The 288358-nt window shown below is 41.6% G+C and overlaps 1 protein-coding gene across 2 annotated transcripts; it reads right to left on the reverse strand.

The window, feature by feature from the left end:
- Nucleotides 1-64159: 64159 nt before the first annotated feature.
- On the reverse strand, nt 64160-220096 carry LOC135876406 (collagen alpha-1(XXI) chain-like). 2 transcript variants are annotated; one of them, XM_065401601.1, is made up of 29 exons: nt 220009-220096; nt 213468-214019; nt 210478-210646; nt 210152-210368; nt 206843-207016; nt 192405-192482; nt 190668-190676; nt 187822-187905; nt 184259-184321; nt 167107-167160; nt 166876-166929; nt 154619-154672; nt 152450-152503; nt 151487-151540; nt 151353-151406; nt 146577-146630; nt 113780-113824; nt 112888-112941; nt 101882-101935; nt 100369-100422; nt 97893-97964; nt 80150-80185; nt 79447-79491; nt 77729-77761; nt 73255-73401; nt 73112-73166; nt 72526-72726; nt 65510-65587; nt 64160-64347 (listed from the first exon to the last, which is right to left on the reverse strand). In XM_065401601.1, the coding sequence occupies exons 1-29, from the start codon at nt 220094-220096 to the stop codon at nt 64160-64162; spliced, it is 2874 nt and encodes a 957-aa protein (XP_065257673.1). The 2 variants fall into 2 exon arrangements, with proteins under 2 accessions (XP_065257673.1, XP_065257674.1); XM_065401602.1 differs by lacking the exon at nt 190668-190676.
- Between the last annotated feature and the right edge of the window lie 68262 nt (nt 220097-288358).

Consider the following 288358-nt stretch of genomic DNA (forward strand, 5'->3'; position numbering starts at 1 on the left):
CATTAACAGCATGATCTCCAAAGCACCGGGTCCCGCGGTTCGATAGAGTTCCATGTCCATATCCTCATCACTCTCGCCGCCGCGCTGCCGTAGCCTGCTCCTCGACGCCTGGTTTTGCAGGTTCTTGTTCAGCATAAACTGCACGATAAGGCGCGAGGTATTTACAATGTTCATGACTGCTGTCTTGAGCTGAGCGGGCTCCATGCTTGCCATGGTATGGCGTCTGCACTGTTCACCCAGGAAAAAGGCGCGAAACAGTTGTCTGCCGTTGCTTCCTGGAGAGGGGGGAGGATATACCCAGAACCACCCGCGACAATGTTTTTGGCCCCATCAGGCATTGGGATCTCAACCCAGAATTCCAATGGGCGGAGGAGACTGCGGGAACTATGGGATAGCTATGGGATAGCTACCCACAGTGCAACGCTCCAGAAATCGACGCTAGCCCCGGTACATGGACGCACACCGCCGAATTAATGTGCTTAGTGTGGTTGCATACATTCGACTTTATACAATCTGTTTTCCAAATTCGAATTATATAAATTCGGATTAATCCCGTAGTGTAGACATACCCTGACTTTCAAATACTCAGTTCAATTTTGATTACGTTATAATTTTCTCCAAGACATGCCAAGTCATTTCTCTTTATTGAAGACTATTTTGCTTCTCAATTTCAACTTTCTACCAGTCATTTCATGACTAGAGCTGTTCAAAACATGTTACAAGTTGCACCAATGGTGGCAGTGACAAGAAACAGACATATTCCCCAAGCATTGTAGATACGTAAACTGATGGTGACCACTGCTTTAACTCTAGACTGTAAACTCTTTGAGAAATCGACTGTTTGTACAGCACCTAGCACACAGGGGTCCTGGTCCATGACTAGGGGCCCTGGGTACCAAAGCAATGCATATAATTAATAGTAATATAGATGGAGTCTTAAGGCTCCAAGAGAGTCATACTGATCTATGGGAAGGTAAAGAATTGGGGTTTAAGGATGTGATTTTTTAAGTTGTTTTCAATACTTTTGATTAGTATTTAATCACACAAATTTTATTTGTATTTTATAATACAGCCCACACCAGAATAAAGCATACATCCATCATGAATGAGAATTGTTCTTATAAACTTACTTCTTGTGACCGTTTTTGTAACCCATTAAGTCACCACAGATAAACATGGAAGTAAGTTTGTAAAGCCAAACAGATTTTGATGGATAAATGAAACAAACCCATGTTTATTGTTAGAAGGACCAGAGCCTAACTCAGTAACCCTATGTGTTTGTTCAGACTCCCAAAGAAGAAAAAAAAAAGGTATTCAAGATCACAAAATCAGAGATTATTATTAATCATGTTTATTATTACGCAAGTGCCTATGGATCAAGGAAGCTTGGGACCCAATTGTGCTAGGCACTGTACAAACACAAAGTAGTAGCCAGTCCCTGACAAATCAGCATTGGCTGGAGGCCATTATAACAGCTTTGTGACGGGGCAGCCCCGCCTCGCACTAGCCCCAGCGGCGTCAGACCAGTAGCTCTGACAGAGGAAGTCCCGCCCCGTTCGTACTGGGCATGCTCCAAGTGCTCTGTGAGTATAAAAGGAGGGAACTCAGCTCAGTCTGGGCTGGCGGCCGCAGGGGAAGGACCTAACCGGGAAGCTCCTGCAGAGAACCAGCCAACACTCTTGAAGCTGCTGGGAACGGAGGCTTCTACAGACCGGCACGAACCCCTACTGCGGGAGGAACCAGGGGAGGCGACGGACCCGGAGACCCTCAGAGAACCTTTGGGATTCGTGGGAGACCCCAACTCCCAAGCCGGTAGGAAGCGACCCGGGGGGGGTGACGTACTGGTACCTTGCCCCCGGTGAGCCTCAGCGTGTTTTGGTAGGTGTGACGTTGTGCAGTCTATATGGTTTTATAAAAACTTGATAATAAGTCAATATAATGTAACTGGGATAGTTTTAGAGAAAATATGGTAATAAGTGTATATAACGTAACTGGGATATGCTTCATGCAAAAGGTCTCTTGTAAGGTATCATTACAAAGCTTATAATCTACTGAGTATGATCATCCAATTTGTATAAATGTACCACTCTTGTATCTAAAACTAGAAATATAAAATGTAACTCTGAGGGCCTATTGTAATTATGTAAAGTGTGGGCCATTAATGATGGTTTGGAATCTTGATGACTCCCATTAACCAGGACCATTGTCTGCAGATGGTTGTGTTTACCTGTTAGTCTTCCTGTATATGTGTGTGCTGGCAAGTGGGCAATGAAGTCTTGCAGTGACATGTGATCATGTCACCTGAACTGGAATCCATCTTTAACCTGGTGCTTTTCCAGTGGGGGGGGGGTGGAAACCCAGAGGGACAAAGGGTTCACGCATTATGCAAAAGATACATAAAGGGGTGGAAGGGAACAAAGGTGGGAGAGAAGCCATCATGAAGAATCCCCTAGCTACCACCTGAGCTGGAACAAGAGCTGTACCAGGGGCAAGAATTGTGCCCAGGCCTGGAAGGTGTCCAGTCTGAGAAAAACTTACTGAAGCATCTCTGAGGGTGAGATTATCTGTATTTAGCTTGATTAGACATAGATTTGCGCATTTTATTTTATTTTGCTTGGTGACTTACTTTGTTCTGTCTGTTACTACTTGGAACCACTTAAATCCTACTGTCTGTATTTAATAAAATCACTTTTTATTTAATAATTTACTCAGAGTATGTATTGATACCTGGGGGAGCAAACAACTGTGCATATCTCTCTATCAGTGTTATAGAGGGCGAACAATTTGAGTTTGCTCTGCATAAGCTTTATGCAGGGTAAAACGGATTTATCTGGGTTTAGACCCCATTGGGAGTTGGGCATCTGAGTGCTAGAGACAAGCACACTCCTGTGAGCTGTTTTCAGGTAAACTTGCAGCTTTGGGACAAGTGATTCAGACCCTGGGTCGGTGTTGCAGCAGACTGGAGTGTCTGGCTCAGCAAGACAGGGTGCTGGAGTCCTGAGCTGGCAGGGAAAACAGAAGCAGGGGTAGTCTTTGCACATCGGGTGGCAGCTCCCAAGGGGGTTTCTGTGATCCAACCCGTCACAGTAGGACCCCCCCGCTGAGCCAGTAGTAAGGTCCTACTGCCCTGTAAGGAGGGCTTATTCTATGGACTCAGGCCACTAGGCCATGCTGCCCTGTAACCAGGGGCAATTCTATGGACTCTGGCCACTAGGCCGTGCTGCCCTGCAATGAGGGCTTATTCTATAGACTCTGGCCACTAGGCCGTGCTGCCCTGCAACCAGGGGCAATTCTATGGACTCTGGCCACTAGGCCGTGCTGCCCTGCAACCAGGGCTTATTCTGTGGACTCTGGCCACTAGGCCGTGCTGCCCTGTAACGAGAGGTGTAAACCCTCACATGTGGTGGAGAATGCAGGCAGCAATCCGGGCCTGCTGAAGGGTCCGTGAGAACAGGGTTGAACCATGGGAACCCCATTAAACCACAAGATGTAGACGGAGAAGCTCCTAAAGTGGATGCTGGAACAGCAGCAAGAGCAGGTGGCCCAACAGCAGCAGCAACAGGTGCAGATGATGCAGCAGATGGCCAATGGCCAACCAGCAGCAGCTGCTGATAACCCAGCATCAAGAGCACCAGCAGCAGCTCCTCCAGGAATTGGCGGTCCAACAGCAGGCACAACAAGAATGCCTGGTTCAGCAGATGGCCACACTATTACACCCGGCGGGAGCCGCCGCCATCGTATCTGCTGGGGCCCGACCCAGGGAGAATGTAGGGGAGTTGCCGGTATGCCTCATTAAGATGGGGCCAGAGGACGACCCGGAGGCGTTCCTGGTGACCTTCGAACGGGTGGCGACTGCCGCCAGGTGGCCCCCCGAGCACTGGGCCACCTTACTAGCCCCCGATCTGATAGGACAGGCCCAGGCCGCCTACCGTAGCCTCGATCCCCGGGAGGCCCTGGAATACCCCCAGGTGAAGGCGGCCATACTGGACCACACCAGCATTAGCCCGGAGACCTATCGCCAACGCCTCTGCAAAGAACAGTACCCTCCTGGGGCCCGGCCCCGGGCTGTGACCCAACGGATACGGGACCATTGTTGGAAGTGGTTGAACCCGGAAGGCTTAACCGGACCCCAGGTAGCAGAGATGGTGGCACTGGAGCAGTTCACCCAGATTCTGCCCCCAGGAGGAAGGGCCTGGGTATGCCGACATCGACCAGCAACCCTCTCAGCAGCAGTGACCTTGATGGAGGTCTACTTGTCCGCCGATGGGGCTGAGGCGCCACCCTGGGCAACAGGAAGTTCTGGACAAAGGGGCGGGCCGGGCAAAGGAAATCCCCAGAGAACAGGTGCCCTCCCTGTGACCCCAGAGCCCAGACACACACAGCTGCACAGCTGCCCAGGTACCAACCCACAGGGACCCGCTCCCACAAGAGAGAGGGAGCCCACCGGGTGGAGGCCCAGGACCCGCGAGATATACCTATATCTATCTCATAGAACTGGAAGAGACCCCGAAGGGTCATCGAGTCCAGCCCCCTTCCTTCACTAGCAGGACCAATTTTGCCCCAGATCCCTAAGTGGCCCCCTCAAGGATTGAACTCACAACCCTGGGTTTAGCAGGCCAATGCTCAAACCACTGAGCTATCCCTCAGGGGTGCTGGGAGTGTGGACAAGAGGGGCATTTTCGGCGAGACTGCCCATTTATGGACTGCAATTATGGACAAGCCTGGGTTGCCGGAAGAAGGGCCTGGAAGAGAGGACTGGGAAAGCTTGTGGTCCCCGTCCGGGTCAAGGGGATCCTCACAAATGCCCTCGTGGACTCGGGGTGCAGCCAGACCCTCATACGGGAGGGGCTGGTCCCCAACCTCAAACTCTCTGACACCCAGATCCACCTACAATGCGTACATGGGGACATCCGCCCTTACCCCTTGGCCTGGGCGAAGATAGAAGTCTGCCGCCGGGAGTGGGGCCTTCACATGGGCGTAGCCCCCAGATTAGCCTATCTGGTAGTATTGGGATGAGACTGGCCGGGCTTCGGGGAAATTCTCCGGAGGTACCAACTGCCCGACCCACGAACGGATGGGTTTAGGCCCCCACGAGTGGGGCTGCTCAGATGCACGTCAAGGGACGACCCCGGAGAAGGGACATTGGCGCTGGGAGAGATCTCTGTGAACAGCCCCCCTGAAAGGCCCCTGTCAGTTGAGGAGGCTCAAATGGAACTGGAACGGGATGTGGACTTTGTGCAAGAACAGAGAGAGGACCCGACCCTAAGTAGAGCCTGGGAACAGGCCACCAGCCCGGTCCTGACGCAGGCTCAACCCCTGGGCCCCCATAGGATCCACGCTTTGAGATATGGCACGATCGCCTGTATCGGGTAGTGCAGGAACCGCAGACCCAGGAGACATTCCGTCAGCTATTGGTCCCTCGGAGGTTGCGACAAAGCCTCCTCCGACTAGCCCACACTAACCCCTGGGCTGGGCACCTGGGGCGGGAGAAGACCCTCCAGAGGATAGCTCGCCAGTTCTTCTGGCCTGGCATACACCGGGAGGGGCGGGACTACTGTGCATCTTGCCCGGAATGCCAACTGGTGGGACCAAAGGGTGTGTCCCGGGCACCCCGATCCCTATGCCCATCGTCGGCATACCCTTTGAACGGATCGAGATGGACCTGGTCGGCCCCCTTGAAAGAAGTAAGACAGGAAACCGCTTCATCCTAGTGGCAGTGGTCTATGCGACGTGTTACCCTGAAGTGGTGCCCCTGCGGATGGCCACAGCGCCAGCGATCGCTACCGAACTAGTGAAGATTTTTGCTAGAGTCGGGATACCGGCGGAAATCCTGACAGATCAGGGTACGAACGTGTCTTCTAAGCTGATAGCTGAATTGTGCCGCCTCCTCCATATACGAACACTCCAGATGTCAGTCTATCATCCCCAGACAGACGGCCTGGTGGAACATTTCAATGGTACACTAAAATCCATGTTAAGGAAGTTCGTGGAGGAGGACCCTACGCATTGGGACACCCTGTTGCCAGCCCTGCTGTTCGCCATCAGGGAGGTACCCCAGGCATCGACGGGGTTCTCACCCTTTGAACTCTTGTACGGCAGGCAGCCCCGGGGGATCCTGGACGTCCTGAAGGAGGAGTAGGAAGCCCAGGAGACCCGAGTCCTCGGGACCACCCAATACGTGTTGCAACTCCGAGAACTGCTACGAAAGCTAGGTGCGTTCACCCGGGAGAACCTGATACAGGCCCAAGCGAACCAAGAACGCCTCTATAACTGAGGAACTAGGGGATGGAGTTTCAGCCCCGGGGATCGGGTGTTGCTTTTGTTGCCATTGGCCGAATCAAAACTGCTAGCCAAATGGCAGGGACCCTATGAGGTAATCCAGAGGATTGGACCAGTAGACTACAAGGTCCGGCTACCAGGGCGACTGAGGGAGACGCGCATCTACCAAGTGAATCTTCTGAAGGCCTGGAAGACCAGGGAAGCCCTGCTCATCGGCCCGTCCACCCCGGAATCAGAACTCGGACCCCTAGTAGGGGACCCCCCTGGACCCAAGGCTGGTGACGTTAGGGGCGGGCCTCGCCCCCGTACAGCAAGAGCAAATACAGCAATTGATAGGGGAGTTTCCCAACGTCTTATCGGCCCACCTAGGACAAACTGCCCTGATGAGTCATCATATTGCAACCACTCCCGGTCAGAAGATAAGAGACCACCACCGGCCGTTACCCCGGAAAATGTGGGACACAGTCCGAAAGGAGCTGGAGACAATGCTGGAGATGGGGGTCGTGGAGGAATCAAAGAGCGAGTGGCTCAGCCCCATCGTCTTAGTCCCAAAACCCGACGGGACCACCCATTTTTGTATCGACTTCTGAAAGGTCAATGCCATCTCCCGCTTCGACGCATATCCGATGCCGCAGGTGGAACCTGTTGGAACGGCTCGGGGGAGCGAGGTACTTGTCAACCTTAGACCTAACCAAGGGATACTGGCAGATTCCCCCCCCCTCACACCAAACTCCCGGGAGAAGACTGCCTTCTCAACGCCGTTCGGCCTCTTCCAATTTATAACTGCCGTTCGGGCTACACGGAGCTGCGGCTATGTTCCAGCGGTTGATTAATAAGGTCTGACAACCCCACGACCAGTATGCAGCGGCGTATATAGATGACATCGTAGTCTATAGCAACAACTGGGAGGACCACCTACGCCATCTGGCTGGGGTGTTGCAGGCCCTTAGAGCAGCCGGCCTTACAGCCAACCCGGCGAAGTGCCACCTCGGACAAGAGGAGGTAACCTACCTTAGATATACGGGGGGGGGAGGGGAGGGAACTGACGCCCCTAATCAGCAAAGTGCAAGCCCTCAGAGACGTACCCGTCCCCAAGACGAAGAAGCAAGTGAGCCAGTTTTTGGGCCTAGGCGGATATTACCACCACTTCATGCCAGACTTTGCATCCATAGCCGCCCCCTGTCGGACCTGACAAAGAACTCGCAGCCTCGACAAGTGCAGTGGTCGGAAAAGTGCAACGAAGCCTTCGAAGCTCTGAAAGAACGATTTACGCATGAACCAGTCCTGCGACACCCAGACTTTTCAAAAGAATTTATACTTCAGACAGCTGCCTTGGAAGTTGGCCTGAGGGCCGTACTCTCCCAGGAATTGGACGGGGAAGAACACCCGATACTGTATTTAAGCCGCAAACTGTTCCCCCGGGAACAACGTTACTCCACAATAGAGAAAGAGGCCCTGGTGGTGAGATGGGCCATCGACGCCCTACGTTATTATCTGTTGGGGAATAATTTCAGGCTAATCACAGACCATGCCCCCCTATGGTGGATACATAGTATGAAGGACACGAACCCCTGGATGCTACGGTGGTACCTCTCCCTCCAACCCTACGACTTCCGCGCATTTCATCGCCCGGGTAAAGTCCACACTAACGCAGATTTCTTTTCCAGACAGGGGGAGGAGGAGGCAGCCCAACCTGGGGGATCCCTATTGAGGGGGAGGGTGTGTGATGAGGCAGCCCCACCCCGCACTAGCCCCAGCGGCATCAGACCAGTAGCTCTGACGGAGGAAGTCCCGCCCCGTGCATACTGGGCATGCTCCAAGTGCTCTGGGAGTATAAAAGGAGGGAACTCAGCTCAGTCTGGGCTGGCGGCTGCAGGGGAAGGACCTGACCGGGAAGCTCCTGCAGAGAACCAGCCAACACTCTTGAAGCTGCTGGGAACGGAGGCTTCTACAGCCGGCACGAACCCCTACTGCGGGAGGAACCAGGGGAGGCAACGGACACAGAGACCCGCAGAGAACCTTGGGATTCGTGGGAGACCAACTCCCAAGCCAGTAGGAAGCGACCCGGGGGGGGGGGGGGGACGTGTGACTGACTGGTACCTTGCCCCCAGTGAGCCTCAGCGTGTTTCGGTAGGACCCCCCCTGCTGAGCCAGTAGTAAGGTCCTACTGCCCTGCAACGAGGGCTTATTCTATGAACTCTGGCCACTAGGCTGTGCTGTCCTGCAACGAGGGCTACTTCTATGGACTCTGGCCACTGGGCCGTGCTGCCCTGTAACGAGGGGCATAAACCCTCACAAGCTTCTAGAGCAGGGGTTCTCACAACAAATTTTTTGGTGGCCTCAGAGTGCAGCCACCAACTCTTGCTGGTGACCCTGGTTACAATTTTAACTAAAATTCCTAATTAAGTTTAGGAAAGAGAAATAAATATGCACATATACATGTCCAAATCATTGCAATTTATTTATGTTGGGATTTTTTGCAGACTCCGTAATAAAAATAATGTACACTTGTCTCTATTCTTCACTGGACCTAAACAGAATAGAAACACAAATCAGGTGCTTTGAATGTTCTTGTCTTTTTTGTTGTTGTTTATTTTGCTTTTTTGGTTGTTTTTTTCAAGACTTGCTAGCTACTAAGTCTGCTGCTGTGCAAAGTGATGTTCCCAAACATACAAATATCACTTTTCACAGTAGACGACTTACTCAGCCCTGGCAAACCCAGAGACAAATTAAGCCCTGGATGGGGAGGTGAGTAGGGAGGTAGTGAGGGCCGGGGGGAACAGATGGGGGTGAACCCAGGGCCGGAGCCTGCTGTCCACCACCCGTGGGAAAGTGGGGAACTCACTAGCAGCCTGCTCCTCCAGCATTTGTCTCTCCAGAAGGGGGCAGGACCCAACCCCTGCTGGCGGCCTTGGAGGAGGGGCCACTGTACTCCCCCTCCCCCCATCACTGCCCAGGAGGCTCTGGCTGCAAGAAAAGCCCCTAGCGGCCACAGTGGTCCTATTTGAGAAACACTGTTCGAGATACACGGCATTCAGCAATAAGAAAGAAAAAAAACACACACACACTGGAATCGTTGTTTAAAACACAATATAGTTAAATTATTTTCACCTTAGGAGGACAGTTAAATAGGATTCTACATCCTAGAAGTTAGAGATGGTCCAGTTCTGGACCCTGGAACTGGTATTCTGGGTTGGGCCTCTCTGCTGAAAGCAGATCCAATCTGGGCTTTTCAGACAGTTCACATTTTCATTTCAAAACCACTTTATAACAGGTATTATGCAGCTCTTCCATTGTATCTAATTAGTACATATTCTTAGCAGGATAAGCTCTAGATGGCCATCAATAAAACATTCCAACAACTGCGTTTCATTTACCCAACTCTCTTTTTACTGCAATCATTTATTACTGATACAGCATAATTTATGACTGATATCTTACACTGGACAGTCATTTTAATTCAACATCTTGTAACTTCACAATTGCTGACATTCACAAGGGTTCCCTACACCATATCTGACTTGATGGGCTTAAGACAGTTTACTCAGAGGATCTGTCCCCATATTTTTAAGTGTCACTGTCCAGGATGTGGAGGGACTTGATTATACTGAACTCCAATTCAATTCCAACCATATCATGCTCTGGCCAATCTATAGTCTTCCTAGAAGCATGGATCAGGGCATTTACACCAGGCAGGGTTCCTTACGCTTTCCTCTCAATCATAGATAACCAAGAGATAGCTACAAAAGTTACTTTTTAGCCAAGTAGTTCAGTCACACCGGGATGCTGTTTAGTTTATTATTTAGACTCAAGTCTTTAGGGGACCCTGATGACAGGACAAACACTGCGAGCTACAGAGGTACTCCTCAGAGACAGTACCCTTCGAATAGTAAAAGCAAGAAAAGTTCAGCATTTTGTACACCAGGGGGCAATGTATTCTTTAAAATGGCCAACCGAGTTGCATTTTATATGAAAATCTTGTGTTTTGTCTGGAAAAGCTGGCTAACTTTTCAGAGAACAGTATGTGCTAAGGTAACTTTGGAAACATTGCTGCTTGTTCTTAAATCCAGATCAACCCCCTGATATACTGTAATAGTTACTTAAAGAAGTCAAAGCATTTACTAGAACAGTGCAAGTAACAGCTTGAACACACACAGGCAGGATTGCACTTTCTCCAAACCCCTCCTCTATCCCCCCCCTGCTGAACCAAGACAAACATCATAATATCAATAGAAGACAACAACTTAACAATAAGTTCCACCTCCTGGTGGAAATGCTGCCTGCACTGATCATTACTATATGATGGGAAATGAGGCCAAACCAGAACACCTGATCCATACAGCCTCTACCTTTGGGAAGACCTAGTTTTAGATCTGAACTTCTCAGCACAAGTCCATTTCAGTAGGAGGGATCCTAATATCCCATCAAGCTCTGGAGATCCCGCTCTTAATCTGGATCCATCTCTAGATAGAATATAAAATTCTAGTTGGTTAACTTGCGAACTCTGACTTGTATGGTCACTTGTATTGTAGGTTTTTTTCAAATGACAATCACAGTCTGGCTAAAACGAATCTCCAGACATAGGAATGGACTAAAACAGAAGCATGTGGAAGTCTCCAGGCCTCCAGCCACACATGTGGAACTTATATCTCTATAAGCATTTCTTAGCCCTTCCTCCACCAGTGGCAGTACAGCTGAACCATACTGACATTGACAATACAGAACCAGTTACTTGTCTGTCATCCCTTCACTTACTAGAAAGCTACAGATGGAAGCCTAGTGCTGAAAGCCAATGTAGTAATGTATGTAGGGTGACCAAGTGTGAAAAATTGGGACAGAGAGTGGGAGGTAATAGGAGCCTATATAAGAAAAAGCCCCAAATATCGGGACTGTCCCTATAAAATTGGGACATCTTGACACCCTAAATGTATGTAGTACACTGCCACATTAGTTAGGCCTATTTCTCACAGAACTCTTACTTTATCCCCAAGTAATGCCTCAGTTTCTCTTACCAAGCTAAAGATGATCGAGGCTAAGCGTGACCACAAGAACCACTTCAATGCCAATTGGCAGAGGTTTCACTCTTCTAGAACACCAACTCTTATCAGGCTTGCCAAACTCATTACATGTAGCAGGCAGCTTTCACAATCTTTATCTATAAAGAATGTCATGTAAGTTCTTAAATGAAAGCCAGGATCTCACAGATCATTAATATCATTGTGAAATATACATATTGACATTATTTAAGGAGTTAAATGTATATATACACTGGAATATATGTTTTAAAGTCAGAATCAAAGCACTATTGACAAACAGATTTTTGCCAGACAAAGGATGTATATTCACCTGTCTGCCTCAGTTGAAATGTAAATTAAGCATTGCAAGCCAACACAATGGAAGCCGTGTTTGTATACAAAGTCAACACGAGTACATGAAGGCTTCATGGAGTCAGCACACCAGGAAATAAACAACAGGGTCATCCTGACTCTGGAGACAAAACAATGAATTTGGGGGGGATATAAGGAAAAGGCAAAAGGACACCTCTTGATCCTTCACTGAGGAAGCAAAAAGGATAGCACTTTCTGCACTCATGAAAGAGGGTTGTTGGCTGGAGATGTTGGAAGATTGCATTAGGTGAGATTAACAGGCTAAAATCCTTGTATAAAATAGGTTTCAGAGTAGCAGCCGTGTTAGTCTGTATCCGCAAAAAGAACAGGAGTACTTGTGGCACCTTAGAGACTAATAAATTTGTTAGTCTCTAAGGTGCCACAAGTACTCCTGTTCTTTTTGTATAAAATAGTTTAAGTTTATACTCTAGGAAGCATCTTGTACTTTGTTCCCATTGTTATCCTTCTTACTCTCTCTTAAATCTCAGCCTTTGATAACAAACTTATGATTGTTTTCACTATAAATATATCTCAGTGCTGTGCTGTTATATAGGAGCTGATCCTCAGCTGAATCAAACAAGCAAGTGTGTACACTATCCCTTTTGTGATAGCACACCTAGTAATTTCTGCACTCATCCAGTGGTTAAGGGCTGGACACTTCCAGGAGAGCTCCAAGGACTTGGGGGTTGGTGTGTGCCCATTGCTAATGTGCATAGAGAAAATGAGGTCTGCAGAGGACTGGAAGGCAATGCTTGTGTTGCCACAGGCTGTTGGTTTCAGGGAGCTGAGCCACAGCAGGCACAAACAAGACTACTTCATGCTAAGGGCAGGTAGTGGTGAGATTGGAAGGCATCAATGAGTTCATTCCAGATCCCAATGCACATCTGTCCGTATCACATGACATCTGTATGACAGCTGAAGACTAGAATAATAGGGTTGCTGCAGGTCAGAAATTAGGTATAAACTGATAATTATATTTATTTTTAATGGGGAAAGCTTACAGAGTGCCTTTATGCTGGCAGCTTAAATAAGGATACTTTCCACTAGTTAAAAATTCCTCCAACTTCAAGATACTTCCTTTGTTTTTGTTTTTTCTGCCACTTTTCCACATATCAGCAAACAGATCTTCTGCTTCCAGTTCTTTTGCCCCAATAACTTAATATTAAATCTTGAAAATAAAATTGCGCTTATGAACCCAGCTCCAGTGAATACTGTTCTCCTATTTTACTACTATGGTAGCTAATGCTAATCATTTAGTTGAGCCAATAAACTAAGAGCTTTGGACTTCTTTGTAAAAAATAAATGCACTAAACATCAGAAAAATGCATTTTAATACAACACCCTTATATGTCAGGACAGTGGAAACACCATCTCTAAGCCAGTGTACACATATATTCACCATATGGATGGGAGGTTAGGATTGCCCTGAACACTTAGAAATATTTTCCAATAAATTCCCTGTTGTACCATAGTTCATTTTATTTTAAAACTAAATATAAATTTTTATTGTGCCTTTCCCTCTGTGCAGCAATTAATTAAAATATTTGACCCAATTTTGCCTTCAGTTATGCAATCAAGAACTCCCACTGAAATCAGTTGGAGTTAGCTCTTTTGATGGCAGAGCTAGCCCTATGTTCATAGATTTTATTATAAATGTGCTATATATGCATTGTAATGTTTGCATATTTTGCTTTGTGTTGTTTCCCATAGAGGGAAAATAACCCCTCATTTTCAGGTTTCAAAATAGTTATTAAAATATGCATTGCGTGTCCTCTAGCGACACCATCAGAGGACCCAACCACATCAGCCACACCATCAAGGGCTCATTCACCTGCACGTCTACTAATGTTATATATGCCATCATGTGTCAGCAATGCCCCTCTGCCATGTACATTGGCCAAACCAGACAGTCCCTACGTAAAAGAATAAATGGACACAAATCGGACATCAGGAATCATAACATTCAAAAACCAGTAGGTGAACACTTCAACCTCCCTGGACATTCTATAACAGATTTAAAAGTAACTATTCTTGAACAAAAAAACTTCAGAAACAGACTTCAAAGAGAAACAGCAGAACTAAAATTCATTTGCAAATTTAACACAGTTAATTTGGGCTTGAATAGCGACCGGGAGTGGCTGGCTCATTGCAAAAGCAGCTTTGCCTCTCCTGGAATTGACACCTCCCCTTCTATTATTGGGTGTGGACTACATCCACTCTGATCGAATTGGCCCGGTCAACACTGGTTCTCCACTTGTGAGGTAACTCCCTTCTCTTCATGTGTCATTATATAATGCCTGCATCTGTAACATTCACTCCATGCATCTGAAGAAGTGAGGTATTTTACCCACAAAAGCTTATGCCCAAATAAATCTGTTAGTCTTTAAGGTGCCACTGGACTCCTCGTTGTTTTTGTGGATACCGACTAACACAGCTATTGTCTCTAAAGATTCTATTGTCCTTAAAAAAAATTTCTGGCTCCTATCTCTATACTTTAGTGCAATAGTACCTCTTGAGAAGAAAACATGCAGAGTTTAAGTGAAGGATGTTAAGGAGTTAATAATGAATCCAATATAACACTGCCTTGCCTGTGGTTATTTATGTTTGTGCAAAGAAGATGTAAAATGCAGTGGTGTGGTGGAGTGGAAAATTCTGATTTGGTAGTATTTGACACTAACTTTGCAGAGGTGTGAGAGACTGCTCGGGGTGAAAGGCAGTGTAGAAGTATACCCCACATTGTGTCAGCTGTGCCTTCGAGACAAGGAATTGGTGCTGCCATGTCTTTTATACTATATTATCCAAAAAAGGGCTGCTGTCTGTAGCTACCTGAATTCAGCTGCACCATAAAAATCATGGTTAGATGCTACTATGTTTGGGGACACAACATTGTCAATCTTCTCTCAGCCTGGATATTCAGTATATTTTTAAAATAATCACTTATCATGAGGATAATAGTAGGTATTTGGTATTGCAACTCTAACCAATTTCTAGTATTAAAAAAGCAGGTCACAACTATTTCAGTTGTAACAGAGTAATGAAAGGTATATTATTTAAGGCATAACATACAAAATATTAATCTCAAGGAAACACCCTGCACTTCCAGTGATGCTATAAATTGAGATACAAATTGAAGAAATTGATAGTTTTGTAAAGTCTATGGATTTTTCTATGATGTGCAGAATACTTACTTACAGAGATACATTTTCCTCACCTAACTCACTCATTACCATAGTCAAACATATTAGCAAATGAGCCCATAAACAGAAAAAAGTAACTGAACAACAACAAAAAGACAATATATGTTTGCAAATTGTAGAAGTTTTCACCCACATCCAGATCAGATCAGTCATCAAATAACCACAAAAGAAAAATGTCTCAGCATAAAGTTAAGTGAAGAAGTGTACTAAATTTACTTGTATGGATGATGTAATAGCAATTGACTGCATGTCTATCACTTGAATTCAGTCATCTCTCACCATTCTGTTCAGTCCATAATGTAACATTACCTTACTTTTGATCTAACTCAATAAAATTCCATCTTCTACTTCACTACAACTTACAATAAAACAATCATATGTAATGCACTTTTCTTTAACATATAATATCTAACTCTTATATAGCAATGTCAGTATCTCAGTAGATCTATTCCACCTTCCAAAAGGGTCAGCCTCTGCTATAACTAGATAATACAGTTCAGCTTGTTGTCAGAAATATCCCTGTCACTAGTTAAGATCAGAAGTGGAGGATGTCTGACTAGTTTATTCATTAAACACATTGGCAGATGGTGTTCACAACATGGCATTTACCTAGAATAGCTCAACATTCACATCACTGTTATTTACCAAAGCTTATTAGGATCAGATTCATTTTGTACAAAATGAGAATCTAAAGAGAGAGTGTTTTTTTTTCATTTTAAATCATAGAATTACGTTGTTTACCACTCTGCATCATGGCAAAATGATGTAACCAGTGCTAATATTGGCACATGAAACCTGATGATTTGCTGTACAAAAAAAAAAAAAAAATTCCTAAATCAAAAAAATACCACAGTGTGATATAGTATTTATTTCAGAAATCACATGTTCAGCCATGATGAAGTCAAATATGTAACATTGGGGGGGGGGGGGAATTCAAATGTGCATTTTTAGAAAAGGATTTGTGGCCTATAACGTTCCAAATAATGATTTCTTGTTTATAGATTATGACTATTCTGACTGCTCTTATACTAGGAGCATTGAAGGTAAACTCCAGATCCTTCCCTACAAAGTTATCTGTAAACAATGGCTTTCCTTTCAGCTATCATATGGTAAGACCAACAGAATGATTACTACTCTTCTATAAAGGGAATAAGGAAAGCTGACCCTTGTGAATGGCTGTGTGAGACATTAAAGTTAAATAGCATTGACTGCAGTTTGTTGCACTCTGACCTTCTAGGTTGGTATCAATCATGGCAGTAGACAAAGTCTAAAACACATCTAAAATGCAGTAAGATTTCTAGTTAATTAAATCCAGTACAGTCCACAGGAATGCTACATCTTTCCTCCCTGTCGCCCCCACTCTACTTACAACATTCTAAATTCCCCATCACCTGCAGAAGAGTTCACAGTGGTTCCCTTAAATATGGTACATTATGTGAGTGCACAAAAGAAGTCATTCATGAAGTGAGACTTTGGCCCAAAGGTATCAATGGGAGTTAGGCACCTAAATATCTTTTAAGATCTGAGCCTCAATCTTCCCTTCAATTTCCTGGCTGCAGCCCAATGCAAACTATAGTCCACTCCCCTCTAAATTCAGTGGTTGCCATTAATACATCAGCATTGGCAAACACAATTGTAGCTAAAATAAAACATTTTTCCTCTATACGTAAAAAATGACATATGTATAACTGTGGTAATTGGGTGGTATCTTTTCAGCAAAGGTTGACTTTTTAACTAGTCAACAACCTAAAGGGAAGTAGCAAAAGGAGCTGATATGGTGGAGACAAACACTTGTCCACATAAATATTTCATTTAGTCTTCACATCCAGGTGAAAAGAAATGTCCTGATTTTTTGGCACAATAGAAATGATTATTGCTTCTTAAAAGCTGCCTTTGACAGAAAAATATATGACAAGTTTGGAAAATGTCAGTTTCATGTACAGATGCCTTGAGAAAGTCTTAAACTGACTTAATTTGATTGGAGAGATTACATATGAGCCTATATGTACCCTAAACCTCCTTTGGGACCATGCTTATGGGAACATGGTCTTGTGTTTGGTCAAATAGCTTTGCTATCTGCTGGACACAAATTTCTTTTCCAAAATTTTGGGCCAAGATTTTCAAAAATTGGAATCTAAGGCTAGGTTCCTATATCCATATTTTCGCATCAAAATAAGGGCCTGGTTTTTAGAAGTGCTGAGCAGCAGTCAGCAGATCCCATTAAAAAAAAAAATTGGTACTGCCTAGTGCCAAAATATGATTCTCGGAGCCCAGCTTGAGATTCCAATTTTTCAAAATCTGAGCTCTGATTACTTCAGACAAAACAATTGCAGGTTGGACTCCAGCTTACAAACAAAATGAAATAATGAACCCAAAGTCTATATATTAAAGATAAAATATCATATTACAACTTAATTTGCATTATTTGGGTCAGAGAGCAACATCACATGTAGTTTTGTTTTGTGTGTGGAAAGTGTGCATTTGTTTAGGCCCCTCTAAACGTGTGATATATTTCAGTTTGTTTTCAAATAAAAAGAGGAAGAGCCTGCAAAAGCCTAGTTCATTTTGTTAAACACTACCAATAAAATGATAAAACAATGAAAATCTACAGTTATTATTTTGAGTATATACGACGTGCCTGATCCTGAGAACACTCTCCCACGAGGCAGTAGTGCAGAGGTGGGCAAACTATGGTCCACGGGCCACATCTGGCCTGCGAGACTGTCCTGCCCGGCCCCCAAGCTCCTGGCCAGGGAGGCTAGCCCCCGGCCACTCCCCTGCTGTCCCCCCTCCCCTGCCGTCCCCCCTCCCCTGCTGTCCCCACTCCCCCGCAGCTTCAGCTTGGTCGCTCCGCCGCCGGCGCAATGCTCTGGGCGGCGGGGCTGTGAGATCCTGGGGCAGCACAGCTGCAGAGCCGGGGCCTGCCCCAGTGCTCTGTGCTACGTGGTGGCGGCGGCGTGGCCCGGCTCCAGCCGGGCGGTGTGGCTGTAGCACTGCCAGACACCGGTGCTCTAGGCAGCGCGGTAAGGGGGCAGGGAGAAGGGGGGGGTTGGAGAGAGGGCAGCGGAGTTCGGGGTGGTGGTCGGGGGCAGAGGTGTGAATAGGGGTCAGGGTGGTCGAGGGTAAAATAGGGGTTGAATGAGGGCACTGGTCCGGGGGGGCAGTCTGGGGCAGGGGTTCCAGGGGCAGTCAGGGGACAGGGAGAAGGGGTGGTTGGATGGGGCAGGGAACCCGGGGGAGCCATCCGGAAAGGAGGGGTTGGATGGGGTGGCGGGAGTCCAGGGGCAGTCAGGGGACGGGGAGCAGGGGTGTGTGGATGGGGCAGGGGACCCAGAGTGGCTGTCAGGGAACGGGTGGGTTGGATGGGGCAGGAGTCCGGGGGGGGGGCAGATAGGAGGTGGGGGCCGGGCTATGATCCCCTCCCCTAACTGGCCCTCCATACAATTTATGAAACCCGATGCGGCCCTCAGGCCAAAAAGTTTGCCCGCCCCTGCAGTAGCATTTATCTCCTGGAGTAGTTGCAAAAAAGTCAATAGGACCACGCAAAGCAGAAAGCACTTTGCCCATAACAAGTGTCTGCACAATTATAACCATCTGTCTCTCATTTTGATGGCTGATTCCTATACTCCTGTCTTTTCTCTCTCTTTCTCAAACTGTGTTAAGTTTATTTTAAAATAGGCCATCTGGGCTTGTTTGGATTTTTCCCCCCGTACCAAATCTTCAGAAAGTGACTTGGGCCCAGATCCTCGGAGCTATTTCAGCACCTAAGGCTCTAGGCTACCTCTGAAGTCTTCATGGGGCCCACCAAGGTAAGTGCAATGTAAGTCAATCAGACACACGTACATACTCTTCAAATATCATCTAAGGTCTGGCTATCTGCCCATTTCTTTTTTTCTGTGGTAGAGAGAGGCTCAGAAAGCTTCATTAGAAGGCAAAAAGAGGAACAAAGCAAATTTACCATATGGCTCTTCATTGTATAACATTTGTGATCTATCATAGCAAGTGATACATATCAGTACTACTACTTCATTGGGTAAAAAATAAGTGGCAAAGCCTTCAGTTTCTCCTCTTTTCACACCTTCCCAAGAATCACAGTTACAACAGTGTTAAGTTTCCATTCTGTGAGCAGCCACCTAGTTTCAAGTTTCATTTTGAATGAAAAATCTCACCCAGGTTAATGGAAAGGCTTGGATGATCTTTGCTAAAGTTCTCAGAAAATTAGCCCTAGTTTTGAACAGACCAAGGTTGAGTTATGGATTCAAACTGAAGCCAGGTGAATCTCTGCAGTTTCCACTACGTTTCACTTTCTGAAATTTAAAGCAGATGGATTGTTGTGAAATCACCTGCATTAGAACAAAAGAAAACATTCACACAAATTCCCATGAACGGAAACTATCCAGTTTCAAAGAGATCTAGTCATAAACCCTACTACTTTATTAACACTAACCTTGGCTCATTGGGAGTTAAGTATACTTAACATGTCAGAGGATAAGGCACAGTATTGATGTGCTATTTTGGTTGTAATTACCAAATATTACACCAACCATGAAACATTGCCCATGATCCATTTTAAAATAATTTGAGCTAAACAAACTAACTAAACATCTGAATAATATTTTACATCCACTTTGGACTTAGAACCACATAACAAAATAAACAAACCAAAGCCAGAGTCAACTGAGATGCGTAAGTGCAGACAAGTCACACTCCATCATAAGGGAAAGAGAGAAAATACCACTAAGAATAATAAAAACAAAGCTACTTATACTTGATAGTAAGACATTTATGTTGCATTTTACTTTCTATTCCCAATCACAGCATAACATTATATTTGTATCAAAAGTCCTAATCTCTCTGTAAACTTGTTTGAAATATTTCTTTAGTCTTTTAAAAGGAGTGTAAAAATGGATCCATTCAAGTAATTCAAGATCTGCCTTGTTTACTGCCAAGATTTCTTTCCATTTTATTAAGAGGGTCCAAAAATTTAGCTAGGCAAAATAATTGTGTTAGGCAGGAATTAGTGGTCCACTTGAATAAAATACGTTTCTTGGCAATGAGAAAGGAAACCAATGGAAGATGAGAGAAACAGGTGAAGTACCTCCTTATAGAAATAGGAATGCATGAAAGTTGACATCAGAATCTTTATATCCAGAACACATAACATAAAACCGGATTAACTCCTTGTGTGTTGCCCAATGTATCTGATAGTTGGAACTCCACCATGAACAAGAAAGTCTCAGATAAGGAATCTCAAAGAGCAAGTTAAATAATTAACCTAAAGCATTTAGTCCACCTTTCCACAAATAACTTATAAAAACTTTTCCATGAATCAGAGTTCATTAAAAGTTTACTAAAATTGGAACAAAATCTGTCAGTTTTATTACTTTAATCATTTCCCTTTTATCCTGAAAAACATCTTGACAAGAATGCTGAGAAAGCTGGAGCATCTACAAAAGTTGGAAACAGAAATCTGAACAATGTCAGACTTGTTAAAAGTTATTGTCCATTGGGGAAAATCCCAAGTTGAACTCAAAGCTCGAGTACAACAAGGATACAATGTCTGTACTGAAAATCAGCACATAGATGGGACAACATCAGAGGTTGAGAACTTCTAGAAACAGTGGCCAAAAAAAAAAAAAAAAAAAAAAAAATCCCTACGCCCCACATAGTTTCATCTTCCACTCAGATGTATACTACAATCCTTCAACCATTTGTATTGTTTTGTGAACAAATCAGCAAGACCAGAAGGCAAGAGTTGCTATGAAGGGCTCACACAGTCCTCACTTGTAGTGCCATTGAGTTTAATGGGCCAGTTTGTGTGTGTAAGAGCAAAGGCTCAGGACAGCCAAAGAAGACTAAGAGGAGATAATTAGTTCTTCCATAACATTTATGTTATGAGCTTTTCTCCCATGGCCATAGTGAAGGCAATACCAATTCACTCCTTCAGACAGCGACAGGTGGAAACTCTGGATACAAGTAAAAAGCAACAGAGGGTCCTGTGGCACCTTTAAGACTAACAGAAGTATTGGGAGCATAAGCTTTCGTGGGTAAGAACCTCACTTCTTCAGATGCAAGTCTTGCATCTGAAGAAGTGAGGTTCTTACCCACGAAAGCTTATGCTCCCAATACTTCTGTTAGTCTTAAAGGTGCCACAGGACCCTCTGTTGCTTTTTACAGATTCAGACTAACACGGCTACCCCTCTGATTCTGGATACAAGTGTAACCCATGTGCCTAATAGGGAGATATCTCTTTAAGAGGCCCATGGATGAGGGTCAGGGAGGTAGGAGTCAGCTGTATCTGGGTCATTGTTGCTAGGCAGATTTAGCACGCCACATCCAGAAGCTTCTGGAATTGGGTGTGGTAGTTTTGAGTATACTCCAATAGGTTTCCTGTTGCTGGGGTCAGACTCCATGAGGGCAAGCGGTCAGGGCAGCTGCTTTACAAAGGGCCATGTGTCCTGTGTGAGCTGGGAGAAAGCAGGCTGTTGTCCCTAACTCTGAAGCATTTTGCAGCAGGTCAGTGATATTGTTAACCCTCTACCAGGGAAGCAAGGGGAAATTGGGAAGGAAAATAACTTCTATTTTAATTGTATGCTTTGAATGTTGTTTTGATTTTAGCCAAACTGTTCTAGTTAAACGGTCTCAACTAGTTTGATTTGCCATGTTTTATTTAAATGTAGTATGGGGAAAGTCATTTATATTTTGCTATTCTCAGTTTTGTATTTTCTTGTAATAGGGTTTTCTTTAAATCTATACACTAAACTGAGTGGTTGGTTCATCAGTTAGCTGACTGGCTAGCAGTGATTTCAGCAGAGGAAGAGTCTGCATGTAGTCCAACAAGCAAGTGGAGGGAAGATGTTGTTTTAGACTCAGCAGACTGTATAGGTTTGGTGATCAAAGACTGAGACTGAACTAAACCTAAGCTTTTGGGAACTCTCAGTTTCTTCTCACTGTGTTTTCTGTGGGGACTGAACTGTTCAGATTTTAATTAGTTTTCTATATTTATGTATAACTGAAGATGTCTGGATTATAAAATAGCCATGTTATGCTGTAAAAATTAATTATTTGTTTCTTTATCATAAGATTTTATAAAGTTATTTAATTAAATTCATTTCTTTAGTTCCTTCTGGGACTTGAATGTGGGGAGGTTGACCCTGTGCAATCCTTGCTGAAAATCCTTAGAGACTGAACTCTGGGTCTCCAGCTCCTTTCTATGGGAGCTGGGCTTTTTTAGGCACTGAAGAAGGGCAATGAAGTGAACTCTAGTCCCCCAAAAGGTTACACAAGCATAGATCCCCACCCCACACTGAATTTTGTGCTATCACAAATCTGACTCTGCTATTAAATTGCTCTATAACAAAATTAGGATAGTTTGCAATTGCCCACAATATTTTTAGTTAATAGAGTGCTCTGGAAGGGTCATCCTTAGAGATTTTTTTTTTTTTTTTAATTTTTCACCAAACAGATGGTACAATACAGCCAGTGGCTTCCTCGCACTGCCATAGCAGTATGCCTCATCTCTGCCTGGAAGGGCTACCAGTAAAGATGAGGGAGTAGCTAAGGCCTTGTCTACACTACAGGTGAAATTTGAGCTAAGCTACAGAAATTGAGTCATGTGAATAGTGTAATTCCATTTGACGTAGCTTAGATCTACTTACCGCGGGGTCCACACTACACGATGTCGACAAGAGACACTCTCCCGTCAACTCCCACTACTCTTCTCAATCTGGTGGAATACCGGAGTCAATGGGAGAGCAATCTGCGGTCAATTTAGCGGGTCTAGTGAAGACCCGCTAAATCGACCGCAGATGTGTCGATCGCCACTCATCGATCCCCCGGTAAGCATAGACAAGCCCTAAGTCATCTTGTCTCTTCACTGCTTGGGCACCAAGAAGAGACTTAGACTGTAGAAGTGGTGGCTTTCAAAGTGGAAGTCTATTAGGAAGCAGGACAGACACTACCATGTCATTTTATTTATGCTTCTAAAGCAGGGGTCGGCAACGTTCAGCACGCGGCTCACCAGGGTAAGCACCCTGGCGGGCCGGGCCAGTTTTATTTACCTGCTGACGCGGCAGGTTCGGCCGATCGCAGCCCCCACTGGCCGCGGTTCGCCGTCCCGGGCCAATGGGGGCGGCGAGAAGCCGCGGCCAGCACATCGCTCGCCCGCGCTGCTTCTCGCCGCCCCCATTGCCTCAGGACGGCGAACCGCAGCCAGTGGGGGCCGCGATCGGCCGAACCTGCCACATCAGCAGGTAAATAAAACTGGCCCGGCCCGCCAGGGTGCTTACCCTGGCGAGCCGCGTGCCGAACGTTGCCGACCCCTGTTCTAAAGAATCATGTGAGGATGTAGGTAGTCGCCAAACAGAGGCCCAACTTAAATGTAGTTGTGTTAAATGTACTGTGTTAAAAAACACAGTAAAAGAACTAAAGAAGAGCCACCATGGCTTAACAACCGTGTAAAAGAAGCAGTGAGAGATAAAAAGGTATCTTTTAAAAAATGGAAGTCAAATCCTAGTGAGGTAAATAGAAAAGAGCATAAACATTGCCAAATTAAGTGTAAAAATGTAATAAGAAAAGCCAAAAAGGAGTTTGAAGAACAGCTAGCCCAAAATTCAAAAGGTAATAAAATGTTTTTTAAGTACATCAGAAGCAGGAAGCCTGCTAAACAACCAGTGGGGCCCCTGGACGATCGAAATATAAAAGGAGCACTTAAAGACGATAAAGTCATTGTGGACAAACTAAATGAATTCTTTGCTTCAGTCTTCACGACTGGGATGTTAGGGAGATTCCTAAACCTGAGTCATCCTTTGTAGGTGACAAATCTGAGGTATTGTCACAGATTGAAGTGTCATTAGAGGAGGTTTTGGAATTAATTGATAAACTTAACAGTAACAAGTCACCAGGACCAGATGGCATTCACCCAAGAGTTCTGAAAGAACTCAAATGTGAAATTGCGGAACTATTAACTATGGTTTGCAATCTGTCCTTTAAATCAGCTTCTGTCCCCAGTAACTGGAAGATAGCTAATGTAACGCCAATATTTTAAAAGGGCTCTATAGAGGTGATCCCAGCAATTACAGACCGGTAAGTCTAACGTCAGTACTGGGCAAATTAGTTGAAACAATAGTAAAGAATAAAATTGTCAGACACCTAGAACAACATAACTTGTTGGGCAAAAGTCAACATGGTTTCTGTAAAGGGAAATCATGTCTTGATAATCTATTAGAGTTCTTTGAAGGGGTCAACAAACATGTGGACAAGAGGGATCCAGTGGACATAGTGTACTTAGATTTCCAGAAAGCCTTTGACAAGGACCCTCACCAAAGGCTCTTACGTAAATTAAGTTGTCATGGGATAAGTGGATCCTTTCATGGATTGAGAACTGGTTAAAAGACAGGGAACAAAGGGTAGGAATAAATGGTAAATTTTCAGAATGGAGAAGGGTAACTAGTGGTGTTCCCCAAGGGTCAGTCCTAGAACCAATCCTATTCTACTTATTCATAAATGATCTGGAGAAAGGAGTAAACAGTGAGGTGGCAAAGTTTGCAGATGATACTAAACTGCTCAAGATAGTTAAGACCAAAGCAGACTATGAAGAACTTGAAAAAGATCTCACAAAACCAAGTGATTGGGCAAGAAAATGGCAAATGAAATTTAATATGGATAAATGTAACGTAATGCACATTGGAAAAAATAACCCCAACTATACATACGATATGATGGAGGCTAATTTAGCTACAACTAATCAGGAAAGAGATCTTGGAATCATTGTGGATAGTTCTCTGAAGACGTCTATGCAGTGTGCAGCAGCAGTCAAAAAAGCAAACAGGATGTTAGGAATCATTATAAAAGGGATAGAGAATAAGATGGAGAATATCTTATTGCCCTTATATAAATCCATGGTACGCCCACATCCTGAATACTGCATACAGATGTGGTCTCCTCATCTCAAAAAAGATATACTGGCATTAGAAAAGGTTCAGAGAAGGGCAACTAAAATGATTAGGGATTTGGAACGGTCCCATATGTGGAGACATTAAAGAGGCTAGGACTTTTCAGCTTGGAAAAGAGGAGACTAAGGGGGGATATGATAGAGGTATATAAAATCATGGAGTGGTGTGGAGAAAGTGAATAAGGAAAAGTTATTTACCTGTTCCCATAATATAAGAACTAGGGGCCACCAAATGAAATTAATGGGCAGCAGGTTTAAAACAAATAAAAGGAAGTTCTTCACACAGTGCACAGTCAACCTGTGAAACTCCTTGCCTGAGGAGGTTGTGAAGGCTAGGACTATAACAGGGTTTAAAAGAGAACTAGTTAAATTCATGGAGGTTAAGTCCATTCATGGCTATTAGCCAGGATGGGTACGGAAAGGTGTCCCTAGCCTCCGTTTGTCAGGGGGTGGAGATGGATGGCAGGAAAGATCACTTGATAATTTCCTGTTAGGTTGACTCCCTCTGGGGCACCTGGCATTGGCCACTGTCGGTAGACAGGATACTGGGCTGGAGGGACCTTTGGTCTGACCCAGTATGCCCATTCTTATGTTCTTATGAAAAGTGCCACATTCCACACCAAATCCCCTCTGTTATGCAATCCTTCAGCCATTGTATTAGGCCCTGATCAAAGCCCATGGAGTTTTTCCTATGCCTTCAGTATGCTCTGGGGACTGATCCAATTATGTCAACAGACTTGACAAGGAGATAACACTAGAGCAGATTGCCTAACAATCCAGATGAGCTGCTCTTTAATTCCCCATGTTTTTTTCTCTCTGTTTTCCCCAGAGAGGACACCTCTCGAAATCAGAAAGAATCATAGGACTGGAAGGGACCTTGAGAGTACATCTATTGCAGTCCTCTGCACTCATGGCAGGACTAAGTATTATCTAGACCATCCCTGACAGGGGTTTGTCTAACCTGCTCTTAAAAATCTCCAATGATGGAGATTCCACAACCTCCCTAGGCAATTTATTCCAGCGCTTAACCACCCTGACAGTTAGGAAGTTTTTCCTAATGTCCAACCTAAACTGTCCTTGCTGCAATTTAAGCCCATTTTTTCCCCTCCTCCTTGTAACAACCTTTTACATACTTGAAAACGGTTAGCATGTGCCCCTCAGTCTTCTTTTCCAGACCCAATTTTTTCAATCTTCCCTCACCGGTCATGTTTTCTAGACCTTTAATCATTTTTGTCACTCTTCTCTTGATTTTATTCCAGTTTGTCCACATCCTTCCTGAAATGTGGTACCCAGAACTGGACACAATACTCAAGTTGAGGCCTAATCAGTGCAGAGTAGTGCGGAAGAATTACTTCTCGTGTCTTGCTTACAACATTCCTGCTAATACATCCCAGAATGATGTTCATTTTTTTGCAACAGCATTACACTGTTGACTCATATTTAGCTTGTGGTCCATGACCCCCAGATCCCTTTCTGCAGTACTCCTTCCTAGACAGTCATTTCCCATTTTGTATGTGTGCAACTGATTGTTCCTTCCTAAGTGGAGTACTTTGCATTTGTTCTTATTGAATTTCATCCTATTTACTTCAGACCATTTCTCCAGTTTGTCCAGATCATTTGGAATTTTAATTCTATCCTCCAAAGCACCTGCAACCCCTCCCAGCTTGGTTTCCATCTGCAAACTTTATAAGTGTACTCTCTATACCATTATATCATTGATGCAGTTAATTACTCTCTGAGAACGGTTTTCTAACCAGTTTTGCACCCACCTTATAGTAGCTCCATCTAGGTTGCATTTTCCTAGTTTGTTTATGAGAATGTCTTGCAAGACAGTATCAAAAGCTTTACTAAAGTCAAGATATACCATGTCTACCACTTCCCCCCTATCCACAAGGCTTGTTATCCTGTCAAAGAAAGTTATCAGGTTGGTTTGACACGATTTGTTCTTGACGAATCCATGCTGACTGTCACTTATCACCTTATTATCTTCTAGATGTTTGCAAATTGATTGATTAATTATTTGCTCCATTATCTTTCCAGGTACAGAAATTAATCTGACTGGTCTGTAATTCCCCAGATTGTCTATATTTCCCTTTTTATAGAAATAGGCCTTCTCCTTTTTTATAACTTTGTATTGATTTGATGATTTGTTTAGAGGCTACTTCAAAAGATCCAACATGCCCTCAGCTTCTACTACAAGAATAGGCACCATTATTACCTCCACAGAATAACTTTTAAAAATTGCATACTGAAGAAAAGTACTGAAGACACAGTAAGCTGCTGAAAGCCTGACTTCCAATGTTGAGTGCCAAAAACGTAGGCAACTGATGCTTAGTGAGGCAAATCTCACCACAAAGTTATAATAATTTAATAAGGATGTTCCCAGGAAATCCCCCTCGAGACCCAGCACACACTGAAGCATAAACCTCCTACACTTTCCAGCAGCTCACACTGTACATGAAACAAAACTTCTGCTTTCCACAGTGGAAATGATTTTGCAAGGCATGATCTGGAAGTTGGAAACTCAATCTCACTGCTAGGCTTAATTGACCATGTCTCAGATTAGGTTTTACATCAAAAGCATCTGTGTCTGTATAAAGACAGTGGGTGTGGGTGTATGAAACCAAGCAGCGTCCCTAACCAATGCAAGAGATTTCAATTCTGTCTCAGTGAAATGTTTGCAACCTTGGTTAAAGCATAATTAAGGGCAGAAGTGAAGCCAAAAATTGTAAGAAGGGGGGGGGGAAAATAGTTGGGTATAAGTGTCAGAAACGAGCCAAATTAATCTCCACTAATGCAGGGATTTGTAAATTACAGCATGGCGCCTTCTGAAGGAAATCACCATCTGAATATTCATGTCTATCAGTAGTCTTAGGAGCCTAAATATTTTATAAATTTGACCCTAGAAGCCTAAGTTTTATTGAAACTCGGCCTTCTAAGTGCTTAAGTCACTTTTGAAAATGGGTGTAGCAAAACTGCTGCACCAACATGGCCTCTGGCTGCATCAACTTTGCTTCAGTTTCCCCTGTGTTTGGCCTACCCTGCCATAGGAGTGACCAGGCCCTTCTTCTAAACCACTTTACAGTGGCCACCCCCTTCTGGGGCCTCAGTCTTTTGCCAAAATCCAACAAAGATAGGAAGGCAACCAAAGCAGGAATATTTTCCCCATACAGCAAATTTGAAGTATGTTACAGAGAATATTAATAGAGAGTAAACTAAGAATTTGTAATCACATGCATCTGAAACCCTAACTGATTTTAAGAGTTACTCTCATCCAGTAAGGAAATGGAAACAGGCTATGTTCATCTGTATCTAATTTAAACTTCTCAAACTTTTGATTATCAGACACTCACAACAGACTATCGAGTACAAGCTACAGACCAAATATTATTTGCAGAAGTTACTTAGTACATAGTTCTGAATAATGAATCCATTTGAGAAAATGACAGCTTGTTTGTAGCGACAAGGTGGGTGAGGTAATATATTTAATTGGACCAACTTCTGTTGGTGAAAGACAAGCTTTCAAGCTTAGCCACAGCTTATTCTTTCACCCCCTTTGTCTCTCTAATATCCTGGGTCCAACACAGCAAACAACTTATTCACAGACAATTCGTGAAATAAAGCAGGAGACAAAAGTTTATTTAATAAAATATTTGTTCCAAATCATTGTCCTTTCCCTTGTTTTACCTCTGTTTCTGAACCAGGCTACAACACTGCAGAGTCTAACGCCTGATACTACAAATTGCTCTACACGTACTGAGGATTATTTAAACATCAGTGAAGTTACCCATGGGTGCAGGGGTTTAGACTCAGGCAATAGCACAATTCTAGAACACAGTTGGGTCTTATCTACTCTGCAACACTAGACCATATTATAACCTTGTCATGAGACAAGTGTGGTGTTATCAGTCCCTGGACATGGTGATTTTTATAGTGTAGGATGGAACAAAATTACTTGGCTCATTCTATCCTTAGCGGAAATAGGAAAAGTCAGCTGGCAGTTTTGGTTCATATGCACTCCCCCCTCCATTTTTCTCCACTTGGGTTTATGCCCCTGAGTTTCAGAATCAAGTTAGTACATTCAAATGAACATAAAATTGCAAATGAAACTCAGCCAAAAACCACTAATTTTGCCTGGTTTCAGATCAAAACCAAGTTTTGAATAAGTCCTGCCTAAAACCGTAAGTTGCCCAAAGGTTTGATCAAAATCCAGCTCAGGCTTGTGTAATTTGGCCCCAAAAGACACCAAAAGACTGGCAATCCTCAGGAACCTGGCTACAGTCCATAACAAAAGCCAAAACCAAGGGTTTTACCTAGCTGTAAGTCTTTAGTTTCCTGAGGTGCCCTCATTGTTGTATATATTAAATGTCACGGTCATCTCCTCCACATATATACTCCCATTTAATTTATACCAACTTCCCAGTTATAAGAGCAGTGGGCAAAGACAGACAACAATTAAACAATACTACTTAGCTCTTATGTAGCACTTTTTATCTACAGGGCAAAAAGTGTTACATAAAAGAGGACAAGTATCACAACTATCCCAAGTGTTACAAACAGGGGGACTGAAGCAAAGAGAAATTACATGGCTTGCTCAAAGTCAAATCCACAGGGGGAGTAGAGCCAAGGTCTTCTGAGGAAGAATCTGTGCTGTAGCCACCAGACCACATTACTTGCCCCCTCTGGAAATCGTGGAGAAAACACACAGGTGCACCAATATCTAGAACCTTTTAGAGTGGTCAGTACATGCTCCTCATGCCCAGGACAGCCAACTAGTACAGAAGGGGGGCTGATGCCATGGATACACTTACCTGGCCTTACAGGGGTTATCTAGCGCCATTATGGGCTCTGTGGCCCCAACTACTGTAAACTTGCACCTTTTATACATCATACTGTTGGGGTTATTAGGCCTATATATATGAACCAAAGTTCTTCCATGTTTAAACTCTGTCCTTCCATGTTTAACTCTAATCGGCCTCAAAAGCCAAGGACAGGAATTGGAATGTGTAAATAGCCAGTTACCTATTACGACCTTGCTCATAACCAGGTCCTAAGCAATAATGATGAGGTTTGCATGTTTCTAGCTGGTGGAGGGGTAGTAAACTAAGGGTAAACAGAACCAAATGACTGTTTAGAGGAATGTTACTAACAAGCTAGATTTATAGCCCTAGAATGATTTAACGGCTTAAATGTATAAACATGCCTTCGGTAGAGAGGGGAGGGGGAGTAGAGGTGGGGGTGGTACAGGGGGAGAGAGGTGGGGGCTTAGTTGTAAGGTATAAGAAGAGAGAAGCTGCTTTTTACTGATGTGCTCGATTTGAGACTTGCCTGTCTCCTTGCACCACTTTGAGATCTCAAATAAACTTTGATTGTTTCTCCACCCCGGTATGTTTATTGGCGCGAAGCACGCCGGGCAACGAACCAGAGCTGTTGCTGTCCTCAGGCCTCTGTGCCTGCAACAATACTGTACATCATTTACATCAGTGCAAAGTGAATGCAAAGAGGGTGGAAAATACTGCCATTTTGATTTGGTAGTACACCATACAGCTATTTTGCACTGCAGTAAATAACTCCCACTGGTGAAAGATAATGATAAAATGGTCTAACTGAGCATTAACAATGGAGGAGTCAAAGATTCTGGCTGCCCCGCTTACTCATAATTGCAAAAGGTATAGTTCTTTTGCACTCCCTCAAAAGCAGCCAGAATAAGGCCGTGTCCTCAAATAGCCTGTTAAAATCTTACTACTAGTCTAGGAAGAAAAAAAATAATACTGCCAGAGGTTATCCAAATCGCTATGGATTGCATTATTCAAAGAATTTAGTTTAAAATCTTGATTTCTCTAAAAGGTCATAATGGTATTTATAAAATCTAGTGTAATGGAGAAAGACAAAGAAGTAAAAAGCAAACTTTGCTGCTTGTTAGCCCTGTTACAAAGGTAGTTTCTAATTATAAACACATCAGTGCTAGAAAACTTAAAGCACATTTTGCTAATGTAGGCCCCACGGCTATATCATCTCTCAGCAAGGGAGTTTCCAGTTCTTCTTACCATGTTTACAGCATAAATTGTCATGCTTTAACATTAGGCAGAAGAGTAAATTTCCAAAAGCAATGACCATAGCAACAAGATGCATTTTACTAGCCAACACATGTGGTAGTTCTATTAGCTCACAGGTTTCAAATGAGAATCTCCCAAGATCAGCTGCACACCGAAGCTCCTTAATTGTGTGTCAGCTGCATGTATTTTTTCCAATTCAACAAACTGTGCAAATAATTTGGCTAGATATTAGATGATTCCTGGCAATTTCAAGTGTTTGAAACAACATATGTTAAGTAACTTTCTAGCTTTTTGTCACTGTGTTTGAGCAGTTAAAAAACAAGGGGGGGGGAGGGAAAAAGTACCAAAAATATATTAAGAACAAATAATCCAGAAGGTGAAAGTTAAGAAGAATCAAAAGTTTCTGATTATTTCTAAACCACTTGGAGAATTACATCAGGTGTTTAGAGATCAATTTTTAATTTTCAGTCACCTTATAACATTTAATCATAAATTGGTGTTTAAATATTAACCTACCTTCCTCTGCTTCACTTCACATAAATTCTCTACAATTAAGCTGGATTAGTTTGTCAATACTTAAGTGGGAAACCTCTAAAGGAAACCATACTGCTATGAATCCCTGTACCTAGTACATTCCTCTCTGTGCCAGTAGTGAATCAATGCCCCAGCATGATGCTAGAGCAGGGGTTCCCAAACTTGGTTCGTGGCTTGTTCAGGTAGGGTTACCATATTTTAAGTGTCCAAAAAGAGGACACTCCACGGGGCCCCTTCCCCGCCCCCTGCCCCAGCCCCGCCCCTTCCCCGCCCCCTACCCCAGCCCTGCCCCTTCCCGGTCCCGCCCCAACTCCGCCCCCTCCCCTGAACGCTTTGCCCCCCCCCCTGCCCCTCCCCCTCCCCTGCTTCCCGCGAACATTTGATTCGCGGGAAGCCTGAATCAGGCAGGCATCAGGTAAGCTGAAGCTGGGGCTGGGGCTGGGGGGGCACGGCCCAGTCCGGCCCCCCCAGCCGAGCGGCTCCCTCCGGCGGCCGGCCGGCCCAGGCCAAGAGACTCTGGCCCCGGCGTCTCCCGCCCGGCCGGCCCCTGGCCCCCGCACCGCCGGCCCCAGCGGCTCCGGCCCCCGGCCCCGCACCGCCGGCCCCTCCCTCCCTATTTTCCTAGACATGTCCGGCTTTTTGGGATTTCCTCCCGGACGGGGATTTGAGGCCCAAAAAGCCGGACATGTTCGGGAAAATCCGGACGTATGGTAACCCTAGTTCAGGGTAAGCCCCTGGCAGGCCGCAGGACGCTTTGTTTACCTGAGCGTCCACAGGTACGGCTGCTTGCAGCTCCCAGTGGCTGCAGTTCGCCATTCCCGGCCAATGGGATCTGCGGGAAGCGGGTAATAGGAGCCTATATAAGAAAGACCCAAAAATCGGGATTGTCCCTATAAAATCGGGACATCTGGTCACCCTAACTCAGGTAAACAAAGCATCTTGCGGCCTGCCAGGGGCTTACCCTGAACAAGCCGTGAACCAAGTTTGGGAATCCCTGGGATAGAGGCACTGTGTCTTTGGCTGCTCTCATTTTTACCTTCAGACTCCTACTCGATATTTTTATTTGGGGCCAGATTCTGATTTTAGGTAAAATTGGAAATAACTGAGTAATTGGAAGTAACTGAGTGCAGAATTGGGTTAGCTAACATCAGAATCAACACATGCTCCCAAGAAGTTTGTACAATCTCATGAAATACTGGTCACCTGCTGACTAACCATTTACTTACTTCTCCTCCCCCCCACCTTGAATGTGGTACTCTGATTTATTATGCATGTGCTGAGTACATAAAAAGAATCATAAATTTGAAGTCTGACAATTTTTCCATCAGAGATCATTACATAAAAATTTATTTTACTTTTCAGATGCCCTTACATGTGAAGTTAGAGGCAACAATTCACAAAACTAATATTAATTCCTTCTGTGAGGCAGGCATATTAGCTATAAGGCTACCAGTTTGGAGAAATGAAGGTCATCTTCAGGTTACCAGTTGTATTTGTCAAATGTAAGTTATGTCCCAAGCAGACTGCAAAGAGCTACAAAAGAATCTCACAAAACTGGGTGACTGGGCAACAAAATGGCAGATGAAATTCAATGTTGATAAATGCAAAGTAATGCACATTGGAAAAGATAATCCCAACTATACATATAAAATGATGGGGTCTAAATTAGCTGTTACCACTCAAGAAAGATCTTGGAATCATTGTGGATAGTTCTCTAAAAACATCCACTCATCGTGCAGCAGCATTCAAAAAAGCAAACGGAAAGTTGGGAATCATTAAGAAAGGGATAGATCATATTTCCTCTATATAAATCCAAGGTACCCCCACATCTTGAGTACTGTGCAGATCTGGTCACCGCTTCTCAAAAAAGATATATTGGAATTGGAAAAGGTTCAGAAAAGGGCAACAAAAATTATTAGGACTGTGGAACGGCTGCCATATGAGAAGACTGGGACATTTCAGCTTGGTAAGGAGACGACTAAGGGGGGATATGATAGAGGTCTATAAAATCATGACCGATATGGAGGAGTAAATAACACTTCCTTATTTACTCTCTCTCTCTCATAACACAAGAACTAGGGGTCACCAAATGAAATTAATAGCCAGCAAGATTAAAACAAACAAAAGGAAGTATTTCTTCACACAATGCACAGTCAACCTGTGGAACTCCTTGCCAGAGGATGTTGTGAAGGCCAAGAGTATAACCAGGTTCAAAAAAGAACTAGATAAGTTCATGGAGGATAGACCCATTAATGGCTATTAGGAAGGATGGGCAGGGATGGTGTCCCTAGCCTCTGTTTGACAGACGCTGGGAATGGGCGACCGGGATGGATCACTTGATTACTTGTTCTGTTCATTCCCTCTGGGGCACCTGGCACTGGCCACTGTTGGAAGACAGGATACTGGGCTAGATGGACCTTTGGTCTGACCCAGTATGGCCATTCTTATGTAACTTTAGTCAAGAACTTTAGTTCTCCATAAGTATTTTGGGTAACTGATTACACATTTACATTAGAATTAAAATCCATGCTGACTGTTCCTGATCACTTTCTTCTCCTCTAAGTGCTTCAGAATTAATTCCTTGAGGACCTGCTCCATGATTTTTCCAGGGACCGAGGTGAGGCTGATTGGCCTGTAGTTCTCCGGATCCTCCTCCTTCCCTTTTTTAAAGATGGGCACTGCATTAGCCTTTTTCCAGTCATCCGGGACCTCCCCCGATCGCCATGAGTTTTCAAAGATAATGACCAATGGCTCTGCAATCACATCCACCAACTCCTTTAGTACCCTCGGATGCAGCGCATCCAGCCCCGTGGACTTGTGCTCGTCCAGCTTTTCTAAATAATCCTGAACCACTTCTTCCTCCACAGAGGGCTGGTCACCTCCTCCCCATGGGATAAAAGGGAAGGTCCTTTCATGGATTGAGAACTGGTTAAAGGACAGGGAACAAAGGGTAGGAATTAATGGTAAATTCTCAGAATGGAGAGGGGTAACTAGTGGTGTTCCCCAAGGGTCAGTCCTAGGACCAATCCTATTCAATTTATTCATAAATGATCTGGAGAAAGGGGTAAACAGTGAGGTGGCAAAGTTTGCAGATGATACTAAACTACTCAAGATAGTTAAGACCAAAGCAGATTGTGAAGAACTTCAAAAAGATCTCACAAAACTAAGTGATTGGGCAGCAAAATGGCAAATGAAATTTAATGTGGATAAATGTAAAGTAATGCACATTGGAAAAAATAACCCCAACTATACATACAACATGATGGGGGCTAATTTAGCTACAACGAGTCAGGAAAAAGATCTTGGCGTCATCGTGGATAGTTCTCTAAAGATGTCCACGCAGTGTGCAGAGGCGGTCAAAAAAGCAAACAGGATGTTAGGAATCATTAAAAAGGGGATAGAGAATAAGACTGAGAATATATTATTGCCCTTATATAAATCCATGGTACGCCCACATCTCGAATACTGTGTACAGATGTGGTCTCCTCACCTCAAAAAAGATATTCTAGCACTAGAAAAGGTTCAGAAAAGAGCAACTAAAATGATTAAGGGTTTAGAGAGGGTCCCATATGAGGAAAGATTAAAGAGGCTAGGACTCTTCAGTTTGGAAAAGAGAAGTCTAAGGGGGGACATGATAGAGGTATATAAAATCATGAGTGATGTTGAGAAAGCGGATAAGGAAAAGTTATTTACTTATTCCCATAATACAAGAACTAGAGGTCACCAAATGAAATTAATAGGCAGCAGGTTTAAAACAAATAAAAGGAAGTTCTTCTTCACGCAGCGCACAGTCAACTTGTGGAACTCCTTACCTGAGGAGGTTGTGAAGGCTAGGACTATAACAATGTTTAAAAGGGGACTGGATAAATTCATGGTGGCTAAGTCCATAAATGGCTATTAGCCAGGATGGGTAAGAATGGTGTCCCTAGCCTCTGTTCGTCAGAGGATGGAGATGGATGGCAGGAGAGAGATCACTTGATCATTGCCTGTTAGGTTCACTCCCTCTGGGGCACCTGGCATTGGCCACTGTCGGTAGACAGATACTGGGCTAGATGGACCTTTGGTCTGACCCAGTACGGCCTTTCTTATGTTCTTATGTTCTTATGCTGTGCTTCCTAGTGCAGTAGTCTGGGAGCTGACCTTGTTCGTGAAGACAAAGGCAAAAAAAGCATATTCAAATCAGCCCCTTTACCACAATTAAATCTGCATCTAATACACCACAGATTCCTGGATCCAGTCTCATTATTCAAGCGTTTTAATTTTAGAGAGACTTCTATTGGAAGATGAGCAATTCTGATTTTATTATATTCTTAGGGCTAGATCCAAACTGCCACTTTAGGTATCAAAATTTAGATCCTCAAAACCCCCACTCGGCTGCTGCCTGAAGTTCCTTGGAGCCTTCAAGTCAGCCAGTGGGCATGTGCAGAGCTGCCTAAGGCCTGACACCCAGCACCTAGCTCACTCCTATGCCCCAATGGGATCCTCAAAGTGGGCTTTACCTTTTCTGTCTCGCCCAAACCAGTAGCTGTGCTCACAGCTACTTATAAACATGCCTACTGGAGTAGGCCCCACACAAAAATGGTGGAGGAGGAGCTATCACCTCCTTTTTTACCCAATAGTCCAGAGGTCTCACCCCCGAGGTGGGAGACCCAGGTTCAAATCCTCACTGTACCTGAAAGGAATAGGGATTTGAAAATAGGTCTCCCACCTCCCAAATGAATCCCCTACCTATTTTTTTTTTAATAAATTATCAGAAAATTCATTCTATACTCATTAACTGCTTTAATTTGGGAGAAGAAATTATGTGTTTTCCCATATGTAACAAAGGTAGAATGCCTGCTTTAAGTCAAAATTCAATCCAACCTTAACTATGGAGCTTCAATTGGTGTCTCCATAGTATGTGAAATTGCAGGGTTAAATTTTCAGAGCTCAAGTAGGAGGAACTATTTTGACTTTTCCCTGAGAGAGAGGTTGATCGTTGAAATGAGAGTTGGATTGGCAGTTGTGTGAGTAGTGGGAGAGTGTAAAAGATAATGATGACAATGTAGCCTGTTTCTAGTGACTTCAGAAGAAGGGATCAGCATTTATAAACTCGTTTAAAAAGAGTCTTTGCTTTCAAAGTAGCAAAGGGCTCACTTAAAGAAAACAAAAAGTTCAGCAGAGAATACTTTCAACTCCATACATTGGTTCAGCGGCTGTGGTGTTTGCTATAACCAGCATTTCAGCTGCTCTAAACCAAGAACCTCCAATTCTCATTTAAAGCTACATTACTATCTGTGTAGCTGCATTTGTGCAGAGGAACTGGAGCCTATACTAGCCTGTTAGGATAATATAAAGAGCAAGTTCCCAAAAGCTGCTGTTTCCACTACTCATGTCTCATTTACTATACAGGACAGTGTAGTTATCAGCAGTGCTCTGCACCGAAGGTATTACTAGAGAAAGTTGTCCAGTCTCTACTTCGTGTTTCTGATCTTTATTCTGAATAAGCAAAAATCACTCCACCCTGAGATGGATGCTATGGGGACTCTGAGCATACTCAGTAAGAATTTAGGATTTGGGGTTGGAGGGGTGGGGGAAGAGCCCCAGCAGAGAGCCAAGTGGATGTGGCTCAGCAGAATGACAGCTCTGAGGTAAAGGACCACAGTAAGCATGTGCAAGATTGGCAACTATAGAGCATGTGCAGTAAGAGGTGACAGAGAGGTCAGACAGGTAAGCAGCTAGCTGGTCAGAATCCATTCATACTGGACATAACTTGTTTTAAAGGTCAGAGCTCTCAGTCAAAATTCTGAGGTAATGGTCAAGATTGAGCATGCACAAGTGAGGTAACTGTGGCTAAGAATATGAAGGTATATAAAGAAAGAGCTAAATGTAGCATAAAAGGCCAGCTGCGAGCAACATTTGAGTCTGGAGGCTGCATCTGAGAAAGAGAAGCGTGCAGGAAGAGCCAGAAAGTCAGCAAGAGAAGCCAAAGACAAACCACTGCAAAGGGAGAAAAGAAAGCTGGAATGGAGCAGAGCTGACTGACCAGGAGCTGAACAGCAACAGCAGTGATTTGATTTTTAAAAGAAAGGAGCAACAGATTTATAGAGTAAACTTAATATTCTTTTAATTATAGTTTTAGTATAAGTATAGTTTAGGATAGTACAGTGAAACCCCGCTATAACACGATGTTTGAGGTCCAAAAAATTCCTTCGCGATAAATGCGGGGTCGCGGTATAGCGGGGTTTCAAGCTGGTCAGTTTAAGTCAATGGTCCCCAACGTGGTGCATTGATGTGCGCCGCCTAGTGCCCCTAGTGCCTCGTGCCCAGCAGGGGAGAGAAGCTGCGGCCCCACGCCTGCCAGGGACAGAGAACTCCGAGGCTGCAGGCACCGGTGCTCACTGTCCCAGGCAGGCGCGGGGCCGCGGTTTCTCTCTGGCTTCTCCGGGGCTGCAGGCACCGGTGCTCTCTGTCCCTGGCAGGCCAGAGAGAAGCCGCGGTCCTGCACCTGCCAGTGACAGAGAACTCCAAAATAAGTCTTGAAAAATTGTTGGTGCCCGCCACACTCTTCTTAAAACATGAATGTGCTACTGCCCACAAAAAGATTGGGGACCACTGTCGTAATACTGTTCGCGTTTTGCCGGAATACTGTACTTTTTTACTACATTTATAAATAAACCGCGTTTTTCCAGTCTTATGGGATAAAGTGACTTGTGGCCATTGCAGATCCATTGCACTTACTGTAGTTCTCAGGTTGTACAGTACATGTGTATGGTGTTTGTCTATGAAGTTGTTATTAATTTCCTATATTTTAAAAAATATTTTACCGTTATGGATACGCCAGTTTGCAAACGCAAGTCATTTTCTGCCTGAGAGAAATTGTATGCCCTGGATCAACTAAAGCAGGGCAAACAACAAACTCAGCTTGCTAGATATCTAGGTATTAGCGAGTCCACTCTGCGAGGGTGGAAAAAAGAAGAAGAAAAGCTCCGTAGCCTACCCTGCATTCTTGAAGAGGAAACTGGTTTACAGCGCAAAAAGGTAAGGGATAGCTCAGTGGTTTAAGCATTGGCCTGCTAAACCCAGGGTTGTGAGTTCAATCCTTGAGGGGGCCACTTAGGGATCTGGGGCAAAATCAGTACTTGGTCCTGCTAGTGAAAGCAGGGGGCTGGACTCGATGACCTTCAAGGTCCCTTCCAGTTCTAGGAGATAGGATATCTCCATTAATTTATTTTTTTATTTTTTTTATTTAGGTCAAGTTTGCTAATGACGAAAGCCTAGATTCAGCCTTGTATCAATGGTTTGTCCAGGCTCACTCAGAAGGAGTTCCTATTTCTGGCCCTATTCTGAAAGCTCAAGCAGAGAAATTTGATCGCCTTATCAATGAAAATGAATCCAAATTTAAGGCGAGTAACAGCTGGCTGGACAGATTCAAGCAAAGGCACACTATAAGCCAAGTTCTTGTGTCTGGGGAAATCCGCTCAGCTGATAGAGGCTGATGATTCCTACCCAATTGAGCTTAAAAAGTTGCTGGAGGAAGGTTGCTACACAGCCAATCAAGTTTACAACTGCGACAAGACTGGTTTATGCTTTAAAATGTTACCCGATCGCACACTCGCAACCAAGACTGACAGTCACAAACGAGAAGGCTTTAAGCAGAGAAAGGACCGAGTCACTCTTGTTTTGCATCAACAAGTCTGGCAGCCACAAACTCAGACCTCTGATGATCGGAAAAGCGAGGTCTCCCAGATGTTTTCATCAGGTTAATATGAAAGTCCTTCCCTTTGAATACACCAACAGCAAGCATGCATGGATGAATAGCTCCATATTTAAAGACTGGTTCCATAAAACTTTCATGCCAGCCGTTCGGGCTCATTTGCGAAAACTGAAGCAGGAGGAAAAAGCTCTCCTCCTGCTGGATAATTGCCCTGCCCACCCCCCAGCGGAAAATCTTGTCAGTCGTGACGGCAAGATTAAAGTCTCTTATCTCCCAAAGAACACTACATCAGAAATCCAGCCACTGGACCAAGGCATCATATCGGTATTTAAACAAAACCATCGTCAGGAAATGATCAAGAGGATGGTAGTGGGTAACAACTCCTCTGTCCACACATCACTGGCATCACTCAACTTGAAAGAAGTCTGTCACCTCGGCGGGAAAGCCTGGGATGCTATCTCTGCACGTTGCATTGAACGGTGCTGGATAAAGGGTCTTGGTCCAGCTTTTCCATCATCTACATACGATGATGGCAATGACGACAAGCCTGAATTTACAAGATTCATTGAAGATGACGTATGTTTAGCCAAAGAAGCACTCCAAGAATATGAGCACAGTCATCATGATATCCTCAACTGGTTTTCAGCAGAGGACATCTGCCCCATATATGAACACATCTCAGATGAGGAAATTGTTGCAAATGTCAGCGGGAAGAACAAAGCTGCACCACCAGAGCCCGAAACCAGTGGCGATAATGATGATGATGACGATGATGGCACCTCAACTCCCCCACCAAAAGCGACTGAGGCAGTAAAGCACCTAGAAGCCAGTTTGAGAGGCTGGAAACTCAAGACATGGAGAGCATCAAAATCCTCCAACTCAGAAGCATACTTGACTTTGCTAGAAGCCAACAGTCCACGGCAAATAAGCAGACCACACTAGATAGCTTTTTTAAGAAGCGATGACATTTAAAATTACAGTACTGTATGAAGTCATGCAACCAGATTGACTCTGCATTCTGCGTAATGATTAGTATACAGTTCTGTACTGTAGTTGATTTAACGTTTCTTTCATGTACATTTAATTAAATTACTACTGTACTTTTGTGTTTAAAACAGGCTGGGATAACCGTTGTTTTTTTTACAAGACTTAAACCAGTGGTCCCCAACCTTTTTGTGGGCAGTAGCACATTCATGTTTTGAGAAGTGTGGCGGGCGCCAACAATTTTTCAAGACTTATTTTGGAGTTCTCTGTCATTGGCAGGCACGGGGCCGTGGCTTCTCTCCGGCCTGCCAGGGACAGAGAGCACCGGCGCCTGCAGCCCCGGAGAAGCCAGAGAGGAGCCGTGGCCCCGTGCCTGCCGGGGACAGTGAGCACCGGCGCCTGCAGCCCTGGACTTCTCTGTCCCCAGCAGGCGCGGGGCCACGGCTTCTCTCCAAGCTGGAGAGGAGCTGCGGCCCCGCGCCTGCCGGGGACAGAGAGCACTGGCGCCCACAGCCCCGGAGAAGCCAGAGAGGAGCCGCGGCCCCGCGCCTGCCGGGGACAGTGAGCACCGGCGCCTGCAGCCCTGAAGGTCTCTGTCCCCGGCAGGCGCGGGGCCGCGGCTTTTCTCCCCTGCTGGGCACTAGGCGGGGGCACATCAATGTCCCGCTGGGCGCCATGGCATTGGGGACCACTGGTACAGTACAGTATTAGGCCTTAAAGGAGAGCCAACTTATGATCGCGTTATATGCGATTTCGCGTTATGGGGGGGTGCGTTATTGCGAGGTTGTACTGTATATATTATTTAATGTTTGTGTGCTTTAATTACATTTTACTTATGTAAACTTTAAAGCAATTTAAGATCTGCTCCAACAAATAGCTTCGCCTAAATCATTTGAACTATATGCTATTGTAGTTTAAGTGCTCTTTAATTTGCAATAAGGGATTTGTGTCTGAGGGATTTTGTGCCTTATTTAGCATTTTTAGGATACTGTGTATTAGAGACTATTAGATAAATCAATAAAAGATTTTGTTTTGGAAAGAATACTGCTTGTATCAATTATTTCATCAAAAGGTTCTGTGTCCTTCCATGTTTTCCTTAGCAACCCTGAGAACTTTTACCTCGAAAAAAACAGACTAAGGGGTCAATATGCAGGTTATTGTAGCAATGCCCAAAACCCATTTTTCAGGGTAACAAAGAGGGGTATTCTTCTTTTTGATAACTCAGCCTCTTTGTTCCTACCCATTAGGATTCTACCCTACCCATACATTCTAGCTTCCTCTTTCATCATGTCATGAACTCTTTTTCAGTGCCTCAGCCTTCTCCTCCCTCTCCCCAGTTGAATCTGACACAAAGCCCTGCATCATCCATTACCAAGTGCTCTTCCATATAGAAGAGTTGTCTGTATATACATAGATAACTAATAGAAAAAGCATAATCTACTGGCACATAGGAATAGGAAGTAAGTTAGTATATTCAGTAAAATGTTTTTGTTATGTATTGCAAATAACTTCTGGTGTGCAGTTAGCAACATGCCATGACTAACCCCAGAAGATAGATAGTAAATTAGTATAATGAAGCAAACAGCATTTCCAGTTTCACCACCTTGCACGGAAACACTATATCTGCAGCTTCTTTGTGATGTAAAGAAAGGAAGCCAGCAGTAGGAAGTGTATCACACAGGAAGCGAAGGGAATAAGTGGGGTCAAGTCAGGACTCATTTCAGAAGAAGCTAGAAACACTCCCTGGGACAGTCTCCCCACTGCTCCCCCAAATATAAGGCAATGCAAGTCCCAGGATATCCAATTTCCTAAAGATCAGAGGTAGGTAGAAGTATCTGAAGTATCACCTACAATATCCAGTATGCATTTTGTGTCATAACTTTAAATACAGTGTTGAGTTGGAGATCTAAATTAATCTTTGTTCTCATCGTAGGGGTTTTTTTTAAGTCACTGAACTCTATGGAGACAGACAAGAATTCTCCCTAAATGAAAGTTTAAAGAGTGGTACTGCCACTATAGCCACTGGGATGGCTTCCCCACCCACTCAAGTAATCAGAACTAAGAAGCAATTGGAAGAGAATTCAACATCATTCCATATTTAATATTAAATTTACAATGTGTTACTGGGGCACAGAATATCCTTATGAACTGTGTTTGGAGCTTAGAGATGTTCAGAGACATTGACAATATGTCTATTGCAGTTAGACAAAACTATCACATTTACAGTGTGTGAATATATTCGATACATCTTCAAATCACAGAGTAAACTAGCTGCAGTTAGAGATAAAACTGAATTATCTTAATACAAGATGCCACTTGAGGTTTTCTATGGAAAAAAAATTGATGCTCCCCACTGAAATGAAGGGAAAATATTAAAGATTTATGGGTTTAAGTGTTCTGAGTCTCTTAATTGCCTTAAGTTGGATGATTAGTATTTTATACTTGAGGCAGTTTTGTGGGAACACTGGGAAACTTCTGTGTTCATGGAACAAATATTGTTTAATATTTTCACACTAGGAGTTACAACAATTCCAGCAGGGATAAGTAACATGAAACATCTTTACAGAGAAAAATAAAAATAAATTGAATTACAAGCACAAGAAACTTCACAACTTCACCACCGATAGCCATTATTGTTCGTATTGCAGTAGCGCCAGCCTAGACTAGGACTAGAGCTGTGCAGAGAAAGAGAACTCCATTTCATGGAGAACTTCACTTCCACATTTGGTTTCTTTCCAATTAAAAAAAAAACCAAAACTTTTGAAATTCTTTGTGGAAGGGAAAGTCCCAAGGTCCCCAGCTCAGAGACAGTTTGCCAGCTGGGCTGCTCCCCGAGCCACAAACTCTGGAAGCCAGGAGTTCCCAGCTCTGTTCCTGGAAGTTTGAGCCCTCCAACAGCCTGCCAGTGGGATGCTGAGTAGGCAGATTGGCAGGAAATCAGACAGGTTTCAAAAAGCTGTCTGGTTTCCAAGGAACTTCATCAAAATCAAACCAACTCCCCAAAGTGTTTTGATTTCAACAAATTAGCAAATTCCAACAAAAAATGTTCACTGGAACTTTTCCAACCAGATCTAACCAAGACCCCATTGCGATGGGCTGTACAAACACGTATCAAACCGCAAACATTTTACAATCTAAGTCATCCAAACTCCATCTCCACACCTCCTTAGACATAATTTTTAATTGCTTACTTTTTTAGCCATCAAAACTGTATTCTTCAGTCAACTGAAAGCCTGGATTTGCTTCATGTTTCTTAGACTTTTGTTCAAGTGTTGTTTTTTTTAAGTCTAGTGCTGAGATGCAAATACTGGGGAGTAAAGTGCTAAAGAATAATGAGACTTATCACTTTTGAATTTTTTATCCAGAGCTTTGTCTGATTTGTCAGGTGGATTAAACTAATATTTTTGCACTCAAATGTAAATTTGTAGAATGCCTTTTAAATAGGCCTTAATTCCTCTCCTCAGTGATTTTCCTTCATCTCTTGTCTGCTAGATTGCCACATGGAGGAGTCCTTCTACCCTATGCCACCATATTTCTAGCACTATTCATCAGAACGTACAGATTCCTTTGTGATGAAAGAGGAGCCTTGTAGCATATGGAGACCCGGAAACAGATTAGAACTGAAAAGGGAGATCTTTTTTCCAGTACTGGCTCACATAGACCAGTGTTTCTCAATGACCCATCCATGGATTGGCACCGGTCCCTGAGATCTCCCTGACAGTTTAGGAAGGCAGCAAGCCAGTCCCTGGTATCAAAAAGGTTGAGAAACACGCTGTCTGGAGCAAGCTCATACCGCCTAGGGCTTCTAATGGTAAATAGCTATTCTCACATTGGCCACCAAAGCATAACAAAAATACCTACAACATTAGAAGTCTCCTACCACAGACTACTTCATGTTTGAGCCAGGGTCTGTGTCTGGTTGTTTCTCTGACAATGGATCTGTGAGGGAGGGCTTCACCGGGGCTGTAGAATTAGAGACAGGCTTGTATTGTTAGACATCTGCCTTTGGGAGCTCCAACTCTAAAACAGCAATAAGAGACACTTATTGCCATAGGTACACAAGATATCCCACTACCTTCCAGAGGGGATTTCCTCCTTATTCCTCTTCCTACACAATGTAAACTTGCCATGGTCTCCCCTTTGACAAGAGGATTGTAGAAATCTCCCATGCACTAAAGTTAGCTCTCAAGTTACTGCTGAATGTCGGATTATTCTTTTGAGATGCTTGCTAGAGGCATGGAAAAGAGATCAACTGGAAGGCAAGACTGAGCCTGTCTCAGGCCTAATGTAATGAAGAGGAAACCTTCTCTTAGAACTTCACTCTTCACTAGATCTACCTATTCCATGAGTTCTCCAGCAAATGCAACTCTCAAGCTTATACTGCAGCATTTGCTTTAAAAAAAAAAATTAAGCCCAAATGGAGGGAGAGAAACAGTGGGAAGCAGACATGGGAGTTGTCTGTCTGGAGACATGTAGAGAATGAGCAGGACAGTTTAGTAGCAACAAGGGCCCACAGACATCTAGAGAAGGGGAATAGTAGTTACTAGCCATGCTCAATAGTAAAGAAAGTTTTCATTACAGGCAAGCACTTTTACAAGTTTCATATATTCACCATCTGACAGCTGAGCCAATCAGCAGAAGGGATTTATAAATATGGAGACAGCCCTGTGGACTCAACTGCTGAGCAATGCAGAACCAAGAAATGTGTGTACCTTGAAGGCTACACCCCAGTACCCTTATTTTGAATACAGGCTACAGATTTCCTATCTTGCTGAAAACCAGGGAGACAGTCACCTATTAGCTGAGGGACTGGCGTATGCTGCTGTCTGCAAGATTCTTTGGACTTGTTTTGCTGAAGATTGTGAAGTTCTTGGAGTGGGAACTAAAAACGTGGTCATTCCCCTCCAGCTCTGGATAACCTAAGTGACACCCACAAACACTGTACCACCCTATAGAGACCGAGAAATCATTTCTTCAAGTGAACTAAAGTGTATATGCTCTGTTGAAACCTTGCATTGCTCATGTACACTATTTCACAAATGTCTGGTGAGTTTTGATATAGCTTTCAGGGACATTTTACTTGCTTGCTCTGCTGTTTTCTTGACTATTTCATCCTCTACACTTGGGGAAGTTTCATCTCTTGTCTCCGGTTTGTCTGGCTTGTATTTCTTTCTTAAAATATTTACCCTTAATTGTGTTTTAAGGTGGAAGGGGCGTGTAACCTAACTCGTAGCATTGTTAACAGACTCACTCACTCTGAACCTGTGTTATACCCTATTTTCAAGGGAGACCAACTTAATAGCTTAATCTGGAAAGGCTAGACACAGAATTCTACAAATAGCAAGTTCCATCACCAAGTGCCCACTGCTAAATCCTGGGAACAATCCTTCCAGTATTCATTCAGTCCCAATTTTAAGGGGCATGTTAAGCTCTGATGTTTAAGAGTAGGTTTTAGAGTAGGTTTTGCATTTCCATCTCCTGGGTTTGTTTTTTACATGAAAGGGCACATACAACTATAAACGTTGTATCCCAGCAGGATTTTACTTAGTGGGAGTGAGTCAAAGATCAAGAACCATTGAGTGGGAGGATGTCACATTTCATCCAGTTAACTTTTCAGGCAGATATCTGCAAGCAATCTTGTGTAAGATCAAATTTCATTTCAAATGAGAATTCAGGCTCTGTTATAAAGGGAAATAGAGCATCAGCATTGACAACTGCTTTACATACACGGAATATAATGTTATTGGAGCGGAGTGAATACTGCGAAATAAATTCTGAGAATGTTTGTTTTAAATGCATGTGCTGTAACTGTGCTCATTGCCCCGTGTGTTCATTTCTTGGTGAAATTCACAATTGTGTGAAAGGCCCATATACCTCGTAAGTCCCAGTCCAGTTCTCAGAAGAAATTCATCTCTCTGTTAAGCCCGTGCTTAGGGATGAATTTCACACTCCTTGAATATTAGGACAAGTGAATTTACTAACAAGGATTTTTGCTAAAATATCACAACATAAATATTAAGACACAGAAAGTGAATTTCCAGTTCATGATGTTGATTCTAGGACTCTCACCTTATCCAATCACAGAGCATACAATATGACCTGACTCAAACCTAAACAGCTCATATTTTGAATATTAAGTACTTGCAGATCATGAACAATCTTTAATAAGCACATTCAAGAAAATTCACACGTTTGTGAACACTTCATTAGGAGAAAGAGGCGACAGTCCAGTCTTTTTGACTAGTTGTCTCAAATCTAGCTGCCATTTACTCAACAGGCTATTCCAGGCGTTGCCAACACAGCTGGAAGGGGGTCGAGACATTTGAGTAGACATCAAGGAGCAGTAGCTACTTTGCCCTTTTTGGATTACTGGTTCGAGGTGTGCATGGGGTGGGGCGACAAGGATCCCAGCATACGAAATGTTGAGAATCTCTCTACTATTCAGACAAAATGATATAGTAGCCATCTCAGTGCATGAACTCTGCCACAGTTGTGAATGAGCAATGAGTCTGTTGACCCTACAGAGTGTTCCCAGAGTCTGCAATGCCAGGGACTCCTATGAGCCATCAGATTGGTATCTCCATGAAGATTTGAGCACAAGGAGAACTGTTACTGTACCCTTGCCACTGTCTGCCCTGCTTGAGGGAGAAGGCAGTCTATATACTGCCCTCCTCCAGAGAGCTCTTCCCAATTGGCTAGAAGAAAGGGGAGTCTCCTCCACCCCACACTACAGGATTCCAGATCCTGGGCCCTTAAAGGGTGTTCGCCTCCACCCCACATCCAACTCCTAATTCCCTGGGACTGCTTTCTCTCTTTCGCTACCAGGCCATTCCCTGGTCCTTTGTTCATTCCAACTCCCTGGAATGGGGTCTTCCATCCCCCTCTACTCTTAAAGGGCCAGTATGCCCCATTACACAATCTAAATCAGGGATGGGCAAACTACGGCCCACAGGCCAGATCCGGCCTGCCAGTCATTTTAAGCCAGCCCTTGAGCTCCCACTGAGGAGCGGGGTCTGGAGCTTGCCCTGCTCCGACGCTCCAGCTGGGGGCCGCTCCACACGGCTCCCGGAAGCAGCCGCATGGCCCCCCTCCGGTGCTCCAATGCAAGCTGCAGGGGTGGTGCCTGTGGACGGGGCAGTGTGCAGAGCCACCTGGCCTTGCCACCACATAGGAGCTGGAGAAGGGACATGCCGCAACTTCCGGGAGCCACTTGAGGTAAGTGCCACTTGGAGCCTGCAGCCCTGAGCCTCTCCCCACGCCCCAACCTCCTGCCCCAGCCCTGATCCCCCTCCCGCCCTCCAAACCCCTCGGTCCCAGCCCAGAGCATCCTCCTATACCCCAAACTCCTCATCTCCAGCCCCATCCCAGAGCCCACAGCCCCAGCCAGAGCCCTCACCCCCTCCCACATCCCAACCCCAATTTTGTGAGCATTCGTGGCCCACCATACAATTTCTATTCCCAAATATGGCCCTCAGGCCAAAAAGTTTGCCCACCCCTGATCTAAATACTTGCATTGACCAATCTCACTGACTTCCCCTGGAGTTGTATATGTTCATAACTATGTTTCTAGACTTGGATTCCCAAAAGTAAAGGCCCCTGTGACCATCTGGTAACAAACCACAGAGGCAGATTAACCCTTTCTTGGCAAGATCTGACATTAAAATATGGACCACTCCAACTGAGGGGAGGAAGTATACTCATTGCCCCTTGTAACTTGGTGCAGACAATCAGGAAACCATCCATAAGCTCTAACAAAACACACAGCCTAGACAAATAAAGAGGAGAACACAATTATTTGTGAAAGTAATATGTCTTTTCTGTATGTTAGTCTAAATTCAGCCACCACAAAATTAACCAGGGCACAGAAGAAGCCAGTGTCAGAAATACATTGCATAATCCATAGCCTATGTCCTCACATTCCAATCATCTGCTCAAACACAATACAGCTCATTTTCCCTAATAGGAATCTATTGCCTTGAGTTAAACTAGCCATAAATATGCTCACCTAGTGGTTTCATTTTTTGGTACTGTGCGCACGGTTACATAAAAATCTCATCCAAACTCCTCTCAGAAAGTGATCAGAGAGGCTTAAAATTGTCTTAATTTCTATTTTCTTCCCCTATCCTCTAATCTTTAACTGTAGATTCCCTCTAGACTTCCACCCACTTATCGCCGTTTAATTTACACTTGCACATCAAATCTGAATTTCCACCACTGAAGTGTAGGAGAGCTTAATGGAGTCCAAGCTGATGTATGTAGAGGAGCTACAAAAAGGAGCAAACAAAGGAAAATCAAGTAAGAGGAAGTTTAGTAATGCAGACGTGAAAATAGGCAACCCCTTATTTCAACTTGGAACTTCAATAAGTTCCAAGTTAGGGGCTCAAGACTGAGTCCTAAGAGCCATTGAATTAAAAACCAGTATAGGAAAATATGGACTTGTTATTTTCTCTTTTGATAAGTGTTTGATGAGAAACAGGTCCTGTACAAGGGAAAAGCAGATGAGTTTATTATTTGAATCTGGGGTGCAGAAGCAGGTAGCTTTTCTTTGATAATACAGCACTACAAAGCAGGTCACTGATCATCACTGGCATGCTGGAACATCAGCCATGGCCATAAGATAATTCCCATGATCAAATTTTTATGCAAAATACATTTTAATTTGTGAACACTTTAAATCTGGGCATTTTATCTGTTAAAGTGTTTAAACATTTGTTTTAAACATTTATATGCAGGAACATTTTGTTATGTGTATATATGAAGTTGTACAGAATCCAAATATTTTTTCTGGAAATTGAAATTTAACTTCTTCCAAGCTCTGTTTCTTTACTTGACATACTGGCACAACAGCTGGAGTAAAACTGAGACATGTTGATAAAAAACCTTTTTATAGCATTCTGGGAATAATTAAAACAAGATTTATACTTATTTTGCCAGTGAGAGGTTGGTGGCACTTGAAGTAACAGCATACATTATATGATATACTGCATAAACTACATGGGACAAATACACCATCCTAAACCATATATAGGGTATATGAGATATCACTTGGTTCATTGTTTTAGGATGATCATAAAACTTCTCTCCTACAGGCATTTTAGTATTTGATTTAACTAACTGTCCTGTGTTGTTTTACTCATGGTAGTCTACCAATTTCAAAGCCAGGACTTCCACACTTTGTGCAACTTTATAAATTAATCTTTTAATGTTGAGAATAAGGATGAGGCACCAGCGATAAAGTTAATCAATACAATATTAGAGAGTGTATTATCCAGAGATCAATGCTTCTTAGGACTAGATTCCCAAAGACACAAAACAAAGTTCAGTCTGGAAGTGGATTTCACCCTAGTCCAGATTGCACCCCCAAAATATTAGAAGTTCTACACTTAACATTTTTTTAAAAGTTAAGAGGTCCAAAGAGAATTAGTTAAGGGATCCAGATGTCTCCTTCCCCCATACCCTAAACCCCTCATTTCTTGCCCCACCCCAGAGCCTGCACCCCCAGCCGGAGCCCTCACCGCCCCCACATCCCAACCTCCTGCCCCAGACTCGAGCCGCCTCCTGCAACCCAAACCCCTCAACCCCAGGCTTGCCTAGAGACTGTATCCCCAGCCAGAGCCCTCACCCCAACCCCCTGTCCCAGGGCAAGGATGTTCGGTTTGCTGCAATCAGAAAGTTGGCAACCCTATCCTCTAGCAAATGTTATCAGGAGATGCTTTCATCCACAGTAACACCTTTAAGGGCTAAAAGTGTTGTGGGTGATATTTTGGTCCCTTTGAAGTCTATGGCAAAACTCTTATTGATTTCAATGGAGCCAGACTTTACATTTTCTAAATACAAGTTGAAAGTTTTAAAGATTTTGATGTTAATAAAAGGTATCTCCATTCTGTGTTCTTTTCTGTGGTTTCTTTAATCTGCTGTGCCCCCTCTTGTAGGAGCTGGATTTTATAATGTACTATGAGAATTAATGTATGATTTGATTTCATCCTGTCAGCCACCCTTTTTGAATAGCAGAAAGGAATGACAGACAAGAACAATCCTTATGAGTGATTATGGTCACCCTTTTGTTTTAGGATAAGTTATAATGTCTACTATGGTTTCCTATCCTATATTTCCTATATATGGTTTCCTGTATTACAAAGTAGGCACTCTAGTTAAATATACATTTCTTTGTTTTAAGGTTTAGTAAGTAAGAGACAGGATTCTCTATTGTGTCTGTGTTAAGTAAATTAGAGGAACATTAAAGACCTGGGTCTCAATGTAAATTGTCTTGGAGACAGGAAGTGAAGAAGAGAGAGCACGTGATGTTGAGAGCAAGGATGGTCCAGTCGTTATAATACTAGCCTGGGACTCAGAAAATCCAGGTTGAACTTCCTGTGTGATTTAGGATTAGTCACTCTGTACTTCCATTCCCCCTCTGTAATATGGGGACAGTGGTAATAATGCTTCTCTTCCTGCCAGCTCTGAGGAGAGGTTCTCAGATACTATGCTAATGGGCATTACATAAATACATCAAATATTGAATTGGAAGGAGGAATATAGAAAGGAAAAGAGTGAGGGAGAAATGCAGCACACAGAATGCAGAAGCTTAAAAAAAAGGAAGAGAAGAAAATTAGGATGTAAAAAATAAGTAATGGGGAAAGATCTCAAAGAGGCAGAATTAAAACAAAAAGTAGTATCTTTGTGATATGAAGAGAGAAAAATAAAAGTAGTGTTTATTTTAGTAAAAAACAAAACAAAAAATGGACAGTTTCTGACAAGATGCAAACAAGCCTTGAGGGAAAAAGATGTTCACTGAATAAACTTCTATGGCCTGTTTTATACAAAAGACTAGATGTTACATCAGGCCTTGAAGTCTATTGCAAAAAACCAAGATGTAAGCTTTGTTTACATTTGCTTGAAAGATGGTTTTTAAACCTTTATCATGTCATACTAACATCCCCAATGCTGCCTGGAAACTGAAAGAAACAGACAGTCCACCCAGCAGAGATATGGAAAACACCCCCGCCACACAGAAATACCACCACTACTTCCCTCCCAAGCAAGAAGAACTTTCCTTCACTCTTCTATGTTACATACCCAAATCCATCTCATGCTGCTACAGGAGGGTTAGTGGTAACATAACAATGCCAGAGAATGAAGGTCATTTACCTTATTGATAACAGCCCAAAGCTGGATTTGGATGGAAGAGAAATACAATTGTGTTTTATGTCTATGGGTGAAGAATTTATTTTACTTTGGGAGGGAAGGCAGAAGACAGAATTGAAGGACAGAGCAGGAAAGACAAAAAAAATGTCGGCATACATTAGCCCCTGAGATAGAGCACACAGTTTCCCTACCAGGATTGCTGCTGGCAACACTGGGTTGAGAATAGAGATGGTTAGGAATTTTTTTGATGACTCTTTTTAATTGAAAAATGCCATTTTGTTGAAACTGATGTTTGTTTGAGGAAAGGGTCAGTTTTGACTAAACTTCTATTGGGAAATGTTCAGGTCCAGAATGGAATTTTTGGTCAAAGGAGGGACCAGGGATTTGAATCTAAGTTGCTCATGTCCTGGGTGAGTGCCTTAACCTTATGGCTATTGGCTATTCTGGCAGGCTCTTTCTCTCAAGATCTTTGAAAGGATAGCTTTTTTAAATCACTATTAATTTTGCGGGACAGGAAAACCATTTCCGGCCCAGCCCTAGTTGAGAATGGGGTGGAATCCTTTTTGGTATTTAATGCATTGATTGGGGCTAGCTTATTGTCATCAACCAAACATTTAATACTGAGCCAGCAGAGATAGGTGAGAACAGACAAAGTAACAGGATACAATGCAAGTCGAAAGAATTTATGCATCTATTCATTTTCAAAGAGTTGAAGCCAAGTGAAGGAGAGGATTGGTGCACTGTTACAAAGCAAACGGCAACCTAAGCCTTGTAGCATGTCTAAAATAAAATAAATTTCACAATTAGTCCCCCAGTGAAACAATCAGACTGAAGTCAAGTCTAAGCCCTGGGTTGTTCTTGGCTAAGTTTTAGACAAATTTCTATTTAAACTAAAATGGCTATAATGTCAACTTGAGTCCATCTGTTTGGACTATCTTGATTTATCTTTGAGAGACAAGGTGCGTGAGGTAATATGTTTTACTGGACCAACTTCTGCTGGTGAGAGAGACAAGCTTTCGAGTTAGGCTAAGCCCTTCAAGGCTGGGTTGATTTATCTTTGGCAGATTAGTTTGTTCTTGAAACAGTAGTCTACCTAGTTCCAGTTTTAAATATTGATATGGCAAAGTTGTTGCTGTATCGGAACTGCTAACGTAAAAATGGAAAGTTCATGGATACAAAGCTGGTACGAAAATTATAAGCTTATGAGCGGTCTAATAGAAAATACTGAATTACTTTAAATAGTGAATAATGTGGGTCTTACTTCTTAATTTTTCTCATTATTTCCTGGTCCCATAAGAGCTCAGATACCTCTGTAGGATAACTGTCGGCAATGCTGCTTGTTTAATAGCAACCACTCTTCTAGTAAAGGATCTGCATGAATTACCTGAAGGCTGAACATAAATACCCCTTGTAACATTGAGTATTCTAGATACCAAAATATTCTGCTTCTTTCAATTACATTAATAAACACTTTTGTTGAAGTCTCTTTACTGACCAGCATCAAGATATATATGACTGCTCCCAGGAACACTTGTCTATAAAGGGACATACCTATGTTACAGTTTAACTCTGAAAGTGTCATACCTGCTTAGCTTTCTCATCTAAAAACTGAGCTGGCCAAAGAATTCATAACAAAAATAAATTGTTCTATGAACCTAGATTCTTTCTATTCATGAATTCCACTTAAGGAGCTTACTTTATTTTTTGACTAACAAATGATTTCTTACAGTATATCATGTAATATACCACATGGAAGAGCCCATAGAGCTATGACTTTTGGCTAATGTCATATTACAAGGGGCTATAGTTACCTGGCAGTTTCAACACTTACTTGACTCTTCCATGGGAAGTTTTAATAGTATTTTAGGAGTCTTTTTAAGTCCTTTGCAGAAGCCTTAAATTTATAATTATAAAAACATTTCATGCATGTTTCCCCCTAATGCATTCCAAGTACTACAGAGTCAAAGCAAGGGGCAGATCTTAATGGTAATGATTTGAAATATGCTTAATAAAGGCCCTAAATAACAAAATCAAACATTTTTTATATATGGTAACTAAAGGTTTCTTTTATATACTCGCATCAACTCCACTGACATTATTATAACCCACTGTAGTCTCATATGCTGGTATGTTTGCTCCTGATAGCATATAGAAAAAACACTACAACCAGATATTCATTTTTCCACATGTTGAGATGATATAAGGGTCTGCCAAGAGGCTTGGGGTAGAACAACAAAGAGGAAAGTTCACCACAGGCTCATGATTGAACATAAAACTACTGTCTCCACATTCTGTAGTGTTTTATTGGAGAGGTTCTGCTACTAAATCAGAATACTAAATACAAATTTGGCAAAAGTCTGCAGGTTTATTCTTCCCATGTAGTTGCCTTAATGGGAAAAAAACCCAAACTCACCTGTTACTACAGAGGTCCTTACTCTAGTATCTAGTCAGCACAAGCACTAGCCTCCACCTCTCTTCTCTGACTGCAGAATACCCTTCTAAATTGGCTCAAGTGTGCTAAAATAGCTCCCAGCTGGCAGTGCATTCTTGATCTGCCACAGAACCCTGGCTGGAAATTAACCCCTCAGGCTTCATGGCATTTGCAGGGTTGGCAGGAGCTCCTCTTAGGGACCAGGAGCCACCAAAAGCCCCTATCATCATTATCAAATTTGTCTCCAAACGTGCTGCCTGATCATCAAATGTCTGTTTAGCATTTGTCCACCCACCCTAAAATCAGGCCATTATAAAAGTGAGTTGTGATTCGACATGGGATAATGTAGTTCTATCAATGTCCTAACCAGTCCTATGTTAAAGTCACCCAGTGTGTCATTAGCGAGTTATTCTGAGGATTTTTTTTTAAGGCTTAGTGTTTTGTCAGGGTATGTAAAATCCCCAAAAATCCTTAAAGGCAAATTGATAATAGAGTTTGTAACTGGGTTTTGACTTTATAACTCAGTACTTTGAGCAACCACCAATAGGGTCTAATACATAGTAGTTTGTGCACTGGGATTTTATTAGTTGAAGTATTGTGTTTTGGTGATGATCTGGAGTATAAATGCAATATCCAATGTTGTGGACCTATGTGTTTGGGGAAGGAATTCCCAGCTGCCATTGGATAAACTGCTATCTACTGGATTCCTTAAGCACAATTTCAGTTTTGCCCAGAGAGGGTAAAGGAAAGTTTCTTGTAAATGTCAGTTCAGCCCCTTCCTCTTAAAATACTGAAAAGCAAATTAAAAGAGTTCTCCAGTTCAGTAGATTTTATATGTATTTAAAGCAAGTTTAGGGGATCATAATCACAGAACCAGGACTATTTTTTTGGTCTTAGGTTTTTGTTGTTTTTTTCTGAGAAATATTATGAAAGGACTTACTGAATATATAAAATTTCATTTTCAACTTGTATAAAACAAACCCCATTTGGGAGCTAGAGTTTTCTTGCCAGTTTCCAATGTAGAAATTAGATAATACTAGGCTGGGACAGTTGTTATGATTTCTTGCACTGTAGTCCAGACCTTACTCCTAGATGCCAGGATTTCCCAACACTCAGCTCTGAGACAGTTTTCATTTGCAGTTGCCATTTGGGAGGCCCAACTCCTGGTGCCAAGGGGTTAATTATTCCCTTCACAAATGTATGGCTCTGCATTTATGGACAAAAATAAAAAGATACAAAATATGTTCCACATTAGAGTTGATATACAAAGTGAAGAGCTATGACCATCTTTTCTTCCTTTGCAATATATACAGGTCACCTTATATCTTATTATATTTTTTTCTTCAGTATCTTTCTCTTTCATCTTTGAAGCTTCATGAAGAATTCCCATGGAGGTCAATTCCACCACTTGTGGTGGTTTGAGGAATCAAGCCCCTAACTGTATCAGGGCCTTCTAGTTGCTTAATCTCCTCAGCTAGCATTGTATTTTTCCCCAACACTTAAGAAAAAAGTCTTTTGGCCAAAACATGATTTCTAATCATTTTCCATTTTTGTATGATATACAATATGCAATTTTGACGTGTCACTGAGATGCCACAGATTCTCTTCATGCTTCACAAAGGGCAAACTAAAAAAAAAACCAAATGGAACACAGAATGGAATTTATGAGGTTCTAAAATTAAAGCAAATATTTTTGACAAACAATATGAATAGATTATGCCATGAACGTCTCAAGGTTAAATCTTACGAAAGAGTCTCAACTATCATTCTTCAGCTGGAAGCATAGTATGTACGTTCATTGGTTGCAAAAGGAGATGATGTCAAAAACTGTGAGACAACCAACTCTGAGTACACAGAGAGTACGATAATCACATGGCACACAACAAAGCTGCCCACATAACTGTCTGAGAGTTTGCCAAGCAACCAATTTCTGTGAAAATATCTTCTGGCATTTGGCATTTTTTGCCATCCAAAAAGAAAGAAAGGAAGAAAGTAAAAGAAAAAAAAGTTGGAGTGATACAATATACTGGCACATCACCAAAAATGTGTTGGTTTTTTTGTGGTTTTGTTTTTAATAAAAAGCACTAAATACAAATACAGTAAATATCCGGGAAAAAAAAAACTTGAAAGAAAAGAGAAGATGAAGAATTGCATAACAGCAGTTCAGCAACTGGTAAATGGGTTTAAGTCCTCCAATTTGCAGGGAACAACTCGTTAACTTTTATCCTGTGTCTGTTGACAGAGGAAAATCCCATTTCTAATGGGTTTTTCCTGTTAATTCATGTTGTTATTAATTTATCAACACACCCTTATGTATTGTAATAGTATTTGTGAAACTATTTTGGTTACATCTTATAACATGTCAAATGATTGAAAGAATGCCATAGAAGCAGGATTCCAGTACATGGTAAAATGGGCAGTAAATATTTTTTAAAGTGAATCTTTTCTAGAGTATATTTCACTTTTTCTATCCGGGGAACATCTAGATAGATTGAAAATGTAGTACAAGGTGTTACTGAAAGAGTATTATGAAATTAAAGAAGTCCTTTTCGTGTCTGATGCTAGGTTCTGATCCAGCAAAGCACTGAAGCTCATGTTTAACTTTAAGCACAAGCAGTCCATTTGAAGTCATCATGTGCGTAAGTGTTTTGCTGGATCAGGGCCCTCATGTGGACTTTGTTAAATAAAGGCCTGATGATTCAAAAGCCCATTTAAGTCAATGGGAGTCTTTCCACTGATTTCAGTGGATTTTGATCAGGCCCTAACTCTCCTCCCCAGCAACAGCTTCTTATCTGGATTATTGTGCTCACCTAATATATATTCTTGACATGCCTTCAGGTTCATCCTTCATGTTTTCTAAACTGGATATAAAGTTCCCCTCTGTTTCTTGGGCTTTACTTAAAAGTTGTGTCTGAGTACATGGTATAAAAATGAAACTAGCAAAGGATACAGCCAAACCTCTGTCAGACAGGTGGTCACACTGGTTGAAAGTTTTATCCTATTGCATCCGGGAGGTAGGTAGTGAAATCTCTCATCATATGCCACTCACTAGGAGTCCAATCAGTGCTGAGCTGAGGGAGTTCAGTCCCTTCTGTGAGTGACTGCTCACTCTCCGCTCATTTTCTGGAGCGGAGAATGATAATCAACCTCTCACAAGATGAAGTCCAATGGTAGCAGGGCTATGCTATCTTGACAGTTAGTGCAAGATCCATACTCTGACTTTTTTTTTTTTACTGGGAGACTGGTGTCTGCCAGTTAAGCAATTTGAGAGTTGTGAACTACATATATGCCAAGTAAATACTTCACATGTGGAAGCCAACTGTGACATCTGGCCTTTAACTTATGACACCAGCCCATACGTATCTACTCCAAACTTTCCTAGAATGACTTCTCAGAGGCACAGAGGAAATAGAGAGGGCTAAGCTCAGCACAGCATTATGCTTTCAATAATAAATAACATAGCTATAATACTTTGCACTTCTCCATCCTTATATTTGAATAGTTCAAACTATTAATGAATTAATCCTCCCAACACCCTAGTCAGGTGAGTATGTTTTATCATCCCCATTTTACAGGCAGAGAAACTGAGTCAGAAAGAGTTGAAAGGCCTGATCCAAAATCTATTGAAATCAACTGTAGTCTTTCTACTCACCTCAATGGACACTGGATCAAACCCTAAATTTTTGGCCATAATCACACAGCCAGTTAGTGGCAGGGCTAAGAATAGAAGTGAGATGTTCTTAACTTCCAGTCCTGTGCTTAAATACTAGCTCATGCTCCATGTTTAAAGATGATCAGGATAAGAAGGAAATGCCAGTTACACTGGGAAAATCAAAATGTTATATTTTGTTTCAGATCTGGTCGAACTAAATTGAAAAATTTTGTTTTAGGTCAGTTCAACATTAATCTATGTTCACTTGAGCTACCATGGTGCCTCATTTTCCTGTATGGACTGGACTTCTTGGCTAGACTACAGCTTCTATGATGCACTATAATCTCCTCTCTGATATTATTTGGCTAGGGAGCCCGGTCCTTAGAGGGGAATGGGGTCATGAGGCACCTGAACTATAAGTCCCATGAAGTATCATAGCGGCTCCGGGAGATACAGATTAATACTTAATCAAATTGAAATGAAGCATATTGATTGACAAAACAAAATGAAACAATATGATTTAGAAATTGTCATTTCATTTAGATAAAAAATGAAACATTTCAGTATTTCAGCATTTAACTTCCTTGAGCTTTCCAGTGTGCCAAAAATTTTAATATTTTGATTTTTGGTCAAGAGAAAATTTCAAAAGATCAGAATTTTCTGATAGAGGGATAAAGACTGTGACTTTTGACCAGCTCTAGTCATAACTACTGGACTCGGATAGAATTCTACCTAACATCCTTTTGTTTCCTCTTAGTGTCTTCTGGCCCTTTCAGGCCCCACCCTACAGGTGTGGATCACCAGGTGCAGTATCATATGAGACAGGTGACATCCAAGAGGTCAGATTAGTTTTGGACACAATGTAGATGACTTGGGAAGGTTCTAAGCATGCAATGGAATTTTGATTCTTGATAGATCTGAGAAATAATGATTTAATTGTGCCAGGTGAATAATGGATTTTCCAGTTTACTGGCAATTCCCTTCTGAAAAAAATCACTTTGGGTCAAACAAAACATTTAGTTTAGCCATTTGGAAAAATCAAAACAAATTCAGGAAATGGTTCAGAGTTGCCAAATCTGGCTCTTATTATTATTATTATTTGCCAAAAAAAGTTTTGTTTGAAAAATTTCACCCATCTCTATTATTTAGCAATGAGGATCATCTTCCCACTCTGTTAAAATCAATGGGATTGGATAGACCTGTGAGATGTGCATGTACCCTCTCCTTCAACTGATCTGACCAGGTCTTGTGCCTACAATCGGGTGCCAAAAATACAGTGGTTGGCTGCTGAGTGTTGGGGTGTGTGCACAATAAATTAAGTCATTAATGTAGCTCTTCTGGGAAGAGATGCTCATACATGAAGGACGGCCCAGGTCTATTTCAGACAGTATATGTGCATCTTTCTGGGATCAGTTTGGAGATTTTCCTATTGCTCTTAAATTCATATCTGCAATCCAGCTTACTTCCCATTACAAAGGGGGATGTCATTTAAGCAAGTTATTAACAGCAGCTGTAGCAGGAAGTCCTTTCATGGGGATTATAGTTACAGTAATCCTGTTTATGGTTGAATCTAGCAATGCTCACTCTACCCTGCAGCTGATTAGGATGAATGTGTGCAGTTTGAGTAGAATTAGTGCAGTACGATTTTGCTTTAGTGCCATCTGCTGGATATAAAATAGAGATTAATAGGTACAATAGTGGAGATGTCTTCCACAGTATATATCTATTATTATGTGGGGTTAGGAAATCATAGTTTTATTTTTGCTTGTTCATATGAGTTTTAATTCAGTTAAAGAAAATTTATGTGTGTGTTTAAAAATAGTCCTCTTGATGCAACAGATTGGGTGACAAAGGGAAATAGTAAAATAAAATGGGTGGAAGAGAAAATCTTAAAACTATTTCTACTAGATATTATCTATCCAGAAATCCTATGTTCTGCAGCTGCTGCCATTAATACTGGATAACCTGTTTTGGGGTTTTCTAAACGTCCTGCTGGTACACAATAGAGAATCAGTGTTAAGGTTGTAATTCTGGACTGATAGTCCATAACTTACTGTTACACTGTACAATACAGAGTAATATTTATAAACTGTCCTGAGAACCTACAAAAATGGGTGAGTGTGGGCAACCTGCAGTTCCAGCTTTGACTTCAAACGTATTTACTTTCTTGGTCGTAAACCAAATTTACATTTCTCTGGTTCCTATATGTTTGCTTTTTTGACTGCCGCTGCACATTGAGTGGATGTTTTTAGAGAACTATCCACAATGACTCCAAGATCTCTTTCTTGAGTGGTAACAGCTAATTTAGACCCCCATCATTTTATTATGTATAGTTGGGATTATGTTTTCCAATGTGCATTACTTTGCATTTATCAATATTGAATTTCATCTGCTCTTTTGTTGCCCAGTCACCTAGTTATGAGAGATCCTTTTGTAGCTCTTCGCAGTCTGCCTGGGACTTAACTATCTTGAATAGTTTTGTATCATCTGCAAATTTTGCCATCTCAATGTTTTTCCCTTTTTCCAGATCATTTATGAATATGTTAAATAGGATTGGGCCCAGTACAGACCCCTCTCTCTCCATTCTGAAAACTGACCATTTATTCCTATCCTTTGTTTCCTATCTTTTAACCAGTTACCAGTCCATGAGAGAACCTTCCCGCTTATCCCATGACTACTTACTTTGCTTAAGAGCCTTTGGTGAGGGACCTTGTCAAAGGCTTTCTGAAAATCTAAATACACTATATCCACTGGATCCCCCTTGTCCACATGCTTGTTGACCCCCTCAAAGAATTCTAGTAGATTGGTGAGGCATGATTTCCCTTTACAAAAACCATGTTGACTATTCCCCAACAAATTATGTTCATCTATGTGTCTGACAATTTTGTTCTTTACTATAGTTTCAACAAGTTTGCCCGGTAATGAAGTCAGGCTTAATTGCCGGGGTCACCTCTGGAGCTCTTTTTAAAAATTGGTGTCACATTAGCTATCCTCCAGTCATTTGATACAGAAGCTGATTTAAATGATAGATTACAGAGTACAGTTAGTAGTTCTGCAATTTCACATTTGAGTTCCTTCAGAACTCTTGGGTGAATACCATCTGGTCCTGGTGACTTATTACTGTTTAGTTTATCAATTTGTTCCAAAACCTCCTGTAATGACACCTCAATCTGGGACAGTTCCTCACCTAAAAAGAATGGCTCAGGTTTGGGAAACAACCTCACATCCTCAACCTAATCTTTTCAATCTCTCATCATAAGAATGTCTTGCTATGCCTCTAATCATTTTCATCATCCACCTCTGAATTCTCTGAGTTTTTGCTATGATCTTTTTGACATACACAATATTTAAACTGAGTGTGTTCCATTAATTTATATGATGTAATATTTTAAATATGATTCTGTCTCATTCTTTTAAAATCCTAACATTTTGTGTGCTTTATTGAATGTCCTTTAATACTGAGTTGAAGTTTTCATCGAGCTCTCTACAATAGCATCAAGGTCTTTGTCCTCAGTGGTTACAGTTTGTTTAGGTCCAGCAATATACATGAGTAGGCTTAGCGGAAGGAGATTTTAATTTTTGATAATTTTGATGGATATTTATGTATATTTAAGCATTTTTATGATTTAATTTTTCATAGTTGTGCATAATTATGGTCAGACAATTATATAAATACAAAAGACACTGAGATTCAAAAAGTTAGTTTTATAATCATTAAAACACAAATTGTCAACATCACATGTCAAAAAATACAAAGTAAATATCCTTAAATTAAACTCTAATAAGCAGCGTTTTTCTTACTTTGCCTATCTGTAAAATTTGATTATTGACAAATATTTTTGTTGGTTTGAGTGTAGAGTGAAATTGACATTTACTGATATATACGTGTACAAATTAATCCTTCCAAGGATATGTATAAGTAGTTCAAATATTCCTTCCAATGTGCATTACTTTATATTTGTCAACAATGATTTCGCCTGCCATCTTGCTGTCTATTCATCTAATTTTGTTGAGTCCCACTGTAATTCCTCACAGCTTTCTCTATTCTTGACTAATCTAAATAAACTTTGTCACCTGCAAATTTGACCATCTTACTGTTCACTCCACTTTCTGGATCATTAATAAATGTACTACAAACTGTTCATAGTATGGAACCTAGGGGCACCGCATTTACTCTTTTCCCATCTTGAATACAGATAATTTCTTCATGGTTTATCTTCTCTATTTCTTAGCCAGTTTCTAAATATTACATACTTTCTCTCTCACTCCACATCCATTAAGTTTGCTTGATATACTGTTGTGAGAGACGTGAAGGCTTTTTGGAAGTCCATATAAATTATATTAACTAGTTCTCTTTTTCCCCTATTTTGTTGGCACACTCAAAGTATTCTAATATAATTCAAGAAGATTACTAGAATGGCCTTTGTTTATTCTGCTGCAAGAGATGGGTCCTGTTATGTGGGGAGTACTTAATATACAATAGGAACATTTAATTATTGGCAGGGAGATAGAGAAGATATAATCTACTAAAACTTTTCCATTTCTGGCTTCAGTGATTCTATTTCCTTTTTAATCAGGTGACTGAAAATCTCAAATTGAAGTGAGCTCAACTGAAAAAGCAGTGACCTGTTTCAGACGGGTAGCCATGTTAGTCTGTAGCAGTAAAAACAATGAGGAGTCCTTGTAGCACCTTAGAGACTAACAAATTTATTTGGGCATAAGCTTTCCTGGGATATAACCCACTTCATCAGATGCATGGAGTGGAAAATACAGTAAGCAGGTATAAATATACAGCACATGGAAAGATGGGAGTTGCCTTACCAAGTGTGGGGTCAGTGCTAATGAGGCTACTTCAATTAGAGTGGAAGTGGCCCATTCCCAATAGTTGACAAGAAGGGGTGAATATCAACAGAGGGAAAATTACTTTAGCACTGACCCCCCACTTGGTAAAGCAACTCCCATCTTTTCACGTGCTAAATATTTATACCTGCTTACTGTATTTTCCATTCCATGCATCTGATGAAGTGGGTTATATCCCATGAAAGCTTATGCCCAAATACATTTGTTAGTCTCTAAGGTGCCACAAGGACTCATCATTGTTTTTACTGAAAAAACATAGCGTTTGAGGATATTAATATAAAAAACCTGAAAGTTGACAAATTAAGTGGGCACTTAAATACTAAAATTTGGGTTTTAATAACATATGGAATTATGCCATTTCTATGGGACAGATTCTGGTACCCTTACTGACAAAGAATAGTACCTAATTCCACAGATGGTCTTACTGAAGTCAGTGTGAATGCTCATGGAGTAATCAGTGTATGACATTCAGGTTCTACATGGTTAGATGGATTTGGGGATTTCGAGGGTGGGAGAGGGGGAGTGAGAGATTTGTTCTTGTTTTTAGAGGGTTTTCTGTTTTGGGTTTTGTTTAGAAAAGATGGAAGGATACCAAATAGAAGAGCAGCCCCCAGGTATAAATACCTACCCTAGGAGAATAATGTATATTCTGTTGTGATATCACAGAGCACAGCCAATTAAAAAATCCTTGCATTTATTCATCACGTCACCGCCAAGTCTCTACAAAATTTTATTTTACCTTGAATGTCAAGCTTTCTACCAAATTTTTGTAGCACGACAACTGAAAAACAACACATCAAAAAAGTCATATAAAGCTTTGGTTAAGTGCAATACAACGATTCTCTGCATTAATTTAAAAATGTACTCAAATTCTAATGGGAACCGTGCAATTGTTTTTTTTACTTAGAATGCAAGAAATACTTCTTGCTAGTGTTGCATACAATGAAAATTAGCATACAAATGTCTTGCTTAAAATGGAAAACAAAGCAACATAACAAACATTGCAGTTAGTTAGCAAACACAAAGACCTTTCTTCTTGTAATCCTGTTTTTTATGTTTGACACCTACAGTCCTTGTGGAGCACAGCAAAGGGGATGGAGCTAGATCTGTAATTTTACTGAATGTATTAAGATTGTTAAACTTTGTTGTGAAAAACTGATTTTCAACCTTGGTAGACTGTAGTTGCAAACAAATTAAAGTTTATTTTTAAAATAATGCAATTTTTAATATCAGTTAATTTATAACTCATTTTGTTTCTTTAGTTAGAATGTGTCATTCTGGGGTGAAATCTCAGCCGCATTCCATTTCACCCTGGTCCTTAGATAAATTACGATTCCATTTCACGCTGACCTTTAGATAAATTAATTGAAGATAGATTGGGTGAAATTACTGGCATCAAAAAGCCAAACATTTCTCTCAATGTTGTAAAAATCAGACACATGCTTTTGCTAATGGAAAGCCTTGAGCTATAAAATATTAAATGTACATAAACCAATGAAATTCACACACATGTGAAGTAACAGCTAGACACTTTCTTTCAAAATCAATTACTGTATATGTAGGCTAAATGTGAAACATTTCACAGTGATTTACACCTGATCAATAAACATTTAGCACCCAATCCTGCTCCCATTACAGTCAACAGAAGTTGTCTAGCAATGTTAATGGACTTCAATGGAAGCAGGAGTATGAGTGGGCACTTAAATACTAAAAATCAAATGTCATGGTTAATTTTATTCATGATAAAATTGACTGTCTCTCTGAAAACCCTTGATATTTAATCAATGCTAGTTATGCATCTAAAGGCCCAATATGAATCAATATTCTTTTAAAATGGAATGTATAACCTTTGCGATCTTTATTGCTTTACCAAACCAGAGGTACTTTTGTTCCTGTTTAAGGGATTATTTCTGGTCATCTTCCTGAGACTTGAAAGACCATAAAAGACAAGCACCATACCTATTTCATGGACTAACTCATTTAAAATTAATAGTTCGGGCCCTTTCTAAATGGATCTCTTCCTACAATTACACTAAAACATAACGATGGATCACAAATTCCTGGGGGTCCAGGTTGTCCTTGAATTCCAGGATTTCCACGATCTCCATCTTTACCAGGCTGCCCAGATTCTCCAGGACGTCCCTCTTTACTCATTCCAGGTGGACCTTCACGACCTTGATGACATATATACAATAAGCAGTTAGGCTATGCTGTATATATATTGTTAGAGATGGGTCCAAGATGAATACTGGATTCAAACACCCCAGAATTTTGGGGAAGTTCAGAATTTTACATCTGGCTCCTGTTTCTGTATTAAGCTGAACAAAACTTCACTTTCAGAAGAAGGGACTTCTTTGGCATTAGAGTTTATATACCGCAAATTAAATGTTGGTTACAAATAATCATATTATCTATGTCATCTACTGAACTCGAATCAAGATTTACAAATAAACAATCAAGATGAATAGCAGAAGAGATTGAAAATCAAATCAAAATTAAAAGCTATTTAAAAAGAAACTTTTAAAAATTGGCTTTGATGTATTGTTACTTTATCATATAGTCCAGCTCACTGTGGGCCAGAACCAAAGTCCATAGGCACCTTTCCATTGACTCAACTGGCTTTGGATCAGGCCCTATCATCTCTTCTAAAGGATCAATTTTATATTTTGACAGAGCATGCTATTGTTTAAAAAAAAATACTTTCCTTTCAAAAGAAATTGCAGTGTGATTTCATGAATATATCAACCTGGATTTTCAGAGCCCCTGCAGTTCCTATAGGTGGGAATTAGTTTTGTAGGTTCTTAACATTTCTGAAAATCTGACCTGTTGAGTTTTATTTCTTCTTCCACTACACAAGGGAATTTTGCTAATTTTAAATCTCAGTCTACCATGAAATAGGAATTTGAGTCAGTTATACATCTCAACCTCGATATAATGCTGTCCTCGGGAGCCAAAAAATCTTACTGCGTTATAGGTGAAACCGCGTTATATTGAACTTGCTTTGATCCACCGGAGTGAGCAGCCCCGCCCCCCTGGAGCACTGCTTTACCGCGTTATATCTGAATTCATGTTATATCGGGTCGCGTTATATTGGGGTAGAGGTGTATCTATAAATACCTACCCTATAGTAAATAATATATTCTGCTGCAAATGAAAAGCAATAAAAACACACATACCCACAGTGTTTTCCTATCTAGCAACCAGCATAAAAGAGATACTATTTAAATTGTGTAAAATATAACTACTTAAGATTAATCCAGTCATGATAAATTTAGTCACCAACATTTTCAAATAATTTACATGCAATGAAATCTACATGGCTAACCCATGCCTTACCTGGAGGGCCAGGGGGGCCTTGTATTCCAGGAACCCCAGTTCCTTGGCTGCCCTTTTCTCCATTTTTTCCTGGTAGCCCTGTAGGATACCAAACACACACACATGCATACTAAGCATTGTTTTCGTTTGAGAAATTGAAAAGGGGGATGGGTGGGGGGGGCTGGATGAGTGATTGTTCAATGTTATGCAGTGTAATTGCCTTATTTATCAGCCTAATTTCAACTAAAGAACTAATGGCAAGTAATTTCTGTTGAAGGGAGGGGTGTGTGTGTGTGTGTGTGTGTGTGTGTGTGTGTGTAGATAATAGGCAGGATTGATGGTGAAGGCTAATTCTGGCTTGCCTTTCACTGGTGGCGTTTTGAATAGGTCACATGAAAAAATGAATCTGATGCTTTGAACATGGTCTCTAGTTGAATCAGAAAATATACAGGTGAAATTTCAAAATGTACATCAGAAATTAAAATCTCTCTCAAACAAGAGGTATTAAGCCAAATTCAGTGCTTACACTTGTCAACCTATGGCCTAATATGTTCAGTTTCTTCGGTGAAAAAGATTACCACCTTTTTTCACCCTTTGCTGAGTAGCCAAGAAGATTAATTGGTATTAATGGAGATAAAAGTATCTAACTGCTGAAGACAAAACTTCAATGTGCTCCGAAATTAATTTGGTTTTCTGTGTCAGAGACAAAAATGTTACAGAGGATTTTCAAAATGTGCATTGAGCTATAGCTGGCATCCTGCTAGTTGGTTTTACTTTACATACCCTTCTCAGAGATTCTTTTGATGCTGTAGAAACATAATAGTTGCTGAGACCGAAGCTGACATATTTTGGACATTACCATGCACCTTGGCCCTGATCCAATTTGCCTATGCACTTAACGTTAAGCATGTAAGTAGACCCATTGAAATCAATGGGACTAGTCACAGGCTTACATGCTTTGCTGGATTGTGGCTGATATTACAAAAAGGGGACTGAAACTAGAAAAGCTACAGAAGAGGGTAACAAGGGTAGTAAAAGCTATTGGGTTGTAATTTAGGAAAATTAGGCTAATGTTAATAAGAAATTAATTATGAGAAAATATATAAAATTCAAAAGAGTATGCCACAAAATTATTCAAGAGTGTAATTGGCTCAAAACAAATAGCAAGTAATGGAGTCTAAGAAAATACTAGATAGTGAAGAAGTTTAGAAAACACACACCAAATTCAGCCCTGCTGTAAAAAGGGATACAAGTCTAAATGAAATGCACATGTATTGAATGTATTTAGTCAGAGAAATTATTATTGCAAATGCAATAAAAGATAATTAGACACTGAGAAAAACAATACACCAAAGAAAAAAAAATTAGACATAGAAGTTGATTTTATTGGAAAAGTCACACTGTCTCCTTATATCCTCAAATGTTAGTATGGCACTTTTTATAAGAAGTGAAACACCTTAGTCTCAAATGATAATCATGTTCTTGAGTAATCTTCGACTAACTGTGTGCAATAGAAAGAACAGGAGTACTTGTGGCACCAGGGCCGGTGCAACCACTAGGCGAACTAGGCAGCCGCCTAGGGCGGCAAGTGGTTGGGGGCGCCCAGGGCCGTCCTCAGGCATAGGCAGCTGGGTAGGGCACCTGAAAATTTGGGGCACCACTGGGTCTTAGTGTCCACCTAACTGGTTTTCCTATCCCTGTTCTGACCCTTCCTGCAGGCTCTGAGTCTTCCTGGGAAGGGGATCTAGTAGTTAAAAGAGAAACAGTCTCCAGCCTGCCAGACCTATTAGCACAACACTGAAACTGTTAAAGAGCCATTCAAGGGGTAATGAAGACATTTAACAGGCATTTGCCAACCCCTAGGTATCTACTGTCAGTTTCTGAATGTACTGACAAAAACAGTTGTGCATGACTGTAATATTTACTCAGAACATGTCAGTCTACAGGACCTTAGTTTAAAATTTGTTTTAAAAATATTTCATTAGTGAGTTGGTGAAGATTATAAAATCACATCTCTAAAAACTCTTTGCATAGATTTTTAGATTCACAATCACCTTTAGCCTTAAATGCTTGGATCTTCAGACATATGGTTTTTTAAATAAATTCTTCAAAAGACCACCCTTATCTAAAATACACATTTTAATTACTATAGTAAAAAAACTTACTTCCAAAGTCTTCCTGTCCTTTCTGTCCATCCATTTCTCCCTTCACCCCCTCCTCCCCCCCCCCACCACTGAAGGAAGCAACAGCCCTTTGCTTCCAGATAGCTGGACAAAGAGTTTCCCTTTCTTTACTTCTGACTATCTGAGATGAACTAGTTTTAAGCAAAATCAGTACCTTAGTAAGATATAAAATCCTTTGTTATGCCTAAAATCTTTGGAAACATATTTTTTAAAGTTGGTGAAATTTCATAAACATGTCTATTGTTATGGAGATCACACACAGTAAATTAGTCTTCCCTTTTTCTAAAAGCAATGAACATTGTTATGAACACACTAAACTTCTGTGACTGATTAATTTTAAATAAATGTCTGTTTCAGTGAGTTAAATATGTAGTAATCTGGAATGATTACTTTATGAAGGCTTAAGATTACATTTAAAATATAAAATCAGCTTAGAAATACTGATTAAGAAAATGTAAAACAGAGAAGAGCTGCATCATGTATTCCATAATATTTAATGTTGTATTCAGCAAGACAGCTAACTCACCCTTACTACAAAGTTTTTGCAAATAAATGTCTGACAAACTTCAGGGCATATCAAAAAACCTGTGACTGACATTTTTTATTCCCAAGTTTAGTGCTTTTAATTAGGTACCTTCTGCATGTCTATTCTGCATGAGGGAGAGGGTACAGGGGTCTCTGCGGGGAACTGTGACTCTCCGCCACCGTGAGGCGGGCCGGGCCTCTTGTTAGTCTTTCTGCCTTGTCCCTCCACCCCCGCCCCCGCCGGGCTGCAAGCTCAGGCTGCCGTCGGGCATAGGGGCACCAGTTTAATAATACTGCATAGGGCCCCATAAATCCTAAGGACAACCCTGGGGGCGCCAAAAAGTGGTGCCCTGGCTCGGCAGGGAGGAGTCGCCTTCCGGAGGCACCGGAGAGCCAGAGCGTCGGCTTGCAGGGGCGGTGAGCCCCAGCCATGGAGGAGCCGGTGCGGCGCTGGGGGGCAGGAGCCCTGCAAAGGCAGCGGCGCCACTAGAAGGGAGCAGCCGCACCCCCCGCCCCTCCTGCCCAGGCTGCGGCCTGGCGCCCCCCCGGAGGGCTCCTGCAGGCTGCAGCAGATGCATGCGGGCATAGCCCTCGTACACCCCCCAGTTCCCCCCTCGCCACGCTCGGGCTCTGCAGCTCCCAGGCATGCGAGCCGCCGCCGGGGCGCGGGGCCCTGAGCCTGCTCCGGGAGGGGCAGCGGTGGCGCACACTCCCGGGAGCCGCAGAGCCCGAGCACGGCGAGAGGGGAGCCGGGGGGATGCACGGGGGCCTCTGCCCGCATGCATCTGCTGCAGGAGCCCCCAGAAGGCAGCTCCTCCTTGCCGAGCTGCTGCAGCGGCCCAAGCCCGGCAAAGCCAGTGAGTGGACTCGGGGCGAGGGCCACCGGGGTGGGGAGGGCTCGCGGGGGGGCTGTGCACTCTCCAGGGGAGTTCAGGGGGTGGGAGGGGGGAACCTGGTCTGGGGAGCAGCCCCTGGGCACGGCTGGCCCCTGGGGTCTATAAAGGCTCGTTGGGATTTGCCCCTCAATGAACCGATGTGCCCGGGGGGGCAAGGTGGAAGTTTCGCCTAGGGCGCAAAATATCCTTTCACCGGCCCTGTGTGGCACCTTAGAGACTAATAAATTTATTTGAGCATAAGCTTTCGTGGGCTACAGCCCACTTCATTGGATGCATAGAATGGAACATACAGTAAGAAGATATTTATACATACAGAGAACATGAAAAGGTGGAAGTAGCCATACCAACTGTAAGAGGCTAATTAATTAAGAGAAGCTATTAACAGCAGGGGAGAAAAACTTTTGAAGTGACAATCAAGATGGCCCATTTCGGACAGTTGACAGGAAGGTGTGAGGATAGAGTATTTCAGAGTATCAGGGTGAAGTCTAAAGGCCTTGGCTACACTGGCAATTCACAGCGCTGCACTTGCTGCGCTCAGGGGTGTGAAAAAACACCCCCCCCCCGAGCGCAGCGAGTGCAGCGCTGTAAAGCGCCAGTGTAATCAGCGCCTGCAGCGCTGCACGCTCGCTCGCAGCGCTGCAAGCTATTCCCCTCAGAGAGGTGGAGTACTTGCAGCGCTGCGAGAGAGCTCTCGCAGCGCTGGCGGCGCGACTACACTCGCGCTTCACAGCGCTGCCGCGGCAGCGCTGTGAATCCGCGAGTGTAGCCAAGGCCTCTGGGATACAAGGTAACTAAATCACTTCAGTACATATTGTAGGAATACAGTACAAACTGCAGCTTCCTTGGAATCTTTTGCTGTCCAAAATTTGAGCTCAGAGGTTTATAAAATGTTCTTTACAAGATTAAAAATATCTTTTCTAGAGGTTCCTCCTTTTCCAAGATCATTCATTTTTTCCACATAATGAAACATTGTATCTTGGCTCTCATGCATTCGGCTGATAATGGCAATTTGCCCAGACTTTCTGAGTTAAAGAATCCCTAAGCCCAGCCACTCCAAATAAGTAGAATAGTGGAGGAAAATATCAATCTACTACAGAGATTTTAAAAAGTTCCCCTAAGAAATTGTGTGTATGGAAACCAAGTAAGATGCAAAGATGGAGAATGACTCTGCATTTTTAAGAGGCCAAAAGAGACTGCAAGCCTTTTAATAAGGGAGAAAAGACCAAAGATCCCCAGCAAAGAAGGACCCAGACTGTGAAAAAACAAAACAAAAAAAACTCCACTGATAGTGGTTCAGATTCCATTCCCCCCCCCCCCCCCCCACCCCCGGAGGATTCAAAAGGGTTAGGCCTAACTTAGTTAAGTTTCTGAGATTTGACAAGATCACAAGCCTAGCTAGTATGATTACTGAATAGTGATTTTTATTGCAGAATTTACTGAAACTGGTTTGATTACTGAAGTGAGAAATGGTAAGAAGAGCATGAATCAAACCCAAGTGTCCCAATTAAAAGTACAGAGCATAGCCACCAGACAAGATGTAAAGGACAGTTCAACCTTTCCAAGAATATAGGTGAATTAGGCAACTATTTTCTTGAGACCATTCAAAAGTAACCCCAAAATAGTAGAACAAACTCTGACCTGACATACCCCCAGTGCTACCACCTTGAGTGCAGTAAGGTGACATAAGGTATAAATCAGTTCAGAATGTAGCCCACTGGAGTACACTTCTGATCCACGTATATTAGAAGATCTCTAGTGAGGAACCAATTTGTATTGTTCCTTGGAGTGATCAATTAAAGCTGGTTTAATTGAATATAAAATCTTTAAGAGTAGTCATTACTCTCATAGAGGATGAAAACTAGAATGACAGTTATTCTCAGATACTTCAGAACCAAAACGGCAAAACAGCTTCATTTTTATATTCGGAGGTAATTTAGAAGGAAATGGCTATATCTGGTTGGGAATTTTCTGTCAAAATGTTATTTCCAATGGTAAACGTGATTTTTGTCACATTGAAATTTGCCACAGGAAATTTTAATATTGCAGATTTTTTTTTTCTGTTAGGAAAATTGAAACAAAATATTTACTTTCACTTTGGGTCTTCCCAACTCAACACAGTTTGATTTGCTGAATAGAATCAAAACATTTTTGGCCAGTTCATTATTAATCTGTGGCTGCCTGACCTCCACAGTGCTTCATGCCCCTGGTTCTCAATTCTCTGTCGAGCGAGCTGAAATGAAATATTTTGACACTTCCAAATCAAAATTTTTCTGAACTTTTTATTCTGTGAAAAATTTTAATATTTTGACTTTTCATCCCGAGTCAGGACAGAAAGTAAATAACATACCAGAATTTCCCACAGGACAGAACTTCTAATTTTTGACCATCTCTAGGCAGAGGCAGATTATACTTTCGGGGGACCCTGGGCCAGAGCAAGTGGGGTTCTCCTCCCCTCCCCACCCCCCCTTCCACCTGCAGTCTCCTCCTGCTCCCCACCCCGGTACTCATGGCAGGGAGTGGGGTGCGGGGGCTTCCCCCACTCCCTGGCAGGAGCGCCAGGTGGGTGGGAGGAGCGGGGCAAGCCCCAGTACCCCAACCCCACTCCCCGGCAGGAGTGCCGGGCAGAGAAGGTCAGAGCGCCCATTTTTCCAGGCCCCCCCAATTGGTCAGGGCCTCTGGGCACTGGTCCCATTGGCCCAGTAGCTAATCCGCCACTGGTTCTAGCAATGGCCCATTGTGCAGGTGAGCACTTTCCTTGCTGACAGGTCTATCCCTGAGGTCAGCCAAAGAAAAACATCTTTAAACGATTGCAAAGTGCTCACCATGCAAGCACCAGGCACAAATTGCAGCTGTCAAATCTAGAAAGGCCCATATGAGTGCATCTGAGTGCAAGGACTATGCAAGGCTGGGTCATAGTTCCACACGCCCCCTTAAGGCATGGTGCAGCAGATAAACTCCGCTATATGCCAGGGAATTCTGTGAGGCACTCTCCCTCACAGAAGTGCTGTTCTATACCACCACCTGATGTAAAACTGTGCCTATAAGGCATGACTGAGCCCTTCAAGAGACAAACTGTGGGGGATTGTAGGCACAGGTCAAATCCCATATAGTGCTAAGTTGGGAGAAAGCCACAATTTTTTACTTCACCAATAAATTTGGACCCAAACACTGGTTCTGAAACCACCCCTCAAAAACCTGCTGACCCAGATGCAGATTTCAATTCTGTAGCCTCTCTCTAAAGTGGTCGGAAACAGAAAAATTAAACCAAACATCTCTCAACTTTTGGAAATGAATTCTGTATCCTGAACCAGACTACATGATGTGGACCCCTCTCAACCCTCTACTGCTACCCACTCAAGTACCATTCAGAACTGAACATGTAAAAAAGTAAAAGCTATAGGTTATTTGCTTCATGAGATACCCATGCAGTTACCTTTTGCCCCACGGGCACCAGGACTCCCAGGAGCTCCTGGAAGACCCGGAACACCATCATTTCCTGGTAAGCCAGAAAAACCTCTGGGACCTTCTGGGCCTATTGGACCCGGTGGACCAGGAAGTCCTGGAGAAGCACTTTGGGATTGACAATGATTGCAGTTTTGTAACCTTCCACTTCGAAGGATAACAGGCAACTGGGCTAGGAGAATTCAAATGAAAATGCTTTAGACTATTCTGAGAATGACATTGAGATAACATTACTATGCAAGATAAAAATAACCAAATGCCAAACTACATTAATAAGGATTTAAGATAAATCATTTGTTATACAATCACCAAAAGCAAAATATCTGGCTTTTTGTGGAGGAGAAGGAGATGGTGGTGGTGATGTATTAAGGCCTACAGACTGGTAAGATTTGGAGACATTATCACTATGGTGTGTAATTATATCGTAAGAAGCTGTAGACAGTCCATTGTGTTAGTAGTTTTGATTTTTCTTAGAACAGGACATCTTTATAATTATCATGAAAGTAGCCAGAGCATTTTAAATAAATAAAGAATACATTGCAATCTTTGGGACTTACTTCTCAGTACATCTGCGCAAACCTGCCGAATAAATTCTTCTGAAAATTCCCTTCCCTGAATTGAATATAGAAGAGTTATAAAAAATGCATAGAAAGTTTTTTTAAAAGTGCATGAAAACTGCAATGTCAGATTCTGTACGTACAGGTTTTCCATCTGCTCCAGGTGGCCCTGGGTGCCCTCTGTCTCCCTGTTGTCCTCTCGGACCAGAAGGTCCAACCAAACCATTAACACCAGATTCTCCTTTTTGTCCATTGAGGCCTCTAATGCCAGGATCTCCTTTCTCACCTTTCTGAAATCAAAGGCAACAAAAACCGTAACTAGATTTTTCAAAATTAATTTTCAAAATTAATCTTCATTGTGAGGGGCTGGCAGCACCTTCACTGAGATGTGTTCATAAAAATCAGTCTGAATTAATTCATCTGTAGGGATCATCTTGACAGGGGATGTTGATTAATAAGTCCATCTCTACAAAAAAATCATTGAATTCTTTGGATTTTTGTAAATAATATTTTAATTCAAGCATGTTTACTAGAAAAAGGTTAATTTGAAATAAATTACCATTACAGATAACAGTTTTACTTTTCTTTGTGCAGACCAAACTTTTAATCCTAGGCAGAACTATTTTATATAACAGTTAAATGAAAAGAAAAATATTAAATGACTCTCTCCTCTTTTTGATAATACCACAGTTATATTAATACAGGACATTAAAAATCTTTTTGGAAGATTATAGGCCTCGTCTACACTAATGGAGACATATAGAGTATATGTAGCAACGCACTGCAGTGAAAAGCAGGCTGCGTCCAAACTATGGTGTGTAGCTACACATGGCAGGGAAAGGCTCCAGCACTGGGGAGGCAGTGGGACACTACACTAATAAAAACAGCTTGGGCATATGCTTGGGCACTGCTTGGGCATATGGAGAGCCGTGTATTTACCTGAAAGTTTTGGCGTGTCTTTACTCACTTAACCCAGGCCTCATGTTTACACTGCTATTTATCCCATGCTAGGGGAGCTTGCGTTATGTTCTCTGCATGCAACCACACGGGTAGACACAGCCTAAGGGTGAAAATCTGGTTCCACTTAAGTAAATTGCAAAACTTCCATTGACTACAATGGAGACATAATTTTACCCTACATCTTTACCATCCAGGATGGAGGACAGGAGGGGGGGAGAAGTTGAGTTTGATTTGTGGTAGTTCTTTTTCCAGACCTCAGTTATTCTCAAATTAATTGACAATAACAGTAGACAATCTGCTAAGTAAGGTTAAGCCATTACTGGGAAACATTTTGAAATAAGAAACTTAATTAAAGTAGTGATTCTTCTACATTTGACTACCTACCGCATTAGTTAATTTGGACTACTTTCCAAACTTGGAGCCAACAAACCTCTATTGCAGTGGAATATGGTACACTCCCAGATTTAAAATTAGTCTAATCTTTGTTCCCTTATGAATTTTTCCGTTCAGTTTTTATATGACTTGTGTATATTTTCAACAGCAGCTTTATAAATCTATTTTACCCTTTCCAAATGTGCTATATGGAAGTGCAGAAACAAAGCAACAGACTACATATTGCTAAATAAATAATATTCCTTTGGGAAAAGGAAGAAAGTTTAAGAGGTCCTTAGTCAAACATTTTTTATAAAGCAGCCACAGGTTTTATATTCTATTTCACTGTACAGAATTTTAGGGCTCACTCAAACCTGTTTGGCACAGCCCCATGTAGAAGCAGTGCAGTTCTTCACCACCGTAGAGAAGGATAAACCTCCCAGAGCTTCCCCACATGCTGCAAGAGCATGGCCATTGCACCTTCGTTTACAACAGTGTAGCATGCTTCTGACTCTGTACTTGGCCAGCTCTGCTGGCCGGTGTAGAGCAGGTTGGTGGACAGGATCATGACCCTGCTGCCTTTGGGTGGTGTGCATCCCAGGGGCTCTAAAGGGGATTGTGATTATGCTTGACCTCTGTGAGTGGAGTGCAAGAAGGATGAGGGGGAAGGCTCCTGGAGCCCTGTTCCCTACAGCCACACATGAGCCAGTCACAATCTATCCCTTAACATTTTTAGGGCTAGTAAGCACTAGAGTTCAGTGAACCCAAAGAAAGTCATTTAGCTCAGTTTTTTCTGCAAATGGCAAGCCAAAGGCTTTTTCATCTCACTCATACATTTATTTGATAGTTCTACCCGGAAATGTAATTGTATAAAAACAACACTTTCCTACTCAGCAGAGTATCACTCCGTGTATATTTGAAATGAAATTTTGACTTAATTTTCGAAATTATGACTCTTTACTTGTTAGTTCTATGCAGCTAACAGAGTAAAGAGACAGAGTGTTGGTATTTTTCTTATGGAGCATCACCAAAAGAATTGTTGACTAAATTCCAATCAGCTATACAGCAGGCTTTGACAAACATGCCACAGAATTCTACTCACTGTTCTCAATTCAAAATTTGTTTTACAGAAAACAGTGCTCTTAGTTAAGATTGTTTAAATTTGCATTCCCTTTTGTACGATACAGTTACAAATCTTTGTTTAACAGACACTTTAACATATCTTCATGGGATTGTTAAGGTTTAGCGACTGTTAAGGTGTGGAGCACTTACCACTGCTTTTGACTACAACAGGAGCTGCTTATGCTGACAACTGAAAATCAGACCACTTTTTTAGGTATCTAACAATGTATATAGGAGACTAATTCTAGAAACCCATTTTTGGAAATATGATACAAGAAAATATTTACGGTACTTGGGAGTAATTTATTATTATTTTAATTATTTTATAGGCTATAGAACATGTTTAGATACTTATAAATTACTTGTAAGTTGATTTATTTTGAAATAAGTTTTAAAAGGGAAATGTTAAAAAACAATGCAACCTAGAGAAAATGGCATCTACTATAGAATGAAACAGCAGGCAGCAAGCCAACCTAAGAAACCAAGACAAAATACTGGAATCATCAGCACAACTGCCTGTAGAACCTGCCAAGAAATAAGATGAAACTGCTGAAAGAAGGTTTTCTGCAGCAAATTTTGGTCTTGTAATGGCCAGCCACATCCAGTGTGTGGCCTTGTTTGTTGACCTTTGCTATTGGCAGAGACAATCAAGAAAAAGAGAGGAGCTTAAGAAATGCTGAAACAGACTGGTTGGAGAGATTTTATATTAAAACAATTCCTTTACAACAAGTACTAAAATAAAAATATTTTGTAAAACCCCCAAACCCTAAAATAAGCGTATATTGTAAATTGTACAGCTCTTGTAAGTACACAAAATGAAATCATATTTATTTGGAAAAATGTATTACAGAGAGTATTAGAAAAATGTAAATAATGTCCATATCCCATGAAAGTATACCCCAGGATTATGGTGATTTAGAAAATGCAGGAGGATCAGATGAGGAAAGCCGGATGGTTCTATGACAATCTTTTACTGAGCTAGGCCATGATTAAGCAAGATACTTAAGCACAAGTGTAATCTTAAGGATGGTTATAGTTCCATCAAAGCCTATAGTATTATTCAGTTGTTTACAGTTGCACACTTGCTTAAGTACTCAGCTCAAGTGGGGCCCTAAAGAACAAGTTCAGCTACTGAAACACAACAAACTTCCTTTAAGTGAAACCCAACAAGGGATTGCCAAAAACTGACTGAGTAAAGGAATTTCCTAATAAAGGTGAAACAGAGTTATACTGAATGGGCCCATGTACACTGATTTCATTTACCCTAGAGTCAGAACCAGGAGCAACTACAATGAAGCCAATTACTTAGATTTTTTTTTTTTTTTTTTTTTTTAGTTTTTATAAACAGAACTATAGGCACCCATCCAGTGCTCTGGGCAGATGTCCCATAAATTAAAAAGCACAACATGAACTTAAAAAAGGACTGCCCATAAATATATCCACTTCAACCCATGTTCTCCTCTGCACCCCAAGAGAAGAAGGAAGAAAAATGGGTCTTACAGTATACCCAGAAAGCAAAAAAATCTGAGCTCTGGCACACCAAGAAAGGGGTTGAGTTCCCAAATCCAGGAGCCCTCAACAGAGAATGTATTTGAGCTCCAGATTGACCTGACTGAGTCATACTAGTGTAAAACCAATGGAAGTGAGTTCAAAATCATGCCCACTGGATTTGGGGATAGTTTGGGTCAGTCTCATAAGACAGGCTGTCACCAAATAAGGGTGTCTCTTGTTCTGTTTTACTGAACTATAACATTTTTTTAAATGAAGAGCTGGGGATTGAGTCTCCAGAAAAACAAATTGCTTTTTTCTTTTTTTAAAGTCCCTTGCTTACTTGTTTGTTTTTCTCTAATTAACCCCTTCATTTGTCTTCAGATTCTGTTTTACCTGGAGTTCTGTAGAAAATCTATATTCCTTTCTCTCTTTTTAAACAATATTTCTTTGTCTTTTCAGTCACTGATTTCCCTAAACATTGCTTTTCTACTCTGTTTTTAAATCTTTATTTCTCATGCCTCCTCCTACCTGACTTTGCATATAATCATTCCCTTTCACTTGTGTGCCAATGAGGACAAAAGCAAGCCCTTTAGCACACAGTTTACATAGTCACTATTCACACAATTGGCAAAGAGAATTAGAAAATGGTGCTTATGATTTGAAAACACGTACCTCTCCATTTGCTCCATTCAGTCCATTTGCTCCCTTTAGAAATCAAATGTGGAAAAAAGTATAAATCAAACTGAGCCACCGTTATGATGCATCACTCTTACTAAATCTGGGATCCAACAAACCAGAATATGTTTGATATGCAAATTAACTAAGATTTATTTCAAAATACATCTGAATTCTTATACATATGAGGCATATGAGGCACAGTAAACAAACATTAATTATCTTCTTTAAAATTAATATATCTGAATAATGTACTAGAAGATCATTAGGTAAATTATCATATGCACATTATAATATGCACTTGCATTAATTTTTTTACAAGAAACACTTATTGATAAGTATTGCCTCAATAAAAAGCTAAAGAAATAACAGGTTCATTGTGTAACCAAATGGCCCAGAGACATTACACACTGACATCCAGATTCAATCTGTGTTTAAATTGGCTTTGGCTGCCAGAAATCCAGGCATAGGGCCCTTGAGATATAAAGTCAGTCTTGGAGGAGGATGTTGCAGTGGTGGAAAATGGCTAACAACCTACTGTCTGCCAAAAGGCACACACTGATGTCACTGGCTGTGAAGCGGCATGGCAAGAGGGCACATAACCTCAGCTGTGTCCACTGGTGGGACTCCTATGGAGCCTTGCTACAAAATGAAGCTGCATCTCATCTATCAACTAGAAACCCTGAGAAAGGGGAGAGAAGGTAGCACCGCCTGGCCTCCTTTTGGTTAAATCCTCCTGAGGTTTTGGTGGTCAGTCTGGAGTGTATAATTCCTTATCCCAGCTTCACTGAATGTGGCTCCTTGTTTTTCCAACCAGGCAGGTTGTGATAGTACCAATGCAATAATTGTAAGAACAATCTTCACTGCTATTTTCTTCACAATCTAGCTTTAGCTTTGTACTGCTAGTAAGTACTTTGCAATTTAGACATGACATAAAGCATGTAGTTAACAAGTTCTTACACTTACAACTAACAGTTATTTCCTATGGTATGTTAATATAGCCAAATATGACATAATCAAAATATACTGGAACAAGGTTAAAGAAAAGAGAAATTAGCTGATTTGCAGCTGAAACAGGAAACATTTGTAATTTACAAGTACAGAAAATACTAACACACTGACTTGATTTACAGTATGACAGTAATTGAATCTTTAAATGCAATACTTTATGAAAATGTTGCATGATAAATACAAAAGTGAATGGAGGGCTTGTATAGTCTTGGGCTTGACTTTCAGAGCAATATCATAGAAGCTTGAATCCATGTTTCCATTACTACATTATCTGGAGTTTATGTTATTGTTTTATCAATAATATCGCAAAATAAATTGTTTTAAATAAAAACTTTGAAAAATTGAAGCAGTTTCTTCCTACTATTGCAATGATATAACTAGATTTTACTATCTCATAGCTCTTTACCTTTTCTGAACTCTTCCCTCAGCCTTTTTGGCCTCGTTATGTAAACAATCCTGTTCTTTTTCTCTGCTTTCTATTCTATTTTTCAACATACAGTTTATTTACCATTTCATTGGGTTAACTATTTTAAAGTTTAAAATATATTTTAATACACTTTAAATAATCAATATAATCCTATTTACATGTAAATATATCTAATGTATTTCTTTAGATTCAAAGAACTACCATTGTAATGGCATTTATCTTCTGAAGAAGCAAAATGAATGCAGTTTTCTTAAACTGTGTATTCTTTTAATGGTACCTGTTGGCCTGGAGTCCCTGGTCTTCCTCCTTCTCCCTTTTGTCCCTTCAGAAAAGAAACAGACTTTCTTGAACAGTACATATTTCTTTAGGTGAACAAATTAAGTAGTCAAAATAATGTAAAGAGATAAGCCCTGACCAAAGGCCCATCTTTATAATGGGTTCAGTCAAAAACCTGGATCCAACCATCACTGAGTTTGTTGATGGGAGGCAGACATAGAGGTGTTTCAAGATTCAGTTCCAAACTGTGTAGCTTGGACACACATTTCTACTGTAGACATAATGGAGCAAGCCTATGATCTGAATATACAGAGACAAATGCTGATCTCCCTTGTTCCTGCCTATTTCAGTTGCTTTATCACCTCAGTACATTGAGGAAAGTTATCATTTTTATGACATTACAGATTTAGAGACCTATGGTGGATTTTCAAAAGCACTCATCATTAGCCTAACTCTGCCCCCTGCAGTTAGTGGGAGCAGCTAAGCCATTTTAGAGTACTTTTGAAAATCCCATTCTTTCATAACATTGTGTTGGTGAGTTCATATTGTGCAGTGATTTACTGAGTTAAGACTGTATCCTGCAGTCCTTAGTCAAGCAAAGCTCCTGTTTATTTTAATTCAAATTGAATTAATTTTTAACATTTGACTATTAGTAAACATATGGCATGCCAAATGATATTTAATGAAAAACAAAGTTAATATACCTGGATACCTCTTTCACCTTGGTTTCCTTTTTCCCCCTGTAAAATATTGTAAGGTATTGTAAAATTTCCATTATAATCCATTTACAAACATTAGTTTGTGTTTTAATTTATTTCAGTAACTACAAGAGAAGCAGCTAATGGAGTGCATTGATGGTGATTGAAAACTAAATATTATGTCCACATGTTCATAATTCCTAATCTAGCAAAGCCCTTAAAAGCTTAACAGCTTTGCAGGAATGGGACCATAATAAGTAGGGAATTTGCTGTGCAGATAACTATCATAAAGAACAGTAATATTTACATGTCAAATTCAAATTAGGAGATTGCTGGCAATCCTGTTGAAGTCAGTGGGAGTTCAATCATTGATTTAATAGAAGTTAAATTGGGCCTTGCTTTTACCAGAGGACCAGATTGATTGCAGATGTAAGCAGGTGCAACTCTTACAGTAAATAGATATTCACCTGCTTTCATTCATGGTGAGCAAAGCCCAAATAATTTCTGTAAAAATGACAGCTAACCCAATACAATGCATAACACATGTCTTAGATATTTTATGGTAACCAACAGAGAATTAATCAAAGTGTTTTCATATATGAATTTGAATCCCATGACTTACATACAAAACCAGATTTTATTTGCACTTAACCTGGTTCAATTTAGAGTTTCTATCTAATCTATATGGGGGAGATTTCAAAGGCATAAAAAATCTCCCCCTATATCTATATACTATAGGGGTTTTTTTTAATACAGTGCCTGGCACCATAAAGTCTCAACACCTTTCAGTTTACCTTGATGTAAATAAAATAAGAATTAGTCCCACAGTGTTAACTCAACTGCAAAAACCCTGAAGTAATACAACAGCCACATGGCACATCTGACATCTTATGTATAATATTATGTGCTAATTATTATCATTTATGTAGCACCATAGGTGTAAATAGTGCTTTACAGACATACAATGACAAGTCTCTGCCGTAGGGCATTTAGAATCTAAGCCCTGATCTTGAAATTCAATGGGGCTTCACCTAAGTGTGGAGGTCTGTGCTAGCAGATTTGACCGAAGAACTGAGGACTAAAATGGACACAATATGGTGAGTGATGACAACATACAAAGGGAGGAGCTGTGGGGGAAGTGGAAGGAAAGGGCCAAATTGCAATTTTTTAAGAAGGCAGGGACTATTTCTTTTTATTCTTTTGTATGTATCTAGCTGGAGCCAAGTATTTGTTTCCAGAAAAATAATTGTAATGTTTAGCCAAGTGTTTAACAGTATTAATGAGATCTTGGCTAAACAAAATATTTTCCAGGTCAAAAATCCTAAGAGGTCTGAGCACACTTTTGTCAGATCCAACAATACATATGTTATTTGGTTTAGTTTCAGTTTTAGTTTAGTATTTATTTTAACATAAACTATGATAAAACTGAAGCTCATCTATTTTCCTGTCACATGCCCAAACTACACCTTTCTCTGAGTTATTTTCTTTTCAGATGGAAAAGATACTGTTTTAGTCAATACTAAGTTATAACCTTATGGCTTCTCTATACAAATAGTTAGTTGCTGACAACCTGGGGGCATAAATCTATCTCACATTAGCCTGCTGCACACTCCGGGAATGTCTACACAGCATGGCAATGGGAGTGTGATTTCTAGAGTGTACTGCCATGTGGACCATGCTGAAGTGCATTAAAAATTTCCACAGTGTGCTCTGATCTACTCCTGTTTGGAACAAGAGTAGATCAAAATTAGGGAACGTTTAGTGCTCGGCAGCAGGGTTCACATGGACGGTTAGTGTGCGGCAGGCTACTGCAAGGTAGATTTGCATCCCTGCTTACCACACTTAGTTAAATTGCAATACATATTCTTATTTAACCAGATTCCACTCATAGATACAATATTAAAGGAGTATGTCCATTGCAAAGTGCTCCATTTTCTGCCTCCAGGCAGTTTTTGATCCATAACAGTATTTTGCTTTTACACCATGACTAACTTAGCTTCTTTATCCATTTCTTTGCAGAGGATCTTCTCAAAGGCTTTTTGGAAATCTAAAGAAATTTTAAGAGTTGGTTCTCTTTTAGATACTATCTTATTGGGCTGTTCAGAGAATTCTAAGAGATTAAGTGACATTTTCCTTTGCAGAAACTGTGTTAGTAGACTTCTAATTTCCCTCTTACTTATTACCTGCTGTAATTTATGTTTATTGGCTTCAGCTGGGTCAGATTTCCAAAGTTTGAAGGATTTCTATTTGGCCTCTCAGACCTCGCCATTTAGCCATATTGGCTTACTCCTTATCTTCCTGGTGCCTTTTTGTTAAGAAATACACGTCTTCTGAGACTCTATTATTGTTTTGTTAAGTAGCATCCATGCCACCTCTGAGGATTTTACTTCCTTCACTTTTAACTTTAGGGCCTTTTTGACTAAACTTCTCATTTTATTGAAATCCCCCTTTCTAAAGTTTAGTGTCACTCGTCACTTTTGGTACCCTAGCTGCCCCTTTGATGTTGAACCTAATTATATTGTGGTCACTGTTACTCAGTGGCTCCGCTCCTGTCACATCTTGAGTTAGTGCCTGTGTTAGCTAAGATTAAGTCATCTCTCTTCCTGTGTGCTCTAGGACTTGCTGTCCCAAGAAGCAATCACTTTAAGTTTTTCTCTAAACTCTGTCTTATTATGTTGTTAGAACTAGCATAAAGACATCTCTTCCAGCTGGGAATCACACCCCCACCTCAAAGTGTAGACATACTCTGTATGTGGGTATATGAAATCCGATTTTATTAGAATTTTGTAACATTTTTCTGCCTCTGATCTCTCTCCACACTGTGCACACAATTTTTTTCTTGATCAGGAAGCTGGTAATAAAGCACCACTAATGTATTTATATTCATAGTTTGGAATTTGTATCCATATAGGTTCAACTTTGTGATCCCCTCCACTCAGAATTTTCCAAAGAATCCTTTACCTACACCACTACTTCTCCAGCTTTTCAGCCTACTCTGTCTTTCCTATATAGCATGTAACTAGGCATTACAGTATCCTCTTGTTTTTTGCCATTCCCCCATGTTTCTGTAATGTTTATTATATAAAGGCATCCATTGCAAGGCATACTAGTATCCCTATTTTTGCTTTTAAATTTCTTGCATTTGTATATAGACATTTATTGGACCAAGTACAAAGAATCCCTACCCTCAACTCAATGGTGTTTCTCTCTTTGTAAGGCAGTAACTTTGGGACACTGCAACTGATCAATTAATAAATTTCAAGGAATGTTCTTGGCTTCAATGGGCAGAACCTTAATGATTCTTGTGCAAATCAGAACAGGTACTGCAAGCAGAGGAATTTCTCTGCCACCCACTGCACCCACCTACAGATATCAGTGGCAGCAGCTTAACTTCCTGTCTGTAGCCTGACTCTAACAGAAATAAGAGAGGTTTCAGAGTAGCAGCCGTGTTAGTCTGTATCCGCAAAAATAACAGGAGTACTTGTGGCACCTTAGAGACTAACAAATTTATTAGAGCATAAGCTTTCGTGGGCATCCGAAGAAGTGGGTTGTAGCCCACGAAAGCTTATGCTCTAATAAATTTGTTAGTCTCTAAGGTGCCACAAGTACTCCTGTTATTTTTGAGAAATAAGAGAGCGTTACAGGGAGGGTTTGTAGCTGGGAGGCAGGGACTTGGGGAGGGAGGAAAGCAGAATGTGGGGAGGAAATGGACACCTGGACAGGAAGGCGTGGTGGCTGGGTAGGAAGGAGCAGGGGATGGAGGGATGGGGAAGTGGTGGGGGGCAAACCAGGAATCCAGGGAGGGCTGGAAGTGAGTGGCACTGATGGTGGCAGCAGGAACCCTGAGACAAGTGGGCAGGGGGGAAGTGGATGTGGCGGAAAGGAGTAAAGGAGGAACATGTAATGTAATGGAGTGCGGTGTGGGGGGGAAGTGGTGGTGATGATGGAAGCAGGGTGTGGGGAAGTGGGGATGGGGAAGGGAAAGCAGGGAACACAGAGACCCTGCCATGGTGGGGGGAGCGCACAGAGACCCTGCAATAGGAGAGAGAATGGGGATAATGGTGTGGGGGAGGGATACATCGGGAATACAGGGCCCTTGGCAGGACGGAGGGCTTGGGGGAGGTTCAGGGAGTCCCTGAAATAGAGGGGCAGGGGAGGGGGCACACAGGCAGCTTGTAAAGGCGGGGAATTGGAGGAATGCAAGGAACCCCTGGCATGGGCAATGTGCTCAGCCTACAGAAGTTACAAAGTGTGCATTTTTATGCTCAACGAGGAGAGTGTTTTTATTTAACTCCTTAATCCGACCCCCTGGTGATTTTACAGAATTTCCCACTGTGTTCTTATCCTGTCCTTGCAATTTGATTTAGTTACAGAGTAATCTTGTCACAGCCAAACCCGGGGTAATGACCACAGAAGCACAGTTAGACTTGTAAACTGGTACAGACATGTTAGTAGTCATACAGGTTTAGCAAGTATATTAGACTACAAGCAGAGTAAATACAGAAAAATTAAGAGTAATACATTAGTAAGCAGATACTGGAAAGGTATATCTTGATGTGCATTTGAATACTAGGCAAACATGTTTCAGCAGAGAAATTTCTTTTCAGTAATTTTTGTGGCAAAAAAAAAAATCGAAATATGTGAAAACATCAAAATTTTGTTCACAAGACACTTGCTGCCAAAAGGTATGTGCAAGTTTTTAAATTTCACTGAGGTTGAATGAACCCAGATGGGTGCTGATAGTCATAGTCAACTACATCCCAAGCAAAGGAGACCATCTGTTAGACAAATTCCTCCAGAGATTTGAAGACCTCTGAAGGAAGAATGTAGATCAGGGAAAGTGTAATGAATGCTCACCAATCAAGGACTATATATTTTTCTAAAATTTGCTTTAGGCTAGAGTTGTGGGGTTTTTCAAGAGAAACACACTAATATGTAGAAGATAATAGCAATAAAATAAACAAACATCTAAATTCAATGTTTGACAACTTTCTCTCTTTCTCTACCATGTTTTTCCATTTCTTCTCTCTCACTTAGTTCATTCACCTTTCTTTTTCTCTATTTTCTTCTAAACTTTTTCCTACTCTGTATCTCCTTTATTTTCACTGGAAGATAGCTTTCTCCCTTTCATGCTTACTGGCCAAAGCTGAATTTTGTCTTCCTGTTTTGCAGTTTCTCCATTTCCCCTTCATTCTTGCTTGACCTCCTTCTTTCTCCTCATTTGCTGTTGTTTCACCCAAGCTCTCTTTTGACTTCCCTTCATATCTTGATTATTTTTCCCTGCTTCCCCCACTTGGTGTTCTCTCTCCCAAAGCCCATTCCCACCTTCTAGTATTGCTTTCCGATGTTTATTCCTGACATCCAGTGTCAAGCAGGAGTTTCAATCTCTGCATGTTTTATACAACCATATATATGATGTATTTTGGTTTTTAGAAGACACCTTTTAAAGTAGGTAACCAAACACATCAAATGAATGATGCACCTAAAACCCACTGGTTTTATAAATTCATTAGTAAATGATTCTGCAATGCAGCACCTATCACTAGTGCCAAGACACAGATTGTAGACTGCTCATTTTGGAACAAAGGCAATAAAACAAATAAGAAATAGTGATATAAACTCTTTTGAGAAATTATACTAACACTGAGGAGAAAAAAAAAACAAATCACTGGTTGATTTTTCTAGTTTTGGAGCATTAATGAAGAGCAAAGAATCCACAGTTCAAAACACTGGGAGCTGTAAAACTCATTTCATTATCTTATGATGGTTATGTGCCATGGTTAGTGGGGAATCCCCTTTAATATAACTCTGTAGGCTAACACTTCTCACTTCTTTGGCACAGACAAACTGGAATAAGGCCAGGTGGATAATGTATACATTGGCATCCATCATATTTTCTAGGGTTACACACCACCTGGACATCCTTGACTCTCACTGTAAAGTGTCCTCCTCCATAAGCCATTATATATATATATATGGAATATATATATAAAATGTCTTATGGACATAGGGTATGTCTACACTACAAAATTAGGTCGAATTTATAGAAGCCGGTTTTATAGAAATCGGTTGTATGCAGCCGATTGTGTGTGTCCCCACATAAAATGCTCTAAGTGCATGAAGTCGGCGGACCGCGTCCACAGTACCGAGGCTAGCGTCAACTTCCGGCGCATTGCACTATGGGTAGCTATCCCACAGTTCCCGCAGTCTCCGGCGCCCATTGGAATTATGGGTTGAGATCGCAATGCCCGAATGATGCAAAACAGTGCCGCGGGGGGTTCTGGGTACATTGCGTCAGGCCCCTCCCCCTCCGTCACAGCAACGGCAGACAATAGATTCGCGCCTTTTTACCTGGGTTACCTGTGCAGACAACATACCACGGCAAGCATGGAGCCCGCTCAGCTCAGCTCACCGTCACCATATGTCATCCGGGTGCCGGCAGACGTGGGACTGCATTGCTACACAGCAGCAGCAGCTAACTGCCTTTTGGCGGTAGACGGTGCAGCATGACTGGTAGCCTTCATCGGCGATCGGGATGCCGGTAGCTGTGGGGCTGGCAGCCGTAGGGCTGCATTGCACCAGCCCCTTACCTTTTGCCTTTTGGCAGTAGATGGTTTATTACGACTGGTAACCGTCCTCGTCGGACAATGATGGCTATCAGTCGTAGTATACTATTTTCTGCCAAGTATTGTCTGCTAAGCACCCAGAAGAGGCCGAGGGCGATCTGGGTGCTGGCAGACATGTGGCTGGCACACGTGGGGCTACATTGCTACACAGCAGCAACCCCTTGCCTTTTGGCAGTAAATAGTATATTATGACTGGTATCCGTCATCATCATACTGCCAAGCGCCCAGTATTTGCTGCCAAGCACCCAGAAAATGCCGAGGGCTATCAGTCATGCTGCACCGTCGTCTTAAGATGTAAAAAATAGATTTGTTCTGTATTCATTTCCTTCCCCCCTCCCTCCCTCCCTCAAATCAACGGCCCGCTAAACCCAGGCTTAGGAGTTCAATCTCTGGGGGGGGGGCATTCTGTGTGACAGTTGTTTGTATTTCTCCCTGATGCACAGCCACCTTTCTTGATTTTAATTCCCTGTACCTGTACGCCATGTCGTCACTCGCCCCTCCCTCCCTCCCTCCCTCCCTCCCTCTCTCCTTCCCCTGGTCCTTCAGATACTAGTTTCGCGCCTTTTTTCAGACCAGACGCCATAGCTAGCACTGGGATCATGGAGCCCGCTCAGATCACCGCGGCAATTATGAGCACTATGAACACCACGCGCATTGTCCTGGAGTATATGCAGAGCCAGGACATGCCAAAGCAAAACCAGGACCAGCCGAGGAGGAGGCGATTGCAGCGCGGCGACGAGAGTGATGAGGAAATGGACATGGACCTAGACCTCATACAAGGCACAGGCCCCAGCAATGTGGAAATCATGGTGTTCCTGGGGCAGGTTCATGCCGTGGAACGCCGATTCTGGGCCCGGGAAACAAGCACAGACTGGTGGGACCGCAATGTGCTGCAGGTGTGGGACGATTCCCAGTGGCTGCGAAACTTTCGCATGCGTAAGGGCACTTTCATGGAACTTTGTGACTTGCTTTCCCCTGCCCTGAAGCGCCAGAATACCAGGATGAGAGCAGCCCTCACAGTTGAGAAGCGAGTGGCGATAGCCCTGTGGAAGCTTGCAACGCCAGACAGCTACCGGTCAGTCGGGAATCAATTTGGAGTGGGCAAATCTACTGTGGGGGCTGCTGTGATCCAAGTTGCCAGGGCAATGAGAGACCTGGTGATATCAAGGGTAGTGACTCTGGGAAACGTGCAGGACATAGTGGATGGCTTTGCTGCAATGGGATTCCCAAACTGTGGTGGGGCGATAGATGGAACCCATATCCCTATCTTGGCACCGGAGCACCAAGCCACCGAGTACATAAACCGCAAGGGGTACTTCTCAATGCTGCTGCAAGCCCTGGTGGATCACAAGGGACGTTTCACCGACATCAACGTGGGCTGGCCGAGAAGGGTACATGATGCTCGCGTCTTCAGGCACTCTGTTCTGTTTCGAAAGCTGGAGGAAGGGACTTTCTTCCCGGACCAGAAAATAACCGTTGGGGATGTTGAAATGCCTATCGTGATCCTTGGGGACCCAGCCTACCCCTTAATGCCATGGCTCATGAAGCCGTACACAGGCAGCCTGGACAGGAGTCAGGACCTGTTCAACTACAGGCTGAGCAAGTGCCGAATGGTGGTGGAATGTGCATTTGGGCGTTTAAAAGCGCGCTGGCGCAGCTTACTGACTCGCTCAGACCTTAGCGAAAAGAATATCCCCATTGTTATTGCTGCTTGCTGTGCGCTCCACAATATCTGTGAGAGTAAGGGGGAGACATTTATGGCGGGGTGGGAGGTAGAGGCAAATCGCCTGGCCGCTGATTACGCGCAGCCAGACACCAGGTCGGTTAGAGCAGCACAGCAGGGCGCGGTGCGCATCAGAGAAGCTTTGAAAACTAGTTTTGTGACTGGCCAGGCTACGGTGTGAAACTTCTGTTTGTTTCTCCTTGATGAAATCTCCGCCCCCCCACCCACCCGGTTAACTCTACTTCCCTGTAAACCAACCACCCCACCCTCCCCTACCCTCCCCCCTTCAAGCACCACTTGCAGAGGCAATAAAGTCATTGTTACTTCACATTCATGCATTCTTTATTAATTCAGCACACAACTAGGGGGATAATTGCAAAGGTAGCCCGGGATGGGTGGGGGAGGAGGGAAGGAAAAGGACACACTGCAGTTTAAAACTTTAAAACTTTAACACTTATTGCTCGGGAAATCATCTAGGGTGGAGTGACTGGGTGGCCGGAGGCCCCCCCACCGTGTTCTTGGGCGTCTGGGTGAGGAGGCAATGGGACTTGGGGAGGAGGGCTGTTGGTTACACAGGGGCTGTAGCGGCGGTCTCTGCTCCTGCTGCCTTTCCTGCAGCTCAACCATACGCAGGAGCATATCAGTTTGATGCTCCAGCAGCCGGAGCATCGACTCTTGCCTTCTGTGTGCAAGCTGACGCCACCTCTCCTCTTCAGTCCGCGATTCAGCACGCAACTTCTCCTCTTCAGCCCGCGATTCAGCACGCCACCTCTCCTCTCGCTCATATTGGGCTTTTCTAAAATCAGTAATTGACTGCCTCCACGCATTCTGCTGTGCTCTGTCAGCGTGGGAGGCAGTCTGTAGTTCAGTAAACATTTCATCACGCGTCCTTCGCTTCCGCTTTCGAATATTCACTAGCCTCTGTGAAGGAGAAACATTTGCAGCTGGTGGAGGAGAAGGGAGAGGTGGTTAAAAAAGATACAATTTAGAGAACAATGGGTAAACTCTTTCACGTTAGATTTTGCTGTTCACATCACACAGCACATGTGCTTTCGTTACATGGTCGCATTTTTCCTCTTATATTGAGAGCCTGCAGGTTTGGTGTGAGAGATCACTCACGCAGTGCCAGGCCACAGATTTCAGGTTGCAGGCAGCCATGGTAAGACACAGTCTTTTGGCTTTTTTAACCTTGTTAACATGTGGGGATGGTTTAAAACAGTACTGCTCTCATTAACCATACCAAGCACCCGTTGGGTTGGCCATTTAAAATGGGTTTGCAATGTAAAAGGAGGGGCTGCAGTTTCAGGGTTAACATGCAGCACAAACCCAACTAACTCCCCTCCCCCACACACCCAATTCTCTGGGATGGTCACTTCACCCCTCCCCCCCACCGCGTGGTTAACAGCGGGGAATATTTCTGTTCAGCAGAGCAGGAAGGGGCACCTCTGAATGTCCCCTTAATAAAATCGCCCCATTTCAACCAGGTGACCGTGAATGATATCACTCTCCTGAGGATAACAAAGAGCGATAAGGAATGGATGTTGTCTGCATGCCAGCAAACACCGGGACCATACGCTGCCATGCTTTGTTATGCAATGATTCCAGACTACGTGCTACTGGCCTGGCGTGGTAAAGTGTCCTACCATGGCGGACGGGATAAGGCAGCCCTCCCCAGAAACCTTTTGCAAAGGCTTTGGGAGTACATGAAGGAGAGCTTTCTGGAGATGTCCCTGGAGGATTTCCGCTCCATCCCCATACACGTTAACAGACTTTTCCAGTAGCTGTACTGGCCGCGATTGCCAGGGCAAATTAATCATTAATCATTAAACACGCTTGCTTTTAAACCATGTGTAATATTTACAAAGGTACACTCACCAGAGGTCCCCTGTGTGCCCACAGGGTCTTGGGTGAGTTCGGGGGTTACTGGTTCCAGGTCCAGGGTGATAAACATATCCTGGCTGTTGGGGAAACCGGTTTCGCCGCTTCCTTGCTGCTGTGAGCTATCTATATTATCTCCATCCTCATCTTCCTCGTCCCCCGAACCCGCTTCCCTGTGTGTTTCTCCAGTGAGGGACTCATAGCACACGGTTGGGGTAGTGGTGGCTGCACCCCCTAGAATGGCATGCAGCTCCGCGTAGAAGCGGCATGTTTGCGTCTCAGCCCCGGACCTTCCGTTTGCTTCTCTGGCTTTGTGGTAGGCTTGCCTTAGCTCCTTAATTTTCATGCGGCACTGCTGTGCGTCCCTGTTATGGCCTCTGTCCTTCATGGCCTTGGAGACCTTTTCTAATATTTTGCCATTTCGTTTACTGCTTCGGAGTTCGGCCAGCACTGATTCATCTCCCCATATGGCGAGCAGATCCCATACCTCCCGTTCGGTCCAGGCTGGAGCTCTTTTGCGATCCTGGGACTCCATCACGGTTACCTGTGCTGATGAGCTCTGCGTGGTCACCTGTGCTCTCCACGCTGAGCAAACAGGAAATGAAATTCAAACGTTCGCGGGGCTTTTCCTGTCTACCTGGCCAGTGCATCTGAGTTGAGAGTGCTGTCCAGAGCGGTCACAATGAAGCACTGTGGGATAGCTCCCGGAGGCCAATAACGTCGAATTCCGTCCACACTAACCCAATTCCGACCCCCTAAGGCCGATTTTATCGCTAATCCCCTCGTCGGAGGTGGTGTAAAGAAACCGGTTTAAAGGGCCCTTTAAGTCGAAAGAAAGGGCTTCGTCGTGTGAACGTGTCCAGGCTAAATTCGAATTAACGCGGCTAAAGTCGACCTAAACTCGTAGTGTAGACCAGGCCATATATATATAATGTCTTATGGAGGAGGACACTTTACAGTGAGAGTCAAGGATGTCCAGGTGGTGTATAACCCTAGAAAATATGGTGGATATATATATCCAGGAAAGCCACAGTATTATATGACAGGAAAACAACTATGTGAACATCTCCTCTCCTTAAGAATGTACCTTTAAATCCACAAAAATCAGGAAATGAAGGCCTTCTCTACATACGAATTGTACCACTTTAACTATACTGGTACAAACCCGCTAATGCGAATGCAATTCTACCAATAAAAGGTGTTTACATTGATATAGCTTGTTCCTAGGAAAGTTACCTTTATATCAGTAAAACTGCACACTAGGGTTATACCAATCCAACTGTTTTGGTAGATAATCAGACTCCCAACTGAAATTACTAAAAAACCTGTGTGTGGACCAGGCCAAAAAGGCAAAATTCTCATAAACTGAGTCACCTGCAGTGTACAGATTTTTGAATGCTATTTACACTTAAACATAACTAAATATACATAACAGGCCAGATCAAAGTAATCAGAATTACTTCAATGGGACTGTTCTTACACATGTTGACATCCAGCAAAAATACATCCATTTCTAATCGTGACAGATGCAGTATTTTCATGCCTGCGAGTGGAATCAGAGGGAACGCGTACATCAGGCTCCCTGACCACGACAGAAGGAAGGCATCAGAGAGGGAGTCTTTGCTCAAACCCTATCGAGAACAAAACCGGTCACATTTCCTGTTCTGTCTGGTAGCGAACAGGTCCACTTGGGGAGTTCCCCACCTTTGAAGATCATGCAGGCTACCTTTGGATGTAGCGACCATTCGTGGTGAGAGGAGAAGTCCCTGCTGAGTTGGTCTGCCAGCGTATTCCTGGAGCCAGGAAGGTGAAAAGCTTCCAGGTGCATCTCATGGCTGATGCAGAAGTCCCACAGACGGAGTGCCTCTTGACAGAGAGCCAATGAGCGTGCTCCCCCTGGCCTGTTGATGTAGAACATCGAGGCTGTGTTGTCCATCAGGACTCGTAACACCTTGCCCGACAGGTGGGGCAAGAAGACTATGCACGCCAGCCGGATTGCTTGGAGCTCTTTGATGTTTATGTGTAACTGCGCCTCCTCCAGGGACTACATCCCCTGTCTGGAGGTTGCCAAGATGTGCCCCCAAGCCCAGGTCCGAGGCATCCGACACCAACTCGATGGAGTGAGGAGGGTTGTCGAATGGAACCCCTTCCAGGACTGTCCTGCAGTCAGTCCACCATCTCAGTGAGGTAAGTATTGCCTGGGAAATGGTAATGATCTTCTCCAGGGGGTCTCAGGACTGGAAATAGACCATCGCCAGCCACTGTTGCAGGGGGCGTATCCGGAGCCTGGCATGGTGGACCACATAAGTGCACTCTGCCATGTGGCCTACCAGACGCAGACAGACCATGGCTGTAGTCAGAGGGAATGCAGAGACTTCCACGATGAGGTTCGCCATCGTGTGGAACCTTTCCAGCGGCAGGAACGTGCTGGCGCAGGTAGAGTCGAGGATCACTTGGTAAACACCCTCGGTGCTGTCGCCAGGCCGAACGGGAGGACTGTAAACTGGTAGTGGTGGGGTCCCACCGTAAACCGGAGGAAATGTCTGTGTCATCGAAAGATTGCTATGTGGAAGTATGCATCCTTCAAGTCGAGGGCGGCATACCAGTTTCCCGGATTCAGAGAATGGATAATAGAAGCCAGAGAGACCATGTGGAACTTTAGCTTCTGTAAGTACTTGTTGAGGTCTCGCAGGTCCAGGATGGGCCATAGACTGCCCTTGGCCTTTGGAATTAAAAAGTACCAGGAATAGAACCCCTCGTTCCTGTACTTGAGAGGAACTTCTTCCACCGCACCCAGCTGTAGTAACCCCTTTACCTCCTGCATGAGGAGACTCTCGTGAGAAGGGTCCCTGAAGAGGGACGGGGAAAGCGGGTGGGAAGGGGGGGTAGAAAAGAACTGGCGGGTATAAGAACTCCAGGTGGCTGGAGAACACTGGGAAAGATGGATCTGGGGAATAGTCTGGTAGGTCGCCCGTGGGCGCACCCTCAAAACGAACGTTTGGCCCCCTGCTTATTACGGGTTGAGCCAGACTGGGCAGAGGGTGGAGGCAGGTGGCTCGGGCAGTGCTTGTAGCCCTTGGCTCATTTATGGGGCTGGTCCAGCTGAGGCTAGCTCCCCTGGCCTGAGGCTGCTGTGGTTTGAACCACTTATGCGCTGGGGCTGGGACTTAGAGACCCAGGGTTTTCAGGGTGGTGCAGGAGTCCTTGAGATCATGCAACTTGCTGCTGTTTGCTCTGCAAATAGGGACCCGCCATCGAAGGGCAGGTCTTGCAATGACTACTGGGCCTTGGTGGACAACCCAGAGAGGAGCAGCCAAGAGACTCGCCACATGGAGATAGTGGAATCCATGATGTGGGCAGCAGCAGCAGTATCTGACGCCGCCTGGAGGGCCGACCTGGCCGCAGTTGTGCCCTCATCGAAGATCGCTTGGAACTCCTTCCTGGAAACCTCAGGGAGTGACCCTTCGAACTTGGCCATGGCTTGCCACATATTAAAGTCATATCGGCCAAGGAGGGCTGGGTGGTTGGCCACTCTCAGCTGAAGGCTTGAAGACGAATAAAACTTACGCCAAAGAGATCCAGCCTTCTTGAGTCTTTATTTTTGGGAGTGGCCCCGGGTTGTCCTTGCCTCTCCTTGTGGTTAACCGCCTCAACCACAAGGGAATTAGGGGCTGGGTAGGAGTATAAGTACTCATGCCCTTTGGTTGGCACAAAGTACTTGCGTTCGGCCCTTTAAGAGATAGGGACCAGGGAGGTCTGCCAGAGGGCATTCGTGATTTTGGAAACCCCTTCATGAAGGGGTAGATCCACCCTGGCAGGAGCTGAGGAGCAGAAGACGTTAAACAGAGAGTCCGAGGACTCTTCCAATTCATCTGCTTGAAGCCCCAGGTTAGAAGCAACCCTCTTCAAAAGTTCCTGGTGCGCTTTGGCATCATCCTGAGGAACTGGGTGAGGGGGCTCCATGATAGCCTCCTCCAGCGAAGACGAGGACAATGCCGGTGCCATGGGAACCTCCACATCCATTGGTGGTCCAGCAGCTTGCTCCCCTGGGTCCTCCTGGACCTGTGGGGTCCTTCCCCCCAAATTCTCTGGCACCAGAGGGGGACAGGATACTGAGGCCGCTGGCCTGTCTGAGGCTCCCGACACCGATCGGACAGCCTGGGAAGGTTGGGTGAACCCCCAAGGGTTCCACGGATACCATGGCGCCGGCCACTGCGCTTGGGACCATGGGACAGGTTTCAGTGCCAATAATGTAGTCAGTACCGCCAGTATCGGGGCTTGTCCCACAGTCTGGGAACCTTGCTCCAAGCCAGAGGTACCAGCGGCGTGGTCGGTACCAGGTGACCAGGATTGGGCTGAGCAATGCCTCTTGTCCAACCAGTGCCGGTCGCTGCATCCCGAAGCTGACCTGTCCGAGCGAGACTGTCTTGGTCGGGCACTCATGGACTGATGGCGTTCAGCGGATCTGCGTCGGATACCTGGCAATCCACGCCTCATGCTACTTGACCGGTACCAGGATGTTGAACGGGACCAGGGCTACTATGGGCCAGTTGCCAGGAGGATTGTCCTGACTAGGGTGACCTCCTTCTTGGGGACAGGCGATGATGGCGGTCTCTGGTGTCCGATTGTTCCCGGGTTCAGTAGCATGCCCTTGGAGATGGTTGGGGCCAGTTCCGGAGTTCTTGCTGGGTGGAGTGTGCCTCAGAGGTTCTGTGCCAATCTACCAGCAAGGTACGCCTCGTCGTGGCACACTCCGAGCCCTCTCCTTTCCCTTACGGGAGATAGGAGATCTTCCCTGGAGCTGTGGAGGGGGACGGGTGCCGGCTCGTGGACGGCACCAGTGGAGCACTGCGCATGGAGGCCACGATGCTCAGTGCGGAATCGGACCGCTGCTCTGGTGCCAGAGTGAGTGCCAATTCCATTAGGAGTGCTTTCAGATGGATATCGCGCTCCTTAGGTTTAAAGGACTTGCAGATAACGGCACTTGTCACTTATGTGCCCTTCGCCCTTAGGGCACATAAGTGACAAGTGCCGTTATCTGCAAGTCCTTTAAACCTAAGGAGCGCGATATCCATCTGAAAGCACTCCTAATGGAATTGGCACCTTAGGCAGCTGGTATGTGGGACTAACAAAAAGTTGAGAACTACTACTAAGGGTAACTAAGAAACTACTAACTATATTACAGGTTTTCAAAGTTCACAAGAACAGAAAACGAAACAACGCTAGCCAAAGCAGCAGATGTTCCAGCACCATCATTGGCAGCAAGAAGGAACTGAAGGTGGGGGGTGCCAGCAGAGCCCCTTATACCGCGCCATGCGGGTGCCACTCCAGGGAGCACCAGAGCGAGTCCCCTATGGATACTGCTGAGGGGAAAACTTCCAGCACCGGTGCATGTGGCAAGCACACACACCTAATATGGAAGGGACATGAGCAAGGCCTCGAAGAAGAAGAAGGGGTGGAACGGGGAAGGGGCTACAGGCGTGGAACTCCAGCCAGTGCAGAAAGCTTCGCTCTGGTCCCAGCTGGGCCCAAGCTCTCAGCTCCTGGCCTGAGGCCATGGCAGGGCTGAGAGCAGCAAGTGGAGGCAGGGCCTCAGCCACAAGAGGCGGGGCACAGGGCTAGTCTCCCCAAAGGGAAGCTTCACCTGCCGCCCATGCCAGGCAGAGTGATTTGCTGCAGTGCTTAGGACTGGGAGACATATCCGATTCCCAGACTTGTGCCCAGCCCAGTAGACCCTAGTTGCTATCAGTGCTCCTGCTGTGCTTTGCACCATTACTGCAGAATTCTGCCATGGGAAATGCCAGGTATTAATTATGGCTATTATTTGGGTGTTACTGTTTCCACTCACACCTCCTATCCTGCGCCTTTGGTGACGGACAATCATGTCTTGCTCTTTTGACACTTAGACACTATTCATTTGCTTTGGGACATGGCTTTATCATTTCACCAAAAAAACGAAACAGTCCAAAGCCATTTCTTTTTGTTTTCCTTCCCCCCAAGATCTCATCCTCCTCTTGATTTGCAGGTAAAACACCAGTGGCCTAGATGGGGAGGAGGGGAGAGCTTTAAAATATGTACTTCCGACAATACAATGAGGAAAATAAGAGAAGCTGTGAAAGAGGAAGATACCTGCTTTATCTGAGACATGTTTTAAAAGGGCTGTGTGTGTGATGCAAGCTGGATTAGCCATAGCCTGCTGTAGAGAATCACATTTCACTTCAATTCCTCAAGATGAAAAGGTGATGCTGGCTAATTTGAACCTAATCATTAAGACCCCATTTCAAAACTCAGTCAATTAAGCTCTGTTCTCTTCCCCAGCCTGTGGGCCTTGGTTTGTTGTTGTTAATCAGGACACGGGGAAATTACTTTCACCACAAAGCTTGCAGTTTCTTTGCTGGAAGCAAAATACTGATCTGATTTTGCCTGATGGAAGAGGTTTTTATGCCTGCTGGACATAAATGCCTCCCAGAAGAGAGCAGTTTAGCACAGCTCCTAAGGGCTAGGGTGGGACAGGCAGATTACTAACAGAATAAGAGGGGTCCAGCTACAGTGATGGATCCCATTCACTCCTGGGACATGTGTTTGCTGGCAAGGATTCTCTCTCTGGGAGCCACACATGGGAATAGATTTTTTTTTGCGGAGTGGGAGAAGGATTAAGTTCCAAAGAGACATATTTGAAATCTTTATAAAATAGATACTACATCACTGGTCCCAAATGCTGTAGTGACTCACTCCATTGTAATCCCTAGCCTTAGAGATCATTATTGCATAGCACTGCAATATTGCTTTCTGTAAGGGTTCCTTACTCGTGATCTCTGATTTATGGGGGAAGCTTACCTTTTTTTCTCCATGTACACATTCTGGAGAGATGAACTACTCTAGTTTGCACTCTTATCATGCCTTTCACTTCACCAGTGAATTATACCTCTTACCATCCCTCTGTAAGTATCACTATCCCTCTTTTGTATAAGGGAAAACTGGGGCAACAAAACATAAGATTTGCTCAAGATCACAAAGGAGGCAAGTGGCAGAGTTGAAGGGCTGTAAACAGGTTGGGACGAGAGGGCGCAAAGCCACTGGGGGTGGAAAAATGGGGCAAAAAATGACCAGAAAAACGGTAGGGGGCACAAATATGCTTGTTCGCCCCAGGCGGTAAAATCCCTAGTTATGGCTCTGGCTGCATCCACATAGGAGAGTGCTTAAGCCACACATCCCCCTTAATGGCTGATTAGATGTGGTTGCTCCTACAATCCTTATGGACTCCTTTATGAAAGGAGATTATATATATATTACATATACATAAAACCTTTTATATGAGAGAATTTCACATCAAGCACTTATAACAATAATACATTATACACATTTTATTACCACCTGTGCCATCACAGCTTTATTGATAATACTAGAAGTTAACACTGACTCACATATTCGCCAAACATATTGCCTAAAAAACCCATTTACCATTTATGGAAAAAGCATAATGAAAGTTGTAATGGATATTAAAGCCATAGAAACTACTTACCTTTACACCCTGTGTCCCAGGCATGCCTGGGTACCCTGGTTCACCTGGAGTACCTGGTCCTCCTTGTTCTCCCTGAGTAATACAATAGCTCCATAAGTATCATTGATGTGCTGTGTGTAAAAACACAGATTGCATGTTTTTTCAAGATCTCTTCAGGTTTGGCGATGATACTCTGAGATTTATATATTATGATGGTGACTGAGCTGAAACCTCTGTGGTTTTTTGTATGCTGAATACAGCCATAGTGACTAAAAGCCACAGCAATGCTCTCTCTCTTGATTTCTCAACTCTTTCATCCAACATGAAAAAGACTTACCCTGACTTTTACCTAGGTAGGATTTTTTTCTTTGTAATATTACACAAATGATACTGTTCCTAGTAATGGCAATGTCAAGCAATTTAGTTTTCAACAACTTCATTTTAAGAATTAGAGTAAATGCATCTTATCACATGCATTTGACTATATTCATTATGTACCATTCCAGAATATTGGGCCTGATTTTCATCCTCGTTCATAAGCCGAATATTTTAGGTAAAAAAGTGACACATCAAAGAGCAGGGGTTGGCTTATAACAGGTCTACACCAAAATTTGATGATTTTAAACTCTATGGAATCATTGAATTGAATATCTAATACAGGGGTCGGCAACCTTTGGCACGTGGCCCGCCAGGGTAAGCACCCTGGCGGGCCGGGCCAGTTTGTTTACCTGCCACGTCATCAGGGTCAGCCGATCGCAGCTCCCACTGGCAGTGGTTCGCCGCTCCAGGCCAATGGGGCGGCAGGAAGTGGCATCCAGCACATCCCTCGGCCCGCGCCGCATTCCGCCGCCCCCATTGGCCTGGAGCGGCGAACCGCGGCCAGTGGGAGTCGCGATCGGCCGAACCTGCGGACGCAGCAGGTAAACAAACTGGCCTGGCCCACCAGGGTACTTACCGGGGTGCCAAAGGTTGCCGATCCCTGATCTAATACATTGTAGTTTTGTTTACCTGAAGTGTCTGCAGGCATGGAGCCCCTCAGCTCCCTGTGGCCGCGGTTCACCATTCCCAGCCAATGGGAGCTGCGGGAAGTGGCTGGGAACGGCGAACTGCAGCCGCTGGGAATGGCGAACTGTGGTCACAGGGAGCAGAGGGGCTCCATGCCTGCAGACACTCCAAGTAAACAAAATGTCCCGACCCACCAGCAGCTTACCCTGACAGGCCGGGAGCCAAAGTTTTCCAACCCCTGAAATATAGGGTCGGCTTATGAAAGGGTCATACTTTTTTGCTATTTTTACCTATCCATTTTGGGGGGTCGGCTTATAAACGAACGGGCTAATGACACTGGTTTAACATTGCTGTAACTTCACTGACTTCTCTGAACTTATTTCAGATTTATACCAGTGTGACTGAAGGCCAGGCTCCATGTTTACTTCTGAAACCTATAGCTGTGTAAAAGAGTTTACCCAAAATGTACCTCAGAAACTATTGCAGTTTTGACTCTCCCCGTTTTACTGTGAATCTTCAATAATCTGCACAAGTTCCATTTGATTTCTTCCTAGACAGGGCGCTTGTGGGCTCAACATTCAACTGAAGATAAGAGTCTAAGACACTAATTTTTTGACAAGCCACAGTTTCTCCCCTTTGAGCCTTCCCTTCCCTTCGCTCTTCTTGACAAGGCACTGTACTGACCCTCCCAAAGGACTGTATTACATGAAGACCACAAAGTCATCCTTAGACCAAGAGATAAACTAGGCCACTCTGGAGTGCTGCTTTCCAATCAGATCAGGTATTTTGGCTCTTCCCTCTGACATCATAATTTGGTACCATTAGGTCACTGATTAGTATCTGCATTGTTATTTGCTAACTTTTTGGATTCTTTAACTAAAAATATAAGAAAGCACCAGCAAATACTGATAATGTATTATCTACATCTTTGGTACACACAAGTAGCAAGAAACAATTTACACAAGGGGTTCTCAAACTGGGGGTCGGGACCCCTCAGGGGATCGCAAGGTTATTACATGGGGGGTCGTGAGCTGTCAGCCTCCACCCCAAACCCTGCTTTGCATCCAGCATTTATAATGGTGTAAAATATATTAAAAAGTGTTAATTTATGGGGGGGGGGTCGCACTCAGAGGCTTGCTGTTTGAAAGGGGTCACCAGGACAAAAGTTTGAGAACCACTCATTTACACTATATGTATGCCTGTATGTAAAGTTCCATAGTACAGATCAGAAGAAACTATCTGTGCAGATGCAATGTAAACAATGGCCCAGACACTAAGATGCTGTAAAATGGCATAGATTTGCTGATTTCACTCCAAGATCTGGTCATTTATTTGTAAGAATCACCCATTAAATCCAATCTGGAGTAAATTTGTTAATTATTGTTTCCATTTTGAAACAAAACTACCTTGTAACCAACAAGTAAATCATGGAACATTGTAATCATAATGTCCTTGACTGGAATATTTCCAGATGAAGGTAAACCATATTTACCTTGACTCCTGATGATCCTGGTTTCCCTTGTATTCCAGGTTCACCCTTATAGCCCTATTAATAAAACAACATAACTGTGTGGTTGAGAATATCAAATATAAAGAGATCCTGTTTGAAAACCTTGTCACAAAAGGGCACTTAACATATGTGTGACAGTAACAATCCAGCCCTCCGAAACTTGGGGGATTCTAAATGATCAGTACTCCTATTTTAACCATGCACTTGTAACCCCTCCTGCCTGCTGGCCCACCTTAAAACCCCCAATTTATCTTAATGTCCTTGAGGTTTAAACCCTCCCACAGTGACAAGTATCTCTCCTGGATACCAGAAATGTATGTCTGCCTCTATCCCCAAGTGGCAATGACGGACCTTCCCTTCCCAGCAGCAAACCTTCCCTCACCAAATATACTATGATATTTGCATATATCAACTTGATGTTCCCACACATCTTACTTAGCAAAGGGCCTTGCAAATCCTAGGACTTCTGAGTCAAAAATATTTTGGTCCTATAGAACAACTCATATTTTCAGCTTCTCAGATCTTCATTAAAATTAAAGAGGAGTTACTGATTAACCTGATCTTGGCTGTGTATAAATATCAATACAAGTTTTTTCCTGTGGAAGCACGACAGGATCCAGCTCCATATATAGAGCATAAGAGACTAATGCAACTTTTTTCTCAGAACAGCCACATCTATCACATTTTAAAATCAAATGTATTTATTTTTGGCTGTGCTCATTCTTGGCCTAACTCTGCTCCCACTGAAGTCAATGGGAGCAGAGTCAAGCCACCTGCAACACTTTTGAAAATCCACCTGCAACATAAGACTCAAAATAATATTTATATGCTTCTAAGCATGATTTATACAACTGAAAGCATGTATATATGAGACACAAAGACTAGAAGAATTAAGACTCAACTTCTAAAAGTTTTGAGGGCCATATCATGTAGTGCTCACTCAGCCAAAACTCCACTCATGTTAAATCTGAAGGTTATCCTAACAGTCCGATCTGGATTTACATAAGTACATGGGTCAAATTCATTCCTGCTATAACTCTAATGCAATCAATAAAGTTACATCTGAAATAAATTTGGCTCAATATTAGAGGGAAAGAGCAGCACATCACTTTAACACGATTAAAATATAAATAATTGGAAAACAGGCAGAAAGTTCTGGTTTATACTAAGTATTATTTGGCCCGTAGTATTGAGGAACATTTTTCAAGATTCCAAGGCTCAAAGTACCCCAAACTGTTTCTGAAGACGTTCCAATGCCTCATAACATGACAGGTAATGGTTGCTACATCTTACCAAGACTTTCTTGTATTTAGAAATTGGACTATCACATACAAGTTATATATGGGAAATTATAGTTATATTTTCAGTGTTTTTATATTAAAATAAACAAGCACATGACACAGAGTACTATAACTTTGTTATAATGATCCATAGGGCAATGAATACTCTTGACGTCATTGTCCCATTCAAAGTAAAATAGAGTAAATGACCTTACCTTAGGCCCAGATGTTCCAGGTCGGCCAGATGATCCCGCAGGTCCCATCACTCCCTATTTATTTAAAAAGAAAATATGACATTTCTAAAATTAGATAAGGGAGAGACAGCTGGCCCAGTTTTATTGCTTATTACATTTATCACAGAATCGTAAATAAATACGTCTGGAAGAGACCTCAAGAGGTTATCTAATCCATCCCTCTATGCTAAGACAGAACCAAGTATACCTAGACCATCCCGGACAAGTGTTAGTCTAACCTGTTCATAAAAATCTCTAATGATGGGGATTTCACAACCTCTCTTGGTAATGATTCCAGTACTTAACTATCCTTATCCTTTTTAGTTAGGTAGTAGGAAAATCTAATATCTCCCTTGCTGCAGATCAAACCCATTACTTCTTGTCCTACCTTCAGTGGACATGGAAAATAACAGATCACTGTCTTAACATATCTGAAGACTTATCAGGTCCCCCACCCTCACTCTTATTTGCTGAAGACTACACATACCTATCCTCATAGGTCAGGTTTTATCATTTTTGTTGTTCTCTGGACTCTCTCCAATTTGTCCCCATCTTAAAGTGTGGCAGCCAAAACTGGACACAATACTCTATGTGAGGCCTCATCAGTACTGAGTAGAGTGTAGCAATTACCTCCCTTAAATAACACTCTTGTTAATATACCTACAAATATGTTAACCTTTTCAGCAACTGCATCACACTGTTGGCTCATATTCAATTTGAGATCTACTATAACCCACAGATCCTCTTCTGCAGAGCTACTGTCTAGCCAGTTATTCCCTATTTTATAGTTCTGCATTTGATTTTTCCTTCTTAAGTGTAGTCCTTATTGGATTTCATCTTGTTGGTTTCAGACCAATTCTCTAGTTTGTCAAGGTCCTTTTGAATTCTAATCTCCAAAGTGCTTGCAACTTCTCACAGCTTGGTGTCATCTGCAAATTTTATAAGCATGATCTCCACTCCCTTGCCCAAGTCATTAATGGAAATATTTAACAGTATCAGACCCCACTAGCTACATCCTCCAAGTTAGTCAGAAAACCATTTATAATTACACTTTAAGTGTGGATTTTCATGTGTGTGCCCATCTTATAGTAATTTCATCTAGCCCACATTTCTCTAATTTCCTTCTGAGAATGTCATGTGGGATTGTATCAAAAGCCTTTCTAAAATCAAGATATATATCACATCGACTTCTTCCCCAACAGCCACTAGGCTAGCAACCCTGTCAAATAAGAAAATTAGGTTGGTCTGGTCTGATTTGTTCTTGACAAATTCATGCTGGCTATTCCTTATCAGTCTATTATTCTATAGGTGCTTACAAGTTGTTTAATAGTTTGTTCCAGTATCTTTCCAGCTATCAAAGTTAGGCTGATAGGTATATAATTCCCTGGCTCCTCTTTGTTCCCCTTTTTAAAGAAAAGTACTATGTTTGCCCTTCTCCCGTCCTCTGGGTCCTCACCCATCCTCCATGAGTTCTTGAAAATAATTGCTAATGGTTCCAAGATTGCTTCAGCTAGGTCCTTAAGTACCCTAAGATGAATTCACCATATGATTATGATACAATACAGAGATAGAGAATGTCATCTTTTATAACTCACTAAAGTCCTGATCCAAACACAATACACCCGGGGCCTTCTAGGACGTGGAATAACCTGTTCAGGGGAAAGGTGCATCTGACATGCAAGTCTCAATAAAAAAAGAATTGTGATGATAAATTATAAATTTGCTCATGGGAGGACACCTCATAAAATCAGCAGCCTACTTCCTGTGGTCTGATTTTTAGCATTGTCTGAACGTTCTGTATAAGGCTTAATTGTCCAGTGAGTGGAGTAATCATAGAATCATAAGGAGTCTGGTGGCACCTTAAAGACTAACAGATTTATTTGGGCATAAGCTCTCGTGGGTAAAAACCTCACTTCTTCAGATGCATAGCAATGCATAGCTATGCATCTGAAGAAGTGAGGTTTTTACCCACGAAAGCTTATGCCCAAATAAATCTGTTAGTCTTTAAGGTGCCACCAGACTCCTTGTTGTTTTTGTAGATACAGACTAGCACGGCTACCCCCTGATACATAGAATCATAGGACTGGAAGGGACCTCGAGAGGTCATCTAGTCCACAACTGCAGATGATGAGGTGGAAGATTTTGCTCAGCTCCAGTACAAGTTTTTAGAAACCCAAACAGAACTGGATTGGAGGGTGTTCCTTTCACTTCCTGATCATCAGAAAACAGGATGTGGCCTTCCCCAGTTGCCACCGTAAATGTGTCTACCCTCCTCTCCCATTAACTGGGGGATTTGGGGAGGGAAAAGTTAATCACTGAGCCATATAATCACTGGCAGACTTCAGGATTGGAGCATTTACTAACAACTCAACAACTTCAATCATTTTAAAATACAGCACTTTCAGCATACAAGCTCAAGTAGAGCCTATAAAAGAATGCCCCCCTCTTTTGCCAGATACCAGTGACAGAGATGCGTGAATAATGAAATCCACAACTACATTTGTTCCACTGAAACCTAAAAATTAATAGTTGCTAAGCCCCTGCCTGGGCTTCTCTTTTATCTATATAAAGTTATTCCCAAGTGTATTTTGGAAAAGATAAATCTTATTTTTAAATCATGTTTTCCAAGAGGGAATTCCCATTTACAGTACTTTTCACATCAAGTGTTAATATATGTTTTTCTCACAACTTCTCACTTTCATTTTGACTCCAGAACTGCAGGTATCAATAAAAATTATATATATATACTTAGAAATAAGAGTTAATAAAGGAAAGTCTCCTTAATGAGATACTTTTTGTCATCCAAGCATATCAATACATGGAAATGGTCAAATAGCTGTAAAATATATTTTCATATTCATGAAATCTTATTCCCATTCTTATCCAGTCTTTCCAATGCCTCTTTTTGTTACTCTTATTTCCAGGAACATTCAGACAAACATTTTCTGTTTATAAGAACATTGTGGGTGGTCTATAATTCAAATGACTATCTACTTCATGTATGTACAAGCAATCACTTCCATACAGTACTGAACATTAGAACCTAATTTTATTCAGAGGATATTGGGCAATGAAACTACCTCTATTCTTTTTCTAAAATTCCATGGGGTTTAAAACTTTCATTTAGTGATTTACTAGAGATGAACAGAGAGGATTTTAGTCTAAAGGACAGTAACCATCATATGGCACCCCTTCCGTTAGTGCTTCGCTGCAGCGTTAGCATTACGTATGAGCCCAAGATCATATGTAGCATTCCAGTCTACATCCCTGCAATTTAAATATGATAGTGCTACCTTTGAGTCAAACATTATAATGCATCTTCAGTAAAATGTAAACTAAGCTGTTACTGTTATCAATTAAAGGCAATTTAGACTTGTGGCAAGATTTAGAAACCTATTCAGAATGGACCTACATGTGATATTTAAACTAATTTTTGCATAATTTATAGCAACAATACTTTGTGCTTACAGTGGTCACCATGAGGAAGTCAATATTTATCAACAGGTCCCACAGATTTTTAACTGAAATACCACATTTTCCCCATAGTTAGACTAGGATTTATGGTGTGGTCACTGCACAGTAGTGACTAATCACTACTGACTTGATAGTGTTGTCTAATGTATGTAGCACTTTCAATTTGAGGAGCTTAAAGTGCTTTACCAACATTAATAAATTAATCCTTTGAGCAATCCTGTGATATATAATACTTGCCTATATCACAGGGCTATTCAGATGGTTAATTTGTTAACGTTGCGAAAGCACTTTGAGCTCCTCAGATTGAAAGTAGTTCATTTTCTTTCTCATCCACTTCTCAGTCTGGAAATTGTGTATGCAATGTAAGGTTTTGGTAGGATTCTTTAATATATACATATTAATATCTATACACTGCTTTAGAGATGGCAAGGTTGAAGTGAGGTTATTCAAGGTCACAGAGAAAGTCTGCAGCAGAGAGAGGAATAAATCCCAGGTGTCCTGACTTCCAGTCTTGTGATTTAAATCAGGAAACCAAGTTTTATCTGTCATGCACAAAAATTACAAGAACATGATCTTACATAGAACTGATATTCTGCAAATGAAACAATTTTCTGATGCAATGTGGGGAAAGTTTAACTGGACAAATCCAAAGATTATGGCATATAAAATTAAAAGAGGAGACTATGTCCTAAAATTTTAATGTTACACCCCTATTTTTCCAGGGCTGACTATATTTATGTGGCAGATAAATTAATACATTGTTGATGTTGGCAGTGTAATTGGGATAATTGTTACTTAAGAAGAACTTGTTACTGAATAGTTTCCCCAGTGTATTAAGTATAAACTATCAACTAGCTTTCCATCTGTTTCCCCCCCCCCCCCCCCCCCCTGGAACAAACATATTTAGTGTGACTAATACAAGGAAAAGTCCACTCTACTTTTTTGGTTGAATTTCCCTATGTTACTCAAAACATTCAAATCTTCCATGCATCAATGACTTATTTTTTAATCACGTGATAGGAGATGTGATAAATCAAATTGATTGAAGACCTCAGGAAATTATATTCCAGCAGATAACCAGGACCAGATGACATTCATCTATGTGTTCCAAAGAAAATATGAACAAAGTATGGTAGGTGAGTTACTGAAAAAATAAACTCCTCAATTCTGCAGACCTAGAAGCTGTGACAATGTGACTACAAAGGAACCCATCTAGAAACTCCAAAGCGGAACAAAGTGATGCAAACTCAGAAACCAAGAACACAAACCAAGTAGACTGGGTGTATATACAAACATAAGGAAACCCAGTGTAGCACATGCTCCTTCACATCCCCCCTGCATCCTGTAGTCATGCAACCCACTCATACCTATATCAGTGGTAAATAACCTGCAGTGTGAGACAGCATGTGGGTGGGAAAGTTTCACAAAGGGCAGGCACAAGAGTCAGGACCCCTGATCTGGTGTGGCCTTGCTGCCTGGTCACCCCTCAAACCAGGGCATGGCTAGAGTGGGGCGAATTTTTTTGGGATGAATAGTTTATTCTCTGAAAAATGTTGTTTTAGTTGACCCAAAACTATTAATAAATTTGACGCAATTCGTTTTGGCCAGTTTCAGAAAAGTACATGTGTCCTTATAAACTTTAGCCCAAAGGTTGTTAGGGATGCAGCAAACCCAGTGGAGGGATTTGAATCTGCAACTCCGGCTAGTTCTCTAGTGCGTGCCTTAATTACCAAGCTATAGAGTTATTCTCTTGCTCAGGTTCTTTCTTTGGCTCAGTGATTCGTTAAGTAACGATTGAGAACAATCTATGCCAGAATCATCTACAATCTGGTGTTGAGAGTGGTCAGATTTGAGGGGAAGATCTCAGTTTAAGTCCCCGGCCCAGAAAGAGGATTCCAACATGGGTCTCCCACATTGCAGGTAAACGCCCTAATCACTGGGCTAAAGGTTATACAGGTTAGACTTTCATACAAAGTGGATTTTTCTGATTTGCTGACAAGTTCCAAACATTTCTGGAGCCAATCCAAATATTTTTTCTGATTGCTCAGTTCTCTGGGTGAATTAAAAAAATCAATCACCCACCCAGCTGGTAACATCACTGCCATGGCTCCACACCCTTTCCCTTAAAGCCAAACATGCTTGCAATCAAGCTGATTTCCACAAGGGCCACTCAGGGCTGTGCTACCCTGCTAGCCATCAACTCAAGCTAAACATGGCTAAAACAGCACTTCTAATTCCCCCCATCAGCCCCTGCCAAAAAGCCATCCTGCTATCTCTTTTCTCAGCCACTGTGAACAACACCACCATCCTGTCTGTCACTCAGGCCCATACCTTGGGTATCACCCTTTGACTCAGACCTCTCTCTAGGTCCTCACATCCAGGCTATATGAAAATCTGGTTGATTCTTTCTGCATACCATCTCTAAGATGTGGCCTTTCCTATCCATCCCCACAGCTAAATATCTCGTCCATGCTCTCATTATCTTGTGTCTCAATTACTGCCTCATACTTCTCTATGGCTTTAACGAATGCAATCTTGCTCTGCTTGTATCCATTGAGAATGCTGCTGCAAAGATGATTTTCCTAGCCCATCACTTTGAAAATATATCCCCCATCTGTTTGCCTCCCTCTGCTGGCTTCCCCTTCTCCACTGCATCAAACATAAACTACTTGTCTTCACTTTTAAGGCCCTTCATGATCTATCTCACTCTACATATCATCTCTTCTTCGCTACTGAGATATTGATTTTCCTCTGATTAGCCCATGATACCAGCCTGCACTGCCACTTGTTAAATCTTCTTCTCCTGTACTCCCCCCACCCCCAATGCTTGGGAGGAGCTCTCATAAACTCCCACAAAGCTACCTCATTATCCTCCTTCAAAACCCTCCTCAAAATTCTCATTTGCTCTGATACCTACAAAAAAGCTTGACAAATGTTGAATTGCTCATGTGCAGAGACCACAGCCTATCACACAGACCAATATGGCCTCATTGTTTCCTTGTAGTCCCGTCTATCTATCTGTGTCCATGTGTTGTCTCATCTTATGCTTAGATTGAAAGCTCTTTTGTTTTGTGCTTGTATAGAGCCTAGTGCCATGGGGTCCTGGTCCATGCCTGTGGTTCCCAGGCAATATGGTAATACCAATAATAAGACCTGTGCTGTTTAAACTACTCAATACCATTTATACTCATTGATATTAACATATTTTAATCAAGAAATCCCAAGCATGAAAATAGACAGTTTGTTTGAGGGATTACTACATGTGGGACCAAAAATTGAAGTTTGTGCTGATTCTACAAATACAAATCTGTAACAATTAAAAAGTTCAGTATTGGCTAGGATGGAACCACGGAGGCTGCTTTCACATTAAATTCTTGACTTCTATAGTTCTGATCTAACTTAATCACTGCCTAATACAAGTAATAAAGTAAACTCCTGCATAAAAAGCCAATATATTTCAGAATAAAAATAGGCCTAGAAACCCATGTTATTTTTATTATAAAATTGAAATGTTTCTATTTTCAGTTAAAAACCATTTAAAAGCAGTATTATATGATGCTCACATGTATAAGAAGAAAGCATCCACAGATCTGGGAATTTATATTTAGTAAGACCATCTGATCTCAATTGCCAGAGTCTTATAGAAAATAAGTTAAATGAACAAAAGCCATAAAACAAATCAAAGCTTTAATTCAAAGAGAAAGAATTCTCCAAAGTACCCAGGCTTGTTTCCACTAAAAACGAAAGAAGCAACATTTTTATTTCTTGCAGTAAACTCAGATTTCAATCAGTGAAAGCTACCATCTGTTAAAAATTATTCCCATATACTCTGGAAAAAGGAATCATTTGTAGGAGTCACTAATAGGATTACTTCATGATTTTAAAGATCTCAGATAAATGAGTTACATAGCATTAAATGTAAGGAAATACGATTAGAGTTCACATACAAAAGATGTAGATCTTTCTTGAATAAGAGTCTTGCCTATATGCATTTTATACGGGTATAACAGAGGCTAAAAGGTTGAGCCAGTGGTTAGGCAACTAGCCTGGACATGGGAGATAGAGGTTCAAGTTTCTCCCATGCCACAGAGTTTCTACGTGACCTGGTGCAAGGCTGTTAGTCTCTGTCCCTGTTCCTTATTTATCGATTAGGATAATAATATTTTCCTACCTCTCAAGGGTGTTGTGAGGATAAATACATTGGGCAATTTTTTCAGACGCACCTACATTACTTAAGAGCCTATGAATCATAGAATCATAGAATCTCAGGGCTGGAAGGGACCTCAGGAGGTCATCTAGTCCAACCCCCTGCTCAAAGCAGGACCAATTCCCAACTAAATCATCCCAGCCAGGGCTTTGTCAAGCCGGGCCTTAAAAACCTCCAAGGAAGGAGACTCCACCACCTCCCTAGGTAACGCATTCCAGTGCTTCACCACCCTCCTAGTGAAATAGTGTTTCCTAATATCCAACCTAGACCTCCCCCACTGCAACTTGAGACCATTGCTCCTTGTTCTGTCATCTGCCACCACTGAGAACAGCCGAGCTCCATCCTCTTTGGAACCCCCCCTCAGGTAGTTGAAAGCAGCTATCAAATCCCCCCTCACTCTTCTCTTCTGGAGACTAAACAATCCCAGTTCCCTCAGCCTCTCCTCATAAGTCATGTGCTCCAGACCCCTAATCATTTTTGTTGCCCTCCGCTGGACTTTTTCCAATTTTTCCACATCCTTCTTGTAGTGTGGGGCCCAAAACTGGACACAGTACTCCAGATGAGGCCTCACCAATGTCGAATAAAGGGGAACGATCACATTCCTCGATCTGCTGGCAATGCCCCTACTTATACAGCCCAAAATGCCGTTAGCCTTCTTGGCAACAAGAGCACACTGTTGACTCATATCCAGCTTCTCGTCCACTGTGACCCCTAGGTCCTTTTCTGCAGAAAGTACTCAGTTATAGACTCACAGACTTTCAGGCCAGACGAGATCATCCTGATCATATGATAGACCTCTGATAGACTCTGATAGACTCCTCTGATAGACCCATAACCTCTGACTGAGTTACTGAAGTCCTCAAATCATTATTTAAAGACTTCAGGTTACAGAGAATCCATTAGTCTAGTGGATCTAGTGTAGATCAGAAAGTGATCTATGCCCCATGCTGCAGAGGAAGGCAAAAAAACCCAGGGTCTCTGCCAATCTGACCTGGGGGGAAATTCCTTCCTGACCCCAAATATTGTGATCAGTTAGATCCTGAGCATGCGGGCAAGACCAACCAGCCAGACACCTGGGAAAGAATTCAGTGTAGTAACTCAGAGCCCTCCCCATCTACTGTTCCATCTCCAGCCATTGAGGATATTTGCTATTAGCAGTCACAGATGGGCCACATACTATTGTAGGCAATCTCATCATACCATCCCCTCCACAAACTTATCAAGTTAGGCTTAAGCTCAGTCTTGAAACACATTAGGTATTTTTGCACCCACTGCTCCCCTTGGAAGGCTGTTTCAGAACTTAACTCCTTTGATGGTTAGAAACCTTCATCTAATTTCAAGCCTACACTTGTTGACAGTCAGTTTATATTCATTTGTTCTTGTGCGAAGAGTGGCCCTTAACTGAAATAACTCCTCTCCCTCCTGGTGTTTATCCCTCTTACATATTTATAGAGAGTAATCATATCGCCCCTCTGCCTTCGCTTTGTTAGGCTAAACAAGCCAAGCTCCTTGTGTCTCCTCTTATAAGACATGTTTTCCATTCTTCTGATCATCCTAATGGCCCTTCGCTACATCTGTTCCAGTTTGAATTCATCTTTTTTAAACACAGGCAACCGGAAGTGCACACAGTATTCCAGGTAAGGTCTCACTAGTGCTTTGTATAATGATAATATAACACTTCCTATCGCTACTGGAAATACCTCAACTGATGCATCCTATGATTTCATTAGCCTTTTTCACAGCCAAATCATATTAGTGGCTAATAGTTGTTTTGTGATTGACCAATACACCAGGTCTTTCTCCTCCTCTATCACTGCCAACGGATATATCCCCACTTATACCAAAAAATATTGTTGGTAGTCCCTAAATGCATGACCTCGCACTTTCCACTATTACATTTCATCCCATTTCTCTTACTCCAGTTTTCAAGGTAATCCAGATCTTCTTGTATGATATTCTGGTCCTCCTCCATACTGGCAATACCTCCCAACTTTGTATGTGCAAATGTTATTAGCACACTCCCACTTTGTGAGGATAAGGCTTTTCCTATAGCCATATTGTAAGGCCTAAGGCCTTTATCTGCAGCCGTATTAGGAGAACAGCAGCCATTAGCTAAGAAGCAGAAAGTCACATCCTCACATGCCATCTAAATTACATTAAAACAATGTAATATTGGGCTGTTAAGAAGGAGATCCTCTCCTAATAGCACCCACTATCACCAGATAGAGAAACAGATCTTAAGATGGTTAAAGAAAACTTAGTTTGATAGCATTCTGTCTGGCAAGAAACCACTTATCAGTAGTTGTGGTTTTATCTTTATGGTCCCCATTTCCTTATAGTCTGTCTATATGATATCTGTCTGGTTCTTTGATTGTTTCTGTCTGTTACATAATTAATTTTGCTAGGTGTAAATTAATTAACATGGTGGGATATAATTAGTTAAAGAATTTTGTCACAATAGGTTAGGATTGGTTAGTAAAATTTTAGTAAAATGATTGATTAAGGTACAGCTAAGCAGGACTCAAGTTTCACTATATAAACTGGGGTCCAAAGAGAAGTTCTCTGGGAACCAGCTCCAGGACACAGTCCCAAGATCAGAACTGCCAGACCACAACACTCTGCCAATGACACCATGCAGAAACTGGAGCCCCCCAGATGACCTGATCCTGACTGGCCACCAAGAAAAGTTCATCCGTCTCATTGAGAGTGGTGAGCATTTTATGTGTAGTATGTGCATTCTGTTTGATTAATAAATAGAAGTTAAGTAGGGTATTACTGTGTAAGGCTTTTTCACTGGTAAAAGACCCCATAAACCCGCAAAAGATTAAACCCTGAGTCCAGTGGGAATGGGTGTTTACCCGGAACCCAGAGGAGTAGAGCCCAGAGCTCGGAGGAGTAGAGCCTGGAGCCCACGGAGGGGTAAAGTTAGATGCCTAAATTAACAGGGTTACGCCTGAGCCCTAGGAACAGGGTAAGTGTGGGTGCCTCTAGAGTGTGTGAGTAACAGAGAATTTTGTGCAGTAACAACTTACGCTGTCTGTAACATGGAGCCAATCATGCTGATGTAACCCATTGTTTCACTGTATTATGCAGCATCTTCTAGAGGCCACTCCACAGCAGAAAATAGCTTGCTACCAATTATTCTAGTTCATTCTTTAGCTATAGTGGTAGAGGTCTATGCTGCAGTACTGAATGTCCAGGGCCAAACTTTGCTAATGATGGCAGTAAAAGCAGGACATTACACTTACACATTAAGAATTTGATTTTTCTTTTTAAATAGCCTAGGAAATTACATGAAAAAACGTACAGCGGCCCCTGGTGATCCTTTTGCTCCTGGTTGCCCTGGAGGTCCGATTTCACCCTATAATTGAAAACATCTCACATAAATATAATATTGGTGCAAAAAATAAATTTGATTACAAAACCCTACTTCTACAGATTAGTTTCACCAGGATTGATTTCAAAGTTTAGAAGGTCTAATTAATTGTATGTTAGCCTTTTACATCCCATACTGATTGCTCTAATCACAGAATGAAAAAAAAAGACCAAAAGATTTGCAGTGTGCATAAAAGATTTAGAAGCATGAGTCCCTGTACAGGATCCAAGACAGGGAAGGCCAAAACCAAACTAAGAAAAAAATAGATCCCCTTTAGGAAGGCCTCCAAACCAACCATGGCAAGCAGAGTTCCTTGTTATTGGTCTAGGAGGCAGACAGGCTTTCTCCCTTACCCTTTGGAATCAGGTGAGGTCAGATCAGGGGCAGCTTAACCCAGTTCATAAGGCTCTTATTTCAGATCAAACAAACTTGGAGTCTGAAAAACATCTCTAAGGCCCAGGTCAGGGTAGTATTTTGGAGACTGAAGGGGCCCTGCAATCTGTAACACCCAGCATAACATCCAGTCCTTTCTCTCTCTGAGGGTATATCTACATGGCAATAAAATACCCGCGGCTGGCCTGTGTCAGCTGACTTGAGAGCGTGAGGCTTGGCCTGCGGGCTATAAACTTGCAGTGTAGATATTCAGGCTCAGGCTACAGCCTGGGCTCTGGGACCCTCCCGATTCGTCCCCATTGCTTTTCAATGGAATTTGTACTCCTGAATCCCTTACGACGCTTTTGAAAATTTCCCCTCAAATCCTTATTCAGGCCAAAAAAACTAAATTTGCACTGATTTTAATTGTATCTTAAATTATTATGAATACCTTTTGTCCTTTTGTTCCATGACTTCCAGGGATTCCAGGAATTCCCTAAGAGAAAAAACAAGAAGTTTTAAATATATAAAATGGCTATTCCAAAAAAAAATTTTGTAAACATTTTTTTTTTTTTAAAAGGTTTAACATTTCTCTTTTAATTTGGGTAAGAAACATAGCCAGGAAATAAGATACAACCTGGAAACATGCAAGCTAATGCTTCTGGCGGATATAGACTAAAACAAAGAATTCAGTGCCTCCCCCTCTATTTTCCCCGCCAGTACTTGCAAATGTGCAGGTGGGCAGAGTCAGGTCCCCACCTTTGCCCCACCGAGGGTGGAATGGGAGAGTGAAAATCCTGACGATGCAGACAAGGAAATACCCATAAGCTTTCCTATTACAGAATGTACAGGCCAGCTTTGGCATGATCACAGTTTCAAATAAACCAGCTGTTTTTTAGATCTATCATGACATGTTTACATGGCTAGCACTTTGCGGTAACAAAAATTGTAATTTCATGCAAAATATTTTCTTTTACAATACTATCATTTAGTTATGCTTGCTAAAAACAGAGTAAATGTAACCTCATGCTTCAGGACTTAAAATATTTGCTAGAGAGCTAAATACTGCACAATTATCTAGGTTCATTTCACCTTTCAACAAAGCATGAGCTACTGACTACTGTCAGAGCTAGGGCACCAAACATGATGGATAAATGGTCCAATCCAGCATAGCAAATCTTACGTTCCTGTCTAGCTTGTAGTGATCAGATCTGAGGGACACTGGAGATGATTGTTTTTGTGTCCCAATTTCTGCTCTTAGACATGGCTGTTGGGCTTCCACAGGCTTTAAGGAGGGCCACTATAAGTGACTAAGGATGGTCAACCTGAATGCATTTTTTACATGTCGTTAGCACAAAGTGTTATAACGAATGAAAGAATACTCAAATTCATCCCAGAAACAAAACTCTCACATGTGTAGTCAGCCTAATTCTGCTCTCAGTTACTCCCTATGCAGCCTTAGTAGACCAAATCCTGTTCTCAGTTACACCAGTGAAAATCCAGAGTAAGTCCATTGCGAATTTGGCTCACTGACTTCATTATTTTGTCCAGTATTTAACGTAATATGCTGCAATGGAACTAAGTAGAGAGATGTCCTGGACATAACAGACACACATAGGTAAAACCTCTTCCAGTCAAACACATTCACATAAGTTCCTAAATTGTTATTAATGAAGACCTACTGATTCTAAGAATATTAAGCTCTTCCCTTAGCATTATGTTGTTGTCTTTGGAAACCAAAAATAATGATGGGAAGCCTAGAGTGAAGTGATAAAGCAAAGGAAATCCAGATTTTATGAAATGCCTAACACAGCATCAGGGTAGTGCATTCTGCTCAACACTACGAGCATGATTCTGATCTCCCCTTCACTAATGTAGATCAGGAATAATTCCATAGTAATCAGTGAAATTACACCTGTGTAACATCAGCATGTGAACAGGGGATAGGCCAACAAACTTTAGAATTGTAATTGTTCTATGGTTTACACTATACTTAAACTCTAGTTTAGTTTTAGCTAATATAGATTCCATCTAACAGAATTATCTTCAGGATATATTTAATAATGACACATTGTGGGCTTTGACTAGTCATCAAGGTTCTAATTTTGGTACCAATTACAGGAGAAAGCAATGACACAATATTATAGAAAGCTACACTAGATAATAAAAGCCTGATTCTACCACCTTTACTCATGTTGAGTAATACACATTTTCTCTCCAAACTATTGCTCTGTCAAGATATTTCAGTATTCCAAAAGCATAATAGACCTGCTGGAGCTGGGCTGTAAGCGTTCCATAACCAGACATGGTTTTAAATAAATGTAGATGAGATTAGTCCTGTCCATGAATTCTAAATAGCTGTACTTTATTAACACAATATATTCCATATACTTGACTACCCATCAGAAGATTTTTTCAGAAACAGGATAATATTTATTGAAAAGATGTTGGTAATGTAAGGAGGGTCAGAGCAGGAGTTAATTATTCCAGGATCATATGTACAGTAATATACACTCACTAAAATGGCTCTTGGCATTTTGTTGCTGTTGTTGTTCGTTTTGTTTTTTCCTCCCAAAAGGAGTCAAATTTTAAGCGTTCCATAACCAGACATGGTTTTAAATAAATGTAGATGAGATTAGTCCTGTCCATGAATTCTAAATAGCTGTACTTTATTAACACAATATATTCCATATACTTGACTGTACTTTATTAACACAATATATTCCATATACTTGACTACCCATCAGAAGATTTTTTCAGAAACAGGATAATATTTATTGAAAAGATGTTGGTAATGTAAGGAGGGTCAGAGCAGGAGTTAATTATTCCAGGATCATATGTACAGTAATATACACTCACTAAAATGGCTCTTGGCATTTTGTTGCTGTTGTTGTTCGTTTTGTTTTTTCCTCCCAAAAGGAGTCAATTTTTATGCAAAACATACAACCCTTTTGTAATATGCCAGCACAAACAGAGAGGCTTGGGGGCTAGCAAAATATCAATGTTACCCCTTCAAACAAACAACTTATTCCAAAATTCAGAAAAGCATTATGTGGATCTGAGAAGAAAATTTGGCTCTTTTTCCATTAACGAGGAACAAAAATTTATGAAGACAGTAATAATAGGTTCTAACCACTGATTTGGTTAAAATGATGTGCATATGGATTTAATTTAACCCTGAGAATAAAAAGAATGGAATATAAAATAAAAAGTAAAACCCATTAAATCTTGAGAACAGGATTAATGTGTAAATACATTTCGTGAGAAGGTTTCTCATTCAAATTCACACCTAACTGCTAAAATAATAAGACTTTCAGAGTCACTCATTTGCTTTTTTTTTTTCAGATTACAATTCATTTGATGAGATTAAATCTAAGTAACATCCAGAATATATATTTCAAAGAAAAGAGTGAAAGTAAATGTATCAATTGCCAAACAGAAGTAGAAGAAAATTGGATATTATACCATATATTGACATTGATTAAGTACTATGGTATGTGCAAGGGATGGGAATGAAGTAATCAACTGACCACATTTACCACATCAAACCCATCCTCACCTGACGTCCTTGCACAACAATGCTGAACAATTTAATCAGGGAAGCCAGGGCCTCAAATTTAAGCAATTGGCCCTAGACCACGTGTTTACACTCATGCTGGAACCAAATTCACAACAACTACATTTGGACATAGTTCTTACTAGCAAGATGGTGATAGTGTTTAGGGATGAGTTATGCTATACTAGTAAACTGTCTCACCGGATTACCGTAGTTGTAAAATTATGTAGATGGGGCCAAATGCCTGTAAGGAGAGGATACCTATTGTGAAATTGTAGACTGTGAGAGATAGTGTGGTCTTGTGGATTGAGAATGAGGTGGATCCAGGAATTCCTAAATCCTAATCCTGGCTAAGATCCTGACTTGCTGTGTGGCCTTGGACAAGTTGCATATCCTCTGTGTCTGTTTCCCCAATCTACAAATGAATACTTATTTAACACATAGGGGAGTTACAAGTATTGTCATAACATTTGAAAATGTAAATGACCCTCCCAAACCCACAAATCAATGTGTGAGAATAATTGTTAACACCCCTGTAGTCATAGGACAAAAAGGGGGGGGGTTCGTGGGTTACAGATTGTTGTGACAACCCATGAATCTAGTGTCTTCATTAAGACCATGTTTTTGTCCTATGACTACAGGGGTGTTACCAGGCCACTTCACTTTGAATGGTCCCTTAGAATATGTGATAACAACTTATGCTAAATGTCTGTTCCATCTTGTATTTAGCTGTGGCACTCTGACTACCTTTCCCAGACCCAAAGAACAGCTCTGTGTAGCAAAGCTTGTCTTTCTCAGCAACAGAAGTTGGTCCAATAAAAGATACTATCTCATCTACCTTGTCTCACTAATAGTCTGGGACCGACATGGCTACAACTACACTGCATACATTTGTAATTACATGGCAGGTTGAGAAGGGGTAAACGCAAGAGATTTATGCGGAGGCTAGCACAAATAATTTATGCCTTGAATTTCCTCACCACTTCCCAAAACTCTGATGTTTCTGTGGAAGTAGCAGAGGAATGTCTGGAGGGAAGTACTGCTCACTCTCTAAAAGATTTTTCTGAGCAGACTTCTTGATTTCTCTCTTCCTTTTCAGAGGACACTTCCTTCCTCGTTGCCACACAGAATTTTGGAGGGAAGCAGACCGGAGAGTTCTGAACTGTTTGGTAGGGGCCTCTCCACTCAACATCTTGCCACAGGTTCTGAAACTGCCAAAATATTCTCAGCAAGGAAGCAGAACACTAAAGTGTTCCAGGTTGTATTCAATCAGATTAAATAATCTCTCTCTCTCTCTCTCACACACACACACGAACATTTAAACAATAGAAAAACCCTTAATGCCCTGCTTAGCTCCTTTTAAAAAACTTTCTTGGCTGAAGGGATCCATTTATACCATTCTTTTGCTTTTACCTCAACATCAATAGCAATGAAGGATTGTAAGAAAATAAACTTCATCCAGCCATAGCTCCTGTAGGACTGATTCTGTATCCCTGAAGTCAATGAGATTTTTGCCACTGACCTCAGTGGGAGCAGGACCAGATCCTTAATGTCCTTATTTGGCTCACTGACATTTATTCAGCTGAGAATGAATCTGCCCCTCACATTAGTTTGCCTCAGGGATTCCCTGAGCAAACTAAGTGGAGTTCTTCAAAGTCATTCACCACATATTGATTGGCACATAAGGAGCAGTATGAAATGGCTAATCTGGCATGTAATGACCGGTGAAGAAAGAGGCTTTCCCCACAATAATTATTTTCCTGTATAACTTCCATGGTCCAGCAGCTGCAATGGCTAATTTCTGTAGGACTGGGTCCAGAAGGCCTAGAAAATTAAATTGAATCTCTATTTCCTTATCTATCCTCACTCTATTATTTCCCTATTCATGCATAACCTGTGTTCATGCCAATCGAAATTACTGGAACCTACCCAGAGGAGAGTGTTTTAAAAGCCTCTCAGACATCCTATATTTTCTTTTTAACTTTTAGGTTAAAAGCCAAACCAAGTTTTGGAAAAGTGTTAGAAATTCACTCCTAAGCAGATACTTCATATGCAACACAAAGCTTCAGAACCTGAATTCTTTTATTTATTTATTTTTAACAACATGAGTAATAAACCACTTATAACAGGAAGTTATATTTGAGAGAGTGACAATGTTAAGTAAACTATCACAGTAACCTTACTGTAATGATCAAAAGATATACTACTACTTTAAAGTATGAGTTGACAAATCTAGTTTAATTCTTTTCCTGTAAAGGCTGCATAAACTGGAACTATAATGAATGCCTGTCTTTAATTAGAAGTTAATATAAAACAGATGCATCATGCAAGTTTTCACTAAGGGAAACACAATGTTTGGAATCACTACCAGTGGGAAAATTGCCACCCACTGGGAGTGATAGAATGAATGCTATGGAATAATTTGTGATTCACTGGCCTAGAAAATATGGCCTTTGGGGATGTCCTTTGCACAATTAACTGCATCAAGCAACTTTTTGTCAGTAATACATGAGAAAAGATGGGCAACTCTCTATTTTAATTTTCTTTTTTCTTCCTCTGGTCAGAAAACTTTTTTTTTTTTACTGTCTGAATTTAACAGTGCATTTTTACGATCACTATCCCAATAAAATTTAGCACTGTATTTCTATCCACTATAACTTAAACTCAAAAAATCTCAAAGCCTTATTGAGCTTTAAAAAGTGGTCATTTTGATCTTACCCCCTTTTTGCATCCCTCCACTCGCTCCCCCTTTTCCTCTGAATCAAGCACAAGCTTCTTGTCTTTTTTTTGTCAGTCCCTTCCACATTTAGCTATCCCTTTTCTATCAAATTTATTGCAAGGCTGACCCCTGCCTTCACTCTTCCAGAGACATTAGCCTTGACTGCCCACTTGTCAGCTTTTCCTACGAGTACCTTCATGTTTTCCTTCAGGTCATCCTTTTTACATGGGAAGAACTCCCCATCAAAATTTGTAAAGCCACTTCCTTATCACCTCTTAGATCTTGATCTAGCAAGGGACTTAAGCACGTGTAACTTTAACCATGTAAGCAGTCATTGACTTCAACAAATTATTCGTGTGCTTCAAGTCATGCATGTGTTTAAGAACCTTACTGAATTTGGGATTTATATCTATCCTTACCATCTATCTTTGCCATGGTGCCTAGAAATTACTGTCATCAGACACTAGTTAGATTGGCAGCCACCTGTGACTAAAAAGATTGAGACTACTAGTTTGTGTAAATGTTGCAGTCCTTCCCTGTTTCCATCTTGGTATAAACCTACATTGTTAGTTCTCTGGAGCAGGAATTGTCTTGGTTTCACTTGTTGGCATGGTACTTAGCACAACAGGTCTTTGACAGAGGTCTCTAAAAGCTAATGCAATATATAAAATTAATAAATAGTAAGAAGTAATAATATTTGAACCATTACCAAATTGTTTCTAAATGAGTGATCCACCATTTACAGAGGTTGTACAGTAGTAGATAGCACATTAGCTAATGGTCCAGCAGCAACCTGTTAAAAGAGCAATTGGAAAACTAAGTGCCAAATCCTGATCTCATTAAAATTAATGGGAGTTTTGCCACTGACTACACTGGAATTGGTATTTGGCTCTGTCAGGGTTCCCTCCCCACTCTGAGGTACAGATGTGGAGACCCGCATGAAAGACCCCTATTTCTACCAGCTTATGTTAAAAACTTCCCCAAGGCACAAATTCTTCCTTGCCTTTGGACGGTATGCTGCCACCACCAAGTGAGTTAGACAAAGATTCAGGAAAAGGGCCACTTTGGAGTTCCTGTTTCCCCAAAATATCCCCCCAAGCCCCTTCACCCCCTTTCCTGGGGAGGCTTGAGAGTAACCAAGGTGAGCACAGACCAGACCCTTGGGTTTTTAGGATACTAAAAACCCAATCAGATTCTTAAAAACAGAACTTTTATATAAAGAAAAAAGTAAAAGAAGCACTTCTGTAAAATCAAGATGGAAGGTTATTTACAGGGTAATCAGATTCAAAACACAGAGGATTTCCCCTCTAGGCAAAACGTTAAAGTTACAAAAACAGGGATAAACCTCCCTCTTAGCACAGGGAAAATTCACAAGCTAAAACAAAAGATAATCTAACGCATTTTCTTCCTATTACTTACAATTTGTAATCTTAGAGGCTTACTTCAGGTATGACTTTGGGAGATGTATTTTCCCTGCCCTGATTCCTCGCTGACCCGGAGAGAACAAAGGAACACAAAACAAAAACCTTCCCCCACAGATTTGAAAGTATCTTCTCCCCTTATTGCTCCTTTTGGTCAGGTGCCAACCAGGTTATCTGAGCTTCTTAACCCTTTACAGGTAAAGGAGGGATTTTATGCTACCCTGAGCTGTATGTTTATGACAGGCTCTAAGTGAAAACTGGACTAGGCACAGAATCCCTAGTCAGTAATCTAGAAATATATATCCTTTTACGAAATATGACTGTGATTGGCATGGGTGGACCCCTTGGAACCGTGGGGAGCCCCATTGGCTTCATGGGACTCAATGTGAGCATGGGTCCAACCAGGCCCACCAACAGGGACCGGGGGGGGAAGGGACAAAGGGGGCAATTGCCCAGGACCCCGGGCAATTTAAAAGACCTGGGGGCCTACGTTCCCTGTAAGCTGCGTGGCCTTGTGGCAGCCTATTTAGCACTGCGCAGGCACTCAGGGAACCCACCCAGGGACCTGCCGCTGCCAGGGGAGAGGTGCCCCGGCCTCAATCTAGCCCGGCCCACAACCTGCTACAGCTGGGGCGCCCCTCCCCTGGCCCCAACTCTGCTGCAGCCTGGACCTGCCACGGCTGGGGCGACTGGACCCAGGAGTGGCCGGGGTGGCATGGCTCAGCTCAGCCCAGACCCAGATGTGACCGGGGCTCCCCTACCCCAGCCCCGGTCCTGACCTTCAGGGGCAAGGGGAGGGGCCTATCCTGCAGCCTCAGCCCCGGAGCTGTGGCAGCAGGGAGAGGCACTTCTCTTCCTCAGCACAGGTGCTGCTGTGGGGGGAGAGAGCTGGGGGGAGTCCCGGAGCACCCTCCTACACCCCAAACCCCTCACTCCCACCCTAGAGCCCATACTCCCAGCCAGAGCCTCACCCCCTGCACCCAACCCTCTGCCACAGCACTGAGCCCATCATCTCTGGCCCCACCCCAGAGCCCGCACCCCCAGCCAGAGCCCTCACACTCCTACAACCCAACCCTCTGCCCCAGTCCTGAGCCCCCTCCCACATGCCGAACCCCTCAGCCCCACCCCACCACATGAATTTTGTTATGTGCGCCAATATGGAGGCGATGTGTGACACATCACCTCCATATTGGTGCACATAACAAAATTCATTCTGCACATCGGTGGGAAAATTAGAGGGAACACTGCTGGAAGTCCCTGGCCCTTTTAAATCGCCCGGTCGGGCTGCAGGGCTCCTTGGCGCAGGCAGGATGGTACCAGCAGTGGCGAAGGCAGCTGCACGGGCATATGGAAGTCCTGGCCGTGCCGGAAGAGCACGCCCAGCAGCGCAGCTGGCATCTCGCTGGGCACCAGCCAGCGCAGGCACAAAACCACCTAAATGTCAGGCGGACCTTTCTAGGGGGCCCATTGACTGTTCTGCCCCGAGGCCCGGAATTGCTGTCAGCGGGCCTGGGTCCAACCTGCATAAACCCAATTCTAGGGTCAAGGGCCTAAGCCCTTAACTGAGAAAGTTGTCAGTTGTTTTATTGTTGCCATATTTTCCTGAGGATTAATTCCAAAAATATTGTGATTAGTATATTGGTACTTTCTGCCTGTCAACTAGCAGGAAAATGTTACAACTCGAAAGAGAAAATATATCAAAATATTAAGGCTTAAATTCTTTTAATGGAAGCGTTTTGTTTTTCAACAAAATGTTAGGCATGTAAAGAAATTCTTGGTAGGCTGTATATTCTCTCTTAATTAAAACATTTGTAACAACTTTGTATGCACCAAATTATGTGATTTCTTATGTGATTTATGTACTGAACCATCTCAGCTTGGTTTCCATTATCATAATGAGCTTCAATTTTCATGTATTTTTACTTAAAATAAATGGACCATTTTATCCCAGTTATCTGCCAATTTAAATGACTTCCATCCTTTGATAATATCTGGCTAATTTAATGGATATAGCTGCAAAAAAACACATGGTTTCCCTGTCCTTGAAAAATCCATTTGCAGCTTTTCATTAATCACAAATTCCCTATTTTTGGTTTTGGATCATACCACACAGATAGGGCTTTTTCCATGCAACTCTGCAGTATGTCCCCATTAAGGGAGTTGCTTGCTAGCTTATGTATTCAAATGAAGTAGGTCCAAGCTCATTTGCTTAGAACAAGAGCCTCATTTCAAATCAAATATTTTTTCCACTTTTTATAACCAGTAGTATAACCACATTTATGTCTCACTACGCCAAACTCTATGCTTCTGAATAACAGGAGAGAATATACCTTCTTCCAGAGAAAGTACTCTATTTCTAATTATCCTTTTCTACTCATGTGTCTCTCCATCTTCTGTTACTAGTCATTTAACATCCTCAGTCTTATAGGTAATACATTAAATCCCCATGAAACTTTTACTGCTGGAGGAAGGAAACATTTCATGGAAAAGTCTCCAAAGATAATGATGCTTCTCAACTATGGGCAAACACTTTACAACCAGACTCCTCCAGCAGATGATGCTAAAACTGAAAACATTGAAGGGGTGTGTGACAGAGTGCTGGAGGATAACAAATAAACCAGCCCTATAATCATTTAGGCACCAATTAGTTCCCCTGGAGCAGGCTGACTGGGGAATACGCAGCTAATTAACTGATCAGTCTAGGGAAGCAGAGGAACTAATTAGCCATCAATTGAGAGCTATAAAAGACAACACAGGAAGGAAGTAAAGAGGTGAGAGAGTGGGTTAGCTGAGCCCAGTATGTGTTGAGATCCCAAGGGAGGGATATCTCTGTTCCTCTCTGGCCCTATGGGACAGGATAAGAAACCACTGTAAATACTTTGCTGTATTGGGGTTGGTGGTGGGAACATAAATATGTAATGTGGAGATGCCACTCACCAGAGAGCCTGAATGGCTTCTAACCATCAGAGCGCATGGATGGAGCTCACCATGTTATAGGGTGCCAGACTGATGTTGAGGCAAAGTCCATTCAAGGAGATCACATCTCTGTGGTATATTGGCACACAGCCTTAAACAGACTTCCTTTTATATCCCGTATGCCTACACTTTATGAATGTGTCACACATTTAATAAATATTGTCTAAGACAATCCACAAAGGAATAATAATAATAATTATTATTAATTAATAATAATTAATAATAATAATTCTTTATTAATATTATTTCTATTAATAAAGAAATAATAATTTATCAAACTATCCAGTCTCTCAATAAAAACACAAATGTTTGAAATAAACCCATTTACAGATTGAAAGAGTATGATTGTGCTTTCAAGCAAAAATTTAACAGGAGACCATTACTGTCTGTTTGATCCATAATGAGAAACCTTGAATGAAGAAAATGCTTGAAGGCCAGCTAACTATGGAGCTAACTAGTAGTTTAACATTGCACCATGTATTTCTGAAAAAGTTCTCTGGAAAAATCAAAGAGCAAAATCTGGCAGATGCTCCACTGCCATTAGAGAATATTGCCAACAATACTGACCAATGCAATTTTTTGCTGCCAAAGACAGCATATGGCCCAAGAATCTCATTTCATAACTGACTTTTTCTGATGAGACTGTGTCAAAGTTATTTTGATAATTCTACTCAACTTTGTTTTCAACCACATCTATTTTAAAGGTTTTCCAACATAAATCCAGAAAACATTTACCTGGAGATTTCTGTTGAAGGATGGTAACATTGTGTCAGTCATAGAATCATAGAATATTACGGTTGGAAGAGACCGCAGGAGGTCATCTAGTCCAATCCCCTGCTCAAAGCAGGACCAACACCAACTAAATCATCCCAGCCAGGGCTTTGTCAAGCCAGGCCTTAAAAACCTCTAAGGATGGAGATTCCCTCAATTACAAAACTAAAGTGCTCTCTCCTTAGTACACATACAGTATGTGTGGTAGCAATGTAAGCTTTGCTATAATCTCCCACCAATACACTAAGGAGTTCTTTACTCCTGGGGGGATTCTGCGTGACTGCGCGCCCACAGAAAACAACTCCCCTCTGCGCAGAGTTCCTGTTCTTCCCTGCAGAAAATGGCAGGGAAGCAAAGGGAAACTGCGGGGGTGAGGAGGCAACCATGAGTACAGTTTTTTGGGGAGGATTGCTCCCCTCCATACAGAGGTGAGGAAAGGGGGGCACACTGATCCCCAACCAGCTGCACCTGGACCCCCATCCCATCAAGCCCCACCCCCCAGGCACCGGACCCCCCCACACCCAGACCCCCACCCCCGCGTCCCATCTCCCTATACCCAGAGCCCCCCGCTGAGCCCCAACCATTGTCACCTGGATCCCCTGCAGAGTCCCATTGCCCCTGCACCCAGAACCCCACAATGAGCTCCTGTGCAGCCAGATCTCCCACTGAGCCACCCACACCCAGATTGCCCCACACAGAAACCTCTCACCCCACACCTGGATCCCCCCACACTAAGCCTCTCCACACTTGGATCCTGCTGGGTTGAGCCTGCTCACCCACATCTGGTGTACCTGGTGCAGAGGGGCAGGGTCCTGGGGTGTTTCTGGGGTCAGGTGTCAGCCCTATGTCAGGGTCAGGTGCAGCCTCACTGCCAAGTCCCTGTATCAGGGGAGGTGGGGGCTTCAGGGTGATCTCCCACCTCAATGCAGCCAGTGTCCTGTGCTCCCCACTGCCATGCTGGAGCCACATTTATTTACTGACAAATACAATTTGCAGAATTTTACAGAATTTTAAAATATTGTGGGCATATTTTTTAATTTTTGGCACATAATTTTTAATTTTTTGATGCAGAATTCCCTCAGGAGTACCTAGTGAGCAGTTCAGTCTCAGCAGGCATCTCTGTTGAGATAGTCACAATTAGCAGCATTGATGGCAATCTTAATCATTTCATTTATATTTATCATTAAATATGGTGAAATGTTAGGCTAAGCCATACAAAAAATAACTGTTGTTAATGGATTTATTTACTGCAGGTGATTTCACAGACTTCTGTTTCAATTAAATTGTTCAGTGAATGTTGAGAATTTTGCAACCGAAGCAGTGTGCAGACAGAGAAAGGCAAACACATAAATTAGAACACCAAAATAGACTCTCATAAGATGGCTTTAACGGTAGCATCTAAGCACCTGTGAAACGTGATTCTTTATGTATAACTCCTCTTTACGTTCCCAGAAATCCTTGATGATGCATTTGAGAATTACTGGGAATGTGGAAAAAAGGTCAAGTTAACTCAGATTTTGGATAAGAATACAAGGGCAGACTGGATAAAACATGATTACAGAAAAATCTGGATTATCCAAATGGAATGAGGGGTCTGAAATTAATTTGGATAAAAGATCTGGAACATTGGGAACAGCAGAAGAAATATATGTTAAAAAAAATTGATGTGGTGCCTTCAGTTGATACTGAGTAGTTGATATGTTTTCAGGTACGGGAATCAATAAAGGAAAAAATATAAGGGAAAAATACATTATGAAGTATTCCCACAAACAAGCCGCTTCAAAATAAGAAGAAAGAGAGTGGGAGGCACTCTGACAGTTACAAAGCCTTTTGAAACACCATCGTTGGCAGATGGACTTTTATAAATATAATCACAAAGCACTCCTAATGCAACACGGTGGCTAGTATTTCCTTGCGAACCACATAGGGCTTAATGACAAAGTTGAAAATATTAATCGGACATGAGAACTACATTATTGTACTATTAGATGGTCAAGTTGCTGTCACAATTTATCACAGCTATCCTTGAAACCAACACAAATAATAACTGGGCTCTGATAGTGAAACTGAAAAAAGAAGAAAACAACTGGCATTATACACACTAAAGAAAAGACAGAGAAATATTACTTCGGTTTTCAAGGTTCTCTAGTGGACAAAAGGTTTTTATAATAAACAAACAGGACTTGTAACAAGGTAATAGTTTCTAACACTCTGGCTCCTTTCCAGACATCCATCCATAGCTCAAGCACTAGAACGCTAACAGAAGTAATTTCTGCTGCCTCTTGCTGACAGAGCTTGTTGGCTTAACCCAGGACAGGGGAGAAACTGGAGCATTTCTCAAGGGAAGAAGAAATGAAGGAATGGGAAAGAGAACAATATCAGGGACTCCCAAGTCTGGAGAGAAAGTTTAAGATGAGTTTTATGCTTTGATATGGTTTTTTAATTTGCTAATAAAACCAAAGTCCACAGAGAGTTCATTTTGATAGTGAGCTAGATCCACAGCTGCTGTAAATTGCTGAAAAGTTTCTGCATCTCCTAGTAGTAACTAAGTCCAACATATATGAATAAGGCGGGCAGAACATGGCTGTCCATTTTTTGATGCGTCAGTGAAATTCCATCTTGACTGAAGGGCAGTCAGCCTACAAGCACTATGTGCTTCTTCAATCCTGAGGAAAATTTGGTTTGTAAAGTGTCACATCTTTGCAGCCATAGTTAGGCATTAGCTGTTGATATTAAAAACTCAGCTTTCTGAAAATAAACAAATCTTGGTCCCAGCATGCTTCTCAACCAAGCTATTCAGTCCAGTGATATACACTGGAAATACAAAATGCAGACTTACGTTTGTTAGCAAATTTCACAGCTTTTGTGATGCTATACTACCAAAGTATTTATAACCTTACCAGAAGCTTTTAATTAAACCAGATTTTAGATAGCACAGACAAAAATGGAACTGGAGTTTTGCCAGACATAAGGACTACAGAACGGAAGAACTAACTACAAAAAGCAGGCATTTACTCTGCAAAAAATTGCTAATACACTAGCTATGCCCAGTAATACTTTTGTTTTTAACACTGAAAATAACATATGTTCCCGCCACCCCACCCCCTTCAGGAAGGCTGTTCTAGATAGCGGGAGCTACTGAGGAAAAGGCTTTAGCACCAACAGTAGCCAGACTGTCTAGAGAGGCCTATAGGAAGCCAGTGCTAGAGAAGAGGAGGAAACAGGGATGTTAACACAGGGAAACAAAGCAGTGACAAGTCAATGCTCCAAAGGGAGTCATAGAAAGAAACAATCTCTCTATTTCAGCTTGTAAGCAGGGACTATCTTTATTTCATGTCTTGTACAGTGTTAACTAAATTATCAGCACTGAACAAATAAATAAAAGTAAATAATAATACCCCCTCTCCTGTGCAATTTCACTTCCCCTGGCCCAAGGAGCAGAAATGAAATACATGGAGCTTTTATATATGCCTCTCCCTCCCAAAGAAATTCTGTCATCAATCTTGCCACATTCCAGAATTTCTAAAAATTATTAGCATATTTATAAGTGATTTATACCAGTAAAACTGAGATAAGCATTTGGACCATTGCTATTGCATGGGATGCAAGTCAGGGTACGATTTGGACCTTGCTGTTATTTAACTTCACAGAATCTTTCCTGATTCATATAAAATGTTTGTACACTGCCATTTATCTTGTGCAATTCAAATGTTCCTAATGGAAATTCCAGTAGATGGTTAGAACCCTTTAAAAGGTTTTGGTTGGTTTCTACTGATGGACACTTTGAACCAATATAACGAGAAATCCGTTGCTTTGTTCCAAAACCTGGTTGCCAATTGGAACCAGTTTCAATTTTCAACTGGAATTTCCACTAGTGGCAGCAAAGACACACAATCAATCAGATTTCTGAGCTTGCCTAACGAAACACCCTTACAGGACCTGACATAACAGGGGTAACTGCCAGCAGTGTTGTGCTGCCATGTCCAAACCTTAGACTTAGATGGATACTAATGGGTACACGAGCAAGAGGATTCCTTATGTTCACAACAATGCAATCTTTTCTGCCACACTTCTTTCTAATTTCTTACTCCTGCCTCATTTTTATGTCATTTTAGAGATTACAGACAGTGGGATAGCCGCACTGGTGATCCTGGGAAGGGCAGAGGTGGTTTTACATCACTTTTCTCCCCCACAATCCTTAAGGCAGCTGTGACTTGAACTGGTGGATGGGTGCTTCTATGGAGCCACATTGTTGGCCCGGATTTTGGCAGCACATTGCGTCCCCAACATGCCCATCTGTTGGTTGAGGAAGAGGTAGTGGCACAGGGCTGACTATGCCATTCTTTCCCTTTCTGACATTGCATCGAAGCTGCCTTAAAGCAGCCAAGTCCCCTTTGTATCACGGGACTGAGTATCTGACCCTAAAACTATTGTACAGGTTAAGAAATACAGAACAGAACTATAAAAGGCAGACATAACCAGCTGGAATATTAAATATTTAAATATCACTCCATGTAATGATTGCGACTGACTCACCTGGTCACACCTTAACTGGGCTTTTGGTGTTCGAACGGTATCATGGATTTAGCCCCTAAGTCTTCTGTATTGATTCTGGTCATAGCTAGTCTGCAGTGGGGAAGTCTCCACTGGATTAAATAGCTCCATCCTCCTAAACCAACAGCCATAACCCTATTCTCTGGCACAGGGAATGTGCTGGGGGATGAAAGTAGCATATTGGGGATGGGAAGAATACATGGTTCCTCTGATCCGTCAATCCTCCAATGGCATATGGAAACTCATGCCAGGGAGCTGTAAGTAGAATCTTGACACCTCACCGTCACTACAATCCAATGTATTGAGCAGAGCATGGATGCAGGGGGGACTCTGACCCCTAATAAGCACCACTATTTCGGTCCAATTCACACTACTTTGGATGTTTGTGGTATCACAACCGCTGCTACAGAAGACAATTACATAATCTGATGATGATCTCTAGTGCAGATGCATCTTTGAAAAGTTCGTTGGCTACAGTTAGGTGAGCCTGCGCATATATACAGGCATTAGAGAGGGAGAGAGAGAAAGAGATTTATTTAAAGGCTCAATTGTGCGTTGCAGGGGCAACATGGGGCTGCAACACCCTAAGGGAAGCACAGGGAGGTATTCTGCCCCATGAAGGCAAAGTACATCCTGGAAGTTACAGATGTGCACAGGCTGTGTGCCTACCATTGCACCCTTTTACAGGGTATAGCTGTGTGAGCCAGGGAGAGTGGGTGACCAATGGAAACATCTCCTCTCCACCCTGCTTGGGGCACTGTTCACCCAAAGTGGCATATGGGCAGAACAGCCCATGACTATGCACGGCCTACAGATCTACTTGGCCTGTGCAATGAAGAAGAGGGAGGTTCTTGGTGTGCTCCCCAAACCCCGCACTGCATTCCTATGCTGAATTTGGCCCTAATTTGAAAAAAACAACAGCTCAATGTCAGCAATTCATTAATAAGGAATAGCATGTAAAATGTCCTTATCAGTCTATGATTTCTTCTCTCCCTGATTTGCGATTCTGTTCCTTCCTCTATTCCTCTCTGTGATTTCTTACTTAGGGCAGGTCTACACTACAGGGAAAAGTCGATCTAAGCTACGCAATTTGAGTTATGTTAGTAGCATAACTCAAGTCGATGTAGCTTGGATCTACTTACCGGAGTCAACGGGAGAGCAATCGGTGGTCAATTTAGGGGGTCTTCACTACACCCGCTAAATCGACCCCCAGTGGCTTGATCACTGCAGCGTCCATCCCACCTGTAGTAGAGACAAGCCCTTAGATTTTAATTGTCCTCAGTTATAGACAGATTTCTTATCTGCTTGTAAAACAGCATGAATGCCTATCACACCCAATTAATAATAAAAATAGTCTTATGGCTGCATGACCATGTCTGGGTTTGAATACAAATAAGAAAATACTTTGCCTCTTTGAAAATCTGGTCATGTCTCTGATGCAGGTACACAACTTTGCACAAACAAATCACTTGTAGGCCACAGTGTCGGTGCCCTTTTACACCTGAAAACAAATGGTGCATTTTATATACAGAAAACCCACTTATGTTTGATTTGTATATGTAATTTATTTAGGTGCACACGAAAGTGAAAATATTTGTAAATTATACACTAAAATAGAAGTCATGTTTTTAAAAGTTGGCTTTTGAAGTGATAGCCTGTGATGGAACAAAATTATCAGTGACATAATTGAAAAAAAAATCAGCTTTATTATCAAACATGATTTACAGACTGTAAGGAGGGGGAAGAAACCAAAATAGGGTTACAGGATGAATAAATACATGTATCTCTAAAATCATTTATGATATAGAAAATTTAATTTAATTTTCTGACAAATATTTCAAGTTTCATGGTTATCACTTTGCAAGGCAAAGGAAGGCAATATCAAAGCATCCAGATCTATCTTGATCTACTAGGGCTCATCCTCTAGCCTCTAACAAAGAGAAAAGGCCACAATTAGCACAATATTTACTTTCTTGCCAGCTAGAGCACATTCATCCACAAGGCATTAGATGCATCTGTGCATGTGACTATATAAAAAAAAACAATGTGGCTTAATGTAGTCCATACACATCATACTGCTATCCTGAACTGCTGTTAGTTTTGATGTGCATAGTTGCTGTGCATCCCAGAAGTGGCTGCATTACAGTGACAGAGGGAGTAATTCTTGGTTTATCTACTTTATAGCGAGATTATGAATTTGTTGAGTGTGCTGGGATTTCTGGATGAAAGGTTCTTTGTAAATGCCAGTTAATTATTATTAATTATTTTTATTCCCCCAGCACATGCTAAAATGGAGGTTCACTATACTCTATATTTGAAACTTGATTGCAAAGAGAAGCTTTGTTTACACAAATGATAGAGATGGTTTTACTTGCTGTGAAATATCTGAATACAAAACAGATTTCTGGAATCTCACTCACCCATAGCTCCTCAGCCACAATCCAGTCATGTGACTACTTAGTCCAGTAGAAGCTAAGTAAAGTTGCTATATTATTCACACATTAAAGTGAGACACCGTGGAGGGGGACTTCCTCACCTAATGTTAGCCTCCATAATCCCACCATGAATTCCTGCTGTGAAAGGAAGATGACACAGTTGACTGATGCGTTACAAAGAGATAGCCGGACCAAATAAAGCAACTACTGCTCCATCCTATTTTTTGTAGCTGTGTCATCTCTGTTTATGGCTTTGTATGAGTTCCAAATATACAGGAAAGGGACTCACGGACTGGGCCTTACAACATGTTACATTTTCTCTATCATGATTTCATTAACGAGTAGTTGTTTGGATTAGTGTATGAGTTATCAGAATATTTTATTAGAAAACACACCCAATATTTAAGGAACATTCACTTACCTCTACAACCCACGTGGCCCTTTCCTTTTTCAGGCAGAGTCCTCACTGGTCAACCCACAGCGGGCCTGGAAGCTTCAAGAGCTTCCTCATGGACCTCAAGAACGCTGCTTCATTGCCTTCTGACATGTTATGTATTTTAGTTGAGAAAAGGTACATTATGACTAAGTGAGGCCAAAAACTATCTGATGGTATTGCACTCTGACAGGGTTTGTGGGATGCTTTGGTGGTCAGCAGTTTCGGTCACATCCACAGGCATTTCATGCACAGAGCTATACATTTATGTTCTGCTACTTGTGGCACTGCCAGACTGTTTTTGCTTTTCTGGTGCAAGGCATAATGTTTGTGTTGAGGAACACTGTCTCGCATGACCGTCTCATAAATAAACTAGGAAAATGCAACCTAGATGGAGCTACTATAAGGAGGGTGCAAAACTGGTTGGAAAACCATTCCCAGAGAGTAGGTTCACAGTCATGCTGGAAGGGCATAATGAGTGGGGTCCCGCAGTGATCAATTCTGGGTCCAGTTCTGTTCTATGCCTTCATCAATGATTTAGATAATGGCATGCAGAGTACACTTATAATGTTTGCGGATGATACCAATCTGGGAGGGGTTGCAAGTCCTTTGGAGGATAGGATTAAATCCAGAATGATCTGGACAAACTGGCGAAATGGTCTGAAGTAAATAGGATGAAATTCAGTAAGGACAAATGCAAAGTACTCCATTTAGGAAGGAACAATCAGTTGCACACATACAAAATGGGAAATAACTGCCTAGGAAGGAGTACTTCAGAAAGGGATCTGGGGGTCATAGTGGCCTGCAAGCTAAATACGAGTCAACAGTGTAACGCTGTTGCAAAAAAAGCGAACATTATTCTGGGATGTGTTAGAAGGAGTGTTGTAAGCAATACACGAGAAGTAATTCTTCTACTCTACTCTGCTCTGATTAAGCCTCAACTGGAGTATTGTATCCTGTTCTGGGGCGCCACATATCAGGAAGGATGTGGACAATTTAGAGAGAGTCCAGAGAAGAGCAACAAAAATGATTAAAGGTCTAGAAAACATGACCTATGAGGGAAGATTGAAAAAACTGGTTGTTTAGTCTGGAAAAGAGAAGGCTGAGAGGGGACATGATAACAGTTTTCAAGTATGTAAAATGTTGTTACAAGGATGAGGAAGAAAAATTGTTTTTCTTAACCTCTGAGGATAGGACAAGAAGCAATGGGCTTAAATTGCAGCAAGGGAGGTTTAGGTTGGACATTAGGAAAAACTTCCTAACTGTCAGGGTGGTTAAGCAGTGGAATAAATTTTGTGGAATCTCCATCATTGGAGATTTTTAAGAGCAGATTAGACAAACACCTGTCAGGAATGGTCTAGATAATTAGTCCTACCATGAGTGCAGGGGACTGGACTAGATGACCTCTTCCAGTCCCTTCCAGTTCTATGATTCTATGAATCCATTTTGTTTAGCAAACCATTTCTACCGAGCAGTGGTTTTCAACCTGTGGTCACAGTCCCCAGGGGGGAGGGAAGGGGGGATCCACAGACTGTCTAAAAGGTCCAGGAAAGGTTGTCATTACTATAGAACTGCAGATTATGTCTAACATTTCCAAAAGGGGGCCGCATCTCCATTCAAAAATTTTTAGGGTCCACAAATGAAAAAAGGTTGAAAACCACTATAACACAGTATTCAAACATTATTGGTGGATTTGCAAACTGAGATAGTTAATGAGTAAGTTGCAAGGTCTGAATAATAGATAGATGTTTCTATGTTACTAGATTAATCAGCAGATGTCAAACATTGTTTACTGGGAATATGAACATTGATTTTCCTGGCACAAAAATGGTGGATGTCAGCGCAATACAACACAAGGCAGATAGCAGTCCAAGCACTTGAAGTGTCTCCAACTGGAGGAACAGTTTGGACTTCATGGGTGGGATTTTCTGAAGTGCTCAGGGTTGATCTAATTTTGTTACTACTGACATCAATGAGAGCGAATTCAGTCCAATGCTGAGCATTTTCACAAATCAAATACCATAGATAGTATAGTACGCTGTGGATTTGATTCTTTTCTCACTTACTGTACACTGATTTTATACCAGTGTAACTATGACTTCAATTTAGTATTGTAAAGGGGAAAACAAAGAGTAATTTAAGCACCCCTTGATCCATTCTGTATTTTCAACTTGAGTCCTAGATACCTGTTCATAGCAGAATCTGACTTTTAAAAAATATACATATATAATTTGGTAAATCTTAAAACATTCTATATGCAGTGTTGTTATAGCCATGTAGGTTCCAAAATATTAGAAAGACAAGGGGGGTGAGATAATATCTTTTATTGGACCAACTTCGGTTGGGGAGAGCTCTGTGTAGTTCAAAAACTTGTCTCTCTCACCAACACTAGTTGGTCCAATAAAATATATTACCTCACCCCCCTTGTCTCTCTAAAATGTTCTATATTCATTTACATTTCAAGTTGAGATGCAGGATTTCAGAAAATTCTGATAAAAGTATGTAAAGCTATGTGTGTATGTGAATGAACCCCGCAGTTCTCACAGTCATGTGGGTAATCAGTTTCAAGTAATTTTTCAGAGCCTTTTTTGCAACCTAAGCAGTATTACATTGGCTGACATATTACAAAGCCTCTCTGTTTATCAGAATCTTAAAATATCCTGAACTAATAAATCAAAAATACTTCAAAATTATTATCTGTTGTGGTGAGTGGAACATTTACCCGTATTTTTTGAAATAATTTGTGCAACATAGATCAGTTACAAAGTGTGTTCAAATAACAGATGTAATACCTATACAACAAGATACTATAATTTACGCTGGGTGGGAAACAGTTCTCCCATCCTGTGAACATTTCATATTTGAAAATATTTTCTTGTTCTGCACAGGGATGAAAGTGAGACCTTTCAAATGTTTTCACCAGTGTGTGTATATGTGTGAGCGAGAATATCCTGGTGGTTAGGGTGCTCATGTGAGATCTGGGAGAACCAGGTTCAAGTCCCTACTCCAAATCAGACAGAGCAGGGTCTTGAACCTGAGTCTCCCACATCCCTGGTGAAATACCATAACCATTGGGCTCTTGGCTATTCTGGTGGCCTTTGTCTCTCCCCAGAAATCCTGGACCTCAGAAACCAACCCTTTCCTATGAAAAGTTTCAGTTTTGATGAACTGTCATTTTCCGATGAAAAACCATTTCGGCAAAAAATTCCCAACCATCTTTAATTGCAATGCTATTATTAACCAAATCCCATTACTGATGAGGACAAACAAGTAGTGATATTTGTGAGAATAGTCTAGACAGCTGATAAAGAGGTCTCCTTGGGCCCAATGCAGCAAACACTTAAGCATAGTGTCATAAGGTGGCTCTTGCCCTTTAAGAGGGAAGAAGCCAGCACATCTGTGACTGGTGAGCTAAGCCCAGTTGCATTTAAGAGAAGGCACCTGGCACTAGAGGGAAGAAGAAGATTTGCTGAGTGAGAAAAGGGGCAGAGAGAGCAGGCATGGGGCTCTCAATGACTAAGAGAGAGTGCAGAGAGCCAAAAGTTCTGCAGGAGCTCCCTGGGAATGGGGTGATGAGCCAGAAGCCAAGAGACCTGGGTAGTGAGTGGGAGAAGGAGACTCTGGAGCAGGAGGAAGGCCCAGAGAACACCTCATCCAGTACAAAGGGAAGAGAACTGGCATAAGTTTCTCCCTTCACACTTAAAATGTTTTCCATGGCTGGAATATCCTGTGGTTTGATACTCTAGTTACCGGTCATGATTGGAATAAACTTTTCACAGCAAGGACTTATTTTGTGTGTCGGCAGGGCCTAGCAGATTGGATACAAATAAATAAATAAAAGGAGACACCCGTAACTTGGTGTATGGAAGTACTGGTACTGCATATTCTAACAAAAGATGTGCTTTATATTGTATGTTGAAGAGCTTTTAAACATTTATTTCTCGGGAATTATAAAACCAAACCTTTGCATGACTGCAATGATCATGCTTTATACTATAAACTATTTATAAATGTTCCCTTAAAGAATTAATTATTAATATACTTTTATGATTAATTCTTATTGATTTTCATAAAGAAACAGACAGTGGCAAGTACAAAAAGGTAAGAAATTAGAAAAAAAATGTTTTAATAAATGGTTATGAATTGTAATAGAATCCTAGAGGTTAGTAGGTAGATTTTAACCACTTATAGCACTTTCTACTGATGTGCTCCTACTAAAGTGCTTATAACAGGGGTGGGCAAACTTTTTGGCCCGAGGGCCACATCTGGGAATAGAAATTGTATGGCAGGCCATGAATGCTCAGAAAATTGGGGTTGGAGTGCAGGAGGGGGTAAGGACTCTGGCTGGGGGTGTGGGCTCCGGGGTGAGACCAGAAATGAGGAGTTCAAGGTACAGGAGGGGGCTCCAGGCTGGGGTGGGGTAAGGTGCGGGGGGGGGAGGGGGAAAGAGGGTTCCGCCTGGGGGTGCGGGCTTTGGGGTGAGGCTGGGATGAGGAGTTTAAGGTGTAGGAGAGTGCTCCGGGCTGGGACCGAGGAGTTTGGAGGGCGGGAGGGGAATCAGGACTAGTGCAGGGGGCTGGGGTGCAGTAATGGATCTTAATGGATCTAGACTGTTCTCAGTGATGGCAGAAGACAGAACAAGGAGTAACGGTCTCAAGTTGCAGTGAGGGAGGTTTAGGTTGGATATTAGGAAAATCTTTTTTACTAGGAGGGTGGTGAAGCACTGGAATGCGTTACCTAGGGAGGTGGTGGAATCTCCTTCCTTAGAGGTTTTTAAGGTTAGGCTTGACAAAGCCCTGGCTGAGATGATTTAGTTGGGGATTGATCCTGCTTTGAGCAGGGGGTTGGACTAGATGACCTCCTGAGGTCCCTGCCAACCCTGATATTCTATGATTCTATGAAGGGGTTCAGGCTCCATCTGGGGGTGCGGACTCTGGGGTGGGGCTGTGGAGGAGGAGTGTGTTTGGACTCCTATTTCAACTCCTATTAAACCCTGATGGCATATCTCAGAAAACTGACTGAATAAAAGAAAGAGTTAAAACTCCAAACTTAAAGATGTTCTCACAAAAACAAAGGAAATATAACTGTGAAGAAAGAATTACAACCCTGATGTTAATAAACTACACATTCATAAGACGAAAACAGTACCCATGAAGGCATGGAAACAATGAAAGGGTGACAGCTACCAGCTTTGAATAATGCCTCACAAACTGACCTTCTGATACCCAGCTTAGACAGTAAGCACTCCACAACTCATCCTGTCCATCTCCATAAGGAAGCTGCCACAGACAGCTAAGAACAACAAAGGACACTCAAGAAGAAACCACCCCAAGTCTCCCCAAGACTTCAACACAGAATCACAGTGGATTGGTGAGAGAAAGTTAACTAAAATACTGCCATGGGATTAGATTTAAACTCTTGTAATGGTTTTATAGGAATATGAAACTGCTGTTGTAACTTACAATATTAATAGTTTCTCGTGTTAATCACAGATGGTTAGACCATGTATTTCTGGAGAGGAGACAGTGGCTAAATATTGGTAAACGCAGAAACATTGGAGATGTTGGATGTAAGATTCTTAATATTGGTTAACTGGCCTGTCTCATGACAGCTCCTTAAATGGCTTCGTCTAAGTAATTAATTTAAATATTTTTTTAGCTTCATCGTATATAATTATAAACTGGCTGGTTATTTATTAATAACCAACAGGTTCCCCTTCCCTGAAACAAAATTGTTTTGCCCATCTATAAACATTCTTAGTTATCTAAGGATATACTAAAGAACAGATTCACAATAATTTTAGGAAACAATATATTTTGGTCTTAATTTACCAAGAGAAAAGCACCTACCCAAGAAGTTGTCATTCTCAAGAGTAAAAATAACAGGAGTACTTGTGGCACCTTAGAGACTAACAAATTTATTAGAGCATAAGCTTTCGTGGGCTACAACCCACTTCTTCGGATGCATATGCATATGACTCCCTCAGGGAACAGATGGGCAGGATCCCCTGGGAGAATAACATGAAGGGCAAAGGGGTCCAGGAGAGCTGGCTGTATTTTTAAAGAATCCTTATTGCGGTTGCAGGAAAAAAACATCCCGATGTGTAGAAAGAATAGTAAATATGGCAGGCGACCAGCTTGGCTAAACAGTGAAATCCTTGCTGAACTTAAACGCAAAAAAGAAGCTTACAAGAAGTGGAAGATTGGACAAATGACCAGGGAGGAGTATAAAACTATTGCTCAGGCATGCAGGAATGAAATCAGGAAGGCCAAATCACACTTGGAGTTGCAGCTAGCAAGAGATGTTAAGAGTAACAAGAAGGGTTTCTTCAGGTATGTTAGCAACAAGAAGAAAGTCAAGGAAAGTGTGGGCCCCTTACTGAATGTGGGAGGCAACCTAGTGACCGAGGATGTGGAAAAAGCTAATGTACTCAATGATTTTTTTGCCTCTGTCTTCACAAACAAGGTCAGCTCCCAGACTGCTGCACTGGGCAGCACAATATGGGGAGAAGGTGACCAGCCCTATGTGGAGAAAGAAGTGGTTCGGGACTATTTAGAAAAACTGGATGTGCACAAGTCCATGGGGCCGGATGCGCTGCATCCGAGGGTGCTAAAGGAGTTGGCGGATGAGATTGCAGAGCCATTAGCCATTATTTTTGAAAACTCATGGCGATCGGGGGAGGTCCCGGATGACTGGAAAAAGGCTAATGTAGTGCCCATCTTTAAAAAAGGGAAGAAGGAGGATCCGGGGAACTACAGGCCAGTCAGCCTCACCTCAGTCCCTGGAAAAATCATGGAACAGGTCCTCAAGGAATCAATTATGAAACACTTAGAGGAGAGGAAAGTGATCAGGAACAGTCAGCATGGATTCACCAAAGGGAAGTCGTGCCTGACTAACCTAATTGCCTTCTATGATGAGATAACTGGCTCTGTGGATGAGGGGAAAGCAGTGGATGTGTTATTCCTTGACTTTAGCAAAGCTTTTGACACAGTCTCCCACAGTATTCTTGCCGCCAAGTTAAAGAAATATGGGCTGGATGAATGGACTGTAAGGTGGATAGAAAGCTGGCTAGATCGTCGGGCTCAACGGGTAGTGATCAATGGCTCCATGTCTAGTTGGCAGCCGGTTTCAAGCGGAGTGCCCCAAGGGTCGGTCCTGGGGCCGGTTTTGTTTAATATCTTTATTAATGATCTGGAGGATGGTGTGGACTGCACTCTCAGCAAGTTTGCAGATGACACTAAACTAGGAGGCGTGGTAGATACACTAGAGGGTAGGGATCGGATACAGAGGGACCTAGACAAATTAGAGGATTGGGCCAAAAAAAACCTGATGAGGTTCAACAAGGATAAGTGCAGAGTCCTGCACTTAGGACGGAAGAATCCCATGCACTGCTACAGACTAGGGACCGAATGGCTAGGTAGCAGTTCTGCAGAAAAGGACCTAGGGGTCACAGTGGACGAGAAGCTGGATATGAGTCAACAGTGTGCTCTTGTTGCCAAGAAGGCTAACGGCATTTTGGGCTGTATAAGTAGGGGCATTGCCAGCAGATCGAGGAACGTGATCGTTCCCCTTTATTCGACATTGGTGAGGCCTCATCTGGAATACTGTGTCCAATTTTGGGCCCCACACTACAAGAAGGATGTGGAAAAATTGGAAAGAGTCCAGCGGAGGGCAACAAAAATGATTAGGGGTCTGGAGCACATGACTTATGAGGAGAGGCTGAGGGAACTGGGATTGTTTAGTCTCCAGAAGAGAAGAATGAGGGGGGATTTGATAGCAGCCTTCAACTACCTGAAGGGAGGTTCCAAAGAGGATGGAGTTCGGCTGTTCTCAGTGGTGGCAGATGACAGAACAAGGAGCAATGGTCTCAAGTTGCAGTGGGGGAGGTCCAGGTTGGATATTAGGAAACACTATTTCACTAGGAGGGTGGTGAAGCACTGGAATGCGTTACCTAGGGAGGTGGTGGAGTCTCCTTCCTTGGAGGTTTTTAAGGCCCGGCTTGACAAAGCCCTGGCTGGGATGATTTAGTTGGGAATTGGTCCTGCTTTGAGCAGGGGGTTGGACTAGATGACCTCTTGAGGTCCCTTCCAACCCTGATATTCTATGATTCTATGGTGTTTTCTAAAGTATGTAAAAGACTAAATAGTGAGAGACATACCCATAAGGTGGCTGTAAGAGAAACAATTAGTAAGAGCTGGCCTACCCAATTCTTGTTTCAGTAAACTAAATACTTTTAATAATTTAATATCCAACCTAAACCTCCCTCACAAACAATTTCAAATTACCCCTTTCTGTCACACATCCAGCCACAACCAGAATTAAGTCAATGTTATAACTCAAACAACACTTCCATCAGTTTAGCAGAATAACCCGAACCATATACTTTCTAGCTAAGATCTTTGTCAGAAAGAGCATTGTATAGTTATACTTCTTTTAGCTTTGTCAGGTTTCATTCTAATTGCACTGTCATGACATCTTCTGAGTAACTAGTAAGTATTTCAGAATTAATATTGGATAGAGGTAGACATGAGATACTAGTGTTGGACAAATGCTTTCCAATGAAATTATATCAGTAAGAGAAATGATCCTTTTTTATGCTAGTGTTAGTTTATTCAGGAGAAACTATCACCATAACAACTCAAGAGCAGCTTTATGCACTTGAAAGTTTCAGTTTCCATTATATGACTCCTTTATTCACCATTTACATTCAGCATTAGAGCTGAATTCAATAATTCATAACAACTAATGTATTCAGTAAATTTTGCTTCTTTTTCTGATTGTGAATTATCCAAAAATGGTATGCAACTTTCTCAAGTTCATTTAGTATTAGAAGTTATTCACCAAATAATTTTGTCAAGTAATCCCTAGTGTTTCTTTTGACTATTCAGTATAGAACATTTGAGCTGTTTTGGTTTTCCAGAATAGATGAACGCAGCTGTTAAGATCAGGTACCTATTGCAAAAAATCTTCATTATGAATTTTAAAATTTGCTTCTCATAAATATTCTTCAATATTCACTTAATATTCATCAAGCATTTCTGTCAGCAAATTTGTTCATTCGAAAGAAGCACAAAGTGGTTGCAACTGCAGTCAAAGTAATTTGTCTAAATATGAACTAATATCTGCAGAATTTATTTTTATTTTGAGTATTCACTCAGCCCTGTTTAGAACATCTGCTGACTTGTGTGTAGGTCAGTACTGGAAGTGACGTACAGTAACATGACTTCTGGATAAGGAGAAGGTTGATCATTGGAAATATCAAAATCTATTTTTTCAACAATCAAAAATTGTCTATAAACTTTCCTTTGTGTTAGTGTCTCCTGGCAAATGTCCTGAAAGCAAGGGATTTTGTGAAGGCCACTAGCATACCTATGGTGTGGACTGCTAATGGTTTTTCATTAATGGGCATATAAGCAAGCAGGTTTTTCTTATTTGCTATCTAAAGAAGAGCTTAGCTTTAGGGCAACATTAGACATAAGCAAGCTTCGTGGCTAGCTTGGCACTACATTTCAAGGCAGCACAGTGTCTCAAGGAGATGTTCCACTGTAGGAAAAAAAGGCTCCATGCTCTAAGACTCCATCACTTGCAGTACAGGATACGGAAGAAGCCTTGATGGCCAAAATACAAGTTCCCTACACAGACGGGTCCTGAGATAGTAAGAGCACTGAGGAAACTTGAGAGGCATAGCAGAGATGGGGATATCTGAAAGTGGGAACATGATATGGGGGAACCATTCTACTTGGAAGGTGGGAGGTGGAAATACCAAAATATTCTCTGTATAAGGCACCATCATATACCGGTAATTACCAACCCTGCCTGAAGTCAGGGTTTTTCCACTTTTTGCCTGCTTTTTTCCTAGCAAGTGGATTAGAGGGATATCGATTTCAAGATATGAAAGTGGAGTTTCCTTCTTGAATGATATATTTGACAGTTCCTACAGACTGAAATCATTATACTTGATGCAGCCAATGGCTTCTACTTTCTGATGATGAATACATTCATTCCTGCGGTATACATAATTCCCTATTGTTTGTATATACTGAGTGAGCTTTTCAAGCAAAAGGTTTTTTACTTAGCAGGATTCCAGTAAGACGCTCACAAACTTTTGTAGAATGCTTAAAACTGGGCACACACTTGTCATACCTAGCACAGTTATCAGTTGACATTCACTGTCAAGATAACAGGTCAAACAGTGGGATTAACCAGAATTTGAGTGCTTTGTTATATTGCTACCATCGTACACAAGGAAAAATCCATATCTGAGATGCTGTGTTGTGACCCAAATATTAAGCACACTCTCCACCAGTTTTTGAATGTTTTCAGCTGTGTATGTGTTTATAAGAAATAGGCAACTTGTAGGATCTATTGCAGCTACTCCCACTGCTTAGACATGGTGCTGGTGACAGCACTACATATGCCAGGCCCAAAACAGTGCTAAAAATATCCTGACAGCATCACCCATGAGCCTCAAAACTAACCTAATTAAGAGTTTTCATGCGTGGGTTTATTATGCTCTAGGAATTATTGTGGGAAAGTTCTCTGGTCTTTGTTATACAGGAAGTCATACTAGATGATCACAATGGTCCCTTCTGGCCTTGGAATCTATGAATCTAAACACAAGGAGAAAAGCAAAAGAGTGATCCTGCTCCCAATGAAGTCCGTGACAAAACTCTCATTACCTACAATAGAAGGGTGATCAGGACCCCATTCAGCCCAAATTATATCTTGGTTGACTATCATTTAAACAGCTTGCCGTGTTCTAATGTGGCTGCTTTTATATATATCATATTTATAGGGCTGTATTGTGTTTAAAAAAAGTAAAGTTAGAAGAAAAACATCTGGCAAGATCTTGATCAGAGAGATACTATTCCAATGTATTCTAGCCATAACACTACATAGCTTTCTATGTATACATATTTTAATCACAGCATATAGAAAAACCTCAAATTAGCATATTCACTCTTACAACATAATTTGAATTTGTTCAAATTCACAGTTAATAAAGATACATATACCAGTTCTATTCTTTCAATGAAAAAAACATTTGCAGACTGGAACATTGTCTATCTTCATAATTATTAACTGTGTTTGATTACTTACAGAAATGAGGGAATGGAAGGGATCATGATAGGTCATCTAGTGCAGTTCCATGTACTGAGGAAGGATTAAGTATTATCTAGAGCATCCCTTACAGGGGTATGTCTAATCTGTTCTCACACACCTCCATTGACAGAGATTCCACAACCTCCCTAGGTAAATTGTTGCAGAGCTTAACTACCCTGACAGTTAGGAAGTTTTTCCTAATGGCTAACCTAAATCTTTGTTGCTGCAATTTAAGCCCATTACTTCTTGTCCTGTCCTGAGTAGATAAAGAGAATAAGTTATCACCCTCCTCTTTATAACAACCTATTACATACTTGAAGCCTATTATCATGTCCCCCCCTCAGTCTTCTCTTCTCCAGACTAAGCATGTTTTCTAGACCTTTAATCACTTTTGTTACTCCCTAATTTGTCCACACTGACTTGAAGACAACTAACTTGTGTAAGTAATTCTTAGCTTGTTCTTTCCCTATTTGCCTCAGGTCATAACCCATTTACACTGATATTCGCTATGTTAGTTATCTGATCACTGCTAATCTTTTGGTGAAAACTGAAAGAAAAAAGGCATTTAACACTATCACCATTGCTGTGTTTTTGTTATTGTCTTTCCCTCCTCACTGAGTAATGGGCCTACCCTTGATCTTTCTCTTGCTTCTAATGTATTTATAAAATGTTTTCTTGTTACCCTGTATTTTGTCCCTACATGCTTGTGGGTTTTTTTAATATTCATCCTTCATAATCTGACATAGTTTCTACCCTGTGGATGACTCTGTTTTTGAGTTTCAAGTTACTGAAGACCTCCTGATCTCTTACCGACCTTCTTTGCCCTTAATAGAGTGTCTCTAAAAACTGCCAACTCTCCTGAACTCTTTTTTTCTTTAGACTTGCTTCCCATGGGATTTTACCTACCCATTCTAAAGTTTGCTGAACTCTGCCTTCCTGAAGTCCATTATCTTTATTTAGCTGTTTTCCCTCCTACCATTCCTTAGAATCCTCTATCATTTCATGATCACTTTCACCCACACTGCCTTCCACCTACTCCCAAGAAAGGAGGCTGCCTTGATAAATCTATACATTCTGGAGGCTACTTTTCTTTCATAAAATGGGCAGGACCAGGAGACAGCATATCTGGCTAGCTTAAGGCCCTACTAGTAGTATTATGAGAAAACAAACACATCACTTGGAAATACATACTTAGTTTTACAAACTACTTTTTCCTACTCAAAAATTCAGTGATTAATAAAACCAATACTCCAGTGTGTGTGGTATATAGAGGATAACCACACCTCTCAGATGCTGGAGACAGTTGGCTGTCAGCTCAGCCTCGCTCCGCAACCAAGACATATAGCTGTAACAACTGCACCCCCTGGAAAGTGTTTATCTTGTAGCTGTGCGCTGCAGTAATTTCCGAGAGCAGAAGGGAATGGTGAGATTGTACTTGTCAAAAAGCAAAGGGCTAGACTCTATCTAGCAGTGACAAGGTGGAACAGAATGAATAGGAAGGAGGAAGGATCATATCCCCACACCCACCTTAGGGTGGCTGCATACGGGTCAGTTATAACTGCAGCTGGTTGGAACCTATGAGTGGAGAATGAGCAGACTAGCAGATGGAGCCATAGCTCTGGCCTCCTCACCCACATGTGTTTACCTGTGGCACTCACTGGCTGAGTAGGGGTGAGGGACTACGTGACATCTTTTAAATGAGTGTTGGCAAATTATCCCTCCACCAGTAGAACTGAAGAGTCCAGGAGGGATTGTGCCTCTCTGAGGAATTGTGCTCCCTCTGGGGTCTTATACACCATCCATTTCTGTAAGCTGCATGCACAAAGCACAATTGTACCCCAAGAAATCTTTACAGCACATGACAGTACTGAAATGTCAATGCCCTGAACTTTTGGGGACATGCTAATCAGCTGCCTCATTCCCATCTCTCCTATTCCGCTGGACATTCCCCATCTGCTGGTGGCTGGCAGCTCCATGTCCCTGAGGGTGGCTCCTATTTCCTCTCTTGCGCTTCATGTAGCAGCTGTCCATAGAGACAGCTAGGCTGGCTCCTCCTTGTTTCCAGCTGTTTTCCAGGCCACCAGGCTGTGCTTTGCAATGATGAGCCAAGATATCTGTAGAGGCAGCTGAAAGCATGGAAAACAGAAAAGGCCAGCTCTCTGCAAACTACTAGAAAGTGCTCTGCAGACCATGAGTGGTACATGGACAACATTTGAGAACACTGCTTTACAGATAGATTGTATTCTACATAAAAACTTAAAAAACACCACTTTACAATTTTAGAAACTTTTGTAGTACTACAGCTAGCAGCCTGAGAGATGACTTATGTTATATGGTACTGTAAACTGGTGGACAGTTTCATCAGTCAGGGAATGGAAATAAGCTTCAAGCCTATGTCGTTTTAAGGTCCTTTAATTGGACTTATTAATTTCCACTAAACAATCATAAAAACATAGTAAGTCAACTGAAAAATACTGGGCAGCAACTCCCCAGAGGCTTTCTCCACTTGATTCAGCCAGAAGGGGAGAAAACACATCCTTCCTGATTTGTTCCACTTTCCCCATCCTTTTATGCTCTACCTATGCAGCACCTTTACTTTGTCAGAGGTACTGATTATGATAGCAACCGAAAGTCAATGTTAACTATAAATGATGGAATACAAAGGAAGATATCTTGGGATTATAATGGCATTAATAGAAGCTCCAGCGTTCAAACTGTAAAAAAGCTTCTGTTATACTCCGAGAATTTTTATTTACTTAAGAAATGTTGAAGAAAGAATTTTTGAGTTAGGACTTACTACAAATTTAAGACTAACTGTTTTTTTTCAAACGTGTCTAATGCTTATTTGAAAATAATTCAAAAACAGCCAGGTTTAACTATAAACTTTATCTCTACAACATGAATGTACTTTTATTTTAAGTTAATATATGCAATTATACCATTTAAACAAAAATGTTAACTAGAACATCAAATATGCCTCACTATGCCTTTGTTCTGACAGAAAAGAAGTGGTGTTTTTGTGTAAAATTATTGCAGTCTTCAAAATTATATCTAATCTATATCTATATAGAGATAGAGAGAGATAGAGAGAGAGACTGCAGAGTCGTCAAATCAAATTTGATATATATGAATGAAGACTCCACTGTCTATATATTAAAGGTAGATCTTCCTACTCCTACTTCAGAATACAGCAAACTGTTCAAACTTGGAACGGCTGACACATGAACTAAATCATTCACTAATAAAACATGCCCAATATTTCAGCAGTTAAAACACTTACAGAGTCTCCCCGACGTCCTTCTGGTCCTGTAGAACCAGGCTTCCCAACTTCTCCCTTTAAAATGAAAAGAGTGTTAAATGGGAAACTTAGCCAAGACAAAAAAATAACCTTTCTGTGCAAAAAGAATAGTGAATTCAAATGGTAACACATTTTTAGATGTAAAATAATGAGACACCTATCTAGGCTCTTTTAACATGTTACTTTTAACATCATTAATACAATCTCGTCAGCATTAAAGAACCCTTTCAACAGGAACTCAGCCAACTGACTCCTAAGAAATGCCTGTTCATCCCACTCATCATTGTATGAAGCTCACCATTTCCAAACCCCCTATGAAACAGATGCCTTTTAAAGATACGTTGAAACACAGAATGAAATGTCAATTCAGAATTTTATTCTTTACTTCATAAAGATAATGTACTTTACTCAACATATGTATCATTGAAATATACAATCTGTCATTCAAACATGTAAACACATTACTTAACAATATTATAATGTACGTTTAATTGTGTAAAACTATCCCCAATAGAAATACATTGTTAATTTTTTGTGGAAAAAACACTACTGTGAAAAGTATTCCTGTTCCATCACATAACTTAAAAACGTATGACACTTGTTAAAAATATTATCCCATAGCTGGTTATATGCACATGCATACTGAAGTTCAGTCTGAAATATATTTTACTGCCAAAAACCTGGCAGAATAATTCCTTCTTAATTAGAGGAATTATTAAGTGTCATTATTAGCTGCTTGTTACAACATGTAGTGTGACGGGTGTTCGTATTACTGATGATGAAACTCACATGCTCTATTAATAGTAAAAACTAGCTCTTAGGTGTTTTTTCCTTCAACTGAGGAAGTGGTCTCTGTTTGCACTTACCATTAAAATGTTGAGGAAGTGTTTGATTAATAAATGTTGTACCCAAATAAAATAAAGAAGCTAATTCAAAGACTCCCAGCATCAAATAATTGAAAGATAAAATAATCCAAGATCCTGCATATGGGGAGGACTCCAAATGATAATCCATAGACCAGTGCACTGGTGTGGAGCTCCACTAAATTCGGTAAGGCTCCACACAAGAGCTAGAACTGAAAAGTGAATGGTTAGAGAGTAAGATTCAAAGCAGATGAAAGATGGACACATCAACTTCAGTATTTTCTGAAGTCTCAAAAGATTTATAGATTGAATGATCCTACCAAGAGCCACACTGAGATCAAATGAGATAAGCGGAGGGGGGGAAAGATCCAAGGTCAGAAACTAGGCTAGATCCAGAGAAGTGAAGTTTCATGACTGTGAAAGGATTCAAATAAAACAGAAAGCTGCCAAGAGTTCCATGAGAACTCCAAAGTTTGCTGAGGAAATGAAGTTTGAAGGACAAGGGATGATAATATAGTGTCATAACTGAGAAAAAATGTGGCAGCTGTGCAAGACAAACTATAGGATTTTAAAAGTACTGTGGAACTAACCAAACCAGTGGCCATTTTGAGTTTGCATATCTGAAATGATTATAAAGGACTACAGAACATTTTTGACTCTTGAATTTAGGCATTTTGCTCAAATATGCATCTACAAGTAAAACAAAAGCATTAAAAACCTCAAAAGTCAGATTTGCTGCTCAGAGAAAGCAAGTCGCTGGCCTTGCCTTCTCTAAGCCAAAGATCTTTGTGCTTAAAAGTGTTTTAACAGGGCTGCAGCAAAACCAGTTTATAACACAGTCTGGCCAGCCTGTGTGGTTTGGGAATAAACTGTGATTTTAACGCATGTTTAAAATCCGGGTCCAATGACAATTCCAGGCAATTCTTGAACACTTTTTTTTTTTTTTTTAAACAAAAGTGTAGCCTAGCCACATCGCCCAGCTGAATCACATTATAAACTGTGAGGGAGAGTCCTGTGGTATTGTGGCGGAAGTGACAATCCACACACGTTACTTCACAGCAGATCCCATAAAGCCTATGGAAAACACTGTGATTTTCTCTGAGAGAACTGATCTATCTTCAGCCTTATACCAATCTCATGATCATGGTATTTTGGTGCCTAATCTACACAGCTATGTATTGAAAAAATCCTCTTAATTTACTAGATAGAGTGCATGCTGTCTTCTGTGTCTGTCTTTTAAGCTGTAAGCACTTTGGGGTAGGGACTATCTTTATTTCTGTGCTTCGTATTGTGCCAAGCACCATGTTAGTGTTAAAAAAATATATATCATAATTGCAGGTATGATTCCAGCTACCATTGTTACTAAGAGTAGTCCTCTGAAAATTATTTCAAGGCACTTCTGAACTATTGCACTACCAAGCTATGACCAAATAATTATGTTCTGATTCAAAACATGCATGTTATTCCTTACTAAAAACTCAGAGAAATAGAAACAAAAACCAAAAAGTTCCAGAAATGAGTGTACATAAATAAAATATTTATACAAGTTAAGGTATAATAAGTTGCTGTCAATTTAAATTACAAAACCTGGGTATGCAGCAACAATTTCTTTCACATTCTTTCCCAGAACAAATATGTTTAAGAAATTTTGTAAGAGAACAGAAAAGCTCCAACAAAGACAGACATTTTTTAAATCCTCTGATTTTGATTACAATGGACCCAGAATGAAATACTGCAGATGGTAAAGGGAAGCTGATAAAATGTTTGAACGAAGCAGAAATAAAAGACTTCTGTTAACTATTATATTCTGAAGCAATTATGGCGCAAACTCTTTCTCACACTCAATAATAAATTAACTTTGTGAGTGACGGGAGTAAATGAGACTTCCCGCACACAACTATTTCAAGAATATTCCACAAAAGGAGATGAAAAAAGTGGTGACCTTTTGGGCCTGTCATACACTTATACTAAAATAGTTAATTAAAGGAAATAAAGACAAATGAATTTTAGTCTAAATGTATACATTTATATTTTTTTAATCATATGGTTTACTGTAAGAGTGAAGGCAGGTTATATACTCTCAAAATTCATGTTTTTCAAAGACATACATTTCTTGAACAGGCCATAAGCACATATAAATTTGTTAGAAATTTTATGGAAAACTCTGCGTCAAACAAAGTGATTAACTGGAATCCAACCCATTTTATCATATACCAGGGATGAGAGAAAATTATGAGATTGAGTTTCATTTGGTTCTGATAAAATGAGAGTTCTGGGATGCTGCATATTTGATTTTATCACCCAAGTAGTCTCAGAAGCAGGAAAACAGCTACTTTCCATACCACAATATTCAGTATAGATTTTCAAATGGGATTCCATACTCTTGTATGCACTCAATTTGGATACCAAATCCAAATCCTCCGATGCATTTATACAAGTCAGAGTTGGGTGATTTCTCAGATATATGTGAATAATCATGACTTGCATGCATCAAGGAGATTCAGACCAAAGTCAGGTGAATGGAAAAATGCTGAAAACTAAATTGAATGGTGAATAAAAACGTGAAATGTTTAAATACTAGAGAAATCCAAAACACTATCAGTTGCTGAAGCATGAAGTAATTTCTTAATAAACTATCATCAGAATCTTTACTAACTTTATCCAGTTTGTTCTGCTAGTGCATTTCTGAAAGGTGCAGACAAATCAGAAAATAAGGACTAAACCAAATAAGCTTATTACAATTATGGCCCCAAAAATTTGCCAATTTGACCTAAGATTAAGTAGATAAGCTGAGTATCTTCATTATTCCCTTGTACTTCCTTCCTATAACATCTAAAGGAAATACTTCAAACAGTGCAAATATTGAGGTTATCTAACTGAAAATATTTAATTATTAAACACACGTTTCAAATTTTCAAGGCCACCACTGTACATGTATTCTCCTTGCCAAATATATTCTAAACATAGTATGACCACCAGTACTGTTGTAGATGATCACTTACATTCAATGAACTTGTCAATACTGAAAGGATTATTTTATGGAACGGAACTATTAAGTAGTTTATTTGACACAAACAAACTTCATTATTATCAGACACCGAAAACCAGCTTGCATATTGCATTAAAAATTGAAATGCTTAGCGTCTTTCTTATTTCATCTCAGAGTAATGGGAAAACCAATAATCTAATAGTCTCGTGAACCACAGTCCCCAGTATGAAGATCAGGCTGTGTTCCTGTACCCTCTACTATTAGGAGGCAGATATACATTTAGCTAAGTATGTGAAGAATTGGGAGCTCAACATAATAAGATGTGCTGAGGTAGTTCTCTCTGTTTCCCATGAAACCTGCTAATTCCCATGAACTACCAACTGATGGAGGTGGATTCTTGGTGTTAAATTAGTTTAACATGAAGCATATTTCAGGTTTAGGACTAGATTGTGCCCTCAAGTGTATATGCAGTGTTGTGGGCCATTTTCCCCTTTTCAATAGCCATCATAATAATCAACTCTTTATCATTTACCTGTATAGGAAAGAATGCTGTGAAGAATATATATGTATATCCAATGTTTTACATTATTCACAGAGTTAGAGGAATACATATGGAAATGGAAAGAACAAGATTAGTACTAAGCAGTCTTTGATAATCACTAATAATAAATTTCCCAAATAGCTCTTCAGCAATTGGGCCCTGATCCAAAGCCCACTGAAACCCCAATGGCTTTGACTAACATCTACCTGTAGTAGACACAATTTTTATTTCCAGTTACTACCCACAAAACACATGCTAGAAATAACTAGACCTATAACAATGTTATGTAAGGCGTTGGCAAGTTACTGACAGTTCAAAAAAACAACAACACCTAAATACAATTTATTGAATGAATATGTAAATACCTTAAAGCCAGGGCTTCCAGGTAATCCATCCTTCCCATTTCTCCCAGGTTCCCCCTGTGGCAACAGGTAACATGACACTATTAGTAGTATTGACAAAGTAAATTTAAAGGCAAAACTGTCCTTGTAGAACTTACAGATCGTCCTGGCATTCCTGGAAAACCTGGATCACCTTTTCCCCCTTTAGCACCCTGGAAAAATATAACAACAACAACAACAAAAGAAGGAAAATGATGTTCAGATAGTATCCCCAAACTCAGTTACACAATTCCAGCACAACTAATCTGAAATTCTCACACTGCTGTTTGCTTTCTATGAAAATTTGCAATGGAATTTCCTACATATAAAAGACTATGGACCCTATACTGTGGTCTTTACTCAGGCAAAAGGCCATTATTATTATTATTATTATTGAAGTATAAAATGGGAAACACAGAAATCAAGCAACGACCCTGCTTCAAATGGCTGAGAATTTAGACAGACAAAGATCTGAAAAAAATAAGATTGTAATTTAGAATATTTTTGCTTGTTTTACACGTGTATGCATACGGGTGGTGACTACGGGTGTTATATTGACAGACTAGACTTTGTTAGCTGGAAAAAGAGTTTTCAGGAGGTATCTGAATGAAGAGATCATACTGGGGCAGAGATATTGTTCTAAACAAGGGGTAGGCAACCTATGGCACGTGTGCCAAAGGCGGCACACAAGCTGATTTTCAGTGGCACTCACACTATCTGGCCACCAGTCCAGGGTGCTCAGCATTTTAATTTAATTTTAAATGAAGCTTCTTAAACATTTTAAAAACCTTATTTACTTTACATACAACAATAGTTTAGTTATATATTATAGATAAGAGACCTTCTAAAAACATTAAAATTTATTACTGGCACACGAAACCTTAAATTAGAGTGAATAAATGAAGACTCAGCACACCACTTCTGAAAGGTTGTCAACCCCTGTTCTAAACAGTGACATCAATGGAAGTATGCCTGAGAATGCACTGTAGGATTCAACCCCATGTAAATAAAAGGCATTTTACAACGTGAACAAATCAGAAAAATGCTGGCACTTCCCTTTATGATATTCAATTCACACTTGCCTTTTTTCCATAAATTCCTGGTGGTCCTTGATCTCCCTTAGGACCCCTTTCACCCTACAACAAAATAAGCATAAAGGGATTATTTTGCTTTTACAATTTGAGCTAATTATATACAGCTACAAACATGATGTATTCCAACTCACTGTTTGCTTAACAAAGAGCTGGCCGAAAAGAGGGAATCCCTTTCCATTAATTTTGTTTGCATTTTTAAGGAAAAGCTCTCTCATACTGGGACGAAACACCAAAAACAAACATTTTCACAGAAAATGATTTTAAGAAAGATTCTGTTTCAGAAGAACTGAAACAGAACTTTTTTTGTCTTCCCAGCTGCCCTCAGGAAAAGCTCTTGTCAATTCCACAGTTCCACTCTTCCTCCCTGCTAACCACTCGCTCCAGGAGCCAGAGAGGCAATGTGCATCTCAGTTCCCTGGAGCTAGCGGGGGAAGGTGAGGAGGCAGAGTGGCCCATGCTTTGCTGTGTTTTGACAGAAGTCTAGTCAAATCTGTAATAGATTCAGCAAAACATTTTGTTCTACCAAAGTGACATTTTCTGACAAAACTAAGAAATACATAGCTCAGATCTAAATGGGTATATGACTATCTGAAAAACAGTCTGATAAAGAGTCCAGGATGATAAACTAAATGTGACTTCAGAGTGGCAAACTCTTGCAAACAAAGAACACAATTGTGCATGATGGTGAGCATTTTCTGCAAGGTACAGATGGCCTATGAAGTACCACATGCTTAGTACCTCTGGGGCAGTGGTTCCCAAACTTTAACAACCTGTGAACCCCTTTCACTAAAATGTCAAGTCTCGCGAACCCCCTCCTAAAAATGAATATTTCCAGGGATTTTCTCCTTTATCTGAGTATAAAATATAAAAGCAGTGATCTTGGAAATATAAAATTTGTTTTTATGATGCTTATTACATATTATGCATAATGATTATTATTACATAATGATATTATTTATCATTACAGTATTTTTATTACATTATGAAAATAGCAACACTCTTCCAAGATCTCACTTTTGTATCTTGTATCACTTTGAATAAGCCTGTTATAAGACAAGGCTCCTATGTTTCATCAAGGAGTATCAGATGTGAAACAGCATGAAGGTATTTAAGAAGCCAACTCAAAGAGTTCCTCCTACACAAGCATTCAGGTCTTGAGCAGTCCAGGCAAACAACGCACGTTAAAACAAAGCTTAAACTTGTTCTTCATAATAATTAAAAAAAAAAAAAACACTAGCTATCTATTTAATTTTAAAAACAGCAAAAAATCTCCACCTCCCTTTCCATTGCTTATAAGGAGTCTTGCAGTTTTAATCTTCTCAGTGTGATAGATATGCTTGCTTTGATCTGCTTAGCTCTTGGAAGTCCAGGGGCTCCGTGCTGCTGGCCCCATGCTGCCCAGCGTCCCTAGGGACAGCTCTCTTCGCCATTAGGGAATTTTTTCCCAAGAACCCCCTGTAACATTTTGCGAACCCCCAGGGTTTCACGAACCCCAGTTTGGGAACCACTGCTCTGGGGACATGTTCAACAACTAATAGGTTTAATGCCTGTGTTTCCAACGGGAGCTGCTGGGCACTGAGCACTTTTGGAAATCTGGTCACTTCATTGAGATCCTAAATGGAAGTTTAAAATCTTTTAAAAGTTGAAAATCTTTGAACAGTTGTGTGTGCTGCACTCTTTTGAAATCTGTCCTGAAAAGTTTAAAATAGACATTAGGAGGAACTTTAAGGAGTAAGATCAATTGGGCAGTTGGACACACCAGCAAGAGATGTAGTTAAGAGAACTTGATTATAGAACATGTTAAATAAGAATTTTAAGGAATTAGTGCAAGAAAGTTCTTCAAAATGCTGGGGGTCAAACTGAATGACCTGAGGAACTTGAGTATAATCAATGATTTCATCATTTTGACACTATTGGCAAAGAAGAGGGCTCTAAGTTTTATTAAAATCAAAATTCAAAGCAATCTATATGCAACATGATCCAAAGCCCATAGAAAAAAAAACATTATCAGTATTAGTCTCACCTCTTATCTGTGTTTATAGATAAACTTAAACTTTACACATATAGGTAACTAAAATCATTTTTAAAAGCTATGAAAAGAAGTTATGGAATAATCTAAGATGGATGGATATTTTACAAGAAGCTTTTGATTTCAACCTTTGATGCTGGCATCCCATGTAATCCAGGAAAACCAGGAAATCCACGCTCACCCTAAAACAACAAATATATTAAAATATGTATATATAAAATAAAATAATATTTTCATAACCCAACTGATTAACAAACCAGGAAAAGACTTAAAACGAAATGGCCTGATACAAACCCACTGAAGTAAATGGAACAATTCCCACTAACTTCCCAAGGCTTTGGAGAAGACCCAGTCTGAACAACATGAGCTAGTGGTGCCAATGTTACCAGTATTTGATAATTATTTGTAATGCTACATTAGTTCTCTTCTCAAGGCCCACTTGTACCACAATGCCTATATCGGCTCAAATAGTTAACAGTTCACATTTCTTTATGTAATTACAATACTGAAGTTATATATTGTACATGTGAACACATGTATGTGCATATAACCAACAAACATATGTTTACAACAATTGTATACTGCCATCACCCTTTGCATGTTGCTCATCAGCAGCTTACAGATACACATAAACCAATCTTAGCCCCTAGGAATGGTCAGAGTCCTGCCCTCAATTCTGTTCATTGCTGTGCCATGGGGAGCAAGTGCCATGTAGGAAGGATGCTTTCATACACATAGACCCCACTTGACACTATTAGGGATCCTGGCTGTTCATTTCCCTGTTGATCTCATCAAAACTCCATCCTAGTGAAAAGAGTGAGCATTTGTGGGCAGGTACAGTATTAGAGACATTAAAAATCAATCAATAAATAAACATATAGGCAGTTCAAATAAGCAATTCCCTTTTTATGGAAAGAAAAACTTGATAAAAGCAATTGGCCATAAAAAAATTAAGTTGTCCACATTTCTGTGGGAAAGCATCATGAGCTTAGCTTTGTTTATGAGTTTGGTCTTCCTGTTGTCATTGCAACTGCCAGATGTCAGGATTCTCAATGCTTTTGCTATTGATACTGGAGATATTTATTTGATTATTATTTTCAAGCTCACTTGAACTATTCCAACAGAGGCTAAATTGTATCTCGCTGCCACCTGACCTTAAAAAGCTAGAGAAAGATACTTCAGTAGACAGATTTTATTTTAGTCAGGCAACAGAGCATTTGAACATTTACTTTCATTGACAGTTACCATGGCTTGTCTCTACTTAAATCCACTAACTTTAAATTTAACAACACATTTACATTAGTTTCAGACAACAGAGGAGAAAATTAGAATAAATTATGCTGCCCACTTAGTGATTTTATGTAATATTTCGGGTATAAGATAAGAAGGTATGAACAATGGGCCTGAACTAGAGAAATGTTCAACACCCCCTGAGAGGTGTTAAAACCATTCTGAACCATGCAAGATAATACAGTTACTTACTGTACTGTACCTGTGGTTTTTCAAAATGTAGTCAGTGTGGCTCCGTAGGTGAGAATGCACTTCATGCATTTGCAACTGGGTTCTTTTTGCTAGCAGTGTCCATTAGGGTTGTGCATGCTCTCAAGTTCCTATGCAAGGGTGTAAGGAGGGTCGTGGGTTTTACATTGACTATAACATCTTGAAGGACCACAGTTATTGTAGGATAAGTAACTGTTCTTTCTTCGAGTATCTATCAGTGTGTATCCCACTGTATGGGACTGGCAAGGAGTATCTTCTCCCAGATGGTGGATATGAGTATCCATCAGGTGTGTTAAATAAAGATTGAAGTACTGCTCTTCCAAAATTAGAATCTTCCCTGGTTGCCGCATCAAGTTCCTGCAGCCAGGGGTCAGCAGGTTATTCCATGTGTCTGTCTTACAAATCTCTGATATGGGCACATTTCTGAAGCAGGCCAACAAGGTTGCCTGTGCTCTGGTGGAGTGTGCCTTAACTTTTGGAAAGAATGCTCACCAGCCAGCTGGTAAAAGGTAAAATGCACTGTGTAAGCCACTTGGAGAGTGTCTGTGAAGAGATCACCTTTGATACAGCCAATATGATCACAAGGACACTGGAAGAGAGCCCGAAGGGCTTAGTCCTGTCTAGGTGGCAGAGTAGCATTCTGGAAACTCTTCCAGAGTGTGAAGTTTCCTCTCTTGGAGAAGAGTGAGGTTTCAGAAAGCACACCATTAAGGCAACTGACTAACTGAGGTGGAATTCTGAGACTCCCTGGAGAATGAACTGGGGGCGAAGTCTCATCACCTTGTCCCTGTGAAATGACACGTATGGTGGTCCAGCCATTGTTACTAGAGAAATTCTCCAGCCTCTACTTTGTCTGCCTGATCTCTATTCTGAACAAGCAGGAACTAATTCACTCTAAAGTGGAAGCTGCCGATAGTCAATTGGCAGAAAGTCCATAATTTCTAAGATGGCGCCCCGGAAAAAGGCCAAATGTGTATGTGTGGATCAGCAGAATCACAGCTCTAAGGTAAACAACAGCAGTGAGCATGTGCAAAATTGGTGGCTACTGAGCATGTGCAGGAAGGGGTGACACAGAGAGAGGTCAGTTAGCTAATCAGCTGGCTGGCTAGAGTCTACTCATACTGGTTACAACTTATCCTAAATGTCAGAACTGTCAATCACAGCTCTAGAATAATGGTTGATACTGAGCATGTGCGAATGAGGTAATTCCTTCTAAGAATAGAGAGGTATATTAGAAGAGAGACAGAGTGCAGCATAAAAGGCCAGCTGCCAGCAGGCAGGATTGGATTAGCGAAAGGGGGTGGGGTGGGGTGGACAAATCATAGAATATCAGGGTTGGAAGAGACCTCAGGAGGTCATCTAGTCCAACCCCCTGCTCAAAGCAGGACCAATCCCCAACTAAATCATCCCAGCCAGAGCTTTGTCAAGCCTGACCTTAAAAACCTCTAAGGAAGGAGATTCCACCATCTCCCTAGGTAACCCATTTCAGTGCTGCACCACCCTCCTAGTGAAAAAGTTTTTCCTAATATCCAACCTAAACCTCCCGCACTGCAACTTGAGACCATTACTCCTTGTTCTGTCATCTGGTACCACTGAGAACAATCTAGATCCATCCTCTTTGGAACCCCCTTTCAGGTAGTTGAAAGCAGCTATCAAAAATGCAAAGGAAGCTGCTGCAGAGAAAGATAAAGAAGAAGACCGGAGCAGAGCAAAGCTGACTGACCAGAGCAAGGCTGAGTGATCAAAGTTGAGCAGCGACAGCAGACAACAAAGGTTTTATAAAGGATATCAAAGGATTTATAAAATAAGCCTGCCAGTTTTTAAATATAATTTTTAGTGTAGTGTAGTCTAGTCTAGTATTTGATACGTATGCTTGAAATCTGCCTGTGTGTTTTAATTGTACTTTACTTAAATACAACGAAGTATAATTTAATACTCCTCAGGGAATTCTGTGCCACTGCTCAATGCAGAATTTGCGCAGAAGTTAATGTTATGCACAGAATTTCCTTTTCCTCCCACAGAAATGGTCTGCAGAGCTGCCGGCTGCCACTAGGGGGCACTGGACCCAGCGGAGCCCAGCTCACAAATAGAAGACACTGCCAGGAGGAGGGGGAGAGAGCTGGAGGGTTCCCAGCAGCTGCAGTACCCAGCATGCCTTAAAGGAAGAAGGCAGTGTGCAGGAAACACTGTACAAGCCCGGGACCCATCAGGCTGTTTCTCCTTCTGGATCCTGGGCTCTGGTGGGGAGGGGATGTGGGTGTCTGGGCTGGGGGGTGCACCCCAGGTAGGCTCTGGGAGGGTAGGGGGTGTGGGTGTCTGGCCCCCAGGCTGGGCTTTTTGGAGAATGGGGACAGAGAAACAGGAACTGGATTGTTGTTCTAGGGGTTTCCTAAATTCCCTACTGCTGGTGGAAATTTTTTGTGTCCGTACTGTTACAGACATAGTTGCTGATAGGTATTTTGAAATAAATTACAGAATAATTGAAACTGGCATGATTACATAGTGTTATTTTGACAAATAAAATACGCAACAATTTTCAGAATTTTAAAATATTGTGCGCAGATTTTTTAATTTTTTGGCGCAGAATTCCCTCAGGTGTAATTTAATAACTGCTGTCAGCTGTGTTTCCTGTAAGCTGCACACTTGACCGGCCACGCAGGAGAGATTTAAGTGCCGCCCACCAGATTAGGAGAGCACGCACAGCCAGCAGCATGTGTTCAGATGCCCCTCCCCCACATTGCTCCATCCTGCAGCTGCTCCCGGGACCCTCCTGCTGGCTGTGAAGAGCATGGGGAGGACGGTGCTGATGTCAGGGTGTGCCCCTTCCCCCCACCCCGTATCCCATCTCCACAGAGCAAGGGCAAGGCAGGGGACACAGCCTGGCTCAGGACTCAGAGCTGCTGTGGGGAAGGGTGTCTTTCTTAAAGAGACAGTGCACTGTTTCTGAGATTTCCCCAGCAGTCTGCTCACACAGTCTCTCTCTCTCGCACACACACACACACACACACACACACACACACACACACACACACTCTCTCTCTCTCTCGCACACACACACTCTCCCCTTCTCCATGTATCCCATCTCCACAGAGATGGGGAGGGGAGACAACAGGGCTCAGGACAGAGCAGGGGAGCTTTCAATGAGTGTCTTAAAGAGACAGCACAGGGCATCTCTCAGAAACTTTCCCAGCAGCTAGCACACACAGCCTCTGTGTCACACACACAGCCTCTGTGTCACACTCTGTTGCACACTGTCTGTGTCACACGCACACACTGAGTCACACACACACTGTCTCACACACAGTCTCTGTATCATACGCACACAGTCTCTGTCATACAGTGTCAAACACACAATCTGTGTCACACACTGTCACACATACACACAAATACTGTCTGCGTCACACACACACACAAACACTGTCTCTGTGTCACACACGCTGTGTCAAGCACACACACAGAGTCTCTGTCTCACACACAATCTCTTTCTCACACTCACCTCCCAACACATATTTGTATTGTTGTTGTTACTTCTTGGTACTTCCTGCAATGCACATATATTCTCTGTAATTTTATTCTTTCAAAGTGTGTTATTTTAGTGTTTTGACTGGTCTATGCATTTCATATTTTTTATTTCTCTTACACTTAAATTTAATTCTTTGAGTAGTGAGTTCTAAAATGCCAACCTTTCCTTGCTGGAGTAATTATCCCTACTTAACCTTTTAAAAATATATTATATCTAGGCTTTTTGTTTCTACTAGTGGTGCACATCCACACATTATCTCGGTGCACATAACAAAATTTATTCCGCACATGGATGGAAAAAATTAGAGGGAACATTGGCTGTCAGTGATTTGTTGCAAACTAGCCATTTGTAACAAAGTGCTTCCCTCCCTTAGAATCACTTAAACTATATGCTATTGCAGTTTGAATGCTCTTTAAACTTGTAATAAGGGATTTATGTTAAGGGATTTTGTGCCTTGTTTAGAATTTTTAGGATATACTCTATTAGGGATTATTAGCTACATTCATAAAAAATAAACTTTGATTTGGAAAAGAATAGTGCCTGTGACAATTACTTTACCGGAAGGTTGTACCCATGTCCTTTAATGTTTTTCCTTAATAATCCCAGAAACGTATACCTCAGGAAGGACAACTTAAGGGGGCAATACACAGGTTATTCCAGGAATGCCCAAACAATTTGGGGAGTAACACCATGAGGGCTTGGATGTTGCTGACTCTGTGCCAATGTGATGACAACAAAGAAGACCATCTTGATGGTAAGGTGATACAATGAACATTTTGAAACGAAGCTCCATGAGATACAAGAGAACCACACTGAGGTCCCGTGTAAGAATCAGGTCTCTAACCAAAGGACAGGCATAAAGGAGGCCCTTGATGAATCTCAATACTGTAGGTTGTGAAAAACAGAAACTGGCACATGATGCACTGTCAAATGCACTTTGAAAGAGCTAAATGCCAGTCCCGACTGTTTCAGAAGCAGCATATAGTCCAGAATCATTGTTTTGAGCTGCCCCTATAGAAAACCTTTTTTCATTTTGCAAAAAAGGTCCTGCTAATGGAAGCTTTACTGCTTTGCATAAGAATTTCTTGCACCTATCTTGATCACCCTTTTTTAGTGATGCACATCCGGGCCATCAGCTGCAGTGACTTGGTCCGGATTTAGACCTGCAAGCCCCATTCGAGAGCTTGGCAGCTGCAACACAATACCATCCAAGATTGCCTGGCCAGAGCCATCCTGCCACCTGTGGGGAAGGTTGCTGTAAACTCCGCCATCCCCGGAACCGACAGCCAACTGTGACTGGACATCGTCATCAATGAGGACCGGAAGAAGATCATCATGGTGGACATCACAGTGCTGTTCGAGAACAGGACCCTGGCCTTCCACGATGCCCAAGCTTGAAAGGTAGAGAAACCTTTGGTTGAAACCTTTGGTTGAAACCTTGAGAGCTAAGGGTTACCAGGTCCAGACACACGCACTGATCATCGGAGCCTTAGGAACATGGGACCCCAGTAACGAGCGAGTGCTGAGAGAATGCGGAATCAGTCAACGCTACGCTCGGCTGATGCGGCAACTCATGGTGTTGGATGCCATCAGGTGGTCGAGGGACATCTACATAGAACACATCACTGGACATCAGCAATACCAGGAGGGATGAGCTGGAGTGCCGATGAGAAGCGCAGTCAGGAAAGTAACAAATACTTTCCTCATGGATTGTATTTTCTAAATGGACAACCAACCTAATTCTCAATTATTGAGGGACAATCTCCACTCATTGATATATTTTGCTTTCCACAACCAAATCTCTGTACAACTTTTCATGAGTGATGTACCCGAGTATTCGGATTCTAATATCTAAACTGTATTGTTAAATCTATTCACCTAAATTTGGGTTATTTCTGATTATGTACTCTATGTAGGATATGACTTTTAAAAACTAACTTTGTATTTGTGGATAATCTAAGCACTGTACAGACACTCTTTTCCCAACCTATGTATTATATAATTTTTTTAACATTAGCTTTAATAAAAATTTTAAATCTGACTGTGGTCCTGAGACAGCACGTCTGGTCAAAAAGGAAAGCGAATGGGAGGTTGTCTGGACATCTGGAGTCAGTCTGATGGCCAAAACTGTCTCAGCCAATATTGTTGGGTAAAATCTGTTTCTGACCTGTTTTATGTAATGTCCATCTTGGATTTGTAAAAGGACAGCTAAGCCTCCATCTTGGATACCTTTCTCCTCAGATGATTTAGTGCCCTTTCAGCCTTTTTCAAATCAAGGAGGGGAAAGGTCAGGGCAGTTAGAGTCATGTGACAGCTATAATCTGCCTAGCAAATGCAGGTTATTTAGTGAGTGGCACGCCTGTCACTCAAGGCTGTCCATCTGAGTGGCAGCCAGAGTCCCACACAGTTCAGCTAGCTGTGAGGAGCCCCAGAGGGACTAGGACTCATAGGACTTTGGATTCTTGGTCTTTATTAACATACTTGCACTCAACTGCTACACACCATTAGTGAGCGCATACTTGCACTGGACTACGAGGTCAAGCAGAGACTGCGTGGGCAAGCACTGAAGACCTACCCGAGGGAGAAGATCTACCCAAGAGGAAGAAGACCTGCCCAGAGGACCTGACCAGAGGGAGAAGAATACCCAGTTCCTGAGTTCCTGTTTGGTGTCCAGCGCCCCTGATTTTCACCACTATCCCTGTCGGTATCCTGAGTTTTTGTTATTGTGTCCCTGTCTTCAGGATATGGTATTGTAATACCCATTGTGGTTTCCTCTGTTTTACATCCATATGTTAAGGGGTTTAAGGACTCTGAGCTTCACGCTCTGGTAACTGTTAACAACCGAGTGTGTCTTGCTTATGTTGTTTATTGTCTAAAGGGGGTCCTTGTCTAGTTTAATGACTAGTGGCATAATAAATGTGTGTGTGTTACATCTTATTCTGCCTCTGTCTTAATAAATCACCCGATGATAGATGCGGGAGGGGGTGGGATCTGCAGACAGCCCATCTTCTGATCTGTGTAGACCATAATTAAACTGTTCTGGGCTAACAATATGGGGCTATCATGATAACAGTAGCTTTGTCCCTGGGAATCAGGGGGATTGGTGGGAAGGTGAAGAGCAAACCTCAAGACCAGCAGAGAAAAGAAAAAAAGTATCCAGCAGAGATCCTAGACCCATGCTGCCCCTGGAACAAAAGATTCTGCATTTGTCATTCTCAACTCCGGCGAATAGTTCATAGATTCATAGATTCTAGGGCTGGAAGGGACCTCGAGAGGTCATCGAGTCCAGTCCCCTGCCCTCATGGCAGGACCCAATACTGTCTAGACCATCCCAGATAGACATTTATCTAACCTACTCTTAAATATCTCCAGAGATGGAGATTCCACAACCTCCCTAGGCAGTTTATTCCAGTGTTTAACCACCCTGACAGTTAGGAACTTTTTCCTAATGTCCAACCTAAACCTCCCTTGCTGCAGTTTAAGCCCATTGCTTCTTGTTCTATCCTTAGAGGCTAAGGTGAACAAGTTTTTTCCCTCCTCCTTATGACACCCTTTTAGATACCTGAAAACTGCTATCATGTCCCCTCTCAGTCTTCTCTTTTCCAAACTAAATAAACCCAATTCTTTAAGCCTTCCTTCATAGGTCATGTTCTCAAGACCTTCAATCATTCTTGTTGCTCTTCTCTGGACCCTCTCCAATTTCTCCACATCTTTCTTGAAATGCGGTGCCCAGAACTGGACACAATACTCCAGTTGAGGCCTAACCAGCGCAGAGTAGAGCGGAAGAATGACTTCTCGTGTCTTGCTCACAACACACCTGTTAATGCATCCCAGAATCATGTTTGCTTTTTTTGCAACAGCATCACACTGTTGATTCATATTTAGCTTGTGGTCCACTATAACCCCTAGATCCCTTTCTGCCATACTCCTTCCTAGACAGTCTCTTCCCATTCTGTATGTGTGAAACTGATTGTTCCTTCCTAAGTGGAGCACTTTGCATTTGTCTTTGTTAAACTTCATCCTGTTTACCTCAGACCATTTCTCCAATTTGTCCAGATCATTTGGAATTATGACCCTATCCTGCAAAGCAGTTGCAATCCCTCCCAGTTTGGTATCATCTGCAAACTTAATAAGCGTACTTTCTATGCCAATATCTAAGTCGTTGATGAAGATATTGAACAGAGCCGGTCCCAAAACAGACCCCTGCGGAACCCCACTTGTTATACCTTTCCAGCAGGATTGGGAACCATTAATAACTACTCTCTGAGTATGGTTATCCAGCCAGTTATGCACCCACCTTATAGTAGCCCCATCTAAGTTGTATTTGTAAAGTAAGTTCTTTTTTTATTTTATCTTCTAAACCTACCCCCTTCCCATTAGCATTCACAATGTTTGTCATTCCTTCAGACTTCTCGGTGAAGACCAAAACAAAGAAGTCATTAAGCATCTCTGCCATTTCCAAGTTTCCTGTTACTGTATTTCCCTCCTCACTGAGCAGTGGGCCTACCCTGTCCTTGGTCTTCCTCTTGCTTCTAATGTACTGATAAAAAGTCTTCTTGTTTCCCTTTATTCCCGTAGCCAGTTGGTTTTTGTGCCTTTGCCTTTCTAATCTTGCCCCTGCATTCCTGTGTTGTTTGCCTATATTCATCCTTTGTAATCTGTCCTAATTTCCATTTTTTATGTGACTCCTTTTTATTTTTTGGATCATGCAAGATCTCGTGGTTAAGCCAAGGAGGTCTTTTGCCACATTTCCTATCTTTCCTACTCAGCGGAATAGCTTGCTTTTGGGCCCTTAATAGTGTCCCTTTGAAAAACTGCCAACTCTCCTCAGTTGTTCAGGCAGTACCACTCATGGACTATATAGGGGACAGGCCTTACTCGATGCTGGCAAGACCATATGCCTTGGCAACAGTTATGAGAGATATAGCTCCTCCATAAGTAGTGCAATGGGTCCAGTACTGATGGAGTCTGCTGCATCGCAGTCTGCTCCTTTTTGCTTTGCTTCAGTGCTAGATAAGCTTTGGAGGATTAATCCTCTGATGCCTCCCTGTTTCTACTTATGTGAAAAGACAGAGCTCTTCCACTGAGCAGCCTCTTTCTATGGCCTGCTTCGAAATGTGTGGCATCGCCTTTAATATTGACGGTTGTGATACCCAGATTTGATGCTGCTGTCAGTACCAGCTCCTTACTTAGATCTGATTTCTTTACTGAAGTCTTAGTAATCATTCTGCCTTCTCTATGAGGCATTGGATGGTTTGATCAGTATGGAGTTTTTGAACCTAGATCTTCTGAGTTCAATGCCACTCTCATAGATTGTTCTAAGAGATGGAACTTGAGTCTGGCATATTGTGACTTTCTGGTTTGAGTGAAGAAAAGGGGGGAGGGATAGCTCAGTAGTTTGAGCATTGGCCTGCTAAACCCAGGATTGTGAGTTCAATCCTTGAGGGGGCCAATTAGGGATCTGGAACAAAATCAGTACTTGGTCCTGCTAGTGAAGGCAGGGGGCTGGACTCGATGACCTTTCAAGGTCCCTTCCAGTTCTAGGAGATAGGAAAAAGGCATCTGCTTGGGATGTGGGATTTGCCCAGGCAGAAGAAGCACTTGCTCTGCTAGTCTTTAAGAAAAGTTAGTCCATCACAGGACAAGCAAGACTTGAAGGCCACAGGGTTCTGAGTCCACCATCTTGAAGTCATTGTACGGCGAGGTTTGTATGGCCAAAGTATATTACAGAGGGCTCTTTTCAAAATTGCCATCCAGAAGAGGATTATTCTGTCCAAGAAATTGTAAGTGAAAGAGAGAAGGCTGTTCTGAAATGTTTCAGAAGTTTAGAAAAAGATCGCTCACACTAGAGATTTCAGCAGATAGGGACACTGCCAGGTTCCATCTTGCTGTCATGGGTAGTAAGAGGGCACCAGGGAAGGATCATGGTCACCCCACCCTTTATGCTCTCATGTGGGTGCACCAGATGGCTCAGGTTGCATGCAGAGTCCTGATGGACACTGCTAGTGAAAAGAATCCAGTCTCACGTGCAGGAACAACTACAATGGGATCCACACTGACACACACTCAAAAAAGAATGGACACATACTGTACTAAAAAGCAATAAAATACAGAAAAACACAAGGAAAGGGGCCTTCTCATGAAGAAGTTGACTTAAATGTCAAGATTCATGCAGGCAGTAACTTAGGCCTGTGCAGAGTCCAGGGGGCCTCTACACTGGTGCACAGGTCCACCCATACATTCACACATGACAGGATGCTGGCCCTAGTAATAACAATTTATAAGATAGTACTATCAGGCATGTCTTCCTACATGTAATTAAGTGTTTAAAACAGGCAGTTTTAAATACAGTCTAACTGTACATATTTAAGAGTAAAATACCTGCAGATCTTGTAAAAGCAATCTTCATACTTCCATTGCCCTTGATTAAAAGTGAATGTAGCCATAATTTATGTTCATTTAATTATGGATTAACTAAAACAGTCTGCAACGGAAACGCCTAGCTTTAAATTAGCCAATGTGGAAACGCCTAGAAGTAATGGGATGAAATTAAGAAATGAAAATGTAGGCCGAATATCAGGAAAACATTCCTAATGGTGAGAACTACACTACAGTGGAAAAAATTTCTAAGGAAAGTGGTGGAAGCCCCATGTCTTGGCACATTTCAAGCCAGGCTGGACAAAGTATGAGAAAATATATTTTAAAACACAATCCTGCAGTGGCAGGGGAATAGACTAGATGACCTAAGAAGTCTTTTTCATCTTTAATGTCTAACTCTCTGAAACAGGAAAAAATGTCAAGAAGTGAAAGAAAGGAATAAAATCATTACTGAATATTGCCCATTACTGACTGAACAATTTTGTTTAACATGAGAGCCCCAATGAAGCAAAGCACATAAGCACATATTTAACTTGAAGCATATGATTAAGTGCTGTGCTGGACAAGGGGTCTTAATAAGATTTAACAACCTGCTTTGCTGAATTAGGGCCCTAATAATAAGGAAATCCTGGAGGCTATCTTTAGGCCTGAAGAGAGAAAGGAGATGGAAAAGAACAATTTCATTAATCATAGATAACCTGCTATTCAGGCATATGTCAATATCACTTTCCATCTACTACACTTTTTAAAAACGAAATTAGCAGTCACATTAAAGGTCTTAACTGACAGTATTATTGTATATACACAACAATATTTTAAAGATAATAGATCTTATTAAAAATGGAAATACTATTCTAAGCATAAAATTCCAGTTCTGACTTTATTGTCTTGGTAGTAAACCACTTTTAAACTAGTTTCACATGGAAATGCCAAGGCCGTTACTTGTACTAAGCAAGGACTGTAAATATTAAAGTAACTTTTTACCTTTGCACCATCTCTCCCTGTCTCTCCCTTGATACCCTGTAAGCCACGGGGCCCCTAAGAGAGAAAAAATACACACATTTAAATGTTTTTACTCATTTCTTTTACAGATAAGGACCAGATCCTGTAAGTGCTCCACACTCTGGACTCTCAATGAAATAAATGGAAATAGTATGAGTACTTACAGGATTTGGCTTAGATTTCCACATTGTAGAAAAGACAAAAGGAGCTTACTTGAATCCCTGGGGATCCTGGAACACCTGGAGTTCCTGCTATTCCTTGATATCCCTAAGAAAAAAAAACCAAGACATTATAGCTAACTATATGCAGAAGTTTGCAAACAATTATTTAAAATATCTTAGTTACAGCAACTGAGTTGGTCACACAGACTAAGGTTAAGGCTGCAGAACTACAACAGTTTCCATTAGAATCTCATGTTTGAGACTCATGTTTCAACTTTGTGGAACTTTCACTTTTGGGGCTGAAATTTGCCATTCTGTTCACTGAAGGTGAATTTTTCTCATGAGTAAGCAAAACCCCTTCAGTTGCTTTAGAATTCTTGACAAGCAAGAGAATGGAGGGGAATGTATCACACATTTTTATTTTTCCGTTGTAAAAAGACAAAAAACCCATACACACGGGTTTTTTATATGAAGCTAATCAAAAACTGGCTGAACTTTGAAACTCAAATTTGGTTATAGAAAATAAGCCTTATAGACGAGACCTTGCTTTGCTATGTTTAAAATAACTGCTTTTAAAATAAACAGTTAATAATATTAATGCTGCATTGAGCATGTGCAGTTTGAAAATTCTGTTAAGCTGTCAACTATACACTTAAAGATAAGTGACAGGGCATGCTGGCCCTTTAAGAGCAGGGGCAGGCACTGTTTCAGGGAACAAGTGACATGAGGGAAGGGGATTAGGAATAGGAATGAGAATTTAAGATAGTTTCAGTGATGGTAATCCCCGGCATCCCTCTCTAGCAACTGGCACTGGAGGAAAAAGAGATTACTGAAACAATGCCCTCATGGTACTTAAGCGATGTGACCCTTTGTCTGTCTTAACAGAAAAGGGAGTTGCCCCATTAATTGCAAGGGTGGCTTGGCCAGCATTTAAGTCCATGCCCCCCTCCACACACACACAAACACACACACACACACACACACACACACAGGAAGGGTTACCTGCTCCACCTAAGAAACACTTAAGAGTAACTACTACAGTCGCTGGACCATGCCTTGCACAAAGCTTTGCAACGAGAGGTGACCTCATGTTTAAAAGTGGCAGGGCTTTACAGGCAGCCTTTAAACATAAGGCTCAATGGGTAGTGATCAATGGCTCCATGTCTAGTTGGCAGCCAGTTTCAAGCGGAGTGCCCCAAGAGTCGGTCCTGGGGCCGGTTTTGTTCAATATCTTCATTAATGATCTGGAGGATGGTGTGGACTGCACCCTCAGCAAGTTTGCAGATAACACTAAACTGGCTGGAGTGGTAGATACGCTGGAGGGTAGGGATAGGATACAGAGGGACCTAGACAAATTAGAGGATTGGGCCAAAAGAAACCTGATGAGGTTCAATAAGGACAAGTGCAGAGTCCTGCACTTAGGATGGAAGAATCCCATTCACTGTTACAGACTAGGGACTGAATGGCTAGGAAGCAGTTCTGCAGAAAAGGACCTAGGGGTTACAGTGGACGAGAAGCTGGATATGAGTCAACAGTGTGCCCTTGTTGCCAAGAAGGCTAACAGCATTTTGGGCTGTATAAGTAGGAGCATTGCCAGCAGATCGAGAGACGTGATTGTTCCCCTCTATTCGACACTGGTGAGGCCTCATCTGGAGTACTGTGTCCAGTTTTGGGCCCCACACTACAAGAAGGATGTGGAAAAATTGGAAAGAGTCCAGCGGAGGGCAACAAAAATGATTAGGGGGCTGGAGCACATGACTTATGAGGAGAGGCTGAGGGAACTGGGATTGTTTAGTCTGCAGAAGAGAAGAATGAGGGGGGATTTGATAGCTGCTTTCAACTACCTGAAAGGGGGTTCCAAAGAGGATGGAGCTAGACTGTTCTCAGTGGTAGCAGATGACAGAACAAGGAGTAATGGTCTCAAGTTGCAGTGGGGGAGGTTTAGGTTGGATATTAGGAAAAACTTTTTCACTAGGAGGGTGGTGAAGCACTGGAATGGGTTACCTAGGGAGGTGGTGGAATCTCCTTCCTTAGATGTTTTTAAGGTCAGGCTTGACAAAGCCCTGGCTGAGATGATTTAGTTGGGGATTGGTCCTGCTTTGAGCAGGGTGTTGGACTAGATGACCTCCTGAGGTCCCTTCCAACCCTGATATTCTATGATTCTATTATAAGCAGGGAAGGAGGAGAAGGTGAGCTTTCATTTGACTCAGTTGAAGTAACATATGCTTCCAACATACAAAATAAGGCCATGTCTACACCAGCACTTTTGTCGGTAAAACCTATGTGAAAAAAACACCCCTCTGAGCGACATAAGTTACACTGACAGAAGCGCCGATGTGGACAGTGCTACCGCCGCTCGTTGGAGGTGGTTTAATTATGTTGACGGGAGAGCTCTCTCCTGTCGTTAATAGCATCTATACGAACAATCTTACAGCGGCACAGCTAAACCGGTACAGTTGTGCCACTGTAAGTTCACCAGTATAGATATGGCCTAAGATAGAAGGAGGAGTTGTCCTCGGACAGAATAGGAAGAAAAAGAAGTGGAATTTTTGCTAACTGTAAAATGACTACTTCTACTGTAAAATTTTGAGAAACTAAAAATGCTGAGAAGACAGACAATCCCAAATTCACTAAAACAAAGTTCTAGTACCAAATCTCTGTACTGGTAAAGAACTAATGGAACCATTTCATAAGTCTTATTTGTTTTCTATACAAGTCGTGTAACTAATAAACAAAGCCAAAATTACTGGCTGGGACAATGCTTGCCATATCCTTTTCCAGAAAGAAATTTGAGCAGATGCCCTAAAATCCAAACTGGTAATGTTTAACAAAGCAGGGAACAGAACTCTAGGGCTCTGTCACACATCTATCCTATAGCAAGTCTTTCCCTTTTAGTGCCCAGAGATAGTTCTTGCAGAATAAGCTTTAACTGAAAATGGAGGAGCATTCCCAGCTTGCCTATAAGCCTCAAAAATAGCTGAAACAATTCAACTAGCCAAGGATGCCTTAAAAACTGTCTGTCCCTTTATTTCTTATCCAAGAAAAACAAAAAGTTTGTCTGACTTTCTGAAGGAAATAGTCATATATAAATAAACCTTTAGTGCACTTTTCAGATCTAAGAAATGCAATTTCCTCTCCTCCTTTTTCTTATTGGGAAGGATCATAGGGAGGGAAGAATAATTTCCTGGCTGAATTTGATTTCAGAATACATTATGTGAATGGAAGATAGAAGAGGAGTCCTCACACCAACTTGGCCTTCTGAAATGGCAAATTTAGCTCAGAGATAGACCTTGTAACATGATCTCACTGCAAACAGAACAAATGGCTCTGAAAAAGGTTGACCTAATGGAAAGATGGAACAGGGAAACTACAAGTAAAAAAAAATCAAAAGGAGGTTCACACAAAGCTAAGACGACAAGAATTAACCTCCAGAGCAGAACTAACCTAAAGTTTGTTTGATTGACTACAGACACATTGGAAACTGGAATTACCAGGATCAGCTTTAATACACTGGCACTCTTTTTGTAATAGCATCTGTTAGTTAAATTATCCTGCAGGAAGGGAGTACTTTATTGAAATATTTGACTACCATCAAGCCACATAACCTACACACAGAGAAAGAGACCAACACACAGAGAATGGATTAAAAAACCAAGAAGAAACAGAAATGACAAGTGATCATAATCTAGTTGGTGTAAATGAAACATGCTGGAGTAATTCTCACAATTAGGGCCCTACCAAATTCATGGTCAATTTCACGGTCATAGGATTTTAAAAATTGTAAATTTCATGATTTCAGATATTTAAATTTGAAATTTCACAGTGTTATAATTTTAGGGATCCTGACCCAAAGAGGAGTTGTGGGAGGGTTGCAAGGTTATTGTGGGGGGTGGGAGGGTTGCGTTACAGCTACCCTTAGTTTTGCGGTGCTGCTGTCAGCGGCGCTGCCTTCAGAGAGTGGTGGCTGCTGGCCGGAAGCCCAGCTCAGAAGGCAGAGCCGCTGCCAGCAGTAGCGCAGAAGTAAGAATGGCATGGTATGGTATTGCCACCCTTACTTCTGCACTACTGCTGGCAGAATGCTGCCTTCAGAGCTAGGTGCCTGGCCAACAGCTGCCGCCCTCTGGCCACCCAGCTCTGAACACAGCGCAGAAAAGGGTGGCAATACCATGACCCCCCTAAAATAACCTTGCAATCCCCCTGCAACCGCCTTTTGGGTCAGGACAGCCAGTTTAAGAAACGCTGGTCTCCCCTGTGAATTCTGTATAGTATAGGGTAAAAGCACACAAAAGACCAGATTTCATGGTCCGTGATGCATTTTTCATGGCCATGAATATAGTAGGGCCCTACTCATAACTCACAGAGATGGGCAATCAATGCAGCAACCCTTTTACTTTCTACACAGGTGGCCATCAGCATAACTCCTCAAACTTCAACCTCTGCACTGGTTCCCAGTTGAATATAGAGTTCAAATCAATATCTCTTTCCTGATATTCAAAGCCCTCAATGAGAGTGTACCTAGCTACTTGAAAGATCGCTTCTCCCTCTATGAGTATGGCCTATCATGACAATCATATTCCACTCGAAGCACAAAAGTGTTAAATACAGGGGGCACCTCATGAACACAGGAGAGAACTTCCATGGGAGCTGGGCTGGGCTATGGAACTCACTTCCAGAGGAGCTAAAAATGATCACTAAACTTGCCACATTCAGAATTAAATGCAAAACCCACCTCTAAGACTTGGTTTTCCCACAATCCATAGCTTACTTACTTTTACACACACACACACACACACACACACGCTTATCCAGTATGAACAAGTTATTCTCTCTCTCTCACACACACACACACTACTCTGCTGCACTGGTGTACATCTGGAATAAGTCAGATAAACAGACATTTATACAGGTATCTGACTTATTCCAGATGTACACCAGTGCAACACAGACAGACGTGTTTCATGAAAACTTATTTTCAAATTGTCCTGGATAGGAACTGACACACCCTGGCACCTCCTTATTCACCACTGTCATGTAATTAGGATCCGTTTTGCACAAAGTATGCCTTGTGAGGTATCGTTCTAAAAGTCTTGATCTGCTAGACATTAATACCACATTGGCTTGTATGTGCTATCATCGTATGTGAAGTTATGAAGTTTGGCTATGTATGTGTTACTGAAACATGTTGTGAGGTTGAAAACACCCACAAGCAGCCTTTCAGGTACAACAGTAAAAAAGCCAAACAACGTTAATGGCTTATTGAGGAAATGGACACAAACACAAGGATTACCCCAGGAACTGTATACCTCTCAGAGACAGCACTACACAATGTGAACTGTTTGACCCAGGTCTCAGCAAAAGAGCTTTCCAGTAAATGGGAAGAAGATATAAAAGGGGGAAACATCATGATGATACCTCACTCTCCCTACAACAACACATCTGGAAACATCTGAGTAACAAAGACTGAATTGGGGGAAGCAATGGTCCCAGGCTAAAGGGATTTCTAGCCTGTGTATCAAAACCCAAGCTGCAAAGCACAGGCAGCTTGTGCCTTAAGAATCTGCCAGCCTGTTGATCACTCAGAGTGAGAATTTGCTAATTCATATCCTACCTATCTTATATGTTAAGTTCAGTTTGCGGTTTTGTTTATTTACTAGGTAATCTGCTTGCTATCACTCATAATCACTTAAAATCTATATCCTTTTGTAGCTAATAAAAACTTATTTTATTTTTTAATCCAAATCAGTGTGCGTTTGACTAAGGTATCTGGGGAAAATCTTAGTTTGGTTGCCACAAGTGTGCATGGTCCTCTTCACATTGAGGGAGAGGCGGACCGGGTATTAAACCCATATACTGGCCAGATTTGACCAGGGCAGGACGGTACTGCTCTGGGGTCCTAGGCTGGGAGGCTGGTGGTTAGAGAGCCTACATGTGACTTCAGCTAGGTGTGTCCCTACCTGTGTGAATGCTGGTGAAAGAGCAAGCTTGGAGGGCTTTGCAACTTGTCACAGCAGCACAGTGTGAGAGGAAGCCCAGGCTGGTGGGTCAGAGGGCTCAGTGGTACCCCAGTCCCAGGTGGCACCCAGGGAGAACCCGTCCCAGGAACATGGCATGAAAAGAAAAAGGGTGGAAGAACTGTAGAGAAAGAAAAAATCAGGATAAGCAACAATGTTCTGAGATGTGAGGAGGTACTTAGTTTTGACTGGTAGATCCAGTTTTATTTAACAGCTTTAATAGTAATCTGGAAAAGTAAATAGCATATTAATAAATTTGCAAATTCTAAATTGAGAGGAACTACAGTCACAAGTGAGGACAGAGAAATTACATAAAAAGGGATCAAGAGAAATTAGAAATATGGCCATAGAAAGAAATGAGATGGAAAATTGCAAGCTAATCCATCTTCTGAAGGAAAAAAAACCCAGTCATTCAATCAGAAGGAGAAACACGGAAAGCAATATTTCAAAAGGAATTTTAGGACAAATTTGCAATGCAATAGGGCAGCAAAAGGACAATGCAGGTTTACACTGCACAAAAGGCACATCACATCAGAGGAAATAGAAATAAAAAATGTAAGGCTCTGATGAGTGTGTTTGGAATACTGCATCAATTCTTGGGACCTTATTACTCAAAAAATGCTGCTGTAGTCAGTAGGCTCTGAGAAGAGCAATACAATTATTAGGAGCTGAAGAAAACAAGACCAGACAAAACATTGCAAGAGAGGATCTCAAACTTTTTCATAAGGTAGTCTCTCCATTAAGATGTGGTCTATCTTGTGGACTTCCATTTACATCCGCACTCGCAATCATAAGGCTGACTTCCCTTCTCACTCACAGAATTCCCATGGTGACTAAAGTAATTGCTTCAGCAAAAAATATTAGGAAAGCATTTGATGTATTTTGTTGAATGTGATAGCTGTTTTGGCCATTTATTTTTTAAAAATTGCTGTTCTTTTAATCTCCGCCTCCTATTGGTTATGTTCTCTCTTCCCTGAACCTCTGCACATGTTCCTCTGTTGCCTTGTCTCCCTTCTCCTTTCCTCCCTGTTGCCTGCTCCTTCTCTATCAATGCACTTGCTTGTCTATTACTTGTTTCCCTTTTTCCTTGCTCTTCTTGACATGTTGCCCAGCTACCTGGTCTTCTCCTCTCGACCTACTTGATCAACTGCCTTGCTCATTTCTCCCTTGCTGCCTTGCACATTCTTATTCCACTGGTGACCCAAAATGGCAAAAGAACCTTCCATTTCCACTTCTTCTCTCATTGTATAGCAATAGGTCTGAGTACAGTCTAGGGCCATGTCTCTACTGTACAGATACAGCTGTGCCGCCGTAAGAGCGCTCGTATAGTTGTGTTATGCCGATGAGAGAGAGCTCTCCATCGACATAATAAAACCAGCTCAAAGAGCGGAGGTAGCTATGTCAATTGGAGAGAGTCTGCTGCCAACATAGCACTGTGCATACGAGCACTTATGCCAGCAAAACTTATGTCACTCAGGGGGGTTTTCTTTCACTTCCCTGAAAGACAAAAGTTTAGCTGACATAAGTGCTAGTGTAGACCTGGTCTAAGTTGGCTCCAAATTTCCAGCTACTTTTACAGGCCTCCAGGTTTGCCACTGTAGTGAAGATCCTGAACATTTATTGAAAGAGGTGGAAACAAGGAGCAGACTCAACATCATTCACAGACCACCACCAAGTGCTTTGCAGACCACCAATCACTCTGGTAACCACTATGCTAGAGAATACATGGAAAGGAATAACTATGTATTTCTAAAATTGTATGATTATGTGAGGGTTTCAGCTATATGATTGCCAATAGGAGGAACATACCTAAACTCCTGACTCAGTAGTTGTTCTTGCCTACATATAATTTAGCTCTTGAAAATGTAAAAAGTGACAGATAAGGACATATGCCGCATAAGCAAGAGGGGAATTTTGTGTTACTTTCATGAAAGGTTAAGCTATACAGATCAGAAAGTTTCTATAAACGAGGCCATGTTAATTAAAAGAATCCAGAAATGAATGTGTACTCTATTTAAAATAATAATCTAGAATGGTAATGAACTATCCAGGTCTGGAGTGGCCCCTCTCTGCCTTCAAAGTAAATGTGTGGTGTTTAAGAAGCCTAATTTACAGTACAAATTTCCCAATATGAAGGAAATTTCAGAACATTAGGGGATGGTGCTTGACACTTAGGGATATTTTAGTAACTATATTTCCTGTGGGAAGAGGTAGGTCGCATGAGGCCATATACTACCAAGTAATTATTTCGTGGACTCAAGGGCAGTATTTGCAGCTGCATAGCCATCAAGGATTGTGGAGCTTTCATAAGACAGAAGCTGTAGAGGCTGGATGGAGCCCGAAGTGTAAATTCAAGCTCACCACATGCCCACAGATGGGTGGCAAGAGGGGTCCTAAGTACATAAGAAAGTAATGCCCAGATCCTCAAAGATATTTAGGCACCTAACTCTCACTGATTACTATTAACTTTTTTTTCTTTTTAAAATGCTGTTGCTGTTTCTGGCTACTATACAAAGTTCACTGTGTAAGTATTAAACCATCACAAATATTAGTAACAGAGAGTCCTGTGGCACCTTTAAGACTAACAGATGTATTGGAGCATAAGCTTTCATGGGTGAATGCCCACTTCGTCGGATGCATGTCGGACGATGCATGTTCTGTGCATGCATGCATGCATCCGAGGAAGTGGGCATTCACCCACGAAAGCTTATGCTCCAATACATCTGTTAGTCTTAAAGGTGCCACAGGACTCTCTGTTGCTTTTTACAGATCCAGACTAACACGGCTACCCCTCTGATACTTGACAAATATTAGTGACATTTGGATAGTAAGCATGTAACAAAATCCTGCAGCTCAATGTAAAAGGAAAGACTAGAACCTTAGAATCATAGAATCATAGAATATCAGGGTTGGAAGGGACCTCAGGAGGTCATCTAGTCCAACCCCCTGCTCAAAGCAGGACCAATTCCCAACTAAATCATCCCAGCCAGGGCTTTGTCAAGCCGGGCCTTAAAAACCTCCAAGGAAGGAGACTCCACCACCTCCCTAGGTAACGCATTCCAGTGCTTCACCACCCTCCTAGTGAAATAGTGTTTCCTAATATCCAACCTAGACCTCCCCCACTGCAACTTGAGACCATTGCTCCTTGTTCTGTCATCTGCCACCACTGAGAACAGCCGAGCTCCATCCTCTTTGGAACCCCCCCTCAGGTAGTTGAAAGCAGCTATCAAATCCCCCCTCATTCTTCTCTTCTGGAGACTAAACAATCCCAGTTCCCTCAGGTACTTTATTAGGTGAGACTTTTGGTAGCTTTAAGAATGTCAAGAACAGTAATCTGAATACTGAGTTTGCAGCTGGATATCTCAGTAAACTCAACCTTGCCAGGTTTAAAGTTCTTCATCACTTACTGAACACTGTAAAAAGACAATAAAAGCTTTTAAAATTCCATGAATGAAGCTAAATAGGAGACTGGAAAATAGCCCAGATTTGTCAACCATCTGTTCAGAGTTCAAATTTTATGAATTAGTGTTTTCATGCATTCTTTTCAACAAGCAGGTCAATAACCTATCTTCTTTATTGCCCTTAAGTATCCTTTGCGTAAGAGCAGAAGATGCTGTTTTATCATGGTAATATTTTGAGTTCTTCCCTGACACACATAAAGAATCCCTTGGAACAGAGAACAGCCTTTGGGACTGCAAAGTCAGGGAGGCCCTTGAATGTTCTATGGGCCAGCTACTCCAGCCTGCTTTCTCAGCTGGATAAGGGCCCATTACAATTACTACTTAGATTAAAATAAAATTTTAGACTCATTTACAGAAGCTATTTCTATTGATACTGGTCTGTGATAATTCAGGTCAAGAAATTTTGAGTGAGTAGAAATATTTCTCTTTTTATTATGGTACTACAGGTTCTCATTTCTGTGCTTTTGAAGTCAATAGGACTACTCTCGTGAGTAAAGACTGTATAATTGGGCCCAGCCATGCTCATTCTAAGTACTTCAACTAACGTTAAGCTATAGGAATGGGTACATTAAGTAGAGCTGGTGATTACAGCAAAAACAAACAAAACAAAACAGAGAACTTCAGCGACTATTTTTTCACATTTAACAAATGCACTTTGATCGTGTTTGGATCCCACTTACATTCATTTTCCATGAATATTCTAGGAAACAAGTTTACTATGGAAATATTCAGGGAAACAGCTAATTTTAGAGTAATGTTTGAGAATCTTCATGAAAAGCAAATTTTGAATTTGTCTAACACAAGAAACCTAATTCTAAGGGATACACACATCTACTCAGAAGATATACACATACAACATAGTTTCTATATCCAACCAATACTAAATAACATAGTTAAATTGTGAATATTGAACACTTGCAATGAACTGCTCATGCATGATCTTTAAACCATAGACAATTCATTGTAATTATTTGAAACTAAGCTATTTTTTTTAAATGAAAAAATAAATAAATTAAATACATTCTTTATGTACTATCTGTAAACAAAGAAACAAGCAACACTTGTTGCCCCACCATACAGTTCAGAGACAATGAATATCAGAAAGAGAGAGGCAAACTGGAGGGAGTTTAGAGAAGAGCATCAAAACTGATCTGGGGTCTGGAAGTACTCACTTCCCAGGAAAGATTATAAAATACTACATCATAACCTCAAGTTTTTCATACACACATAATTTGATTAAACAAATAACATGAACATGATAACCATCTGCAAGCATATTACGGGGTAAGAGCCAAAAAGCCTTAGGGTGCCTCAAGGGGATATAATCAGGAATAACAAGATAAAAATGAGCAAAGGAAAACATATCCTAAACAAGACACATTTCCTAACACTAAGGTCCTAGATACTATGGCAAGGGACACTACTGAAAAAATGAAGATAAACAGATACAGAGGTCTATTAGACTGCACAAAGGTCTCCCACATGGACGGGTAAAAGTCCCATCGTTCAAGTCTAAAAAACTAGACTGGAAAGCACTCAAGAATCTACTGTAAGAAACAATAATGCACTGGCTAGGGTTGGAGATGACCTAATAGGTCTGCGATTTGTTCTTACAAAGAACAAGTGCAAATAGCGACAGCTGAATATTCGCAAAATAAGTCAGTTCAGAAAACTGAAGCATTTAATCAAAACTACTTCAATTAATATGAGTTTCAATTCAACAAATTGCTGCAATTTGTAATCTCTCACTTTCTGTATTATCAGAGGTTCATAATTTTCCTCTACTGTTTTGAGATAGTTTTGTAAATCTTTTCCATGTTCACAGAATGTCCATCTTTGTAAATCATGACTCACTAGTGGGAAAAAAATCATGACTGCCAATTCCAAGGTTACAGAAAGACTATAGAATCAAGTTATTTTTCCTCCATAATTTGTTATATTACAAGTTATGATTCTCCTGGGAAGATGAATAGTATTGAAACAGAAACCAAGAAACATGAAAGGATATGCAAAAATGACAACAATTGTTTCCCAAAATTGCTTTGAGTACATCTTAACAAAGCCTACAGCAGTAAGCCTTGTTTCTTCAATAAGAAACAGTCAGGAAATGTATACCCTTGTACAAATATCTGTTTTCTGGAAATCTTAAACCACAAAAAAAAGAATAAATAAAATACAGTCAAATTCTGGCTGATATTGGACAGAGACACATGTTAGAAAACCTGTGGTCAGCAGCTAAAAGCAAAAGAGTGCCGGAATGTTGTCTATAATCCATCTGGCCATCACTAGGTCTCCTAAGTACCTATGGCACATATATTTGTCAAGAATTTCTAAGAACATCCTTCTGCACAGATTACTCCTACTCTTAGAAAGGAACTAAATACACAGGGTTGTGCACATAAAGATGGTTGTGGCCAAAATAAGGGTACAAATTGCTAATGATTTTGCAGAGAAAATGCAAATTCAAGGAAAAGAGTGGAATTAGACCTAATTCCTGAGTGATTGAGGAATGGACAAAGCCTTGACTTAGCCCACTGGCCAGCCCACAGGATGTGAAAATTTGCAGCTTGTATAGGACAGCAGAAAATTACTACCCCCCTCAAACAAGGGAGAAACAATGAGGGAATTTTGCCTCAGGGAGGTGTCTAAGTCATAACGCCTCCAGGGACTATTACTAAGATGAGGCAGCTTAGGGCTGTGCCTAAAAGCACAACTGGATGCTTAGGTGATATCCATGTCTTAAAACCAGGTTATTCTGATCACTGATTTGCATTGTTTCACTCCACATCCATCTATTCCAATGTTAGCCAATATTTTCATGAATATCTTGGGTTAGAAATTAATGCTTTAGACCAGGGGTGGGCAAACTTTTTGGCCCGAGGGCTATATCTGGGTATGGAAATTGAATGGTGGGCCATGAATGCTCATTAAATTGGGGGTTGGGGTGCAGGAGGGCATGAGGGCTCCGGCTGGGGGTGCAGGCTCTAGGGTGGGGCTGGTGATGAGGAGTTGGGGGCGCAGGAGGGTGCTCCGGGCTAGGACCGAGGGGTTCGGAGGGCGGGAGGGGGATCAGAGCTGGGGCAGGAGGTTGGGGCACAGTAAAGCATCAGGGGGTCAGCCTCCGGGCGACACTTACCTCAAGCAGCTCCCAGAAACAGCAACATGTCCCCCCTCCGGCTCCTATGCGGAGGCGCAGCCAGGCGGCTCTGCGCGCTGCCCTGTGCACAGGCACCGCCCCTGCAGCTCCCATTGGCTGGGGTTCCCGGCCAAGGGAGCTATGGGGGCAGCGCTTGGGGTGGAGGCAGCGTGCAGAGTCCCCTGGCTCCCCCTACGCGTAGGAGCTGGAGTTGGAACCTGCCGCTGCTTCAGGGAGCTGTGCAGAGTGGGGCAAGACCCCGACCCCATTCCCCAACTAGAGCGCCGGAGCCGAGCAAGCCCCAAACCCCACTTCCCGGCAGGAACTCGAGGGCCAGATTAAAATGCCTGGAGAGTCGGATGTGGCCCCCAGGCCATAGTTTGCCCACCTCTGCTTTAGACCATTCGAAAGCTAGGATTCTCACCTTTCAAAGAGTGTAAGTATTAATTCTAGCTCTAACAGCTTTCAGAATAATGGCCATTGCAATCTGGTGGTAATTGAGGCAAGGGGGATATATATATACACACAACAATGTAACCAGAATTCTGAGAATCAGGAAGAGATATCCAACATACCACATGGTTAGAATTACAGAACATATGAAAGATGAGAATCTCAGCTTTTGAAGATACTGGGTCATCAGTGCTATTTTAACATTCCTCCAGGACTTAATATACCAAGTCCTGGACTTCAGATCAGTGTAATTTTCAGTTCCTGGAAATAAGTACATTTCTTGTACTGTTGCTCTTCACAGTAATACTGTATCCAAAAGGAATCATTATAATTATAATCAACCATCTGTCATCCCCAAGTACATGGCCAAAATGTAACTAAGCAACCAAACAGGAGAAATTAGACATTTTATAAAGTGCAGCATAGAGGTTTCTCTATTTAACTTGCAAAATTAATAAGCTTTACGGCACATAGTTCCAAACAAGTATTAATCTCATTCTTTCAACACAGAAACTAAATCAGGGGGTAGCCATGTTAATCGTATCCACAAAAACAACAAGGAGTCCGGTGGCACCTTAAAGACTAACAGATTTATTTGGGCATAAGCTTTTGTGGGTAAAAAAACCTCACTTCTTCAGATGCATGACTCTATGCATCTGAAGAAGTGAGGTTTTTTACCCACAAAAGCTTATGCCCAAATAAATCTGTTAGTCTTTAAGGTGCCATCGGACTCCTTGTTGTTTTTACAGAAACTAAATGTATTACTATCGGTATTTAAAGTTCTTACTAAACGCAGAACTTTAAATGTTTTAATTAAGTTGTAAAAATGGCAGGTAATATCCTTATGAAAAGTAATAAAGCCAAGGCCACATCACTTAATGAGAGCCCAGGAAACTTGTAGGAGATATACCAAAATCTGTGGAAATGTTTTAAGAATCTGCAGAACATTTTTAAAGCAAATTGATCAAAATATAGATGAAAAAAATAAGAAGAGCTGCAAAGTTTGGACCCAAATACAGACTTTGCCAAAATCAGAGTTATTCTTATCAGAATTTTGGTTTCAGCCCATCTCTAGTTACCTGGTACATAACACCATAAGAACAGCCATACTAGATCAGCCCAATGGTCCATCTAGACCAGTATCCTGTCTCTGACAGTGGCCAGTACCAGATGCTTCAGAGACAATGAACACAACAGGGCAATTTTGAGTGATCCATCCCATTGTCCAATCCCAGCTTCGGACAGTTGAAGGTTTAGGGAGCCCCAGCACATGGGGAGGCATCCCTGACCATCTTAGTTTATAGCCATTAATGGACCTATCCTCCATGAACTTGCCTAATTTTTTTTACTCCATTTTTACTTTTTGCCTTCACAACATCCCCTGGCAATGAGTTCCACCAGGCTTACCGTGTGTGAAGAAGTACTTCCTTATGTTTGTTTTAAACCTGCTGCTAATTTAATTGGATGACCCATAGTTCTTGTGTCTGTGAAAGAGTAAATAACACTTCCTTATTCACTTTCTCCATACCAGTCATGATTTTATAGACCTCTATCATATCCCTCCCTTAGTCATCTCTTTTCTAAGCTGGACAGTCCCAGACTTTTTAATTTCTCCTCATGTGGAAGCTGTTCCATACCCCCAAATCATTTTTGCTGACTTTCACTGCACTACTTTCAATTCTTATATATCATTTTTGAGATGGGAGGACCAGAACTGCACACAGTATTCAAGGTGTGGTCATACCATGGATGTATATAGTAGCATTATGATATTTTCTGTATTATTATCTATCACTTTCCTAATGGTTCCTAACATTCTGTTAGCTATTTTGACTGCTGCTACACATTAAGCAAATATTTTCAGAGAACTATCCACAAAGACTCCAAGATATCTTTCTTGAGGAGTAAGAGCGAATTTAGACCTCATCATTTTGTATGTAGAGTTGGGATTATGTTTTCCAATGTGCATTACTTTACATTTATCAATATTGAATTTCATCTCCCATTTTGTCACCCCGTCATTCAGTTTTGTGAAATCCCTTTGTAACTCTTCTCAGTCAGCTTTGAACTTAACAATCTTGACTAATTTTGTACTATCTGCAAACTTTGCCGGCTCACTTTTCACCCCCTTTTCCCAATCATTTATGGTAAATTACTTGAACCTTAAGGACTCAACTGTATCGCCCCTAAACACAACTAGGACTCTCACTTTTAAAGGATTTTTTGCAATTTTACTTGCTCCTCACCTTCCCAGAACAAGAGGGAATTTGGAGAGGAGTTGTGACTCTGAATCACAGGTTCTTCCTGGTTCTTCTCCTGGGGTGGCACAGCTACATAGTGCCCCATATACAGAGCTGAGCTGAAAGGCTCAGTCTAGTTCTTCACTGCTCATCTCTTCTCTCCAGTTTGTCCATTTCTGATAATACAGTGGAAATTTAACACAATATTCCTGCTGCAGTCTCACCAAAAATGTAGAACATTATCTCCATGACATGATGCCACTGCTTAAACTGTATTAGCCTTCTCTGCAGTCAACTTCCCCCACCCCTTTTTTGCCCATCTTTCTAAAGTCCCCTTTTTATCTTCATCCTTAATGATATTTGCAACTCCTTCCAATTTGAACCACCTGAAAATGCTATGAACAGATTTTTCCTCCTCTACCACATCAACAAGGAAGATTTTAAAATAAGACTGGATCTGTGGTGCCCCCACTAGACATTTTCTGCAAACTCAATACATTGCAGTATAGCCTTATCCTTAGTTTATATTCTTCATCAGTTTTCATCTTACAATGCCAGTTTCCAAAGGACAACTCATTTATACTGAAAACTGAAAGCTTATTCCAGTTAACCTCTGCCCTTCACCATCTTCTTCCATGTCCTGTTTGAGTATTTGCACTTCCAGTTTGATGGTTATTCATATTATTTAAGATATGTATGTTGCTAGTGATGTACATCAACAAGTCTTTCCTAATGTCCAAGGAACCATTTAGAGCTGATCATTTACTCCGCCCCAGTAAAAACAAAAGGGTAAACATTATTAAAGATTAACAACCCCTAATACAGGTATCTGCGGTATGTGCACGTCGAAATGCATGTGTGTGTATGTCTGTGTACATGTATATGCACTCACAGATTTCTTCCATTTCTTTCACTATAATTATTTTTTCACGTCATAGTAGCTTCCAGAGAAATTATTCTCTTTTTAAAATTAAACTATTTTTAATGCCCTCCACTGTCTTTTGCATTTTTTTATAACAAACTCTAATAAAGAAGAAGCCACACTGGGGTCTACACTCTTAGGACAGGAATTTGGATGGTCGAAGTCTCTGAGTCTTTCACCTTTATCTTCCCAATACACCTTAGGCACACACACCAGTGGCTCAGGAACACAGAATGAAACCTATGAACTGTAAACACTATGCATTTAATGAGCATTAAGATCTTGGGTGTCAACTTCTCAGAAGCTTCCACTTCGATCAGAATTCTAATTTCTTTTACGGAACCTAAGGCTACTTTACTGCTTTGGGATTTTTAATACAATTTAAAAATAATTCTAAAACTAAAGACCAAACTGACCATCACCAAATTTGCCATTTTCTTTTTAGGAACAGCTGTCATTCACCTACTGTTTTCATAAAACATACATTCATAAACCAACAATAGTAAGTTAAAAAACAAACTACAGTGTGTGGGAATATATATATATTTCAAAGCAGGGTACTGTTTTTAATTCTAATTCTGGGATACTCTTGTACGAAAAATCCCAAACATTTTCGAGCACAATATAAGGGCCATATTAACACTGAGAAAAAGTAAACTGCTTATTGGGTTGTTGCTTTAAGCCATTGTATCCTCGCATGTCTCATGACGAGATCAGTTCAAGATTTGAACTTTGGATTCAAATGTCCCACAAATTTAGGGATGTTCATATCCTGGGTTTTCATTCAGGCAAGTCTCTAGTTTCATGCTATCATTTGATGGCTTTTAATCTAACAATCAAAATGTTCATAGAATTGTTAAATTCTGATGCAGCTTAGCCTATAATTCACAATGCTGTAGAACACGACATATTAAAGATTTTTTCCTTTACCGTTAGTTTTGCATTTACAGTACTTTATATGACTAAGTTTTTAGTACTCACAGGCTTACCATCTGGACCAGGCTGTCCAGGATAACCATGATTCCCAGGTTGTCCAGGGTCTCCCTGTAGAGAAGAAGTTACACATCAGAGCACAAAGACATATGAAAGAGAAGTTTACAATTAGTTGAAAGTAACTTTTATCCAAGCATATTTCTGAGCTTCAGGAATTCAGGCCTTGAAGGAATATTGTTCCACAGAACATTGGCTGTAAGCCCAGATAATTTTTTTGGAAGAGTAATTGCTATAATACAAAGAGCCCGATCCTATGGGGAAACTCCCACTGACTTCTTATGTAGGGCTTGGAAGATTGGGCCCTAAGGATAGTACATAATATCCCATATTTAGGATGTTACAGAACATGAAAAAAAAACAGTAGAAATAAAAACAAGTAAAAAAATTCTATAAAATATGTTAGTCAATACCACCCTGAACCAAACTTCATCTGTCTGTAGGTCTCTACCAAGGATTATCCTGACGCCAGATTTTTATTGAGTTTGGCTCTAATTAAAGTGAAACAGCTAAGATGGACATGGTTAAAACCTTTTAATCAACAGCTACTGCCTCAAGGTGCTTATCCTTTGTAACCCCTCTTAGAGCTCTAGCCAATGCATACAGAAGTCAGTGGGAGTCTTTCCAACTATTTCAATGTGGTTTGGATCAGGCCCATAAAAAGGCAAAAGAAAACTGCAGTTTCCCAAAGATAACTAGACCATCTTTATGATCAGAAAGCAAAACCACCAAAAATATTCTTACTCAATATATTAGTTCACTGTATTTGAACACTCTCTGTTTAATTTATCAACAAAGGATCTGATCGTGGTCCTTTGTCTCAAACATCAATGGCAAAATTCCCATTGACTATAAAGGAACAAAGATTTGGTTCCAAACAATAGTTTACTACTGTAAGAACTGCAGAGCACATGCAGTTCTGGAATAGTAAACCAGATTGTGTTCAGCCTCACACATTGTCAGCAAAATTACCGGGTAAATTCCTGATGATAGAGGAAGAGGAAGATCACAGATTGAGACTTAAAGCCTACTTTGAATTGGAACTGTGAGAAGTCATTTAACAACATGTAAATTGAGCAAGTTTAATATTGAATTCAGTGACAAAGAATATAGAATCCCACAATAATGTCATTTATACAAAGTCACAGAATATAAGCACACCTTTGAAAAATATTTTAAAACTGATGTTCTGAAGTTAGTCAACTAAATCTACATTTAGGGACCTAAATAAAAGTGGTCTGACACTGAGAGGTGCTGAGCTAAGAGTAACAGACTCCACTGGGAATTCCAGATCATCAGCTCCTTCGAAAATTAGGCCACTATCATTTAGGTGCCTAATGCGGATTTAAATGACTAACTTGAGACACCTACCTTTGAAAATTTTGGTCTTAGTAGTTATACCACCAAAAACAAAATTGTTTTTTTGTAAAGAGCATCTAATGTTATTAGATAACATAACAGACAATGGATTGAAAACAAGTGGATTTAGAAACAGCCATATAAAAATTCAGAGGGTTGCAAAAAGTGTCTTAAATAACAAGCCACTAATTATTTGGTACTACTGCATATTCAGATTACAAGTAAAAAACAATATTGAAATAATGTTAAGGTTGTAAAGTCCAGCACTCAAAAGTTAGGACATGCTATAATTAGCACCCTACCAAATTCACGGCCATTTAAAACACATCACGGACTGTGAAATCTGGTCTTTTGTGTGCTTTTACCCTATACTATACAGATTTTGTGGGGAGACCAACGTTTCTCAAACTGGGGATCCTAACCCAAAAGGGAGTTGCAGGGGGGTCACACAGTTATTTTAGGGGGTCATGGTATTGCCACCCTTATTTCTGTGCTGACTTCAGAGCTGGGCAGCCAGAGAGCAGCAGCCGCTGGCCAGGCACCCAGCTCTGAAGGCAGCGCCCCGCCAGCAGCAGCACAGAAGTAAGGGTGGCAATACCATACCATGCCACCCTACTTCTGCGCTGCTGCCTTCAGAGTTGGGCAGCCGGAGAGTGGAGGCTGCTAACTGATGGCCCAGGTCTGCAGGCAGTAGCACAGAAGCAAGGGTGGCAACACCATACCATGCCATCCTTCTGTGCTGCTGCTGGCAGTGGCTCTGCCTTCAGAGCTGGGCTCTCGGACATCAGCTGCCACTCTCCAGCTGCTCAGCTCTGAAGGCAGCGCCACCGCCAGCAGCAGTGCAGAAGTAAGGGTAGCAGTACCACAAGCACCCCCTACAATAACCTTGCGACCCCCCCACAACTCCTTTTTGGGTCAGGACCCCACAATTATAACACTGTGAAATTTCAGATTTAAAAAGCTGAAATCATGAAATTTACTATTTTTAAAATCCTACAACTGTGAAATTGACCAAAATGGACCATGAATTTGGTAGGGCCCTAGGGTTGCCTGTGCAACCTTAGTTCAGCTTCCTTGTATCTAAACGTTAGGATAATCTTGTCCAGCATGACATGGGAAATCTGTGACACAGCCAGGAACAAACTCTCACTGTACTGGGTCCTAATGCAGAGCCTTAAACACAAGAAAAATTCCTCTCTTCTTGCAGTCCTCTGCCTCATTCAATATCCAGTTGTGAACTGAATGAAGCAGGGTTTCTGCTAGAACAATTAGTATACAGTCATGCAATTCAAGCTTGCATATGCACCAGGGGGCCTAATTAAGATTGCCTGGGCCACCTAATTCTGTCAATTCCTAACTTTTGAGTGTTTTACTGTTCTTGTAAGTACTTACCTAGGTTTTGTTTAAAAATGCAAAGAAAAAACAAGAAATTCTATCATGTGAAATGATAATAACTGCTGAAATGGATCATCAGCGGAAATGCCCATACACTTGATGTAATGGAGTAACTGGTAGCTGTTATCCTCAATTTGGAAAAGCCACTAGTGGTTGATGCAACACGCACTAGCAAAGGGATTCTTGGATTCTATTCCTGGCCTTTGAGACAGCACCTCCAAGCACATTTATTCTAAAAGACAGATTTGCTATCAACTGAGGTTTGGATCTGTCCTATTAGAGATCTGAAGCCAGATTCTAACCCTCACCTTGGCCTTTAATGCTGCTTCACCACTGGACAGAGGCTATAAAGGTCAACTAAACCCAAAGCAGCCCCCAATAGATTTCTAAATATTAATTGCAAATTAAGAAAAGTTGAGAAATTGTCATTTCTCCATGACCAGATTTTTCCATGTCAAACCATGTTAGGATTTCATTACTGAAATGATCGTAAGGGGGGTGAAATTATTTACTGGACAGTAACTATGAAATTTGTGTGTAAATGAACATCTAATTTTCTTAAACAATTAAAATGACATTTAGCTTATCAGGAGTTATTGAACCAGTAGCCGATTAATTGCATCTGTCAGAGTCTGATCTTGCAAGATGGCACCTACCAGCAACTCCCACTGGCTTCAGTGGGAGCAGAATTGGACGCTGTGTGGCTTCTTCCTTACACAATGGCCTTATAACATAGAAAGTAAAAACACCACCGAAATGCAGATTTTAAAAATAAGAAAATTAAAGAAAACTCTACTCACTTTTGGGCCTGGAGGCCCTTGTTTTCCTGGAGGACATATACAAGGAGAAGGCGTGGAGCCTACATCACTAGGGCCATTCATACACTACCAAAAATAAAAATGATCATCAAAATACATGGAAAACCATAAATCAACATATTACAATTAACTGCATTAACATGACCAAATATAGGACTGACTTTATTTTTATTTCATATACAGCACAGCCCTAGGTTATGTAACATTTGTTTAATCAGAACTCCTGCCTAAATGAATACAAGTGGTAAGGGGAGGGATAGCTCCGTGGTTTGAGCACAGGCCTGATAAACACAGGGTTGTGAGTTCAATCCTTGAGGGGGCCATTTAGGGATCTGGGGCAAAAAAAATTAGGCCTGCTAGTGAAGGCAGCAGACTGGACTTGATGACCTTTCAAGGTCCCTTCTAGTTCTATGAGATAGGTATATCTCCATATATTATATTATATTAAGTCATGTCCCTGAGCAACTTTGCAGACGTGAATTCCTGTCCCGCCTCTCCAAAACCCTGATAGCTTTTAGACCATTCAGAAAAAAACAGATTTCTATTGTAGTTAAAGTGTGTTCTTTTCTGAAGAAATTACAGCTACAAATAGAGCTGGTCAAATTATTCTTGGGGAATAAATTAGTTAATGAATGAAGTCTCTTTTCCATTTTTGAATCATTCAAAAAGATCCCAATTTCTGAAAATGAAATTGTTATTCATAAATATTCACCAAATAGTTTCAATAAAAAATTTTCAGAGGATAGATTTTCAAAAAAAATTCTTTTAAACTATTCAATCTTTCTCACATGTACATGATCACTAATTCACATATAACTATTTCTGAAACTTTTTAAAGAGGATAATACACAACAAATGACTTATAGCAAATCGCGTGTTGTGAATGCTATATTGTTAGCATGTGACTATGGGTATTCATACCAAGAAAGGCCATTCCAAAAATATTCCTGAAAACAAAAATTCATTAACAAGGATGTTCAAAAATATTGAATAAAAAGGGGCCTGACCGTGACTGAACCAAACATCCGTATAAGAGGCAAATGAATTTTAACAAATAGTTTTTACAGAATTCATCCAGCACCAGTTACATGAATCATTAAAGAATAGTAAAAAATCCGTTAAAGAATTTTACACATCACCACTCTGGCTTTCATTTATGATACATCAAAGTACTTCATCTGAAACATCTAATAAGTTTATGTTATGAAATAGAGATGGCTTCGCTCCAGACATCTCTGCTGATATTTTTTCCTCTGTTCCATTTATAAACAAGACTATTTATGTCTACATCCTCATTAAATTTAAGAACAATCTCATAGTGATCTTTAGAGTATTTTCAGTAATCAACATTCAAAATATGCATCACATTGACTAGAATTTGTGATGTATGAACTATGGTGACTGCATTAGTGCACACAAGTAATTATGGGTGCATGAATAAGGGTTGCAGAAAATACCCCCTCACTTATAAAACATACTTTTTACCTAAAAATATTGGGCCTGAGTCTCCCCTGACGTCTACTGATAAAAATCAGAAGTAACCCCAAAGAAGTAAGCTGATTTACAACATTTAAAATTGGTTTCAGTTGAATGAAAAATAGACTCATTATTCCTTACACGAAAAACAAATGCATTACAAAAAATACACAACATATCTGGTTTCCCATAGAGTAAATGCTCAAACAATGCTACATAAAACCTGAAGATTTAGATTGTCCCATACATACAGGAAGAAAAACATGATGCAAAGGATGTGATTTAATTAGACCACAACTTTATTGACTTAACATATCTGGGAACTAGCTGGCAAAAACACGTACAATGCAGATCATGATTCCTTTCTTAACCATTTCAACCTGGTGGAGCGCTGCCATTAGCCCCCACCCTTCCACAGCTGGTTTCTGCCCATTGCTGGGACTTCACCACCCTCCCCTTGCATGAAGGTTAAGGAGCTGTGGAGAAGCGGTTGCCTCCTCACTGTACCAGACATTAGGAGCTCCATTCGCATTCCCTACATTCTTTAGGGGATTCCTTCCCCTAAGCCCATTTCCAACCCCAGTTTATGAGAGAACTGAACCCCCTATGGGATAAGTACGTGTACTGGATGCCTGCCACCTGCTGTGTCATAACAATTTGAACCTGAACTACCCCTGAGTTGCTTGGGCATGAGAGGGGGCTCAAGCTGAAGGTCAAACCCAGCCCCCAGATCAGGCGATGCCTTTCCCTCTCCTGGCTAGCCTCTTCCCAGGGATGGGGCAAAGGGAGCCAATACACTTTCTTCTGCCAGTCCAGTCAAAACTCCCTCCTGACCTTGAGGTTGTGGGGTTTGCATTCTGAGCTGTGCAAGACGAGGTTTAGTATTGAATTGAGCACTTATTATTTACATATTCCAGATAATATATTGCACCTTAATCTATAAGGTGTTGTGTAACACGGACTTTTAAAAGAGGGTTCCAAGTAGAATATTCTCTCAGGGTGAAATTGGTAGATTTCATTTATGAAATATAAGTCTAGTTTGTGTCAAAAACAACTGCAATTGAACTGAAGCCAATAGGAGCCACTGGTCCTCAGATCCTCCAAAAATCAGGCCACTTATCCAGTGCCCACCTGTGGATTTAGAACTAGATGTTTTACTTTAGACACCCAAATTGAAAATATTTGCCCATTGACAATACAGTTTTGATTAGCTGGATTCCATTGCTTTTAGTTTTTTGCAAACCACTTTCCATCTCTCGAAACCAACTGCACATTACCAGCTGATGGCTTAATACTGAGTTTATAAAAAAGTAAATACTACCTTAAATTGAGTGGTTTATGATTGAGCTTACCTCTCCATTCTGAAATGAAAAGAAACAGTTTAAGAATGTAGCAATATTTGTAAAGGAAAATATATTTTTTATAACCAGTTCCCAAATAGCAGGTGTGAAGTCCCTGCCCTCTTCATGTCCTAACTCAAGACCTGGGTAGATCCTGTGTGGCCATGCAAGGGTGTGGAGAGGATTAGCTTGATTTTCCCTTCCCTCCCTTTGTGCCTGTGTAGGATGCAGCCACACACTAGCCTATGGGCTGTATAATTGCAATGAGTTTTCTGGTATCTGTAATAGCACAGAATGTTACATCCTGAAATCTCCTAGCACATCAGAAATTATGGGGTAGTCTCCTTTAGTGAATTACCACACCATTACCTTTAGTAGGATCTTCATGCAAGTGCCGACCAAGCCCAACCATGCTTAGCTTACAAACTCTGACACAATCAGAATCCAAAGTGATATGGCCACAGTGCTATGCATCCTTTGACATGTCACTGTGAAAATCTGAAGGTGCAGTGACATGTGAATTTCATTTATGACAAAAACAAGTGAAACCAAACTGGCAAAAAGGGATCTTTTTGTCTGGATTTGATCATGCAGAATGGGGTGGGTTTGCATTTGTTTATTTTCTGAATCCCATTAGCAATTTATAAATATCAAGATGATGCAATCTTGCAATCAAGTTGACAAAGCTTTATAGAAAGAATTAGATCCAGTACGTTTAAATTTATTGTAGACTTTGAAGCTCAGCTCCCATTTAAGAACCTAAACAAGAGCTGGATGTACAAAAGTGCTCAGTACCTATGGCCAGGCTTGCCAAACAGCTCAGTATCCAATAAGCTGAGCTCTTTTGAAAATTTAACTACTTATCTGGTGTCTAAGCAGGAGTTGAGCTCTTTCAAAAAAATGACTATAAGCGTCACAATGGCAGCTGCTAGACACGGCACAGTTCTGTAAATCTAGCTGTTAGTAAGGTTCTGAAATAGGAGCTGAACTCTTTACAACATTTGGCCCCACATGATTTAGACTTCCCTGCACCATTCTACAAACAACTAACATTTCAATATAGAATGAACTCTAACCAACCAAGTAAGGACAGGGCCACTTTTAGGTCACTCTTCAGCCCCACAACCTGGACATGAACTGATTAGGACTTCAGTTTTGTCTCATCCAAAACACATTGGATGAAATCCAGGCCTCATTGAAGTCAATTGGAGTTTTGCCACCAACTTCAATGGGGATACTTTTGACAGGAAATTCTAATTTAAAAACCTAGAAACCTGTTGAATAGATAATAGATTTTAGAGATTAGGGGATTTACTGATGACTGTAGTAATAAAAATACTTTGCACTTAAAGTAGATAGCTCTTTTCATCAATAGAACTCAAGGCACTTAGTATCTCAAAGCATTTGTCACACAAGATTTAGAGTTCACTTCGTACTGATTTCACATTTGCACTGTCAAGTAAGTAATAACATTTTAAGACCTCTTTAAGGGTGTCTTTCTAGGAAAATACAAAAGTCTTGTAAAATATGTTTGTTCTAAAACTAGGTTGATAGATGCCAGATACATGTAGCTGTTACCTGTTTAAACATTATAGAATGAGTTCCTCAAATTCCAGAAGGAATTTGTTTACAGTAGTTGAATAAATGCAGAAATGTTTATTTTAAGAGCTCATTATTAAGATAGCCCCTGTGTTTAGTTATTTGGATAAAATGTCAAACAATCCTGGAGAGTTAATCAATCATACTCACAAATCCCGGGATTTCACAAGCTGTTTCTCGGTTGTTTTGTTCTGGGTCACAGTAGATTCTTAGTTTCTGGACATCAAACTATAAGTCAAAGCCAAATACATTGTTCAGGAGAAATTAAATGTTAATCATTTGAGATTACATCAATGAATTTAAAATACACTCTCCCTTAAATGGTCTGAGTTATATAAACAAACAAATCTTTAAACCCATTTGAAGTCATACATGTCACGTAAGGTTGTCTGACAATTTCAGAATGTAGTTAGTGATAGCATTTTAGCCACACTGCTCCCACTGACTGATGTGTACATTACTTTGACATTTCATGGGTAAAAGCAACAGGACTACTTATGGAAAAAATAATTTTTTTTTCAAAACAGTAGAAATCATTGTCCCGAGTCTTTGGCTGTGGATGAGGACTGCACAGCACAATATACTAAACTGTTTATGGTAAATCTTCCCTTATTCTATCTCTGTACAGTACCACTATCCATAATATCTAGATTATTGTGAAATCAGCCTCCCTTCCCATACTTCTGATTCAGATCCAATAGGTTTCATTCAGTAGAGGCTTTCAGAATACATTGTCAATAAAAATGAAATGCACAATTTAGTCTTTCATAATAGATTTTAATATAGCAATGTTCCACCAAACTGACTATTCTATAGAACAAGATGTGTCATGATGTTGAGAAACAGAATCTCAGTGATTACAGATAGAAAACAAAAAACATTTAGGTCATAAAGACCATCTTTCTGGCAGTGCAAAATTGTTCCCTACTGTATATTCTAGTGCTTCTTCCAGGCTACTTTTAAATCTCTCAGGCAGTGGGTCTTACACAATTCCACATTCCTAAATCTTTTCTTAATTTCAGGCAACATTTCCTAGCAGTGACATTTATTAACTAAGGAACAGCCTTCTTAAGAAAGTGGTTGAAGCCCCATTCCTGAAGCTATTTTAAAAACTAGATTGCACAAGACTATACAAATGTAATGTAGGGAATAATACTGATTTGGCAGGAAGGATGGATTAGATGACCTTTTATATCTCTTCCATCTCTAATTCCAGTAAAAATAAATGTCTGAGATTCTACAAGAAATCTGCAACACAATCCAGTCTTTCTTGCAGAGAACCATTTTACAGCACGAACAAAATCTCATTGGGAACACTGACTCACAGACAGACCATGCAGTTCCCTAAAATTTGTTTAAGAGATTATAAAAAGAGGTCTCAAGCATTCCCAAAAATAAGTAAAATGCAGGATACCCAGACAGAGAACTGCTAAAGGTCTAAAAACAAGACAATTTATTTGTGATGGGGTGTGGCCCCACACCAGCCTCAACAGGGTTAATGAGGGCTTGAGAGGCCAATTAGGTCAGCTGGAGTCACCTCAGAGAAGGAGGGCCACGGTGAAGTGAAAGTGAAGCCCCACTAGACCAGCACTATAAAGCCACCTATGAAAGGGCTGGGCCAACATAAAGCCAAGAAACTGAGAGTAGAATGGGGCTGCAGGGGAAAGAGTTTTCAGTAACTCCCTGGTATGAGGGAGGTCATCAGGGACGAGGAGGAAGTACAGGAGGAAAGTAAGGCCTTGGAGCCTGTCCTGGAGTAAGGAGTCTGGCAAGAAGCTAGGAGGGGTGAAGTAGTCATGGGGAATAGAGTAAGCTCCAGTGGAAACCCAGAACCAGGAAACAGAAGACAGGGAGGTTTTGTGGGAAGAAGCCCAGGGAAACAGCGACAGGGGCAGGGACTGAGGACCTGGATTGCTGGTTATAGTGTCCCTGGGCTCGAACCTGGTGTAGCAGATGGGCCCGAGTTCCCCTGCCAGCCAGTGCTATAGTAGCACAGAGCCCAAGGAGGAGCTGAACACCTTTCCAGTGATGGCATTTGGATAGATGTCCTCCTGGACTTCGTAATCCTTAAGGGATGGACTAAATGGGAACCTGGCCAGAAGGCCGAGTTATCACAAGAGAGACTGTTACAGTGTGAGCAATGAGCAGCAAGGGGGTACCCAATGCAGCAAGAGATACATTCCCAGACCTAGACACAAGGAGGCGCACTAGCAGTGAGTAGGACCTGTGTAACATTCTGTAAGAAGGCTCTGCTTTAATCTCGGTGTATGTTCAAGCACCCTGATGATGAAAAGCACAATATATCTTTTAAAAGTCTGAATGTTTATATTAAAAGATTTAAGAAGTTAAACAGCTGAGAGAAAACAAAAGAAAATATATCTTTCAAAGAAACCAAAAAAATTAATCTAATTTAAGTAACTCAATATTTCCCAGAGTTGCTGCTATTATTCTCAGTCTAATTAGTAATGTCTCGTACCACACTGTTATAAATCAAGAAATCATAAGAAATTAACAACTGGATTTAATTTATTTAGCAAACATATGGAACGCTTTATGTACTGTAGTTTTATTGCTAGCAATTACTTATAAAGCCAAAATTTTGCTTACTTTTTTGTGGTAGCACATAGCTATTGAAAAAAGGTGTTTTACATTCCTTAAATAGATCAAAAATACTTACAGGCTTTTCCATATTTTATTTTGGCAGACTAGAATCAAACATTAACAATTTACAAGCATGATAAAGGCAGCACAGCAGGGACACAACTTCATATATTATGTGCTTTATGCTTCCTGTAAACCAATGATGGGACAGTAGCTGCTTGCAACTTTTATTCTCTCCTCAATATGCACAAGTAATTCCTCTGACGTCAGTGGAAATTATGTGAAAGTATCAAGAAGAGATCAGGTACCCTTTCTTTAGATAAATGGTTCCCAATTTTGAAGGGCAACTGTCATTTCACTAATTTAACATCTCAGCTGTTTCAATTAGCAACCACCTTCCCCTTCAGTCAGTTGGTCTACTCAGCACGAGGAAGGGCGCAGCTATCAAGTTTATTATTATTATTTGCATTGCCATGGCACTTAGGAGTCCCAGTCATGGACCAGAACCAGAATTGTGGAAACCTAGATGGTTGTTAGGAAATCCCTGCTCCCTTGCTTGCAGCCCAGCTACATTTGTGAGATCATAGCTGGAAAGTAGGCAGGTATGTCAGTGCTGTCCCATGATATTTATGACATTTGGCAGCACTGTAAGGGTGGCAGAAACAAGCCTTTAGCAATACAGCCAAGGTCCATTTTCTGCATTGGGTCCCAATGTACTACAATTGCCCACCTCTCATTCAATAGGTTTTAAGGCAATCCAAATTCTGCACCGGGTCAATTTATGCAAGACTGGGATTGGAACACACCCAATTTGAATGGAGACTAAAATGTTCACAAACAAATGGGTGCCGAGCAACAGCTGAGCTTTAAGTTTGTATACAGGGGAAATGCAGTGGGGACAGCAAGCAAAGTGTGATGAGTGTTCTGAGTCTGATGAGTCATTCGTGAGCCTGAGGGTTTCTCTACATTGCAATAAAACATGCGACTGGCCCATGTCTGCTGACTCAAGCTATGGGGATATAATACGGCAGTGTAGACATCCTGGATCAGGCTGGAGGCCACGCATTGGGACACTCCTCCCTCACTGGGTCCCAGAACCTGGGCTCCAATCCGAGCCCGAACATCTACACTGCAATTTTATAGCCCCGCAGCCCAAACCCCGCAAGCCCAAGTCAGCTGACACAGGCCAGCCGTGGGTTTTTAACTGCAATAAAGACATACCCTGAGTGTTCTGAGCCTGAGTCATCCCTGAGCCTGAGCCATCCCATTCTGCTCAACATGGCTACCTTTTGGGGATACTCCCAGCTTTTGGGGATACTCCCAGCAGTGCTGACAGACTGCCCCTGCTCTTGCTGCTCAAGCAATGGCTGGTCGCCTAGCATGGTTGGTCCACCATCTTCAGGATCAACTTGCCCAGCTGCAACTGGAGAATGCCTCTCTCTGCTCACAAATCCCAGTATCTGCAGTACCTCCAGGACCGCCAGCTATGGTCCCTCTGAAACATGGCCCAAAGGTTCCACTGCCAGAAAGATTTCATGGGAATTGCCAGACGTTCCATGGTTTTCTTAACCGGTGCCACCTTTTGTTCTGGACGTGTCCCACAATGTATCCTGACGACCAGACCAAAGTTGGGCTTATCATCCATTTATTGACTGGTGACTGGTGAAACCCTAGACTGAGAATCACTGCTTCTGGAGCAGATGGGCCCAATGCTGACTAATTTTGATGAGTTCATCCATGGCTTTTTGGAAACATTCGACAGTTTCTCAGACAAGGCTGTCAGCCTATCTCGGCATATGCTGCTCACTTTCAGCATCTGGTTGCCAACATGGCATGGAGAGGGTCAGCCCAGATCTACCATTCCCACCAGAGTCTGAATGATAACGTAAAAGATTAATTGGCCCAGGTCGAATCCCCCACAATTCTGAACTCGTATTGAATTGTGCATCTGGATCGACAGCCATCTGTCTAAGCGATGCCAAGAAAAGAAGAGGACATAGCCACAACTCCAGCTTAGACCTGCTCCATTCCAGCCGACCTCAAGCATTATTCCATAACAGGAGCCTATGCAGATTGATGTGACGCAAAGGCACCTCATGGATCAGGAGAAGGAGTATTGGTGATAGAACAACCTTTCCCTATTTTATGGTGGATTTAGTTACAGAGTACCCCCTTAAATCTAGACCCTTAGAAAACAACCACGTCCAGCCCTGTTAGAGAGGTTGTGGCTGGATGTAACCAAGAAATTGAGTCCTCCACAAGAGCCCCCTCTTCTGCTATCTTGTATCTTGGCAGCCACGAACTGTCACCCTCCACAATGCAGGTCTTCCTCCACCTCTTAATCCTGATTAGAAGTGAGCTGCACTCAGCTTTTGCTCATGGATTCCAGTGCTTCTAGTAATTTTATGGATGATGGGCTCACCAAAGCTACTCAACTTCCAGTGCAGAAGACGCTCACCCCAAACCACGTGAAGCCAATTGATGGTAGCATGAAACTGTGCCCCTCCAAGTCAAGACTGTCAGGAAACTCTGCAATTAAGCCCTGGTCTACACTGGGGGGGATCGATCTAAGTTACACAACTTCAGCTACGTGAATAACGTAGCTGAAGTTGACGTACTTAGATCGACTTACTGCGGTGTCTTCAACACGGTGAGTTGACTGCTGCCGCTCCCCCATCGACTCTGCTTGCGCCTCTCGCGGCCCTGGAGTATAGGAGTCTACGGGAGAGCGCAAGGGGGTCAATTTATCGCGTCTAGACTAGACACGATAAATCGATCCCCGCTGGATCGATCGCTACCCACCGATCCGGAGGGTAGTGAAGACATACCCTCAATATAATCAGCTTGCCACTCTTACTGTTTATGCTCAGCATTTCATGGCTCTCAGTTCATGATCCAAACATCTCTTGGAGGATGGAAGAGCTACAATTCAAGGCAAGCTATTGCCAACAACTGCATCTAGCCGAGTCAGATGCCCAGAAAACAAGAGGAGGAACGGAAAAGGCCACTACCTTCTGTGTTCAGCAGATTCAAGGAGACAACAGTACCAAAATACCTAAATTTTGCTGATGTATTTGATAAAAGAAACGCTGATATCTTACTCCCACATAGACCCTACAACGGCCCCATCAACCTCCAGCCAGGCACCAGAATTGTATTCGGATGGATTTATTCTGTATCGAAATCAGAACTCAAGGCCTTACGAGAACATGTTGATGAGAATCTTCCAAAAAAATTCATTTCTCCATCCACGTCTCCCACTGGAGCCCTGATTTTGTTCATTAAGAAGGATGGCTCCTTGTGTTTCTATGTAGATTATTGTGCATTGAACAAAATCACTATCAAGATCAGTTACCACTAGCCCTGGATCAGCAGGCTGTTGAAAGGGGTTGGTGCTGCCAAGGTATTTATCAAGCTCGATCTTCTTGACACTTACAATCTAGTCTGCATCAGGACAATAGGGCAACAAATGGAAAACTGTGTTTTGCACGTCATGGAAATTTTGAGTACCTAGTTATGCCTTTCAGTCTCTCCAGTGACCCAGCCATGTTCGAGCACTTTGTCAATGACATTTTTAGGGATATTTTAGACCAGTTCATGGTGATCTACCTGGATGACATCCTCTCCTTCTCAAAAAATCAAGTCCTTCATGACCAACACATCCACCTTGTGCACAAGCATATCTGAGCAAATGGCCTGTTCGGGAAACCCCAGAAGTGCGAATTTGATCGCCTTTTTGTCGACTTATTTGGCTATAAGCAACAGAGGGTCCTGTGGCACCTTTAAGACTTCTGTTAGTCTTAAAGGTGCCACAGGACCCTCTGTTGCTTTTTACAGATTCAGACTAACACGGCTACCCCTCTGATTCGTTGGCTATGTCATTTCTCCCAACCGACCCCTGAAGATTGTCCACAGTCATGGAATGGGCAGCCCAAAGAATGTCCATGATGTCCAGTGTTTCCTGGAGTCTTCCAACTTTTACTGGCAGTTCATCAGGGGATGTTTGAAGGTGGTGACCCCAATTGCCCGGCTGCTCCGGAAGAATACTATATTTGCTTGGATACCAGAAGCCCAGTCCACCTTTGATTAGTTAAAGGAAGTACTTACATCAGCACCTATTTTTTATTTATAATTTCTTATTAATTTTTTCCAAATACAATACACCAAAATACTAGATTCATCAAAATATATAAAGTAAGTAAATAGGGTTAGGATAAATGGAAGGGAAGGGAAGCAACATAACTATTCAGGATCTACATTAATCATAGACCTCTCAAAAAACAGTCCAAATGGCTTTGAATTTTTCATGCTTTCCCTTTCTATGGAATGCCAATCATTAGTTAGCTGCAAGGTCAACCATATCATTGAGCCAGGCATCAATATTTGGTGAGAATTGACTTTTCCATTTTTGTAGGATTAATTTTTTAGTAACCAAAGCTGCATGTTGTTACCAGGTAATTTTCAGGAATACATCCAAGAATGAAACCTAAGGGGTAGAGCTCCAATTTAGCATCCTGTAGGCAACTGGTGCTTTGACCCACCTCATACCAGAAATTCTTAATACAGGGACACTTCCAAATCATATGAGCTAATGTAGCATTAAGGGACCTACATTTTCAACAGCAGTCAGCATTTATGAGGCCTATTACCATTAGCCTATGTGAGAACCAGCATATTAAAGTGTTTTTGGTGAATAAGCCATAATCATTTAGTTCTATAGTTGCCTTTTTAACATTATTTACAATTGTATTTCATTAGGATCAGCAAAAACAACAAGGAGTCTGGTGGCACCTTAAAGACTAACAGATGTATTTGGGCATAAGCTTTCGTGGGTAAAAACCTCACTTCTTCAGATGCATAGAGTGAAAGTTACAGAGGCAGGCATTATATACTGACACATGGAGAGCAGGGAGTTACTTCGCAAGTGGAGAACCAGTGTTGACAGGGCCAATTCAATCAGGGTGGATGTAGTCCACTCCCAATAATAGATGAGGAGGTGTCAATTCCAGGAGAGGAAAAGCTGCTTCTGTAATGAGCCAGCCACTCCCAGTCCCTATTCAAGCCCAGATTAATGGTGTTAAATTTGCAAATGAATTTTAGTTCTGCTGTTTCTCTTTGAAGTCTGTTTCTCAAGTTTTTTTGTTCAATGATAGTGACTTAATCTGTAGGGGGGGGGGGGGTGTTAGTTAGTTAGTATTCTAAATCTGTAATAGAATGATCAGGGAGATTGAAGTGTTCACTTACTGGCTTATGTATGTTACCATTCCTGATAACACAGATACAGACAGACATGAGAATGAGCTCTCAGAACTGGAGACTCTCATACAATACCAACCTTCCACACAAACTTCCACGTGGCTGGACTTTACAAAAAAGAGACAAGCCATTTACAATGCACACTTCACTTCTCTACAGAGGAAAAAGGACAGTAAGCTATCTAAACTCCTACCTGCCACAGGGGGCTACAACAGTGGTACCCTCAACTCATCTAACAACATTGTCAATCTTTCCAACCACACACTTAGGACAGACTCTTCTGCTGGGCTATCTCGGGGACTCTCTTTCTGTCCCACCATCCCCACGAACACGATACAGTTCTGCGGTGATCTGGAAGCCTACTTTCGTCGTCTCCGACTCAAGGAATATTTTCAGCGCACCACTGAACAGTGCACTGACCCACAGGAACCCTCCTACCAACACTACAAGAAGAAGAACTCTGCATGGACTCCTCCTGACGGTCAAAATGACAGACTGGACCTCTACATAGAGTGCTTCCGCAGACGTGCACAGGCTGAAATCGTGGACAAACAACATCATTTGTCCCATAACCTCAGCCGTACAGAACGCAATGCCATCCACAGCCTCAGAAACAACTCTGACATTATCATCAAAGGGGCTGACAAAGGAGGTGCTGTAGTCATAATGAACAGGTCGGATTATGAACAGGAGGCTGCCAGGCAACTCTCCAAGACCACAGTCTACAGGCCACTATCCTCTGAGGAATACCAAAAGAAACTACACCATCTGCTCAAGAAATTCCCAGCTACAGTACGGGAACAAATCTACATGGACACACCCCCAGAACCCCGACTAGGGGTATTCTATCTGCTACCCAAGATCCATAAACCCGGAAACCCTGGACGCCCCATCATCTCAGGCATTGGCACTCTTACAGCAGGATTATCTGGCTATTTGGACTCTCTCCTCAGACCCTACGCTACCAGCACTCCCAGCTATCTTCGAGACACCACGGACTTCCTGAGGAAACTACAGTGCATTGGTGTTCTTCCTGAAAACACCATCCTGGCCACCATGGATGTAGAAGCACTTTACACCAATATTCCACATGAGGATGGACTACAAGCTGTCAGGAACAGTATCCCTGATGAGGCCACAGCACGCCTGGTGGCTGAGCTTTGTGACTTTGTCCTCACCCACAACCACTTCAGATTTGGGGACAACTTATACCTTCAAGTCAGTGGCACTGCTATGGGTACCCGCATGGCCCCACAGTATGCCAACATTTTTATGGCTGACTTAGAACAACGCTTCCTCAGCTCTCGTCCCCTAGTGCCCCTCCTCTACTTGCGCTACATTGATGACATCATCATATGGACCCACGGAAAGGAGCCGTTGAAGAATTCCACCTGGACTTCATCAATTTCCACCCCACCATCAACCTCAGCCTGGACCAGTCCACACAAGAGATCCACTTCCTGGACACTACAGTGCAAATAAGTGATGGTCACATAAACACCACCCTATACCGGAAACCTACTGACCGCTATACGTACCTACACGCCTCCAGCTTCCATCCAAGACCCATCACACGATCCATTGTCTACAGCCAAGCCCTAAGATACAACTGAATTTGCTCCAACCCCTCAGACAGAGACAAACACCTACAAGATCTTTATCAAGCATTTGTAAGACTACAATACCCACCTGGGGAAGTGAGGAAACAGATTGACAGAGCAAGACAGGTACCCAGAAATCACCTACTACAGGACAGGCCCAACAAGGACAATAACAGAACACCACTGGCCATCACATACAGCCCCCAGCTAAAACCTCTCCAGCGCATTATCCACGATCTACAACCCATTCTGGAAAATGATCCCTCACTCTCACAGACCTTGGGAGGCAGGCCAGTCCTCGCTTACAGACAACCCCCCAACCTGAAGCAAATACTCACCAGCAACTACACACCACACCACAGAAACACCAACCCAGGAACCAATCCCTGTAGCAAACCTCGTTGCCTACTCTGTCCCCATATCTACTCCGGCGACACCATCAGAGGACCCAACCACATCAGCCACACCATCAAGGGCTCATTCACCTGCACATCCACTAATGTTATATATGCCATCATGTGCCAGCAATGCCCCTCTGCCATGTACATTGGCCAAACCGGACAGTCCCTCCGCAAAAGAATAAATGGACACAAATCAGACATCAGGAATGGTAACATACATAAGCCAGTAAGTGAACACTTCAATCTCCCTGGTCATTCTATTACAGATTTAAAAGTCACTATCATTGAACAAAAAAACTTCGGAAACAGCAGAACTAAAATTCATTTGCAAATTTAACACCATTAATCTGGGCTTGAATAGGGACTGGGAGTGGCTGGCTCATTACAGAAGCAGCTTTTCCTCTCCTGGAATTGACACCTCCTCATCTATTATTGGGAGTGGACTACATCCACCCTGATTGAATTGGCCCTGTCAACACTGGTTCTCCACTTGCGAAGTAACTCCCTGCTCTCCATGTGTCAGTATATAATGCCTGCCTCTGTAACTTTCACTCTATGCATCTGAAGAAGTGAGGTTTTTACCCACGAAAGCTTATGCCCAAATAAATCTGTTAGTCTTTAAGGTGCCACCAGACTCCTTGTTGTTTTTGTAGATACAGACTAACACGGCTACCCCCGATACTTGACACCATTAGGATCAGCATCCATCTTGTTATATCCAGACCTGGCAAAAGCCTTTGTTGTCGAAGAAGTTGCTTCCAATTATGTGATTGGGACAGTTTCAATACAGTGGCATAGGCTTCAGGGAGCTCTTCGTCCTTGCGCATTTTATCCCCGTAAACTGATGCCTGTGGAGCAAAACTATGAAATCTGTAACAAAGAACTGCTGGCCATCAAGGCCACTTTTAAAGAATAGCACCATCACCTGGAAGGTGCACGTTTCCCAGTCCAGGTATATATGGATCACAAGTACTCAGAGTACCCGTGACTGTAAATCTCTCAATCAACACCATATCTGTCAGTCCCTTTTTTCCAGGTTCAATTACACTGTAACCTATTGCCCGATGCCAGGAATGGTAAACCTGCCATTTTGCCAATGTCACCATGAACAACTTGCTGTCTCTCATGAAGTCCCTCATATTCTTCGATCCATTTGCAGTGAAAATTATGGCAACTGGTACAGATCTAGCTTCTGACTCAATATTCTCAGTCAAAAAAGGGATCCTCTTATTAAAATACTGGATTTATACCTCAAACAGTCAGCCACATCTAGCAATACTCTGGCTATGTTATGATTCACTACGGTTGGTCATTTCGGCCCCCCGGAAAACGCTGAGGCTCTTGAAATCTCAGATGGCCAAATATGCATGTTTTCATGTAGTCCTATATCAACTCCTGTGACACGTGCACTTGAATGAAGACTCCCTGCACCAAACCCCTGGGCACTTTGATTCCACTGCCAATTCCATCTCAATCGTGGTCATCCATCTCCGTGGACTTTATCATTTACCTTCCCAATTACCAGGGCCACACAACTGTGCTAGTTTTTGTCAACCTACTTACAAAAATGTCCCATTTTGTGCCAGGCATTCATATTTCCACTGCAGCAGTCACAGCCCAACTGTTTTTCAACCATGTATTCAAACTCCCTGGTCTACCATCTAACATTACATCTGATCAAGGACTGCAGTTAATTTCACATTTCTGGAGAGAGCTGTTCAAGTTCCTATATGTGGATCTACAGGTCTCCTTGGCTTATCAACCCCAGGCTGATGGATAGATGAAATGAATTATTCAAATTCTTGAGCAATACCTCTGTTGCTTTATCATTACCATTAGAATGACTGGGTTTCACTCCTCCCTTTTGCCAAATTTGCATATAACAACTCTCCCCAGAGATCAAACCACCACCATCCTTTTTATGCCAACAAGGTTTCCACTCCCAGTTCCACCCACCCATGCCACAAGTCTCACATGTACCCAGAGCCTTCAATCTAGTCGAACATGTGCACCGCGTCAAGGAGTTGAAAGTCCACCTAGAATTGGTCATAGGGGATTACAAACAAGGGAACCCTCATATCATAGTTGGAGATAAAGAATGGCTCTTCACATAGCACATTGGCTCTCCCCAACCTTCACAAAAGTTAGATAACCGATACTTGGCCCATTTTGGGTCATCCAGCAGATCAATCCTGTAGCCTTCAAACTCCAACTTCCCAAGATGATGAAAACATACTCAATGTCCCATCACCCCTCTGAAAGACCATATCAACAACTCCTTTCCCAGATGAGTTCAGCAACCACCTCCACCCATCACTGTCCAGGAGTACCTGGTGAAGTAGATCCAAAGTTCGCCAGGGGAAGCTCATGTATCCTGTTGATTGGGAGGGTAATGGGGTGGCTTATCATTGGTGGAAGCCGACTAACAACATACACACACACACACACCCTACTTTGAGAATTCCATCAGTCACACCGTGATAAATCAGGTTGAAGGACACCTGGCAGGCATCTTTTTCAGGGGGGGTACTGTGAAGGATGTTCTGAGCCTCATGAGTCATCTAAGGTAATTCCCTGAGAGTCTTAAGGGACCACCCAATCCACAAGCAAGGGTCTAACCAGGTGATCCCAAAGCAGGTGTATAGCCTCCTAATGAAAGCAGCCGTTCCACTCTGCTCAACATCACTACATCGTCGAAGATACTACCAGCTGCCTGCTCCAGCCTCTGCCTGCTCCTGCTCCTGCCAAGCAAGTCCCCTGGATGTCCTGACTCAAAGTGGAATACCAGTGGATTAAGTTTCAGTAGCACTACATTTGGGAACACCTTTGTGACGCCGTACCCCATAATGCTTTATGGAAATATGCTTATGAATATATATGACATAACTGGAATATGTGCTATGCTACATATTCCATGTAGCATATCTATGTAAAGGTTATGATCTACTGAATCTATTAATCCTATCTGTATTCATGTATCATTTTTGTATTGGAAGTTATGAATATTGGCTGTGTACTGGCTTGATTTCTAAATATCCTTAGTAGAGAATTTGGTCAGTTCCTGGAGAAAGGAATGTTGAAATTAAGTACCTAATCAAGAAACACTTAAAGGACAATGAATCTTGGAATGCTCCAATCCACATAAGACGTCTACTTGAGGACCTTCAAGATAGCATGTGACCTATGGCTACTACCTGGTAAGAAACTGTGAGTCATGCATGGACATGTGACTTGCCCAGGTGACTCCAGAACTCCATCTTGGAGCTGGACTTTGCATAGGAGTGAGGAGGGGGGTCTCCACCCACAAGAGAAAGTCTATTTAAGCCCATGGGAGACCCCTTCATTTGGTCTTCAGCTGGCTAAAGAGAGCCTCTCCACCCCCCAGGATACCTGAAAGAAACTGGAACAAAGGACAGTGACTGCAAGAGGTGTGAGTGATTGCTGGACCCATGCTAAAAGGAGATTAGTCTGTAAAAGGGAGCATTCTGAAACGGGTGAGGATCTTATCTGTATTCAGTTTGATTAGACATAGATGTGCGTGTTTTATTTTATTTTGCTTGGTGACTTACTTTGTTCTGTCTCTTACTACTTGGAACCACTTAAATCCTACTTTCTGTATTTAATAAAATCACTTTTTACTTATTAATTAACTCAGAGTATGTGTTAATACCTGGGTGGGCAAACAGCGTGCATCTCTCTCTATCAGTGTTATAGAGGGTGAACAATTTATGAGTTTACCCTGTATAAGCTTTATACAGGGTAAAACGGATTTATTTGGGTTTAGACCCCATTGGGAGTTGGGCATCTGAGTGTTAAAGACAAGAACACTTCTGCTAGCTGCTTTCAGGTAACCCTACAGCTGTTAGGGGACGTGATTCAGACCTGGGTCTAGGTTTGTAGCGAGTCTGGCTCAAACCAGGCAGGGCACTGAAGTCCTAAGCTGACAGGGCAGGAAAGCAGAGGCAGAAGTAGTCTTGGCACATCGGGTGGCAGCTCCCAAGGAGGTTTCTGTGATCCAACCCGTCACAACCTTAATTACAGAATAAGCATTTCAGAGCCCTCCAAACCATGATGACATGAAAGAGAAGCACTATATACTGCTGTATGAATAGCATATACAGAACTTTCATCTCTGTTATTTCATTTGTTTATTACTGCATCAAAAAACATTCTTCCCCTGCCCTTAGAGTCCAGTAGTTTTAAATAATGTTTATTGCCAAGACATTGCTTTAACAAACTGTTCATTTTACTGTAACATAATTCTTCTTGGGTACTCAAGAATGCCATTATGGCAAGAATGATGTTCTCTACATCGTTGCTGTGTGAAAGACCTGAACAAACATCAGGGACAACTGCCAATACAGAGGGAAAAGTGAAACTGACTATACACATATATTGTCAAACATGTAAATTAAGCAACCTGAAGAAGGAGACAAATATTTTCCCCTAATCTCTTTCACTTACTGCAGTGTTAGGTATTACTTACAATAGCTGTGGTGAAAAAGAAATTCAGACCAAAATGTGACTTTTTTTAATGTTGACTATCTCTCTTTAATTACTAGCTAAAATGTATCTCAAATTGTCAGCCCAGAAGGAATTATATTAGAAAGTATAACCCCATCGAAATAGAAGGCTGCAATGAAATACTAGGTAAAAGATTAATGATTGCAGTACTACTGAACTGGTATAGTGTCAAACTATGTTACATCCGACAATATTCTAGACTCACCTGTACAGTTTCCTCTTTCCCAGGGTATTTCCCTATTTGGGTTAGTCCACTGATGTAGATACCTAAAACAGGATGTAATGGCTTCATTTCAGTTTCTTGATCATCTATATACAAAGTTACATGTGCTTCTGTTACCAAGAGACGAATCTGATGCCAGCCTTCGTCAAACAATGTCTAAGAAAATGGAGAAAATAAGAGGACTTTAAAATATAATTTCCTAAATTTAAAGAATTATGAAATTTGATCTCAACTATTTATCCACTTGTTTTTATCTATTAATAAGACTGGTTGTTTGTGATGGCAAAATACAGCAAAGGTCATGGCTGTGTCAGAGCAAAAAAAAAAAATGCAAAAGACAAATGATAGAAAAAAATCAAAATGTCACAAGATCACCTTTATTTTACCTTTAATCAAGATTCTGCTAAGCCATTTAAAAATAACTAATAGTTTTGAACCTTTTTTTAAAAAAAGGTCACTTTCCCATACTTCACTACGCTGGATATAAAGAGAGAGAGAGAGAGAGGGAGGGAGCCCCACATTTGCAAAAATTCATAGAGGAATCCTGTTAAGCAGTGAGCTAGCCAAGATGATAAAGACCATGGGTAAAATATTCATAAGAGCTTAAATCCCATTTTCATTCACTCAGGACCCTAAATCTCATTAAAGGACAATAGGACTTAGTAGCCTAAGGGCTAGATTCCCAAAGGGACTTAGGTGCCTGACTGCAAATTTAGGTACCTAAATCCAACAATTAGGCACCACTGGCATTCACAAAACTACTGCTCTGCCGGAGTTTGAATATGTAAAGCACTATATAAGTATTACTACTGTTCAGCTTGAGGATACTAAGCTGAAAAAACAAATGTAAAGAAAATAAATGACTATTTGTTAGGGCTGTAAAGCAATTAAAAAATTAACCACGATTAATTGCACGATTAATCGCGCTGCTAAACAGTAATAGAATACCATTTATTTAAATATTTTTGGATGTTATCTACATGTTCAAATATATTGATTTCAATTACAATACAGAATACAAAGTGTACAGTGCTCACTTTATATTTATTTTTTATTACAAATATTTGCACTGTAAAAATGATAAAACAAAAGAAATAGTATTTTTCAATTCACCTAATACAAGTACTGCAGTGCAATCTCTTTATCATGAAAGTTGAACTTACAAATGTAGAATTATGTACCAAAAATAACTGCTTTCAAAAATAAAACAATATAAAACTTTAGAACCTACAAGTCAACTCAGTCTTACTTCAGCCAATTGTCAAATCTGCTGTGAAAATGTTCTTAAAATGAATGTGTGCTGAGTCATCATCCGAGACTGCTTTATGAAATACATGGCAGAATGAGGGTAAAACAGAACAGGAGACATACAATTCTCCCCCAAGGAGTTCAGTCACAAATTTAATTAATGCGTTATTTTTATTAATGAGCATCATCAGCATGGAAGCATGTCCTCTGGAATGGTGGCTGAACCATGAAGGGGCATACGAATGTTTAGTATATGTGGCACGTAAATACCTTGCAACTCTGGCTAGAAAAGTGCTATGCGAACATCTGTTCTCAATTTCAGGTGACACTGTAAATAAGAAGCAGGCAAGAGTATCTCCCGTAAATGTAAACAAACTTGTTTGTCTTAGCAATTGGCTGAACAAGAAGTAAGACTGAGTGGACTTGTAGGCTCTAAAGTTTTACATTGTTTTGTTTTTGAGTGCAGTTATGTAACAAAAAAAAAATCTACATTTGTAAGTTACACTTTCGTGATAAAGAGATTGCACTACAGTACTTTTATGAGGTGAATTGAAAAATACTATTTCTTTTATCATTTTTACAGTGCAAATATTTGTAATAAAAAGTAATAATATGAAGTGAGCACTGTACACTTTGTATTCTGTGTTGTAACAGAAATCAATATATTTGAAAATGTAGAAAACATCCAAAATATTCAATAAATTTCAATTGGTATTCTATTGTTTAACAGTGTGATTAGTCATGATTAATTTTTTTAATAACGATTAATTATATTTTTTATAACAGAGTTAAATGCAATTACTCAACAGCCCTACTATTTTTCAAAACTCAGAATTGCTTTTCACTTGTGGTTTTTAAAATTGATCAGAAAAGATATCCAATGAACACACAACATTTTAAAGCAAATTTAATTGTAAAAGAAAAATGTTGGATTAACAGCCCTGAAGCCACCTATTCACCTACAAAACTGTTACAACTCTGGCATGGCAATGCTGTCTTCCCCACCTCTAAAGTAAGAAGGTTCTTCAATATTAAAAGTTTAATGCGATCTCTGCTAAGACTCCAGCTGGCACCTTTGTTTACATGGTGTTCCTTAGCATGTGCTATTTGTCGTCTAAGAAATGGAATGAGTAAACCATTTCAAATAATGATGGTCAAGAATTAAACTTAATTTTGCCATGGGGGATCACAGAAATGGTTACTCTCTCTGGAGAATCAGAGAAGATCTCCAGAGACTATTTCCTATTTATTCTTATGAGCATTCATATCCAATCCAATATTTTAGGTACCAGTAAAGTACAACTTTGTTTATTTAAAATGTTTCTGGGACTCCAAAGTCCTTGGAGGGTTCTAATAAATTTAGTGCAGATTGTCTATTATTCAAATTAAAAAAAAAAAAACAACCAGATGAGGATGTTTTCACTGGACACAGAATTGGATAAACCAGGTTGCACTGAAATTCACAAGTTTCTAACCAATCTACTAGAAAACAATTATTTTAATAAAAAAATAAAATAAATAAATAAATGGAAAATAATTAATGAATTTGAAACCTCTACCACGGTGGTTTTGAACCTGTGGTCCATGGACTCCTGTGGGTCTGCGAACAATGTCTAAGGGGTCCACAAAAGGTTGTTGCTACCATAGAACTGTGGTTTTCAACCTGTGGTCCGCGGATCCCTGGGGATCTGCAGGTTATATCTAAGATTTACAAAGGGACCTGCACCTCCATTCAAAATTTTTTAGGGGCCCGCAAATGAAAAAAGGCTGAAAACCATTGCTCTACAAATACAGGAGCAAAATCCACCTCTAAAACTAGATTTTTTTATCAAAATACATTTACTAAGTGACAGAGATGCTATCTTTGTAATAAATACAAAATATTTTTTTCAACTAACACCAGCATGTAGTATGAGGCATCATCCAGCTATTTTCAAATATTTACAAATTCAGGAGCTAGTATATCTTAACAAAGGTGAAGAACCAAGGAAATAAACCTGTATTCTCATGAATATTCCAATACAAGATCAATGTACTCATTACCTTTACATGAGGTGCAGTGAAAGTGACAACCTGAGTTCCATTTACTAAGCTTGTTGTAGTAAAGGATAATGTTTTATCTTCCCCATTTACAGTAACTGTTATTTGCGGCCTCCCATCCAGGCTTAGAATCCTCCACAAATCCCATGTCTTTCTGACCTTAAACCTCTGCGTGGAGACGAACACATATGATGGAGGAAGACCTTCTGGAAACACATTCCTGGGGAAAAAACACATACATTCTAAATGGGAAATTCTGAAACAAATCCCATACATTTTAATAAACCGCATTTTTATCCCAAACTGTATAACTTTCTACAATGAAGTACCTTGTAAATTCTGACAAGTCAATGTTTGATGTTATTTCGTAAGCTTTTGCATTTGAAGATGGGATTTGAATTCTCTTTTTAACCTTTTTCTTCACACCTAATCCTAGAAGAATATCAAATCCTTTTTCATCTCGAGCTGCCACTGGAATTCTTGTTGGACAAACAGATTCTATAAAGCAATAGACAGAATAGTTGACAGCAATCAATTCTGAAAACACTAAAACTGCCATTTGATACTGCATCTGTTTGACAAACCGTGAAAGATTTTAGGCTAAAGTATAAAGTTCTCAACTTCTTTGTTTCAATACCAAAACAAGACTATGGAAGAAATACTGAAACTCTTTGGGTCAAATATTTCTCCATGCTACAGGATTCAGAAGAGATGAATGAATGAAAAATGGAGTAGAAAACCCCAAAATACAAGGGCCTGGAAGCAGAACCTCTGTCACATGTTCCCCTCTTTGCCAGGTGTCCTCCAAATCCCCTCCACACAGCACTAAACTTTTGGATCTCTGTGAGTTTGTTGGTGGAAATAGCTGCTGTGCACAGCTTGTTCTCCTGGGGACCTGATGGATATTGCAGCAGGAACAAGGGGTATGTCCACACCGCAATTGTGAGTGAGATTCCCAGCCCAGATAGACAGACTTGTGCTAGCAGGGCTCAAGCTAGCACGCTAAAAACAGCAGTGTGAACATTGTGGCTTGGGTGGCAGCTTGGGCTCTCAAGCCCACCTGACCCTCTGGGTTTGAGTTCAGGTGGCTAGCCCGAATCTCCACTGGAGCCGCAACAACCACAGTGCTATTTTTACCAAACTAGCTTGAGCCCTGCTAGCACCAGCCTGTCTATCCTGGCTGGGAAGCTTGCTTCCAGTTGCAATGTAGACATCCCTAGTGTGGGAGACATACCCACTGTCACTAATACAGTTTGAGCTCCTCAGATGAAAGGCAGTACAGACATGTAAAACATTATTATATCTCCATTTCTGTAAAGCTTTTTATTAGGGATAGACTATCTCAGCCATTACTCGGATACACACGGGCACCCTAGACATCCAGCTACAGAAGCTGTTTCCTATTTCAAGAGGGTAGATGCATAGCTCATTGCTGGTTTAATCAGGGCATAGCTGGCTGACACTGGTCCTTTCTCAATGATCGGATTCATGAGAATGAGATCCCCTAATTGCCTATTGGTGTGTGTGTGTGTGTGTGTGTGTGTGTGTGTGTGTGTGTGTGTGTGTGTGTGTGTGTGTGTGTGTGTGTGTGTGTGTGTGTGTGTGTGTGTGTGTGTGTGTGTGTGTGTGTGTGTGTGTGTGTGATAGAAATAAAGAGGGAAGAGAGAAGGATTCATCCCTGGATAATAGTTCTGGTACAGGACATAGATAGAAGAAAGATGTCCATTAGGCCAAAGAGTCTTGTGGCTCCTTCCGAATGTGGGGACTGAGGGAGCCTGCCCCCCTAATGTACATGGAGTCATTTGCCCACAACAGGGATGGTGAAGGTAGTCAGATGCAATGTGTAGTCAGCATATAGAATTTGCTGCCATGGGAGTTGAGAGAGAGAAATACAGCAACTAGATTTTTAAAAGGTGCTGGATAATTTTATTGCCATTAGTAACACATATATTCAAAAGCAGGTAAGTAAATCACATACTTCAGGACAGTCATTGATTAACCCAGGGTTCAGGAAGGGAGTCCTGTATATACACCACTGCACAACTGGCCAGGTTGTTTATGGGGAAGGTTGACCCTCTTCTGAAGAATCAGATTTAGGCAGTGGTATCCTTCATAAGATACCCGAGTTGATAGACCATGGGTCTACCTTGGCAAATTGTATGTAATGAAAATAATCTACAAGTCTTTACTCTGGGAAACTTCTCCCTCTATCAATTTTTTATTAAAGAATCTCTATGTTTAAGTGGACTTCAGTCATTTTTTAGATTGGCTTCCCCCCACTATTTAAGTTACAGTATATCGACTACAGTACATTGGATGATTGTGATTTTCATTTATGTATGAAGAGACTAACACTTGTACCTCAATATAAACAAATAATTACCACATTTTTTCAATGAAGTCCATACTTCAAGGTAAAAACAAAGGAAAATATTTTTATTTTGCTCCTGCTAAATGCAGAAACATTGTACCACTGAAGTATGTCTTACATCAACTCTTAATAGTATAACAAGCACAACAACATGCTGCTGACGCATGCTATATTCATTGTATAACAAAGTCCTTCTGTGTGATGGATTTTGAAAGCATTATGCTAACTTTTTAGAGGAATGTCAGTGTTTCATAAAGTTGTTATAAAAATTCAGTTAGCTGTTATTTTTCTAAAATTTGAAGTTTAAAAAGTCACTTTAAAGTGTTGTTTTTGGCTAATTCTTCTACCAAAAATGCTGTTTAAAAATTATGCAGAATATTTTGGCAAAATCCACTGGAATTGTAACAAAAGCCTTTAAATCTCTCTTGGGCTTCTCAGCACATGCTAGCAGAAGCACTCCTATTATTAATGTGAACCTCTCTTCCCATTTGTTAAGAGGTGATAAACAGTGTTGCAGACTTAAACTGGAACTTAGAGAACTAGTATTAACACTTTTTTTTTTTTTATCCCTGAAGGTTTAACTCAACACGCATTAAAATTAACCTCAATATTTTCAGCACTAATGCAAAGAGCTTGAGTGATTTGTGTTTGCAAATTCTGGTAAAGCAAAGGGAAGATTTTCATATAAAAATAACACACACTGAGATGAAAATATACAACATATTAACATATCACTCCTCAAAAATGCTTCTTTTAATAGAAAAAAATAATACTGCATCAAAATCAGGAGAAGCTCATACAATAGCTAACAAAACTTGTTATTATTCATTAGTGGTGGAGCTATATACTTACCAAAAGGACACCACTGAAATACTGCAATATGCACACAGCAGTACATATCACAAGACTTTAAGACTATCTATGTTCCAAAGATATATTAAGGTTTACCTTCACAGAGTTTCTGCTTTATTACTTCTCTTATTCTGGATATTGCAATATAATCTTCAACGTAAAATACGTAAGTTGATGAGGGCTTGTTGGCAATAGCTCTAAGTTCATCCTCCTCAATTTCTGAGCCAACACCAATAGCAAACAAAGTGATTTTGTTTTTTCTTGCTTCTGCTGCTGCATCTTTGACTTCATCTTGGGACTTGCCATCAGTGAGAACAACAGCTATTTTAGTTAGAAATCTTGAGGATTTAGCAAAAAGGTGGTCAATCGAAAACTGTATAGCTCTTCCTGTTCTCGTATTTCCACCTAAATATTGTATGGATTCCATTTCTCTGATTAGATTTTCAGTGGAATCATGAGTTCCTAGTGGGATTTCAAGTACAGGATAATCACTGTACTGGACTACTCCAACTTGAATAAACTTTGGCCCTATGTCAAAATTTCTTGTAATATTGACAAGCCACCTTTTGATAATTTCAAAGTTTTCTGGGCCAACACTGTAGGAGCCATCTAAGATGAAAACTAAATCCGCTGGAGCAGTTCTGCAACCTAAAAACAAAAATCAAAGCAATACTTTTAATGGGCATCTTCTCTACTGCAAGCAATCCTTTTTTCATTTATCAGTGATTGGTTATATTGTAGTCAGCTGGCCAAATATTTTGTAAATTCTTCATTTATAATTGCCATATATAATCTACTAAATTTATCAGAAGACAAGATATTTTCAGTCAGACCTGCAGACTTGACTTGGCATCTGAAAAAAATCAAGCTGTGCTCTTTTGTGCACATTATCACCAGCCATAATCAACAATAAAAACTCTGGAATCAGAACTTCAGCTAGCAACTGCATTTGATACCTGAGATAGAAAAGAATGCAGCTTTCTCATCCATACCTGTATTTGTCCTCAATGATAACAGCAGTAAAAAAAGCAGATCTGACACAAAACACACACAGCCAGGGTACAGCTAATTTCAGCAGCAAGGTATTTTTCCTGAATCATTTTCTGATCACAACCCCAATGTAAAATTTATCTGACACTGCTACCATGCATCTACAATAACAATTATAGAGCATTTAACTCTGTTGAATGGCACTGGTAGCCCATTATATTTTAAGAAGATGTCATTGAATCATTTGAGCTCAATAACAGAAGAGTGGAACATGTGTTTATGGGCATAGTAGTTAGAAGGTGCACTATTTTTATTATAAAGTGTAATGCAATTGCATAATGACAGCTGCATAGGTTTCAATATTACTGTCTTATTGTTGCTATACAAACAGCTATCTGAATCACATGACTTCTGGAGGAGAGGCAGTACAAAGGACAATTTTGGAATAAGCAAGCCATATGCATTTAATAAAGAGTGGTCATGGTCTTGGAGCCTTATTAGAGTTCAACTTGCCCCTTAGGAATTATCCATTAAATAAAAATCAGTTCCCACTTTTTAAAAATAGAGACATTCCCTTCCTGCAGGAAACGTAAAATATTATGGCTACAGGTTCATACATCAAGAACCTTTCATCAGTGACAATTCATAGAATCATAGAACTGGAAGGGACCTCGAGAGCTCATCTAGTCCAGTCCCCTGCACTTGTGGCAGGACTAATTATCTAGTTTCATTGCGGAGAAACTAAATGGATTATTTGCTTCAGTCTTCACGGCTGAGGATGTTAGGGAGATTCCCAAACCTGAGCCGGCTTTTGTAGGTGACAATTCTGAGGAACTGTCACAGATTGAAGTGTCACTAGAGGAGGTTTTGGAATTAATTGATAAACTTAACATTAACAAGTCACCGGGACCAGATGGCATTCACCCAAGAGTTCTGAAAGAACTCAAATGTGAAGTTGCAGAACTATTAACTAAGGTTTGTAACCTGTCCTTTAAATCGGCTTCTGTACCCAATGACTGGAAGTTAGCTAATGTAACACCAATATTTAAAAAGGGCTCTAGAGGTGATCCTGGCAACTACAGACCGGTAAGTCTAACGTTGGTACCGGGCAAATTAGTTGAAACAATAGTTAAGAATAAAATTGTCAGACCCACAGAAAAACAAACTGTTGAGCAATAGTCAACATGGTTTCTGTAAAGGGAAATCGTGTCTTACTAATCTATTAGAGTTCTTTGAAGGGGTCAACAAACATGTGGACAAGGGGGATCCAGTGGACATAGTGTACTTAGATTTCCAGAAACCCTTTGACAAGGTCCCTCACCAAAGGCTCTTACATAAATTAAGCTGTCATGGGATAAAAGGGAAGGTCCTTTCATGGATTGAGAACTGGTTAAAAGACCAGGAACAAAGGGTAGGAATTAATGGTAAATTCTCAGAATGGAGAGGGGTAACTAGTGGTGTTCCCCAAGGGTCAGTCCTCGGACCAATCCTATTCAACTTATTTATAAATGATCTGGAGAAAGGGGTAAACAGTGAGGTGGCAAAGTTTGCAGATGATACTAAACTGCTCAAGATAGTTAAGACCAAAGCAGACTGTGACGAACTTCAAAAAGATCTCACAAAACTAAGTGATTGGGCAACAAAATGGCAAATGAAATTTAATGTGGATAAATGTAAAGTAATGCACATTGGAAAAAATAACCCCAACTATACATACAATATGATGGTGGCTAATTTAGCTACAACGAGTCAGGAAAAAGATCTTGGAGTCATCGTGGATAGTTCTCTGAAGATGTCCACGCAGTGTGCAGAGGCGGACAAAAAAGCAAACAGGATGTTAGGAATCATTAAAAAGGGGATAGAGAATAAGACTGAGAATATATTATTGCCCTTATATAAATCGATGGTACGCCCACATCTTGAATACTGCGTACAGATGTGGTCTTCTCATCTCAAAAAAGATATACTGGCACTAGAAAAGGTTCAGAAAAGGGCAACTAAAATGATTAGGGGTTTGGAATGGGTCCCATATGAGGAGAGATTAAAGGGGCTAGGACACTTCAGCTTAGAAAAGAGGAGACTAAGGGGGGATATGATAGAGGTATATAAAATCATGAGTGATGTTGAGAAAGTGGATAAGGAAAAGTTATTTACTTATTCCCATAATACAAGAACTAGGGGTCACCAAATGAAATTAATAGGCAGCAGGTTTAAAACAAATAAAAGGAAGTTCTTCTTCACGCAGCGCACAGTCAACTTGTGGAACTCCTTACCTGAGGAGGTTGTGAAGGCTAGGACTATAACAATGTTTAAAAGGGGACTGGATAAATTCATGGTGGTTAAGTCCATTAATGGCTATTAGCCAGGATGGGTAAGGAATGGTGTCCCTAGCTTCTGTTTGTCAGAGGATGGAGATGGATGGCAGGAGAGAGATCACTTGATCATTGCCTGTTAGGTCCACTCCCTCTGGGGCACCTGGCATTGGCCACTGTTAGTAGACAGGATACTGGGCTAGATGGACCTTTGGTCTGACCCGGTACGGCCGTTCTTATGACCATTCCTGACAGGTATTTGTCTAACCTACTCTTAAAAATCTCCAATGATGGAGATTCCACAACCTCCCTAGGCAAATTATTCCAGTGCTTAACCACCCTGACAGTTAGGAAGTTTTTCCTAATGTCCAACCTAAACCTCCCTTGCTGCAATTTTAACCCATTGCTTCTTGTGGTATTCTCAGAGTTTAAGAAAAACAATTTTTCTTCCTCATCCTTTTAACAATCTTTTACATACTTGAAAACTGTTATGTCCCCTCTCAGTCTTCTCTTTTCCAAACTAAACAAACCCAGTTTTTTCAATCTTCCCTCATAGGTCATGTTTTCTAAACCTTTCATCATTTTTGCTGCTCTTCTCTGGACTCTCTCCAATTTGTTCACATCCTTCCTGATATGTGGCACCCAAAACTGGACACAATACTCCAGTTGAGACCTAATCAGAGCAGAGTAGAGGGGAATAATTACTTCTCATGTCTTGCTTACAACACTCCTGCTAATACATCCCAGAATGATGTTTGCATTTTTTACAACAGCGTTACACTGTTGACTCATATTTAGCTTGTGGTCCACTATGACCCCCAGATCCCTTTCCGCAGTACTCCTTCCTCGGCAGTCATTTCCCATTTTGTATGTGTGCAACTGATTGTTCCTTCCTAAATGGAGTACTTTGCATTCATCCTTATTGAATTTCATCCTATTTACTTCAGACCATTTCTCCAGTTTCTCCAGATCATTTTGAATTTTAATCCTATCCTCCAAAGCACTTGCAAGACCTCCCAGCTTGTACACTGTATGCTGTTATCTAAATCATTGATGAAGATATTAAACAGAACCAGACTCAGAACTGATCGCTGCGGGACCCCACTTGTTATGCCCTTCCAGCATGACTGTGAACCACTGATAACTACTCTCTGGGAACTGTTTTCCAACCAGGTTTGCACCCACCTTATAGTAGCTCCATCTAGGTTGCATTTCCCTAGTTTGTTTATGAGAAGGTCATGCGGGACTGTATCAAAAGCTTTACTAAAATCAAGATATCTTGTATAGCTATATATCTACCATTTCTCCCCATCCACAAGGCTTGTTACCCTGTCAAAGAAAGCTATCAGGCTGGTATGACATTATTTGTTTTTGACAAACCCATGCTGACTGTTACTTTATCACCTTATTATCTTCTAGATGTTTGCAAACCAATTGCTTAATTTGCTCCATTCTCTTTCCGGGTACAGAAGTTAATCTGACTGGTCTGTAATTCCCTGGTTTGTCCTTATTTCCCTTTTTTATAGATGGGCACTATATTTGCCCTTTTCCAGTCTTCTGGAATCTCTTCCGTCTTCCATGACTTCTCAATGATAATGGCTAATGGCTCAGATATCTCCTCAGTCAGCTCCATGAGTATTCTAGGATGCATTCCATCAGGCCCTGGCGACTTGAAGACATCTAATTTGTTCAAGTAATTTTTAACTCGTTCTTTCCCTATTTTAGCCTCTTCTGATCCTACCTCATTTTCACTGGTATTCACTATGTTAGACATCCAATCACCACCAGCCTTCTTGGTGAAAATCAAAACAAAGAAGTCATTAAGAACCTGCCATTTCCATTTCCCCGCACCCCCACCCCCATTGAGAAATGGGCCTACCATGTCCTTAGTCTTCCTCTTGCTTCTAATGTATTTGTAGAATGTTTTCTTGTTACCCTTTATGTCTCTAGCTAGTTTGATCTTGTTTTGTGCCTTGGCCTTTCTAATTCTGCCCCTACGTACTTGTGTTATTTGTTTATATTCGTCCTTTGTAATTTGACCTAGTGTCCACTTTTTGTAGGACTCTTTTTTTATTTTTAGATCACTGAAGTTCTCCTGGTTAAGCCAGGCTGGTCTCTTGCCATACTTCCTATCTTTCTTACACAGTGGGATTGTTTTCTCTTGTGCCCTTAATAATGTCTCTTTGAAAAACTGCCAACGGTCTTCAATTGTTTTTCCCCTTAGACTTGCTTCCCATGGGATCTTACCTACCAACGCTCTGAGTTTACTAAAGTCTGCCTTCTTGAAATCCATTGTCTTTATTTTCCTGTTCTCCCTCCTACCATTCATTAGAATCATGAACTCTACCATTTCATGATCACTTCCCCCAAGCTGCCTTCCACTTTCAAATTCTCAACCAGTTCCTCCCTATTTGTCAAAATCAAATCTAGAACAGCCTCTCCCCTGGTAGCTCTCTCCACCTTCTGAAATAAAAAATTGTCTCCAATACATTCCAAGAACTTATTGGATAATCTGTGCCATGTTGTGTTATTTTCCCAACAGATGTCTGAGTAGTTGAAGTCCCCCATCATCACCAAGTCCTGTGCTTTGGATGATTTTGTTAGCTGTTTAAAAAAGCCTCATCCACCTCTTCTACCTGGTTAGCTGGTCTGTAGTAGACCCCTACCATGACATTACCCTTGTTTTGTACCCCTTTTATCCTTATCCAGAGATTTTCAACAAGTCTGTCTTCTATTTCCATCTCAGTCTCAGTCCAAATGTATACATTTTTAATATATAAGGCAACACCTCCTCCCTTTTTTTCCCCTGCCAGTCCTTCCTGAGCAAGCTGTACCCTTCTATACCAATATTCCAGTCATGTGTATATCCCACCAGATCTCTGTGATGCCAGCTATGTCACAGTTGTGTTTATTTACTAGCATTTTGAGTTCTTCCTGCTTATTCCCCATACTTCTTGCATTAGTATACAGACATCTAAGATACTCATTTGATTTCCTCCCCCCCACAGTTCTGTCTTGTCTCTCCTGTATCCGTTCTCTAACAGCCCATGCTCCCCCCCAAATTCCAAACCTTCTCATAGGTCTCCATGTTCTTGACTTACCTGTGGGCTTTGCCACCTGCCCCCTTCGAACCTAGTTTAAAGCCCTCCTCACTAGGTTAGCCAGTCTGTATCCAAATATGCTCTTCCCCTTCCTCGATGCACCATTGACATTTCATCCTAGTAAGTACTATATGTGGACCTGGATACAGATATCACAATCCAGTCCTCTGAATACGCTACACTTGTTTTTAACTAGCCAGGACAGGTAACTAAAATTAAATAAATATCTCTTACTTGCTCTTATTTCACCATCTTCAGCCGAGATGTAATCCTGAAGTAGCAGAATTAAAATTGTCTGAAGAAACTTTAAGTTCTGTGCCATTTATATTTTATTTCCAAAATTTTGAGTCCTAAATTAAACTGTAAAAAAAGAAAATATATTACAGTTCTATCAAACAAAAATACAACTGAACAGTTATGCTTTGCCAATTGTGCATAAAAATGACAGGATCAAATCCAGCTCACCTTGCTCTCCTGAGTAGTCCTACTGACTATGTTCCATAACTTCAGGTGTACTGTCCATGTAAGTAATGTGAAAAAGATTTGACCCTTATTCTAGAATTTGAACCATCTCCTAGGTGTTCTCTGAAACAACTATCATTTACTATAGGGTATTATATAAAAGTAAAAAGTACATTATGTCCAAAAGTCACAAATTTGAAATTATTCCATGAAATGTAATTCACTTGGGATGCACAGCTGCTTCATTGCGCTTAAGAGGGGACAAAGTGCCTGAGCCACAAAGCACAATATGGGTCTTTGCATGATTGTAGGCCCCTTCACCATATCTAGCTATTAGAATTGCACTTTTCCTGCCCAAAATAATGTTGATTTATGTGATTTACACTATTTCATATACTATTATGAAACTCAAAGAAAGAGGGTCAGATTCTGATCTCAAAGATTGTGCTGTAGACCTGGGAGTGAGACCCCTGATTTCAGTGGCATTACTGCAGATTTAATCTTCTGTCACTGAAATCAGAATCTTGTCCCAAATGTGTTACAGTAGAGCTGTGCATTAGAGGGAGAATAAGATGAGCACAATGCCATGCATTAATGCAAGTTATCAGTAAATTGCTTCCACTAATATTAGCAGATGCAACATGCCATGACAAATTTCATATTGCCTTTTCTCCATTCCAGTTTTTACTCTGGATATTCTCTCCCATCTGCTGTTTGCTCCAACCCCTGATTTGCCTCTTTGTTTACATGAAAAATTTTATTTTAACCACATCTTATAACTATACTCTTTGCTTAATTCCATGCCTGTTATGTATTAAAATAGAACTCTAATGAATAAAAATGAAATAGGGCTACTTTGGAATATTATACTTTACTCTTAATTAATTTTAAACTAATTTCAAGACACAGAGGAGACAATTACTTTAAATCTTTACTTTGTGTATTTTCATCTTCTAGAACACAAGCATATCTTTAATGGTCATATTCTGTTCTCAGTTACGAAATGCAAACTTCAAGTCAGTGGGGAAAATGCACTGTTGGCACAAGTGAATTTGGTCAAGTGTGGTTGCACAAATGTAATGCAGACCAGAATTTGATCCTCACTTGCTTATCTGTGTGCACATTTTAAATAAATCTGCAGGCTGTTTTTTCTGCTTAATACATTGTCAGCATCTCTTGTGTCACAACAGTGGCAATATCCACTGAATTTCTTGGTTTTGATATAAAACCTAGTCCTCTTTCTAGTAGCTGATCAGACAACTTTTTTTATCTCTTCAGCAAGAAAACCCAATAACTAAACAGGGGCCCAGTTTTAAAAGATGCTAAACACCCTTAACTCCCATTGAACTTAGAACTTTACAGAATAAGACCAGACTAATACAGACATTACCCTCCGCCCCCATCCTTCTCCTCTGTCAACCATGTTGGTCTTGACCACCCACTTGTTCATTTGTCTAAAAAACATCTTTGCACCTTTTTGACATAAACATGGGATCCTCTCCCTGAGCTGACCTGCAGGGTCACTAACATATCCTCCTTCAAATCCCTCCTCAAGACCCATGTCTTCAATGATTCACACATTAAATGGGCCAACAAATAATACATAGGTGGAAGCGCCACTGGATGTAAATGAAATACATTTGTTTAATAACAAAATAAAATGTCAATGTACTTTATTTAAATGTATAACACCTGTACATATATGTATAGTGTCCTTCTCCCTCATCCTTTGTATGTTCCTTGTCTCCTTTGATTGTAATCTTTTCAGTGCAAAAAAAAAAAAAAAAAAAGGGTCTTCCTATATGTATGGACAGCATCTCCCACCCAGGTAATAATTAGAAACTGATTAGATGTGGAGAAACTTCTAAGTACTACAGAACACCCACTCTGGATACAGGCATGCAGCATTTTGTTTTGACACATGAGAAGGGCCACAATGAGCAGGTAAATGGAAACAAATAATAATTTCTTTTACCAAAGGAGTACAATAAAAAGAATGCTACTAATGTGCCATAATGTACTAGGCATCCAGAAGAGAATCTACATTCTGTAACAGTTTAATAGAGCCTTGGTCCCACAAATACCAACATACCAGATGCAAAGTTTGTATTAGGTTGGTAATGGGGGGGCGGGGGAATTTTACTGAGATTTGGGGACAAGGGAAAAATTATTGGAAAGGTAAGAATTTCAGATTCAAGTTTATTCTCTGTGGATTCATGATAGGTAATGTACTAAATGAAAGATGTGCAACTTGAACAAGTTCTCCAATCAAACACAGAATTTTTCCATTCTTTTGGGGAATTTTTCTTACTCTAGCATATGAGCCAAAAGGAGTATGTTGCTGTAGTTTGGCTTCTAAGTCAGCTTCTTGCATTTTCTATTACTTACAAGGCATTCATCTCAGTCCAACTTTTTTTTTTAATTTCCTCCATACACAACCTCTGTGAAATCTGACTTCTGACCTGAGCTGAGGCTAAATACTAGGGACTTAAAAACAAAGCACAAAAGAAACATCAGCTTCCAAAAATGCTAGTTAACTTATAACAAGCAAAGAAGAGGCAATGTTAACACTTACAAGAAACCTATTTTATTTTACCTCTTTCAAATTATTATGGTCTACGTAAGTCAATAAGAAAAGGTGACACTACCATCTTCTTTTTCAAATAAACCTACTTTTCTGCAACATGTTTTATTTATTTATTATTTGTATTGTGGTAGAATGTAGGAGCTCTAATCAGGGACCAGAACACATTCTGGTAGATGCTGTACTAACACAGAACGTCCCTTCCCAACAGGGTTTGTGCACACTTCATTATGAACACAAGTTACTTTGCCCTCTGCCCCCACCATTACTGCCATAGTCCCAAAGAAATCTATAATCAGACTGTCGAGGAACCAACTCAAGAACTTTCGATCTCTGGTGGTTTTTAATTTTTTTTTTTTTACTACATTTACTTACAAAGTACAAACAGAACTTAAGAAACAAAAGACAGCATACCTGTTATACGTGAATAAAAGTCTGTATGCATTAATATATATTACCTATTAAGCTTGCATTTGTTAGGTATGCTAGGATAGGAATTTTATCTCAAACTGATCTAGTAGTAGAAAAGTTTACTTACCCTCTTTTGTACTGGAAGACCAGAGTATTTCTAGCTCTGGTAAATAATAAAACTGCAGATTTTTAATTTAAATAATTCTTTCTGATTACCATCTTGCCTCTCCCCACTCCCACTTCAATTCTCACCTTACTTTATCTGCTGATATCGCACCTACTGCTCAAACTAAAGATTACTGTTTGATTCCATTTGAATGCCCGGATGCCAGTCTTATTTCAAACAGACTTAAGTGCTAATTTCTAGCAATTTGAAATAGAGGCCATTATAACCATTAACTGTGTGTAAAAAAAAACAAAAGCTGAAAGGTAATCAAAACACTGTGAATTTAAGATTCAATAATCTAGAAAGCTGAAAGGACCAGAAACATAAGATTTATACCATTGGAAAGCTGTTAATCCGTGTCTGGTATTCCCAGACCTGATGGTTTTGAGATACATAACCTTAGAATCACCATGCCAAAATGTCATCTTGGCAAGATTAAAAGCTATCCTTCAAGAAGTGAAAACTAAGGCCAAGTGATACCAAAAGAAACAGAAGATTTAAGAGGGAATTTGAATAGCAAATAACCAAAGACAGAAAAAACCCTACAAATACATTATTTGAAAATATCAGAAAAATTAATTGTGAGAATATCAGAAAGAGGGCACTAGGCCTTCAGTGTGTACAGGTGAGCAATTATTATTATTTCATTGCACTCAAATGTGAGTTGGGATCGTCACAGAAAACTGCCCCAAAGGCGACAAAATCTAAACTTTACACAAGAAAGAACAAAGGAAGGTGACAAGCAATTGAGAGGGGCTGTGATAAGCAAGGAGAAGGACTCTATTGAATAATCACTTTAGGTATGTGCACATCCTGGTGATTCTCTTAAGGGTTTGTTTATTAAGGAGGATAAATATATTGCAGAGAAGAGATATGACTTCTCTGCATCAGTCTTTCCCACAGTCTTTATGGTACTAAATTTAAGTCACTGTCAGAGATGGAGGCATAAACAGAGGAGATGGACTACACTGATAATTTTAATATTGGAAGAAGTCATAATAACTAGATAGTATTCATCCATGGGTTCTAGAGATGGAGGACCTTAAGAATGAAATGGCTAAAGAAAATATTTTTGTTTCTTTAGAATTTGTGCTTCCTTTATAAAAAATAAAATCAGCAATTCATAAAATACAAGTAAAAAATTAACACAGTCCACCTATAAACCACTCAGGATGTAATTACACACATCCACTAACCATTCTAAAACTGTCCTCTTCCTAAAAACCCTGCAAAAAGATGGCTTTTGGAAAATAATTATTTCAAACCACAAAGGAGAAGACGGGAGCAAATTAAAAAGTCAAAAACTTCAGAAAGTACATTCATATAGAAGCACTAACCTGCTTAAACTGAGAGAACACCAGCTCAATGTCTCTGCTCAGCACAATTGCAACAGTACGTTACAGGGAGAAAAAGAACCAGTTCACACACCACTCGTGGCTCGACTGCTTAACACCAACACCTTAAATTCCACCTGAAAGCTAATAGATGGCCAGTGGGCATCACTGAGCATGGATGTAATATGCAAACAGCAGGAAACTACATAAGTGGACAATTACATTATGCACTAGCTTCAGCTTTCAAATGGCCTTACAGTGTAGTCCCATGTACAGCATGTTACAGCAATATATGGTAAAAATCCTTATCCTTTATGATCCACCAAACTTTTTCTGTCACGCCCCCCCAACCCATAATAGAAACTGTCCACCCCCCCACACACACACCCCTCAGGAATCGCAGTTGGGGGTGGGCCCAGAGCCATGGTCGGGAGCCCAGGACAGAAGCAGAGCCACAGGCCACAGCCAGAGCTGTGGCTGGAGTCATGGCTGGGAGCAGAGCTGCAGCTGGGGCCAAGAGCCAGGGCTGCGGCTGTGTCTGCAGCTGGGAGCAGAGCCGCCACCGGGGCCAGGAGCGGGTCCACGGCCAGAGCACGAGCTGGAATTGGGGCTGGGACAGAGCTGGGGGCAGAGCACGGCTGGGTGGCACTCTCTCCCCGCCCCCCAGCGAGGGCTGGTGTGGGTCCCGCCCCACCCCACCCTGAACATTTGGGACTACTGCTTTATGAAATGTCACTAGATGGGATTGTGGGAATTACAGATAAATGAGCCTTACTGCAATACTAGGTAAAATTACTTTTAAAATTACTGAATACCTAGATAAACACAATAAAACAGGGGAATGGCTTCTGTAAGTGAAAACCATACTTTTCCAACATAAAAGAGTTTTTTAAGGGAGTCAACAAAATAGTGGGCAAAGGAAGACTATTTTTAAATCAGATTTGTCCGGTAACAAAAAGGCTTTAATAGTAGGTCTAAATGTATTTTGGTTTGGTGAATAAAAGTATATTCTCGCAACAAAGCTATTTCTCCAAATACAATTTTTCCTCTGTATTTCCCTTACAACTCTCAAAAAGAACATCTGGTTCCTGTAAGATAGAAGAAATCAGGGGACCTAAAAATCTCATTTGTAAGTCTAAAGCCAAAAAGCTGTTCAATACTCCAAATTGGATATGTTACCAGAAACCAAAATTCAAAAGGAAATTACCCAAAACTTAAGTGGCTTCCCCAGCAGGCAGATTCCAGGAATTACACAGCCACTACATTTATTTTAAATGTAAAGAAAATAATAATATGGAATTGAATTTTCAGTGGTCATGATAGGTGCCAACCAACAGCACTAGATACCAAAGTTCTCTTTATCATCTACATAAAAGATACAGCACAGGCAATAGAAGTGTAAGTTTCCTGAAAAGACCTGCCAAAATACCTCATTACTACTTCAAACCATGTCTACACTACAAACTTTGGTCGAAGAAAGTTACATTGGTATAATGCAGCCCCAGTTAGTATATCCCGTGTGTGTGTACTTGGTTCCTTGTATCGGTGCTGCATGTACTCACTAAGAGTGAGTGTGTCAATACAGTGCGGTGCACCCTGGGTAGGTATCCCAGTGTGCAATTCACCATTATCCAGCACACTGTATTTTGGGGAATTTTGGCAATGTACCTGGTGGGGCAGAAACAAGTTACAGAGGGGTGCCTGGGAGAAAGGGGTCAAGTTCCCATCATGCAGCTTCTTCCATTCCATAATACCATCCATAACCCATATGGGGGTCAAAGCTGCCGGGGCCACCCCAGGCTAGCACCCCCAGCCCTGGAGCACTGGGAGTGTGAGTGCCGCGGCCCCAGCCTGAGCCGGGGCCACAGCACAGGGGGAATGGAACCGTAGAGTGGGAAGCAGGAGGACTGGGGGTGAAGTGTGGGCAGGGCCACGCCTGGCTGTTTGGGGGGCACAGCCTCCCCCAGCCTATGATACCCACCTCCCATGGCTGCAGAACTTTTGGATGCAAAAAGCCACGTTCCTGGATCTGTGTGCTACGCTTGCCCCAGCCCTCCTGCACAGGGACACCAGAATGAGACCTTCACCCACAGTGAAGAAGTGAGTGGTAATCACACTATGGAAGCTGGCAATGCTGGATTGCCACCACTCAGTGGGAAATCGTTTTGGAGTTGAGAAATACACAGTGGAGGGCCAGTGTCATGCAAGGGTGCAAGGCCACTGATTGTCTCCTGCTGCTCAGGACTGTGAATCTCATTAGTGTGCAGGACACAGTGGTTGGATTTGCTGCAATAGGGTTCCCAAACTGTGGCACGCATATCCCTATTTTGGAACCAGCCCACCTTGCAACAGAGTACATTAACAGAAAGAAAGAGCTACTTTACTATGGTTATGCAAGCACTGGTGGATCACTGGGGATGTTTCACTGACATCAAGGTGGGCTGGTCAGGAAAGATGCATGACAGTTGCATATTTAAGAACACAGGACTGTTCAGAAAGATGCATACAGGGGCATTCTTTCCTGACTGGCAGATTACCTTTGTGATGTTGAAATATCAACAGGGAACCTGGAGGACCAGCCTGCCCCTTGCTCATGAAGCTGTACATCAGCCACCTGGACAGCACCAAGGAAAGATTCAATTACCAGTTCAGCAGGTGCAGAATGACAGTTGAATTTGCTTTTGGTAGACTGAAAGGACACTGGTGGTGTTTACTCACAAGATTGGATCTCAGTGAGTAAAATATCCCAATGGTTATACCTGCCCACTGTGTCCTACATATCTGTGAGGCAAAGGGGGAAAAGTTGCCACCAAGATGGAGGGTAGAGGTGAAGCTGCTGTCTGCTGAGTTTGACACCAGGGCTACAGGAAGAGCTCAATGCAGAGCTATGCAGCTGAGGGAGGCCTTTGATAGAACACTTTATCAGTCAGCAACAGTAATTTGGTATGGTGGACTGTGCTCTACTTGGCCCTGAAAATTTGGAACCTATTAGGAATTGTATGGGGCTTGTAAATAAACTTTTCAGTGCTTTCTGTACATTATTACAGTGTGATTTTCACGGATCCCAGGAGTTCTGTTGCCCTGTACAATAACAAGTAGTGGGTGCTTTCAGTACCACTAGGCGTTCCGCCGCATGTGTTGTGAAATAATAAAGATTAATTATTTTTTTAAAAAATAACTTTATTGCATACCAAACCAGTGGGGGAGGGGGAGAAAACTATGCACAATTGAAAAAATAATAAAAACTTCTGAAATAAATTAATGGAACAGAAGTTCACAAGGGGAAAACAAACATTCATGTCCAGTTCAGTCCACTCTGCCTACACATACACTCATCTGTGAAGCCATGATTGTCCTTACTGTCCCCTGGACATGGAGTAGTAGGGGTAGGGAAGTGGCCCCTGATGCCATGTGGACTGTTTGGGGGTTGCCGTCAATGGAGAACTCCATTTTAGCACCTCTCCACACACACCCAACAGGCAAGCCCATGAATGTTGAACCTATAGGTCAACAAGACTCTGCAACATCTTTGTTTGGTGCCAGAAAAGCCCATCATGTCCTGGTGCATCTCTCTCCCCTTTTCCCGCTGGGCTTTCTCCTGTCTACCCTTTCCTTCTCCATAGTGTCTGAAATATTCACCCTCCTTGCCCTCTGTTCACAGCCTGATGCAACACTTGCTTGCAGAATCTCTGAGAACATGTCCTGCTGACTCCTGTTCTTTCTCCTCCTTATCATGGCCAGACATTCTGCGGGTGTGAAGGGCAAGCCCCTCAATGCCACAATGGCAGCAGTTGCAGATAAAGACAACATATGTCACTGTATTTACATTCACAACAGAAAGCAAAAGAGTAAGTTTCAGAACTCCCTTCCCTTGCTCTCCAGAAGTTTCAAACAAAACATGGTTATTGACACTTCAGCTCTGGAGCACCTCTGCACAGTACTGATCTCCAGTTCCAGCCATGGTGAGTATGGCCCACCCAAGGGGTGGGCAGGGAGAAACTAAGAGGGAATTGTTCAGCTGCATGAAACAACATAATTTTGACCCTATTTCCATGGGTATGAGTACAGGGCAATGGCACTGAGTACTGGCACTATTTTCCATAGACAGTTGTCATTTTAGCTGATATCCTGCTCCTAGAGTAACAAAGACAGAGAGCACAGCTGCTGCTGGCATGCCAAAGTCACCCAGGCCCATTTGCCACTAGTCTGCTTGCTTACTGCAACGGTGCCCGCTGAAGTCATCATAGAATATCAGGGTTGGAAGGGACCTCAGGAGGTCATCTAGTCCAACCCCCTGCTCAAAGCAGGACCAATCCCCAACTAAATCATCCCAGCCAGGGCTTTGTCAAGCCTGACCTTAAAAACATCTAAGGAAGGAGATTCCACCACCTCCCTAGGTAACCCATTCCAGTGCTTCACCACCCTCATAGTGAAAAAGTTTTTCCTAATATCCAGCAACTTGAGACTATCACCCCTTGTTCTGTCATCTGCTACCACTGAGAATAGCCTAGATCCATCCTTTTTGGAACCCCCTTTCTGGTAGTTGAAAGCGGCTATCAAATCCCCCCTCATTCTTCTCTTCTGCAGACTGAACAATCCCAGTTCCCTCAGCCTCTCCTCATAAGTCATATGCTCCAGCCCCCTAATCATTTTTGTTGCCCTCCATTGGATTCTTTCCAATTTTTCCACATCCTTCTTGTAGTGTGGGGCCCAAAACTGGACACAGTACTCCAGATGAGGCCTCACCAGTGCCAAATAGAGGAGAATAATCACTTCCCTTGATCTGCTGGCAATGCTCCTACTAATGCAGCCCAATATGTCGTTAGCCTTCTTGGCAACAAGGACACACTGTTGACTCATATCCAGCTTCTTGTCCACTGTAATCCCCAGGTTCTTTTCTGCAGAACTGCTGTCTAGCCACTCGGTTCCTAGTCTGTAGCAGTGCATGGGATTCTTCTGTCCTAAGTGCAGGACTCTGCACTTGTTGAACCTCATCAGATTTCTTTTGGCCCAGTCCTCTAACTTGTCTAGGTCCCTCTGTATCCTATCCCTACCCTCCAGCATATCTATCACTCCTCCCAATTTAGTGTCATCTGCAAACTTGCTGAGGGTGCAGTCCACACCATCCTCCAGATCATGAATGAAGATACTGAACAAAACCAGCCCCAGGACCGACCCTCGGGGCACTCCACATGATACCGGCTACCAACTAGACATGGAGCCATGGATCACTACCCGTTGAGCCCGACAATCTAGCCAGCTTTCTATCCACTTTATTGTCCATTCATCCAGCCCATACTTCTTTAACTTGCCAGCAAAAGTACTGTGGGAATATCATGGACTGACATGGGAAAGTGTCCTACCATGGTACGACGAAATAAGGCTGTCATCCTGAGAAACCTTCAGGAGAGGATTACAGAGTACCTCCATGAAAGTTTTATTGAGATCTCTGAGGAGATTTCAAGGGACATCCCTGTGTAAATAAATAAACTGCTATGCATGACCCTACTACTTAACATGGGAATGAAAAGCAGATAACTCTACTTCTGTTTGTTGTACTACTACCTCTAGTAGAAGTAAAACAATGAAAAGTCAATACTTGTGTCCTGCTATGTTGGGGCTGGGCACCATCTGTACTGTCAAGGCTGTATCCCCACTTTGAACTTTAGGGTACAAATGTAGGGGCCTGCATGAGGACTTCTAAGCTTAACTACCAGCTGAGTTCTGGTCCGCTGCCACCATTCCCTATCCTGGGAAGCTTTTAGAAAACCTCTCACCAATTCCCTGGTGAATACAGATCCAAACTCCTTGGATCTTAAACAAGGAGAAATTGACCCTTCCCCCCTCCTTCCTTTCACCAACTCCTGGTGAATACAGATCCAAACCCCCTTGGATCTTAAAACAAGGAGAAGTCAATCAGGTTCTTAAAAAGAAGGCTTTTAATTAAAGAAAAAGGTAAAAATCATCTCTGTAAAATCAGTATGGAAAATAGCTTTACAGGGTAATCAAACTTAAAGAGCTCAAAGGACCCCCCTCTGTCTTAGGTTCAAAGTATAGCAAACAAAGATAAACACTCTAGTAAAAGGTACATTTACAAGTTGAGAAAACAAAGTAAATCTAGGACGCCTTGCCTGGCTTTTACTTACAATTTTGAAATAAGAGAGACTTGTTTAGAAAGATGGGGAGAACCTGGATTGATGTCTGGTCCCTCTCAGTCCCAAGAGCGAACAACCCCTTCAAACAAAGAGCACACACAAAAGCCTTTCCCCCCCCCAAGATTTGAAAGTATCTTGTCCCCTTATTGGTCCTTTGGGTCAGGTGTCAGCCAGGTTACCCGAGCTTCTTAACCCTTTACAGGTAAAAGGATTTTGGAGTCTCTGACCAGGAGGGATTTTAGTACTGTACACAGGAGAGCTGTTACCCTTCCCTTTATAGTTATGACATGTACATTTAAACATTGCAATGGAAAATGCATTGGCACACTTACCCGAGTTTCCTTTCCCTGGATTGAGCTCGGCCAAGCTCAGCTGTTGGGACTAGCTAGGTTGTAGTGGAGTCTTAACAGTCCTAACTCACAGCATAGCTGGACCCGCTGTTAACATGTCCCCCATCCTCCTCTTCCTCACAACAGGGGTCTGCATCTAAGGCTTCTCAGAGGTATTCACTGTGCTCTGCAGGGTGCTGGTGGGGTCTCCGCTAAGTATGGCGTGCAGCTCATTGTAAATGCAGCAGATCTTCGGCTGGGCAACAGATCAACTGTTGGCTTCTCTGGCTGTCTGGTATGCCTGCCACAATTCTTTTGCTTTCTTGTGACACTGCTGCTGCTGTCCATGTTTCTACGATTGCTCCTTAGCTAAGTGTGCACACCCTCTTCGCCCCACAGGCCCAGAAGATCCAATATCTCCTGTCTACTCCACGCAGGAGTGCATACCTGGGATGGTCAGTTGGACACAACAATGGAGAGCTGCTAGGTGTGCTCGCCAAGCTGGGCAATCAGGACTAGGTATTTCAAAAATATGCAGGGTTTTTAAAGTGTGTGTGTGTGGCGGGGGGGGTCTGGTCTCCATGACCCCTGGGCAGTCAAGTTCAAAATTGTGACCAAAGCCGTCAGTGTTGGTCATTGTGGGACAGCTGCTGGAGGACTGCTAGGGTCGACCTGGGTCACAGTGTCTCTCCACTTGCACTGTGTTAATCACAGTACATCAACCATGACATAACATCATTCAGGGAGGTGATGTTACGGTGTCACTGTAAAGGGACCATTTCATTGACAGGGAACAAATCTGAGTACAGACACATGCACAACTATGTTGACACAAGGTGGCTTATGTTGACCTAACTTTGTAGTGTAAACCAGGAGAGGCCACTATAACCACTGAATTCTGGGCCTCTCCATTGAGATTGCTGATATAAACAATATTAATAATTACTGGTAGTGTTCACTGCATCTAAGTGCCTAGAACTTTATAAGAGGAGCGTGTCTACTGCATTATCCCTTACTATGTGCACAATCGCTCCTATCTCTATGCCCAGCAAGCTCTGTTTACCAGTAGGAGGAGTCAGGTTCTTGCCCCCACCTCCTTTCTACTTCTTCCCATTCCCTTTGCATTGTATCGTGTTCCCAGATATGTTAGGAGAGAGGAATCCCTGCTTTTGGGGAATAGAGGGACTGAAACTATGCCCAGTCACTACACTGGGATGCAAAGGAACACAGAGTTCATTTTATGACACCCCCAACACTCCTTCCCTGTCGTCATGGCTTCACACAGTGGTCAGGCCCATTTTGTTCTAATTGTACCAAAGGAATAGAGCTGTGTAAAAAGTTAGAAGAGAATAATCTAAACATAGTTAGCTTCTTTTTCTCTTCACAAATTAATGGTCGGTGAATAGTATACTGTCTTCTCAGGTGTATTAGTTATTAAAAATTATTTGCCAGATTTGGGTCCCAATTCTCAGTTATACTAAAGCCACTTTACCCCACTCTGTGAGCACCAGGGGGCCACAAAGCAGGTGAAAATGACTCTCGCAGAGTATCTCCCACTGAGGGCCTCCCCACCAATGTTTAGTTGGTTGTTTTTTTTGCCTGAAAATTTTTTCCTGTTCCCAAAGGCAGAATTTTTAGAAGATTTTGATACATGTGTTTCAGTGACTGTTTATAGTCTTCCTCAAGCCAGAGCCAGCTTTTTGCCCCAGAAAACCCTCACTTAGGACTCATGCTAATTTAGGGAACTAATTTATTGCTGCTTTTCTTGTGAAGAGAATCTAGAAAACAAATTTATATATGCCAATATGAATGGATTGCTATAGGGGAAAGCAGAGCATTCAAGTTTTGAAAAGCACCAATGTTTGCCATAGGAGCAAGTTTTTTGTTGAGAGGCCAAGATTTGGTTTGGTTTACTTTATTTTGCGCGCACACACACACACACCAATCCTCTTCAATCCCCATTGCCACCTATTGTGTGTTAGGATATAGATATGCAGGCCTGCCCATAAAGGCCTATACTTTAAGAATTTAGTTATATGTTTAACAGATGTATTGGAGCATAAGCTTTCGTGGGTGAATGCCCACTTCGTCGACAGCTTATGCTCCAATACATCTGTTAGTCTTAAAGGTGCCACAGGACTCTCTGTTGCTTTTTACAGATCCAGACTAACACGGCTACCCCTCTCATACTAGGTATATGTTTATCTTTTAGCTAGTTATAGAGGTATAAAAAGAAATAATTTGTGTAAGGGCCTTCTTTCACTGTGACAGTCTGAGGCCCTGTTATTAAGCTAAGGCCTTTGGCTAAGCAGCAGAGGCAGCCATAAGCTGGGAAGTGTATGGTCATATCCTCACATTTCAAACTAGTCACATTGAAATAAGGTGGTATTGGGCTGTTAGGAATACAATCCTGTCCTGATAGTGTATCACCACCAGATAAAGATGGTTAAAGAAAACTTAGTTTGATATCATCCTGTCTGGCAAGAAATCACTTCTCAATAGTTGTGGTTGTGAAACCCTCATTTCTGTGTGTTTTATTTTTATGGACCCCACTTTTCTATTGTTAATCTGTCTGGTTCTCGAATTATTTCTGTCTGCTGTATAATTAATTTTGCTAGGTGTAAGTTAATTAGGGTAGTGGGATATAATTGGTTAGAGAATTATGTTACAATATGTTAGGATTGCTTAGATAGATTTCAGTAAAATGATTGGTTAAGATATAGCTAGGAATATTACTATATAAATTAGGGGCAAACAGGAAGTAAGTTGGGATTCGAAAATAAGGAAAAAGGAACTTGGATTTACACTTGCTGGAAGTTAACCCCAATAAACATCGAATTGTTTGCACCTTCAGACTTTGGGTATTGTTGCTCTCTGTTCATGTGAGAAGGACCAGGGAAGTGGGAGAGTGAAGGAATAAGCTCTCTAACGTGCTCCCCAAATTTATCCTGCACCATATAAGAATCTATATAGAATAGAATTTCCGCCAGTTTGTTCCTGCAACTTCCCTCTGGTATGGGGTGACTGTGTGTGCAAGGGAGGTAGTGGAGTGGCCTGAGGGTGAGTGATCGGGTGCCTGGGGTAACTGTGTGGGTACTTGGGAACAGCTAAGGGGTGATGGTGGGTTAGGTGGGAGCTTAGGGCAGCTGGGTAGTGAAGTGATTGGGTGTCTGGAGATGCTAGAGTAGATAGTGGCTAGGGTAGCAGAGGGGTTCTGATGGAGGGAATCCTAATGCAGCTGAGAGGGGCCAATGAGGATCAGCAATGGGCCTGTCCCCTTGTGCTGCCTTCACACAGCTATTCCTTACTAGCTCAATCCATCACGGAAGCACCAAGACACTAAAACAAAGAGACTGCTCCTAGCTACTGACTGTGCAGATACCACAGTGGCCACCAGTGGACTGGAGGAACAACTAACTGCTAACACATTCTGCATGCCCACAGCTAATCTGGATATGTGAGAATACACCTGAGATGTAGGCCAACCTGACCAGGTGCTGCAGACATGTCACAAGAGTGAGACACTTGACAGACCTGTGAAAGCCCCCTTCTATCCAATAAAACCCAACTAACAACAACAAAAAGAGGAAATTAATAAGATTCAAGAAAAAGCCAAAACAAACTCCAAGTTTTTACCCCAAAATGAGAGACGTGCCAGAGATTGTGTAGGGACTATTTTGCTATTGATTTTACATGGAAGGTGTTCAGATAATATGAGTGCCAGTTGAAAAGACAAAATGAGCGATTAAATTACATTTACACACACACACACACACACATGGCTTTTTGAGGGGATATACCCTAACATCTTCCTCAGGCTGGTCCTGTGTATAGTGGTGCAAGAAGGTGGAATGTATTCAATTTGGGGGGGGGTGTGCACGTGCGCGCAAAAACTGGTTTGCACTCCTACCTAAAAATGTTAAGGACAGACCTGCCACCAGCAATCTGATAGCAGCAGACCCTGTGCCTGCCACAGAATAGAGTGAATGTGCAGTTGCCCCAGCTCCATGTGGGTGGTCACAGAAAGAGGTAGGTCTTCATTAAGCTCGGTTGAAACTTTTAGGTTTAAAGTGAGCATGCATCACTCATACCTTTACTAAATTTGGAAGAGAAAAAATTAAAATAAAGGCATTAGTCCACATTACGGACTATTTCACATGCTACATTTCTCATTTCAGTCATCTGTGCTGTAGCCATGACCTACTTACAAGTATTCTTTTCAACCTCAATTAACTCAAAAATGGCTGGCTGAAACATCAAAAACAACATTTAATTATTGGTCAAGACTTACTACAGAAATGTTCATCCCAAAATGACAATTTGCAGATAGTTAAGAAAATATGGAGTTTTACTGGAAATGTTTTTGTAAAATTAATTATAGCTTTCACTACTCCCAAAGTAGAATACGTACATGTTATATGAATGAAAACTAACACTGTGTGACAAGTTTAAAACCTGGATTGATAGAACTGCAACATAATATTAAAAAAAAAAAAAAGTCATGATCAAATGTCAGTGAGAAGTCAGAAAAAAAGGCTTAATGCCAACAGGCTCTTAAGCATTAAGAATTAGTTATGTAAAGATGGGTCTGAAAATAGCAAATGAACAGCAAAAGAGATTGGTTTTCAATGAGAAACCATATAACTGGCTCATCCAATGTCAAACATCAAAGAAAAATCTAAGCCGTTAAAATACACTAACATGTATACAAAAATCTCTGATATTAAAAGTAATTACTTGGAAAGGATGGACTGACAGATTATTTTTGATACCATTCAGTAAAGGCTAACAAACCCACAGACTCCTCTAGTCTACAACAGAGGAAGTTTGTGTTCAGGCTCCAACATTTGAAGAGTCACAGAATGTCTGCATTTTTAAATCCAGTTTATTCTGGCACCTCACACAGTTTGTTGGATTTGTCCCCACTTCAAGATGATAATGTGCCAGGTGACGTTGGTAATTAGTTATTAAAGACTGAAGGGGAGGCAGTCTTACCACAGCATTTGAGATCCTGGATGATATGCATGAATTGTTGGGAAAACAATATACAGTATAGGATGGGCAAGTTATGTAACCTGTCACAGTTGCCAGTTCAAGATTCTGGCTGCAACAAGCAAATTTGAGGTCTCCCTGGAAACCAAGATTTCAGCCAGTGTATGAAAAGCCCATTTTGTTATTTCTCCCTTTATCAAGGAATTTGATATTTCACAGTGTTTTCCCTTCATGGAATGATCCAAGGAAAACAAAACAGCTAATCAATAGGACTAAATCTGACACTCAGCATAGATCCAAGTTAACTAACGTCTCCCGATAGGATTCCAAGTAACAAATGTTTAAAGTGACTCCTTCTACTAAAATCTAAAAAGTTTTAAGTTTAAGATTTGTTTCTAGTAAATATAAAGTGGAAAGTTAAACTACTGCTCCACATAATCACTTGCATTAGAATAAGAGACGACTTTGTCTACACTCAGTAGTGTTGGGCTTGGATTGGGCCCTTAGTATTTATTAGTAGATGTAAGAAGGAAAATGGTGATTCAGGGAGGCTTTAGACAAGACTGGCAAAAGCATCAGATTTGAGTAGCTCAGCATAAAATGTATGAACTGCTTACTTTGATGATGATGATACTGAAACTGCGTACTTGCCAGCAAGCAAAAATACAAAACAAACAAACAAACGTTACTCACCCCAGCCAAATGGACGAATGGGATTTTGCAATGTTGGTTTAAACTACAGGGTACTACAAAGCCTAAGTTTTTATTTCTGTGTCTTATCCTTATTGAAAAACAATGATCAACTGATCAAAAGGGCTTGTGATGGTTGGGGGAGTGGAAATAGTAGTAACCCTTCTTTAAGAATTTAGGAACTTCAGTCCCTAGTGAAATCAATGAAAGGACTCCCATTGTCTTCAATGGAGCTGGATTAGGCCCTTAAACTTTCTTACACTGTTTTCCTTTTGGGGGGGAAGAGGGGAGCAGAGAAGTGGACAGGGGAGTTGAAAACAAGGAAATTAGCACATTCATGCTCACAGGAGAAAACATGTTTACAGCAAGAACAGTGCATTCATTGTGTTAAATACATCCAAAATGTGGTGTTTTGAGATACTCTGGCAGTTTCTCAGTCAGTACAATCCAAGACTAAGATGATTGAAAGACTGAGTTGACTCCCAAGCCCCTACAGGAAGGCTAGTTCTTTCAACCAATATTTGAGCTCACTTTCTCAAAATATATGATGTAGGATGCATGATTTTTATCCAAAGAGAATTATTTGTATTGATTTTCTAAAATATTACTCTTCCCAGATTCCCAAAAATATAGCTGTTTCCTTTAGCCCATCAAACAACAATTGGTGCTCTATAACTAGCAAACGTAGATAGAAACGCTTACAATTAATAAAAGGATCTACAGATTCAGAAGGGGAAAAAAAGAGGGTCATTGCCCTTCAGTACATAATCAATATTTTGGTATCCTAGTTTCAGGAAAGTCCTGCATACTTTGCTTTGCTTTGACAAAGACCTTTTTTAGACAAAGTGTTAAGCAAACTATTGTGCAAGTTGGTAACATACCATACACACCCCACCACAGATGCAGTAGCGGTAGATGCAAATGCACCTGCTGACATAGTAGCCACACCAACATTCCCTCACTTGGCAGGAAAGGGGAGCCTATTGTAGCAGACAATAGCAGGATTGCCAACTCTCATTATTTTAATCACAACTCTGACAACTTGGGGTTTGGTTTTTTTTAAACCTACTTCAAGACAACCAGTTCACAAATTCTCCCTTATTTAAAAAACAGTCAGCATCTCGTATTACTGTCAAAGGGACCGAACTGAAGCCAGGACAATGGCCATCATTTCCCTATAGTCTATCTGCATGTGGAAGTGAGGCTTCCCTTAATAAAGTTGGCTACCACCTCATGCTGGTTTCGGTGAGGTTGTAGTCATGCCAGCAGACCAAATGGCTGCCATAGTATGGTTCAGGAGGCCAGGTAGGATAAAGGGACTATGAGAAGAAACTGAGAAAGGTGAATGGGGAGGTGCAAGAAGCAGATTTAGGGGCTGCATGGAATGGGATGCAGAGGGAGGCAGAGTAGGGGGTGGTGAGTGCTGCCCAGTCTCAAGCAGAGACGTTTGGGGTAGGGAGTCAGAAAGGTTGCTACTGGGAAAAGGCTAAACCAAGCCCATGTTTGTTTTTACTTTGACATTATTGCTTATGAATGATAGGTATCAGTTTAAAGTTCTTTAATATGTATATTTGTAACGTCTCAACCCTGAGAAGTAATAGGAGTTCTATGTGTGGCTGTAAATTATGATTAAGGCTACGTTTGTGTCACGGAGATCACAGAAGTCACGGAATCCGTGACTTCCAGAGACTTTCATGACTTCAGTGCATGGTGGCTAGGAGATGCAGGGTCCCACCGCCAGTGGCCAGGAGCTGCAGGGTACCACCGCCGCTGGAAGCTCCCGGCTGCCATGAGGGGAACAGGGGGCTCCAAGCCGAGCAACTCTCAGCCACCATGGGGCGGGGGGAGAACCTGGAGCTCTGAGCCCCCAGAGGTGGTGGGGGCCCTGGAGCTGCTAGCAGCTGCCCATCAGCCACAGGCGGTGTGGGGACTCCACAGGTCCCCATTTTGTTACAGATATTTTTACTAAAAGTCATGGACAGGTCACAGGCTTCTGTGACTTCTTCTTTATTGTCCACGATCTGTCACTGACTTTTATTAAAAATGTCCATGACAAAATCTTAGGCTTAATCATGATGCATTTAATTAAGTCAGTGGTTCTCAAACTATTTACCATCCAGCCCTTCTTTTAATCAAAGGAAATAAACAAGGAAGGGAGAGATTCAAGACAGTAAGGAGAACTGCCATCTACTCCCTATATTGCAAGGACAAGGAACGGGTAAGTGAAGCTTCCAGCTGAGCAGCCAGGGAGAGGTGCCATTTAAGCTTGATTTTTCACCCTGATATTATCTCACACACATTGCAGAGGAGTAGAGGGAAGTCAAAAAACATGATTTGATGGGCTTTCAAATCTCATGATTTTGGGGGGAGGGGAAAGTATCTAACTCACGCTTTTTTAATCATTGAGGTTGGCAATACTTCTGTAGTGTCAAGCATTTGAACAATACATTTTAAAATCCTTTAGTAATACACATACACACACACACACACTCGAGAGGAAGGATGATTCAGCAGTTAGGGTGCTAGTCTGGGATTCAGAAGAATTGTATTCAAGTCCTCGCTCTGCCACGGACTTAGGCCTTGGCTACACTGGCGCTGTACAGCGCTGTAACTTGCTGCACTCAGGGGTGTGGAAAAACATACCCCTGAGCGCAGCGAGTACAGCGCTGTAAAGCGCCAGTGTAATCAGAGCCTGCAGCGCTGCACGCTCGCTCACAGCGTTGCAAGCTATTCCCCTCGGAAAGGTGGAGTACATACAGTGCTAAACAGCGGCAGCGCTGGGAAGTCCCGAGTGTAGCCAAGGCCTCTATGTGAGATCTTGGGCATATCACTTAGAGAACTGAGGCACAGAGAAAGACTATCTGTAAAATGGGGATAATAGCACTTTCCTATTCCCAGGGGTGTTGTGAAGAGAAACACGTTAAAGATTGAGAGATGCTCAGAAACTACAGTAATGGGAGCCATATAAGAATGCTAGCTAGAACACTTCAGAGACTCACAAAATGTAAAGCTGCAGAGATTGCACCCTATGAATTTTCCCTCTGCCTTTCCAATCATTTGCTTAGGGCTTGTCTTCACTACCCGCCTGGATCGGCAGATAGAAATCGATCTCTTGGGGATCGAATTATCGCGTCTCGTCGGGACGTGACAATCGATCCCCGAATCGACGCGCGTACTCCACCAGCGCAGGTAGGAGTAAGCGCCATCGACGGGGGAGCCGCGGCGGTCGATTTGCCGCCATCCTCACAGCGGGGTAAGTCGGCTCGGATACGTCGAATTCAGCTATGCTATTCGCGTAGCTGAATTTGCGTATCTTAAATCGATCCCCCCCCCCCCACATAGTATAGACTTAGCCTTAGTCATTAAAAGTAAAACAGACTGAAAGGAAGAAAAATTCTGCCCCCATTTTGTGTGGCACAGTGCAGAGAAAGAGCAGGAAGTTTCTGTTCTCCCTCCTCCTTGCACCAATCTAGGAACAGATCAAGGTAGAATCCAATAGTCCTTTGTGCACTAGGGATGAGGTCCAACTACTAAGTTTGGCAGTGTTCTGTAGCCTCAAGGAATTATGATCATTCCATGTCTGCATACTGGCCTCTACCAATTAGCAGGTCACAGGCACAGTTGCCAACTTTCACGTAGTAAATAAGCACCCCAACTTTCACAATAAGCCAAAAATCAAGCTAATCCCATTTCAAAACAAGGCCAAAACAAGTCAATCCCTAAGAACCCCAACACTCTATGTGACTAGATCCCCCCGGCGTGCAGTCTGGGACTGTGGTCAACCCACTGTGAACCCCTGACTCTCTTCCCCTCTTGCCCCTGCTTGCCCCCCTGCCTTGCCAGGAGCTGATCAAATAAAAGAAGCAACAAGCTACAAGCCACTACAAGCCAAAAACTAGCCAACAAGCAACTCACAAGCCAATTAAGCCAAAAACAAGCCCAATTTCTGCATTTTTGTGTGTGTGTTTTTTTGCAGGTTTGGCAAGTCTGGTCACAGGTGGTAGGGAGCACACACTTCTTTTCAGAGCAACAGTTGAAAGCACAGCTAACCACACAGGCCATCCTGAGGCATTCTGCTCTACACAGGTAGAATACATGGCTGAGGGACATCTAATTCCACAGCTATCAATCCACTCCTTCTGCCCTCATTCAGTTCAGAAGAGCAAGAGATTAATTTTGTCCTAGGCTTCTCTTTGACACTAAATAAGGAGTTGATTAAAGTTATATTTTGTACAGATAACTCACATTTAAAGATACTTTTGAGTCTCCCAGTTCCCTCAAGCTGCTGCCTGACACCATATTTGTGATCAGAATGGCTTGGATCATCCATTACTTTAGGGAAATATGGAAATGTAAAAACAATCAAATGAAGTGGCTGTTATGGTTTTAAGTAGTTTCTATAGTGAATCCTTTCAGTGTTTTCCTGGAGAGGGTTCTTGGGGATTCCTATAGCCTTCTGGGAACCCCTTGCTAAAATTCCAAGTAGCAGATGGGAAGTTTGGGATTGTTCCCAAGTTTCTGCAAGAACTAAATGCTTCTCTGGCAAGGGTGTATCCACAGAAGATTTATCCTTGGAGCTCAAAAAAAATGTTCCTGAACTGCAACTTTTAGCCTTTGGAATGAAGCAGGTTGCACCAAATAGCTGCTAAAATTAACAAAATTAACAATAGTAGAGATTATTTTCCTCCCTGCCCTTGACTTCATATTACACAAACTGAACATACTCCATTTATTTTGCTGGAGCAAAATATAAACGTTTCTATCGAAGTGTAGCTTTGTCATAGTGTCTCGTTTTTGCTTGTGATTATGGCACTGCTTTGTTATCTACAGTATTGCAAACCCCAAACATTCAAACATATGGGTCAGGCCCCAAAAAACATGAGTGGCCTAAAAATCATGAGTTAAACAAATAATACATTTGTGGTTCTTTTTATTTGCATTCTCATTTCTGAGACCTCTGGAGCGTTTGAGTCATGTTTTCAAGCTTTTCTGTGCAACTATGAGGGCTAGAAACTTCCTTTTTAAAAATATATATAGCTGAGACTCATATCACCACAAGATTGTAGGAACTGCAGTTTTACGAAAAACAAAAAAATATCACAGCAATTGCACTAAAATTATGAGAGTTGGCAACACTGAGTCTTTTTGCAACATTTTCCCCTCACCTATTAAATCTGGAGTGTAGGTTTGAGCATCTTGGTGCAAACTGCTTTGTAATGTTGGCAACACATAATGTATTTGCTTTGCTGGCATGGGTATAACCTTTAAGCAGTATCTCTATACCTAAAAAATGGTTTTAGCCTCAGGCAGAATAAAACTTTTACTTAAGCATGAAACAGCATCTAAAGAGACCTGTCTCATAAAACTACTACTAGCATTTCTCCAAGATCCAGCTGCATATCCATTCAATCAAGCACAACTTGTAGGACTATCTGCAATACTTCTATTTGGCCACCCCCCAAATCTTGCAGGATTAGCTCCCTGCTCCTCCTAATTTTTTTTTCCTCGAAGGATGACAAGAATATTTGAGAAAATAATTTGTCTAGTCCTGGCTGGGAACTGCAACCTTCTGCTTTAGTGACAGAAATCAGTTCACAATAGCCAAGTTATGTCAGAGCTGAAGTAGATTATTTGTCAGATTTTTCTTAAAACAAAGAAAGTTATCCAGATAAACTAAAGTCTATTACAAAATTTGCAAACCTTTTTAAATGTTCAGTTTGATCTTGATCTGCTTTGAACAGTCTTTTGCAATCTTATATTCTATAAATCAAACATTCTGAATAGGCAGAAAAATGGTGTGTGGAACTTCTCACCCCAAACTTTAGAAATCCAAAGAGGAAACACCACAGAAGACTCAAGTATATATGATGCAGCAATAAAATAAACTCTAGCCACTACAACAACACACTGCAAAAGCAGTATTAACGTGAAGTCAAATTCTGACAGCAATAACCAGAAACACAGCTCACTGCATAGATTATCTAAGCAGGAAGAGGGTATTCACAGTGGCCACTGCCAGAACAGGTGGCATATGAATTTAATGTGTGGACCACATCGAGGATACATAGGCTCCACCTCTGATTGTGCCTCCAGTTTACATCACAGAAGGCCTGTGGAACAGCCTCTCTACACATTTTGGAGGAGCCAAAATTGGGGCAAAAAATTTCTGCCCATAGGTTTCTAGCATATTCCTACGCATACCAAGCAGCCAGAATTAGGTGCCATTACAAAATGCCTCCAAAACTTCTTAATTGCATTTTGTATCACGTAAGGGGTCTGTGCTAGCACAGAAAATCAGTGCCAGAGGTGGGAGGGGGAGAACTGAACTCACCACCACTGTATCTGAAGTCTTAATACACTAATCACTGAAACTATAAAGTTCTCATAACAAAAATTTTGAGTGCGGCCACGAACTCTTGCTGCTCTGACAAATTTTCCTAAAATTTTTAACTAAATTTAGGAAACACAAATAAATATACACATATACGCAATGAAGGGGGGGGTGCAATAACAGAAAATGTGGAAATGGCAGAGGTGCTTACCACCAGTTTTCACCAAGAAGGTTGGCGGTGATTGGACGTTTAACATAATGAATACCAGTGAAAATGAGGTAGGATCAGAAGAGGCTAAAATAGGGAAAGAACAAGTTAAAAACTATTTTGACAAGTTAGATGTCTTCAAGTCACCAGGGCCTGATGAAATGCGTCCTAGAATACTCAAGGAGCTGACTGAGGAGCTACCTGAGCCATTAGCGATTATCTTTGAAAAATCATGGAAGAGGGAGAGATTCCAGAGGACTGGAAAAGGGCAAATATAGTACCCATCTATAAAAAGGGAAATAAGGAAACCCAGGGAATTATAGACAAGTCAGCTTAACTTCTGTACCCAGAAAGATAATGAAGCAAATAATTAAGTAATCAATTTGCAAACATCTAGAAGATAATAAGGTGATAAGTAACAATCAGCATGGATTGGTCAAGAACAAATCATGTCAAATCAATCTCATAGCTTTCTTTGACAGGGTAACAAGCCTTGTGGATACAGGGGAAGCAGCAGATGTAGTATATCTTCACTTTAGTAATGTTTTTGATATTGTCTCGCATGACTTTCTCATAAACAAACTAGGGAAATGTAACCTAGATGGAGCTACTATAAGGTGGGTGCAAAACTGGTTGGAAAACCATTCCCAGAGAGTAGTTATCAGTCGTTCACAGTCATGCTGGAAGGACATAACGAGAGAGGTCCCACGGGTATCAGTTCTGGGTCCGGATCTGTTCAATATCTTCATCAATTATTTAAATAATGGCTGGGAGGGGTTGCAAGTGCTTTGGAGGATAGGATTAAAATTCAAAATGATCTGGACAAACTGGAGAAATGGTCTGAAGTAAATAGGATGAAATTCAATAAGGACAAATGCAAAGTACTCCATTTAGGAAGGAATGATCAGTTGCACACATACAAATGACTGCCTAGGAAGGAATACTGAAGAAAGGGATCTGGGGGTCATAGTAGACCACAAGCTAAATGACAGGTTTCAGAGTAGCAGCCGTGTTAGTCTGTATCCGCAAAAATAACAGGAGTACTTGTGGCACCTTAGAGACTAACAAATTTATTAGAGCATAAGCTTTCGTGGGCTACAACCTTCTTGCATCCGAAGAAGTGGGTTGTAGCCCACGAAAGCTTATGCTCTAATAAATTTGTTAGTCTCTAAGGTGCCACAAGTACTCCTGTTATTTTCACAAGCTAAATATGAGTCAACTGTGTAACGCTGTTGCAAAAAAAGCAAACATCATTCTGGGATGTATTAGCAGGAGTGTTGTAAGCAAGACACGAGAAGCAATTATTCCACTCTACTCTGTGCTGATTAGGCCTCAACTGGAGTATTGTGTCCAGTTCTGGGTGCCACATTTCAGGAAAGATGTGGACAAATTGAAGAGAGTCCAAAGAAGTGATTAAAAGTCTAGAAAACATGAGGGAAGATTGAAAAAATTGGGTTTGTTTAGTCTGGAAAAGAGAAGACTGCAAGGGGACATAACAGTTTTCAAGTATGTAAAAGGTTGTTAAAAGGATGAGGAAGAAAAATTGTTTTTCTTAAACTCTGAGAATACCACAAGAAGCAATGGGCTAAAATTGCAGCAAGGGAGGTTTAGGTTGGACATTAGGAAAAACTTCCTAACTGTCAGGGTGGTTAAGCACTGGCATAAATTGCCGAGGGAGGTTGTGGAATCTCCATCATTGGATATTTTTAAGAGCAGGTTAGACAAACACCTGTCAGGAATGGTCTAGATAATTAGTCCTGCCATGAGTCCAGAGGACTGGACTAGATGACCTCTCAAGGTCCCTTCCAGTCCTATGATTCTATAGACATCCAAATCATTGTAATTGATTTATGTAGGGCACCTTTTGCAGACTCAGTAATAAAAATCATGTACAATTGTATTTTGGTGCATCTGGCCTCTGCTACCTCCCCCCACCCCCACCCATCACCTCTAGCCCATGCTGCCTTCCCCAGCCCCCCACCATCCATGGGTTCCCTATTTCCCCCAGGCCCCGCTGCTCCCCCCCCCCCATATTGCTCTAAGTTCCCTTCTGCGGCCTCACACCCCAGGCTCATCCTGCTTCTTGCCTCTTGACCACAGCGCCTAGTAAGGCCAGTCCTCCTGAAGCCCCACCGCCCTGGACTGAAGCCCACCCCCTCAGTCCAGCGGCTGAAGCCAGGTGCAGGGAACTGCAGGGAAGGGCTGCTGTTTTGCCCCCTCCCCATCTCTGCCCAGGAGGCTGTTGTGGCCACAGGAAAACCCTTTGGTGGCCACATGCAGCCACAGTGGCCACATTTGAGAAACGCTTCCTTCTACTACAGTTGCACAGTCATGCTACAAATAGCATGTTTGGCTCATTTGGCAAGGCATCTCCTTTGCCTCATCAGCCCCAGCATTTCTCCCTCTGGCAGAGAGGGCCTGAAGAAAGTTAGTCCTACTCCAGAGGTTTTCAATTCCTCACTCTGGTTCATTTTTCAGTATTTACAAAGTGGGCCTCAGGGTAGACCCAAGTAGTTCTCTTAAGCCAAACAAAGGACACACACTCATAACACACACAAAAAATACCTTTCCCTGCCCCTTCTTTGGGGTGTCACCTTAGTATGCTGGCTTCTGGTGCCCAGTCCTTCCCCAAACAGCAGTAGACTTGGCTGTTTCCCCATAGGGAGGAGAGTAGCCTTGCACCCAGGAGAAGCCATTTCTCCTTTCTGCTATTAACCCTGCTACAGCTTGTTCCTCCTCCCTCCCTCATAAGAAAAGGGGGTTTTAAAGGTCACCAGCACCCTTAATTGGATTCAGGTGTATCAGTTAACATGAGGTAACCTCTTTTCAGTTCATCGGGAAAAGGGCCTTCACCATTCTAGGGCTGATATATGGTAGAACCTCAGAGTTATGAACACCAGTGTTTCAAAGTGACCGGTCAACCACACACCTCATTTGGAACTGGAAGTACGCAATCAGGCAGCAGAGACCAAAAAAGGGAAAATACTGTACAGCACAGTACTGTGTTAAATGTAAACTACTAAGGAGTAAAGGGAAATTAAAAAAAAAAAAGATATGACAAGGTACGTTTCTGTGCTTGTTTCATTTAAATTAAGATGGCTAAAAGCAGCATTTTTCTTCTGCATGGTAAAGTTTCAAAGCTGTATTAAGTCAATGTTAAGTTGTAAACTTTTCAAAGAACAATCATAATGTTTTGTTCAGAGTTACGAATATTTCAGAGTTATGAACAATCTCCATTCCTGAGGTGTTTGTAACTCTGAGGTTCTACTGTATTTACCTTCCACCACTCTCTTGTAGCTGTTAGAGTGTAACAAAGTCAGACATATGTACTAGACTGTGATGTGGGTCCTTGGGCAAATCTGGGAAACCTAAACTTATTTTTATATCACCTTGTCGCAAATGATGTTTTCTAAAGTGGTCTTATATCTCAAAATGGATAAAACACATGTAATTCCTCTTCTGTAGTCTCTATTAGCTAATGTTTACTGTTTACTCAATCAGATACATTCCAAAGGAAGAAACAAGGAGGTGGCACACAACTCCAGTAGACTGTGACATGCTGGGTATTCTGTGCAGTGGCACTGCTTCCTTTACTTGACATAGATGAGAGGGAATGCCTCAGTCCATCAGCAGATGTATGATTGTAGAATACTGTAACCCTCTCAAAAATTAGAAAAGTGGTTTTTACTCTGTGTTCTTAAAAAAGTTAAAAGAATACGATATATTGCTCATGCCAAAAATCAGAGATTTCTAAAGGTGCCAAATGCATTTTCAAACATATTTCAGCATTTATTCAAGCTCAGAGGTACTATTATTTTTTAAATGTCAGAGTGGTCAGGGGGAAAATGGGTACAATTCTTGGGTACAGTAACAAAAACTCTAGAGTGTCCCAAGTGATTACAATATTTTTTAGTTCAGAGTCTGGCATTGGAAGCCTTGTATTAGTACAGCTGAACATATATAACTGCACATAGAATTAGTGATTGATTCCTCATAAAGAAGGACTGTGGAGGTTAATCATTTCAGTATCAATTTTCACTTGCACTCCCCATGACAGGTGAAATGCCATAGTTTTAGAAAAGTAATATTTGGAAAAATTGTGCAAGTGGTCTAAAACTGCTCCCTTCCCCCTAAACTACAATTATAACTACAGTGTGTTTGGGGGGGTAGAATTTGTCCAAAACAAAAGGTCAAGTTCAAGTAGTCAAGGACTATTCATTGAATAGTGAAAGTTGAAGTTGCTCAGTACCTCCCAGAAAGTGCTTAGCATCATACAAAGTCAGTCTGTAAGAACATGCAGCCCCTGGATTCCTAGACCACTGCTCTGACCCCTGAGCTACATAACCACACTTCAGGTCCCCTCAGCACAGGGAGGAGGTTAATTAAGGCTGAGGAGCAATGAGTGACCGAAGGAGTGACAACCGACCAGTGAGGAGTATCTGAGGCAGAGACTGCTACCCAATCCCTAGCGAATGGGAGCAGGTTCAAACCCTGAATAACTACTAAGAATCTAGAGACAAGGTGGGTGAGGTAATATCTTTTACTGGACCGACTTCTCTTGGTGAGAAAGACAAACTTTCGAGCTTACACAGAGCTTCTGAAGAAGAGCTCTGTCTATGCTCGAAAGCTTGTCTCTCTCACCAAAGAAGTTGTTCAATAAAAGTTATTACCTCACTCACCTCGTCTCTCTAATATCCTGGAACTGAGATGGCTACCATAACACTGTATACTAAGAATCTAGGCTGAAATTTTCAGAGACAACTAGGAATTTAGCCATGCAACTGCCATTGAAACAAATAGGAGTTGTGTGACTATATGTTCTAGTCAGCTTTGAAAATTGCACTAGTCTTTAAGTAGATGAAAATTATTATAAAGTTTTGTGACACAACAGTAATGAGCATAATACACATTTAGAAGTTATGGCCTAGGGTGTGTTCAGTGCTGTAAAAAAATTAAAAGAGAACATGGTATTTATCTCAAGAATCTTATAGCTAGTATCTGCAGGATCATACCCAACCAGGCATTGTACTTACCACGTAAAGTCCCAATCCTTCAAATTATAATGCCTGGATGAACTGCTACACCCACACCAAGCCCACTGAATCAGCGGGGATCTAAACAAACACAGCAGGCTACACGTGTATTGCAGTTTGCAGTAGTGCAGCCTAAGTATTCTTATTGACTTCGATGGGACTATTTCTGGCAATGGTACCCAATTGTAAGAATATGCAAGATTGGGCCTCCAGATAAAACTATACAAACAGTAACAAAAGCATGCGCACAAAAATAACCTGAAATAAAAGTTTAAATAATGGCTGTTCCACATTACAGAATGCTATGTTAGGCCCATTGCTCCCCCTCCACCTCTCAAAAAAATGGAATGGTACTGGGAAGATATGACCAAAGAAAGTCTTAATGCTAACTGGCAAGGGGATGCACAGCAGTTACAAGAATCTCCTAAGTCTGTTATGCACATTCTAGTTCACCAAAGATTGTCATGTGAAGTCCCAAATAAAGGCTGGTGTCACACTGGCCATCAATATCATTGTGAAATGTGTTTGGATGTTGTGTATGGCATTATGTGTACATATGTTGAAAATGTTTTTAAAGTCCATGTCTGGGGGGTTGGTCACCAGCAAAGGTGAAAAACAGATTTTCTGTCAGACAAGAGATGTTTCTTCATTATCTGTTTACATATAAATTAAATATTCTCTTGTTCACAATTTGTCTCCTGTTACCCGTCTGAACTGAATACAAATGAAGGATTATCAGAAGATGAGAAGGAAACTAAGAGGAAGAGAAAAACAGTGGAGGGAAGAGTACTTTTACTTTATTTGGGGGACAGAGAAAACACCCCAGCATCCCTCACCCAGAAGTAAAAGCCGATATGCTTCATGAAAGTGGGATCTCAGCCAGGCTTGGTTGAAAATACTGAAGACAACACTGTGTGAGATACATTTCTGTAGACAGGAGGTTAACCTGTTGGTTAAGTTTAGTGTCTAGAAAGCATGTTATGATTTTGTTTTATATGTAACTGTGACGCTGACAGACCAGATGCCAGCTCTTGGCCAGGCTGCAGGCATAAGCTGAGAACCAACAAATTTATAGCTGGAGACCAGACCTGTTCACCTTTATGTTAGTTTTGCTCAAAAGAGGTATTAGTCTTATAAGAATGTATTTAGGGTTAAGCTTTATGAAATCCTTGTAAGTAGCTGCATGTATTAATCTCACTTGTAGTATCTGTATTCTGTGTTATAAGAAAATATGTAAGTTTTGCTTTATAACTTTTATAAACATTTGCTCTGAATTTGTGAACTCAGGCATCGGACTCATCACATTCACGTTCCTTTCCCTCCCCTCCTCATGCCCATCCAGAAGAACTATCAAAATCAGATGGGCCATGAAGCTCATTCTGAGGACTTGGAAACTGAATGAAAGGAATAAAACAAAGTCACAGGAAAAGTTTCCATCTTTTTGGCTGTTTTAACTTTGACAGGGCCAGAGACTCTACACCAGTGGTTCTCAATCTGCGGCCCCTGGGCTGCTTGCGGCCCAATCAGCACACAGCTGCTGCGGCCCATGTGAAATCCTCAGGGCCATACACGCAGTGTATATGTATATATATATATATATATATATATATATATATATATATATATATATATATATATATATATATATATATATATATATATATATATATATATATATATATATATATATATATATATATATATATATATTGTGTGTGGATGCGACCACATAACACATAGAAAGCTGCATATGTGTCCCCCAATGGTAAATAGGTTGAGAACCACTGTTCTTCACTGAACTCAGAGATCCCCAGGGGCTACCTCCTGGGGCTGCCCTGAAAGACACTTTGAATTGACAGATCACCACAACTCTGTCACTCTTTAGGATTTAGATGGTAACTCATAAATTGTCCATGTGATCTAGCTATTCTACACAAAGAACTAGTTACTTGTATAATTTTCATTAATCAAATCAAAATTGTTTTGTATAGTGTCAAAGAATTAACTCATCCTCTGATAAAAACAACAAGGAGTCTGGTGGCACCTTAAAGACTAACAGATTTATGTGGGCATAAGCTTTCATGGGTAAAAACCTCACTTCTTCAGATGCATCATCCTCTGATGTGTAACACCTAAATCCAGAACATAGTATATGGCCTGCTGTGCACTCCACTATTCCTTTGGTAGTGCCACAGGAAATTGAACCTCACATGACTGAAGTTGTTGTCATTTTTAGCCTTATATTAACATTTGTTATCATCTTCTCTATTCATGCCATATGTACTATTCTTTGTATGGTTTACAACATGGTGTAATTCACAATTAACTCATTTGAGCATGATGGAATTTAGACATTTAGCAATTATACCATAACCCAAAGGGATTATTTTATATTTTCAATCTTTAAAGTAAGACAAAAACAAATTAAAATTAACTTTTAGAAAGTACTCTTTGAAGCTAAACAAAAAGTTAATACCTTAAACATGTGTTAAAAAAATCAAGTTGTCAGGTCTTCAACTCTCAGAATATAACAACAGGAACAACACTATTACAGCATTAGAGGTACAGAATCATTGCCCTCTGGACAGAATAAATGTATCTGAAGCCAATCTGCTATCTTATAAATGAAATAAAAAGCTAAATCAATATTCCTATTATACAACTGTACCTTCTTAAAACATATCTATTTTGTTGGCAGAATTGCCTATTTACTGTCTAATAGAAGAATAGTTGCTATTTTAAATATCCTAGTTTATAAAAGTTGTAATCCAGCCACCAATACTCAACACCCAATGACTTATGATTTTCTTATTCAGTAAAGAAATATTTCTAATAATTCACATTGTCTTGCCATAAAATCCTTTAATATTAGCTAAGACCAAACAAATGTCGAACATGCCTACATAAAAAGTGAAAATCCTTTCACAACACGCATCAAAGAAAAATTACAAATAAAATAGTACTTCAATCTTCCTTGGAAAAAGAGCATAACATCTATATCACAAAAGACATATGAATATTTCATCGTTGAAATGACTGGCACTATCTTCAAGGATAATTAAGAAGGTTTTCAAACAGCAATAAAAATACACACAACTGAATTATCTATTTCTGGGTCTATTCATTTCCAGAGTAGAAGAGTTATCTCCCCAACCTTACCATGAATTTTAAAAATCAGAAGAGATGTTTCAAGATAGTAATAGTAATGGAGGATTTGATCATTAGATATACAGGTAGCTGGGTTTGTGATGACAGGGAGAACCCACATGGTGAATTGCCTGCCGGGTGTGAAGGTTATGGATAGCTCGAGACATCTAGACTGACTTATGCGCATTGCTGGGAAGGAGCTAGTGGTCATGGTAAAAGGAGGTATCAGTGACACAGGAAAGGTAGGAGAGAGGTCCTGGAGGCCAAATTTAGGCTGGTAGGTAAGAGATTAAAGTTCAGGACCTCCATGGTAGCATTCTCTGAAATGCTTCCAGTTCCACAAGCAGGGCCAGTTACATAGGCAGAACTGAGGGTTTCGATGCGTAGATGAGATGATGGTGTAGGGAGGAGGGTTTTAACTTTATTAGGAACTGTGGAACCTTTTGTGAAAGGAGGAGACTATAAAGGAAGGATGGGCTCCACCTAAACCAAAACGTGACCAGATTGCAGGGATGTAAAATTAAATAGGTTGTAGAGGAGTTTTTAAACCAAGGTCTGGGGGAAAACAGACAGGTGTGGAAGAGCATGTGGTTTGGACAGAGATATCCCAAGGGGGGGATCTATTAAACAGGATTCTCTATCTTATTAAAGAGGAGAGGATAGAAATTGATAAAGTACAGGTAGAAACTGAAGAGAAATAGAAATGAAAAAGAGTCCCATTCAATTACAGGACAAATTTTATAAGTGCTTGTACAAAAATGCTAGAAGTCTAAATGCTAAGACAGATGAACTTGAGTGCCTGGTATTAAATGAGGATATTGATATAACAGGCATCACAGAAACTTGGTGGAATGATGACAATCAATGGGACACTGTAAGACCAGAGTACAAAATATATAGGAATGACAAAATAGGTCGTGCAAGTGGGGGAGTGGACCTGTATGTGAAAGAAAGCATAGAATCAAATACAGTAAACATCTTAAATGAATCAAACTGTATCATAGAATCTCTGTGGATAGAAATTCCATGCCTGAATAATAAGAGTATAGCAGTAGAAATATAATACCAACCAGCTGACCATGATGGTGATGGTGACTGTGAAATGCTCAGGGAGATTAAAGAGGCTACAAAAATAGAAAAGTCAATAATAATGGGGGATTTAACAACTAGCCTCATAAATGTCACCTGAGGATGGGATGCAGAAATAAAGTTTCTAGACACCATCATTGACTGCTTCTTGGAGCAGCTACTCCTGGAACCCATAAGTGGAGAAGCAATTCTTGATCTAGTCCTAAGTACAGCACAGGATCTGGTCCAAAAGGTGAATATAGCTGAACTGCTTGGTATCAAATCCTACTGAGGAAAATAGAAAGGAGCATGAACTCTAGCAAGTCAAGTGTAAAAGTACATTTAGACAGACCAAAAAGGAATTTGAAGATTAACTACCAAAAGAAACAAAAACTAACAGCCAAAAAAATTTAAGTACATTAGAAGCTTGCCAAACAATTAGTGGGGCCCTGTGATGATTGAGGTGCTAAAGAGTTCTGACGGAACACAAATATGAAGTTGCAGAACTACTAACTGTGGTGTAACCTATCACTTAAATCAGCCTGTGTACCAGATGACTGGAGAATAGTTAACGTGATGTCAATTTTTTAAAAAGGCTCCAAGGGTGATCCTGCAATTACAGGTCAGTAAGCCTAACTTCAAGCAAAGTTACCAGGCAAATTAGTTGAAACTATAGTAAAAACCAAAATTATCAGACACATAGATGAACACGATTTGTTGGGGAAGAGTCAACACAGCTTTTCTAAAGAGAGATCATGTCTCACCAATCTATTAGAATTCTTTGAGGGAGTCAACAAACATGTGGACAAGGGTGATCCAATGGATATAGCATACTTGGACCTTCAGAAAGCTTTTCACAAGGTCCCTCATCACAGGCTCTTAAGCAAATTAAGTAGTCATAGGATGAGAGGGAAGGTCCTCTCATGAATCATGGTTAAAAGACAGGAAACAAAAGGTAGGAATAAATGGTCATTTTTCAGAATGGAGAGAGGTAAATAGTGGTGTCCCACCGGTTGCTGTACTGGGACCAGTGCTGTTCAACATATTCATAAATGATCTGGAAAAAAGGGTAAACAGTGAAGTGGCAAAATTTGCAGATGATACAAAACTACTCAAGATAGTTACATCCAAAGCAGACTGCGAGGAGTTACAAAGGGATCTCCACTAAACTAGGTGACTGGGCAACAAAATGGCAGAGGAAATTCAATATTGATAAATGCAAAGTAAAGCACATTGGAAAACATAATCCCAACTATATATAGAAAATGATGGGATCTAAATTAGCTATTACCATTCAAGAAAGAGATCTTGGAGTCATTGTGGATAGTTCTCTGAAAATATCCACTCAATCTCCACCAGCAGTCAAAAAAGCTAACAGAATGTTAGGAACCATTAGGAAAAGGATAGATAATAAAACAGTAAATTTAATAACAACACTACATTAATTCATGGTACACCCACACCTTAAATACTGAATGCAGTTCTTGTCACCCCTCTCAAAAATGCTATATTAGAATTGGACAAGGTACAGAGAAGAGCAACAAAAACGATTAAGGATCTGGATCAGCTTCCATATGAGGAGAGATTAAAAAGACAGACTATTCATCTTAGACAAGAGACAACTGAAGGGGGATATGATAGAGGTCTATAAAATCATGACTGGTGTGGAGAAAGTGAACAAGGAAGTGTTATTTATCCCTTCACATAAAACAAGAACCAGCAGTCACCCAATGAAATTAATAGGCAGCAGGTTTAAAACAAAGGGAAGTATTTCATCACACAACACACAGTCAACCTGTGGAATTCATTGCCAGGGAATGCACAACACACAGTTAACCTGTGGAACTCATTGCCAGAGGATAGTGTGAAGGCCAAAACTATAATTGGATGCAAAAAAGAATTAGATAAATTCATGGAAAATAGGTCCATCAATTAGCCAAGATGATGAGGGATGCAACCCCATGCTCTAGGTGTCCCTAAGCCTCTGACTGCCAGATGCTGGATCTGGACAACAAGGGATAGATCACTTGATGATTGCCCTGTTCTGTCCATTCCCTTTGAAGCATCTGGCATTGGCCAATGTTGGAAGACAGGATACTGGGCTAGATGGACCATTGGTCTGACCCAGTGTGGCCATTCTTATGTTAAATTCTTATTTAAGATCAGTGACTTAAAATAGCTATACATTTTCTTAAAAGGGCAATTTTCTTTTCAGCACTGATATTTGAATGGTATTTCATTGTTACTTAGTGTGACATGACACTATTTCCCTACAAACTCCAGTCCATAGTTTCCAACCCTTTTTATTTTCTAGGCAGGGTTTCAGGATAAGGAGAATATTTGTAAGCTGAGGAGGAGAGTTCCAACTTTTCAAAAGAATCTTACATCTATGTACAGTGCAGCTTGTATGTGCCTACTCTTCTGTGGGAGCAAAAAATGTCTCTTTTCAAAGATTTATCTGCCCACCTAGACACGCTGCAAAATAAGTCCAGAACTGTGCATGGTTGAAGTTTTGAGGGGTATCCAGACTCCGGTTGTATGCATAGCACTGGGATTTTATAAAGGAACTATATGTCATCCAGCTCTCTTTACTCCTAAGGGAATTCTGTGTGTCCGCAGAATTCATGGCCCCCGCAGATTTCTTTGCTTACCCGCAGAAAAATGACTTCTGATGGGGAAGTAGCAAGAGCAGTCATGCGCCCACTTCCTGGCAGTGCCGACAGGTTGCTTTGGCCACCCAGAGGAGAGAGAGAGAGAGAGAGACTCTGTCCCTCTCACTCGCTATTGCAGCACGCTCGGAGTGGAGGGGCAGGGCTTTGGGGTATTTCTGAAGAGGTAGGCATAGGGTAGGCTCTGTTCCCTCTGGCAGAGGAGAATGTAGCAGCCTGCCTACTTAGTGAATTGCTCCCATTGTTCTTAGTGAATTCCCACAGGTGTAAAACAGGTGTAAAACTTTTAAGGCTCCTTTACATTGCCAGAGCGGTAAATAAATTACCAAAATAATTGAAACTAGCTGTATTATATTGCATTATTTTGACCAAAAAAATGCAGAATTTTGCAGAATTTTAAAATCTCGTGCGCAGAATTTTTATTTTTTTGGACCAGAATTCCCCCAGGAGTATCTATAGGACAGCTACAGGGCAGAGTGGCACCTTTTTTCCGGCTACAGCCAAGTGCACTGAAATGAAACATGGACAACTCATCACTATACTGTTTCGTCAAAGATAAATCCATGCACACACACAGGTACAGGTTGCTATTTATCTATCTGCACCAGTAGCCTGCAGCTTTCTCTAACAGCATTTGCACTAATGCCTGGCCCCAGTTCCAAAAGTCCTCCTCACAAACAGAAGATTTTACTTAATTATAGAGGAAAACCCCCCTTTTGAGGAAAGATGCTGTCAAGGCTGTATCCCCACTTTGAACTTTAGGGTACAAATGTAGGGGCCTGCATGAGGACTTCTAAGCTTAACTACCAGCTTAGTTCTGGTCCGCTGCCACCATTCCCTACCCTGGGAAGCTTTTAGAAACCTTTCACCAATTCCCTGGTGAATACAGATCCAAACTCCTTGGATCTTAAACAAGGAGAAATTGACCCTTCCCCCCTCCTTCCTTTCACCAACTCCTGGTGAATACAGATCCAAACCCCCTTTGGATCTTAAAACAAGGAGAAATCAATCAGGTTCTTAAAAAGAAGGCTTTTAATTAAAGAAAAAGGTAAAAATCATCTCTGTAAAATCAGTATGGAAAATAACTTTACAGGGTAATCAAACTTAAAGAGCTCAGAGGACCCCCCTCTGTCTTAGGTTCAAAGTATAGCAAACAAAGATAAACACTCTAGTAAAAGGTACATTTACAAGTTGAGAAAACAAAGTAAATCTAAGACGCCTTGCCTGGCTTTTACTTACAATTTTGAAATAAGAGAGACTTGTTTAGAAAGATGGGGAGAACCTGGATTGATGTCTGGTCCCTCTCAGTCCCAAGAGCGAACAACCCCTTAAAACAAAGAGCACACACAAAAGCCTTTCCCCCCACCCCAAGATTTGAAAGTATCTTGTCCCCTTATTGGTCTTTTGGGTCAGGTGTCAGCCAGGTTACCCGAGCTTCTTAACCCTTTACAGGTAAAAGGATTTTGGAGTCTCTGGCCAGGAGGGATTTTAGTACTGTACACAGGAGAGCTGTTACCCTTCCCTTTATAGTTATGACAGATGCCTTGCATATTTAGAGACCAACCCAAAGTAAACAGAGGCCCCCAATTCCTCTGGGCTGCCTATTTAGCCAAGGTCAAAATATAAAAACATGCTAACAAAAGATGTGTATATATTTGTAGTAATTTCTCAGGAAATGGAGAGTAGGTGTTTTCTTAGTACAAAAAGCCTTCCTAGGACACAGCCCTGTGATTCTGAAAATTAGGTGCAGCTGTCCCTTCCCCCTGTTCTGACCTCATTAAGGAAATCTGGGTCTTCGCTTCCCACTCTCCCAGAAGAGGTCGCTAACCTTCATTTCAGAAGGTGAGTCATGAGTACTCTATAACCATAGGGTCCCCTCTTCACAGTAAGTGGATTCACAATAAAGGTGACAGGCACCAAAGAGAAACACAATTACATTCCTCTATCTAGTTTTTACAAACTCACCATGGACTAAAACATAAAAAACTCTATTGTTTGGTTCTTATAAAAGTATATTAGCAAAATTTCTTCAAATGTTTTTTCCTTGCAATAGTCAAAAGCAAGAGGCTCCTTATCCACTCATCTTAAATTATTATACAGAGATCTGGTTTTCATAGGTTATTAGTAGGGCCCTACCAAATTCAGGGTCCACTTTGGTCAATTTCACTGCCAGAAGGTTTTTAAATTGGTCAATTTCACTATTTCAGATGCTTACATCTAAAATTTCAAGGTGTTGTGGTGTTATAAGCTAAGTTCCCTCCAAGTAAGCTAAGTTCCCTCTATTAAGCGCCGCACAGGCACTCAGGGCTGCAGTGCGGAGAAAGGCCTCTCCCCCAGCCCCGGACCTGCTGTGGTGAGGAAAGGCGCCCCTCCCACAGCCCCAACCCAGCCGCAGCCTGGACCCGTGGCCAGGGAGAGAGGCGCCACTCCCCTGGCCACAACCCAGACCTGCTGCAGCTGGGGGGGGAGAGGCACCCATCTCCCATCCCCCAGCCCCAATCCAACCCAACCCTGTCCAGCCCCGGACCTGCCACCTGAAAGTCATGGGGAACTCCCTTTCAGTTAGGTTGAGCACTTCACTCACAGGTCTCTACATACATGCCTTTTATTTTTCTCTTCTGGAAATCCATCAAATGTTTCCTGTATCTTATTGAGTTTTTTTAAGCACTCTTTTTATTCTTCCGCTTCTTGGTCTCTTGATTTGCTATGTATCAGCATCTTCAACCTTCTTCACTTTGGCTTCCAGTATGACTTTTTGTCCATTCTTCTTTCATACAAATTCCAAATGAGTCGTCTGGCGTATCTCGCTTTCTCTCTTCCAGTTCTGCTTAGTTCCTCAAGACATTTTTTTTTTTTAAGATTAGGTGATATATTAGTAGCTCCTGTTTCACTTGGTGCAGAAGTACATACCTTTCTTTTTCTGAATCACGGAATCATAAAAATCTTGGGCTGGCGGGGACCTCAAGAAGTCATCAAGTCCAGCCCTCTGCACTGAAGCAAGGCCATGTAAACCTAGACCATCCCTGACAGGTATTTGTCCAACCCTGTCTTTAAAACTCCAATGATGGGGATTCAACAGCCTTCCCTGGAAGCCTAGTGCTTAAATGCCTTTATAGTTAGAAAGATTTTCCTAATATCGAACCTAAATCTACTTTGCTTCAAATTAAGCCCATTATTTCTTGTCCTACCTTTAGTGAACGTGGAGAACAACTGATCACAGTCCTCTTTAGAACAGCCATTAACCTATTTGAATACTGTTACCAGGTCCCCTCTAAGTCTTCTTTTCTCAAGACTAAACATATCCTTTTTTTAATCCTTTCCGTGTATCTCAGGGTTTCTAAACATTTTATCATTTTTGGTGCTTTCCTCTGGACTTTCCTCCAATTTGTTCATATCATTCCTAAAATGTGGCACCCAGAATTGGACATAGTACTCCAGCTAAGGCCTCACCAGTGCTGTGCAGAGTGGGACAATTACCTCCCATGTCTTATGTACAACACTCCTATTAATACACCCCAGAACAATACTAGCCTTTTTTGTAATTGCATATTGTTGACTCATATGCAATTTGTGATCCACTCTAACCCCCAAACACTTTTCAGTGGTACCCAGCCACTTATTCCCAATTTTGTAGTTGTGTAATAATGAAGCCTACTTTTTTGAGATGACATTCTGTCAGCAATAGGGTGTCCAGACAGCAAGTGTGAAAAATCAGGACTGGGAGTGGGGGGGGGGGGTAATAGGAGCCTATATAAGAAAAAGCCCAGGACTGTCCCTATAACATCAGGACATCTGGTCACCCTAGTCAGCAAGCAATCTGTCTCTGTTACTGTCTATCTCCCTGCGATTAAGGCTAAAATTTTAAAAATCAGAAGCCTAACTTTAGACCCAAATCTATCTCCTGTAGCCATTGCCTGAACAAATGGGAGTTCTGGTTTATCTATAGCAGATGGATTTCACTTTTCCTGTCTTGGGTTTAAATTCTGTCATCTGGAAATGATATTTGCCATTAAGTGCTTTTTTCTTGCAATATTTGAAAGTCTGTAGGTAGCTGAGCTGGAAAATAAACCCATCTCTCTGAAGTTCAAACCTAGGGCTCTGGCCACTCTGCCAGCCTTCATCCCTTAAGTTCTGTTTTATCTTTGTTTAATTCAGGTGTTGTACAGGTTACCCACCTCTTATTTGGGTTACCATACAGATGTATAACACTTTGATTTCAAATATTACAATGTGCTTATATTTTAAATTCCATTTTCTTCTTTCTCTCCCTTTTTTTACTGAAGTTATAACTCTGTTTTCTCTACTTCTGATGGGAAAGGGGAAATTTCAGGTTCTTCTCTTGAGTGCAAGTAAGATGGAACTGTTGAGCTGTGGTTGTAATTAGTAAGAGGATTGTCATTATCCAAACAGTTCCACTTAGAACTTTATGAAACAGAATCAATCAGAGTTCAGGCCAGGGGCTACAGGAAAATGATCCAGAAGGTTCCAGGGCATTTGGCATAAAAGGACTGTGTGGAAAGAAAATTACTAGAGAAGTTGCTAGATTTGCTGTGTATTTGAATATTTATATAAACTTTTTTTAAAACTGGATGGTTTAAAACAAAGCAAACACTTGCTGCATCTTATCCAAAGTGTGTGTGTCATTGTTATACTAGCCTCCTGTAGGGCTTGTCTAAGGAATCCTGGTTGTGTGTGGTCAAGATCCCTGCCATCTTTCCTAGTATGGTAAAACTGTATGCAGTTTTTCTGTGCAGTTCAACTAGGCAGAGGGCTATATATGCAAAACTTAAAGCTGGTCCTGACTATTTTACATTTTAACAAATCCTACTGTCTATTTTTCATAAATATGAAGTGAAGTCCTGATCTCTCTTCATCAGAAATTGCAGACTGTATTGAACTTGGAAATTAATCATAGGAAGTGCTGAGCATAGGAGGAGTTGGGGAGGGGCATGGGAGGGCATTGTCCCCCAGACTGCAAGCCTCAGGCAGGCAGCCTAAGCGTGCAATGCAATGAGTTCCGCAGAGGAGACAGGCTGCTTCCAGCTTGTGCCCCTGAGGCACGGAGTCAGAATTTTGTTTATAAACAGAGTGATTAACAGGTGATTAAGATAAGAAATGGCTGTTAGGATGTTTCCTAAAGTTAAATGATCTGTTCCAAGCTTAGTGAACTTCAAAAAGTAAGTAGCCTAAATGACAGAAAGTAATTGTAGATTTTTCTACAATTGTTTCAATTGTTGTATTCAAGAGGTGGTAACAAAGTAACTAATATCTTTCTTTGAGAAGATAACTGATTTTTTAGACAAAGGGAATGCAATAGATTTCAGTAAGGCATTTGACACAGTTCCACATGAGAAATTATTAGTTAAATTGGAGAAGATGGGGTTTAATATGAGAACTGAAAGGTGGATAAGGAACTGGTTAAAGGAAGACTACAAAAGGTCATACTGAAAGGTGAGCTATTAGGCTAGAGGGAGGTTACTAGTGGAGTTCCTCAGGGATCAGTCTTGGGACCAATCTTATTTAACATTTTTACTACTGACCTTGGCACCAAAAAATGGAGTGTGCTAATAAAATTTGCAGAGGATACAAAATTGGGAGGTATTGCCAATACCGGGGACTGGAATACCAGACAAGAAGATCTGGATGACCTTGTAATAGAAATGGGATGATATTTAATAGTGCAACTTGCAAAGTCATGCATTTAGGGACGAACAAGAATTTCTGCTATAAGTTGGGGACATATCAGTTGCAAGTGAAAGTGGAGGAGAAAAGACCTGGGTGTATTGGTTGATCACAGGATGACTGTGAGCCATCAATCTGATGCGGCTGTGAAAAAGGCTAATGCAGTCCTAGGATGTATCAGGCGAGGTATTTCCAGTAGACAGGGAAGTGTTAGTACTATTATACAAGGCACTGGTGAGACCTCATCTGGAATACTGTGTGCTATTCTGGTCTCCCATGTTTAAGAAAGATGAATTCAAACTGGAACAGGTGCAGAGAAGGGCTACTAGGATGATTTGAGGAATGGAAAATCTATCTTATGAGAAGAGACTCAAAGAGTTCGGCTTGTTTAGTCTAACCAATAGAAGGCTGAGCGGAGATGACTGCACTCTATAAATACATCAGAGGGATAAATACCAGGGAGGGAGAGGAGTTATTTAAGTTCAGCATCAATGTGGACCCCAGAACAAATGGATGTAAATTGGCCATCAACAAGTTTAGGCTTGAAATTAGGCAAAGGTTTCTAACCTGCAGAGGAGTGAAGTTCTAGAATAGTCTTCCAGAGGGAGCAGTGGGGGCAAAAAACCTAACTGGCTTCAAGACTGAGTTTGATAAGTTTATGGAGAGGATGGTATGACAGGACCAGGGCCAGCTCCAGGCACCAGCTTAACAAGCAGGTGCTTAGGGCGGTCAAGGGAGAGGGGCGGCACCTGTGGCAATTCGGGGGCGGCAGGTCCCTCACTCCCTCTAGGAGCGAAGGACCTGCTGCCGAACTGCCGCCGCTGATCGCAGCTTTTTTTTTTTTTTTTCCCCCAATTGCTGCCGCCGGTCGCGATTGCGATCGCGGCTTTTTTTTTTTTTTTTTTTTTTTGCTTGGGGCGGCAGAAATGCTGGAGCCGGCCCTGGACAGGACTGCCTACAATGGCATGTGGCCCATTGACAACTGCCAGTAGCAAAAATCCCCCAACAGATGGAGATGGGACAGTAGATGGGATGGACTCTGAGTTACTACAGCGAATTCTTTCCCAGGTATCTGGCTGGCGGGTCTTTCCCACAAGCTCAGGGTCTAACTGATCGCTATCTTTGGGGTCAGGAAGGAATTTTTCCCCAGGTCAGATTGGCTGAGACCCGGGGAGCGGGGGGTTCGCCTTCCTCTGCAGTATGGGGCCACTTGCGGGTTTAAACTAGTGTAAATGATTAATTCTCCATAAGTTCCAGTCTTTAAGCCATGATTTGAGGACTTCAGTAAATTAACCAGAGGTTAGGGGTCTATTACAGGAGTGAGTCGGTTCTGTGGCCTGCAATCTAGATCACAATGGTCCCTTCTGACTTTAGTAAGAGTATCTGAGTAAGAATATACATTACAGTTTTAAACCTAACCACTGTCCCATAAGTGACTTGCCACAAGATGTCAGAACATCTTGTTCTTGTATTAACATGTCTCGTATTAGAGCTATTATTTATTTAATTTTCTTTCTTGATATAGAAATTAGATACAATACTCCTGTCAGATATTTCTAAGTTATTATATGCAAAAACACTAGAGTTTTCAGTTGCCTAAGTAGCCCCTGGAATCACAATTAACGTTGCGCTCCTTCCCCCCCGCCCCGCCCAATCTGAAAGGCACCCCTGTGGACAGGCAAGGAATTTCCCCCACAAAGTTGGCCTCACTGGAGCCACCCCACCTGCTCCTCCCAAATACAAAAGTCTAACTACGCCTATGGTGCTGAGGTTTTGCAACTTCTACTGAGGTCAATAGGAGATGTGGTTGCTTAGCACCACCTAGGAACAGGCCTTATGTACTCTGGTCTGGTTGTTATGAAGACATATCAGCTGTCCACTAAGGAATTGATAATTCTGTGTTTTGCAATAGCCACAGAAACAGTATTTATCTCCTCTGTCAACCCACTTTCATATATACCTTTGAAAAATACAGAGCAAAAATGCTGCAATCGTGGACACCGGAGATTAAATTTTTGGAAATCATTAACTCTGTTTCATGAAGAAAAGTACAGATTGTTATAAAGATATTTTGGAAAATACATAAAGGTATGCTTTAAAAATTGTTGGCTTATTCTCAAGCTGGAGTTCAGTTTTTTTAAGCTATTGTTAATGTAGGGTATAGCTGTGGTAAAGCAAGAAAGAACATGTTTTATCATCACCACAACTCTAAAGGTTTATTATACAAAAGGAAGAGAAGAAAAAAAGTATACAAAGATAGTTTGGAAAATGCAAACTAAACATCTTACGTATTTATTTCAACTAATAAAATGTACTTAGCCTGTGATCTGGGTATTGTAAATAATCTTTAAAACATATACAAATACTACAAATTTACCAAATATCAACACTAAAGCAAAATCCACCCACAAAAACTGGGACTCTGCCCACTCCAACAATTCAACCTTCCCCCTCCAAATTAACCTGTATTATGTTCTGAAAGTTGATAAACTTAGATTTTGGCAGCATATGAAATATGTATTATATTGCAGAGTCCCAGACCCTCTAATGAGAATGTCCTGTCCTCAGACAAACACATTCCAACACATCTCAACTGCCAGATTAAAACATGGAAAGGGAAGCAAGGACTATCCCTTTGTTATGTTTCTAGTGTCTAGAGCAATGGGACCCTGACCTCCAGGCACTGCCACTAACAAATAATAATCTCAGGGATACTCAGGACCTCAAGTATAAAGGACTTTCTAACCAAACAAAATACTGATGTAATGCAGAAATATAAATTTTCTAGATAGTAATGTGACGCTCGCTTAAAAGGGTTTACTTTGAACTGATAATGAATTCAAAGTAATCCTCTATAATAAGTCTCATTAATATGAGTTAAAATTTTATTTTTCATGAGACCACAGAGATCATTTCAAAACAAGTTTCCCTGCATTCTATGTCTGTTGTAAATTATAGTGGATTTATGTTTTCATGCCAGTCAACTCCAATGCCAAAATGTTTTTATTACAGTTGTTTTTTATTTTTTACACCACCATTTAAGAACTCGTTTCATTACAGCATAACACACATTGAAAAAGAGATAAATCATCTTATCCTTCATTGGAATGATTTACACTGCATAAAATACTAGAAAGTTGACATCTATTTGCTTTATAATGCTTTATTTCTATTCATTTCACTACTCAGTACCATCAACACTCCTCACCTCCCTGGTTTCTATCTGCTTGCAACAACCCTGGAAAACTAAACCAAGCAGCATTACTTTAAGCCAATGCCTATACAGATTAATGGAAGAAAAGTTTCCTTTGTACATCTCACAGAACTCCAGTATCACAGAAATTAGAGGTCTTTTCCATCTATTAGGTCATTTTGTCCATGCCTCTGGCAATGCAATTTTGCTCTCTAAAGTATATTGCTCAGTGATATGACCAGTCCAATTCTATGCAGTATCATTTAGAAGTCAGCCAGGATTCATTCTATTCTCCCACTCATGGATGAGGGTTGCAAATAAACTCCAAAACTTGGACTTTCCATTTGACACAGCAACATGCTACTGTCACAGCACAGTAATCTACTTAAATGATCTTTTTCACAACCAGGCTTTACTTTGGATGAGTAGCAATGACAACTTACAACCACATCTGACTCAAAGAGAGAAATTCATCTGTGGTACAGATGGCCATGCAAGTCCATCTACGCCGCTTAAGTCCCATTTGGGCTGCACAGCAGGCTGCAACTGCAACTCTGACCCTGGGCTAGGTGGTGGATTTCACCTCCCAGGTTCTCTGCACTCCACCCTCATAGAGCCCAAATACTGGAACTTTATCCAAGTCAAAGGAATGTCATCCTTAACCCATAACATTAATTAATCTTTCCATTTAAAACTATGAGGTGCTTCAGCAAAACTTAAAACAAGATGAATGGGTCATATGATGGCAGATTAAAATCAATGTGGCCAAATGCAAGGCAATGATCTTTAGGAGGAGTAATTTGAACTACTCATATACCTTAGTGGGCTCTAAATTAACTGGGTTCTAAATTAACAGCTCAGGAAAAACATGTGGGCATCAGTGTGGACAGCTCAGTGAAGATTTATAGACTAACAGGCCAGAAGGGGCCACTGTGATTATCTAGTCCTACCTTCTTTATTAACCAAATTTGTAATCTCAAAAAAATCAAGTTAGTTTGGCAGGATTTATTTTCCATAAATCCATGTTGATTGGCATTAATTATATTACCGTCCTTTAATTATTTATTAATCAAGTCCCATATCAGCCATTCCATTATTTTGCGCAGGATGGATGTCAGACTGACAGACCTATATTTACCCAGGTTGTTCTGTTTACCCTTTTTAAATAGTCCTAGAGTTCCAGAAAATCAATATTCCTGGTCCAGCGAGTTCCTCAGTTAGCTCTTTTAGAACTCTTAGATGCAAGTTACCCGGACCTGTCAATTTTAAAATGTCTAACAATAGTAACTACTGTTTAACATCCTCCCAAGTTACTATTGGAATGGAAACGGTTGTTTCCCCCCCAAATATAGAACATAAATATTTACTGAACACTTCTGCCTTTCCTGCATTATTGACAATTCAACCATTTCCATCTAGTAATAGACCAATACTGTTGTTAGGATTCCTTTTGTTCCTAACATATTTTTAAAATTCTTTACTGTCCTTTACTCTTCTCATTGTGTTGTTTTGCTTCCCTTACCAATTTTCTACAATTCCTAGTTTCTGATTTATATTCTATTACTGTCAACATTCAATTTTTTCCATGTGTTTATATCTATATCATAAAAATTCTTTTTATAGATGCCTTCACTTCCACTGTAACCAAGAAGTTGTTTTTTAATCAGTGCACCCTTGTTTCTCCACTGTAGGATTATAACTTTTTTTGAGTCTAGTAAAATGTTCTTAAACAATTCCCAATTATCATTCACATTTTTCTATTTAACTTCTTTTACCCAACTGATTTGGCTCATAATTGTTTTCAGCTTTGTGAAACTGACCCTTCTAAAGCACCACATATATGTATCACTGGTTTGTAGAGAGAAGACTTATTCTCAATCTACAGCCATGGTGAAAAAAATGTCCCTATTATTCTATAATTGTTTATTGCAGGCTTTATTACACCTTCTTCTGAAGAATCCATTATTTGCCACTGTTTGAAATAGATTACTGGACTGAACAAACTACTGATCTGATCCAGTATGGTAAGTCTTATGTTTACTTAGAACGTGTCTTCACTTGCACATCACCGCAAAAGCATCACCAGTAAGAGCTGTACGCATCTCGTGGAGGTGGCTTTCTTTTTGCGGTGGAACTTTTGAGTTTCACTGCAAAAAGTCATTGGCAAGAGTAGAAGCTCCCAAGTTTTTTGCGCAAAAAAGGGACTTTTTCCACTTTAAATGGCAAGTGTAGACATGCCCTTAGAAACATTTCCTTTGAACTGTTGGTATCAGTACTAGCACATTACAATAGGTATGGTTCTAGCTTTGGTAGTTGTATATATAATTTTAGAGAAGAGGAGAAATCACATCACAGAAAATGGCATAAAAATGAAGTAACTGAAGGCTAGAATTTGATAACCTTTTTTACACTGAATATATATAACCATATAAATAATAATAACCATTAGAGATGGCCCACAGAGTGGAATTGTCTTACCAAGTGATTTGCAGAATTATAAAACTAAAATAACCTGTGCTATAAATACATTGCACAGTGCTTTGAGAATGTGACTTGCTAATTATACTATAACTATATTATTTATTATTAAAATTCCTGTATTCCTGTACTAAGAAGCTAGCTACCAAACAAGTTTTAATTGTAAATTTGCACAAAAGGGATGGCTTGTTTTTCAACTATAACACAAGAAAAAAAGAACTACGAGACTAAAGGGTTATGATGCTATATCGATCATATAATCTTGTGCAAATAAACTGAGCCATAAAGTCATGCTTGTACAACCTAGTGCACATGCAAACACTGTGGCTAGTGAGAAATCCATCAGTAACACATTCCAGTCCCATTTCTGTTTTGGTAAATGCATAGATTATATAAGATTTGCACTTGTAGTTTGCCAAGGTTATTCCACTCCCCACTCCTCTAGGCAAGCTCTTCACTAGAGGAAAACTGGCTGCAAGTTTTAAAAGTTTGTAATAATTCACAGATTTTAGGCCAGTCCTGAAATCTGCACCTGCCATTCAAAGACAAGCTCCCCCCACTTACTCTCTCCTCAGAATGAAACTAAGGGATATACACGGAGGTCTCTGCTCTCCTGTGCTTCAAGTATCACCACAGTTCATGTCATCAGTTCATAACCCAAATCCCTGCAGGCCTTAGTAACTCAGGCAAAACGCCCACTGGCTTCAGAATTGCTTCCCTCCGTACTGACTGAACAAGGACAGCAGGACTGGTCCCTATGTGGTGTGGGAGCACTGAGGCGATGAAAGACAGCTCCCTACCTCACCCAACACCTCAGCATGTGCCCAGTCTGAGAGCGGAGTTTCAGCAAAGGCCACCGCGGAGCCCGTACCCAACCAGCCCCTTCCCATGCGATCACCGCCCCTTGTGCCCCCCCGCCTGGAAGGAGTAGCGAGCAATGCATGAACAGAAAGCAAATCCAGGGGCTGTGACACTGTGTCTGCAGCTCCTCACTAACTACCTGCGAAATGGCTTTTCCCAGCTGGAGCCAGCCTGGGCGCGTACCTGGTTTGCGCGGCAGAGGCGGACGGCGGGGGCTTGCTGAGCACGGACAGGCAGATCCTACCAAGAGGGGCAATGGGCAGCAATGGAGCAGCCTGACCCGAAGTGCTCTCAGCGTGAGCCTGCCTCCCACGTCCCCGCCCCGTCTCATGCAGCAGCAGCAGCCCGTCCTGTGGGTCTCATCCTCTCCAGCCCAGCCCACAGGCTGTTTTACTCGGCCCCAGGGCGAGGGGCGGAGCATGGGAGATAAGATCCCCCCGTGCACCCCCGGCCCAAGGAGGTGATTGGTTAGAGGTAGGGAGGGGGGTTCTTATCGCACATGCTCCGCCCCCCGCAGTGCCCGAGAGGCGAGAGCCCCCTCGCTGTGGGGCTGGAGGGGGAGGATGCGTCCTGGGGCTTTGGGCGGCCGCGCCGCTTGGGGCTGCGCGTGCCGCGCACTAAATCAAGCCGCGTCTGAGCCGGCTCTACCTACCCGTGATCGGCGGGACCCCGGCCCTGGGGTACTGCAGACCTTCCCCCCCCGCCCAAAGGAGCTGTAGCTCGCCAGGCTGGCCCAGCCCCTCGCCCCGGTCCCCAGCCTGAGCCTCCAGGGACCTCATCCAGAACCGCAAATAGCCGCGGGCTGAGCTGCTTTCCAGGCACCAACTGGCCCCAGAAGCCCCCCCCCCCCCCCGCGGATGGACTTGGCCCCAGGAGGGGAGAGGCTGGCTGCTGTAACCGCGGTGGGCTCTGCTTAGGAGACCAGCGACTGCCCCACATGTGGTCCACATCGCATCCGCTCAGCCAGGTGCAGGGCTGGGGGGAGGAGGTTGCTCTGAGCACGGTGGGGCAGGAGTCCCAGCCGCCCCTTCCAGGAAGCAGAGCCTGAGCCTCCAGCTAGGAGTCTGGGGAGCCACTGTGCTCTCAACCCTGTCATAGAAGATTGGGGTTGGAAGAGACCGCTGGCCAATCCCCTGCTCAAAGCAGGACCTACACCAACTAAATCATCCCAGCCAGGGCTTTGTCAAGCCGGGCCTTAAAAAACTCTAAGGATGAAGATTCCACCACCTCCCTAGGTAAAGCATTCCAGTGCTTCACCACCCTCCTAGTGAAATAGTGTTTCCTAATATCCAACCTAGACCTCCCCCACTGCAACTTGAGACCATTGCTCCTTGTTCTGTCATCTGCCACCACTGAGAACAGCTGAGCTCCATCCTCTTTGGAACCCCCCTTCAGGTAGTTGAAAGCAGCTATCAAATCCCCCCTCATTCTTCTCTTCTGGAGACTAAACAATCCCAGTTCCCTCAGCCTCTTCTCATAAGTCATGTGCTCCAGACCCCTAATCATTTTTGTTGCCCTCTGCTGGACTCTTTCCAATATTTCCACATCCTTCTTGTAGTGTGGGGCCCAAAACTGGACACAGTACTCCAGATGAGGCCTCACGAATGTCGAATAAAGGGGAATGATCATGTTCCTCGATCTGCTGGCAATGCCCCTACTTATACAGCCCAAAATGCCGTTAGCCTTCTTGGCAACAAGAGCACACTGTTGACTCATATCCAGCTTCTCGTCCACTGTGACCCCTAGGTCCTTTTCTGCAGAACTGCTACCTAGCCATTCGGTCCCTAGTCTGTAGCAGTGCATAGGATTCTTCCGTCCTAAGTGCAGGACTCTGCACTTGTCCTTGTTGAACCTCATCAGGTTTTTTTTGGCCCAATCCTCTAATTTGTCTAGGTCCCTCTGTATCTGATCCCTACCCTCCAGCGTATCTACCACGCCTCCCAGTTTAGTGTCATCTGCAAACTTGCTGAGAGTGCACTCCACACCATCCTCCAGATCATTAATAAAGATATTAAACAAAACTGGCCCAGGACCGACCCTTGGGGCACTCCGCTTGAAACCGGCTGCCAACTAGACATGGAGCCATTGATCACTACCCGTTGAGCCTGACGATCTAGCCAGCTTTCTATCCACCTTACAGTCCATTCATCCAGCCCATACTTCTTTAACTTGGCGGCAAGAATACTGTGGGAGACCGTATCAAAAGCTTTGCTAAAGTCAAGGAATAACACATCCACTGCTTTCCCCTCATCCACAGAGCCAGTTATCTCATCATAGAAGGCAATTAGGTTAGTCAGGCACGACTTCCCCTTGGTGAATCCATGCTGACTGTTCCTGATCACTTTCCTCTCCTCTAAGTGTTTCATAATTGATTCCTTGAGGACCTGCTCCATGATTTTTCCAGGGACTGAGGTGAGGCTGACTGGCCTGTAGTTCCCCGGATCCTCCTTCTTCCCTTTTTTAAAGATGGGCACTACATTAGCCTTTTTCCAGTCATCCAGGACCTCCCCCGATCACCATGAGTTTTCATAGATGATGGCCAATGGCTCCGCAATCACATCCACCAACTCCTTTAGCACCCTCGGCTGCAGCACATCCGGCCCCATGGATTTGTGCTCATCCAGCACCCTCCTAGTGAAATAGTGTTTCCTGATATCCAACTTAGACCTCTGCCACTGCAACTTGAGACCATTACTCCTTGTTCTGTCATCTGCCACCATTGAGAACAGCCTAGCTCCATCCTCTTTGGAACTCCCCTTCAGATAGTTGAAGGCTGCTATCAAGTCCCCCCTCACTCTTCTCTTCTGCAGACTAAATAACCCTAGTTCCCTCAGCCTCTCCTTGTAAGTCATGTGCCCCAGCCCCCTAATCATTTTCGTTGCCCTCTGCTAGACTATCTCCAATTTGTCCACATCCCTTCTGTAGTGGGGGGACCAAAACTGCACACAATACTCCAGGTGTGGCTTCAGCAGTGCCAAATAGAGGGGAATAATCACTTCCCTCGATCTGCTGGCAATGCTCCTACTAATACAGCCCAATATTCTGTTGGCCTTCTTGGCAACAAGGGCACACTGCTGACTCATATCCAGCTTCTCGTCCACTGTAATCCCCATGTCCTTTTCTGCAGAACTGCTGCTTAGCCAGTTGGTGCCCAGCCTGTAGCGGTGCATGGGATTCTTCCAGATTGCACCCACCAGGGAGAGGCAGTTTCCCCGCAGGAAGGGTGGCTGGAGGGAAAAAGGGGGGGCATTGAATTGAGGAGGATGGAGTGGGAATTTAGCCCAGTGTTTCAAAAGCAGGTGTGCTCCAAAAGCTGAGCAGTTAAAGGCGGGTGACTCCTCCATGTCCCCTGGTGACCCTGGGTGCTGTGTGTGCCCTTAAGGCATGGTTTGGGGGGAGGGGGCTGTGGGATTTTCAGAAGCACCCGGAGACTCCTACCTGCTCAGGAAAGTTAGGAGCCAGTCATACATAATTAGCACTGCAGATCTCCCAGCATTAATATAATCATAAAAATAAAGGACCAGTGGGGACCTCCCAAAGTCCTCATGTCCAGCCCCCTGCACTGAGGCAGGACCAAGTAAACCTAATTCCTGACAGGTGTTTGTCCAACATGTTCTGAAAACTTCCAGTGATGGAGATTCCACAACCTCCTTTGTAAGCCTATTCCAGAACTCAACTACCCCTATAGTTAGAAGGTTTCCTAATATCTAACCTAAATATCCCTTGCTGTAGAGTCAGCCCATTATTGCTTGGCCTACCTTCTGTGGACATGGAGAACAATTGATCACCATCCTCTTTATAACAGTGTCACATTCTGGGCTGCAATCCAGCGAGACAGGTTCTGTTACTGCCTGCCCTGTAACTCTGAGTGCCTCACAATTTTCTGTTACTGTAGTTCTCAGCCTGGACACCAGCAGACAATCATGCAGGTCACACTCTGAGTGTGTGTGTGCTGTGCAGTCCTGAATGAGCAATTTTGACTCCAGGAGCTTGCCAGCAACACACCACTCACACTTCCTGGTCTCTACCAGCCTGGGTTAACAACTTGGCAACACATTCCCAGTCCCAAATTTTTCCAAAACAATGTGCCCAGAAGTGTCCAAGCACATATTCTAGCACATAATTCATAACTCTTTGTATACATTCTGTGCATACATCATGCAAGAATATTAATGATCTGTGAGTTACTGGTTTTCCAATGATGTCTTACATGTCAGGCCTGACAAGAGCTGCTGACACAGAGTAGTGAACTAAAAATGGGCCTCTGTGCCTCAAACAGTCCTTAAAATACCTGAAGACTGTTACCACATCCTGCCCCCTCCCTCCCTCCAGTCTTCTTTTCTCACAATTAAACCTGCCCAGTTTATTTTAACCTTTTCTCATAGGTCAGGTTTTCTAAACCTTTTTTCATTTTTGTTGCTCTCCTCTGGACTCACTCCAATTTGTTCACATCTTTCCTAAAGCATGGCCCCCCAGAATTGGACACAGTACTCCAGCTGAGACCTCCCAGTGCCAAGTAGAGTGGGACAATTACTTCCTGCATTTTATATGCAATACTTCTGTTAATACACTCCAGAATATTAGCCTTGTTCACAACTCCATCATATTGTTGACTCACATTCAATTTGTGATCCACTATAATGCCCAGATCCCTTTCTGCAGTACTACTGCCTAGCTAGTTAGTCCCCATTTTGTAGCTGAACATTTAAGTCTTCTGTTCTAAGTATAGTACTTTACACTTGTCTTTACTGATTTTCAGACCAATTCTCTAAATTTGTGAAGGTCAATCTGAATTCTAACACTGTCCTCCAAAGTGCTTGCCACCTCTCCCAGCTTGCTGTCATCCACAAATTTTATAAGCATACTCTCCTACTCCCTTATCCAAGTCATTAATGAAAATGTTGGTAGTGGATGTGGATAGTGAATGTGGATCCCCATTGGATACACCCTCACAGTTTCACAATGAACCATTGATAACTACTCTTTACGATAACTACTGATAATGGTCTTTCTACCAGTTGTGCCCCTGCCTTACAGTAATTTCATCAAGACCACATTTCCATAGTTTGCTTATGAGAATGATAAGTGGGACATAGTTTAAAGCATTACTAATATCAAGATATATCATGTCTATGACTTCTTCCCATCCACTAAGCCAATAACTCCATCAAAGAAGGCAATTAGATTGGTTTGACATGATTTGTGTCACAGTTCAGGGCAACTGAACCTGTATTCCCCCTCTTTGGTCCAGCAAGAGCACCCACTGTTAGGTTTCCAGCTCCCAAGCTTTTGCTTCTCTTTGGCAGAGACATGCGTCCCTCTCCCTCCTTACCAGAGTATTTCCAGGCTGCACAGTTCCCTGCCTATACTGGATTCCCCAGTAAAGTCAAACCCACCTATGCAGGACAGCTTTACTTTTCTCCTCAGACACAGTAAACAGTGTAATTGCCATAGTCAAGTTACAACATAGTTCTTTCTAAGCAAGCACATTTATTCTTAAGGTAAAAGCATCAACAACAAAACATATTAAAAACAATAAGAGAACTTACACACATGCTAATAAGCATACCAGAGGTCACCCCCTGACTCCAACAAGGTCTCTGGCTGGTGAACAGTCCTTCAAACCCCACCAATGGGCTTTTCTATGGTTACAGGTTCATCACAGCTGTTAGTTCAGAACAAGAATACTTATGAAACTGTTAGTTTTTTCTTTATATAGTTTTTTTGGGGGGCGGGGAGTTCTATTCTGTCTTCAAGGAACAGGTGATCAGCCGACAAAAGGTGTCCTCCTCAGGACGAAGCTTCAAAAGGCTGAGTTCTTGTATAACCAAAATAGGTGTACTTGCATATCCCTCCTCCTAGAGATTTTCTGGGAAACCTACTTAACTTTAAAAGTTCATTCTTGTCTTAACCCATTGTTTCAAATAGTCCTTTGAAGTTCATAACACTTCCCAGGATTCTAAACATTACATAAAATCCCACAATAATGCATAAACATTTGCATTTTTAATACAATGAACTCCTAAGATATTCAAATTTAACTCAATAAGGTTTAATTTAATTCAGTAAGATTTGTTCAGGATACTGCAGGAAATTGCCATCTCTGTAATAATTTGTTCTTGACAAATCCATGCTGGCTATTCCTTATTACTTTATTTCCTATAGGTGCTTACAAATTGATAGTTTAATAATTTGTTCCAACATCTTTCCAGGTATTGAATTTAATCTGACTAGTCTGTAATTCACTCGGACCTCTTTGTTCCCCTTTTTAAAGATAGGTACTATGTTTGCCCTTCTGCAGTCCTCTGGGACCTCACTCGTCCTCCATGAGTTGTCAAAGATAATCACTAACGGTTCCAAGTTTGTTTCAGCTAGTTCCTTAAGTACCCTAGGATGAATTTCATCAGGCCCTGATGACTTGAATACATCTAATTTATCTAAATATTCTTTAACCTGTTCTCTCTCTAGTCTGGTTTGTGTTCCTTCCCCCTATTTGTTAATATCAATTGAGTTGAGTATCTGGTCACAATTAGCCTTTTTAGTGAAGATTGAAGCAAAATAGGCACTAATCATTGTCTTCTTGAGGACATGAGTTATTAACTCTCCTTCCTGCCTAAGTAGAGGACCTACACTTTCTTTTGTCTTTCTCTTGCTCCATGTGTATTTTTAGAAACTCTTCTTATTCCCTTTTATATCCTTTACTCTGTGTAACTCACTTTGTGCCTGAGCCTTTCCAAGTTTGTCCCTACATGTTTGTGCTATTATTTTGTACTACTCCTTAGCAATTTGTCCATGTTTCCATCTTCGGTAAGATTTCTTTTTGATTTTCAGGTCATTAAGAAGCTCTTGATGGAGCAATATTGGCCTCTTACTATTCTTCCTATCTTTCCTTCACGTCGAGATAGTTTGCAATTGTGCATTTAATATCGTCTGCTTGAGAAACTGCCAGCTATCCTTAACTCCTTCTCTTAGATTTTCTTCCAATAGGACTTTACCTATCAGTTCTTTTAGTTGGTTAAAGTCTGCGTTTTTGAAGTCCATTGTCCTTATTCTGCTGCTATCACTTCTTCCTATCCTTAGAATAATGAAATCTATCATTTCATGATCACTTTCACCCAAATTGCATTCCATCTTCAGATTCACTACCAATTCATCTCTGTTGGTCAGAATGAAGTCTAAAATGGTTGTCTCCCTGATTATTTCCTCCATTTTCTGAAACAAGAAGTAGTCCCCAGTACATTCCAATAACTTATTTTTGTGTTTTTTCCTTATTATTTTTCCAGCAGATGTCTGGGTAGTTAAAGCTCCCTATTACTACCAGATCTTAGGTTTTGGATATTTGTGTTGTTTGTTCTAGAAATGCCTCATCCACCTTGTCTTCCTGATTTGCTAGTCTGTAGTAGACACCTACCATAATGTCACCCTTATTTTCCCCCTTTTAACTTTACCCAAAGATTTCAACTGGCCTGCCTTTCACCTCCTTCTGGACCTCAAAACAAGAATATATACTCTTGATGTATAATGCAACATCTCCCCTTTTCCCTGCCTGTCCTTCCTGAACAAGATATACTCTTCTATACAAATATTTCCTGAGATTTATCCCCCTATCTATGATGCCAATTAAGTCATAATTGAGCTTATGTGCTAATACTTCCAGTTCTTCCTCTTTATTCCCCATATTCCTTGCATTGGTGGATAGACATCTAAGATGTTGAGCAGATTCCCTCACTGATTTCCCTCTTGTGCTCCTATGACCCTATTGTAATTTTCCATACTCCATCCCCATATCTAGCCTTCTATTCAGGTCATCTTTTTATGCTTACCTGTGGGCTTTTGTCACCTGCTCCCTTTGAACCTAGTTTAAAGCCCTCGTCACTAGGTTGGCAAGTTGGAACACAAAGATGTTCTTCCTCTTCTTGGTCAGATGGATCCAATCTCTTCCCAGCAGTCCTCATTCTCAGAACAGCATCCCACGGCTGACAAGTGTGGCCACAAATAATCACATTTTGGTTGAAAAAAATAACACGCTGAGTTGTTTTCATTTGCCATCTGTTTTTTAGACTCTAGGATGCACTTGGGTCACATTTTCAAGCTTTTCTCCACAGTCATGATGGCTAGAAACTTACATTTTTTGTAAATAAATGCAGAGTCTTACTTAATCACATGCATCCAGGAACACAGACTAAGAAAACACCAAATATCCCAAGAACCACAATAATATTGTGAGAGTTGGCAACATGGCATAAGGCACAAGTCAGGAGGAGCAAGTTAGCACACTGTTTTTCAGATGTTTCCCAATACAGAGCTGAAATCACACACACTGGTGGGATACATGGGTTCAGCCTCTCTTACCCCCTACCCATACCAAAACTCCATGCATCCACCCAGAACAAAGGGATCAAAGAAAGCAATAGACCAAACTGCTTTTAAATTACTGGGGCCTGTCCAAATGGTCCAACCCCAGTTAAAGAGCATAAGAACATAAGAACGGTCCTACTGGGTCAGAACAAGGGTCCATCTAGCCCAGTATCCGGTCTTCCGACAGTGGCCAGTGCCAGGTGCCCCAGAGGAAATGAACAGAACAGGTAATCATCAAGTGATCCATCCCCTGTCGCTCATTCCCAGTTTCTGGCAAACAGAGGCTAGGGACATCATCCCTGCCCATCCTGGCTAATAGCCATTGATGGACCTATCCTCCATGAATTTATCTAGATCTTTTTTGAACCATGTTATGGTCTTGGCCTTCACAACATCCTCAGGCAAGGAGTCCCACAGATTGACTGTGCATTGTGTGAAGAAATACTTCCTTTTATTTGTTTATTTAAAGAAACATTTTCACCTGTACTTGTGGGCTTAACTAGAGAACTCAGAACAGGGATGACACACACAGTATTACCTCCAGTCAACCCCTCCCTAAACATCACAAAAGAAATCTACTCACTGCCCCATACACCATTAACCCTCCTCCCCTGCTGCCCCCTCCCCCCCGAAAGGGAGCAACGTAACCCCAGAGAACATTATTGAAAGGGAATGAAAGGTTATGAAGCAAACATGTTGGGTGGGATGCAGAGGCCGAGTGAGCAATCTTTGTGTAGGAGCAGGGTCTTTATCACTGACAAGGATGGCACCTAAGAAGGAAGCACAAAAGGAAAGCCATTAGTCCAGTAGCAATACACAACACTAAGCAGAAAATTAGAAATGGATTACAAATATGACAGTGCCTTTTTAAATTTAAAAACGTTATGAAAGACAATGATCTGTGGACTCTTATTTACACTGCTCATTAAAGTAGATTTCCTGGGCACCATGCCCAGATGTGGACAAGCTAAGACTTGGGTGGTACTCCTGGCTTGCTGCCATGATGTCCTCATATGTGAGGTGTACAGCAGGGAGGGGCAGGACGTACCCACTATCTCTGATGACTTACTCAAGGCAGGAAATGGAAGAAAAACTATGCGAAGAGGAGAACATATATTCTCCAGACTATACACAGTTTGCACCTGAACTCGGGGGCATTGAGGGAAACAATCCACAGCAAGATTGCTCTTCTTCTCTTGTCCCTTCTTGGGGGTTCTCATCCTCATTGCAATATTCAGAACCATGCCCATGTCCAGGATCCTGTTCAGCATCACTTGTGCCTGCTGCATTAGACATGCAGGTGTGTGTGTTTGGGGACAATGAACACCAAACTGAAGGCAAATTCCAAATCTGAGGGGCCTTAACTGAGAAAATCCAGGATCCAGATGGGGACTATTAGCTTGAGGGTCCCAGCTGATCTCAACTGCTGGGAAAAAACACAAAGAGGCAATCTCTCAGAAACCCATGACCCAAGCTATAAAGACCTAACAGATTAAAATCAACACATTATGTGTACTCTGAAACAAACTGAGAGCCAGTGAAATGTCTGGAGCCCAGCAGTTACACGCTGCAACCACAAAACTCTGCATCAGCAGAAGTGTCTAAATGGTCTTCAAGTGTAGTCTCAAGAGCATATAGTAGTAATCCAATCTGGATAACTGAGGTGAAATCCATTTCTTAGAGAAAGAATTGCTACCTTCCAGCCAAGTGCAAATGGGGGGAAGGAAAAAAAAAAAACACTCTTTGCCCTGCTACTTGGCTATCCAGACAAAGTTAAGGAGAGACTTAGACTGTAAATCTCATTACAGAAGGATAGTCACTTAACTTTCAACTGAAGAACCTGATATCACTACCAGTTGCTTCCTGTCCTGATCTTGGACACTGTAAATCAGTCCAAGTCACTGCTTTAGTGGCTTCACATACATATTGAAAAGGAGGAACATATGAATAGAAATTTGTGGCAGTTTACATGAGAGAGCCCTTGGGGAGGACAAGTCTGTGATGGGGTGTCTACACCACACAGGATTGGAAGGGGTTAAGATGGCTGGGGAGGCCAATTAACCCCATAGGCCACACCTGGAGGAGGAGCCAGGGAGCAAGCAACTAATTGGAAGCAGACTCAGCTGGGGCCTGTATAAAGCCCAGGAGTGATGAGCAGTAGGGCGGCTACAGGAAGGGATGCTGCAGTCACTCCCTGAGAGGAGGGAATTGTGAGGCTGTTGGAGGGCCAAGCCACAGACTGGAAGCTGCCACTCTGAGAGTGAGAGAGACTGCAGACTGAGAGAAGAAGATGGATAGAGAGACTGCTGAGGAGGGCACAGCACCTGGCAGAGCTAATCCCCAGGATGGCTAGGAAGAGGTGTCATGAGCATTGAGGGAACCCCATCATAAAGTCCAAGACTACCCTATAGTTTTCTCATAGAGAAAAGAATCAGTCAAGTGCCATTAACCCTGCCAAGGGCTGCAAACATGACAGCAGCAGTAAAATAAGTTGATGTCAGATCTAATAGAGTCAGTATGGTCACCTGGTCTTTGTTCATCACTAAGTGGATATTACTGACCAACAAGATTACCAGTGCAGCCTCCTAACTATACCTAATCCTCAAAAAACCAGACTGACAGGCATCAATCAATGCTGATGACTCCAAATATTGCAAGAGCTGCTTTGCCAGAACCTTCTCAGTAAATGTCTCCCCAGAATGGAGATTAGAGACAAGGCAGTAGTTGATGAGTGGTGATGTATGCCCTATGAACTAATTTGAAATATCAAGTTATATGTTGCACTGGTGGTTTTGTTATGTCACTATTCACCATATTTTGTTTCTCTCTCTTGGCTCACATCTTCCCCTCTTAGAGGAGATTCATCCCCTCAGCACAGTTAGATTAGGGATACATTTGGTCCACTATATTTAGCGAGAGTGGCCCCCTCCTTACTGGAACATATTCTACAACTTAGATAGGACATTTGGCATACCTAATTTCCTGTTACTAATACTCAGCACCTCCAGGTCATTATTCCGATGGAGAAAATGTATCTTTACATCTTTTAGCAGCATCAAATTATTTCCACCCTATCCTCAAGCATAATGAAGTTGCATCATGTAAAGGTCTGTACATGAATCATTTACAAGAGGTATGATGATGCTTCTATTCCAGCAGGGCTGTGTGTTACATAAAAGATAATGATGCCTACACTGAAGGTTCTACTTTAAAACATTACAATGTTTGAGGTAATTGGCAAAATGCTTGGAGAGGGAAATCCTGGCTTCAGCAACATCCGTAAATGCAGTCCTTCTGGAAAGGATAACTAGCCAGTGGTCCTAATCCCGAGTAGTCTTTATATGAATAGACCCACTGAAGGTCAACAAGACTTCAGTAGGGCTATTACCTAGTCAGACGGATTAGTCCCAATGAAGCCTTCTGGCCTTCATTGGGGCTGTTCATGCTGGTAAGGACTATAGAATAGTAAGACTGGAAGGGACCTCGAAAAGTCATCTAGTCCACTCCCCTGCACTTATGGCGGGACTAAGTATTCCCCAGAACTCATGCCAGCTCTAGTCCACTCCCCTGCACTTATGGCAGGACTAAGTATTCCCCAGAACTCATGCCAGTACTATACATGAGTAAGAAATTTCAGTATATAGGCTCAAGTAAGTTATGTTGCCCTCATGCTGCTCAGAGGTCCATGAAAACATCTCTCACAATTAGATCTTCAACATGGCAGATTTTGGCCCTTAACTTTAATATTTTTTTTCACTCAGGTGCTGAATGTTAAAGGAGGGGGAGGGGAGCTAGTGTAATGGTATATCTGTGAGATATAAAATGAAGTGTGGTGTCCAGTGGAGAACATCTATATGAAATGAAATGGAGATCTGGAGAATCAAATATATGAGTGCAGGAGATGAAAAACTAGATCACTTAGAATCAGTCTCAGCTACATTGCTACACTCATCAAATCATATATAAAATACATGGGTTTTTTTTCTAAATTCTGAATTTTGTGGTTTCATCTGAAGTCTCTGGTTATCCCACAAATGGATTATACTAGCCAAGCCTATGTGAATAGACAACTCCCCTGTGGAAACTTTTAGGAATTGGCATATCAAATTAAATCAGCGTTACATATATTGCTGGATTTTAGTTTACTCACTGATATTTAAAATGTTACATCTAAAACCTGCTCTCTTATGTCTGTTCTTTCTGAAACAGACGGTAAGATTTGCAGTCCTCATCCTCCCTTACTCGAGCAAAACTTATGTTAACTTCAGTGGCACTTATTTCCTCAGTAAGGATTGAAGAACCTTGCCATCAGAAAGACAGAGACAGGCAGGGAGACAGTTGCTGTTATATGTAGATAAAGCTGTTTTCAAGTTGTACAGAAAATAATAAAAGCAAAGTATACTTTAATGTCTTCATAATGCAGACACTGTATTGAAATACCCCTTTCAAAAATCTTGAACCTGGTGGTAGTGCATATAACTTTTTCTAACTGTAATAATTACATACAGCATCAGGTGGCATTATTAAAAATGTACACAAATATTTGAATCTGAAAGTGGGGTTAATTTTCTGGACTGTGGTGTACTTCTATAGTTTTTTTAAAATATAAATAAAAGACTGAGTAGTCCCATGTAAACCATGTAAACCAATAAGCCTTCTTGAGGAGTATGATACTCAGTGTAAGAGTGTCAGAATCTGACCCTAAGTATTTTCCTTTCATACGGTGGAGGCTTCAGGCAGTCCCTCAGTTGGTGATTCAGACTGTCTCTTTTTAAGGTGTTCCCCCCCCCCCCAAAAGAACCACTTTATTGCAGTTAGAAGCCTACATGCAGAGAAAGTTCCAGTATTTAGCTGCATGAGGTAATGGGTGGGGGATTTATAATATCAAAGCTCCCTTTTCCCACAATTTATCCATAACTAATTATGCAGCCTGACTACCTTGCTGCACTTCACCTGGCAATAAGTTACCTTCTTCTATCCCTTGGTGGATCACTACAATGTACATTCATAGAATACCAGGGTTGGAAGGGACCTCAGGAGGTCATCTAGTCCAACCCCCTGCTCAAAGCAGGACCAATCCCCAGACAGATTTTTGCCCCATATCCCTAAGTTGCCCCCTCAAGGATTGAACTCATAACCGTGGGTTTAGCAGGCCTATGCTCAAACCACTGAGCTCTCTCTCCCTCCCCCATTACTGAATATAAACTCTGAAAGCCAAATTCAGACCTGGGATAAGCAGACAACTCCACTGACATCAATATATTTACACTAGCTTACAGTAGTGACTCAGAGGGTCCTGTGGCACCTTTAATACTAACAGAAGTATTGGAGCATAAGCTTCCGTGGGAACCAGGACATGCTGTATCGCAAATGTTCAAGGCCCAGGTCTGAATTTAATCTTTCCAATTAGTGACTGAACTGAAAAAAGTCTATTATTAATTCAGCCCTGCTTATGGAGTCCCCTCATAACTGATTAGTGCTTCTCTTACTCTGCCTAATTCAAACATAAGGTCACACTAAGCAAATAGTCTCCTCCCCATCTCTCTCAGAAATTAAGAAGTCTACATGAGGGAAGGGGGGGTGGTGACTGAGGAAGATTGGGCGGAAGGAGGAAAGAGTAGTTAATGCTGAACAGAGTCACAGAGAGCTACAGAATAATCCCGAAATGACATCCTGACATTGTGGTACAATGTTTGAATCCTACAAGTTTCAGTATATAGACATTAGTCCAGGATTATTTGTGATTCTCTGTGACTCCTTTGGAGGATTAAGTGCATGACACCCAGAGGTCCTGAGAACAGGCCCTAATTTTCTGTGCAGTTCTGCAACGTTGAGTGCTACTGCAGTAGGCACAATTAAGTCTTGCCAATTACAATGCAAGGGAATATATTCATTAGGTGACTCAACTGAATTACTCCTCCAGCCCAGAAAGATTTTCAGTGCCAGCCTTTGGGGCTCACAGTTCTGGGAACTTAAAAATGTAAATACAGGCAGTCCTTGACTTTACACCATTCAACTTACGACGAATGGCACTTACGACGTTTCTGAATTGATTCCCTGGTTCGACTTATGACAATTGGTTTTGACTTTACGACACTCGGTCCTACAATGAAGTGTATTGCGGTTCCAAGTTACAACGTTTCGACTTACGATGCAATTTTCAGGAACCAATTGTGTCATAAGTCCGAGGACTGCCTGTAATAATGATACTTTCCCCAAAGATCAAAGGTTATTAACATTCTTGCTATAGTCACTCAAGGCTGTCTCTTTAGGATCTGGGAAATATGGCTGCAGATCTCTTTATATTCTGAGGGTGCACTGACCTTTTTTTTAGGGGGGATGTCTAACGGCACATGGCACATGTGTAGGGGTGTGATGACCATGGATAATAGTCAGATGTATCTTAAAAGGATGGGGATTTCTCAAAAATTGTTGTATAAACTTTTCAAAAACTGCTGAGGTGGCTTCAGCTGATCCTCACCTGTTTTCTCTCTCTCTTTTTGTCTTTTTTCTGTGGGTTTGGAGTTTTACATCACATCTCACTAAGATCAGTTCTCGTTTAAGGAAGGAAGAGTAAAAGTTGTCTGTATAGTCAGAAGGGACTGGTGAAATGCTGCAATAACAGCTGAATTGTGTTTGTGGTTGCTGCTTCCTGGCAACCATTTTGAGTGTAGCAAACTGAAGAAAAGGCACATTTTATTAATCTCTGAGAATCAAAATGAATTCTAGTTCTGAGTACAGGATGGGTGTTCCTATGGAATATATATATTTTGCAAGTTCATATATGTGGGTTTGCACTTTATGTATTAGCACTCTCCCATAAGCCTTGTCTACCACCAGTTCAAAATGATTAACCTATGATTTTTAAGGACTTGTATTGTTAACACATGAGCATCTTTCACAAATAATGTGCACTTTGTGTAAACCAATGAAGCCCCAACATGGTTAATTGTCTTCAGTTGCTGTTTCAGTAAGTATTCAAAGGGAAATTTAAAATAGTTACAGAACAGAAGAAATAAACATATTTTCCTGTGTTCCCTGAATAAGGAGTTATTTTTTCCATCCCAATAATTGATTGTGGTTTGTCTTAAATTATATATTCCTCACTACAAAGGACCATGGTGAAAACCATATTTGACCGTGGGATAGTACTTATATCCTGCAGGGTATTCCACATGTTCTGAGTCCAAATAAATAAATAATAAATCAGTCCCAGACCTCTCTCTTCTTTTATTGATATATTTAATGTCCTCTAGCTTTTTAAAGCATTTAATAACTTATAATTTCCTTTTACCTAAGGCAAGTGTTGCAATGAAACTTTTCTGCACTATCACATAACATTAAATATAGAAATGTATTTTTGTTGTTGGTAGCAAAAATGTCTGGTCACTAAAGAAACATTCCATTATATGCTTCTTATCTGCTTTGTGTGATTTTTATTGGGGCTTTTTGTTTGAAAATAATTCGCTAGTTTTCATTCAAATTTAAAAAATAGGGATTATCTAAGTAGTATCCAAGAGCTGTGGTGATAACCTAAACTAACCTAGCCTGCGTTTGTGGAAGTAAAGTATTATCTACAGCTTTTTAATGTGTCTTGCAGGATGTACAGACTTTATCATCTTTGTGAAAATGGTCAAATTGGCAATTAAAAAGTCATTTGCCTTTGTTAATTTGATTACTTTTTCATAAAAAAATATGAAGGAACATTTTTGGGGAATAAATCAAGGACATTCTGTGTGTTAGGCCAAGACCCTTAGTGCTCTGGAGAATATTTAGGGTCATTTCTGCAGCAAATTTTGATGGATTCCTTAGCATGAACCTTTTAAGCCTGTGTTGAAAGAAAGAAAAAAAGTCAGCCTCCTCCCTCATAAATCTGCTGTCCCCACCTAACAGAGGGATGGGGCAGCCTGCCTTCAGCCTTTTCCTCCTCCAGACACTGCAAATAGAATAGTTGGTATGGTGAGAGAAAAGCAGTTTACCAATAGCTTCCTTGTTCTCAATCTTCTACTGCTGCGTCCAAATCTACAAATGACTTGCAATTCCAATGCATTTTCTGCAGCTGAAAAATCAAAGAGCACTATAATCCCTGATTAAATCTTATTATCCTCTCTCTCTTTTTCTTTTAATCAACTTCATTACCTCCAAAGTATTATATATGCCAGCTGGGTTCTAAGCATTCTGCATAGATTATGCCTGCTCTGAGCACAAATACTCCAGATACCTAAGTGTTTGTGTGCACACAAAAATCTCTCTCACTTTAAGAGTCTGATATACTTTCCTATTGCCTATATATTCTTACAATTTGTATAGTCTCTATAGCTCATTTAATTTAGGCCTAAGATCATTAATTATGCAACCAAGTACTTGCACTAACCACATTAACTGAAAACGGTTTTCAAAGAAACCTGAACACGGGCACTGTTTTCCTTGACCTCACCGCAGTGTAGGATATGGTGTGGCACACGGGTCTACTTCTTAAAATATCAAGAGTGCTCCCACTGTGGCTTACTGATGCCATCGAACTGCTACTCCGAGACAGATGATTCAGGGTGCATGTGGGTGAGAAAACAAGTGCTTGGAAAAAAACAGATGAATGTCGGTTCTAGCCCCAACCTTTTATTTTTCCCCACGGGTGCTCACCCCTGCTCCAGCCCAAGGCCCTGCCCTTGCTCCGCTCCCTCCCCAAGGCCCATGCCCACCGCTCACTGCTCTCCACCCTCCCCCAAGTCCCTCCCCAAGCTGCCAAATAGCTATTTGGCTGCACCCCTGATTAGCTGATCAGGGGCACCGCCAAATAGCTGATCAGTGGCGCTGCTGAACAGCTGTGGCTGGTAGGTGCATCCACTATTTTTTTCCTGTGAGTGCTCCAGCCCAGCACTGGACACTGCAAAGCTACCTGACTACTGCAAGACATGGTGCCTTCAGCCTAGCACCAGCAAGACAGTCTCTAGCACTCTCCACCTCCACCAAGCCAATGTGAAAAGGGAACTAAACATCATAATGAATGGCCAGAGGCTGAAGCATACCCAGTTTACTTAGCTGTGACCCTCAAACGAACTATGAGATACAAAAAAACCCCTGAGCAAGGTTGCAGCGAAGGTCAAGACACACAACAAACTTCTCAGCAAACTGGCAGGTTCTTCATGGGGAACCCCAAGGACCTCAGCCCTCGTACTCAATAGCAGAGTACTGTATGCCAGTATGGAGTGGGTCAGCACACACCAAACTTGTTAATGTGCAACTCAACTCAACAATGTGCATCATCACAGGAAGTCTCCGACTGACTCACCTTCCATGGCTTCCAGTTCTGAGCCACATTGCTCCCCCTTAGGGAGATTGCAGCTGGCAAGCTGCTTGAGAATGTATGTGCCAACCCACATTTACCCTTGTTCAACAATCTTTTTAGCCCACCAGCCACACGTCTTTCATCAAAACACCCACTGTGGTCAAGGCTGCCACACCAGGATATGACAGCAGAGTCCCTGTGGCAGGAGACTGGTGCTTAACACCAACGAGTTCCTTGTCACAGACCCTACTGTTCACCCACCCAGCTTTGACCTGCCACAACATCAGTGGGCCCTTCTTAACCAATTCTGGACTGGGCAAGGCCTCTGTGCAGCCAACCAGCACCGTTAGGGTCTTCAAGACAATCCAAGCTGCGGCGCAGATCAAACAATGATACACATTGTTGAGGAGTACCCACTAACCAAATTCAGCAGTGGGCTCCAAGAGCTCCAGATGGCCAATAAGAACACTTTCTTGGCTCAGCAAATATGCAAACGCTTAAGTAATTAATTATTGTCTATTGTTATTTAACATTGGTACATAGCACCACAGGTTTGCAGGCTGCTTAATTTTAGTTGCTCACCTGTGCTATTAGGTCTCATACAGTGGTACATCATCATTATATGAATATTAAATAAAATATAGAATATTCAATTTAGCCTCCATATTAGGGTTGCCAGGTGTCTGGTTTTTGACCAGAAAGTCTGGTCAAAAGGGGACCTGTGCAGTATCCAGTCAGTACTGCTGACCGGACACCAAAAGTCCAGTTACCACAGTAACTGCAATTGGCCTCTGTCGCTGGGAGGGTGGGAAGAGCAGCTGCTGCTAGAGGAGCTCAGCTGATGGAGAGAAGCACATAGTGTTTGAGGAGCGGGGACAGCAGCTGGGCTCATCACCTGTGACAACCCATCCTGCCGTTGCAGCTTCCAGGGACCCTCGCTCTTTCTGGTCCCTCACTCCAGGGACCAACCCCCATTTGCTCCACCATGCCCCAGTTGGGCAGGCAGGAAGACTCCATGTGAGCAGTATGGTTGCCAACCCTCCAGGATTGTCCTGGAGTCTCCAGGAATTAAAGATTAATCTTTCATTAAAGATAATGTCATGCAATGAAACCTCCAGGAATTCATTCAACCAAAGTTGGCAACCCTATGTCAGCTCCTCCCAGCCCAGCTCTGCAGGTGGCAGGTGAGTCCCAGGAGAAGGAAGAGTGAGCAGCAGAGGGGCCTGTAGTGTCTGGTTTTGAAAAATTGGAACGTTGGCAACCCTAAACCATATACAAGCAAAGGGCGTTTTTACTTTCACTGTTTTAATGTAATTTTGATTCAAGTTTAGATTAACTATAGCAATAATCTTTTAACAACTGGATACTCTGTGGTTCAGGAACTCTGACTGCAAAATTTTAATATTCAAAACATTATGGGTACCCTTGTTCCAAAATGGAATTATACTGCCTCATGCAACAGTAATTAAAAAAATAAATTAAAAGCCACATCAGAACAAGATTCAACTGCTTAGAGCTTTTTTTTCCACATACAACACGTTTCAAACGGCCCTGTCGAACAACTTAGGCCTGATATATGATCTAGCTCTAATTATTATCTGGTATGCTTTGTTCGCTGAAAACCAGATTCTAAATATATGTTTGGGAGATACCCTCAGATGCTATACATGTAACCTAAAGATATTTTAATAAAATAATTGACTTATAGAACTGGAAGGGACCTCGAGAGGTCATCTAGTCCAGTCCCCTGCACTCAAGGCAGGACTAAATATTATCTAGAACATCCCTGACAGGTGCTTGTCTAACCTGCTCTTTGAAATCTCCAATGATGGAGATTCCACAACCTCCCTAGGCAATTTATTCCAGTGCTTAACACCCTCACAGTTAGGAAATTGCCCTGGCTGGAATTTAAGCCCATTGCATCTTTTCCTATCCTCAGAGGTTAAGGAGAACAATTTTTCTCCCTTCTCCTTGTAACTTAAAAACTGTTATGTCCCCTTCTCAGTCTTTTTTTCTCCAGACTAAACAAACCCAATTTTTTCAATCTTCCCTCATAAGTTATGTTTTCTAGACCTTTAATCATTCTTGTTGCTCTTCTCTGATTGATTAATTTTGAATTAATCTACAAGATATTTAGGGGATAATGCTGAGCATCATTTGTGAGGTCCTTAAACTCTGTCAGCTCCCATCATATTCTGCCGGGCTCCTAGATTCTGCTTCTGCAGCATATTGGTATTCCTCACAGGCACTGAAACTAATGGCAAAAAGGGATGTGGGTTGAATCATAGAACATAGAATCAGAACCGTAGAGTGAAAAGGGACCCACAAGGGTCCTCTAGTCCAGGGTTTCTCAACCCATGGGTTAGGACTCAAAATTGAGTTATGTTTCAAAAAGTTGCATGGCAGCTCCTGTCACCTCCCTGCTCCAGGCATTGCAGCCTCTGGGGTCTCAGTGCCATTCAGATTTGGCCCAGCCATCATGATGACAAGTGTCTGGGTAGGCCAAATGTGAGTGAGTGGCACTTCAATCCCATAAGCTCAGTCACAACTCCACTCACACAAATTTGGTACAATTGGGGGGGGGGGGGAACCTGAGTGGTGCCGCAACCCTGCCGATTGCAATGTCCAGAGCCAAGCCCAGCCAGTCCCACAGCAAAGGTGCTGCCACTGTGAGGTGAGTGCCAGGCAGGTCCCAACCCCTCCCCCCCCCCTCGGGGGGGGCAGGACCTGACCAAAACCAGCCCAGGGCCTCCACCCCCGAACTATTTACTGGGTTGTGACAGGCCATAAACATTTACAAATGAGTCCTGAGTGCAAAAAGGCTGAGAATCACTTATCTAGTCTAACCCCCCGCCAACATGCAGGATTTGTTGTGTCTAAACCATCCAAGACAGATGGCTATCCAGCCTCCTTTTGAAAACCTCCAGTGAAGGAGCTTCCACAACCTCCCTAGGCAGTCTGTTCCATTGTCCTACTGTTCTTACAGTTAGGAAGTTTTTCCTGCGATTCTAAATCTGCTGTGCTGTAGTTTGAACCTCTTGTTGCCTCTTGTCCTGCCCTCTGTGGCAAGAGAGAACACCTGTTCACCATCTTTTTTATGGCAGTCTTTCAAGTATATGAAGACCACTATAATGTCCTCCCCTAACC

This window comes from Emys orbicularis, chromosome 3, assembly GCF_028017835.1.
Source record: "Emys orbicularis isolate rEmyOrb1 chromosome 3, rEmyOrb1.hap1, whole genome shotgun sequence".
Classification (NCBI taxonomy): Eukaryota; Metazoa; Chordata; order Testudines; family Emydidae; genus Emys; species Emys orbicularis.

Coding starts and splice junctions, on each gene's coding strand:
- LOC135876406 (XM_065401601.1), bottom strand. CDS start 220,096: ATGGCACAGAACTTAAAGTTTCTTCAGACAATTTTAATTCTGCTACTT. Junction 214,020..220,008: donor AGATGGTGAAATAAGAGCAA/GTAAGAGATATT, acceptor TTTTGTTTTTAG/GTTGCAGAACTGCTCCAGCG. Junction 64,348..65,509: donor AGGCCCCCCTGGCCCTCCAG/GTAAGGCATGGG, acceptor TATGTCATCAAG/GTCGTGAAGGTCCACCTGGA.